The sequence below is a fragment of the Sus scrofa genome, chromosome 6 (assembly GCF_000003025.6).
Source record: "Sus scrofa isolate TJ Tabasco breed Duroc chromosome 6, Sscrofa11.1, whole genome shotgun sequence".
Classification (NCBI taxonomy): Eukaryota; Metazoa; Chordata; class Mammalia; order Artiodactyla; family Suidae; genus Sus; species Sus scrofa.
The window spans coordinates 77,779,579-78,004,363 of record NC_010448.4 but is presented as its reverse complement, the minus strand read 5'-3'; the positions used below and the strand labels follow the sequence as shown (position 1 = coordinate 78,004,363).

Sequence of the window (224,785 nt, the reverse complement as noted above, 5' to 3'; positions counted from 1 at the left end):
ATTTGACACTTCCAACTTTAGCCCAAAGGGTCTGATCAACAGCCGAGTATGATCATACCTATGACTCCACATCCTCACCAAGAGTAGAAATTCTTTTAAATCCTACCCTGAAATTATTGTCAATCTGGTAGGTGTATAGTGGCATCTCATTGGGATAATCCTTGGTCTTTCAAGAGACTAAGCTGCTAGGTTATGTGTTCTGAACATACAATAGCAGGAATGGGGGATTCAAGTTGAATGAAAGGGTCCCTAAAAGAGAAGAAGACAGATATTTTGCTCTGTAATATTTTACTATCTTGAAGTTGGTGTACTGGGTTGAATAGTGTCCCCCACCAAATTCGTGTCCTTTCCAGAACTTCAGAATGTGACGACATTTATAGGATCATTGCAGAGGGTATTAGTTAAGATCAGATCATAATGGGAGTTCCCGCCTTTGCATAGTGGTTAAGGATCTAGCATTGCTGTAGCTGTGGTGTAGGTCGCAGCTATGGCTTGGATTCCATCCCTAGCCTGGGAACTTCCATTTGCTGCAAGTGCGGCCATAAAAAAAATTAATTTTTTAAAAAGATAAGATCATAATGGATTAAGAGGAACCCCAAATCCAAAATGACTAGAGTCCTTGTAAGACGAGGAAGAGATAGAAAGAGACGGGCAGACACAGGAGGAAGATTGTGTGATGACGGAGGCAGAGATTAGAGCTCTGTGGCTGTGAGTCAAGGAATGTCAAGGTTGGCCAGAATCACCAGAAGCTAAGAGAGTGGCACGGAACAGTCTCCCTCTGAGCCACCAAGAAGAAACCAACCCTGCTGACACTATGATTTTGGACTTCAAGACTTGAGCACTGAGGGAGAATAAATTCCTCTCATCATGGACTTCCCTAGTGGCCTAGTGGGTTAAGGATTTGATATTGTCACTGTTGTGGCTCTGGTCACTGCTGTAAATGGAGTTGGATCCCTGGCAAGGGATTTTCCACATGCCACAGGCATGGCCAGAAAAAGATGTCCTGATGCCTTGAGCCACCCAATCTGCAGTACTTTGTCACAGCAGTCCTAGCAAACTAAGCTAGTGGGGTATACACTAGGTTGGAAACCCTGAGAGCCGGACCCCAGGCCACTCCTGCCACTCACTGGCCGTCTTGTACGTGCAGCAGCTCCCATCAGAGGGGCCTCCCTCTCTTCAGGTTCTTCTATTTGTTTCCCCTTGTACCATTGGGACCAATGCCGGTAACGGCTCCTGCTGTTACTGATTCCGAAGTATTACACCATTCCTCTTGTTTTGTAAATCGAAACTTTATAAACTCCCATCTCCCAGTTTGAGTGGCCCACGCACTTCCTGCCAGGACCCTGACCCTAAATCTATGAGAGGTCTTTGCCCCTCCTCCATTCCCTACACTGCCCCACTCCCCTTAGTTTCCTTCCAAGAGCCTATCAAAATTTGCAATTATCTATTTATTTACTCCTCTCCCCCTCTCTTACCCAACCCTATGTCTCCTACCAGACAGCAAGTTCCATAAAAGTAGGGACTTTTTTGTCTCATTATCGCTATAAACCTAGTGCCTCACAGTATCAAGTACATTGGTTGCATTTAATGAATATTTCTTTTTTTTTTCTTTTTTCTTTTTATGGCCAACCTTCAGCATATGGAAATTCCCAGGCTAGGAGTCAAATCAGAGCTACTGCTGAGGCCTACGTTACAGCCACAGCAATGCTGGATCTGAGCTGCATCTGCAGAGCACGCCACAGCTTACCTGCAATGCTGGATCCTTAACCCACTGAGCGAGGCCAGGGATCAAACTCACATTCTCACAGAGACAACATCGGATCCTTAACTGGATGAGCCACAACAGAAACTCATAAGAATACATCTTGAATGAAGGCAGGAAGGAGGAGCAGGAATGATGTCTTTTTCATTTTTTCCTCTCTGACACTATCCATGCCGGGTACTCAGTGGTGCTCAACTGATATTCCATGTTCTCACATGACCTACCTTTAAGGCCAGAGGCCAGGGTGAGGAACAACCTCAAGAGTAATGAGTGGGGGCAGTTCCCGTCATGGCTCAGTAGTTAACAAACCCAACTAGTATCCATGAGGACGCAGGTTCAATTCCTGGCCTCGATCAGTGGGTTGGCACTCTGGCTTGCCGTGAGCTGTGGTGTAGGTCACAGACGTGCTTGGATACCCTGTTCCTGTGGCTGTAGCTGTGGCTGTAGTGTAGGCCTACAGCTATAGATGCAGCTATAGTTCCAGCCTAGGAACCTCCACATGCCAAGGGGCGGCCCTAAAAAACAAGAACGAACAAAAAAATTTGAATTAAAAAATATGTACATCACACAAATATACTTATCTACAAAACAGAAACAGAGTCACAGACATAGACAACAGACTTAGGGTTACCAAAGGGGAAAGATTGGGATTAGCAAATACAAACTACTATATATAAAATAGATAAACAACAAAGTCCTATTGTGTAGCACAGGGAACTATATGCAATATCCTGTAGTAACCATATTGCAGAGGAATATTAAAAAAATATATGTACATTTATGTACACACACATATATATAAAGTATAAGTAATATGAATTACTTGAATCATGAATATGAAAAAATAAAGTATATTTATAAAACTGAATCACTTTGCTATTCACCAGACACTAACACAACATTGTAAATCAACTATACTTCAATTAAAAAAGAGTAACAGGAGTTCCCGTCGTGGCACAGTGGTTAACGCATCTGACTAGGAACCATGAGGTTGCGGGTTCGATCCCTGCCCTTGCTCAGCGGGTTAACGATCCGGCGTTGCCGTGAGCTGTGGTGTAGATTGCAGACACGGCTCGGATCCCACGTTGCTGTGGCTCTGGTGTAGGCCGGTGGCTACAGCTCCCATTGGACCCCTAGCCTGGGAATCTCCATATGCCGCGGGAGTGGCCCAAGAGCAAGAAATAGCAAAAAGACCAAAAAAAAAAAAAAAAAAAAAGAGTAACAAGTAGTTATAAGCGTAGTTTTAAGGTCACTTTTTTTTTTAACTATATGTTTATTTATTTATTTTTTATTTTTGTCTTTTTGCCACTTCTAGGGCCACTCTCTCGGCATATGGAGGTTCCCAGGCTAGGGGTCTAATTGGAGCTGTAGCTGCCGGCCTACACCAGAGCCACAGCAACGCGGGATCCGAGCCACGTCTGCAACCTACACCACAGCTCATGGCAACGCCGGATCCTTAACCCACTGAGCAAGGCCAGGATTGAACCCGAAACCTCATGGTTCCTAGTCGGATTTGTTAACCATTGAGCCACAACGGGAACTCCTAACTATATGTTTAAATTGACCCTTAGAGTCTGAGGAACTGTTGAAAAGTTATAATTGAAGGTGTATTTTTTGCCATCACCTGCATTTGACATGAATGTGTGGTTTGAGACAAATAGCATCACTGAATTAGTCTGGATTTACGCATGTGAACTGAGTGAGTGATGGTACAACTGTAATCATCATAGCTTAAGTAAGATCATACAGACATTTTTCCACAACAGAGCTCCCCTGACTTCTTTTCTTTCTTTTTCTTTTCATTTTTTTTAGCCCCATCTGCAGTATAGGGAAGTTTCTAGGCCAGAGACTGAATCTGAGCCACTTCTGCAACCTATGCCACAGCTGCGGCAACACTGGATCCTTAACCCACTACGCAGGGCCTGGGATCGAACTGGCAATGCCACAGAGACAAGCCAGATCAGTAACCTACTGCACCAGAGGGGGGATGCCACTCCTGACTAACTTAATGTCAAGTTGTCTTTGATTCTGACCTGAATTATATTAACTCAGCCATTATGGGGTAACTGGGTATCACTCATCTGCTCTGTGGGTTAATAAAACATTAGGAAATGCATAAATGATTTCTTAGTCCATGCGATCTCTCTGGTAGAGAAAATATTTCTAAATGTGGGACCAAGGAGAGAAAAGGGCATTTGGTGGGCCTATCTCACAGGCCTTCCCTTTGCTTGTCCAGCTTCAAGACCAAAGAAAGCACCCAGAGTCAATGATGGAGACATCACTGATTTGGGGAGCTTACACGTCTAAAGCTGGGGCTTGGGGCAAGGATGTAGGAAGGTTAGTCATGTGAGTTGCATGTAGGTGAAGCAGGTACTGGTCAAGCAAGGGATGTACACAGGGCAAGAGAATAGCCATATTGGAGTTTCCATTGTGGCTCAGTGGGTTAAGAACCTGACGAGTATCCATGAGGATGCAGGTTCAGTCCCTGGCCTCATTCAGTGGGTTAGGGAGCTGGCGTTGTTACAAGCTGTGGTGTAGGTTGCAGATGCGTCTTGGATCTGGTGTTGCTGTGGCTGTGGTGTAGGCCCGCAGTTGCAGCTCCAGTTCAGCCTCTCACCTGGGACTTCCATGTGCTGTGGTTGCGGCCCCAAAAAGAAAAAGAAAAAAAAGAAAGAATAGCCATCTTGAGTGGCCTGACCAAACAACATTCTTGGCAGGAAAATAGGCTGACTAGCCTCTTCTTAATTTCCCTTCTGTCTCACAGCCAGAGAAATGGGTATTTCAGGAGTTCCTGTTGTGGTGCAGCGGAAAGGAATCCGACTAGGAACCATGAGGATGCAGATTCGATCCCTGACCTAGCTCAATAGGTTAGGGATCTGGCGTTGCCGTGAGCTGTGGTGTAGGTTGCAGACACAGCTCAGATCTGGGGCTGTGGTGTGGGCTGGCAGCTGTACCTCCAATTAGACGCCTAAGCTGGGAACCTCCATATGCCTTAGGTGAGACCCTAAAAAGCCAAAAATAAGAAAAGAAAAGAAATGGGTATTTCAGCCCTGAATTGGCACGTAGGGCTGTCTGCTTCTACAGTCACAACTTTACCTGGAGGTTGATGGATGGGTCTCAGAGGATCCTTATATATGAGTGCATATCTTTTTCTTTGAGTCTTTAGCTTTCTTCTGATTCTCAAAGAAGGTGAAGAACTATTGACCCAGAGTCAAATACAGGGTTGGGGATGAGGCCCGTCCCTCCAGCAGAGGGCAGTGGCTCCCATATTCACTGACCTTCTTGACCTCCCAATATTGGTTGTCAAAAGACGGATGAGGTTGAGCCAGGCAGGGCTGACCCGAGGGCACAAGAGAGAACTGCAACCTCTCCTTGCTCTTCCTGTCCGGTTGGTTTTGAAATCCCATTTCCAACCCCCAGGTGCCATATCATGGGATACACAAGCTCTCAAGCAGTGACTCTAGGGGAGCCCACCTATTCCCATCAACTTCCTAAAAGGGTCTGGAAGATTCTTCTCAAGGATACATGATTTTCTAAGCTTTTTTGCTCCTTTGTCAATGCTGGTTTCTCTTGCTTCCTTCATGGACATGTTTTGACAACTTGAACAAATACTGATTCAGAGGTCCTGCTTGGAAGACACTTTTCAATGGAAACGTCAATGAGTTTTGATTATTTCCTAGACACCTTTGCCTATAGAATAAATGCCTAGCTCCTTAATTTAGCATTCAAATTCTTTAAAAAGAATTTTTTTATTAAAGTTGATTTACGTAAGTCTTTTAAGAATGGTTTCACTCCCCCTTCAACTCTCCACATGAGGTTGAAATTTGAGCAGGATCCTGTGGGGCCTTCCTAGGTACAAATCCTTTCAGTGTCCCCACACCCCATTATTTGTTTGTAGGAAATAGGCTTCATTCAGCCTCCTTGACCTTTCCTGAGTTCCAAAGGGCAGATTCAGTTGTTAATCAGGGTAGAGAGGGATGCAGAAACAAAGGAAGAGCCATCAAGGAACAATGGTGTAGCCAGGGGCAGGGTGCTGGTTCCTCCTCAAGGAATATACCTAAATGATACCTTTGAGTTCTTCTGTAAGAACTAAGTTCCCTACCCAGCTGGAAGATGGTACTTCAGGCTGAACTCAAGATCCCTGGAATATTGCCCTGTTATATCACCACTAACCAATTAGAAGAAAGTCTGCATAGAGTGGATGGTAAGGAAGACTCTGACTGTCCCCCCAAATGATTCTCCTTTAAAAACTTTCATGGTAGAGAAAAAAAAAATGAATTCCAGAGTTCCCTGATGGCTCAGTGAGTTAAGGGTCAGATATTGTCACTGCTGTGGCTCCAGTTGTTACTGTGGTCCAAGTTTGATCCCTGGCCGAGGAACTTCTACATGCTGTAGGTGCAGTGAAAGAAAGAAAAAGAAAGAAAGAAAGAGAGAAAGAAAGAGAGAAAGAGAGAAAGAGAGAAAGAAAGAAAGAAAGAAAGAAAGAAAGAAAGAAAGAAAGAAAGGAAGGAAGGAAGGAAGGAAGGAAGGAAGGAAGGAAGAAAGGAAGAAAGAAAGAAAGAAAGAAAGAAAGAAAGAAGAAAGAAAGAAAGAAAGAAAGAAAGGAAGGAAGGAAAGAAAAAACTCTCATGGTGAAGCAGAACCTTCAGTGTTGGTTTTTGGACATGAGTCCACCCTCTCCCCAGGTTGCCGGCCTCCTGAATAAAGCAAACTTTCCTTTCCAAACAACACTTGTCTCTTGAATATCAGCTTTTGAGCAGCAAGCAGCCAAATCTGAGTTCCATAACAAGGTCTCCACAAAAGTTCTCCTTTTTTTCTTTTTTTTCTTATGGCCTCACCTGCAGCATATGGAAGTTCCCAAGCCAGGGGTCGAATCAGAACTGCAGCTGAGGCCTATGCCACAGCCACAACAGCACCAGATCTGAGCTGCATCTGCTACCTACACCCCAGCTTGTGGCATCGCTGGATCCTTAACCCACTGAGCAAGGCCAGAAATCAAACCCACATCCTCACAGAGACAACATCAGGTCTTAACTGGCTGAGCCACGGGAACTCCAAAAGCTCTCCTTCTTGGCCAGATTATTCTTGCAGTTGCTTAGGCATTTCCAAAAACTCTTGAAGAAGTCACCCCTTCTTTCCCATGGTCCCAATTTCTCTGATTCTTTAGCCCCTTCTTCCTCCATGGAGCCTTCTCTGGCTGAGAAGCAGTGGAACACAGAGTCGCTAAGGGCTCTGGAAGACTGAGGAAACAAACCACGAAGGGCATTGGGAAGACAGGCTGGCACACAAAAAGAGGAGCAAGTACCAAGACCCTGGGGTTTGAGCCTTCTGACCCCTTCAAGCACAATATGGCTGGAATAGCGTAGGCAAACAGGCGTTGAGTTCAGAGGGGTGGTGGAAGCAGATGGTGCAGAACCTTGAGGGCCATGGCAAAAACTTTGGTCTTACTCCAAGTGAGCTGAGAAGACATTAAAGCGTTTGGAGAGGAGTGACACCATCTCGCTTGTGTTTGACAAAGACCACTCTGACCATCATGGTGAGAATAGAATGTTGGAGGTGAGGGCAAGAGCACAGAACCAGAGAGAAGACTTGGCAATCATCCAAAATTGGCGGAGAAGGAGGCAGTCAGAAGAGATGGGCATCTGGATATCTTTTTAATGGTAGAGCTATTGGGATGTGCTAGTAGCTGGGATGTGGGGTTTGAGGGAAAGAGAGGAGTTAAAATAGTTCTAAGATTTTTTGGTGTGAGCAAATGGAAAGATACCAGGATGGGAAAAACTAGGAGGAAAAAAACCTTGCATGGAGGAGCAGCATCAGGCCTTCAGTTTTGGCTCCGTGAAGCTTGCAGCTGCCTAGCAGACCCAGTTTATGTGCTACCCTGTGTTTTCTCAACTCCCTCTCCTCCCCAGGCCCCCTTGACTGTTTACTCAAAGAAGAGCCTTGGCCACCACAACTAAGGGTCTCCTGCTAAGACCACTGGCTGTCTCGGTGTCTCCCAGGGTCACCTCCACCACGGCTATTCCAACAGGAGCTGCAAAAGCTCCAGGCATCAGACCCAAATGACCAGACCACAGTGGCTATGGTTCCTCCCAACACTTCCAAGTCCAAGAGTAAGTTCTAAACCCGGGCTGGGGGAACAGGCATCTAAGGAGCCCCCAAAGAACAGGGACTATAACCAGGAGGTGCAGGGATAAACTATTATCATTGAGAGCCGAGATGAAGAGTCTACAGACGAATTCTAAATAGAATTCATTTGGCTAGAAATAAATCTTTGACAGAGTTCCCCTTGTGGCTCAGTGGTTAGCCAACCCAACTAGTATCCATGAGGACTCAGGTTCGATCCCTGGCCATGCTCAGTGGGTTAAGGATCCAGCGTTGTCATGAGCTGTGGTGTAGGTCACAGATGTGGCTTGATCCCGAGTTGCCATGGCTGTGGTGTAGGCCGGCAGCTGTAGCTCCAATTCAACTCCTAGCCTGGGAGCCTCCATATGCTGCAAGTGTGGCCCTAAAATGACCAAAAAAAAAAAAGAAAGAAAGAAAGAAAAAGAAAAGAAAGAAAACTTTGTCTTCTCAAGAGACAGCACCAAGTGCTGTATTGTCTTCCAGTCTCCACCCCAATTTCCCACCCTTGGCCTCTCTGGCGATGCTCCCATGTGATACGCCACTAGCTGTGTTTTCTTTTCTTTGTTCTTTTTTTGCGTTTTAGAGCTGCACCTTCGGCATATGGAGGCTCCCAGGCTAGGGGTCAAATCAGAGCTACAGCTGCCAGTCTACACCACAGCCCCAGCAACTCAGGATCCAAGCTGCCTCTGTGACCTACACCACAGCTCACAGCAACGCCGGATCCTTAACCTATCGAGGGAGGCCAGGGAATCGAACCCACGTCCTCATGGATTCGTTGGATTTGTTACCGCTGAGCCACAAGGGGAACTCCAATGTACTCCCTGGTGTGGGCTTACCCTCCTTCCCTGCCTCATTTTCACTTTCCCTCCCTCTCTGCCCTGGGATTGCACTTCTCCAATAGAGCATGCGCCTGGGTGAGCTTTGCCTCAGGCTGGAATTTTTTTTTTTTTTCCGGGCTTTTTGTCTTTTTTAGGGCTGCACTTGTGGCATATAGAGATTCCCAGGCTAGGGGTCTAATCGGAGTTGTAGCCACCAGCCTATGCCAGAGCCGCAGCAACTCAGGATCCGAGCTGCGTCTGCAACCTGCACCACAGCTCACGGCAACCTCCAGATCCTTAACCCACTGAGCAAGGCCAGGGATCGAACCCACAACCTCATGGTTCCTAGTCAGATTCGTTAACCACTGCGCCACGACAGGAATTCCATCAGGCTGGAATTTCTAAGACACCTTGGCTAAGTCAACATTCAAGTGGAAATGCAGAGTGGGCTGGGGACAGGTCAGCACCGGAGATGAAAATGGAGCATTCAGGAGTTCCCACTGTGGCATAACAAGTTAAGAACACGACATAGTGTCCATGAGGATGTAGGTTCGATCCCTGGCCTCGCTCAGTGGGTTAAGGACCAGCGTTGCCACAAGCTGCGGCATATGTTGCAGATGCGGCCCGATCTGGCATTGTGTGGCTGTGCTGTTGGTCTGCAGATGCAGCTCTAATTCAACCCCTGTCCTAGGAACTTCCATATGCCACAGGTGTGGCTATAAAAAGGAAAAAAAAAAAAATGGAGAGTTCAATGCATGTACAGGCTTCACTAAGTTCACCTAAAGAAGGAGTATTGGAGGAGTTCCAGTCAAGGCTCAGTGGTTAAGGAGCCTGACTAGTATCCATGAGGGTGCGGGTTCGATCCTTGGCCTTACTCAGTGGGTTAAGGATCTGGCGTTGCCATGAGCTGTGGGGTAGGCCAACAGCTGCAGCTCCAATTTGACCCCTAGCCTGGGAACTTCCATATGCCATGGGTTCGACCCTAGAAAAAACAAAAAACAAACAAACAAACAAACAAAAAGGAGTATTGCAGAAGACAGGAAACCAAGAATAGAGCTTTGTGGCACTCTTCCATTTAGAGGGTGGGGAGTTCAGGATGAATCAGCAAAGAATGAGAAAGAAGGACTATAGGTGGGAGGAAAACCACAAAGAATGGTTTTCTGGAAGCCAAATGAAGAGATGTTTCATGATTAACTGAATGAAATTAACTGAATGAAGTTGAAGAGTTGGCTGTTGGATTTAGCATCAAGGAGGTTGTTTTGGTTACAAGGACAAAGCCAGTTTCCTTGGAGGGGTCAGAGCCAAAGTTTGAAGCCAGGGGGCTTGAGAGAGACCCGAAGGAGAAAGATTGGAGACAGCAAGTATACACATTTTTTTTATTTTTTTGGGCTGGGCCCACAGCATGAAAAAGTTGCCTCGCCAGGACTCGAACCCGAGTCACAGCAGCAGCAATACAGGATCCTTAATTGCTAGGCCACCAGGGAACTCCTAGACAATCTTTTCAAGGAATATTTCTCCAAGGAGGGACAAAGGAGAGAGGCAATAGTTTGAGAAGGGTTGGAGTTGACAGGGGATTTTGGGGGGGGATGGGGGAAATTACTCATGTCTGTGTGTAGATGCAAAGGCTTTAGGAGAGTGGGTGACACTGATGGTCCAAGAGAGGCAAGCCTGGAGATGGCTGCAGCCTGGACGTTCTCAGCAGAAATGCTGAGAGTTTAGATTCCAGGGGGCTGGAAGGAGGAGGTTTGTTTCTGAGGAAAGAGGGAGATTGCTAGACATCTGGAATTTCCTTTCCATGGATGCCTGGGTCTCTAGGGCCCAACTTTTAAACTTGAACATTCACTTTTTGATGTGGTTAGAATCCCTGAGCCCACAATATGTTCCCAAGAGTATTTCATTAAATGGGAATCTGGTGTGCATCTGTGACTAATTAATGCTGATCAAAAACAATTAAATATTAAATGTCAGGGCTGTTACCTGGTTCCTAACTAATAATTGCAAAGGACTGGATGTAATTATCAAGTCCTGACCTCCATAGGAACCAAGTTCATGTTAAAATAATGAAAAGCTAAAACTGAGCTGATGAAAGAGCAGATTTTTGTGAATTTTTAAAAATATCTGAAGCAAGGAAAGGCCGAGCATCAGAGCAAGGGGATCACTTGGAGGTCTTGTCCTCCACGTGCGGGTTTCGAAAGGCCCTCCTGCGAATAGAATCAATGGCAGCTCCACTCTGCAAGGTAGTCGACGTTTCTAACAGTTCTTTTTAGAGCAAAATACGCTTTCATAACTGTTATATGATATATAGAAAATGATGTAATTCATTTGACAAGTGTTTCATGAGGACTTGCTTTGGCCAATCCAACGCTAAGCTCTGGGAGTAAATGAATGCAGAGGATGAACCCTCTGTGGTCAAGATCTAGCCTGGTGTTTCTCAGAGGAGGCCCTGATGGCTGCTGTTATCAGGACCACTGTGGGGGGGGGGTTGCCCTTCTCTCTACTTCACCTAGTGTGATGAGGGGCTGCTATTGTCTCCTGGGTTCATAAACAATACTTTTCCTTGAGCTGCTCCCACAGCATTTGGGAGTTCCGGGCCAGGGATCGAACCTGAGCCATAGCAGCGACCTGAGCCACTGCAGTGACAAAGCCGGACTGTTAATTCCCTGAGCTACACAAGAATTCCCATAAACAATATTTATGTTTCATTTCTTTTTTTTTTTCTTTTTTGGCCACCCGCGGCATATTGAATTCCCGGGCCAGGGATCAGATTTGAGCCGCAATTGCAACCTACACTGCAGCTGTGGCAGGGCCCGATCCTTAACCCACTGTGCCCACTATGCCAGGCCAGGGATCAAACTTGTACCCCAGCGCTCCAGAGATGCCACTGATCCTTTTGCGCCCCTTATTGGAGGATTTTTAAAGATGGTGGGAGTAGGGATGAATGGTGCAGAAATGCCTTTATTCTGCCATCTTTTTTCCTTTTTAGGACCGCAGCCACGGCGTATAGAGGTTTCCAAGCTAGGGATCAAATCAGAGCTACAGCTGCTGGCCACAACCACAGCCACAGCCACACCAGATCCAAACTGTGTCTGCGACATACACCACAGCTCATGGCAACACCAGATCCTTAACCCACTGAGCAAGGCCAGAAATCGAACCTGTAACCTCATGGTTCCTAATCAGATTCGTTTCCACTGTGCCACAACTGGAACTCCAATGTTTTGCCATCTTGAAACTGACTGGCAACCATGACTCTTACGGTCCTGATGAGGGGTGGAGTGCATCCAGAGGACCCCACAGACAGGCTGCTGCTTATTCACAGGAGCAGTGTGGGAGATGGAAGAACCAAGACCAAAAGCAATGCCTTGGATCCGTGAGGTTGCTGAGAGCCTGAAGAGTGAGTCAAGCCCAGAGTCCCTCTAGCAAAGAGATGAGTGGAGGATGGGAACCATAGCTTGGAGCCAAAACAGAGAGCGTTTATGAACAAGGAGGAGTACGGTGGAAAAAAAGGAGGTGGTCTGGATGGATACCAGAGACAAGCTGGGGATGCTTGTGGTGACTTTAAATCTTATCCCTGCAGCAGCTCGAATGTGCTGCCCAGGTCGTTTATGAGCTCCTAGTGGATGGACCATATGAAAGACGTTTTCTCTTTCACTGCCCATCTGAATACTGAACCATATGCTCCCCTCACGAGAGTCTGAGCTGTTGGTCAACTGTAAGGTGATCATTTGATGCTCTCAGGATGGCATTTGATATTTCAAATTCTTAACTTAAGAGGAGACAATTGACGTTTTCTCAACCTACTCTACAAATGCATGGGGGTGCTTGTAGACTCACAAGACTTTCAGTCTGACTTTTCCCTTTAGAAACAGGATGTTCTTAACAGGGACCATTTAACCTGAGAGCTCAGTTACTCCTGCTCAAAGCCAAATGCAGGAGAGGGCTGCGAGGAGGAAGGCAGAAAGGGAACTCACAGTTCTGTTTAGCACCTGTGAGCACAAGGCACTTGCCATGTGTCGTTTCTTTTATTTTCCTATTAGCCATCTGGGCTGAGCCTTTTTACCCATTTTTGCACTTAATTCTTTTTTTTTTTTTTTTTTTTTTGCTTTTAAGGGCCGCACCCGAGGCATATGGAAATTCCCAGGATAGGAGTTCAGCTGGAGCTACAGCTGCTGGCCTACGTCACAGCCACAGCAACGCGGGATCCAAGCCACATCTTTGACCTACACCACAGCTCATGGCAACGCCGGATCCTTAACCCATTGAGTGAGGCCAAGGATCAAACCTGCATCCTCATGATTACTAGTCGGATTCCCTTCTGTTGTGCCATAACAGGAACTCATATTCTATTTTTTTTTTTTTTTTGGCCATGCCCACAGCATGGATTGAACCCCAGCCATGGCGGTGACAACACCAGATCCTTAAACACTAGGCCACCAGGGAATTCCCATGGTGCAGTTTTCAATTTTTCACTGCTTGTGAACTGGAATGGAATTTAAAAGGAAGAGAATGAAATGAGAGGCTTTGCAATTGTATATATATGCCAGTTGGCATCAACATGGACGGACCTAGAGATTATCATACTAAGTGAAGTAAGCCAGAGAAAGACAAATATTATGTTATCACTTATATATGGAATCTAAAAACAAAATGATTCAAATGAACTTATTTACAAAACAGAAATAGACTCACAGACACAGAAAACAAACGTATGGTTACCAAAGAGGAAGGAGGGAGGAATACATTTGGAGCTCGGGATTAACAGATACATACTACTTTGTATAAAATAGATAACCTCGGAGTTCCCGTCGTGGCGCAGTGGTTAACGAATCCGACTAGGAACCATGAGGTTGCGGGTTCAATCCCTGCCCTTGCTCAGTGGGTTAACGATCCGGCGTTGCCGTGAGCTGTGGTGTAGGTTGCAGACGCGGCTGGATCCCGAGTTGCTATGGCTCTGGCGTAGGCCGGTGGCTATAGCTCCGATTGGACCCTTAGCCTGGGAACCTCCATATGCCGAGGGAGCAGCCCAAGAAATAGCAAAAAGACAAAAAAAAATAAAAAATAAAAATAAATAAATAAATAAAATAGATAACCAGCAAGGACTTACTGTCTAGCACAGGGAAATATACTCGATATTTTGTAGTAACTTAGAAGGGAAAGGAATCTGAAAAATATATGCGTGTGTGTGTGTATGACAAGTCACTGTGCTGCACACCTGAAACTGACACAACATTGTAAATCAACTATACTTCACTATATTAAAAAGGGGGATTTAGAATGACATAGCTATTTGGAGTTCCCGTCGTGGCGCAGTGGTTAACAAATCCGACGAGGAACCATGAGGTTGCGGGTTCAATCCCTGCCCTTGCTCAGTGGGTTAAGGATCTGGCGTTGCCAGGAGCTGTGGTGTAGGTCACAGACACAGCTTGGATCCTATGTTGCTGTGGCTGTGGTGTTGGCTGGTGGCTACAGCTCTGGTTAGACCCCTGGCCTGGGAACCTCATATGCCATGGGAGCGGCCCTAGAAAAGGCAAAACAAAACAAAAACAAAAACAAACAAAACAAAACAAAACGAATGGGATAGCTATTTCTGGAAATTACCAATGCACTGGAGAAAGTCACCAAAAAGGGGGAGAGTGATTAATGACCAATAAAGGGTGAAATCGCCAGTGTGTTCCCTATAAAACCCAGACAGATCCTGGAAGATGACTAAGGACTACTGTAAACTCCACCAATAGCACCACCCGTTGCGGCTGCTAATCCAGATGTGGTATTTTAGCCCTAGCAGAATAACACAGCCTCCAGCCCATGGGGTCACTGATCTGCGAATGCACTCCTTTCCATTCCTCTTGGAAGGGCCAGAGGCAGTTCACACTCACAGGGGACAGACAAGAGTATCTATTTACAGTCTTGTTCTGGGACAATGACATCTGTTTTTGTCTGAAGGGACCTGGACCCAGATCATCGCATGAATAAGAATCTATTTTGGGAGTTCCCGTTGTGGCACAGCAGAAATGAATCTGACTAGGAGCCAAGAGGTTGTGGGTTCAATCCCTCAGTGGGTCAAGGATCCACTGGCATTGCCATGAGCTATGGTATAGGTCACAGTCCAGGCTCAGATCCCGAGTTGCTGTGGTTGTGGTGTAGGCTTGCAGCTATATCTGATTAGGCCCCTAGCCTGGGAACCTCCATATGCCATGGGTTTGGCCCTATAAAGACAAAGAGGAAAGAAAGAAAGAAAGAAAGAAAGAGAGAGAGAGAGAGAGAGAGAGAGAGAGAGAGAGAAAGGAAGGAAGGAAGGAAGGAAGGAAGGAAGAAAGAAAGAAAGAAAGAAAGAAAGAAAGAAAGAAAGAAAGAAAGAAAGAAAGAAAGAAAGAAAGAAAGAAAGAAAAAGAAAAGAAGGAGTTCCCGTCGTGGCGCAGTGGTTAACGAATCCGACTAGGAACCATGAGGTTGCGGATTCGATCCCTGCCCTTGCTCAGTGGGTTAACGATCCGGCATTGCCGTGAGCTGTGGTGTAGGTTGCAGATGCGGCTCGGATCCCGCGTTGCTGTGGCTCTGGCGTAGGCTGGTGGCTACAGCTCCGATTCAATCCCTAGCCTGGGAACCTCCATATGCCGAGGGAGCGGCCCAAGAAATAGCAACAATAACAACAACAACAACAACAAAAAAGACAAAAGACAAAAAAAAAAAAAGGAGTTCCCGTCGTGGCACAGTGGTTAACGAATCCGACTAGGAACCATGACGTTGCGGGTTCGGTCCCTGCCCTTGCTCAGTGGGTTAAGGATCCGGCGTTGCCGTGAGCTGTGGTGTAGGTTGCAGACGCAGCTCGGATCCCGAGTTGCTGTGGCTCTGGCGTAGGCCGGTGGCTACAGCTCCGATTCGACCCCTAGCCTGGGAACCTCCATATGCCGCGGGAGCGGCCCAAGAAATAGCAACAACAACAACAACACAACAACAACAACAAAAAAAAAAAAAAAAAAAAAAAAAGAAAAGAAAAAAGAAACTATTTTACCCTGGATTATTTCATAGTCTAGGGAGAAAGAAGGTAACAGAGAAATCAGAAAACAATCCACATAGGGATTGTTAGGGATTGCTAGTCCTAGAGGGGACTCTTTTTTTTTTTTTTTTTTGTCTTTTTGCATTTTCTAGGGCTGCTCCTGAGGCAGATGGGGATTAGCTAGGGGTCTAATTGGAGCTGTAGTCGTCAGCCTAGGGCCTAGGCCAGAGCCACAGCAACACGGGATCCAAGCCGTGTCTGTGACCTACACCACAGCTCACGGCAACCTCCGGATCCCCAACCCACTGAGCAAGGCCAGAGATCGAACCCACAATCTCATGGTTCCTAGTCGGATTCGTTAACCACTGAGCCACGACAGGAACTCCGAGGGGACTCTTGATAGTAAGGGACGGAAAGCCAATTTAAACTAGTTGAAACAAAAAGTCCCAGGTTTGCATCTCATTGGTCAGGCTTGAGTCATGCCCATTCCTGAACCAATCATTAGGGCTAGGAAAATGAAATGCTCTGATTGGCTAGGATTAGTCATGAGATCAGTCCTGGAGTATGGGATGAAGTAGGGTTAAGATCAGCCCACTGGAGGAGTTCCCGTTGTGGTTCAGAAGTGATGAGTCCGACTAATACCCATGAGGATGCGGGTACCTGACCTCACCCAGAGGGTTAAGGATCCCACTCTGTGGGTGAGCTGTTGTGTAAGTCACAGACAAGGCTCAGATCTGGTGTTGTGTTGTTGGTGTGGCTGGCAGCTGTAGCTCTTTGACCCCTAGCCTGGGGACCTTCATATGCTGCAGCATGGCCCTAGAAAGGAAAAAAAAAAAAGAAAAGAAAAGAAAGGAAAGAAAGAAAGAAAGAAAGAAAGAAAGAAAGAAAGAAAGAAAGAAAGAAAGAAAGAAAGAAAGAAAGAAAAGAAAATTTTAGCCATTTATTTATATTCGCTCCTATCTTGTCCAGGATATTTAACTTAGATCAGGGGTCTTGACTCTTATGCCACAGACCCCTTTAGCAGTCTCGGGAAGCTGATGAAGCCTTTCTCAGAATGAATTTAGATACAAACAATAAAATGCATAGGATTATGACGGAAACTATATATAATTAAATACCATCATCCAAAAATAATTTTTTTTTTTTTTTTTTTACTAAGAAAGTTCCTGGGCCCGGGGTCTAATCGGAGCCACAGCTGCCGGCACAGCCACCACAACGCAGGATCTGAGCTGCATCTGCAACCTACACCACAGCTCACAGCAACGCCAGATCCTTACCCCACTGAGCGAGGCCAGGGATCGAACCTGCAACCTCATGGTTCCTAGTCAGATTCCTTTCTGCTGCACCACCAGGGGAACTCCTGCCATTGAATTCTTAACCCACTGCACCACAATGGGAACTCCTCAAAAATGTTTTACATTTGAATTTGTGGTAGAGTAGCATATGTGCTTGTTAATGCACTGAATCACGAAACCTAGTGGTAGGCTCTATAACTCTCATTAATTCAAAGAGATGAGTGTAAGACATTTGGGGATCACCTGTAAAACTTGTTATGTGAAATGAAAATGTATGATTCCTGGTGGTGTCCGTTGTTGGTCCTGCTAAGTCTACTGGGGTTTGTTGCCTACGCTCATAATTGAAGGAAGTGTTAAATTATAGTAGAGGTTAGTGGGGGGAAAATTGCCTTATTTTTTCCCCATCCAAGTTTGCGGACCCTTGGGTTCAAAACAGCTGGTCGAGAGGAAGGCGGTGGTGGGGAAACTCTGGAATTGGCTGGTTTGTTTGGAAGCGCCTCATACATGAGCCTCTTCAGTCATGCTTTTGGATGTTATTTATTTGGCCCTGTATGGAGAGAAAGCACACATCCTTTAAAAAAAATTTTTTTTATTAAAGTCTAGTTGATTTACAATGTTGTCAGTTCCTGCTATACAGCAAAGTGACTCAGTCATACATATACACATTTTTTCTTATATTATCTTCCATCATGTTCTATCCCAAGAGATTGGATATAGTTCCCTGTGCTACACTGCAGGACCTCATGGCTTATCCATTCTAAATGGAATAGTTTTCATCTACTAACCCCAAACTTGAAGTCCATCCCCGCCCCTTTGGCAATCACGAATCTGTTCTCCAGGTCTGAGTCTGTCTCTGTTCTGCAGATGGGTTCATTTGTGCCACATTCTGGATTCTACTTATAAGTGGTATGATATCTGTCAGAAAGCACACATCTTGGGAATTCCCTTCATGGCATAGCGGAAATGAATCAGACTAGAATCCATGAGGATGAAGGTTTGATATCTGGCCTCATTCAGTGGGTCGGGGATCCGGCATTGCCATGAGCTGTGGTGTAGGTTGCTGATGTGGCTCGGACCAACAGTTGCTGTGGCTCTGGTGTAAGTCAGCAGCTGTAGCTCCAATTCGTCCCCTAGCCTGGGAACCTCCCTATGCCGCAAGTGCAGCCCTCAAAACCAAAATAAAAATAAAAAATAAAAGCACACATCAGAAATTCACTACGTCCAAATCCAAATACCTGATTTTCCCAGCTCAGCTCTGCACCACTCAAAGTGCTGGCTCCTTCCTCCAGCAGAAATCTTAGAAATGCCACAACACCACTCCCTCTCACATCCCACGACAAATCTGTCAGGAAATCCCACTGACTCTGCAGTGAAAATAAAACCAGAATCTGACCTCATACCCTCCACTGCCCCCAACCTGGCGGGAACCACTGTGACCTCTCATCTGCTAACTGTCCTGCTTCTTCCTTGTCCCCCCGCCACCTGTTCCCAACACAACCGTGAGAATGGTCCTTGTCTGTGTAAGGACAGCGTGTTTCTTTTGCCACTGGCACCCTGGCCTCCTGGCTGCTTCTTAAATGTGCTAGACAAGCTCCAACCTTAGAGGGTCTTTGCACTGACCTGAATGTTCCCTCTGACAGTAATCACCTCCCCTCAAGCCTCAGTCTACTCTCTCTGACTCTCACACCTCTTTTAAATCTTTAAATGTCACCTTCTCAATGAGGCATCTCTCTCTCTCTCTCTTTTTTGCAGGGGTGGGGGAGCCTTTTAATGCCGCACATGCAGCATATGGAGGTTCCCAGGCGAGAGGTCCAATCGGAGCTGTAGCCGCTGGCCGCAGCCACAGCCACGCCATATCCGAGCTGTCTGCCACTTACACCACAGCTCATGGCAATGCCAGATCCTTAACACACTGAGCGAGGCCAGGGATTGAACCAGCAACCTCATGGTTCCTAGTCAGATTCGTTTCCACTGCGCTACAATGGGGAATGCCTTCTCTCTCTTTTTAGGGCTGCACCTGCAACATATGGAAGTTCCCAGGCTAGAAGTTAAATTGTGCTGCTGCAGCCAGCCTACACCACAGCCACAGCAACTTGGGATCTGAGCCACATCTGTGACCTACACCATAGCTCGCAGCAGCGCAGGATCCCTAACCCACTGAATGAGGCCAGGGATAGAACTTGCATCCTCATGGATATTAGGTTTGTAACCCACTGAGACACAACGGGAACTCCCATGAGGCCTATCTTGATGACCCTATTATTTTAAATATACAGCTGTGTCTCCAGCTCTCCCAATACCTTAGTCTGCTCTAATATTTCTTTTGCCCTTAGCATGGACAACCTGTCATGTTTCATAATTTACTTCTTTATTATGTTTATTTTGTTTTCCTCCACCACCCCCAACTAGAATATAAGCTCCATAAAGAAAGGGATCTTTTGTTTTGTCCATGACAAGAGCAAGGGATGGGAGTTCCCTGGTGGTTAAGGACTCTGTTGTCCCTGCTGTGTTGTCACTGCTACAGGCAAGGCCAAAAACAACAACAACAAAACAAAAACCAAAAAGCAAAAAAACAGGGGATAGTGTGTAAAAGGTACTCAAATGGAGGAAATCAATGAATAAAGCATGGTCATAGGTTGCACTTTGCAGTGAAAGAGCTCAGACCCAAGGGGGTCTGAATTCCTGGGGCAATTCCCCCATCTCTCTCAGCCTCAGTTTCATCAGCTGTAACAAGGCAGTTCAAGAAACTACTCCCACAGGTTATGAGGCTTAAGTGAGCTGGTCCATGAAAGGCCCAGCACTTGGCAGGTGTTTCATAAATGCCAGTTCCTGGTCCGCGTCGGGTCTGGAGGAAGCAGCTTCCTCCTGTTGGCACTGGGTCCCGGGAACTCCCGTAAAAGGGCCGGGCTCACGTCCCTCGCCTTCGTCTGGTCCCAAAAAGGCTCAGAATAGAACCAACGTCTCCTGGCTCCCCTTGGAGTTGTAGCCAACAGACCACACGACCACTTTTTTCCTGTCCACGACTTTCTTTTGAGGTGGAAAGTAGTCGTTGGAATAACTCACCCAGGGGCAGGGAAAGGAAAAAACAGCAAAAATTGTTTTAAAAGGGTGTTATACAAGCATATGCAGGAAAACCCCATTGAGGGACATAAATGCTGATTCAAATAAGGAGGAAATATGAAAGCTGACAGTTTTCCAGGCCTTCCCTGGTCCTGAGTTTCCTCTCTTCCATCACACATTTTTTTTTTCTCGCCCACAAAACGGGCATTAAGAAAGATGACAGGTCAAAAAATAGACCATGTAGAAAAGAGGGGGTTTGAGGTAACTGATGGCTGTGAGTATAAATGCTACTCCCTATCACCACCAGCCAGCTCCCCAAGTCATAATGGGGAAAGGCAGGCTGGAGCAGAAGCTGATGTCTCCCCGGGGAAGGAGAATGAATTCTGGATCACTAATGGAGACCGTTTTCCAGGGCTGCTTTGATCTCCTGCCCGAACCGGGGCCGGGGACCAGCAAGCTGAGGCTCCAAGGAAAACCGGACTTCACAGCAGCCTCAAGCAGCTGTCTTCCCACAAGGGTGTGTGCCTGCAACACATCCAGCCCAGCTGGTACCCCACTCCCAGGCCCTGGTCCCTCGGCCCCCAGGAGTCCTGCCTCCCCTTTTCCTCCCCATCCCAACGAGGGCTGAGTTGGTGGCTGCAAATGAGTAAGCGTGAAGCGAGGCTGCACATGGGTCTTTGTTGAGGATTTGTTTTTGCCAAGCGGTTTGGTGGAGAAGATTTCTTGGTTATTTTTAGACCTGGATTTCTGGAATTTTATTTGGAAAAATAAAAAATAAAAAAAAAACCCCCAAACTGGAAACTCAAGTCATGAGAGTCTAGCGGCTCTGGGCTTCCTCTGTAGGTGGCTTGCTACTCCCTAAAGCAGCCAGGAGCCCAAGGAGTGTTGGGCTAACAGAGAACAGAGATGCAGAGGGGTGCTGGGCAGTTCCAGAAAGCATCCTTGCACTCCGTCCCAGGTGGAGAAAATGCCACACCTACATGTCATCTCACTTCTGGCCCTTGCCACATGCCAGGCTCTATGCTGCATGAGGATGGAAAGGCTCTTGGTCCATGGTCCTATGGGGGCTCTTCCTTTAGATGAAGAAATTGATGGTTGTAACATAATTACAATATGAGCTTGAAGGAGATGATATAAGGTTGGAGGTGGAGCTGCTAAACTAACCCAGAAAGATCTAGCTCAAACTGGAGTTCCCAATGTGGCTCACCAGAAACAAATCTGACTAGTATTCATGAGGACGCAGGTTCAATCCCTGGCCTCGCTCATTGGGTTGAGGATCCGGCATTGCTGTGAGTTGTGGTGTAGGTCACAGATGTGGGTCAGATCTGGTGTTGCTGTGGCTGTGGTATGGGCTGGTGGCTGCGGCTCCGATTCAACCCTAGCCTGGGAACATCCATATCCTGCAGGGGCTGGCCTAAAAAGATAAAACAAACAAACAAACAAACAAACAAAAAAACACAACAAAACAGAAAACAAACAACTATGAAATCTGAAGGATGAGTGGGAGTTAGCAAAACACAACCAGAGAGCACTCTGGGTAAGAGAGGGGTGTGCTGGAGGTGAGAACAAGAAGGCAGAGGCTTTTTTTTTTTTTTTTTTTTTTTTTTTTGTATTTTTGCCTTTTCTAGGGCCACACCTGCAGCATATAGAGGCTCCCAGGCTAGGGGTCTAATCGGAGCTGTAGCCACCAGCCTACAGCACAGCCACAGCAACACCAGATCCAAACCACATCTGGGACCCACACCATAGCTCACGGCAACACCGGATCCTTAACCCACTGAGTGAGGCCAGGGAGCGAACCCGCAACCTCATGGTTCCCAGTCGGATTCATTAACCACTGAGCCACAACGGGAACTCCAGAAAGCAGGGGCCTTGAAGACAGTCTGGACTTCTGTTCCAACTCTGACATGCAGTGTTATTTAAGCAAATGTGCTTGCCTTCTCTGTACCTCATTCTCTTCATCTGTAAAATGGGGATTATCTGAATCCTTTACTTAACAAAAGCTAACATCAGTTAAGCCTGTACTGGGTGCCAGGAACTGTTCAAAGCATCTTACATATATTAACTCAAGGGTAACTTAAAAAAAAAAAAGATAAAAATTTGACTCTCATTCAGATATGAAATGAGCCCATATCAAAGATTTTTATGGAATCTGTTAAGGAATGAGGGAACCAGAAAAGTGTTATGTCTAGTTCAAAGGAGAAATCAAAGTACCCACAATTATAGTGAGATTAGGAGCAAATGAAATTAATTATAAATAGGTATAAAACTGGCAAAGTTGGTCAATAGCCACAAGACAACAAATAATAAATTGCATTCCACTGGACATAATTTGCGTCTCTATAGAAAAGAATCATCTGCGTTACCGTAAGTTTTCTCTACCTTACAGAGCTATAACGTATTTCAAAGATAATGAAAGGTACAGAGTTCCCGTCGTGGCGCAGTGGTTAACGAATCCGACTAGGAACCATGAGGTTGCGGGTTCAATCCCTGGCCTCGCTCAGTGGGTTAAGGATCCGGCATTGCCGTGAGCTGTGGTTGTAGGTTGCAGACGCGGCTTGGATCCCGAGTTGCTGTGGCTGTGGCGTAGGCTGGTGGCTACAGCTCTGATTAGACCCCTAGCCTGGGAACCCCCATATGCTGCGGGAAGCAGCCCAAGAAATGGCAAAAAGACAAAAAAATAAAAAAAAAAGAAAATTAATATAGCTGGCTTAGCCATGTTAAACTAATACATTAAAAAAAAGAAAAGAAAAAGAAAAAAGGTCACTTACAATTACAATACACATATTATTGATTTTAATATATTTAATCTCTTCTTAATAATGAGTATTGTATCTTCCTAAATTTGGAAATGTTTTGCCTCCATCAACAGATCAAAAGGAAGCTTAGGATCTGAGTAGTTCCCAGCTTGTAGATACCTGTTAACTTTATACTATTTCTCTCAAGAAGTTGAGTATGGCTGTTTCACTCTGATTCTCCAAGCTTCATTTCTAGCTGCTAGCCTTTCAGAAACATTATTCTTGATCAGAGTTTCCTCTGCTGTGGCACAGAGGGTTAAGAATCTGACTGCACAGGCTCAGGTCACTGCAGAGGCATGTGTTAAATCCCCCAGCCCGGTGGGTTAAGGATCCAGTGTTGCCAAAGCTGCGGTGTGGGTTGCAGCTGTGGCCTGGATTCATTTCCTAGCCCAGGAGCTTCCATATGCTGTGGGCATGGCCATTAAAAAAAAAAAATTATTCTTGATCACAAAATAGGGAGAGCCCTGGTGGCCTAGTTATTGTAACTCAGGGCTTTCACCACTTCAACCTAGATTCAATCCCTGGCCTGGGAGCTGGGATCCCATGTCAAACCACTATACACAGCAGCCAAAAATAAATAAAGCTGGTCTCCATAGATTTGTCCTAATTGTTTCCATAGGAATGGTGAGGGTATTAATTTGTCATACCATACCACCTAAACTGCTTTGCAAAATTTAAAGCCATACAGTTTTAAACAATTACAAATTAACTTTTGTCTGGAAATTTTCATAAGGAATCTCTGATTGGAATTTTTAAAGGCTCTGTTATTTGTTATTCCTAAGTTAAAAAACTCAACCCAAGAAATTTTTTTACCAGTCTTCTCTCATCTGTCATACCCCAAAATTTGGGTAAATTCCTCTTTTTGAGGTTCCTCCAACTATCCCAAATATCCTTTCTTAGAATCTGTAAACCAGGGACCAGGCCAGTTTTCTTGGAGAGCTTTGTAGGGATTAGCTCTGTAAGTACAGCCAAATTTGAAAGCAAGTCCCCCTCAATCCAAGTTACCCTGTGGAGCTTATGATTAACCTCTCCATCCACAACTTTATTGTCTTGTGGTCCTGCCCTTGTTCCCTTCGGGGTGGAAGAGTACCAAAAAAGGGGGGGAGGGGGAGAAGCGAAAAGGAACAGGACCCTGTGGGCGCTTCTTGTGTATAAAAGCCCCTCTGTGTCCCCTGTTTGTTTGTAGAAAAAAGGCTTTCATCTCCTAGGCCTTCCTTGAGTTCTGAAGAGCAGACCCAAGCAGTTACTGGAAAAGTGAGGGAAGGCAGAAATAAAGGGAAGTGGTCCAGCAGGAAAGTCATGATCCCTTAAACAACAGTTCAGTGATAAAACAGAGCCCCAGTTCCTCCTCGAGGGGTATACTTAACAATGGGGCACATCTCTGAATTGTTGTGCAGAAACTAAGATTCCACCCAGGTGGAGGACTGTGACTAAGTGCTGACCACAAGCACATAGACTCCAGACTGATTGGAACCAGAATGTTGATGATTAAGGTTCCAGAAACTTCACCCTGTGACCTCACCACCAACCACTCAGAAGAAAGTCACAAGCTGATCACGCACCCCGCAACCCTCACCCTGAATTTTGCCTTTAAAAATCCTCCCCCCCAGGAGTTCCCATCATGGTGCAGTGGTTAATGAATCCAACTAGGAACCATGAGGTTGTGGGTTCGATCCCTGGCCTTGCTCACTGGGTTAAGGATCCGGCGTTGCCATGAGCTGTGGTATAGGTTGCAGACAGGACTTGGAACCCAAGTTGCTGTGGCTCTGGCATAGGCCGGCGGCTACAGCTCCAATTGGACCCCTAGCCTGGGAACCTCCATATGCTGTGAGGGCAGCCCAAGAAATGGCAAAAAGACAAAGAAAAAAAAAAAAAGATCTAGCATTGCCATGAGCTGTGGTGTAGGTCACAAATGCGGCTTGGATTCCACTTTGCTGTGGCTCTGGCGTAGGCCGTGGCTACAGCTCCAATTAGACCCCTAGCCTGAGAACTCCATATGCCACGGGCAGCCCTAGAAAAGGCAAAAAAAAAAGAAAGAAAGAAAAAAAAATTCTTCTCCAAAAGTCACTGAGGTACTCAGGTCTTTTGAGCATGAGCTGCCCATTCTCCTTACCTGGCCTGTCAATAAACACTGTACTTTCCTTCACCACAACCCAGTGTCAGTAAATTGGCTTTGCTGCCCCTGGGCAAGCAGACCTAAGTTCAGTTTGTATCAAATTTTAATCCTTAAAATGTCTTGATGAGGTTCATGGTGTGACACAATGGGTAAATGATCTAGCTTGTCTCTTTGGAGGCACCTGTTTGATCCCAGCTCAGTGCAGTGGATTAAGTATACAGTCTTGGGAGTTCCTGTAGTGGCTCAGTGGAAACAAATCTGACTAGGATCCATGAGGATGGAGGTTTGATCCCTGGCCTTGCTCAGTGGGTTAAGGATCCATTGTTGCCCTGAGCTGTGGTGTAGGTCACAGATGTGGCTCAGACTGGGGCAAGGGCAGACACCTCCAATTCGACCCCTAGTTGGGAACCTCCATATGCCACAGTGCAGCCCTAAAAAAAAAAGACAAAAGAAGAAGAGGAAGAGGAAGAGGAAGAGGAAGAAGAAGAAGAAGAAGAAGAAGAAGAAGAAGAAGAAGAAGAAGAAGAAGAAGAAGAAGAAGAAGAAGAAGGAAGGCTATAGCAAGTAAACATTTAAACTACACTGATCTTAGCCAAAAGGCTGAGAAGCAATAAAACATTTAAACTAATTTTAAACTTTTTTTTTTCTTTTAAGTGCCTCTCTGCAGTACATGGAGGTTTCCAGGCTAGGGGTCTAATCAGAGCTGTAGCCACCAGCCTACTCTACAGCCACAGCAACGCCAGATCCGAGCCGCACTGGCAACTCACATCACAGCTCACAGCAACACCAATTCATTAACCCACTGGGTGAAGCCAGGGATTGAACCCCCAACCTCATGGTTCCTAGTTGGATTTGTTTCCAGTGTGACACAATGGGAATTCCCCTAATTTTAAACATTTTAAATAATATGCAAATAATGTTTAAAATATTAAATATTAATATTTAACTCATTGTGAGTTCCGTGTTGTGGCGCAGTAGAAACTATTTGGACTAGAAACCATGAGGTTCCAGGTTCAATCTCTGGCCTCATTCAATGGGTTAAGGATCCGACAATGTTGCCATGAGCTGTGGTATAGAACACAAACGCAGCTCAGATCCTGCATTGTTGTGACTGTGGCTGTGGCCAGCCGCTGTAGCTCCAATCCAAACCCTAGCCTGGGAACCTCCAAATGCCACAGGTACAGCCCGAAAAAGCCAAAAAAAAAAAAAAATTGTGTAAATAACATTTTGCCTAGATATATTAACCTAGAGAAACCCGAGCTTTTCTTCTGATTTGACAGCTCTTACCATACAACACTTCAAGCAAATCTAATTATTTCTAGCATCTTCTTTTTGGGGGGGAGTGGGGAGGGGAGTCCATGGCCCTGGTGTTCGGAAGTTCCCAGGCCAGGGATTGACTTGAGACACAGCAGTGACAATGCCAAATCCTCAACCACTAGGCTACCAGGGAACTCCTAGCATCTTTTTTATAAAGTGCAAAAGCAAATCTTTGTGATTTTCCAGAAATCCTTTGGGAAAGCTCAAAGATAGTTTTAGATGTAGTAAATATCTTTTTTTTTTTTTTTTGCCTTTTCCAGGGCCGTACCCATGGCATATGGAAATTCCCAGGCTAGGGGTCTAATCGGAACTATAACCGCTGGCCTACACCACAGCCACACAACGTGGGATCTGAGCTGCGTCTGTGACCTATTGCTCATCTTTAACCCACTGAGCAAGGCCAGGGATCAAACCCACAACCTCATGGTTCCTAGTCAGATTCGTTAACCACTGCGCCATGTCAGGAACTCCTCATATTCTTTTCCATTATGGTTTATCACAGAATATTGAATATAGTTACCTGTGCCATGCAGTAGGAACCTGTTGTTATTTATTCTACATGTAATAGTTTGCATCTATAGATGTAGTATATATCTTGAAATTTTATTCTACTTTTCTCCATATTTATCTATTTTTTATCTTTTGTCTTTTTGGGGCTGCACCCTTGGTACATGGAGGTTCCCAGGCCAGGGGTCGAATCAGAGCTGTAACTGCTGGCCTACCCCACAGCCACAGCAACGTGGGATCTGAGCCACATCAGCGACCTACACCACAGCTCACGGCAATGCCGGATCCTTAACCCACTGAGGGGGGCCAGGGATGGAACCTGCATCTTCATGGATACTAGTTGGGTTCGTTAACCACTGAGCCACGATGGGAACTCCAGCTTTTCTCCATATTTAGGATTGAGTCTGGGAAAGCAAAAATTTAGAAATGTTATCAGAGGAGATTTGCACACTTAACTAAGAGAAAATCATGAGTGCCTATAATTGTGATACCAAAGCATTTAAAAATAAACACATAATAAGATGGTAAATATGATTCGTTTTCTCATAAGTGAGGAATATTTATTTTTTTCCCTCCCCCTTCAATCAAGGATATAATAAAATCCAAATAAATCACAGAAAATTATTAAGACATGGAATGTTTACTAGGAAATTATACAGAAAGCAAAGAATAACCTTGCATAAGCAGGTGAAAGCATTAATCAGTAAACGAAAGAAGCAAACCTGTCAAGATTGAGTAAACTGCTGTAATTTTAACATATTTTGTAGCTTTTCAGATTCAGGTATTACAAGCCAAAGCAAGCAAAACTTACTTGCATGCAACTAATCTTTTATATTCTAGATCAAATCAACACTTTACCTTAGCAAAATGTTTCTGTTTCAATGGGCTCACAAGGCTGGAACAATTTTCATATTAATACTAAGATGAGGGAGTTCCCTTTATGGCTCAGTGGTTAACAAATCTGACTAGGATCCATGAGGATGCAGGTTCCATCCATGGCCCCCCTCTGTGGGCTAAGGATCTGGCATTGCCATGAGCTATGGTATAGGTTGCTGATGTGGCTCGGGATCCCCCGTTGCTGAGGCTGTGGGGTAGGCTAGTAGCTGCAGCTCCCATTTGACTCCTAGCCTGGGAACATCCATATGCTTCAGGTGTGGCCCTAAAAAGAAAAAAAGCAACACACACACACACACACACACACACACACACACACACACACACACACTAAGATGAGGAGTTCCCATGTGGCTCAGCAGTAATGAACCCAACTAGTATCCATGAGGATGAGTGTTTGCTCCCTAGCCCCACTCAGTGGGTTAAGGATCCAGTGTTGCCATGAGCTTCAGCACAGGTCGAAGACAAGGCTTGGCTCAGATCTGGCATTGCTATGGCTGTGGCATAGGCCGGCACATACAGCTCTGATCTGACTCCTAGCCTGGGAATTTCCATATGCCGCAGGTGTGACCCTAACAAAAGAAACACCTAAGATGAAGAGTTCCCTTGTGATGTATTCATTAGATTAAGGATCCTGGCATTGTCACTGCAAGGGCTTGTGTCACTGCTGTGGTGCATGTTCAATCCCTGGTCACAGAACTTCTACATCCAGCCAGCTCATGCCAAAAATAAAATAGGATATTTATGTTAACATGCAGTGAGCACATCATTTTTACCTTGAAATGAATCAACAGTTTAAAATTTGTTGATAATTTTTCCCAGTTTCAAATTCTGGTATGGTAATTTTTTTTTTTTTTTTTCTTTTTAAAAAGGCCCCACCTGTGGCGTATGGAAGTCCCCGAATCCTCCGGGACATAACCTGGGCGTTCTTAACCCACTGAGTCACAAGGGGAACTTCCAGTGTGGTAAATATTGACAGTTAAAATCTGCATAAACAAAAGCTGTTTGGGAGTTCCTGCTATGGCACAATGGAATCAGTGATGCCTCTGCAGCTCCAGGATGCAGGGTTGATTCCCAGCCTGGCACAGTGGGTTAAAGGATCTGGTGCTGCAGCAGCTGTGGTGTAGGTCCCGACTGCAACTTGAATCTGATCCTTGGGGCAGGAACTCCATATGCCGAGGGGCAGCCAAACAAGAAAAACAATTAAAAAGTCCTTTGGAGCCCTCAATAATTCTCAAGAGACTGGCTACACCCAAAAAACCTGAGAACCTCTGCTCACATACAAGTTATATTTCTCTGTTACTGCTGCTCCTAGGTTGTAGGAACTGCTCCTTTCTCTGTTACTCCTGCTCAACCACTTATAAGATTTTTATTTTTTTATTTTTATTTTTGCTTTTTAGGGCCTCACTCGTGGCATATGGAGGTTCCCAAGCTAGGGGTCCAATTGGAGCTATAGCTGCCAGCCTACGCCACAGCCACAGCAACATCAGATCCAAAGCTCATGGCAATGCCAGATCCTTAACCCACTGAGCAAGGCCAGGGATGGAACTAGCAACCTCATGGTTCCTAGTTGGATTCGTTTCTGCTGCGCCACAACGGGAACTCCTAAAATGTTTACTTTTAACCAAAGTTTTACTTTTTGGAGGTAACTTCTGTTTCACAGATAACAATAGGGTGTGGGAGGTAAGCTAATTAAGACCTGTCTGCCTTACCCAAGTATTACCATACAGCAGACAAGCAAAGCTTACAGTACAACTTTCTACAGTCACACATCTCTCCTATGCACCTTAAAAAAAACTGCTCTTTAGGAGTTTCTGCTATGGCTTAGTGGTAATAAACCTGACTAGTATCCATGAGGATGCAGGTTCCATCCCTGGCTTCGCTCAGTGTGTTAAGGATCTGGCATTGCCATGCGCTGCTTTGAAGGTTGCAGATGGGACTCGGATCTGGCGTTGCTGTGGCTTGGACCCCTGGCCTGGGAACTTCTATATGCTGCAGATGCAGCCAAGAAAGAAGGAAAGGGAGAAAAATAATAAAGTAAATAAAAATGCTCACTAACATAACGTTGATCATAGCCTTTATAGAGCATGTATGCTGAAATGTAAACTTAAAATTATGTTTAGTAAACAACATTTCAGTATTCCGTTTTTGAAATGACTTGAATATCAATGATTATTCATTAAATAATTTAATATCTGTTCAAGGTTTTCAGCCATCTGAAGATCTTGGAAATTTCCTATTGGCTAATATACTATAAGATATGATCACTGTTAAAATAAGGCTTGTCAGAATAATGATTTAATTCAGTTGAATGCAAATTTACATTTCTTCCCTATTGTAAATGTTACACAGGAATAATGTTAGTTTGTATGATCAATTAACCTGAGTAAGTTCAGGGTAAATAAATCCAAGTAGAATAAAATGTATACTAGTATTATATTCACCCTGATAAATCAGACATAGCTGTTTTTATTAAAGCAAAATTGTTAAGCTAGCCTCATTTGCCAAAGATTCATCTTAATTATGTACACTTGTTTTTAAAACACTTTTGAGTTTCTATGAGAATAATTTTTTTACTTATAGAAGTATTAGAAAATCAATTTCCTGATTATATTCAAATTTTAAGAACATTTGTAATCACTTTAAAAAAAATCTCTAGAGGAGTTCCCGTCGTGGCACAGTGGTTAACGAATCCGACTAGGAACCATGAGGTTGCGGGTTCGGTCCCTGCCCTTGCTCAGTGGGTTAACGATCCGGCGTTGCTGTGAGCTGTGGTGTAGGTTGCAGACTCGGCTCGGATCCTGCGTTGCTGTGGCTCTGGCGTAGGCCAGTGGCTACAGCTCCGATTAGACCCCTAGCCTGGGAACCTCCATATGCCACGGGAGTGGCCCAAAGAAATAGCAAAAAGACCAAAAAAAAAAAAAAAAAAAAAAAAAACTCTAGAAAAGATTCAGAAAAGAGCTTCTTGGGAGTCCCCTGGTGGCTTAGCAAGTTAAGGATCGAACATTGTCAATGCTGTAGCATGGGTTTGGTCCCTGGCCTGGGACCTTCCACATGCCATAGGTGTGGCAAGAAAGAAGGAAGGAAGGAAAGAAAGGAAGGAAGGAAGGAAGGAAAGAGAGGAAGGGAGGGAGGGAGGGAGGAAGGAACTTTTCTTTAAGTGTCTCCATAATTTAGTTTATTAAAATCCTCTACATAGGAAAACTTTATTGTTTTTGGTCCAGTCCTATTTTTAAAAATATTTTATTTTATTTTATTTTATTTTTGTTTTTTTAGGGCCACACCCGAGGCACATGAAAGTTGCCAGGCTAGGGGTCGAATTGGAGCTGCAGCTGCCAGCCTGCACCACAGCAACACAGGATCCAAGTCACGTCTGCAATCTACACCACAGCTCACAACCACACTGGGTCCCTAACCCCCTGAGCAAAGCCGGAAGCCAGGGATCGAACCCTCATCCTCAGGGATACTAGTTGGGTTTGTTACTGCTGAGCCAAAACGGGACTTCCAGGAAAACTGTATACACATACACATAAAGCGTGCAGCTTTAGATCCACAACTTTAGGCAAGGATCAAGAATAAACTAAAAAATACATAAAAATGCTGGTCCTGATAACAAAGAGTTGTTTTCCTTTAGAGTGGTCATAAAAGTCTAAATTGATTTGAGCTCAAATAGACAAAAAAAAAAAAAAAAAAAAAAAAAGCCTAACAAGTCAGACTCTCTGCCTCTCTCAACAGAGAGTAGATCTCTATAATTCATTAACCCTTTTACAGAGATCACTAAAAGAGCTAACCATAAAAATCAAATTCCCAATCGTTGCTGCCACTAAAGGAGAATAATTTATTGGCTGTGAGTGAACCCAAATAAAAAACAAAGCACAAACTTAGAAAGAAAATAGAGAAAAAGAGACTTAGCAAAGTTAAAGTTGTATTGCTATTAGGGTTCTACTTTTGAGAGCCAAGAAAAGATGTGTCTATACTCATTCCTCAGGAAGTGTACGTCAGCAAATGCAGTTTACCTGGCTCTGTCAGGTGGATCTGCAGGCTATCTCAGCGGACCATTAAAGATCATTTTCCGGAGTTCCCATAGTGGCTCAGTGGTTAACGCATCCAACTAGGAACCATGAGGTTGCGGGTTCGATCCCTGCCTCGCTCAGTGGGTTAAGGACCTGGCGTTGCTGTGAGCTGTGGTGTAGGTCGAAGACGCGGCTCGGATCCCGCTTTGCTGCGACTCTGGTGTAGGCCGGTGGCCACAGCTCCGATTGGACCCCTAGCCTGGGAACCTCCATATGCCGAGGGAGCAGCCCTAGAAAAGGCAAAAAAAAAGAAAGAAAAAAAAAGGATCACTTTCCAAAAAGGTGAAACTCTAACTCTTATTCAGACACAAGTGACCATTATCTGAGACTTTATTGAACTCATTGGGTAATGAGGGAACCACTAAGATGTGACAAGTGATTAAAACGAAAATTCAAAGTATTGCATGTGTGAATTGGAGTTGGGCACTTGCCCTCTGCCTCTCCATGGATTAGATCATGAGCCACTGCAGCTGCTGAGCCACAGCACCCCCTCAGCAGAGCTCAAGGTGGAGACCAGGAGGGGGGCACTCTTTGCTCCAGGAAAACTGGCAGAACAGGGCTTTAGATAGTCAGGTGTTTTTAGGAGAAGATTTTATGAGCCCACTTCTTGCATCTCCTCATATCTAGAAAAACACTAAAATCCTTTATGATGACTGATGTCGGTGACTAGTAGTAACCTTCACGAAACCAGCAGCAAACTGTAAAGTCCGTGCATGGCTGCAGGCACCTCCCCCTCATCCCTTTATAGTGCGATATTCCTCCTTTCCTCTTTGGAGCCGCATTTCAGAGCGATCTAAATACTGCCTCATGGGCTGTAGTTAGTGGGCAAAACAGGAGTTCCTGTCGTGGCACAGCAGGAATGAATATGACTAGGAGCCATGAGGTTGCGGGTTCAATCCCTGACCTTGCTCAGTGGGTTAAGGATCTGGCATTGCCGGGAGCTGTGGTGTAGGTTGCAGATGCGGCGGGGATCCTGAGTTGCAGTGGCTGTAGCTGCGATTGGATCCCTAGCCAGGGAATCTCCATATGCTGCCGATACGGGCCTAGAAAAAAAGAAAAAAAAAGAAAAAAAACTTTCAGGTTGTGCATTTTTTTAAAGTCACGTTTATAGTCAGGATCCAAAGGGATCCTGAATAAATGCACGAATAGATGCAAAACTGACAAAACTGATCAATACCCTCAAGACAAAATGAATTTCACCAGCCACATTTTGCATTTCTATTAGCAATAATTATGGCACGATTATCAGTTTTCTGCAACTTACAGACTTGAAAAATAACTCAAAGACAGTGAGAAATAGTGATAACCCTGAGGAGTAAGTTAATCAAATTCCCATTGATGTTTTCTCAATCTTCTTTCTCGATTTTTTTCTTTCCTTTCTCACCCCCCATTTCAAAGTCTCTCACAATTTTTCCCTTCATCTTTTTTGTTTGTTTGTTTTTTTAGGGCCGTGCCATACCCTTGGCATGTGGACGTTCCTAGGCCAGGGATCAAATCCAAGCTGCAGCTGGCAGCCTTTGCCACAGCCACAGCAATGCCAGATCTGAGCCATATCTGCAGCCTATACCACAGCTCACAGGAACACCAGCTCCTTAACCCACTGAGAGAAGGCAGGGGTAGAACCTGCATCCTCATGGTTACTAGTTGGGTTTGTTACCTCTGAGCCACAACAGGAGCGCCTCCCTTCATCTTTTAAGTAGGTATTATTCTTATCCCTATTTTTTAAATTTTTATTTTAGCCATGCCCACAGCATGTGAAAGTTCCTGGGCCAGGGATCAAACCTGTGCTCTAGCAGTGACCTGAGCAACTACACTGACAATGCCAGATCCTTAATCCACTACACCACAAGGAAACTCCAATTATCCTTATTTTGTTTTATTTATTTTTCTTTTTCAGCTGGACTCACAACATATGGAAGTTCCCAGGCCAGGGACTGAAACCAAGATGGAGCTGGAACCTACACCACAGCTACAGCAACACCAGATCCTTAACCCACTGTACCATAGTAGGAACTCTCAAATATCCCTATTTTATTTTATTTCATATTTTATTTTATTTATAATGATTTTTATTTTTTCCATTATAGCTGGTTTACAGTGTTCTGTCAATTTTCTACTGCACGGCAAGGTGACCCCGTCACACATATACATTCTTTTTTCTCACATTATCGTGCTCCATCATAAGGGACTAAATATAGTCCCCAGTGCTATACAGCAGGATCTCATTGCTTATCCATTCCAAAGGCAATAGTTTGCATCTATTAGCCCCAAATTCCCAATCCCTCCCACTCCCTCCCCCTCCCCCTTGGCAACCACAAGTCTGTTGTCCATGTCCATGATTCTTTTCTGTGGAAAGGTTCATTTGTGCTGTATATTATATTCCAGATATAAGTGATATCATATGGTACTTGTCTTTCTCTTTCTGACTTATTTCACTTAGTATGAGAGTCTCTAGTTCCAACCATGTTGTGGCAAATGGCATTATTTTGTTCTTTTTTATGGCTAAGTAGTATTCTATTGTGTGTAGATATCAAATCTTCTTAATCTGATCATCTGTTGATGGACATTTAGGTTGTTTCCATGTCTTGGCTATTGTGAATAGTGCTGCAATGAACATGCAGGTGCATGTGTCTTTTTCAAGGAAAGTTTTGTCCAGATATTTGCCCAAGAGTGGGATTGCTGGGTCATATGGTAGTTCTATGTATAGTTTTCTGAGGTACCCCCATACTGTTTTCCATAGTGGTTGTACCAATTTGCATTCCCACCAGCAGTACAGGAGAGATCCTGAAGCCACAGTGGGCCATGACATTTTCTCCACACCCTCTCCAGCATTTGCTATTTGTGGACTTACTAATGATGGCCATTCTGACTGGTGTGAGGTGGTACCTCCTAGTAGTTTTGATTTGCATTTCTCTAATGATCAGTGATGTTGAGCATTTTTTTATGTGCTTGTTGGCCATCTGTATATCTTCTTTGGAGAAATGTCTATTCAGGTCTTTTGCCCATTTTTCAATCGGGTTGTTGGCTTTTTTTGCTGTTGATTTGTATAAGTTCAAATATTCCCATTTTAGATAAAGAAAACTCAAGGCAGAGAGAGCTCGAGCCGGAGGTCACACAACTAATAAGAGACTGAGCTGTTGTGAAACGTACCTGAGATTTTATTTTAATCAGTATGGTAAGGTGACAGACATGCAGACGACTGCCTTTGAAAGAAGACTCTCACTGACAAATCCCCAGAGGAGGGGGGCCCATCAAGCCACACAGGGCCACCAGGGTCAGGTAGACAGAAAAAAGTCATGGGCGAAAGTTTTCATTGTGGTTTTCTTGGAAGGGAATGAGAGGTGAGTCTGAATCGGCTAGTCTGAATAATTTCAGCAGGCTCCAGGCTAGGGGGTGATCCCTAGTTATCTGGTACCCAGCCCTGGGCTGATTTACAGCTCTGATGGTTAGATAAAGGAGGTGGGTGGCTTTGGATGGATTGGTTTGCCTGCTCTCAGGCAAGCTGTTTACTATCTCTAGGAATTAGCTAGCCCTGGGAGGGGCCGCCTCTCCAGGATTAGCAAAGACCTAAAATGTCAAAGCATCATAAATACAGAAAATAAAAACATGATTAATATATGAGCTTGCCTGAAGTTGAACTTCAGCAGACTGACTCTGGAGTGTGTTTTTATCTTGCACACCCTTCTGCCTTTCATAGGGTTATGGTGAAAGTGGGGTACAAAGTACACATATAATGCTTAGCACATTGCCTGGCACTTACTAAGTTCTTTATAAATCACCAGGATTGTTATGCAAAGGCCAAGAAGTGGGAGAGAGAACAGGGTGTATTGGGACAACTAAGCAATTCAGCATAGCTTTACTAAGGAATGCTAGGGAGTGGGGCTGGAGGGAGAGGTTGGGGAGAAATCTAGCTGGAGTGGTAAGGAGAGGCCAGCCAGGTCCCCGAAGGCCTTGTTAAGGGGGATGGAATTTACCCTGAGGGCAAGGAAGGACCACAGAAGGGTTTGTTCCTTTTAGAGAACTTCTTTCTCGCTGCAGTACAGAGAATGTGTCTACCCCAGGATGACAATGGAGGCAAGAGTGACCAGCAGAACTGGAGGAAGGTTTTACCTCTCCAGCAGCTGTTCAGCATTTCCAGATATTTTTTTTTTTTGCCTTTTTGCCTTTTATGGCCACACCTGTGGCACATGGAGGTTCCCAGGCTGGGGGTTGAATCAGCACTGCAGCTGCCACAGCCACAGCCACAGCAATGCCAGATCCAAGCCGGATCTGCAACCCACACCACACCTCATGGCAACACCAGATCCTTATCCCACTGAGCAAGGCCAGGGGTTGAACCTGCATCCTCACTGATAGTAGTCAGGTTCATTACCGCCACGCCACAATTGAACCCCTCCCAGATCTTCTTTAGGGCCAATGCCTTTGCCCCATTCTCAGTTCCTGTGGGCTTGGTTCTTCCTCCCCAGGGGTGGAGCATCTGACCAAACCAGGCACCTGTGAGTTAATTCAGCCCATTCCTTGGGCCACTAGGATTGGGTCAATGATAGGTTTCCGAAGAGTGACTGTCAGGACCTTGACTCAGACTATAAGGAAACAAACTTGCTTTTATGTGCAGAACTTGAATCTGTGAGAGTATGAAGGCCGAAGCTGCTGAAACCACCTTGCCATTAAAGGAGAGAGCCTGAAGCTACAGCAGGCCATGACCTAAAACAGAAGGATAAAGCTATCCCAGTAGGACACAGAAAATGAGTTCCAATGCCATCATTTGAGCCCTGAATCCAGCCACGCCTGAAGCCATTTGCCTCACTGTTCAGTTCATTTTTTTGCCAAGCTAATGAGGTTTCTGGCTGATACAACGAAAGTAAATGAAAGCGAATTAACTCCTCGGCACAACATTGTAAATCAACTAAGCTTAAAAAAAAAAAAAGAGAGTTCCCATCGTGGTGCAGAGGAAGCAAATCCGACTAGAAACCATGAGGTTGCAGGTTTGATCCCTGGCCTCGCTCAGTGGGTTAAGGATCTGGTGTTGCCATGAGCTGTGGTGTGGGTTGCAGACACAGCTTGGATCCTATGTTGCTGTGGCTGTGGTGTAGGCTGGCAGCTGTAGCTCTGATTGGACCCCTAGCCTGGGAACCTCCATATACCTCAGGTGTGGCCCTAAAAGGCAAAAACAGCAAAACAAAAAAACACTTTTTGCAATTTATTTCCTAAATGACTAAATATTCAAGAAATTTTTAAAAAGCTCAACTCTATTTCCATACACTGAATGTTTGTGTCTCTGCCCCTAAATTTATATACTGAAATTGAGTCTCCAGTGTGATGGTATCTGTGAAACAGGAGTAAAGTGGCAAGTCAACAACCGTTAAAAGAATGACATAGTCCTTGATGCGAATGACAAAAAATGGTTAAAACCAACTGGGTCCAAGAAGGTGGACGATTCAACCTCTGGTGGACCTGGAGCCTCATTATACACTCATTATAATACATTAGCACATGCTAAATAACAGACCCAAGGGTACCTTGACAGTTTCAAGGTCAGCCATAAAAGACCAAAAAGTGGGGAGTGGCTCAATTCCTGAAAATCCCCTCCCCTTCTCAAGGAACTCATTGGACTATTCCTCCTTCTCATTAGCCCTTTTTTCCCCCAGGGCTGCACCCACGACATATGGAGGTTCCCAGGCTAGGGGTTCAATCAGAGCTGCAACTGTGGGCCTACACCACAGCCACAGCAACTCAGGCTCCAAGCAGTGTCTTTGACCTACACCACAGCTCATGGCAATGCCTGATCCAAAACCCACTGAGAGAGGCCCGGGATCGGACCTGGGTCCTCAATGGATACTAGTCAGGTTCATTACCACTGAGCCACAGCAGGAACTCCTAGCCTATTACTTTTTGTTTTGAACTCTCTAAAACTTTCTTGTTGTTGTTTCTGGGTTTTTTTGGATGCCCTGGTGCATATGGAGTTCCTAGGCTAGGGATCAGATTCAAACCACTGTTTCAACTTATACCTGGCAATGCCAGATCCTTTAAACCCACTGCCCCAGGCAGGAGATTGAACCTGAGTCCTGGCACTGCAGAAACACCATCAATTCTGTTGCACCACGGTGGGAACTCCAAAACTCTTAAAAGATGTAAAATTTAAATAGTAATATTTTGGCATGTTTAAGTATATGCTTATAGATAAATTTCTAGTAGGGTCTGGTGGGATCTGAAAAGCATTCTAGTTCATCCTTCCATTCTAATAAAGAAAGATCATTAACTTTTTAAAAATTGTGGTGAAAAACACATCAAATATACTATTCTTAGTCTTTTTTTTTTTTTTTTTTTTTTTTATGCTTTTTAGGGCCACACTGGTGGCATTTGGAAATTTCCAGGGTAAGGGTCAAATTGGAGCTGCAGTTAGCAGCCAATACCCCTGCCATAGCAACGCGGGATCCAAGCTGTGTCTTCGACCTACACCACAGCTCATGGCAACACGGGATCCTTAACCTACTGAGCAAGGCCAGGGATCGAACCTGCATGCTCATGGATCCTAGTCGGGTTCATTAACTGCTGAGCCACGAAGGGAACTCCTCACCTCAGTCATTTTTAAGTGTGCAGTTCAGCAGTGTTTATGCATTCACATTGTTGGGCAACAGATCTCCAGAATTTTTTTGTTTTGCTTTGGGCCTTGCCCACCGCATATGGAAGTTCCTGGGGCAGGATCCTTAACCTGATGCACGACAAGAGACCTCCTCATTGGCCTGTGAAGTTACTCAGCCCATAAAAACCAACCCCCTCATATTCCAGGACTCTCACCTCCTGAGATGACCTGCACTCTGTGCAGGGTGTTTCTCTCAGTGCCGCTCCCGAGCCTTTTGGAGTGGGCCCACACTTTCTCTCTCTCAATAAATCTATTTCTTTCCTGTCCCTTTGCCTCTTGCTGAATTCCTTCTGTGTTGAGCCATAAAGAACCTGAACTTCAGGAGTTCCTTTTGTGGTTCAGTAGGTTAAGAACCCAACTATTATCCACGAGGATGTAGGTTTCATCCCTGGCCTCGCTCAGTGGGTTAAGGATCCCAATTCAACCCCCAGTCTGGGAACATCCATATGCTTCTGGTGGGCTCCCCCCAAGAAAAAAAGAGAAAAAGAAAAAAGAACCTGAACTTCAGTAAGTCCTGGGACCGGGTGTGTGATTTGGATTAAAAATTGTGTGTTCCGAATTCCTGTTGTGGCACAGCGGAAACAAATCCAACTCGTATCTGTGAGGACGTGGGTTCGATCCCTAGCTTCACTCAGTGGGTTAAAGATCTGGCCTGGGCATGAGCTGTGGTGTAGGTCAAAGACATGGCTTGGATCCTGCATTGCTGTGGCTGTGGCAGAGGCCAGCAGCCATAGCTCCGATTCAACCTCTAGCCTGGGAACCTCCATATGCCATGGGTACAGCTCTAAAAAAGCAAAAAAAAAAAAGAGAGGAAAAAAAAAAAGACAGAAAGTCTACCTGCTTGCACAAGCATGCAAATATGGAAAGATGTAAATATAGCATTATTTATTAGAAATAACTCAAAGGTCCTTCAAAGAGAAAATAGAAAAACGCATTGTGGAGTTCGCAGCCCTAAAAAGACAAAAGACAAAAAAAAAAAAAAAACTCTTACATGCTGGCAACTCAAGTCACATGCACACAATGAAATGTGTACACATAATGCATTCAGTGAAATATGATACCACCTTTTTAAAAAAATGGTGATAGCACTACATAAAGACATAGTGACTTGGGGGTGCAGCCCTAAAAAGCAAAAAAAATAAAAAAATAAACCAAAAAACACTTGGTGACTTGTCTGCATTATAGAAAAGTCACAATATATAATGTATAATTCATTTGCCTTTTCGTATGTACTAGAATATCCACCAGAAGCTCCCTGGTGGCTCAGTATTAAGGATCCAGCATTGCCACAGCTGTGGCTCAGGTCACTGCTGTGGCATGGGTTTGATCCCTGGCCCAGGAACTTCTGTGCACTGTGGGTGTAACCAACAAATAAATAAAAATAGAATAGCCACCAAACTGGCAATTGTGGTCCTCTCTAGACAGTCAGCTCATGAGGAAATTTACATATCTCTATATATTTCTGTAATGTTTTATTTACTTATTTTTGTCTTTTTAGGGCTGCACCCGAGGCATATGGAAGTTCCCAGGCTAGGGGTCAAATCAGAGCTATAGTCTCTGGCCTACATCACAGCCATGGCAACGAAGGAACCAAGCCACATCTTTGACCTACGCCACGGCCCATAGCAACGTCAGATCCTTAACCCACTGAGAAAGACCAGGGATCGAACCTGTGTCCTCATGGATACTAGTCAGATTCGTTTCCAATGAGCCAGGACAGGAACTCCTATTTATTTATTAGGCCTCACCCACAACATATGGAAGTTCCCAGGCCAGGGAGTGAACCCTTGCCTTAGTAGCAACCTGAGCTGCTACAGCAATAACTCGCTGTACCCTAGTGGGAACTCCCGTAATTTTTTTTTTTTTTTCGCTTTTTAGGACCACAACTTCAGCACATGTAAGTTCCCAGGCTAGGGGTCGAATTGGAGCTACAGCTGCTGGCTTATGCTACAGCCACAGCAATACCAGATCTGAGCCGCATCTGTGACCTACACCCCAGCTCACAGCAACGCCGGATCTTCAACCCACTGAGCGAGCCCCGTGATCTAACTAGTATCCTCATGGATGCTACTTGGGTTCGTTAACTGCTGAGCCAAAAGGGAACTCCTGTTTTATTTTTTAAGACATTTATTATTTCTATTTTTTAAGACATTTATTATTTCAACTTTTAAAATGATTAAGTTTAAATATTTTTAAAAAGTAATGAAGATACAATCTGTATGTGTCTAGCACCATTCTTCTAACGTTGTAAAGGAAAAATGGCTCAAAATGCTCTAAAAGCAATGACATCATTTAAATGGATTAAAGGGGAGCTGTGCAGAGATCTAGGCAAATGTATTCAGGGTCCTTCTTTCCCAGTTCTGCCCATTTGTGAGACTTCAGTCAAATTCTAAGTCTTACTGTTTTAAGGGAAAGCATGAGCATTACGTCCTGCGGCATTAGCAGAGCTCCCAAATTACCAGATCAAAAGCTGGAAGTTCTGAAGTTCCTGTCATGGCTCAACAGAAATGAATTCGACTGGTATCCTTGAGGATGTGGGTTCAAACTTTGGCCTCAGTCAGTGGGTTAAGGATCCAGAGTTGCTGTGGCTGTGGTGTAGGCCAGCAGCTGTAGTTACGATTTGACCCCCAGCCTGGGAACTTCCATAGGCAGCTGGTGTGGTTCTAAAAAAGCAAAAAACTTGAGTTCCTGTCGTGGTGCAGTGGAAACTAATCTGACTAAGAACCATGAGGCTTCAGGTTCGATTCCTGGCCTCTCTCAGTGGGTTAAGGATCTGGCATTGCCGTGAGCTGTGGTGTAGACCAGCAGCTGTAACTCTGATTCAACCCCTAGCCTGGGAACCTCCATATGCTGTGGGTGCGGCCCTATAAGTACAAAAGACAGGAGTTCCCGTCGTGGCTCAGTGGTTGACGAATCCGACTAGAAAACATGAGGTTTCGGTTTCGATCCCTGGCCTCGATCAGTGGGTTGGGGATCTGGCGTTGCCATGAGCTGTGGTGTAGGTTGAAGATGTGGCTCAGATCCCGAGTTGCAGTGGCTCTGGCGTAGGCCGGCGGCTACAGCTTCAATTAGACCCCCAGCCTGGGAACCTCCATATGCTGGGGGAGTGGCTCTAGAAAAGGCAAAAAGACCAAAAAAAAAAAAAAAAAAAAAAAAAAAAAAAAAAAAAAGACAAAAGGCAAATAAATAAATAAATAAGCAAAAACAAAACAAAACCTGAAAACCCAAACAAATAAACTAGATGTTCTGTCTTCATGCTGACAACATCTAAATGTTTGGAAATATTGGGAAAATGGACTGACCCTTTCTCTTCTTGATCCAGTTGTTTTGGCTTTGAGCAGGAAATGCTTGTGCATCCTATTTTAGGGTTTAATGTCCCACCTAGAAATATAGCTTCTACTAACAGAAGAGGAACTGGAGGAAATGAATGAACAGTAAATTGGGAGGGAAGAGTGAATGAAAAAGTAAAAAGATCCATTGGTCACCAGTAACAGAAAATCCAAAACGAACTGGCTTTAGGCAACATGTATCTGAAAAGTATATTAGCTTCAGGTATGGCTGGATCCAGGGGCTCAAGAGAATCAGGATTAGTGTCTCTCTATCTCTTTATTATGGAACTTTATACAGGAAGGATCCTCCCAAGTTATGGCACTGGCACCAGCAGCTCCAGGATTACATCCTGTTCTCTTTTAAAACCTACAGGAAGAAGACACTTTTTTTCCTCAGCAGTCCCATTGGCTTAAATAGATTCTCCTTTGTCTGAAAGGGTCAAGTTCAAAATAGTCACTGTGGCCAAGGAGATAAAGAAGACTGACAAGCATAGGCCTGGTCAACATGCATGTTCCTGGAGCTGGAGTGAAAGTTATGCCAATTAAGTCATAGGGACTGAGAGCAGGGGAAGGGTGGTAGCCTCCAAGGAAAATCAGAAGGAAAAGGTTTCCGGAAGAACAGATATAGGAGTTCTTGGTGGCGCAGCAGGTTCGGGATCTGGTATTGTCACTGCAGCAGCTCAGGTTGCTGCTGTGGCGAGAGTTTGATCCCTGGCCTGGGAATTTCCACATGCTGCTGGGAATTTCCAGTTCAAATAGTGACAAATGCCAGGAAAAAAAATAAAGCAGTGTTATGGGGACTTGCTTCTCTGCTCTGTGACTCATACCCCTTTCCCTGCCCTTGAGTCATTTTGGGGTTTAACAGGTCAATGCCATCTGTTTTTAGTTTTATACTCTGGAGATTCATTGGGTGTGAAGCGAGAGAATTCAGGATCAACATTCCCGGGGGTCGAGGAGGTGGGGGAGAGGTTCATTTTCACACGATAGGGGGTTCAGGGTCCTGAGCTTCCCGGGGGCTTCAGGGAAGCAGTGCCCTTCCTGGGTCAGGATCATTTCATTCAACATTATCCAGCCAGTGCCAACTCAGCTGTAGGCAGAGCGCACAGAGACGCCACCCGGAGTTTACTCTCTACAATAAGAAACAAGTCAACAAATGTGTAGAACATGTCTAGCGGTGAGAAATGCTGTGACAGAAGATAAATCAAGGTGAGGCAGAAAGATATTTCAGGGTGGTCAAGGAAGTGCTCTCTGTGGAGCAGACATTTGAGCAGAGACCGAAGGACTCGAGGGGTGGAGCCATGCCCTCGCCACAGGATCAGAGTTCTGGGCAGAGGGAAGGGCCAGATCAAAGACCTGGATGCCTGAATTGTTGGAAAAGCAGTCCAAGGCTGGAACAAGGTGAGCGAAGGGAAGAATGCTAAGCAGTAAGATCAGAGAGACCACGGGAAGGCAGATCATGCCCTTGTAGGCCCTTGTAGGCCATGGTGACAACTTTGGCTTCCACCCCAAGTTAGATAGGAAGCCATTGGTCAGAATGAGCAGAGGTGTAGCATCATCTGACTTTGGTTTTTTTGTCATTGTTTTGTTTTTTTTGGTTTTTTGGGTTTTTTTTTTTTTCTTTTTTAGGGTCACACCCACGGCATATGGAAGTTCCCGGGCTAAGGGTCAGATCGGAGCTACAGCTGCCGCCCCCCCCCGACACCACAGCCTCAGCAACATGGGATCCGAGCCATGTCTGTGACCTACACCACAGCTCATGGCAAAACCAGATCCTTAACCCACTGAGCAAGGCCATGGATCGAACCCGAATCCTCATGGATACTGGTCAGATTCATTTCCCCTGTACCACAATGGGAACTCCTGACTTTGGATTTTAAGGAATCACCCCACCCACCAAGAAACCAACCAACAACAGAAGGAATATTCTGACAGCAGTGTGGAGAACAGGTGCAGTAAGGCAGAGAGGAAGCCCTGGCATCTGTCTGATTATCCGCAATAATGCAAGTGAGAGGTTATATTGGCCTGGGCCAAGGTGGCCACAGTGCTAGTAGTGAAAAGTTGCCCAAATCTGATGATGGAGCAATGCAATGAATGGGCCAACCAGGTGTGCCCTGAAATGAAAGTGATATTTGTAATTATTCATGAGGACATCTGTAGACTTTGGGCTAAACAGCATCCAGCTCCCACCTTCCTCCTATTAAAATACCAATCCCCCCCTCTGTTGGAAGTCACTTGGACAGGCTATTGGACAGGAAGTCTTACAGGACAGGCTATTCCTGACACCCTTACTCATAAATGAAGCCAGATCCTTCCACCCTTATTTATAAATGAAGCCAGATTCTTCCACCCTCTGTCCCTTACCATAGGGATGGGCCCGTGATCTAAACTCAGCCAATGGATTCTCCAAAGACAAAGAGAATAGAGAAGGGGTTGGGAACTCTAGATTCATCACAGAGGCAGCACATGAACACGACTTGTCTATAGCATAGCTTTAGCTGTTGCTTCTGCTACCTAGCCTCCCTCAGACAAAGCCACCAGTGCATTTCCCAGCTCCAGGGGGTAACATTCCATGCTATTCTATCTTAGTCTATGGCAAGGGTGGGCCAACTCTTTCTCTAAATATTTTAGGCTTTGTAAGCTCTATGATCTCCATCACAGCTACTCAGCTCTGCTGTTACTGTGTGAAGGGGCCATAGACAACATGCAAAGTGATAAGCATTCTGGGGGCAGTTATTCTTATCTCTGCGGTCCTGATGAAGACACCAACAGTTGTAAGAAGGAGGTAGTTCCAATAAAACTTTATTTGTAAAAACACGTGGTAAGTTAGAATTGGCTGGTGGGTCAGTTTCCCGATTCCTGGTCTGTGGAAATGGTGTCTTCTGCCCCAGGAATTGTACCACTGTGAGTGCTGGGCCGCTGGCGCTCACTTTGTTTCTGCTGGTTTTCCAAGCTGGTTCCACAGCTTTTTCTTGATCCTATGAATGCCCCCATCCTTTGTCTTAGTCAGCTCAGGCTGCCAAAACAAAATATCATAGACTGGGTGCCTTAAACTACTGAGGCTCTTCCTTCCTTCCTTCCTTTCCTTCCTTCCTTCCTTCCTTCCTTCCTTCCTTCCTTCCTTCCTTCCTTCCTTTCTTTCTTTCTTTCTTTCTTTCTTTCTTTCTTTCTTTCTTTCATTTTTTCTTTCTTTCTTTCTTTGTCTTTTTAGGGCCACACCCGCAGCATATGGAAGTTCTCAGGCTAGGGGTCGATTTGGAGCTGTAGCCACTGGCCTATGCCACAGCCACAGCAACACCAGATCCAAGCTGCATCTGCAACCTGCACCACAGCTCACAGCAACACTGGATCCTTACCTACCAATTGAGACCAGGGATTGAACCTGCATCCTCATAGATACTAGTCAGATTCGTTTCTGCTGAGCCACGACATGAAATCCCTGCGATTTATTTTCACGTACTTCTGGATGCTGGAAAGTCCAACACAAAGGTGCTAGAGGAGTTCTCCTGGTGGCTCAGTGGTTTAAGGATCTAGCATTGTCTCTGCTGTGGCTTGTGTGACTGCTGCGGCACTAGTTTGATCCCTAGCCTGGGAACTTCTGCATGCCTCTGGCATGGCCAAAAAAAAAAAAAAAAAGCACTGTCAAAGTGGATTTCATGCCAAGGCCTCTTCTCTTGGCTTGTAGGTAGCCTCTCTCTGGCTTTGTGCTCACATGACCTCTGTTTTGTGGGTGCTGAGGATGAGGGGAGAGAGACAGAGCTACCTCTCTGGTATCTCCTCTTCTAAGGGCACTAACCCCATCAGGAGGGCCCCACCCTCCCCACCCTCATGACTCATCCCATTCTAATTAGGAATTAATTCTAATTACTAAGTATTCTAATTACTTCCTAAAGGCCCCATCTCCAAAAACTCCACACTGAGGTAGAGCTTCAACATGTGCTTTTGAGAGGACCCTAAATATTCTGACCATAACACCCTTCTAATGAATTTTGGCTTTGCCTAAGGTAGAGTCAGCTTCTGTGGCCTGCAACCAGGAACCTTAATTATTATTATTATTATTATTACTGTTTTTTCTTTTTAGGGCCACGCCCACGGCATATGGAGGTTCCCAGGCTAGGGGGTCTAATCGGAGCAACAGCTGCTGACCTACGCCACAGCCACAGCCACACAGATCCAAGCTGCGTCTGTGACCTACACCACTGCTCACAGCAATACCGGATCCTTAACCCCCTAAGCGAGGCCAGGGATTGAACCCACAACCTCATGGTTCTTAGTTGGATTCGTTTCCTCTGCCCCATGATGGGAACTCCCAGGAACCTTAACTGATGCAGCACTTACTCCCTATTTCATTTAATTCTATGTGGCTCATAGGAACGACTACAAGAAGGGAGAGTGACGATACCTCCAAGTCCCTCATGCTGGAGGAACAGCCCAAAGCAGATTACAGCTAACAGAGGTCATTAGTGTCATCTTGATTTATGATACATCCGAGTGTTGAAGAGTTTCCTCTACATAGTTTTAACTTCCTACCTCTTTCTTAGAAAGTTCAATCAGGACTGCTGTGAACAATAAGTGTCCCCAGAGCTAGATCATACACGGTCCCAGCCTTCCTGCCCACATCCTCCCCTCATCAGCTGCTTGGCTGTTAGAGCTGTGTGTTTCCTGTTTACAAAGAGATATGAAATGTATTACTTGCAGAGTCCACCCCTAATGTTGCGCTGCTTCCTTCTGCCTGACAAGATGAATTTCACTTGGCTCTGGAGTTTTATTTGTCTTTGGCAGAATGGATTTGATGATGATTTAGGAATTTATAACTATATAAGACCATATCTGCAAGGTGCTCTGTCCATAGGATTCACTTGTATTCGATTTAACTACATGATCTACCATGTTCCAAAGAGGATTGACTCAATGTGTACTGTGCAAATTATTTTTAAAAAGGAAGTGATGAAGCTGGAGCGAAGCAAAAATTAGAGGAGGGACTAAATCAGGTTAATTAAGAAGAAGATTAGAACACAAAGTTTCCCTAACACTTTTTTTTTTTTTCTCAAGGCTGCACCCTCAGCATATGGAAGTTCCCAGGCGAGGGGTCGAATCAGAGCTGCAGCTGCCAGCCTACATCACAACCACAGCAACACCAGATCCGAGCCGCGTCTGCTACCTACCACAGCTCACAGCAACACCTTATCTTTAACCCACGAAGCGAGGCCAGGGATCAAACCCAAGTCCTCATAAATACCACTCAGGTTCGTTACCGCCGCGCCACTACAGGAATTCCCTCCCTAACACATTTTGCCTATAGTTCAGGGCAAATCTTAGCGATATACTACAAATCTTGTTCTGAGCTTCCTGGCTGGCAAAGCAAATAAGGGACCACTTTTGATGTATAGTGGATAATGTCTTTAAAATTGAAAACAAAGTAATTGTTCAAATAATACAAGTGGTTCTAATTTTTTATGTACATAATAAGTGGAAGTTGAATAGCTGTATTTTGTTTGGGATCAGAAAACTGAAACTTTTTTAATCCTAGGAAATGCTATATATTTTGATGCTCTTAAAATAAGTCGAGAAAAAAAAGCTTGATTAAATTAGAGTTGACCACTCTCACTGTAAAATAATTATTTCTTTTATAAAGTGTCTCTTTAACAGACCTGTGTTTGCCAAGGGGAAGGGGGAGGGAGTGGGATGGATTGGGATTTTGGGGTTAGTAGATGCAAATTGTTATATTTAGGATGGATAAACGAGGTCCTACTGTATATAGCACAGGGAACTCTATCCAATCTCCTGGGATAGACCATGATGGAAAATGATATAAAAAAGGAATGTGCATATATATATATATTACATACGTATATATATATGTATATATATATATATATACACACATATATATATATATGACTGGGTCACTTTGTTGTATAGCAAAAATTGATACAACATTGTAAAGCAATTATACAACATTGTAAATCAACTATTCTTTAATTTAAAATAAATAATAAGGAGTTCCCGTCGTGGCGCAGTGGTTAACGAATCCGACTGGGAACCATGAGGTTGCGGGTTCGATCCCTGCCCTTGCTCAGCGGGTTAACGATCCGGCGTTGCCGTGAGCTGTGGTGTAGGTTGCAGACGCGGCTCGGATCCCACGTTGCTGTGGCTCTGGCGTAGGCCCATGGCTACGGCTCCGATTCGACCCCTAGCCTGGGAACCTCCATATGCCGCGGAAGCGGCCCAAGAAATAGCAAAAATAAAATAAAATAAAATAAAATAAATAATAAAAAATAAAAATTCACAAAATGCCTCTTTAAAACACTTGAAAGATGTAAAAAAAAAAAAAAAAAAAAATTGGGAGGCAGTTCTTTTAGGCTGCATCTGCACCATGTGGAAGTTCCTAGACTAGGGGTCAAATCGGAGCTGTAGCCACCAGCCTGCACCACAGCCACAGCAAGGCAGGATCCGAGCCATGTCTGTGACCTCCACCACAGCTCACAGCAACGCCAGAACCTTTAACTCACTGAGCTAAGCCAGGGATCTAACCCACATCCTCATGAATACTAATCAGGTTCGTTATCACTGAGCCACAAAGAGAATTCCAAAAGATGTAAAATTTAAATAGTAATACTGTGGCACATTTAAGTACATGCTTACAGATAAATTTCTAGTAGCATCTGGGGGATCTGAAAAACTTTTTAGTTCATCCATCCATTCTAATAAGGAAAGATCATTAACTTTCAAAAAACTGCAGTGAGGAGTTTCTGTTGCGACTCAGGGTATTAAGAACCCTGAGTGTTGTTGAGGATGAGGGTTTGATCCCTGGCCTCACGTGGATTAAGGACCAGTGTTGCGGCAAGCTGCAGCACAGGTTGAAGAAGTGCCTCTGATTCCAGTGCTGCTGTGGCTGTGTTGAAGGCTGGCTCCTATTAGATCCCAACCCCAGGAACTTCCATATGCTGTGGGTGTGGCCCTAAAAAACAAAACAAAACAAAACAAAAAACCATAGTGAAAAGCACATAACATCATATGTACCTTCTTAGGAGTTCCCATTTTGTCTCAGTGGTTAACGAATCGAATCTGACTAGCATTCATGAGGACACAGGTTCGATCCCTGGCCTTGCTGTGGGTTAAGGATCCAGTGTTGCCATGAGCTGTGATGTAGGTTGAAGACATGGCTTGGATCCTCTGTTGCTATGGCTGTGGCATAGACCAGCAGCTACAGCTCCGATTTGACCCCTAGCCTGGGAACCTCCATATGCTGTGGGTATGGCCCTAAAAAGAAAAAAAAAGTGACATTTTTAAATGTGCAGTGTTTTAGTGTATTCTCATCATTGGGCAACAGATCTTCAGAACATTATTTTATATATATATATATATATATATATATTTTTTTTTTTTTCTTTTTAGGGCCACATCCACGGCGCATTGAGGTTCCCAGGCTGAGTCCAATCAGAGCTGTAGCTGCCAGCCTATGCCAGAGCCACAGCAACACGGGATCCAAGCCACATCCTCGACCTACACCACAGCTCACGGCAACACCAGATCCTTAACCCACTGAGCAAGGTCAGGGATAGAACCTGTGTCCTCATGGATGCTAGTCAGATTCGTTAACCGCTAAGCCACGACGGGAACTCCTAGAACTTTTTAATCTTGCAAAACCAAAACTCTACACTCATTAAACATCTCTCCATTTCCCCCTTCCCCCAGCCCTGGCTACTATCACTCTACTTTCCGTTTCTATGAATTTGGCTATCCTGGCTCCCTCACCCAAGTAGAATCACATAGTATTTGTCTTTCTCTGGCCTGTTTTTCTCAGTCTAAGGTCCTCAAGGTTTATCCTTGTTGTAATGTATGAGAGGATTTCTTTTCTTTTTATGGCTGAATAATTTTCCATTGTATGTATATGCCACTTTTTTTTTCTTTTTAGGGCCACACCCACAGCATATGGAGGTTCCCAGGCTGGGGGTCTAATTGGAGCTACAGCCATGGGCCTACGGCCACAGCCACAGCAATGTGGGATCCGAGCCACGTCTGCAACTGACACCACACCTCAAGGCAATGACAGATCCTTAACCCACTGAGCAAGGCCAGGGATTGAACCAGCAAATTCATGGTTGCTAGTCAGATTTGTTTCCGCTGCACCAAGACGGGAACTGATTAACACAAAGACTAAACTATGAACTTCAGTTAAATGTATCAATATTAGGTCATTAATTATAATAAATGTACCACACCAAAGCATGATATTAAAAATAGAGGAAACCATTGTGTGTGGCAGGGGGAGAGAGTATATGTGAAAACTCTCCATATTTTCTGCTCAATTTTTCTGCCAACTTAAAACTGCTCTAAATAATAGTCTATTAATTTTTTTTTGGTTGAACCCATGGCAAGTTCCTTGGTGGGATTGAACCTGTGCCAGAGGTGTGACCCGCACCACAGCTGCAGCAACGCCAGATCCTTAACCCACTGCTCCACCCGGGAACTTCCATGTGTATTAATTTTTTTTTTTTTTTGGTCTTTTTGCCTTTCCTAGGGCCGCTCCTGCGGCATATGTAGGTTCCTAGGCTAGGGGTCTAATTGGAGCTGTAGCCACTGGCCTATGCCAGGGCCACAGCAACAAGGGATCTGAGCCACGTCTGCAACCTACACCACAGCTCATGGCAACGCCGGATCCTTAACCTACCGAGCAAGGGCAGGGATCAAACCCACAACCTCATGGTTCCTAGTCAGATTCGTTAACCACTGCACCACGACGGGAACTCCCATGTCTATTAATTTTAAAAAATGTAAGTGGGGAGCTCCCTGGTGGCTCAGTAGTTTAAGGGTCTGGCATTGTCACTCCTGTGGCTCAGGTCACTACTGTGGCAAGTTTTGGTCCCTGGCCTGGGAACTTCTGCATGTTGTGGGCGGGGCCAAAAAATGTAAATGGGCCCAAGTGACTGAGGTTTAGGCAGTGGAATGTGGGTACAAGCCCTATAAGGCATCTTCAGGCCTGGCCCTTCAAAACATCCCATCTTACCCTCCAGGTTTTTCTTCCTTTCACAATGACCTTGATCCCAACAGGGAGAAAATAAGACCAAAAAAGACCTCCCAACACTGGATGTGTATGAGTAAGGTGGGGGGGGGACTGTTATTGTGTTAAGCCACTAAGATTTTTCAGGACTTCTTTGTTACTGCAGCAGAGCCTAACATAGCCTGAACAAAGCAAGTACAAAAAAAATCTTGCAATAAAAAGAAACAACAAAAAAATGCAGTTCCCATACCTCACCTCGCCTCACTTTCTAGTCTTATTTCGCCGAGGACCACTTTCCATGTTTTAGCAGCTTATTTGGGAATTGATGTCCATATTTCTACATATGGTTTTACTTTTAATTTTTTATGTGTCAGTTTTAGGCCTTTCTCATTAACTTCCCATTATGGCAGATGATTTTTTTTTAGCATTCTTTTGTTTGTTTGTTTTTGTTTTTAATATATAATGATTTTTATTTTTTTCCATTATAGCTGGTTTACAGTGTTCTGTCAATTTACTACTGTACAGCATGGTGACCCAGTTACACATGCATGTGTACATTCTTTTTTCTCACATTATCAGGCTCCATCAAAAGTGACCAGATATAGCTCCCAGGGCTACACAGCCGAACCTCATTGCTAATCCATTCCAAAGGCAATAGTCTACATCTATTAACCCCAATCTCCCATTTTTATTTTCGGCATTCTTTTTTTTTTTTTTTTTTTTTGTCTTTCTACCTTTTCTAGGGCCGCTCCTGCGGCATATGGAGGTTCCCAGGCTAGGGGTCGAATCAGAGTTCTAACTGCTGGCCCATACCACAGCCACAGCAATGCAGGATCTGAACCGCATCTGCAGCCTACACCACAGCTCACAACAACGCCAGATCCTTGACCCAGTGAGCAAGGCCAGGGATTGAACCTGCAACCTCCTGGTTCCTAGACAGATTCGTTTCCACTGAGCCACGACAGAAACTCCTTTTTTAGCGTTCTTAAATCATCCAGTATCCCGATTCTCCCCTTTCCATCTTCACCAGGTGCTAGATACGAAATTGGGGGATTAAATCCACATTCATTTTTTTTTTCTTTTTAAGGCCACACCAGTGGCATATGGAAGTTCCCAGGCTAGGGGTCAAATCAGGACTGCAGCTGCTGGCCTACACCACAGCTTATGGCAACGCTGGATCCTTAACCCACTGAGCAAGGCCAGGGATCTAACCCAAGTCCTCCTGGAGACTAGTTGGGTTCATTACCGCTGAATCACAGGGGGAACTCCCCACATTCAGTTTTTATGTTATTCTGAATATGCAAATATAGAACCCTGATGAGACACATAGTATACTATCATTATGTTTCCTTTCTGGAAATGCTTCATTTTCTTTTTGTTTGCGTTCACACTTGTCCCATTTTGGTTTCATTTTGCTTAATTTTGTGTTGATTTGTTTTGCCTTAATCTACATATTACCAATTCTTCCCATGCTTTGACAGCGGATATTTGTCATTCGTCCCGGCTGCCCAAATCTGAAATCCTTCCTGTATTTGGGGAATTCCCCCTATGAGACATGTGGGAAGCAGAACTTCCATCACAGAAAGGAGAGATTTTACATGTGCATTTTCTTTTCATTTTTCTATTTTTGGCCACCCCAATGCATATGGAGTTCCCAGGCCTGGGATCAGATCTGAGCCACAGTTTCGACCTACACTGCCTGCAGCAATGCTGGATCCTTAACCCACAGCGAGGCCAGAGAAGGAACCCACATCCTCGAGGACACTATGTTGGGTTCTTAACCTGCTGAGCCACAACGGGAACTCCAGAATTAGTTTCTCTTAGCTTGCCGATGGGGACAACTATCACTATAATTTTTCACATGGTCACGGTCACATGCAGAGGGGACTTTGTGGGAAGGTCCATGGGGTCCGATTCTCAGAAGAGCCCACCCATTGTCTTTTCTTTTTTTTTTTAATGTATTACACATTTATTTATTTACTTATTTTTGTCTTTTTTAGGGCCGCACTTGTGGCATATGGATGTTCCCAGGCTAGGGTCTAATCGGAGCTGTAGCCACCGGCCTATACCAGAGCCACAGCAACGCGAGATCCAAGCTGCATCTGCAACTTACACCACAGCTCACGGCAACTCCAGATCCTTCGTCCACTGAGCAAGGCCAGGGATCAAACCCACAACCTCATGATTCCTAGTCAGATTCATTAACCCCTGAGCCACAATGGGAACTCCCAAGGTTTTTTTCCTAATGCTCTGCTTTTACCATCTTGAAGTTCTTTTTTTTATTTTCCTTTTTGCTTTTTAGGGTTGCCCCTGTGGCATATGGAGGTTCCCAGTCTAGGGGTCTAATTAGAGTTGTAGCTGCCGGCCGAGGCCACAGCCACAGCAACGCAGGATCTGCGTCTGTGACCTACACCACAGTTCACGGTAAAGCCAGATCCTTAACCCACTGAGCAAGGCTGAGGATTGAACCTGCATCCTCATGGATGCTAGTTAGATTCATTAACCCCTGAGCCACGACAGGAACTCCTTTAAGTTCTTAATCATTTTCAAACAATAAGTTTCAAGCCTTGCCTCTTCCTTTTCATTTTGTAATGGGCCCTGCAAATTACACCGGCAGTCCTGGTAACACAAAGTAAATGATGTGTGCATTTCCCTATTTTTCAGGCCCTCCACCCTGGAAGCCCCTGGGTTTCCTATGCCCGCCTGGACCACTGTCAAGCTGAGTCTCCCTTTTGCCATCATCTTGGGAGTTCCCCTCGCCTTTCTCCTTTTGGGTCGAAGCCACTGTCTCCTGGATGCTTGTCTTTGTCTTGTGTTTTTCTCTCATTTGGGTGGAGTGCCTCATCAATCCTTTTCTGAGAAAAAAATGCATGAGAGGTAAAATTTTTGAGAGTTTGCAATATCTGCAATTATAGGTGTAGAATTCTATGTTAATATGTTTCACCCAGTGTTCTGAAGGCTTTGTTCCTCTGCCTTCTAGAGTCTTCTTTTTTTTTCTTTTTAGGGCCACACCTGTGGCATATGGATGTTCCCAGGCTAGGGTTCGAATCGGAGCTGCATCTGGGGCCTACACCACAGCCACAGCAACACAGGACCCCAGCCATGCCTGTGACCTACACCACACTCACAGCAACACCGGATCCCCGACTCACTGAGTGAGGCCAGGGATCGAACCTGCGTCCTCACAGACACTATGTTGGGTTCTTAACCTGCTGATCCAAAACGAGAAATCCTGCCTTCTACCTTCTAATGTTATTTATTTATTTATTTTGGGCTGCACTTGTGGCATGTGGAAGTTCCCAGGCCAGGAATCAAATCTGTGTCACAGGAGTGACCCGAGCTGCGCGCTGTGGCAATGCAGGATCCTTAACCCACTGAGGCACCAGGGAATGCATATTGTTATTATTTAGAAGTTCAAGGCCATTCTAATTCCCAGATCTATAAATGTAGTGTGGTTTTAGTTTTTCTTTTCTCAATCTCCCTCTCTCTGAAAGCTTTCTTTCTTTTCTTTTCTTTTTTGTTTTTTTGTCTGCACTGGCAGCATGCAGAAGTTTCTGTTCCAGGGACTGAACTCTTGCCAGAACAGTGACAACACTGGATCCTTAACCACTGTGCCACCAGGGAACTCCTCTGAAAGCTTTTTTTTTTTTTTTTTGGTCTTTTTAGGACCACACCTGTGGCATATGGAAGAGGTTCCCAGGATAGGGGTTGAATTGAAGCTGTAGCTGCTGGTCTAAAGCAAGACACAGCCACAGTAATGTCAGATCCAAGCCATGTCAGTGACTTCCACCACAGCTCACGGCAACACCAAATCCTTAACTCACTGAGCAAGGCCAAGAATTGAACCTGCGTCCTCATGGATATTATTCAGATTTGTTTCCACGAGCCATGACAGGAACTCCCAGATGCCAAAGTTTTTATGCAGCCTGTCAGACTCACCTGATTATGACCCCGGTTACTTCCTGAACCTCACCTTTTATTCTCTGGAACCAATCCCTCGGGCCTCCTTGCTCGTCCTTGAACATACTGTGCATGTCCCAGCCTCAGGGCCTTTGCACTGACTACTGCCTCTGCCTCCACATACCCGCCTGGCCTGTTCCCTCGCCTCCTTCAAGTCTCCAATGTCACTTTCTCATTGAGAATATTCCTGGCTACTCTGTTAAAACTTACAAACCTGGGAGTTCCCATTATGACTCATCAGTAATGAACCTGTCTAGTATCCATGAGGACGCAGGTTTGACCCCTGGCCTCACTCAGTGGGCTCAGGATCCTGTGTTGCCCTGAACTATGGTGTAGGTTGAAGATGAAGCTCAGATCCTACACGGCTATGGTGTAGGCTGGCAGCTACAGCTCTGATTCGACCCCTAGCCTGGGAACTTCCATATGCCACCATGCCATGGGTTCAGCCCTAAAAAGACAAAAAAAAAAAAAAAAAAAAAAAAAAAAAAAAATTGCGCATCTATTCCTTAGCACTTCTGATACCCTCTCAGCCTTATTTCTTTTCCCTTAGTCCCGAGTCCCATCCAACATACTGTATTGATTGACGTGTCTTGTTTACATTCTGCCTCTCCTAGCCGAAATGTAAGTTCTCCAAGGGCAAGGATTTGTGTACATTTTATACCCTCTGTCTCTTTAGTGCCAAGGACAAGCTCTGGCGCATGGAAATTGCTTAATAAATACATTTTAAATGAATGGGTTGGTCTGAGTATGAAAGAGCTTGATAGATTTGGGCAACAGAAGGCTAGTGCATGGATAATTGGGCAAAGCTCAGATGGGTGGTCCTTGCTCAGGGTGAGCAGGTGGGGCAGGGCAGGAGAGGAGGTTGGAGAGGTGAGCAGAAGGAAGACACACGGGCCTGGAGGGGCATAGAAAAAGGAGGGTGGATTTTATCGAGAGCATAATGGAAGGCCCCTCAAGGGTTTTAAACAAGGAAGTGACATTATCTAACCTGAAAAATTTCCAGGATCACTGTAGCTGCCATGTGGAGCCTGGATTTAGGATAGAAATTGGGGGTAGAGGAGTTCCCGTCGTGGCGCAATGGTTAAAGTATCTGACTAGGAACCATGAGGTTGAGGTTTGATCCCTGGCCTTGTTCAGTGGGTTAAGCATCCGGCGTTGCCGTGAGCTGTGGTGTAGGTCAAAGACGTGGCTCAGATCCCGCATTGCTGTGGCTGTGGTGTAGGCCTGTGGCTACAGCTCCAATTAGACCCCTAGCCTGGGAACCTCCATATGCCATGGATTCGGCCCTAGAAAAGGCAAAAAGACCAAAAAAAGAAAAAGAAAAAAGAAATTGGGAGTAGAAATGGGGAGATGAGTTAGGGGGCTACTGCACTAGTCCAAGCATAAGGGCGATACGGACAGACAAAATCAACAGATTCCAGATGTGATAAGGACCTGGAACTCAACCCTTGTCTTAAGATCCTTGCTAAAATCTAGGTATGTGTTGACTTCTACCTCTTTGTGAGACCATCCTCCCAATTTCGAGTTTGGTTTTGTGGTTAATGATCCAGATAAACTCTAAGGGAGGTTGGTAAGGAGCAAATGAGATCCTGGCAACCCTGAGACATTGTGACCAAGAGCTTCCTTGCCCTAGCCTTCAAAGTTTTTGTTTTGTTTTGTTTTGTTTGTCTTTTTAGGGCCTCACCTGAAGCACATGGAAGTTCCCAGGCTAGGGGTCGAATCAGAGCTGTAGCTGCGGGATCCAAGCCGTGTCTTCGACCTATACCACAGTTCACCGCAGCGCTGGATTGTTAACCCACTGATCGAGGTCAGGGATCGAACCTGCAACCTCATGGTTCCTAGTCGGATTTGTTTCCCCTGCGCCACAATGGGAACTCCCCAAAGTTCTTCATATAGGATTTTTTCCCCTCTACTCAGCTCATGTCTGGTTATACTTCCTTGGTACTCCCTGGATCCGTCCTGATCTGGACATCTCCATCCCACAGAAGGAAACTTCCTTGCCCTCCCATGCTCCCAGATCACCAGGTATGTAGATCAGCCTCTGCTTACTGCTCTGAATCGTGGTTAATCACTGTTCTGCCTGTCTTCCAACCAGACCACGAGTTCCTTGGGGACAGGGACCTTGTCCTCTCATCTTCGTGTCCTGGCCTTTGTCTACAGTGACAGGCACATAGCAGGTGCTCAGTAAATGACCGTTGAACTTGATGGCCACAGCTGCACTGGCCATGCCTCAGGACAGCCCCATGGCTGACATGTTCAAGGTCAAATAAGAAGAGCTGGCTTGTCTTTATCAGCCCTGAGCCCTCAATCTGATCAGGCACAGACGCTCTTCCCAGGTTCTTTTCCGCATCAGGCAGAGACTTCCCAGATGCTAAGGCCTGTGAGAGTTCTCTTCTGCAAGTGCTGAGACTTGGCGAGCCAGGGAAGAGATTCTGAACTTGTCTCCAAATAAGGCAAAAGAATTAGCTGCTGTTGTTAAAACAGCACGGGAGCTGTCAGTAAGGCAGTAGTCTTTCCGACGTGGATCCTCCTGAAACTGATAATATTATGCTTTCAAATAAAAGCCACTGACTGACTGGAGGGACACCTGCTTGTCACCGAGCCTTGTCTTCCCAGCCAGGGATTGAGTGGTGCCATTTCCACTGAGGGCCAATACAAAACAGATGTCAGGATGCAGCCCACTTGAGATCCCAGAGGTGGGGTGGGGTGGGTGGGGATGTATCCTTAATTTGTTAGCAGGTGTGGTTAGTAATTGTAAGATCATATGCAAAGTATGGATTCAGGCTCTCTAAGAGTGTTAAAACTCCACAAAGAATGAACAATTGGAAGTCTCCATGAGCCAGGTGTTATTACAAAAGCCTTTGTGTCAACCTTTTATCAAGAATATTCATATAGGAGTTCCCGTTGTGGCACAGCAGAAACGAATTCGACTAGGAATCACGAGATTGCACGTTCAATCTCTGGCCTTGCTTAGTGGGTTAAGGATCTGGTGTTGCTGTGAGGCTGTGGTGTAGGTTGCAGACGCAGCTCAGATCTGTGTTGCTGTGGTATAGGCAGACAGCTATAGCTCTGCTTGGACCCCTACCCTGGGTACTTCCATATGCCACAGGTGTGGCCCTAAAAAGCGAAAAAAAAAAAAAAAGAATATTCATATAAAGTGTATTATTATCTATTGCTATGTAACAAATTATCCCCATAGTCACTTAAAACAACACTCATTTTTTCTTTTTTAAAAATTTACTTTATTGAAATACAGTTGTGTTAGTTTCTACTGTATAGCAAAGTGATTCAGTTACACATATATATGCATTATGATTTATTTCAGGATATTGAATTTAGTTCCCTGTACTAAACAGTAGGATCTAGCTGTTTATCCATGCTATATATAATAGTTTGCAGCTGCTAATCCCAAACACCCAATCCATCCCTCCCCCATCTCTCTCCCCCTTGGCAACCACGAGTCTCTTCTCTATGTCTGTGAGGCTCTTTCTATTTAATCTGTGTCATATTTTAATTTCACATAGAAGCAATATCATATGGTACTTGTCTTTCTCTTCCTGAGTTACTTCATTTAGTATCATATTCTCTAGGTCCATCCAGGTTGCTGCAAATGGCATTATTTCATTCTTTTTTATGGCTGAGTACTATTCCACTGTAAGTATCATATCCCCTTTATTTATTCATCTATCAATGGACATTTAGGTTATTTCCATGTCTTGGCTATTGTGAATAGTGCTGCTATGAACATAGGGGTGCATGTACCTTTTTGAATTATAGTTTTGTCCAGATATATGCCCAGAAGTGGAGTTGCTGGGTCATATAGTAGTTCTATTTTTAGGTTTTTTTTGAGAAATCTCCATACTGTTTTCCATAGTGGATGCACCAATTTACATTCCAACCGACAATATAGGAGGAGTCCTTTTTCTCCACACTCTCTCCAGCATTTAAAATAGCGCTTATTATCTCATAGTCTCTGTGGATCTGATAATTGGGAGAGGCTTAGATGGGTGGTCCTTGCTCAGAGTCTCTGATGAGGTTGCAGTCAAATTATTGGCTGGGGCTGCATCATCTGAAAGTTCGACTGGGGCCAGAGGATCTGTTTCCATGACGACTCACTCACACGGCAGCTGGCAAGAGGCTTCAGTTCCTCAACACACATACGCCCCATAGAGCTGCTTGAATGTGCTTATAATGCGGCAGCTGTCTTCTCTCAGAGCAAGTGATCCAAGAGGGAGACCAAGATGAAGCTGCCATGATTTTTACGATCTAACCTTAGAAGTTGTGCACTGACACTTCTACTTTGTCAGAAGCACTAAGTTCAGCTCACAGTCGAGGGAAAGGGAATGAGGGTCCATCTTTTGAAGGGGGGGTCAGAGTTTCACACATATTTTAAACTGCCTCACCCAGTCAAGAAGAAACAAGAAAATTGAAAGCCTAAAGGCTGCTAAAATTTCTACTGCATTTTGGTCAAAAGGGATTTGGCATCAAGAAAAGAGTTCCATGAGGGTTCTATCCCTGGCCTTGCTCAGTGGGTTAAGGATCCAGTGTTGCCATGAGCTGTGGTGTAGGTCACAGATGCAGCTCAGATCTGGTGTTGCTGTGGCTGTGGTATAGGCCGGCAGCCATAGCTCTGATACGACTCCTAGCCTGTAACCTTCCATGTGCTACAAGTGCAGCCCAAAAAAGCACAAAGAAAGAAAGAAAGAAGGAAGGAAGGAAGGAAGGAAGAAAAGAGTCCTGGATTGAGAGTGATGGCTAGATTGGTCATTCATTCATCTATTCATTCCACAGCTATCCATTAAGCACCTACTGTGTGCAGTTGGGAACCTGGACTATATTCTATAGGGCTCATGAAGAGGCACAATTATAATTAAAGCAGCAATTGTTGAACTTTTTTTTTGTGCTTCTTAGGGGCACACTTTCAGCATATGGAATTTCCCAGGCTAGGGATCAAATCAGAGCTACAGCTGCCGGCCTACACCACAGCCACTGCAACATGGGCTGTGAGCTGCATCTGTCGCCTATACCACAGCTCACAGCAAGGCCAGATCCTTAACCCACTGAGCAAGGCCAGGGATCGAACTCACATCTTCATGGATATTAGTCAGGTTCCTAAAGTGCTGAGCCACAGCGGGAACTCCCAGAGAACTTTATAGAGCACTTACCGTGTGCCCGTGCTGCAAAGAGTTTTAGATATAATTACCTCATTTACTCCTCACCTTTGAAGGGAGTACTGTTATAATTCCTCACTTCACAAATGAGAAACTTAGACTTGAAGAGGGAAGGTCATGTGCCTTCAAAGGGTAGAAGCCATAATTTGAAATGAAGGGCTCTGACCTCAAAGCCCTTATGCTTCTACTACTAGTAATGGTCACGAGAATGATTCCTACTTTAATTATGTGTTCCTGTTATGCAGCTGAGGGCTCTGAGGCTCAGCAAGGCTGAGCGACTTGTCCAAACTTATTTTAGCAGAGCTGGGCTGCAAAGCCAGTTCCTGAGAGTTCAAGTTCATGCTCTCTCTCCTCCACTTGCATCAAACTGAGTCTTTTCTGTCCTGCTTTTTGCAGAAACAGAGCTGAGATGGGAAAGGGCCCTGGGGAGCGGGGAGGGGTGTGGGAAGGCGGGAAATTGCCGCTGAGGCCTGGAAGCTTTTATAAGCGTGAATCTCCCCTGGTCGGGGGAAGAACACATCAGCAGCTCTCCCAAGGCTGCTGTGAAGATGCTGTGGAATTCCTCGGGAGCCTGATGATGAGGTGTTGCTCCACCGAGGCTGTCCGCCAGCTGGCCTCTCAGAGAAGCCCCTGCAGGGTCTGGATGCTCCAGACCCTGTGCTGCGAGGAGAAATGATGTCAAATGTAGCTAATCATTGCAGAGCCCTGCTGTGCATCAGGCATGGAGCTACAATGTCCACGTACCCTCAGCGTATCCACACCAGCCGTGATTCCCACTTCGCAGAGGAGGAATCTGTAGCACACAAACAGCGACTTGTCGGAATCCACACAGACATCCAGTGTTTTTTTTTGTTTTCTATTTTCTTTTTATGGCCACATCTGCGGCATATGAAAGTTCCTGGGGCCAGAGGTGGACTCAGAGCTGCAGCTGAGGCCTAAGCCCGCCACGGCTAGTGGCAACACCGGATCCCAAACCCACTGACCCAGTCCAGAGATCGAACCTGCATCCTCATGGATACTAGTCGGGTTTTTAACCTGGTGAGCCACAACAGGTACTCTGGGGGGGGTTTATTTTATTTTATTTTTTTGCTTGCACCCACAGCATGTAGAAGTTCCAGGCTAGGAATTGAACCCTCACCATAGCAGCAACCTGAGTCACTGCAGTGACAAGGCCAGATCTTTAACCCGCTGCACACCACAAGAGAACTCCCAGACATGCAGTCTTAAAGTGGATTAACTGGGGTTCAAAGAGGGGGTGAGCCATAAATGGCTTAACCACAGGGGCCAGGAGTTAGTGGATCCGGAGTTACAGAGGGCCTGATTTCATGGGTCCCAGGCACTCCTGCTTTGTGGGCATTGCCTTCCATAAAAAAAAATTTAACATTTTATTTTAGGACTACATTGGATTAAAGATGAATCAAATCCAGACTGAATTCCTTATTATGTATTCATTCTCATTATATTCATTTTTTTCTCCTGAATTTAAAATAAATGAAAATGAAAACAGTGCGTGGGCCCCTAAGTGTATCAGGAACCCTGTGCCTTGTGCTTCTTGTGCTAATGGAGAAGTCGACCTGGTCTGGTGTCCTGATTCCCCTGCTTCCTGACCCTGTGGCCTTGGCAGAGTTACTTGACCTGTCCGTGCCTCACTTTCCTTCCCTGGAGTATGGGACTGAATGGTCAACTACATTAGAAATGGTGATGATAAGGGAAACATGAAGTAATACCTGTAACATTCTCAGCACAATGCCTGCCGTAAATGCAAATGCTCAATAAACTAATAAGTGTGAATGTTTTTTTTACATATATATGTATATATATGTAATCTCTAAAAAATAAAAAAATAAAATAGTCAACTTGAAGTGTCTGTTCTTTGTCATCAGCAGTAATCTTTTTTTTATTATTCAATGAATTTATTACATTTGTAGTTGTACAATGATCATCACAATCTAATTTTATGGGATTTCCATCCCACAAACCCAGCGCATCCCCCACCCCCCCCGAACTGGAAACCGTAAGTTTTTCAAAGTCTGTGAGTCAGTATCTGTTTTGCGAAGAAGTTCAGTCTGTCCTTTTTTCAAATTCCACATGTCAGTGAAAGCATTTGATGTTGGTGTCTCTTTGTATGGCTGACTTCACTTAGCGTGATAATTTCTAGGTCCAGCGTGATAATTTCTAGGTCCATCCATGCTGCTAATTAGGGCTGCACCCATGGCATATGGAGGTTCCCAGGTTAGGGGTCTAATCGGAGCTACAGCTGTCAGCCTACACCGGACCCTTAACCCACAGAGCAAGGCCAGGGATCGAACCTGAGTCCTCATGGTTGCTAGTCATTGTAAGCGTAAATTGAGGTACACTGTAAGTGTAAAAATGCACACCAGATAGGGATGAAAAAAAGAATATAAAATAGCTCATTAATGGTTTGGTCTTTTTTTTTTTTTTTTTTTTTTGCTTTTTAGGGCCACACCTGCGGCATCTGGATGTTCCCAGGCTAGGGGTTGAATCAGAGCTACAGCTGCCAGCCTACACCACAGCCACAGCAACACAGGATCCGAGTTGCATCTGTGACCTACACAACAGCTCACAGTAGTGCCGGATCCTTAACCCACTGAGTGAGGCCGGGGATCAAACCCGCAGTCTCATGGTTACTAGTCAGATATGTTTCCACTGTGCCACAATGGGAACTCCAGCTCATTAATGTTCATATTGTATGTTGAAAGTATAGTATTTTGGCTTTTCCTTTTTTATGATTTTTATTTTTTCCATTATAGTTGATTTACAGTGTTCTGTCAATTTTTACTGTACAGAAAAGTGACCCAGTCATTCATATATATCTGTATCTATATACATATTCTTTTTCTCATACTATCCTCCATCATGTTCCATCGCAAGTGACTGGATATCGTTCCCTGTGCTACACAGCAGGGAAAGGATAATATTTTGGGTATTGGGTTACATTAAATTTTTATTAATATGGATTTCACCTGTTTCATTTTTATCTTTTTTCCTTTTTCTTTTCTTTTCTTTTTTTCTTTTGGTGGCACCCACAGCATATAAAAGCTTCCGGGCCAGGGACTCAACATGTACCATAGCAGTGACCCGAGCCATAGAAGGGACAATGCTGGATCCTTAACCTACTAGGTCCCCTGGGAATTCCTCACCTGTTTCTTTTTATTTTCATTAATGTGGGCTAGAAAGCTGAAAATCACATGTGTGGTCTGCATTCTATTTTTGTTGGAGAGCACTGTTCTAGAAAATTTTGTGAGTTGGGAGAGTCTCACTGATATCTCATTTACAAGGGATTTGAGACTGAAAATACAGAATTTCTAGTCTTTAGAATAGGTGATTCTTGGAGTTCCCATGGTGGCGCCGAAGAAACAAATCTGACTAGGAACCATGAGGTTGCGGGTTTGATCTCTGGCCTCGCTCAGTGGGTTAAGGATCCAGCGATGCTGTGAGCTGTGGTATAGATTGCAAACGTGGCTCGGATCTGGCATTGCTGTGGCTGTGGTGTAGGCTGGTGGCTACAGCTCCAATTAGACCCCTAGCCTGGGTACCTCCATATGCCACAGGTGCAACCCTAAAAAAAAAAAAAAAAAAAAGACAAAAAAAATAGGTGATTCTTGATGCTTACAACAGCAAGTTCTCACTCTTTTAGCTAAAAGGAGAGATCAAAAATTAGACATTTTAATGGTGAATTTTAAACGTACACAAAAGTAGAGAGACTGATACAATGACCTCCCACCCCCAGCTCAATATTTATCAACAGGTAGAAGACCTTGTTTGACCCACACATTCCTGCTGTGTGCTGGACTATCCTAAAGCAAAATTCAACGTCAAACCCTTCCATTCGTAAATGCCTCATTACATATTTCTAAGAGCTAAGACCTCTTGTTTAGAAAATATAACTACGTCATTAACACATTAAAAAATGTGCATCAACTATCTTCTAGAAAATGCTCAGATTTCCCTCCTGATTCTCTCATAAATGAAAAGTATACAGGATGAACAGTCTCCTATAATCCTACCAGACATTAGTGTGTGTGTGTGTATGTGTGTGTGTGTGTGTGTGTGTGTGAATATATACTATTATTATTTTTTTTTTTTTAACAGCTGCACTGTGGCATGTGGAAGTTCCTGGCCAGGGAATGAATCTGAGCTGCAGCTGCCACCTACGCCACAGCTGCAGCAACACCAGATCCATTGTGCCAGGCCAGGGATCAAACCTGTGCCCTGACGCTGCAGAGATGCCGCTGATCCCCTTGTGCCATAGCGGGAACCTGCGAATGTTTTTCCTTCAGATCCAACATCCCAGGCTTGCTTGGCCTCACCTATTTTTGTGTATAGGATGTACGAATGAGCACAGTGGGGGGTAAGCTGAATGCTTGCTGGAGAGTTTCAGATCTTGGACTTTTATAAGCAACAACAATGAGCAAAGACTTGTGAATAACAGAGGGCCTTAAGCAGAACAGAGCTGTTTTCCAGAAAGATCAGTCTGGTAGGAGATGAACAGTAGGTGCAGAAAGGAAATGACAAAGGCAGGATGTCTAGGTAAGAAGGTTTTTTCCCCAGTAGTTCAATTGAGAGGTGACGAACAGAGCAGTGGAAATAGACATGAGAAGAAAGGTGAGGTGTCTATCTTGCAGACAAAGAAGGGATGAGGCTTGGTAATCAGAGAGGAGGTAGGAAAGCACTGTAGAGAGACCACTGGCTAATTTAAGTAAAACCCTGCCTTATGCCCAAGAGCCCCTGGAAGGGTGAACAGAAGGAATCCACTCCCAGGAAGTTCCCCATCTCATTATGGCCAGCCAATCACAAACATCCTCCATATCAAGAGGATGATGTAAAACATCTTTGCTCTTCCTGCGCTCTCTGTACTGGTACCTTCTCTCCCAGCTTGCTTCCTCCTTCGTCTTCTACCCCTGGCCTCTCCGAGGGCCTCTGGCTCCGTCTAGCCTCAATCTCTTGTGATTGAGCCTAAAGAGACATTTCTGTCTTACTATTATTAGTAGGTTCTTATAAATCTTTGTGGCATTATTATGATAAAAGATCCACCTTCCCATCGCCTTCAAGGGTTGAGAATAGAAATGAGCAGAGAGAATGCAGTGCCCAGGGGAACCCATCCTGCCATTCAACCAAGAGAGGAAACACCAAAAGGCCCAGGTTTGAAATTCACGATGCCAATTTCCTCTTGATGCCTGGCTTTTGTAGCAACCCAGGCCTTGTCTGCCACAGTCAAGAAAGGAGGTGTTGGAGCTCCCCTTATGGCTCAGTGGGTTATAAAACTGACTAGTATCCATAAGGATTTGGGTTTGATCCCTGGCCTTGCTCAGTGGGTTAAGGATCCGGGGTTGCTATGAGCTGCAGTATAGGTCACCCGTGTTGCTCTGGCTGTTGCGAAGGCCAGCAGCTGCAGCTCCGATGCGACCCCTAGTCTGGGAACTTCCATATGCTGTGGGTGTGGCCCTAAAAATCTAAAAAAGAAGGGAGGTGTTGTTGGGCAGAGGTGGTGTGTTCTTGGCCGATGATGTGGATTGAAGAAATAATGGGAACAATACTTTTGAGTCTCGGCTTTTCTACTTCTAATGTGGCCTGAATACTGCTGGTACTGTTGCAACTATGCCTGAAAGTAAACTTTCTCTTCACTTCCTGATTCAAACAGGGATCATCTTCTCTGCCAAGAGGCTGTGTCTGGGGATCTTTGACCAGGCCCTCATTGTGCCTTATTCTTCATCAAGGTATCTGTTGGGGATGAATCTCCTTTTCTCCGGCCTTCAATTTCCATGCAGCAAGAGGTCCATCACTGTAACATGTCAATGGCTCTTGGTTCCTTCTCTTACTTTGCCCGTAGCAGGAGCAGTGAACTGGTTGTAAAGTGTTTTGAATATCTCTCCTGAAAAAGAAACCAAAGGCATGGGCGTCCTATGGTGGATCAGTTATCTGCTGCTATGCAACAAGTTATTCCATCACTTAGCTGCTTAAACAACAAACCTTTGTTATCTCAGTCTCTATGGGGCAGGAATCCAGGAGCATCTTAGCTGCGTGGTTCTTGCTCAGACTGTCTCATGATGTTGTCTTCAAGCTGTTAGCTGGGGCTGCCGTCATCTGAAGACTTGACCGGGGCTGGAGGATCTGCTTCCAAGATGGTGCATGCACATAACTATTGGCAGGTGGCCTCAGTTCCTCCTCCTCCTCCTGTGGGCAACAGGATTGGTGAGATTGGGAGAAAAAAACTGGGCATGTTCATTCAGTTCAGGTGCCTTCTTCCTTTCTTCTCCCTGGCAACACACATCTTCCGCTCCTCCAAGTGTTAAGTCCAACAGGAGCAGGTTCTATCCCTGAGGCACAATTCTGCCCCAGTACAGCACCATCCCAGACCAGGTAGCTAAGTCTGTCTCATTCTGGAATGAGAAGTTAGAACCCTCCCCCCACTCTGCCCCCCATCAGACACCAAAAGCCAACTTTTCATTATCAGCTTTATTGGTAATAAAATGATGTTTTCATCTCTCCCTACTTGATTCCTATGTCGTCCCTTCATTGTTGTCCAAATTCAGGCAGGAAAAAAGGGGTGCGTTATTTATCGGGCTTTCCCCAAACCCTGACAGTCCCAGTAGAGACATATCTAAGACACTTACAATAAAATTAGAGAATGGGACCTCCCAACAAATAGAAATAACACATAATTCTTTTTAAGTCTAACAACAGAGACAACACATAATTCATTATAAATCTAGCAACAAAGTGATGGGATTTCAAAAATAGCTGTGTTCTTCCAATCTGTAGCTAAAATATTTACACGGGGCCCTGGTGATATACAGGCGGTGGTTTACAGAGCACAGTCTGTTCAAACCAAACAGTTACTCTGTTCCTGCTTTTGGAAACTCGTCAAGGAATCAGTGTTTACTTAGACAACTTGGGCCCCAAGCGGCTCTTGTGTAGGCTGGATTCAATCCAAGGAGAAGCCATGGCCCGGGAACATTCCTCCTTCTCCCCTGACCATTGAAATACAGACCTCTCAGCTCTCCAGGGCCCTCTGGAGGGCATCCAGTCCAGCCTCCGGTCAACTGTCCAGTCTCCAGGCTAGACTATGCAGACTAAGTTCTGTTTTAGAAGTGGCCCCTTGGCGCCCAACCTAATGAGTGTGTGAATGTCTTATTCATTTAACTCCCAAAGAGAAAGTGTAGGCTTGAGGGCAAAGGATTTGATGTTTAATACATGGATGACTTGAATTAGTCTGGAGCATAAAGCAGGGAGTGGGCCAGCTGTGGGAAACGACCATGGAGAACATAGAAAGGTCACATCTGAGCGGCCAGGAAACAAGATCTGCTATTTCTACCCAAAGTAAGAAAACAAGCCCAACATTATTCAAGGACAACATGTACAAGTGTGAGGAGAGAGAGAAATACACAGAAATACACTCTACTATACACATTTTGAGGTTTCACATATAAGTTATATTGTATGGTATTTGTCTTTCTCCTTATGACTGACTTAGTCTGAAAATCTCTAGTTTCATCCATGTTGTTGCAAATGGCATTTTTTCTTTTTTGTGGTTGAGTAGTATTCCATTGTGTATATGTACCACATGTTCTCTTCTTTTTCCCTTTTTTTTTTTTTTTTTTTTTTTTTGCTTTTTAGGTGAAATATGGAAGTTCCTAGGCTAGGGATCGAATCAGAGCTGCAGCTGCTGGCCTACACCACGGCTCACAGCAATGCTGGATTCTTAACCCACTGAGCAAGGCCATCAGTGGGAACTCCCTGTACCACATCTTAACCCATTCATCTGTCAATGGACATTTAGGTTGTTTCCATGTCTTGGCTATTGTGAATAGTGCTGCAGAGAACATATGGGTGCATGTATCTTTTTGAATGAAAGTTTTGTCCAGATATATGCCCAAGAATGGGATTGCTGGACCATATGGTAGTTCTGTATTTAGTTTTCTGAGGTACCTCCATACTGGTTTCCATGGTGGTTGTACCAAATTACATTCCCACCAACAGTGTAGGAGGGTTCCCTTTTCTCCACACACTCTCCAGCATTTGTTATTTGTAGACTTATTAGTGATAGCCATGGATTTATTTAAATCAATTTAATTTAAATATCCACATGTTGCAATGGCTACCATATTGGACAGAGAAGCTCTAGACTGAGCATGGCATTAGCAGACAGACAGACAGAGAAATGAGTGAGGCTAACACCCAGCGCTTGCTTGGTCAGGAATCTGTGCAGGAAGAGCTACAATTTGGAAGCAGGAGGGGGGCTCTGGAGGATGGGGAAAGTCCTCCAAGATTGGAGCAGTTGGTAAAGTCATCTATCTAGTTAGCAATTCAAATCAATATATGCTGATGGACCTAGAGATTATCATACTAAGTGAAGTAAGTCAGAGAAAAATAAATATCATATGCTATCAATTATAAATGGAATCTAAAAAAATGATACAAAAGAACTTACTTGCAAATTACAAATAGACTTACAGACATAGAAAAGAAGTTTGGAGTTCCCGTCATGGCGCAGTGGTTAACGAATCCGACTAGGAACCATGAGGTTATCGGTTCGATCCCTGGCCTTGCTCATTGGGCTAAGGATCCGGTGTTGCCCTGAGCTGTGGTGTAGGTTGCAGATGCGGCTTGGATCCCAAGTTGCTGTGGCTCTGGCGTAGGCTGGTGGCTACAGCTCCGATTCAACCCCTAGCCTGGGAACCTCCATATGCCACGGGAGTGGCCCTGGAAAAGGCAAAAAGACAGAATAAATAAATTTAAAAAAAAAAGAAAAGAAAAGAAGTTTATGGTTACCAAAAGGGAAAGGAGGGGAAGGGATAAATTAGGGATTAGGGATTAATAGATACACACTACCTATATAAAATAGATAAACAATAAAGACCTACTGTATAACACAGCCAACTATATTGGATACCTTGTAACAACCTATAATGGAAAAGAATCTGAAAATGTATATATATGTATATGTGTGTGTGTATATATATAACTGAATCGCTTTTTGTACTCCCCAAACATTGTAAATCAACAATACTTCAGTTAAACACACACACAATACATGCTGGTTTATGTGCTCTGTTGTAAAGCTACAAGACTTCAGAGAAGACTGTCAGAATTGTTTTGCTTTGTTTTGCTTTTTAGGGCCACACCTGCGGCATGTGGAAGTTCCCAGGCTAGGTAGGGGTCAAATCGGAGCTACAGCTGCTGGCCTACACCACAGCCACAGCAATGCTGGATCCTTTAACCCACTGAGTGAGGCCAGGGATTGAACCTGCATCTTTATGGATACTAGTTGGGTTTGGTTCCCCTGAGCCACAATGGGACCTCCCTAGAATTTTTTTTTTAATTTGTAAATTACAAAGTAATTTAACCATATTACAAAAAGATGAATAATAAGTGGGGGAGGGAATCCCTTCAAATTCCACCATACAGTTGTGATCACACCAACATATTTCCTTTCAGCGTTTTTTTTTTTGTCTTTCAAGGGCCGCACCCAAGGGATGTGGAAGTTCCCAGGCTAGGGGTCTAATCGGAGGTGTTGCTGTCGGCCTACACCAGAGCCACAACAACGCCAGATCTGAGCCATGTCTGTGACCTACTCCACAGTTCATGGCATCATCCTATCCTTAACCCACTGAGTGATGCCAGGGATCGAACGTGCAACCTCACGGTTCCTAGTCAGATTTGTTTCCGCTGCACCATGACAGGAACTCCTCCTTTCAGTGTTTTGCACATGCTTATTTATACTTTACATGCAATATGTGTTGGCTATACACTTTAAATGGTAATCTCCATGGATATACATTTTGTATCCTGCATATTCTATTTATCTCAAGTATTTTTCATTATCATCATAGTCTGTGAATAATTTTCAATAATTGCAAAATATTCTACCGGCTACACTCACTCTGTATAATTCATATAACCATTCACTGATTTTTGTATTTTTTAGGATGTTTCCAATTTTCTTCAGAGGATTGCTGGGATAGATGTCCTAAGGCACATTAGCTCACATATTTTTTTGTGAAGCAGGAGCACGGGGTTTGAAGGTAGATAGACTGGGTGTTTTCTTTTTGGTGGTGTTGGTGTTGGTTTGCTTTTTAGGGCCAAACCTATGGCATATGGAAGTTCCCAGGCTAGAGGTCAAATCAGAGCTATAGCTGCCAGCTTACACCATAGCCACAGCAAAGTCCGGTTCATTACCACGGAGCCACAGCGGGAACTCCCAGACCTGGGTTTAAATCCTGGGCCTTCATCACTCAGTAGCTACATGACCTCTGAGATTATTCATCTTCTTGAGCCTCAACTTTTTGAACTATGAAATGGGAATAATAGCATCTGCCTTTCTGGTTGTCATCAGGTATCTTTAATTTGCCTTCCACATTGCCTGGAAATAAGGAAATGCTCATGAATTATAACAATACTATAAATATTTTTTAAATTATAATTACTTTTGGGAAGTTCAACTACTGGTAGTGTTTATAATCTATCTTTGGTTTTTTTAGGGCCTCACCCATGGTATATGGAGGTTCCCAGGCTGGGGATTGAATCAGAGCTGTAGCTGCTGGCCAGTGCCCTACAGCTACAGCAATGTGGGATCTGAGCCACATCTTTTCTTTTTTTTTTTTTTTGCTCTTTTAGAGCTGCACCCGCAGCACATGAAGGTTCCCAGGCTAGGGGTCCAATCGTAGTTATAGCTGCCAGCCTACGCCACAGTCACAGCAATGCAGGATCTGAGCCGCATCTGTGACTTACACCACAGCACCTCTCATCACCAGATCCTTAACCCACTGAGCGAGGCCAGGGATCAAACGCATGTCCTCATGGATACTAATCGGGTTCGTTAACCACTGAGCCACAATCGGAACTCCTAGTGGTTATAATCTAGTCAGAATTCTGAGGACCTCTCAGGTGCAAGAAATTTCCTGATTTATTTAAGCCAGTGAGTCTCACGGCCCATCCCACCTGATTGGACCAGAATCCTCCTTAGCTTAGATGTGGGGAGGTGGAGGGTCCCTAAGGCTTAGAGAAATGGGGGCTATAGGGAAACTGGGGGGAAGCTGCAGAGTTGGGGACGGGGGAGGGGAGATTCAGCTTCCACCTACTCACCAAATGCACCATCCTCCCCTCAGACACGCTTCTCTCCAAGCTCTTCCCTCCCCATAGTGATGGGTAGAGTGATACACTGAAAACAGGGAACATCAAGGTGAGGGTGGAAGAAGAATCAGGAGGACTTACAAGATGTGCTGGCCATCCTGGGGTGACAGGTATGGCACTCTATTTAGAATTCTGTCCCTCTGGGGGGTTCTAGTCCTGCCTAAGCTACTCCAAGCAAATTCCCAAGCCTCTGTGAGCTGGGCTTTCCTTGCCAGTTAAACAGGGATAATAATAATAGTAATGGCTATGATAATAATAATAATGTCTACATGGAGTGGAGAAGCTCCAGGAAGCTTCTGGTTGCTCTGTGGCACAGATTCAACCCCTGACCCAGTAAGCTCCAGTAAGCTCCAGTAAGAAGGATCAGGTAGCGCTCCGAACCCAGGCATGGAGCCCCAAGTCCCAGGTGGGGTGTATTACCTTATCCAATGGTCACACCGCTCCTCCAAGGCAGGTGCTGTTATTTCCACTTTATGAGGAGGAAACCAGGGCTCTGAAAGCTGCTGGCTCATGCTCACCCCATGCCCCTCGGGGCTTTGTAAACTGCGAAGCCCTGGACTCTTGTAATCGGTTGTTACGACCCTGTGGGGTTCTTCTCAGCTCATTCCCCAAAGATTTTTGGTAGAGAGTCCTTCTAGAGGATTGCAAAGAACACTGAACAAACTGATTTGATATATATATGTTGAACACCTACTGTGTGCGAGGCGTAGTGGGGGGGACTCAGCAATGAACAATATGGACAAATGACCCTCAGAGACCATACATTTTTGTGTGGGAAGAGTGACATCAAAAAAACAAACAAATATAGGAGTACTCTCATGGCTCCATGGTTTAAGGAGCTGGCATTGTCACTGCTGTGGCTCTGGTTGCTCTGTGGCACAGATTCAACCCCTGACCCAGGAACTTCTGCATGCGAGCGCAGCCAAAAAAAAAAAAAAAGCGTGTAATGTGTCCTATGATGATAAATGCTGGGAAGAAAAATAAAACAGGGAAGGGGATTGAGTGTGATTTTATGTCCAACAGAGAAAGTTCTATGACAGCTGTGTTCACCACTCAGATCTCAGGGTTTACAGGAATGTCATCTGCAGAAGGACAGAGCCTTGGCATCTCATTCATTGCTGTAGTCCCAGTCCCCCCAGAAGTTCTGGTTCCCAGGAGTTCCCGTTGTTGCTCAGCAGTAACGAACCTAACTAGTGTCCCTGGGGACACAGGTTCGATCCCTGGCCTCGCTCAGTGGGTTAAGGATCTGGCATTGCTGTGACCTGTGGTGTAGGTTGCAGGCATGACTCAGATCCTGAGTTGCTGTGGTTGTGGTGTGGGGCACCCGCTACAGCTCTGATTCAACCCCTTGTCTGGGAACTTGCATGTGTCGTGGGTACAGCCCTAAAAAGACGACGAAAAAAAAAAAAAAAAAGACGAAGAAGTTCTGATTCCCAGTAGGTGCTGGGTAAATATTGGTTGAACAAGAATGAGTGAATAAGCAAACAGCCACCATCTCAGACCTGCTGGAGAAACATCCTTGTCAGGGTAGGCACGGGGTTTGGATTCGGTTCCTATCAGCTGACACTTACAGAGAAGCCTCTGTGTGTCAGGCACTATTCTGGCCTTGCGGCTGCAGAACAACCCTTTCCTTTAAAGATCTTCCCTAGAGATGACGATGGAGCTGGAAATTTAGCATTCTAGAAGAGAAAGGAGCAAAGAGAATCAGAAAGAGCAAGGGGTTACGTGCAAAGAGTGAGAGTTTCAGGGTCAGGAAGGAGTTCAGCACGTGTACTGCCAGCCTTTTTTTTTTTTTTTTTTTTTTTTTTTGGGATGCAAAAAACAGCTAGTTCTGCTTTTTGGACTGGGGCTCGCTGAGTCAGGGGTTCAAAGGCAAGAGCACGGGGTTAGGAGTGGCAGATGTCATCTCCAGCAGATGGTCATGCCCCAGAGACAGTCTGTGGCCTTGAAGATGCTCGCTCCCGCCCCACCTCCTCTGGCCCAGGAATCAAGGTCAGGGGCAGACAACCGAGCTCAATTCCCTGGGGTCCCCAGCCCGGCCTCTCAACCAGGCCAACCCTTCCCGCGCACATCACCCTTGTTCCACCCTTGGCCTCCACATCAGGTTCAGCAGAGTCTCAGCGGCCAAGGGTGTGAGAAGAATGATTCCAGCATCTGTTATTAACCATGATTTCTATTCTTTTGGCTGCGCTTTCTCCTGAGCCCCAAAGACACTGGGTCAGTGCTGCTTTCAGCACCAGCGACTGATTTGCCAGGCCTTTGTTCCGACTCACAAAAGAAGGGGATGATTATTAAAAGAACAGACTTTGCATTCCATATTTACCCCAGATGACATCGCCTCGATCCCTAAAATAACTCCAGATCGCCTGTGTGGAACTCGGTGGTTCTTTTTCATCTCGCTGTTTTGCAACCGTCTAGGGAGAGCATCACCATGGTGATATTATCAGAGCGGGTCAAATAAAACTGCAACCTCTTGGGTTTGTGCTTGGTTTTCCTTCGGACCTTGAAACATGACTTTTTCACCCCAGAGCAGCTCTTTCATTTCTTCTAAGCACTTAACGTTTTCAGCTCCAAGTCGGCAGCAGCAATTTCTGACGGATTCCCCAGCGGTTAAAACCACAGAGGTGGTCCATGCTGGGACGAGGGGATGGAAGTGCTTGGGCCTGAGTTTCCAAAGGGGAAACTGTATTTACCAGAATCTCCTTTCCTTTGGATAAAACTTGGGTCAACGTTTCAGAGTGTTGAAAGAGGCACTAAATAAACGAAAAATCTAAAGAACCTTCAGTGTTTGGTCCAAGGAACATGGTTATAGAGTTCAACAAATAAACACAGCTGGCGTGGGGAGAGCCTTTAGCAAATACTTATCTTCTTGATTATTTATTTTTTTCATAATCCTCATCTTGGCCAAGTGCCTTTATTATATTATGGAATTCTCATACACCGCTGGTGGCAGTGTGAATTTGCACGACTTTTCTAATTGAAAACTTGGCAGTGGGAAAGAAAAGCCTTGAAAATATGCTCTTCCTGTGATGCTAAATTTTGCTTGTGGGTTTGAAGAAACTAGTTAGGGATGTGAGCAGAGGATTAGGTACAAAGATGCTCATTGCTTGGACCATGCAATGCTGGAAAAATGGGAATAACCAAACTGTACAACATGAGGAGATGGCTTTCAAAAAAATCACAGTCAGGGAGTTCCCGTTGTGGCTCAGTGGAAATGCATCTGACTAGCATCCATGAGGCTGCAGGTTCAGTCCCTGGCCTCATTGGGTTGGTGAAGGATCTGGCATTGCTGCGGCTGGGGCGTAGAGTGGCAGCTGTAGCTCCAATTTGACCCCTAGCCTGGGAACCTCCACATGCCACAGGTGTGGCTCTAAAAAGACAAAAGACAAAAAAAAAAAAAAAAAAAAACCACAATCTAGCCATACATTGGACACTAAACCAGCATTACAAATTGTGCTTGAAGCAATTTGTAAAATATTCATGATGTATTCTAGGTAGGATAAAAGCAAGTTACAAAAATGTGTGTGCACAGGGAGCTATAGTCAATATTCTGTGATAAACCATAATGGAAAAGAATATGAAAAAGTGTGTGTGTGTGTGTTTGTGTGTGTGTGTGTATACGCACAACTGAATCACTTTGATATACAGCAGAAATTAACACAATACTGTAAATCAACTATACTTCAATAAAATTTTTAAAAATGTGTGTGCAGGAGTTCCCTTTTTAGAACCTATCTTTCGAATCATTTTTCTTTCCATATACCTACATGTTTTACAAAAATGGGATCATATAGCACACACATTTTTTGGCCACACCCATGACATGCAGAAGTTCCCAGGCCAGGGATCAAACCCACACCACAGCAGGGACAATGCTAGATTCTTAAGCACTAGGCCACCCAGGGAATTCCACCTTGGGTATTTTTCTGTTTTTGGTGTTGAATCTACGATTTTTCTGTAATGAGCATGTATTTCTGTAGTCAGATGTTTAAAAAGCTATTTCAAAGAGGAATACACACCATGACATTTTTTATTTTTTTATTTTAACTTTTTATTTCTTTACTTTTTAGGGCCGCAGGTGCAGCATGTAGAGGTACCCAGGCTAGGGATTGAATCAGAACTGCAGCTGCCAGCATACACCACAGCCACAGCAATGCAGGATCCGAGCCGCATCTGTAATCTACAGTGCAGCTCACAGCAAACCAGATCCTTAACCCACCAAGAAAGGCCAGGGTTCGAACGAGCATCGTCATGGATACTGGTCAGGTTAATAAACCTGTGAGCCACAACAGGAACTCCATGACTTTTTTATTTAATAAAGTTTTATTTTTCAAAATGTACCATGTACAGTTGGTGGGACCTGTTCATGCATCTTCAGCAGCTGGGCCATCTCCACCCTTGGTGTTTCTGGTGTAAATTACATGAGCTCTGTGCTTTGAAACCAGGTGAGTAAGTTCTTTGCTCAGGAGCTCCTGAAGGGCTGCCCTGCCCAGGGAGCCACAAATCTTCAGTCTCTCAGAGACAACAGCTGGGGTTATAACATTAAAGTTGGGAACTTCTTTTTTTTTTTTTTTTTTTGTCTTTTTAGGGCTGCACCTGCAGCATATGGGAGGTTTTCAGGCTAGGGATTAAACCAGAGCTGTAGCCACCGGCCTATGCCGCAGCCACAGCAACTCGGGATCTGAGCTGCATCTTCAACCTACACCATAGCTCACGGGAACGTGGGATCCTTAACCCACTGAGTGAGGCCAGGGATCGAACCCACATCCTCATGAATGCTAGTTGGGTTGGTTAACCACTGAGCCACGACAGGAACGCCAGTTGGGAACTTCTTTACAGAGTGTATATGTCACTTGGTCAAACGAGACTAGGTTATTGCGCTTGTCCTGAGCTTTGCCTTTAGATCGCTTTTTCTTTTTGGCCTCAGCCCCAGATTTGTTCACTGGGTCTTTGTTTTTCTTGGATGATGTTCCAGCATCGTTCTTCTTGTCGTCCTTGGGCAGCACAGCGAAGCTGGGAGAACAGCTACTAGTGTAGCCATCTCACTATGATGTTGGACAAAAAGTGCTGTGCCTTTTAAAATACCCTCTTTGAAGGATCTTGTGGACAGAAACAGAGTCTTATTTCATGAGCACCCTTGCATAAAGCTCCTCAGATAAGAAGTGCTCGATGGTCTCTTATTATGGTTGAAGATTATAAAAGAATTGTATGGTACATGGGACCAGTAAATTCTTAGCAACTATGGGTTTTTCCCCCTACTTAGAATTTAGGGTCAAAGATATACAAGGCTGGCATAACCAGGTATAAAACCCATAAACAAGGTTATAACACCAACAAACTTATGTACAAACTATGAAGACTCTTTTGATGTTCAGTAGCAAGAGTGAGACGTGTTGGGGACAGGGGAGGGGATCATCCATAAAATACCCTACGGTATGTCACCAGCTTATTGCCCATCTTATTTAAATCTCATGATGATTTTTTCATGTGAGGGCCGCACCTGTGGTATATGGAAGTTCCTCAGCCTTGGGGTTGAATCTGGCCTCCACCACAGCCGCAGCAACACAGGATCTGAGCCGTGTCTGCGACCTACACCACAGCCCCCAGTAACACCGATCCTTAACCCCCCTGAGTGAGACCGGGGCTCAAACCTGCATCCTCAGTGACACCACTTGGGTTCCTTACTGCTGAGCCACAACGGGAACTCCTCATGATAATTCTATGTGATCGTATGATATCCCCACTGACAGATATGGGAAGTGGGATACAGAGGTTCAATCACCTGCTCTCTCACCATTGCAGGGAGACAGAAGATTCAGTTATTTGCTAGGAGAGGCATTGAGCCCAGTTTACACAGGAATGGTTGGGATAGGGGGGAAGGAACAGATGGAGGAAAGCTATATACCCCTATGGCATGGTCCCAGAGTCTTTTGCCAGACTGGTAAGCATTTAGGTTGCAGACTGGAGAAAATAATCATTTTAGCTACCCTCCCCTGAGCACTTGGATGATGTGGATATAAAAATGAAGATTACAGAGTGTCATTATAGCCAACCTCACTGGCTTGTGGGATGTGGTGGACATTTTGCAGGAATATATAGCACGAATGTGCCAGAGAGTAAATTACACAGAATCCTAGCATCTGTCGTCATTATGATCATCACTCAAAACATCTAAACACCTCTTTGTTTGGGCTGAGGTGGAGGAGTGAAAAAAGCATAGGCTTCGGGATTAGCCTGAATGCCGTTCAAATCCTGGCTCGCTGTCATGTGGTGATGTGGCTTTCCTTCACTGGCTCCATCTTGAGGTGTCCGAGGAAACTTAACACGTTTATGGAAACCCTGCTTAAATGCGTCAACATGCCCCCTCTCCCCAAAAAAGAGGAGTTCCCGTCATGGCTCATTAGAAATGAAACTGACTAGCATCCATGAGAACTCAGGTTTGATCCCTGACCTCATCAGTGGGTTAAAGATCCAGCATTGCCGTGAGCTGTGGTATAGGTCGCAGACATGGCTCGGATCTAGCGTGGCTGTGGCTGTGGTGTAGGCCCACAGCTACAGCTCTGATTTGGCCCTAGCCTGGAAACTTCTATATGGCACAGCTGTGGCCCTAAAAAAAATTAGTGTCATCCCAGCCACTGCCTGCTATGTTGGAAGCTATCATGGGTAGCTCTTTAGATCTGTATTTGTCAGGGTAGTGCCAGCTGCTGGAACAACCCTCAATTCTTAGGGGCTTATATATAAAGCTTTATTTGTCCCCAAGACACTGTCAGGCTGAATGGTTTCAGTAGACTCTCTGGGAAGGGAATACAGGCTTCCTCCATCTCGGATCCTCTGCATTCACCTGGCAGATGAACAGAGAGTTTTGGGGGCAGGTCCCAGAGGGCATTTTATGGCCATGTCTGGAGGTGGCCCATATCATTTCCTCCCACATTCTACCGGTCAAAGCCCAGTCACATGACTGCAAGCTAACTCAAGGGAGGCTGGGAAATGTAGACAGAGCTTGTTCCCAGGAAGAGGAAGTTGAAAAGGTGACCCTGTCAGCTGTCAGGGCTCTATACCCGTAGCAATCATGGGTAGGGTGGGCAGAGAAGAGAGGTCATCAAGATTAGCCCCCTAGGGCTACCATGCCCATTGACCAAGCAACAGGGTTTGACAGAGAGAAATCTTTGGCATTTAAGAGTTTGACACGGAAATCCCACTGTGACACAGTGGAAAAAATCCCACTAGGAACCACGAGGTTGCGGATTCGATCCCTGGCCTCGTTCAGTGGGTTAAGGATCCGGCATTACCGTGAGCTGTGGTGTAGGTTGCAGACGCAGCTCAGATCCTGCATTGCTGTGGCCGTGGTATAGGCCGGCAGCTGTAGCTCTGATTGGACCCCTAGCCTGGGAACCTCCTTATGCCGCAAGTGTGGCCCTAAAACGCAAGAAAAAAAAAAAAAAAGAGTTTGACCCATACAGGTTTTAAACTGGGTCAGAACTTACAGGATCTTAGACCAAGTCTGCCTGACTCTGTCTGGCACTTTCAAGCTATCAAGGCGGCAGCAGAGATGGGTTCCATCCCCATCGGCATCCCTCTGGGCCTCTGGGCTGATTCAGCCTGTCCCTCCAGCCCTCCACTTTCCTTCTCTGGATTTCCCTCTGGAGACGCCTACCTTTAGACTTGAGGATTCGTTGTCTCCATGTACAGTCACTTTACCCTCCGGATGAGACATTTGTCATCGCTTCTCTGCCTTTGGCCTTTGCTTTCCTTTTTTGGCCAAAATATGGCGTCTTTCTGACTCCAGTGGTATTGGATGCCTTGGATAAATAGGTCACCATGTCTAGCCTGGTCCTAGGAGTTAACAGCCTCAACAAAGGTCCTTTTATGCTCTGCACTCCATTAGTTCACTTGACAAAAAATAAAGCTGGTATTGGTATTTATTTATTTAGGAAGATTGAAGCTTATGTGGTGGTGTGAATGCTATTTTCTCTAAAAAAAAAAAAAAAAAAATTTTTTTTTTAAAGTCCTAGGAGTTCCCATTGTGGTGCAATGGGATCTGTGGCATCTCTGCCGTGCCAGGTCTCAGGTTCGATCCCCAGCCCAGCAGAGTGGGTTAAGGATCCATTGCCACAGCTGCGGCATAGGTTGTAATTGCGGTTGGGATCTGATCCCTGGCCAGGGAACTCTATATGCCGCATCTGTGGCAACACCACATCCTTAACCCACTACAACCAGCTGAGGATTGAACCTGGGCCTCCACAGCCACCCAAGACTCTGCAGTAAGATTCTCAACCTACTGTGCCACAGCAGGAACTCCCTTGGCTCAGCATTTGACAACCTTCATTCATAGGGCACCACGTTCCAGCTCTATTCTGTTTGTGATGTGACGCATGGTCCCTGCTTCAAGGAGCCAGAGAGCAGTAAGAGCAAATTCCAAGTGAAAAGCTGATCCCATAAGGTGTATTTGTACAGGGTTTCCATGGGAACACAGAGAAGGAGCCCCTAACCTCAACCTTTGAGGGGGTTATCAGAGAATGCTACATGAGGGAGGAGATGACTATTCTTCTGAATCTGAAGGATTAGCCTTAGACACATTGCTGTAGAGGCTATCCCAAGCCTGGTGGGTGGCTGGCTGGCCAGCTTAACAAACTGCACATGAATTCTCTCAAATATGCATATAAAACTCCAACAGCTGGCCCGCATGTGAGAAGCCTTTCTCTTACTCTGAGCAAGACCCCACAGATGGTCAGGATACAAAGACTTCTGATCCAGCAGAAGGCAGCTGGGAGTCCTCCCAGGTACCTATTAGAAAAGTGAAAACAAACCCAACTAAGCTCAGACTGAAGCATCCTCTGGGCACTGAAGACTTTGGGGTGTGTTTAAAAGAAGCGGGGAGTTCCCGTTGTGGCTCAGCTGGTTACGAACCTGACTAGGATCCGTGAGGATACAGGTCCAAGCCCTGGCCTTGCTGAATGGGTTAAGGATCGGCATTGCCATAAGCTGTGGTGTAGGTCGAAGACACAGCTTGGATCTGGCATTGCTGTGGCTGTGGCGTAGGCTGGCAGCTATAGCTCTGATTGGACCTGTAGTCTGGGAACTTCCATATGCCGTGGGTGCAGGCCTAAAAAAACAAACAAACAAATAACGATCACGAGGGGTGGAAAAATGGATCTAAGCTGTCTAGCAGGGGCTACTTCCTCTACAAACCACACAGTATTTTGTCCTCAAAGGGAATCAGCATTTGAGGGACCTGTACTCAATCCTGCTTAGGGTTCCAATGATGAGATATTTCTGAGACCGCCCCCAAGAGGGCCTGTGGTAATTTGTAAGCTTACCCAGACACATGCTTATAACGACCACTTCTTGTTTTCTACTCTTCAGCATCCCTTTCTCCTTCTTTTGGTAATAGTACCCTGATTACCTGGCCCCCCACCCCCACTACAAGGGAAAGAGTTCCCCTCCCCCATTATGGGTCCCCATCCCTGCAGTCCCAGGGGTGAGCTCAGGACTGAGACTGGCTGGCAGCTGAGGCCCTGAGTGTGGATGAAAGTCAGAGGAGGAGAGAAGCCATGACGGAGCCTTGAGGAACCCCGTTACTTAGGGGTTATGTAGAAGAGGCTGAGCCTGCAAAGAACAGAGGAGGAGCAGTCCCAGAGGTAGGACGGGGACCAGGAGAGTCCTGTGATGTCACACACAGGAAACCCATGGAGCAGTGCTTCAAGGAGGAAGAAGGGACCAACAGTGTCAAGGGATCCTGGGGAGTCAAAGAAGCTGAGAATTCGAGTTTCTGCTGTGGTGCCATGGGATTGATGGCATCTTGGGAACGCTGGGACGCAGGTTCGATTCCTGGCCTGGCACAGTGGGTTAAGGATCCAGCGTTGCTGTAGCTGCAGCTTGGGTGGAAACTGCGGCTCCAGTCGCAACTGTAGCTCAGATCTGATGTCTGGCTTGGGAACTCTGTATGCCAAGGGGAGGCCAAAAAAGAAAAAGAAAAAAGAAGCAGAAGCTGAGGATTGAAACACGTCCGTGTGCTCTTGGACATGAATACAGTGACCTGAGGGTCATCTCTATGGTGCAGGGATAAAATGGAAGAGGAAATCAGGAAGCAGAGAGAGGAAATACTAACAATTCTGTGGCTGCCAAAGACAGGAGATAGGGCTAGAGGAATCCATGTAGGCTTTTTCTTTTTTTTTTTTTTATTTAATAAGACATGAGACATGTAGGATTTTTTTTTCTTTTTTGGGGCCACACCTGTGGCATAGGGAAGGAAGCTCCCAGGCTAGGGGTTGAATCAGAGCTGTAGCTGCCAGTCTACGCCACAGCCACAGCAACTCTGGATCTGAGTCGTGTCTGCAACGTACACCACAGCTCATGGCAGCACTGGATCTTTAATCCACTGAGCGGTGCCAGGGATTGAATCCGCGTCCTCATGGATCCCAGTCAGGATTTTTACCACTGAGCCACAACAGGTACCCCCCGTGTAGGCTGAGAGAGAGTAGTTGAACAAGCTGGGTAGAGATGGGATAACTGAAGTGTAAGATTCATGGGGAAAAAAAAACAAATCCCTAAGGAGGAATATTGTTTACAGCATTTCCCAAATTTACCTGACAACCTCCCCACTTCATGCAGATTTTTTTTTCCCCCCTAGGGCCGCTCCCGTGGCATATGGAGGTTCCCAGACTCGGGGTTGAATCGGAGCTGTAGCCACTGGCCTACACCAGAGCCACGGCAACTCGGGATCTGAGCCACGTCTGCAACCCACTCCACAGCTCACGGCAACACCGGATCCTCAACCCACTGAGCAAGACCAGGGATCGAACCCACAACCTCATGGTTCCTAGTCGGATTCGTTAACCACTGCGCCACAACAGGAACTCCCATGCAGATTTTAATTAGTGGTCTGCAGAGAGCACTGTGGCCCAAAGAAGGTCAAGGGCCCATCCCTCAAACAAAGCCATGCTTTGGCTTCAGCCAGTCAGGATCCTGTCCTCTGGAGCTGGGGGTGGGACTAAATGTCTGAAGAGGAGGAAGGGTTATGTTGCAGAAAAGACCACTAAACCAGCTGAATGAGGAGGAGGAGGATGGAAATACCAGGTGGTAATTCTTCCTCCTGGAACTCTGGGTAACAGAGATCCTTGAGTTGGATTCCACTGGGACTTTAGCATGTAGAGGTAGAGTGTTCAAGGAATACGCTTTCAACTCCTTGTCTGTAGAGTTTAGTGTAGAGAAGGGTTAAAAGCTAGCTAAGTTGAGGGTTCTCTTGTATCTCCAAAAACACCGTTAAACATCTAACTCAGTGTCAGGAGTTCCTGTTGTGGCCCAGTGGTTAACGAACCTGACTAGGATCCATGAGGATGTGGGTTTGATCTCTGGCCTTGCTCAAGGACCCGACGTTGCCATGAGCTGTGGTGGAGGTGGCATCAGGGCTTGGATCTGGCATTGCTGCAGCTCTGGTATAGGCCAGCAGCTGTAGCTCCAGTTCTACCCCTAGCCTGGGAATTTCCGTATGCCGCAAGTGTGGCTCTAAAAAAAGCAAAATAAAATAAAATAAAATAAAATAAAACCAGTGTTAGTAATCTGAGAAGATCCCCAACTCAGGAAGCAGGCTCTGGGCTGTTAAAAGCAGAAGTACTTTAGGAGCTAAGCAAGCCCCAGCCCCCTGGGATAATTGTGCATTTATTAACTCAGCAGTTCCAGCTGTGGATACTTAATTGAAGGAGGAAAGATAGAGACCATGTTGGGCAAACGACGGGGTACTGACTGCTTTATGGGTCCTACATTAGCTGAGGAGCTTCACAAAAGATCCAGGGTACAGTGGAAGGTAGATGTGAGTCTCTGAGGTGCTCAAGATTGATTCCTTCTCCTGGAGTTCCTGTTGTGGCTCAGTGGAAACAAATCTGAATCAAATCCATGAGGACATGAAGGTTTGATCCCTGGCCTCACTCAGTGGGTTGAGGATCCGGCATTGCTGTGACTTGTGGTGTAGGTCGCAGACTCGGCTCAGATCTGGTGTTGCTGTGGCTGTGGCGTAGGCCGGCAGCTGCAGCTCTGATTTGACCCCTAGCCTGGGAACTTCCATATGCCAAGGGTGCAGACCTAAAAAGTTGAAAAAAAAAAAAATAAGATTGCTTTTTCTTTCCCTGGCGATGGTACTATTTGGCTCAGGACTTCCCTCCACTTTGCCTTAATTTAGCAAATACTTATAGGCACCTAGTATGTGTAAGTTGCCGTGTATGTGCTGCCCTGGACTGTAGGAGTATTGTCTTTTGCTGTTTACGCAGCACTTTCCTACATAGGATCTCCACTGAATGGTTCTGAGGATAGATGTTGAGTCAGAAAGACCAAAGGGAGGATGGTGTTCAGCCATTTATTATCCGTGCGACCTTGGGTAAGTCATCTGTCTAAGCCTCAATTTCCTCTTCTACAAAATGGTAATAATAGAAGCGCCTAGCTCAAAGGATTATTGGGAGGAATCAGTGAGATAATACAAGAGCTTAACACATAGTAAGCACTCAATTAATTAATAACAATTATGCTTATTATACATCCTTTTTTCTTTTTTTGGTCTTTTTAGGGCCTCACCCACAGCATATGGAAGTTCCCAGGCTAGGGGTGGAATGAGAGCTTCAGCTGCTGGCCTATGCCACAGCCACAGCAACACCGGATCTGAGCTGCAGTCTGCAATCTGCACCACGGCTCACAGCAACGATGGATCCTTAACCCACCCAATGAGGTGAGGGATCGAATATACGTCCTCATGGATACTAGTTGGGTTGTTACCATGGAATCATGATGGGAACCCCATTTATTCTTTTGTTTTCTTTTAGGGCTGCACATGCAGCATATGGAAGTTTCTGGACCAGGGATTGAATCTAAGCAACGCCGGATCCTTTAGCCCAGTGCACCAGGCCAAGGGATCAAATTTGAGCCTCTGCAGTGACCCAAGCTGCTGTACTCGGGACTTTTAACCCACTGCACCATAGCAGAAACTCCCTTATTATTCATTCTTGGTCCACTTATTCATGCAAGAATCCTTTGATTTTGATGCTATTATCTTATTTCACAGATCTTCACTGAGCACCTGTTACATTCCAGGTGCTGAAAACCCACAGTGACCAAAAGAGCATTTAGATACAGAAAAGAAGGGGTCCCAGAACTGAGCCCTCAGAAAAGAAAGAGGAGCTATCAAAGGGAATTCAGTTTTGATGTGAAAGGGAGAAGATAAATGGAAGAGGTGGCTGGAGGGAGATGTAGAATCAAGAAGACTTTTGTTGTTAAAACCTTTTTTTCAGAGTTCCCATTGTGGCCCAGGGAAATGAATCTGACTAGGAACCATGAGGTTGCGGGTTCGATCCTTGGCATCGCTCAGTGGGTTAAGGATCCAGTGTTGCTGTGAGCTGTGGCGTAGGCTGCAGACATGGCTCAGATCTGGCATTGCTGTGGCTGTGGCGTAGGCTGGCAGCAACAGCTCCGATTGGACCCGGAGCTGGGAAACTCCACATGCTGCGGGTGCAGCCCTAAAAAAGACAAAAGACAAAAAATTTAAAAATAAATAAATAAATAAACCTTTTTTTTCCTAAGGATATTGGGACTTTTTTTTTCAGGCTGCAGCATGCAGAAGTTTCCAGGCCAGCAACTGAACCCCAGCCATAGCAGTGACAATGCTGAATCTTTAACCACTAGGCCACCAGGGAACTCCTGAGACTTTTTTTTTTTTTTTTTTTTTAGGAAGGTGGGAATGATCCAGGATAGAGGGAGAAATTGATGACTATGGAAAGAGGGATTCAAAGTGCAAGCAGTGGGGTTGGCTCTGATAACTGTGACATCTTCATCCAAAAGCACTTATTGCGGCTCAGAGGGTTAAGAATTTGACATAGTGTCCATGATGAGGTGGGCTTGATCCCTGGCCTTGCTCATTGGTTTAAGAATCCAGTGTTGCCGCAAGCTATGGTATATGTCACAGATGTGGCTTGGATCTGGATGTGTTTTGGATTCAGGTGTTGCTGTGGTTATGGTGTAGGCCTGCAGCTGCAGTTCTGATTAGATCCCTAGCCAGGGGAACTGCCATATGCTACAGGTGCAGCCATAAAAAGAAAAAAAACAAAAAGCAAAACAAACAAAGAACACAGGGAGCTAGAACTACATATAATATACTGTGATAAACCATAATGGAAAAGCATGTGAAAAAGAAGATATAACTGAATCACTTTGCTGTACAGCAGAAATGAACACGACGTTGTAAATCAACTATACTTCAATGAAATAAAAGTTTTATAAAAGCCCAGGGAACTATACTCAATATCTTGTAATAATCTATAATGGAAAAGTATTGGAAAAAAAGTATATATATGTATGGATGTGTAAATGAATCACTTTACTGTACACTTGAAACTAACACAAATTTTAAGTCAACTATATTTCAATTTAGAGAAAGCAGGGCCAAGTCCCCATTGTTGCTCAGTGGTAACAAACCCGACCAGTATCCAAGAGGAGTTGGGTTCAATCCCTGACCTCGCTCAGTGGGTTAAGGATCCAGCATTGCCATGAACTGTGGTGTAGGTCACAGTGGTGGCTCGGATCTGGCATTGTTGTGGCTGTGGTGCGTGTCAACAGCTACAGTTCCGATTCAACTCCTAGCCTAGGAACTTTCATATGCTGCAGGTGCGGCCTTAAAAAGACCAAAAAAAAAAGGAAAGAAAGAAAGAAAAAAAGAAAAGGAAAACCAGGGAAGGCAAAGAACATGGGCAAAATGCAGATTTGTTGATAGATGAGACGTTTCCTGTCTGACTATTATTTCTGTGAGGTATGAGGCAAGCTCATCTGCTTAGGGTGAAGGATGAAAAGAAGACAAATGAAGAATGCTGAGGAGTTCCCTGGTGGCTCAGTCAGTTAAGGACCCGGCATTGTCACTGCTGCGGCTCTGGTCACCTCTGTGGTGTGGGTTAAATCCCTGGCTGGGGAACTCCCGCATGCCTTGGGGGTGGCCAAAAAAAAAAAAAAAAAAAAAAAAAAGATTGAAAAATTATTTTTGTAGAGTGTTTGGAATTAAACATAGTAGGAAATACAGTAGGAAATCTAAAGAGGACTGGGGGCTCCTTTGAAATTTGAGAACATCAACTTAAAGTGACACACGTTCCTTTTTTTTCAGCCTCACCTGCAGCATATGGAAGTTCCTGAGCTAGGAGTCAAATCCGAGCTGCAGCTGCCGGCCTACACCATAGCAACACTGGCTCTGAGCCATATCTGTGACCTACACCACAGCTTGCAGCAATGCAGGATCCTTAACCCACTGAGCAAGGCCAGGGACCGAACCCTCATCCTCATGGATACTAGTCAGGTTCTGAAGCCGCTGAGCTATAACAGGAATGTCCCTGTCACTTTTAATTTTCCAGCGATGTCCAGATATTTAGATACAGGCAGAGAGGAGGGGAAGAGCTGGGTTTAAAGTGCGTTGGGCAATTAGAAAAAAAGAGAAGGGCAACGGGGTTATGGGATTTTGCAAAGAAATGACAATAACGACTCTTTCTAGGCTGGTGGGGAGGGAAGTGAGCACCAGAGGGAAGATAAATGCAAAAATCTGGCAGAGTCAGAGGTTTGCAGGTCTGGATGAGGCTGAAGAAATGCTTGTGTGTGATTCTGAAGTCAAGATGTTAAAGGCAGATTTGAGATCTTGAGATAGTGTTTTCTGAGACAGCGCAACTATTTGTGAGAGAAAGTTCAGTTTAGAACCATGTAAGTGGTTATGTGGGGGGTGGGGGAAGTGGTGGGAAGAAATCAGTAAGTGAGACGTCAGTAAGATTTCTCATGAAAGGGAATCCTTCTACACTGCTGGTGGGAATGTAAATGGGTGCCGCCACTATGGAAAACAGAGTACAGAGGCTTCTTACAAAAAAATGAAAAATAGGAGTTCTCTTGTGGTGCATTGGGTTGAGGATCCAGTGTTGTCACTGCAGTGTCTTGGTTGGGTTGCTGCTCTGGCTGGCTTGGGTTCTGTCCCTGGCCTGGGAACATCCACGTGCCTTGGGTATGGTAAAAAAAAAAAACCACACCAAAAAACAACCAACTAACCCCAAACTGAAACTGAAAATAGAGTTACCATATGATCCAGTAATCCCACTCCAAGACATATATCCAGAGAAAGCTGTAATTCAAAAAAATAATGTATACCCCAATGTTCATAGCAGCACTATTCACAATAGCCAAGACATGAAAGCAACTTAAATGTCCATGGACAGACAAATAGATAAAGACGTGGTACACACACACACACACACACACACACACACACACACACACACACGAATGGAATACTACTCAGCCTTAAAAAGAATAAAATAACGCCATTTGCAGCAACATGGATAGACCTAGGATTATCGTACTAAGTCAGAAAAGACAAATATCATATATCACTTACCTGTGGAATATAAAATATGATACAAACGAACTTATTTAAAAAACAGAAACAGGAATTCCTATTGTGGCACAGCGGAAACGAATCCCACAGAGATCCATGAGTCAGATCCTGTGTTGCTGTGGTTGTGGCAGAGGCTGGTAGCTCTGATTCGACCTCTAGCCTGGGAACTTCTGAATGCGGCCCTAAAAAGCAAAAACAAACAAACAAACAAAAACTGAAACAGACTCACAGATGTAGAAAACAAATTTATGGTTTACTAAAGGGGAAAGGTGGAAGGAGATAAATTAGGAGTTTGGGATCAGCAGATACAAACTACGACATATAAAATAGATATACAACAAGGTCCTACTGTATAATGCAGGGAATGATATTCAATATCTGATAATAACCTATAATGAAAAAGAAAATGAAAAAGAATATATGTATGTATAACTAAATCACTTTGCTATACAGCAGAAACAAATGCAATATTATAAATCTACTGTATTTCAATTTTTAAAAAAAGATTTCTCAGGGATTATGCTTATGGATGTGAAGTCACAGAGGTGCAGGAGGGGAAGCAGAGGTCAGTGCATGAGAAAAAAAAGGAGGCGTGCCAGGTGGGAAAATATGATAGTGGAACTTCAAGAAGATGGGGTGTTTGAAAGAGGAAAGAAGAAACAGTACTAGAAATATTAATAGTATTTGCTTCCTACCTACAGCCCCTCAAAGGCAGCTATGTTTTTTTGTTTTTGCTTTTGTCTTTTTAGGGCTGCACCTGCAGCACATGGAGGTTCCCAGGCTAGGGGTCTAATCGGAGCTGTAGCCGCCGGCCTACGCCAGAGCCACAGCAACTCAGGATCCGAGCCTCGTCTGCGACCTACACCACAGCTCACAGCAACACCAGCTCCTTAACCCACTGAGTGAGGCCAAGGATTGAACCTGCAACCTCATGGTTCCTAGTCGGATGGGTTTCTGATAGGCCAGGGCGGGAACTCCAAAGGCAGCTATGTTTAATGCCACCTGTCCGCACGCTCACAGCAACAGTGACTCATTAAAGGGTGGGATCTGACCTGTGGGCAGCCAGTGTGTGGGCTGGCCAGTGACATGTCTAGTGGACAGTAATCATTAAAAGATGAAACGAGCTAAGTGTTGTAGCTCTATCTTGGGATCTGAACTGTGGAACACAAAAAAGAAATCTTCCAGTTCATAGAATAAGCTGATGCAGAGAATAAAGGAGGGACAAAGCTCACCAGGATGAACCCCATGCAGGCTGAAATGTTGAGGGCATAGGGCTATAAACAAGCCAAGGATGCCAGACAGTCAAGAATGTAGTAGACGAGGAGTTCCCTGGTGGTGGAGTGGGTTAAGGATACGATGTTGTCACTGGTGTGGCACAGGTTCGATCCCTGGCCCGGGAACTTCTGCTTGCCAGGGGTATGTATGGAAAAAAAAGAACGCAGCAGATGAGTCAAAGCAGCAGAAATGGGGCCCCATGGGAAAGATTAAGTAGCCTGTTCCTGAGTTCTGGGTTGGATCCTGAGCGCTCTTCTTATGAGGTAACTTAACTGTCAAAGATTTTTGAGCAGGGGGCAACATGATCAGACCTGGGGTATGAGTGTAAGCTCTGGTTCCAGAATGTCTGGCTTTGCAATCATTAGCAATGTGATTTCTGGTAAGTGACTTAACCTCTCTGTGCCTCTGTTCCCTCACTTGTAAAATGGGATAGCACTGTCCTCATAACGCTTTAATGAGGATGAAATAATACCGGTAATGCATTTTGGATACTAATCTTTTTTTTTTTTTTCCTGCTTTTTAGGGCTTCACCTGTGGCATATGGAGGTTCCCAGGCTAGGGGTGGAATCAGAGCTGTAGCCGCTGGCGGTGCCATACCTGAGCTGCCTCTGTGACCTACACCACAGCTTGCGGCAACGCAGGATCCTTAACCCACTGAGCAGGGCCAAGGATCGAACCTGTGTCCTCATGGATATTGGTTGGATTCGTTTCCGCTGAGCCATGATGGGAACTCTGGTAATGCGTTTTGAATGGCATGGCTTCCTTTGATCTTATTTCCATCAAGTAAACACTGCAAATGTCGCTTCTTTCGCAAAACTTTCCTTCATGCCTTTATTCCTTAGCTTCCAGGAGGGACACCACCTTCTCGTAGTCTTCTTCCCGCCTCCCAGGTCCCTCTTTCTCAGGCTCCTTGCTGGTTCCTCTTTCTCTTCTTGACCACTTCTCTCTCCACTAGCCTCCTAAGTGAGCTCATCTAGGTGTCTGATGCTTTTAAGCACCTCAAACTATCATCAGCTAACAGTTCTCAAAAACGTATCACCAACTTCGAACTTTCCTATCTGATTATTTGACATCTCTATTTAAACCTCCAAAAGGCATCTCAAACATCACTAGCCCCAAACTGACTCTTAACAGCACCCCCCAACCCCCCCCAAACCCCTGTTCCTCCCACAGCCTTCCACAGATGAATAAATGGCAAATCCTTCTGGTGTTAATCAAGCTAAAAATCTTAGCATCATCCTGACTCCTTTCCTCTTCTCATGCCCACGAAGCATTTGCATCTCCCTTGCATTTACCTCCTCAGGCCTTTGTTATGAAGATTAAATGAGTTATTATTTGCAAAGTGCTTAACAGCATCACATAGGAAGTTCCACAGAAGTGTTTTTAAATAAATAAAAAATGCCTTCGATACAGAAATGGCTTTCTAATAGCCCTAGTCCCCCTACAGTCCATTCAGAACACAGCAGCCTCCGGATCCTTGCAAAGGCCAGGCCAGATCTGGTCCCTGCGCTGCACCTCTCTGACCTCAGCTGCCTTGGCTCTGGGCTAGCCACCTCAGCCTCCTTGGGCCATGAACACCCCAGGGCCTGTCCCCATGAGCTCTTTTCCCTTGCTGTTCCTTGTGCCTCCCTCTGATCAAGTGTTACTTTCTAAATCAGGCCTCCTCTGGCCCCACTTTGTTCATCTGCCTGCCTCCCTCTGATTTTCCTCCACATCTCTAATCACCACCTGACACTGTATCTATTTAGTAGCTGATTGTCTCCCCTTCCCCTGGTCCAAGCTCTGCAACAACATGGACTGTCCTGTTCATTGCTCTAAACTTAGAGCCCAGAGCAGTGCTCCTTACAGGGTAGATGCTCAATAAATACTTACACCAAGTGAAAATTCCAAAGTGCCACGCCCTTTCTCTGAATTCCTGTAATACAGGTCTGTATCACTCTTGTGGGACTTAGCTGAACTACTTTTATGCCAGTGGCAGCTGTTCCTCCACTATGAGTTACCTGAGGATGGGGGTCTGGGTCACAGCCTGGTTTGTGGTCCTCATTTCTGTCCTTCGTGCAACACTTTACACTTAGTCCTCTCATAGGGGCCTGATTTAAATCTCACAAAAGAGAGAGCAAGCTAGGGAAGGCAGTTATTATTAGCAGGGCTAGCGTCCCAGGTCTCCTGCCTTCTAGACCAGGCCTAATAAATATTTGTTGAATGAAGAAGGAGAGAGAGAGAAAAAAAAGAATTTCTGAGTCACCGTGGAATGAGGTAGCCCTACTGGGCAAATGGGTGGGTTCTCTGCAGCACATCTAAAAATACCCTCAACATGTAACATTTATTGGGCCGGGTTTTCTAATTTCTACTGTGTCGTCCTAATATCATTCCTGCAGCAGGTAGTTGTGAGAGCATCTTTACATGTCACCTGGTATACCGGCCTGTATACGTACGGCCGGTGCTCAGTGACTGGTGTGACCTGAGGCTGATTTTTTAGAGATCCGGCTCAAGTGCAGTGACTTGCTCCAGGTCCCACACGGAACAAGCGGCAGTGCTGGGATTCCATCTGAGGTTCGCTCACTACGCTCTCTCAGGGAAGGGCTGGCTCCGCGGGCCGCACCAGTTCCGGGTCCGCCGCAGGAGCAAGCGCGTGCACTGGGTGGGGCGGGGAGGGACTGACCCCTCCCAGCCCCAGTGCCTTCCGCATCCTCGCCCGGAGGCCTGCGGGCACCGTCCCTCTGCCACCACCCGCAGCTGCACCCACAGGACCCGGGTTGGATCTGGCTACACGCAGAAGGCCGCTCGGGGCCGGAGCTGCAGTGAGTACCCTCCCCAGGACCCCCGGACCCGCCCACCCGTCCCGCCGACCGCTGCGCCCCGCCCCGCTCGCAAGCCCCGCCCCTCACTTCCCCGTTCTCTGCTCCTCCCCCTCGCCGAGCTCCATACTTGGCGATCGCCGCGGCCCTGCGCGCTCATTGGCCGAGAGCCGGCTGCGTGGGGGGCGGGCCCAGGCTGGGCCGGGGCGGGGAAGGAAGGTGGCGGCGGCCCGGCGCGGGGGGAGGGGGGCGCTGACCCGGATGTTCACTCCTGGGCACCCGGGGAAGTGGAAGCGCCGGGCCCTGCTGCGGGGGGGAGAGCCACAGACGCCGGGACGGGACCGCCGCCGCCGCCGCCACCATGGTAAAGGCCCGACGCTCCCCTTCCCCCAGGCCTGGGAGCCCCACTGGAGCTCGCGTCCCCCTCCTCCCGCCCACCCCCGGCCCGGGAAGGGTGGGTTCACCGGGTGGGGGAGGGGCGAGGTCCCGGAGCCCAGGTAGACACCATCCTCATCCGCTCCAGAAGGGGCCACCGGCCTGGGCGGCTTAGGTGTGCAGCGACTCTGCCTCTTGCTCCTAGCCCCCGCTGTTGGCTCAAGCTAGCGTCTCATACTCCACCGCTGGGTGTAGGCTAATCTCCCCCATGGCCCAGGGTAGACCCTCCTGGACCCGTGGTCCAGGCCAGGCACCCCCTACAAGGACCCAGGCGTGGTCCTTCTTTCTCCTCTTGGCCCAGGCCAGGTCCCCATCCCCCGTCCCTACGGCCCAAGCTAGGCCGTCTTTATTTCCTCCCATAGCCCTGGCTAGGCCTCTGTCCCCTACCTCCCCTCTTCTCGGTGACCTCAGTCCAGACCCCCGTTAACCCGTCCTCCAGTGGCCTCAGCCCACATTGGTTCCTCTCTCCTGCATGACTTCAGCCTAAATCTTCTCTTCCCGCCGTGGTTTAAGTCTGGACCCCTCTTTTCCACCCCTGGCCCCGGCCTGGACGTCACACCGTCCCCCGTCCCCCGCCCCGATTCTCTTCTCCGGACTTCTCACCACTCTTGGCGTAGCTTGCGTCAGCCCCGCTCTCTCCTGGGCTTTACCCTCCCTCCTGGGCCCTGCTCCCTACCCAGGTGGTCCCCTCGCCTCTACCTGGGGCGAACCTTCTTTGCTACCACTGGGAAGCGAGAGCGGCTCTCCAGCTCGGGTGGGGATGGGGGTCCCGGGGCTGTGCCGTATCAGGTTGGAGGGGTGCCCCTTTTCTGGGAGGCCTCCTGGGAGCGAGCGAGGGCAGGGCGGGCATCCGTGTGCCCGGAAGGCAGCGGGGCGCTCTTCGGGCCCTTCCCCTGGCCGCCGCCTCGGTGCCGCGGGGTGCGGTACTGGCGGAGCGTCCGGCCGGACGACCAGGGTCCAGGGCGATGGGGCGTGAGCGGGTGCGAAGGGATGTGGGTGGGGGAGCCGGCGGCACAGGGATGAACGCACAATCGCCCTTGTGAGGCTGCCGCCCTTGGGGGCCCCCGGGCTCTGAGGCCACCAGACGGCCCGGACACGATGCACCCTAGCAGGCGCAGCCTCCCTTTCCCCCTCAACTGTCAGCTCGTGAGGGTTGGAACTGCTGATTATGGAGGTGCCACGGATCAGGTGAGCCAGACTCCGAGGGAGAGAGTTCGCTCGGCCTGTGCTGTTTGTTTTGGTAATGAGGGCAGGTGCTCTGGGGGCGCTCCGACTGGCCAGAGGTTTCACCTAGACCCTGACACGTGAGCCCTCTACCCTCCCTTCGCTTTGGAACCTTCTGCAGGGCAGGCCCAGCGCCCAGGTTGGAAGGGCCAGAGGGCTTCTCCCTCACGTGGCCAAGGAGCCTTTGGAGAGTGGACTGAGACTCAGGCCAGCCACCTGCTCCTGCCGGGTGCAGGCAGATGTTTACATGTGGACTTTGGGCCCCAAAGGGTTTTGAGGCTCTCAGTTCCTTGTTTAAGGAAGGGCTGTTGCTGCTGAACTAGGGTGACTAATTCAGAGTGCCTGAGTTTTTTCTTAATGCTTTCCTGTACGTTGATTTAAAACGTGCCCGCTGTAATTGGGCTTCTCTGATAGCATCAGCAGAGAATTGGCCACATGAGAAGTGGCCCAGCCCCAGGCCTGGATGGGGAAGGACTTCTCCAGGACAGTTTTGGGTGAGGACTTGAAAAGCAGAGTATAGATTTGCTGTCGGGGCAAAAGCAGGAGAGGATGGTTGGGTGGCCAGGTGGGGCTGCTGGAGGCGGCATTTCTGGCATCATAGGAGGGCTGGTGGTGGGGGAGGAGCCTCTTGCCACGTCTCTGAGTGCTTGAGTCTCCAAATGGGATGAGAAAATGCCTGTTTATGCCCAGGAGGGATATGATACATGAGGCTTCTCAAGAGTCCTGTATTTTGGTCTGATTTGGACAGTCTGAAAGTACTATGGAAAGGGTGGAGGAAAAAGGCAAACATTTCTTGATGTGTTGTTTTTTTTTTTTTTTTTTTTTTTTTTTTTTTCTGGCTTGAGTTTGTGTCTATGGAGTGTAGCTGCAGCTAGCCAGAGCCACAGCACTCGGTCGGCCGTCTGCCCTACCACAGCTCCGGCACGCCGATGTTAACTGACAGGCAGGATCGAACCGCACGCATGTTCTATCGGATCGTTAACACTGCGCCACGAGGCCTATGCCCACTAAAACTTGAGATAGTTGCTGTCCCCATTTTACAGGTGAAGAAGCTGAGGCTCCGGGTATGGGGTACCATACTCAAGATGTGCTCCATTGATGGAAGCACATCTGGCGGGCTCTAAGCTGTGTCCCTTCCATTGTCCCAGGCTGCTTTTGTGTTGAGGATGTGAAGGACACTGTAGAAAACATGATGATAGGTGCTCAGAGATGGCAAGAGAGCAGCACTTACTGACTTTTGGTTGTATACTGGGTCCTTTACATAGAGATGTCATTTCATAGGGAAACAGTAGGATGGTGATGCAGGCTTATTTAACGTGAGCTCTTTGAGGACAGGGATTTTTGCCTTGTCTTTTCCATGTCTGTGTCCCTCGGGCCCAGAACACTACCTGGCACTGAGGGAAACAGCTTGGAGTGCTCCCTTTTGGGGTGTGTCTTGAACTTAGCCTCTTGGATTTCACACTCATTCTCTCAATAACTTGTTCTTAGTATCCCCTAGGCTTTTAAGTAGTTTCTAACAGCTTATTATTCCGTTTATCCCTTACTTGAATATTCTGGCTAATAAACCAAGGAAGACAGTTGGGGTAGGATAGAAGAGGTGGTGTGGGGTTGCATAATAGATCAATGAATTAAGACCACTGTGAGATGGCAAGAGAGCAGCACTTACTGACTTTTGGTTGTATACTATTTTCAGTAGGTTCGTTACAGAGAAACCAGCTAGATCTCAGTTATCTGTGGAGGAAAATAACGGTTTGAGAGTCTAAAATGCATTGGACTTTGGAGTAAATTCCATGATTTTTGTTGGCGTCAGTTAAGAATGCATAGGCAGATGAAATTTATTTGCATTCTCCAAGCAGGTAATGATCTCACCACTGTAAGTGTTTTACAGTTTCAAGGCACTTTTTCTGACCCAGCTCTGGTGTCTTCTAACTTAGGAACTGTTGTTCTAATTTAGAGTTAGGATTCTGGTGCTCGACGGTGGGGCTGTAGCAGTGGAGGGATGGGCCAGAACCCCCTCATCACTTGTCCCTCCAGCTCCCAGGTGGTTTGGCCTGACAGGAAATGATAGGAGAAGCCTGTCGTATTGTTACAAGGTGAAACTGTGGTTGATGTCTTGGCTGGTGTCCTGGTGATGGTAAGATACATAGCTCAGACCCCACACGTTAACACAGCCTTGTTCATTTAAACCCACCTGGCTGCTCTTAGATGAAATGCTTGAAAAAAGTAGCCAACGATTGCTAGCATGAGATTAAGGAGTACTAAGTCATACATTTGGAAGCAGATATTCCTACTTATTTTAAATTGTTAGAATTATTATTATTTTTTATTTTATGGCCACATCTGCTGCATATTTAAGTTCTGGGCCAGGGATTGAATTGCAGCCACAGATCCTTTTAACCCACTGTGCCAGTCAAGGGACTGAACCCACGCCTCTGCAGAGACCTGAACTGCTGTAGTTAGGTTCTTAACGCACTGCACCACAGCAGGAACTCCTAATTTTTAAACATTTTTTTATTAAAGTATAGTTGATTTACAGTATTATGCCACAGGCATTCCTATTTATAACTTGGAAGTCCTATTCTTTTTTTTTTTTGCTTTTTAGGGCCACACCCTCAGCATATGGAAGTTCCCAGCCTAAGGGTCCAATCAGAGCTACAGCTGCCGGCCTCTGCCACAGCAACATGAGATCTGAGCTGTGTCTGCGACTTATACTACAGCTCATGGCAACACCACATCCTTAACCTACTGAGTGAGGCCAGGGATCGAGCCCACAACCTCACGGTTCCTAGTCGGATTCCTTTCTGCTGCATCTCTAGGGGAGCTCCCGGAAGTCCTGTTCTTCTTTTACCCTCCTTGCGGGAGGGGAGGGGACAGCTGACTGACAGCAAAAGGACATGGTGACTGGGCAGGTACTCTGAACATTGAGCGTCCTACTTCCCAGGCTGGGAGGCGCTTGCCATTATGCACACATGGTGGTGGGGTGGGGGGTACTGGTACTTGAAGCTACAGGATAAGATTAATTCTCTGTACACAGTGTATTTATTAAGGGCCTTCTCTCTCCTTCATGTGCTGGGACAAGTGGGGACAAGGATGCCTGATGAGCAAGACAACAAACAAGGGTCCACGCCTTCGCAGCTTAACATTGCTTGGTGGGGAGGCGTGTCACTCATTCCTTGAGTTGAAGGGAGCAGAGCCTTGTTTAATATAACTGCAAGCGCACTAGCACACGCTCACGCTCACGGAGGAGACTTAGGAGAAGGTGGGGCGAGTGCCGGACCGCGCTCTAGGCCTTTCGGAGTGCGCCTGCTCTGGCTCTGCTGCCACCGTGGAAGTGAACTGCACTGCACACACATTCTGTTCTCCTGCAGCCCAGAAGCTCTCCTGGCCGGGAATGTGACCTTGTGCTTGCGAAGTCCTGCCCTCCTCACCTGGGTAGCTGCCATTGACAGAGGATCCACTATAGTCCAGAAACACGACTTAGGTTCTACCTCGTGCCCCGATTGATGCTTATGAGGTTGAGTGGTAGTCCTGGGACTCAGGTCTGCCTCCCCCTGCCTCCTGTGCCAGACACTCTTACTCAGAAACAGTAAGCAGGAAGTAAGGCCTGCAGTCCAGGCTCTTGTCCCCTTTCTTGTTGTGAGGATCCCACCGGTGAGAAGTAGGCTGTGGAAGGCGGAAGGATGCACTTGTGAGATCACCTCTGTTAAGACCAGCAAGAGCAATGCCATTTCCAAACCTAACGCTTCGGTGTGAGGAGGTGGAGACTTAGCCGTGGGCCACGCACGCTGCTGGGAGCTTTAGGCCATTTGCAGCAGCCCCACTGGGAAGTCCGGCCTTAGGAGGGAGGCAGCTTCACATGCAAAGTTAGGAGTTAGGAGCCTGATGGCCCTGGGATGCTAGCAGTACCTCCTCAGGAGGCTGGTGTGATGATAGAAGGAGATACTATCAGGTGCTTCCCCTCATCCAGTATCTGATTGTATCACCATAACTGTCATGATCACCATTTTACAGAGGAGGTGCAGTGGGGTATGTGGTTAGTCCTTCGGTAGCTACTAAGTGGAAAAACTGGGTTTCCTGACTTTAGAGGCAGACAGACCTCTTCCCTCCACTCCTTCCTGCCCGCTGAAGGCTCATGTGAAGTTTGCTTCCTCCTGGAATGAAGGACGTTCCTGATGGAGCCTGAGGCGCCCTGTGCTCTGTATACCACGTGTTGCCACAGCCCAATGCTGATCCGAGGGCTCAGATGCCTCGTCTGTGCCCGGTGGAGTTCCTTACGAGCCGAACCCTTGCCCTCTTGCAGCTTTGGAAGAAGAGGGACAGGGCGTGTGAGCTCCACGAGTGCGGGGACCTTGTCTGTGTGGTTCTTAGAATCACCCCACCACTTGCACCGGCCGCCTGGTGCTTAGGAAGCACCTCGTAGACCCTGAAGGAATGGTGAGCACTGAGGGGGGCTGCCCGCAGAACATGGGCTTTGGGGCCAGGCAGATAGGTCCTGGGGTCCCGTCTCTGCAACTCAGGATGTGGCCTGAAGGGAGGCTTCTTTCCCTCAGCCTGTTTCTTTTCTTTCTTTCTTTTTTTATAATTTGTTTTATTGAAGTACAGTTGATTTACAGTGTTGTGTTAACTTCGCAGCATGGGGAGTCAGTTATATATTCTTTTCTGTATTCTTTTCCAGTATGGTTTATCACAGGATATTGAATATGGTTCCCTGTGCTTTACAGTAGGACTTTATTGTGTAACTATTCTATATATGATAGTTTGCATCTACTAATCCCAAACTCTGAATCCATCCCTCCCCCACTCCTCCTTCCCCTTGGCAACCACAAGTCGGTTCTCTGTGTCTGGACCCCTTGGTCTCCGTTTCTTGAAGTGTAGCGTGAGGATGGCATTTTCTAGGGATACTGGGAGAAAGCAGTGAGAATTGTCATGTACCTAACCCAGTGCGGGGCACACAGTAAGTGGTAGCTGAGATTATCATTTGTCTTGTTCTGCATCCTACAGAGCAAAGACACCAGTGGAAGCCACAACTCCTGTCCTCTAATCTGGAAGGGGAGGCAAGATGCATCCAGAAGGTTAAGCGCAGCGGGAAGGAAGTAGTAAAGGGAAAGACTTAACAAGGGCCCTGTGTCTGCCCGTCCCTGCAGGCCCGGCTCGCAGTCCACCTCCACACCGGCAGCCTTGGTGGGGGCTGAGTGCGAAGCCCAGGGAGACCTGCCCAGGCAGAGAGCATGGGGTGGGCGCAAGGGGCTGCACCAAGAGCCAAGGCCAGGAGTACCGTCAGCCTTGTCAGTTTGGGGACCAGCCGCAGAGTGGACGGCCAGTGGGGGAGCCTTGGTCTCGGGAGTGAGTGGTGGAGTGCCCGAGCTGCTAAGCTAAGGAGTTTGCATTTGATCTGGGACAGTGTGGAGCCAGTTAGATTTTTGACAGGGCAGGTAGAAATCTGAGGAGGCTGGCAGAGCAGTGGTATTTTAGGAAGAGTCATCTGGCAGCGAGTGGTGTGCAGGGCCTGGGAGGGCGGCATTCATGAGCATCGGCCTGGAGGTTCTCAGGGTTCTGGCCGCTGAGTGGCTGTGGGGATGGGAAGGAAGGGGTGGGTGAGGAAGATAAAGCTGGGAAGGCAGAGTGCGCTGTCGTGATTTACCAGCCCTGGGCTGAGGGGGAGGCCTCTGCCCCCAGAGCTGCCCTTCCCAGGCTCTCGGAGAGGATGCTTTATCACTGACCCGGTGACTATTTCTGGGCAGTTTAAATCCTAGATAGTGGCATCTGCAAAACCTTGATATCCTATTAATGACTGAACGCGGATTTCAGTCTGGTTAGCCAGTGATCCAGCCTGTATCTGCGGGTGGCACCTGCTCAGCCTGCATGCCTGAGGCTCTGAGCAGACCAGTCCCCAAGACACCCAGCCTGCCCAGGGAAGATGGGCTGCGTGGCAGCTGTAACAGTACCAGGAGCTTGTTTTGCAACTACAGAGAATACCTGGAGTGGCCCCACTAGGCCGGCCCTCATGGCATCCTCATCACACAGGCAGGGACCCCGAGGCCTGCCTCCCCTCAAAGCTGGTGCTCGGGACGCCGGCATCTCTGGTCATCCACTCCCTGGGTGCTCACCTGCAGTCAGACCTATCAGAACAGGAGTCTTAGCATTAAACGGAGGAGGCAGGTGGGCATCAGTGCCGGGGGCGGCAATGCCAGTGGGCCGCCCGCCTTCCCCTCCCCGCCGCCTCCTGTTCCCGCCCCTCGGATTTCTGACAGCTCTGGGAACCTGTGAGAGGAGCCTTTGCCTGTAGCTTTCCAGTGGGAGATTTCCAGTCCAGTAGTCTGGTTTCTTCCAAGGCAGCAACCCATCAGCCACCTGCTTGATGGGAGTTATTGTGAGGACGGAGTTTGTGTGTGGAAAGTGTAGACGGTGCCTGGTACTTTGCGGGTGCAGCCGGAGTGATTATTTTATTATTAACGTGCATGGTTGATAGGTAGGTGGTGTTTCATTTCATCTCCCAGGCAGCCTGGAAGGCAGGTGGTTGTGGCCTCTCTTGCCTGCAGCTGGTGATTCTGACCCAGTGTTTTCGGGCTGCGAAGCTCTTACCACCCGGGAGATTGTGAGCAGTCATTTCCACTGACCCGACCCTGAACTTCTCCATCCACTGCTTAAACCTCTGCACAGCTTCCTCTTCTAGCACTGAGCTCAGCAGGACCCTGCTGAGTTAGGATCTGCTCTGAAGTCATTGCTGTTTAGCATTATTTGGGTGTACTGTCCCCGAGGTTTCCATAGGATTCAGACAGAGGACTTATTATGGCTACCAAGTGAAATAGCTTTAGTTAAAAAGTTAGGGTTATGGAGTCCCTTTGTGGTGCAGCAGGTTAAGGATCTGGCATTGTCACTGCAGCGGCTTGGGTTGCCCCTGTGGCAAGGGTTTGGTCCGTGGTTCGGGGAATTTCCGCATGCCGTCGGCGAGGTCAAAAAAGGTTAAAAAAAATTAGGGTTATATAAGATGCTTTTGCACATATCCTTTCTGCTGGGGTTGGGGACTAGCAAGCAGCCTCCCATTGGAATCGAGCTTTTCCTGGTGGAACCAAGCACCGTCTTCCCTTCTCAGTCGCTACCGTGACAGGTAGACAGGTCAGGTCTGGCTTGCTCACCTGTGATGCTGCTGCTCAAGTCTTCTCCATTATGAGGCTTTGGCCCTGGAAGGTTGTACCTGATTTCACGTGGACAGGCTTCCCGCATGCACTTTGGGGCTGGTATCCACTGCACACTCCTGGTGAAAAGTCTGGTTTAAGGCACTGTGATCACTGAAGGAGCTACTCTTTTTTTTTTTTTGGCCACAGCATGCAGCAGCTTTGGGTTCTCAGTTCCCAGACCAGGGATTGAGCCCAGGCTGCAGTGGTGACAGTGCCAAATCCTAACCTGAATCCCAGTCACTAGACCACCAGGGAACTCCCGACTGAAGGAGCTATTCTTGAATTTCTCTCTCACCTGTGCCTTTGTTTCTTATCTGTCCCTGGCTTCTCAGCTGAGCACAGCTTGGTCAGTGTGCGGGCCTGGGGCTGTGCACCCAAGACAGCAGTGGCCACGCCCGGCCGCTTCAGGTGCTTTGCTCTCTGAGAGGTTCTGATGGTGCTGTCCTTGCTCTGTCCTTGCTCGTCCTCGTGTATCCTCCTCTAGACAGCTCCTGTCTCGAAAGCTCCTTCGCCGCAGGGCATGCGGAGCTCTGCTCATCCTGGGATCTGAGGCCTCTGCCTTGGTCTTGAGGAACAGGAAGTGGAGGTGCCCTGAGACAGCAGACTCTCCCCCTGGACTCCAGGACGCAGGGCCACTGCCCCCCTCCCCCATATCAGCTGGATTCGCGGTCACCACCTCGTATCCTCTCCACCCGAGCCCGAGGAGGTCTGTGTCCTCGAGAGCAGGTGAGGAAAGGGTTAGTGACTTGCCCAAGGGCGCCTGGCTGCTTGGCGGCAGAATCGGCATCCCCAGCCAGCTCCACCTCACTCCTGCCCCTCTAGGTATCAGGTCCCACCGTGGTGACTGAAGAGGTCTGGGTTTGGGTGAGAAGCTGGAAGGGTTTTTTGGTCCGGGTTATTGAAAATGAAAGACGCTGGAACTTTCTGAGCCGTGGTCTGTTTTTAGAAAGATGCTTGCTAAACCTGCGCATGTCAGCGGAGTCTTGGCGACCGCCACCGGAGGGCTGCTCCTTGGCATTCCGGTCAGCCTTGTTGTTCTTTGTCTACATCCTGGTGGTTGTGACAGCCCCTCATTGACGAAACTGCCCGGGTGCCCTGGCCTTCTTCCTGTGCAGCCGCCGTCCCAGCCTGCGCACCACGGTCAGTGTCAGGTTGCATGGGGACCTGGGGGCAGAGACCTTGAGCAGGGTGAGCTGGTTACCCTCATGATGCCTGCTAAATTCTGTTCCTTATCCTCGGAGGGAGGAAAGACGAAGGATCTGTCCCCTGCTCAGAGCTGTGGGTACTGTCCCCCTGTGACACTGTCCCTGACCTGCAGGCTGTGGCTCCACTATGTTGAATGAGTGCATGTCTAGTGGGTCCTTAATAAAGATAGGCAACCACCTCCCAGTAGATTGAATCAAATGAAATTGCAGTTCTCCTAGGTCAAAAATGGCTGAATACCAGCATTTTGTAATACAGACTAAACACTAGGGTGGGGAGGTTCCAGAATGAGCCTTTGGACTTGAGCCCTTGGCCAGATCTGGCTTCTTAGGACATGAGTGTTGGGCTTCTGGTCAGTTGGTGTCACTCTAGTCAGTTTAAGTCACTTTAAGGGGTGGGGGGTGACAAGAATGGAAGGAGTCTGCCCCTGGATTTCAGTTATCACTCTGCTGCTGGCCAGGCTACTCCTGGCACTGAAGGCAATCTGGAGGCGCTGGCAGTGGTGGGATCAGGGCCTGGTAGGAATAGGGGTCCTGATTGCACCGTTCGCTGTTTGCTGTTGGCTCAGCACGTCGTGGGCGCTGAGTACCTGGCCCAAGGTCACACAACTGGCCGTCCTTGGAGTTGAAGGCAGTCTTCTTTTTTGGGGGGCGGGGGGGGGGCGCTGTGCTCACAGTATGTGGAAGTTTCTGTGCCAAGGATTCAACTCACACCACAGCAGTGACAATGCCAGATCCTTAAACTGCTGGGCCACCAGGGAACTCCCTTGAAGGTAGTCTTGATTCCAAAGTCCAGGGCAGTGAAGGGCAGGTTCTGGAGCCTGACTGCCTTGGTTTGGGTCCAAACCTCCTGCCTTGGGTCCCCTCCTTCTCTCCCCGCCTCAGTTTCCTTGTCTCACAATGTAATGGTGGGAATAAGAGTATCTATTTCTGATGGATTTTATGAAGATTAAATGAGTTAATACATGCCAAGCCAGAGAATAACATTAACCACTGTTATTAATAATACTATGTTATTATCAGTGACATGAACTCCTGGCATATTATTACAGCCGAAAGAAACATGTAAATTCCGTCTGCTTTGTGTTGGAAGGAGTTTGGACTTTGTGTCGAAGTCGGGCTCACAGAGATGGCGTTGCTTCTCCCATAGCTCACGGGAAATGAACCCTCGTCAGTGTGGGCCTTGCGGAGTGTGCACCTGCCTCTCCGTGAACAAATTGCTTGAAATGGTGTTTTTGTTCCAGGTTATAATAAAAGTCACTCTTCTGGAAAATGGCTTAATTTTTTTTTCTTCTTTCTTGGCATGAGTGGCCACCCCTGGAGTGCCAGTTATATATGTATGGTGCCCAGAGCTTTTGAGGGGAGCAGGACGTGGTGCTAATCGTTGAATTCCCCCCCCCCCATTTTTCCTCTTCTGAAGGTGCAGGTTTTCGTAGGGGCTCTCAGCTGCTACTGGTAGCAGTGTTCGTTTGTGAACTGCTACAGACCTGCCAGACCTCACTGCCTTGGGAATTTCATGCTTTAGTGGAAGGACATGTGTTTGATTCTTAGGCTTGTATAGTGTTGGGGTTTAGGGGTGTAGGAAGAAGGCAAGATAAAAAAACATGGAAGGAGCAATGGTTGCTGGAAGGCAGCCTGGCGTGGTACAGTGGCAGGAGACTCCTGGATCTGTCTGCCTAGGGACTGTTTGAGCTTGAACTACCTGCTTCGTCTCTCTGAGCCTCAACTTCCTCATCAGTAAAATGGACATAATATCCTCCCCTCCACAGAGGATTAAATAAGAATGATATATATATGAAGTGCTTTAGCTCAGGCCTCACATGTCGGTTCCTCATTATGTACAGGAATTTCATCATTGGTCTTGCAATTTAGCGCCATTCCCCAGAAAAGAGAATTGAATTAAGGATACTGTAAATCTGAAGTGCAGGTGTCATGGTGACACTGAGGAGAGGCCCCCCTGAACTCCAGCTTCCCAGGTGCTTGCTCTTGACTTAGAGGATTTATCACGCAAGGGGACTTGTGTGGGGCAGGTCCCCCTGTGCTGAACGTCATAGGCACCATCTCGTAATCTTGCCCATAGCCTTGGTCATGCTCCCATTTTGCAGGTGTGAAAACGGAGGCCTAGGAGGTTAAGAGGTATCTCGCAGAGGGTCACACAGCTAGTAAGGGACAGAAGTGGCCTTTAAACTTGGCCCTGATTCCAAAATCCAGCTCTCAGTACACACTGGAGTCTGGTCTAAGGATGCATGTTCTTTTTTTCTCTTTTTCAAGTTTTATAGATGTGTAATTGATTGACAGTGCTGTGCGTTTTCGTGTACAGAAGAACGTACTCTATGCTGATGGTTCTAACAGAGGTTCTTTAGCACTTTTAAAACTCTTTGCAGCTCGAAGCTGCCTGCTAGGCGGCTGCCTCAGGTTTGGCTCCAATGCGTCGGAGCCCATCTTCAGATGGGACAGGAGTGAACGTGTGGTGGAAGCAGTTCTTCGCTCACAAGGGAGCCTTGTGTCCCACGTAGACTTCTGACCCACAGAGAGTGGAAGCACTTTTGAGGCCCGAGGACTGTAGAGTCTTTATTCCTCCCCGCACCATCTGCTCTGCTTTGTGCAGATCCAGGCAGACTCTAAAATGATGCAGCATAAGCTGTCAGTGACCAGGCTAGTGTTGAAACTGGGGACTGGTTCCTGACTATGTCATACTGTGGCTGGGGCCAGAAATGAGCGGAGAGGCCATAGTTACTGCCCTGCTCCATAACCAGTGATACTGGTCATTGCAGCCCCAAAGGGTAAAACCAAACAAAGGTACTGAGTGAGGTTCTTGTCCTCGGAGAGATGAGAGTGCGGGGCTCTAGGTGGCACCACCTATATCTGCAAGATGGGCAGGGGTCTCCTGCCCTCTGTTACTTGTCACTTCGTTTGGCACTGGGCCCTATTCCTGGGGAATAGGTCTAGTCTTCCCAGTTACTTAACCACTTGGCTTTCTTCCTTCCTTCCTTTAAATAACCTCCTTCCTCCAGGGGCATTTATCTAACTGCTAGCTGGAATTCCCTTGTCCTTTTGCCTCCTCTAAAACGGGCTTTGTAAGGCCTTTGTGTCGATGGACTATTGACTTCCCTCCTCTCCCCTCCCCTCCCTTCCCCGCCTGTGACATCCAGAGGTTCTCAGGCCAGGGATTGAATCTGTGCCACAGCATCAACAATACCAGATCCCTAATCTGCTGCGCCACAAGGGACTTCCTTTTTTTTTTTTTTTCCTCTGTAAAGAATGATATTGGAGAGTGGTGCAGTGGGTTAAGGATCCGGCGATGTCTCTGCTGCAGCTTGGGTTTGATCCTTGGCCTGGTGCAGTGGTTTAAGGATATCCAGCGTGGCTGCAGCTGCAGCTTGGATTCGATCCCTGGCCTGGGAACTTCCATGTGCCGCAGGTGTGGCCTTGGGGGAGGGGGGGAGAATGAGATTGAACTTCAAAGAAAAAAAAAATTGCGGTGTAATTGATAAACAACCCTATATTAGTTTCAAACGCACAGCATAGTGGTTAAGTATTTGCATGCGATGGACTGTGGTTTCTGAGCTTGCTGAATTCCAGATGGAGAGCACCCAAAAGCATTTTGGGAACTTTCTGCAGGATCCTGCTTTTATTTTGATTCCACAGTATCTATTTGGTACATATCGATTGTTGAGGAAAACGTTTCTTGAAATAACAGAGAAGAACCGGCTACTATGGTCCCCACGGAAGGGCCCACCCATCATGTGACTGATGGCAGAACATGGAAATGAAAATAGTGTTGGAGCTTTGTGTGATGAGCTCACAGTGCTTCGTGAAGCCTGAATCTTACTCTCACGTCCTCGTGAGGCATTGGCTTAACTGTAAAATTCTGTGGATTGAATTCCATTACACGTCAGAATCTCTAAGGAAAGGAAAACCATGATTTCTAATCCTCAGGTGGCCAGCTGGGTATTGGAACAAGTGCAGCGAGATTCCAGATCTGCTGACGGGTTGAGCAGGCCCTCGGAGTTAATGAGGAAAGGACGGCGGTAGCATCTGTTACGACATCCTTCACTTAGCACTTTACATGCGTTATCCTGTTCAGTTCTCAGAATTCCCCTAAGCTGAGGTCCTGTGAATGTGAAGGCAAATTACAAGTTAGGTGAATTTAAGAGATTTTACAAGGGTTGCTGGTATGCGGCAGAGCCAGGACTTGGGACCCAGCTGCTCTGACCTTAAAGCCTTTGTCCTTAACCTCTGCCGTGTCATGGAATTTCGTTGCTTGCATGGGGCTGGTGGCTTGTCCAGATCCCACAGTGATTCACCAGGCACTCAGGACTAGGATCCTCTGTCTGACACTCTAGGATCTGGACTCCACACTCCGGAGGAGGCCGTTGTCTTTTCTGCCACATAAACTCAGGCCCGTTTGAAACCTCTGAACATGCTTCTCCAGGGCTGCATGGAAAGACCACAGTTTGTTCCGACATGACGTTGTGAGAGAGCTCCATTGCAGCTGGATGGGCCAGTCCAGAAAGCCTGAGTTAAAGAAGAAATCTAGGGACAGGTCCAGATTCAAATCCAGGTCCTTTTGAGAGCTCCTCTTGTATTGCAGTGTACATGGAAGATGTAAATTGCAGTGAGAAACACTAGGGGAACGTGGACTTTCAAGAGGAGGTTAAAGAGGGAGTTCAGCGGTAAAGAACCTGACTAGTATTCATGAGGACACCCCTGGCCTTGCTCAGGGGGTTAAGGATGCGGCATTGCCATGGGCTGTGGTGTAGGTCACAGACGTGGCTCAGATCTGGTGTGGCTGTGGCTATGGCTGTGGTGTAGACTGGCAGCTATAGCTCCAATTTGACCCCTAGCCTGGGAACTTCCATATGCCACGGGTGTGGCCCTGAAAAGACAAGTAAAACAAAACAAAATAAAATAAAATAAAACAAAAAGAGTAGGTTGGCTCCCTGGCCCCACTCGGGGTTAAGGATCCGGTGTTGCCATGAGTTGCAGTGTAGGTCGAAGTTGCAAGTTGGATCCTGTGTTGCTGTGGCCTGTGGTGTAGGCCAGCAGCTACAGCTCCAATCTGACCCCTAGCCTGGAAACTTACATATGCTACGGGTGTGGCCCTAAAAACCAAAATGAATAATAATAATAATACGACTTTAATAGAATTCTTCCACAAGTGTTGAATTTTTTTGTAGGGGGGTGGTGTGGAGGAAAGTAATTCCTTTGAGAGTTTGATAACATGCTTTTGTAGTCAACGAGTGAGTGTTCTTGAAATCTTAAAGACTTGAGTGTTTGGGCATCGCTTTTTTCCTGTCTCTTGGAGGGATCTGACTGCAGCTTGATAATAAGGCCTTTTGTGTCCCTGGCGATTTTAGTTGAGCACCCCGTTCCTAGGACCTGTGTGGTGGGGCGGGCGCAGCTCTGGAGAGCCTGGCTTCCCTGCGGTATTTTCCAGCTACACCTCCCAGCATCTGATGCTGGTGTGGGAATGGGGTAAGCATAACGAGGTGTTGTGTCCTTGAAACCAAAGCAGCCCTGGTAATTAGGGCTCGTGTGAGCTGGGAGCCTGTGAGAGAGGCTTCTGGCCCCTCTGCCTTGGGGTTTTAAAGGAAGCATGCAGCCAAAGAGAGAGGGGAGTCACCCAGGCAAGGAAATGGGTTAACACTGACAGCTGGCCCAAGTGTAGGGAACAGCAGGAGGGATGCCTCCTTGACAATGGTCTTGGAGTGGGGGGCGCGTAGGACCCAGGACGTCTGCTCCCCTACCTTGGTGGGCGCGTGGCGGTTGGACCTTGCATCGTGTGCATGGGGAGACTGTGGTTTAGGCTGGGTCAGCTTGAGGGAGTGCGGGGCAGTGAGGCTCTTCCCTGTCCTGAGCTGCTGGGCGCTTGGTCCCTGGGCAAGAGCTGAGTCACCTGCAGGGACCAGGGCAGGACTCCGCACCTCTGTGGTTCCTCTGGCTCCCTCCAGTCTCCCTCCTTTCTGTTGCATCCTTTCCTTATAGTCTTTCTTGCTTTAGCTTGCTGCCCAGCTGAGCCCAGGACGGCGCAGGACATGTTCTCCTGAGTGGCCGTCCCCCAGCACAGTTTGTTACGATTTATGTAATGTTTTTCTTCAGATTATCTTGAGCCTAACGCCATGATCTTCTCCAAACAGAAATGTCTATAAAATCACACATTTGATGTGCTAGTTAGTTACATTTTTCTCAATGTTATGTTAAAAATAGGGAGCCACTAAATTGCATTCATCCACATCTCTCAAATCTCTCCCGAACCCCAGTGATCTGCATACCACACTCTGGAAATGCTGGCGGGCAGAAAGAGCCCTTACCCTGAATTCAGGCCTCATCTTGGGCCCCTGACCTGCCATGTGTATGGTGTTGGGCTCTTCCCCTCCTGTCTCATTTTCTTCTTCCTATTGAGCACAGGGTCTCCCCAGGCTCAAGAGTTGCAGGATGCTGTTCAGTGGTACCTCCATGGTTCCCCAGCCCCTCTGACAGCACCTCAGGACTCTGCTCAAAGAAATAGAGACTCTTCAAATACTGGAGCTCAGGAACATTTTGCTTCTTATTTTTATTTGGGTTTCAGCTCTTACTGCTTGTGAGCCAGAGAAGCAGCTTGATCAAGTGCACAGAGTGAGAGTTGTGGAGCCCAGCAGCTTCGTGAATCTCTCCATCCTTCTGGCTCCTCCTTTCTGATGGGGGAAAGTGGTCCTCCTGGCAGGACGCCTGCGGAGGCAGCCAGGAGCACAGATCCACGTGGTGTCTGATGTGGGTTCCCTCCCCACCCTTAGCCTACATGGGTGTAGAAGTTAGTTTTGTCTCTGTCCCAGTTACAGAGTTGTTTTTGGACAGAGATGTAAAGCTTAGCTTCTGAAGCCATACTGCCTGGGTTTAAATTCTCGCTCCCCCACTTTCAGCTTCATAGCTTGGAACTGGTTCCTCATCACAGGGTCTATCTGAGGAGGCTAATAAAGCAGGTATAATGTCCACCATTGTATCCAGCACATGGTGAGGGCACTGTCCATGTTGTTGGGTTTTATCATAATGAATGAGATGATACATGCCAAATGGGATATAGTACGTGCTCAATAAATGTATGGTCTGGAGTGCTGGCTTCTGGGCAGAGAGCAGGGGAATGGTTTTCTGCAGACCTTGGTTGGGTCAGAGACTTTTCATCCTCCCCCCTCCCCCCGCCCCCCTTTAAGCCCTCATGCCTGTAACCCACCAGCAGGAACCCTCCACTTGGGGACCACACCAGCCCAGCTGAGCTGGTGCACAAATCTCTCCTCTCTGTTTGTTTGTTTTTTTTTTTTTCCTTTTTTCTTTTTAGGGCTGCACCCGCAGCATATGGAGATTCCCAGGCTAGGGTCGAATTGGAGCTGCTTGCCACTGGCCTATGCACAGCCACAGCAATGCCAGATCCTAGCCGCGTCTATAACCTACACCACAGCTCCTGGCAATGCCAGATCCTTAACCCACTGAGTGAGGCCAGGGATTGAACCCACAACCTCATGGTTCCTAGTCGGATTCATTTCCGCTGAGCCATAATGGGAACTCCTGTTGGGCTTTGAAAGAATCGTAGCTCAGTTTTGGGAAAGGCAATCCAGTACAGCTTTCAGAAGTTAAAATATGTGCATAAAACATTGTATACTGAAAAATTCCCCTCCTGTCCTTGTCCTCATCTGCCCAGTCCCCTCCAGCTTGCCCTCCCTCCCTAAATCCTTGAGCCCTGAGTAACCACTGTTTATGTTTCCAGGGTCCTCTTTGTTTAGTTTATTAAGACATTATTTACATACAATGAAACTCACCAGTTTTAAGCACACAGTTTAATGAGTTTTGGTGGTCATCTCTCGGCCAGCAGTCCACCCTTACCCTGAAAAGTTTGCTTGTGCCCCTTTGCACTCCCTCCCCCCTTCCTTAGGCAGCCACTCATCTGCTTTGTCACTGTAGTTCTGCCTTTTCTATAATTTCCTAAAAATGAAATGACAGAACCTGGTCTTCTGTGCTTCTTTCACCCAGCATGATTTTTTTGGCGGTTCACCCACGTTGGTGCATGTACTGCTATTCCTTTTCTGGACTGTATAGGACTCCAGTATTCATGGCGTTTACCATAGTCTGTCCATTCACCCGTTGATGGACATTTGGAGTTGCTTCCGGGTTTGGGATGTTATGAATTATTCTGCTATCAATCTTCACTAGTGAGTTTTTGGTAAACTTGTTTTTTTTCTGTCCTCATTTCTATAGACCTAACAAAGAAATACAAATAAATTCTGTACCTCCCCCCCTTTTTTTACATAAAGGGTGAAATATTATAATAATGCTCCTGCATCCTGTGTTTTTTGAAATGGCCACAACACCATATGACAAGATTCATCTCCAGTCTCGTTTGGTCATATGTCCCCTAGCATCCCAGGTACTCAGGATACCAAGTGGAAGTGGGTGCCGGCCTGCTGGAACTTCTGGGAAGGTGATGGAGGTGGGTGTGGCTGCAGAGAGGTTTGCTCTCCGGGCCTTGTTCCGTCTAATAGGGCTTCTGGCTCCGTGGGTCATTGAAGAGGGTGCGGGTGAGGCTATGGTGGGCGTGGGTGGGGTCACAAGAGTATTTTGACATCAGGATTAGGAAGGAAATCAGTTTCTGCACCAATCATGTCCTGCTGCAGAACCACAAGTGCTTAGCAGAGGGACTGCTGCCCTTTACAGTCCTGGCAGCGAGGCCGGGCGAGTGGATTGCTGATCCGTCTTGAAGAATGTTCAGTTTACTAAGGTGGACAGTGGAGCGAATTGGGTGTTTGCTCAGAACACATCCTGTTGACTGAAGTCTTACTTTTACATGTCCCCAGTCCCCCTTGCCTTCTAGTCCCCAACATCCCTCTGCCCCCCAAGGATACAGTGTTTTGAACTTTTTGAGAGAGCTTAAGCTTGATAGCATGTGCAGGTTTGCATAAACAAGGAAGGCTGTTGAGGTCTGTACCTTCTTATCTTCTGGTAGTTCTATTAGCAGACAACAGGATATGGGAAACCAAATCCACTCTTTAAGTACATTACACATTGTCTAAGGATGTCTTCTCTTGCCGCCGTACTGTCCACTAGAACGTTCCATGATGATGGAACTGTCCTGTGTCTGTGTGCTATTCTTTAATTAGTCGCCACATGTGGCTCTTGGGCCCTTGAAATGTGTCCGGTGTGATTGAGGAACTGAATATTATTTAGTTTAGTTTTGATTAACTTTATCTTAAATGGGTATATGTGGCTGTTGGCTGTTCTGTGGGACAGTGCGGGTCCAGATGAATGTTGACTCCCCTTGAGAAACTTTCTTCAGTTTAAAAAGTTATTGTGGAGTTCCCATCGTGGCGCAGCAGAAACGAATCTGACTAGTAACCATGAGGATGCAGATTTGATCCCTGGCCTCGCTCAGTAGGTTAAGGATCCGGTGTTGCCGTGAGCTGTGGTGTAGGTCGCAGACTTGGCTCGGATCTGGTGTTGCTGTGGCTGTGGTGTAGGCCGGCAGCCACAGCTCCGATTGGACCCCTGGCCTGGGAACCCCCATATACTGTGGGTGCGGCCCTAAAAAGCAGAAGAAAAAAAAGAAAATGTATTCTGGATAGAAACTACAGGGAATAGCATTACTCTGGACCTGTTTTAAGTGCTTTTTAAGCAGAGTAGGTGAATATGCTGTTTCCTGTGGCATATTGTGAGTACAGTGCGTTTACTGGGGGCCCGCAGTTGAGTGCCGGATTATGTAGTCGGTAGTTATCTGCGTTGCTGACCCTCCTTGGCCCTCAGGTTCTCCATCTGTAATGACAGGATTGGACTAGGTGGGCTTTTTAAAGGCCTTTCTTGTTCAGTTACTTTTATGATTTTGTCTTGAATAGCACCAGCGTTTATTTATTGACACCCCTTTGTGCCAGGAAGCATATCCAAGACACTGAGTAAATGTGTTAGCTCGTTTATATGTAATGGTTTAATCTCTATTCGGTCCCAGTGAGAATAGGTGTTATCCTGGCTTCATAGATAGTGCTGAGGCTCAGTGAGCCTAAGTCATTTACCTGTAGTTATGTTGTCAGTTAACCGTAGAGTTCAGATTCCCACTCATTCTAAGCTCATGTTCAGTTCCATCTTTACTTATACAGCCGCTGTTTTTAAAATAGATCCGTTTCCTTAAACATTTACAGCTCTTGTCTTAAGTAAAAGTTGAATCAGGTGTTTTTTTTTTAAATAGACTTTTCAGCTGTGCTCAAGTCAGGGGTTTAGGAGTGAGGTGAGCAGGTGGCGTGGGTGGAGGCCAGCTCATCTGGCAAGCGCACGTCCACCTCCACGCATCTCCATGAAAGGCCTGGTTTGAACGTGCTCCCACCGGAATGCCTGCTGGATGCCCAGGCTGGGCGAAGCTCAGCTGTTGCCAGGAGCTCCAGGGAATGGTGGTGACCTGGGGGAGAGAGGAAGAGGCAGAGCTTGATCCTGAACTGTTCTCTTGCCCCTGTGTGCCACCAGGCATTTGAGGCCCATGGCAGCACTCGAGTGTTTGGAGCCTGAAAGTTGACAATGTCAACCACCTGCTTACTGGCTGGGCGACCTTGTGCAAATCACCCCACCTTTTTGAGCCCAGGCAGCTTCGTTCCCACATCCACCAGCAGTGCTCCTGGAGGCTCTCCCCTGAGCCACACACTGTTCTGGGTAAGAGAAGCTGTGTCTTGAAGCTTTGTTTGGATTGATGAAGAGCTTCCCTTTCCCATCCTTGAAATAGGGATGTGGATCACAGGGATCTGCCTCATGGGGTCTTTTGAAGAGTAATGAGATGCCTGATTAACCCACCTCCCGGGCCATTCCCCAGAGCTGCCTGGGTTGGTGTCAGTTGGTGCGTCTTTGGCTAGAGTCCTTGGCTGCCACAGATGGCCTCGTAGCTGTTCCACCCGGGCCGCACGCCCTCTAGCTCAGCGGAAGGGCACATGGTGCGGAGGAAGCACCCAGCACAGTGCCCAGCCCTGGCAGTCTCCAGTACGTGGGGTTTCTTTTTCCCAACCCCTTTTTTCCCCTTTTTGGATAAAGAAATTCTACCATGTGGCAACTATGAAATAGGGGCTGGGAGGCTGAGCAAGGAGTGGTGAAAGTTTAAAAAAAGAAGTAAAAGCATGGCAGTTCTCTTGTGGTGCAGTGGGTTAAGCATCCTGTGCTGTCACTGCAGCGACTGGGGTCACTGCCGTGGCGCAGGTTTGATCCCTTGCCTGGGAATTTCTTCCTGCCACTGGTGTGACAAAAAATTTAAAAAGAAGACGTAAAAGCAGATCTCCCATTCTCTTTTAAAAAATATTTTGATTTCCGTAGTGTTTTTCTGCCTCTAAAAGTAATACGTAATTCTGTTTGAACAACATAGAAATGTGTGACTTAGTTGCTCCCCCCCGAGGTGTTGTCAAGAGTTTGGTACCCATATTTGTTGAGCTGTTTTCCACACGTGCTTAAAAAAATGGTTCCACCTCTATAGATGGTTATTCAGTCTGCCTTTTTCACAGTGTGCCTTCCTGTCCTTTAGATCCTGTTTTCTGGGCACAAGGAATCAGGGTACTTCCCTGAATAAAATCAGCCTTGTCCTGAGGCCAGGAAAGGGAAGCAGACACCCTCTAAAAGGCTAGCCTGGAGAAGTGGCTCCGGGTCGAAGATGAAGGAGGCCTTTGGAAAGGCAGGCAGAAGCGAGAGGGGAAACGCAGTAGGGTAGAACCTTCCCCTACCGCACCCTCCTGCAAAGAATCGCGCCAGTGTTTGACTTTACTGCCTGGCTTTCCTGACCCAGGGAAGGCTCTCTCTGCAAACTCTTTGAATTTACAGCGTAGAGGTGCCATCTCCACGTGGTAGTGGGTGGAGAATCTGCCTGTGTCTTTCAGAATTGGGCTTAAATATGGCGAAGCTTTCACTGGCTGTTTTTTCCATCAGCTGTTTCACATCCTTTTAGAAGGCTTTCTTTACTACTTTTTTGGGTTATAAATTTCTGAAGGTTGGCTCTTAGACCAGTCAGCTCATTTGCACACGTGTGGAGAGATGTTTCTTTATGTTAAAGAGTGGATGGTGGTGGTATGGAATAAAAATAAATGCTGCGAATATCTAAATTTATTTTAATCGTAAAGCCCTTAGGTTGAACCATACGAAATCGCCATTTTTGCAGGCCCAAAATTGGTGACCATCAGTAATTTCATATGGTTCAATTCAGTAAGCTTCACTGTGGGCCATTTGGATCATGGAAGGAAAAAAATCGCTTGTAACAGGTTTTTTGTTTTCTTTTTAATAAGACCTTTTGTTTTTCATAGTTTTTTTAATAAGTCCTTTCATTTTCAGTTTTGATAACAGTTATAGGCTACATATAATTTTTTTATCTTCCTTCTTAAAAGTTGTTATGACCAAACAATGAAACGCCACTACACACTATTAGAATGACCAGTGACCAAAATGCAGAACACACTGCCTCCCCCAAATGCTGGCGGGGATGTGGAGCAGCAGGAAGTCGCATTCATTGCTAATGGGAATGCAAAACAGTAGAGTCACTTTAGAAGACACCATGCTATTAACTGAACGTATAATCCAGCAGTCTTGCTCCTTGGTATTTACCCAGAGGAGTCAAAAACTTATGCCCACACAAAAACCTGCATTGTTTATAAAGCAACTCTGCATGTCCAAAAACTCTGCGCTGTCAAAACTTGGAAGCAACCCAGATGTCCTTCAGTAGGTTGAAAGGTTAAACTCTAGTACATCTGAACAGTGGAATATTACTCAGCACTAAAAGGGAATCCGCTGTCGAGCCATGAAAAGACATGAAGGCACCTTAAGTGCATATTACTAGGTAAAAGAAGGCAATCTGTAAAGGCTGCATATTGTATGATTCCAACTATGTGACATTTTGGAAAAGACAGAACTACAGAGAAAGTAAACATCAGTGGTCGCCAGAGGTTAGAGGAGGAGAGAGAACCAGGCAGAGCACAGAGGATGTTTAGGGCCATGAAACTCATCTGTATGATGCTCATATCTGTATGGTGGATAATGTCACTGTACATTTGTTCATATCCATAGACCATAACCAAGAATGAACCCTAACGTAAACCGTAGACTTGGGGTGATAAAAGTATGTCAGTGTAGGTTCATCAGTTACAGCCAAGGTGCCACGCAGGGTGGTAGGGGATGTTAACTCATAGTTGGGGATGTTAACTCACTGTGCCACTCCCTGGTGGCACAGTGGGTTAAGGATCTGGCCTTGTCACTGCACTGCTGTGGCACAGGTTTGGGTTCAATCCCTGACCTGGGAAATTTGCACACCGCGGGCGCAGCCAGAAGAACATGGGGGAGGCTGTGTATGAGTGAGGGTAGAAGTCATACAGGAAGTATGCCTTTGCTAAATTTTGCTGCGAATGTAAGACATCTGTAAAAAGTCTGTTAAAAAATTAATATTATTTCAGCATTTTTCCACATTACTACTGCAAAGCCCTTATAGCCACGATTCTTTAATGGCTGTTCAGTACTCCTTAGAGAAGGGAAGATGGACGCAGCAGTAACTTCCCTGTTACTCTAGCACCAGGTTGCTTCCAGGTTTTGTTTTGTTTTGTTTTGTTTTTAGGGCCACACCTGCAGCATATGGAAGTTCCCAGGCTAGAGGTCAAATCAGAGCTACAGCTGTGGGTCACAGCCACAGCAGCTCGGGATCTAATCCTCGTCCTCGACCTACACCACGGCTCACGGTAATACCAGATCTTTTTTTTTTTTTTTTTTTTTTTGTCTTTTGTCTTTTGTTGTTGTTGTTGTTGCTATTTCTTGGGCCGCTCCCGCGGCATATGGAGGTTCCCAGGCTAGGGGTTGAATCGGAGCTGTAGCCACCGGCCTACGCTAGAGCCACAGCAACGCGGGATCCGAGCCGCGTCTGCAACCTACACCACAGCTCATGGCAACGCCGGATCGTTAACCCACTGAGCAAGGGCAGGGACCGAACCCGCAACCTCATGGTTCCTAGTCGGATTCGTTAACCACTGCGCCACAACAGGAACTCCGGTAATACCAGATCTTTAACCCACTGATCAAGGCCAGGGATCGAACCCTCGTCCTCATGGATACTAGTTGGGTTTGTTAACCACTGAGCTACAACAGGAACTCCAGTTGCTTCCATTTTTTTTGCATTACAGCGTTACGGTGGCTGTGGGCCTTAATGCAGTTTTCTTTGTATTTGGATTCTTTTGTAGGATGGACTCCCATGAGTAGTATTACTGGGTCAAAGTATGAACACTTTCACATCTCTTGACAAATACTGCCAAATTGTTTTCCAAAAGTGTCATGCCAAGTCATAAGGCCACAGCTGTCAATTTATTGCTTCCTTGTCAACCTTGGGTGTTTTTTTCCTTTGATTTTAATTTAGCAAGCAATAAAGGGTAGCTTATTTTTCATTTGTGGGTTAGCAAGTTTGAATATTCTTGTCCACATATGTGTTTGCTAGTTGCATTCACTGTCGTTTCTCCCCACCTTTGCACCGCATATGTATGTACGCTCATCCCTAGTTAGGGAATTATGAAGTCCGTAGTATCGCAAGAACAGAGCTCCCCAAGTGTACACGGATTACACAGTGCCCTCTGAGCCATTGTTTGGGGAATTAGAGGTGCCTAATTAGTGCGGATCAAGGCTGGAAGCCAGCACTGTGGGCCTTGCCTGTAGTCCCTGGGGCTCAGTGGTGATTTCTGAGCCATCTTCCACCTTCGGCTGTTTGGTGAACTCAGCTGAAATTTGATCACATTACAGTATGGCTAAGGGGCCTAATTAGCCGGAAACCTCAGGAAATTCGAAAATTAAAGAGTCCATTAATCCCAAGGCCCCTCCCTTTGTGAACGGCTCTAATTCCCCTTTGGTTTGCTTGATTTTCCTGCTGTGCTTTAGTTCCAACAAGACTTGGGTAGAATGGCAGCTTTTTTCCCCTGGAACTTCCTGCCTTTCTGGGGTTAAATGTAACCCTTTAAGCTCCCCCCCCACCCTGTTGAGCTAATCTCTGAGTAAGAGTCTAGAATGCTGGGCATTATTCCATTTCCTGGATGAAAATCCTCGAGTGCCTTAAGATACCTGTAATGACCCTTAATCGTGCCTCTTACCATCTTGTAGCCTAGAGGGACCCAGCTGACCTGTGCAGTAGCGCTTCTTACTGAAGTTGAGACTAAGCATCTCTGCTTCTTCTTCCTTTAAAACGTCAGCGGTCTAGTGTTGGGCTTTGGATTCCAGTGGTCTGAGCAGGAGTCACAGAGGGGTCATAGACCACCTCGCCCCCTCCCCAGGTAGCCCCCAGGGCGGCCCGCGTCAAGTGTAGTCTGTCTGAGGATGTCATTTGGTTGGATGGGCTGATGCTGAAACACTAGCTGGGCCTGGGAGCTGGAGCGAGTCTGTCTGTACAGAACAGTTGTGTCTGGTGGGGGCAGCTCTGCACCCCTTCTGAGGGTACCTAGTTCACTGATACTGTGTGAACTTGAGTCTTGTGTAGTTGGAAAGATGTCCCTGGATGCCAGCCTCTGTGAAGCCAGAGATCTAGTGTGTGTGTGTGTGTGTGTGTGTGTGTGTGTGTGTGTGTGTGTGTCTCGCCTCCTACAGAATACCCGATCCTGCCTTGGCTTTGCAACAGACCCTCTTCTGAGAGGTTTTATTAGCATTCAAAATTATTTTCCTATTTATTGCATCTGTTTCTCAAAGCTCTCATGGCTCTCTTTCCACTTACTATATTGGTTGCTCTTAAAATTATGAGCCTTGCCATATAAGAACCCTATAAAATGCAGGATATAAGTTTTAATTTTTCTTGCATGAATAACTGGCTCTGATATCATGACCTTTTCATTGCTTAGAAAGAGAGTAGATGGTAGTCTGTGTTGCTAGCTGTGACTGTGTCTGTGGGAAGAGTTTAAGATGAGCTGCACATTCGGGCCTTGGGGCTCTTCTTGTCTCTCTGTAGCTCCTTTCAAATTGGCCTCTTTTTTTTTTTTTTTCTTTTAGGGCTGCACCTGAGGCATATGGAAATTCCCAGGTTTAGGGGTCCAATCTGCTGGCTTGTGCCACAGCCGCAGCAACGCCAGATCCTAGCCGCATCTGTAACTTAGACCGCAGCTCGCGGCAATGCCAGATTCTTAACCCACTGGGTGAGGCCAGGGATTGAACCTGCATCCTCGTGGATACTAGTTGGGTTCGTTATTGCTGAGCCACAACGGGAACTCCTGGCCTCTTTTTTATTTTTAATTTTTTGTTTTCTAATTTTGTGTTTACCTTAAAATTGCCAGTTTGTACCTTTTGACCGCCTTCATTTAATCCCTGCCTCCCCCACCCCCTGCCTCTGGTAGCTGCAAATGTGATCTCTTTTTCTATGTGTGAGTTAATTTTTGAAGCACAGTTGACCTACAACAGCGTGTTGGTTCCTGGTGCACAGCGTGGTGATTCCATGTTCCTGTGCATTTCAGAACGGCCACCGTGGTCGGCCTCGTTGTCAGTCTGTCACCATCTCAGCTAAGAGAGGACATAGCTGCTGACTGTGCTGCCTGCCCTCTACATTTCAGATCTCTGATGCATTTATCTTCTATCTGATGGCGTGTACCTCTTCATCTCCCTCACTTACTTCTCTCCTCCCCCCATCCTAGATTGGCCTCTTCTAGAGAAGAACATTTATTTATCGAGTTAAAAAATAGAAATGGGAAGAGACTGGCAGCCGAGTCTCGGATGCTTGGAGCCCTGGCTGGCAGTGCTGGCGTTGGGCGACCTCCTTGCCACGATTAGCCCACGCTCGGCACACCTTTGGCTGTTGGTACTTCTTAGACGGCCACCTTTGGTTCCTCTTCTCCTGGGCGCCCTCACCTGCGCCCAGGCCGTGCAGCTAGAGTTGCCTCTGTCTGCTGCGAGCACTGCTCCTTCCGTTGGTAATTGGCCCGGAGGCTCAGAGCCACCCAGGCCTTCTGCTTCCTTGCTGCTTGGTCTGCACTTTGGCTTCCTCTTTGCAGGGTGGTTCCTTGAATTGAATTCACAGTTTGAACTCACACGCTCAGCCCCTCCCCCTCCCCTTTACGCAGAGTTTTATCTCTTCTTGAGGGTTCCTGCTGATGCCAGACGTTTCTTTGCCCCAAGAGCTTTAAGCTGCAGGGGGCCCCTTGCAGACAGTGCTTAGAAGAGCTGGACTTCATGCAAAAGCGGTTCTGCCTTTGCCTTAACAACCTCAACGCTCCACTTGAATGAGCAGTCCTAAGTCATTTGGAGAAAATTATGATGTTTCTGAGATGCATTATCATAGCCTTTGGCATTTACGGTAAAGGGTGCAAGTCTGCAGTCAGACAGCCTGGATTTCCCACCTGCTTGCGGTGTGGCCTGGGCCAAGTAAGCCTCCCTGGTTGGTTGGGATGGGCCTTTGAGCCTCACAGGGTTGTTGGGATTGAATAAAGACGAGGTGTAAATGTGTAAGGTGTAGGGAACAGTCGATAGTAATTTTGTATGACTTCCCCAAATCAAAGCAGCAGGGAGTTCCTTTGGTGGCCTAATGGGTTAAGGATTCAGCGTTGTCACTGCTGTGGCTTGGGTCACTGCTGTGGCTTAGGTTCTATCCCTGGCCTGGGAACTTCCACATGCTGTGGGCATACCAAAACATACCTGCCCCCAGGAAAACAAACAAAAGACAAAATAAAAGCAGCAGGAAAGCCCTTCCAAATGTCATTCGCTTGGGAAAACAAATGTCCTTTTTGTTTGAAAAAGAGTCTCTAAAAGTCAGAGTGTAGCTATTATAGAGTGACCTGGACTTGCTCTTTAGAGGGTCGGTCTTAGTGGCTGGTACTTTGTTTCTCATGGTCCTGGAGGGGCGGCCTACCCCTTGTGGGTGCGGGTGCGAGGGTGCTGCCCTCCTGGCCTTGCCTGTCCTTTGCTTGACTTTCTGAGCCAGCACATCCCTGATCCTCAGTTGTTTGTAGGCTTTTGGCTAGGACTTGCTGTGAGAGGGCCTGGCCCTTGGAGCAGGTGCCACGGAGGCATGGAGCCTGCCCTCCAGGGGCCCCTGTGTCTGCAGGAGATGAGCTGTGACCGGGAAAGTGGCAGGAGGCAGCACCTGGGGTGGGGTCAGCAGCGCGGATGCTGGGGCTGCTGCCTGGCTGTGTCCCTCGTGTCCCTTGCTCCTCACCCTCTCATCCGTCAGAGGGGAGTCAGGCTTTTTGGGGGATGAGCTTGCACACCTCTCGGGCTTCTCTCACTGCCTGGGTTGTTTCTAAACGTCCTGAGAGGTGGCGTTCACCGGCACGTGAAGCAGACCGAGGCCCTGCTTTCTTGGGATGGGACTTCATAAATGGCAGCCTGATGGTAAGGAGGGCGATGTGCTGCCAGAGCCTGAGAGGGCCGGAGAGCTGGGTGGGCAGGGAAGGGCCCTGCCCCCGGGATGGTGAGATGGGCCCCCCGAGAGGGCGCCAGGTACTGGGGCACCCAAGGAAGGAGCAGCTGGGGCCGAGGAGCAGGGCTGCCAGTTGTCAGAGTGAGCAGAGCACTGCGTCAGCAGGGCCTGGTGCAACAGGTTTTATTCTGATGATCACGGGAGCCACAGAGTTGAAAGCAGGGGCACTCGTGATCTTCTTCATGTTAAACTAGGCTATTCTGCCAGCAGGTAAAGGAGAGTGAGAGGCCAGGGTGGAAGCAGGGAAGAGCTGGCAGGCTGCCTGGTGAGAGGGTGGGTGGTGCAGAGGAGGGGGGCAGCACTGGGCTTTGCTCAGCGTCATGGGCCATGTAGGTGGACACTGACTCCAATTTGAAGGCCCCTGGGGTTTGTCTGCTGTTGAGCGACGGACACCCGCAGGGACCATCCCCACCAGGCCTCCTGGTTCGGTCACACAGGCTCCACAGGCAGTGTTCTCCCCACACCTCCTGCCACGCTCACGCCGTGGCAGGGGCCTGCCAGGGCCAGGAGCCCCTTGCGGCTTTCCCTCGGCTTGGTGCTCAGGCCGAGAGCCGAGTCATCGGTCTTGCCTCAAACGTATGTATTCACTGACTGTGAGTTAAGCACTGTGGCCAGCCCCAGTGATACAGAGGGGACCAGGAAGGCCCTTGCTCTCCTGGAGCCCTTAGCCTAGCGGGGGAAGCCGGCAGCAGCCCTTTAGTCACCGGGCCCAGAGGGGGCACGCTGCCACGGGGGGCTGCAATGGGGAGCTGGGCTCAGGGACAGTCAGGGAGGACTAGGCTTCAGTTGAGGGAAAAGCAGCCTAGGCAGAAGGAACAGCGTGTGCACAGCCCTGTGGCAGGAAGGAGCTGGTGAGGACCTGGAAGAAGCCAGTGCGGGCGAGGCGCAGAGTGGAGAGGCGGGAGGGTCGTCTTTCTCCCACAGGAGCCTCGGAGGGGTGTGAGCAGCGAGACGGGATTCAGCTTCAGTCTTGAAAAGCTCTCTCTGAACCGGGTATGGAGGAGGGAGGGGACTGGGCAGGTGTGGGTCAATCAGGCGGCGACAGACCAGGTGAGACCTGATGGTGACTTGAAGGGGGGGTATGGAGAGAAAGAATAGAAAAATAATTATGATAAAAGTGAGTTAAAATGCTTCCCAGCGTTCTTGCTGGCACAGTGAAATGCTCGGTGAGTGTCAGCTGGTAGGCACAATCCTTACAGGTTTGGAAGGGAAAACCCTGCAGTTCGCCGTATATAAATCGAGGCTGAGGCATTTGGGCGTCGCCCAGAGAAGTGGAGGCAGCAGTCATTAGATGCCTGGGGTGTGCGTGTTTGCTGATATTTCCAGACTGTCCCATGCAGAAGTGTGCTCTGCTTTAGTCCCAGCCTTGTCACTGAGCGGCTGCGTGACACGCCGCTTCCTCTTCTGTAGGGTGGGGCTGGTATCACCCACCTGCCAGCTTGGGTGAGGGTCCAGGAACTTGGGTGGGAGCCCTCTGCTGGTCTTGGTGCTGCACACATGTGGGCTGGGATGTTCGTTGAGCTGTTATTACATGGTCCTCCTTATCCCTCCACCACATATTAGTTGGGAGTAGGGGCAAAAAAAGCTTTCCTAGTTAACCATGTGTAGGATTGTTTATTTCTGCCCTTAGAGGCTTTTTGTATGCCTTCTGGGTCTGTAAGTTCTTTTTCTCTCATCTGTAGTCTTCCTTTCCCAGTGCCTCTCCTGTTTCTGTCCTCTGCTCCCACCACTCTCCTTCCTTGTGCCAGCACCCGTTGTGGGATCTCCTCGGAAACTCGTGCTGACTCTGGGCATTTCCAAGCACTTCACCTGCTGAGGTTGATGAGCTTTTGGGTGAAAATGTCACTAAGGCCTTCAAGTAAAATAGGAACAGTTGGTAATAATGAGAGAACAATAATAGTCTCTCCACAGAGCTCATGTGCTGCGTATCAGTTTGCCTTGCAGTGTGACACGTATTGGGCAATGATAACTTTTGCAAACTTTGTAACTCAGCAGTCTTTCCTTGGCACCAGATGAAAACCTTACTAGCGTGCAGGAATGAGTCATGTAATAGCAAAGATAATTCTTACAAATAATAAACATCCCTTTCTGTTTTTCTAAAGACAGACATTGGGTGGTGGTGGCCGTGGGGTTTTTCATAACCTCTTGTGCACTCCTGACTGGCCTTTTCCAAACCAAACATGGTGAGTGTCTGCATTTTAGGTTCTTTCTGTCCTTTGCCCCTTAGCCATCAGATGGACAAGATTTTCCAACACAAGCCTAAATAGCAGCTGACACCGCAAAAGCGTGAGGGAATAGTTAAGGGTTCTTGCTTGCTTCCAAAGGGTCTTGTGCCCGCTTCCTTTTTTCTGGATTCAGTGCTCTCATCTGTGAAATGAGCCGAACTCGATCATCTTCAGGGGCTGTCCTTCCTCCTGCTTCAAGCTGGAGGATCCAGTCAAGTGGCCTTTGCTCTTGGATTGTAGCAACACTCCAGGAGTATATAGTCAGTACAGGTGACTTTCTGTGTATCAGACACACCCTAAGGGTCAATATAATGAACTTCAAAAACAATTTTTTACGTGAAAAATTCTTTTGCCACCTGTGATTAACCCAGGTAGGAGATCTGTTCGAGAGGTTGGGGGTAGACTGGAATGGTCATATATTTGGTTTCTTAAAGCAGCACCCCCCCCTCCCCCCAGTGAGAAAGGAAGCAGCCTCAAGGCACGGTGGTGTTTGGGCGCAGCTTACTGTCCAGCTCTTTGTGGACACTTCTTGGGAAGCACTCGGTGGCCAGTTTTGCAAATGGGCACTTGTTCGCCACTGCTCTAGACTATCAGCCACTGTGATGTTACCCATCTGAGCTTCTGAGGTTGAGCTTTTGGTCCCGATTGGGAGACCTGGGACTCGTGACCGCTGGCTAAGTGCATATGGAACGCCTGCCATACCACTCTGACCTAGAGGTACGTAGACCAAAACCGCAGCCACAGCCTTGTCCTGAATTTGGTGTTGAAAAATAGACCGCCCCTGTGTATGGCTTCAGGAGGCGAGGGCTGAAGCTTGCTCCCAAGACTGTCAGTGTCATTCTGTCCATGAACTTGGACTGGGTTGAGCACTGCGGGGGGGTGATTGAACCAGGGGCATCAGGTTTCGAGTGTGACCAGAGGTGCTGAGAGCTGCATTGTAGTCATTTCAGTGTGAGGTGCACTCTCTCCTCCTGGGAAGCTGAGGAGTCTGACATCATTTAAAGAAAGGGAACAGGCTGGAAAGAGGGACGTGGTGATGAGGAGCTCCAAGATGCTGGGCCCTTCACCTGGAACTTGCTCGGGAAGGGAAGCAGGCCTGGTGGAAGGTGTGTGGGCCCTGGAGGTGGGCAAACAGGATCTGAGTCTTGGGTCAGCCTCTTCCAGGTGCTGTGGCTCCAAGCAAGCTCCTGAACCTCATTTTCTTCCTTTCACCCTCAGGGAGTTAGGGAGAGTTGACTCAGTCTGTGTCACGTGCCCGGCAGGGTGGCCATCAAGAAGTGATAGCTAGGAGTTCCTGTCATGGCTCAGCAGAAACGAATCTGACCAGTAACCATGAGGACGCAGGTTCGAACCCTGGCCTCGCTCAGTGGATTAAGGATCTGGCATTGCCGTGAGCTGTGGTGTAGGTCACAGACGCAGCGCAGATCCTGAGTGGCTGTGGCTCTGGTGTAGGCCGGTGGCTACAGCTCCAATTTGACCCCTAGCCTGGGAACCACCATATGCCATGGGCACAGCCCTAAAAAGACAACAACAACAACAACAAAGAAGTGGTAGCTAGCTTTCCTTATTATGTTATGATTTTGGGCCCCCCTGGAGAAGACGTAATGATTTTGTGCCAGGTTCTGTGCCAGGAGTTCCATCCATGCCCTCATTTGATCCTACCCAGTCTCTGAGGTTGGGTAGTGGAATTCCCATTTCAGAGGTTAAGAAACTCATGGTGGAGGGTGGCTGAGTAACTGTGTGAAAGTTTCATCAGACCGGCTGGGACTGAGGACTGGCAATCCCTTGGGCTGGCACTCTGGATACCTTTTTTTTTTTTTTTAGGGACATAAAAGTGATAAGAGTCACAGGTTTCTTCTGTCTGATTTCATGAATTGTAAAAAATTAGAAAAATAGCAATTTATAAAATAAAGTTACCTTAATCCTACTCCTTAGATCAGAACTTTTGTTATTTTGGAGTATTTCTCTCTGGTCTTTTATTCTGATTTGCTTTTTGGAAGATGTACAAATAGATACTTATAATGTTTTGTAGTATGGGTGGCAGTATTGCATGACAGTTAAGAGCATGGCTTCTGGAGCCAGGCTGCCTGGTTCCTGTTTCAGCCCTGCCACGAGAGCTTTGTGATCTCTGACAAGTCCCTTAACCTCTCTGTGCTTCCGTCCTCTCAGCTATGAAGTAGGAGTAATAGCAGAAGCTGTCCTAGAGGCATGTTGTGAGGATTGTAAATAAAGCACCTAGAACAGGTCAGGCCCACAGGAAGCACTTGTCAGGGCAACTTAAAATCACCAGTTTTGGACATCAGCACCTTCTCCTCTTAAGCCCGATTCTAGCCATTTCATGCATGTCACCTTGCGTGGACATGCCATCATTCGCATTGAAGACCTGCTTATTCTTTTATCCTCTTGGGCATGTTGGCACAGCAGCCTGGAGACGAGGTCCGATTTCCACTGTCCTTACTGTGAGATGCGGTGCGGCCCTTCAGAATCCTCTGCCAGTGGCTGAAGCTCCAGGCAGACTTCGCGTCACCTCTTGTCACACCAGTGCATTCTTTTCCTTGGCTGTCAGAATTTCGAGCACCAAGCGCCCACTTTGTTGCTTTACCCCTGGTTCCGGCCTTGGGAAGTGCAGCCTTTCAGTCCTGCTCCAGGTACAAGGGTGCTTCTTGCCTGTCAGCTTTGCCTCCACTTGGGTTTTGTGGCGAGGAGCTGCCTGGGTGTCATCTGCAAAGGAAAGCCACCTGGCCAGACTGAAGCCAGATGGCAGAAGTCAGGAGACCCACCGGTCCTGGGGCACATCTGGGGTCGTGTCACCGTCTGCTGCCCCGGCCTCCCCAGCTGTAGATGATGGCTTTAAGTGTCATCCCCTCCAGGGCCCAGATAATTGCCAGCTGGGCCATGACCGGCCCAGAAGATATGACCCAGAACCTAGAGAGGTGACACATACATCAGATCTGATGGAATAAGAGGAGCAACGGGTGGCTAAGTGGCTGCGAGGGCGGAAACTTTCACTGTCCTGGTGAAGGGAGGTGGCAGGGCAGGTAAAGAGCAGAGTCACTGGAATCCACATGGCGCCTGGCTAGGTAGGTGAGGGTTTTGGAAGTGAGCAAGGCCAAACTGGCAGACACTGAAAACAGTCGTCCCCTGCCCCCGAAATGTGCTGGCTCCTGACAGCTTGTTGCAGACTAGGGAGTGTTTGGTTGGTCAGGTCCCGGGGCAACTTCTAATGTAAATCATTTGCTGTTGAATTAAGAAACAAGAGCGTTTATCATAGGTAAGAGATGGCGAGACACTTTGCATCTTTCTTTGATCCAAATTGTCACACTTGCCACCAGCTTTGGATCCGTGGTTGAGAGGAAAAGTTTGGGGGTTTTCCTCTGGGTTCTGCGAAATGAGCAGGTTGCTGAAGTAGGAAATAATGGCTTCATCTCAGTCTCTAAACGCTCTTCTGAGTTGGGGCATCATGAGTAGAAAAATATTTATCACAAGCCCCCAGAGGGTGGAAGGGAGGAGGAGAGGAGGGAGCCCTTTCAAGTTGGTTCACCTCGAGGAGTCGGAGTTGTGCAGCTTTATGAAGGCGGACTCCCTCCCAGGTGGGAGGCGCCAGGGAAGGCAGGTCTGGGTACTTGCTCTGCCTTGGAGCCGTTCCCTTCCGGGCACATCCCCGCTGGCCGCCGTGGCCCCTCTTAGCTCGGATTACTTGGAGGTTGTTTGCTTGCCATCAGACTGCTCCCTGCTCCTCAGCTCTGTCTCTGCCCTTTCTTCCTTCATCCAAGAGAGCTTATTAGAATGCAAGTGGGAATGTCATAATTAGAGAGCAAACTTGAAATCTGATCCAGCTCCACCGTGGAATAAACTTTATACTTGAACTGCACTTTTTTTGCAGATAGCTTAGGTGGCACCAGCTCATCTGTGTGGTGCAGCATTTGGAGGAGCAGAAGGCCGGAAGGCTCCTGGGCCTGTGTTGAACTGGGCCGGCTAGCGGAGTCCTCCGCCAGTTCTCAGGGGAGCCAGCTCTGGCTGACTGACCCTGAACCCGGGGTGGCGTCCCTGGGGCATGCCTAGCTGAAGTGGATTGCTGTGTCCACAAAACACTCTGAGAAGGCACGAAGAACTTGTGGTTCCAGCTTCCTTCTAGGTGGTGCTGGGTTCCTTCAAGGATTCGGTCTCGTCCTGCCCCAAAATTGCCTGGGCCAGGTTTTAAATTCGTTAGTATTTTTCCTTCTCACAATAAAACAGCCACAAGCACCACAGCATCCCGATTTCCCGAAGGTCGGTAGAGGTTTCATCTGCTCCCAGTGGAGATTGTTGTCACTGCGGGCTGGGCTAGGTCGTACATACCCCTCTGGGATGCTCACTCTCATCTCGTCTGTGGCCATGGTCAGTTTTTGATCAGTGGGGTTGTAATTTGAGGAAGCACATTCAGAATAAGAATTTTATGTCGCGAAAATAAAGAAAAGCCTAGTTTCTACACAGTACAAACCCTAGAGGGTAGAGTTAACAAAATCCAGTTGGCCCATGGATCATAGTTTTTTAGAGATTGAGAAATACTTTTATAAAAAATTTGGAAAGTTCAGAAAAATAGATAAAAGGAGAAAAAGAATCACTTAATCTTCCCTACCCAGAGAAAAACACTGCCAACATTTGCATATATTGTTTCTTTCCAGGATTTGGATATTTTCTTAGTTGAGATGAAATTTTTATATCCAGCTTTGCTAATTTAGTATAAAATAGATTATTTCCCATGTTTCTAAGGATGCTCGACACAAACATTGTAGTTATTACAGGCTATTCGATCACTTCCCTGCTGTTGGGAAGGTTATTTCTATTTTTTGGCAACAAAATAGTGGGCATATTTTTGCGTGAATTTGAGTCATTTCTTAGGTTAGATTCCGGGAAGGGTATGAACGCTTTAAAAGCTTTGGGTATCTAATTGCCAGTTCCTTTCTGAGAGAATGGTACTCCCCTGCACCCTTTCAGGCATGCCAGTTGCTCTTCTCTTCTGTAGTCCTTGCGCCTTTTATGTGATGTATAATCTTCCACTCATCTCTTCCAGTCGGCTTATTGTCATATTATTCATTTTCATGTTGACTCATTTCTTTTCACCTTTGAGGACTTCCAGGGGGTGACATCTTGTCAGGGGCAGCTTTTTTCTGTCGAATGTGAGCAGGGTTCTCAGTTTTCCTGCCCAACGGCATCCCGAACTTCGTAGACATTTGGGCATTTGGGCCAGTGCTCGGCCTCCTCTGCCATTTATCTTAGAGGGGAGCCCGGCAGCTCAGCCCGTGCCTTATGAATGGCATTTCAGGGCCATCCTGTGTACACTGGAACCCACCCCGCCACCACCACCAGCTCCCCCCCCCACACACACCATTATCATTATCTGCTGAGCCTCTCTGTGTAGGCTGTTTTGTCCAGTGATTCTGGGAGGCTGCCAGCTTCCACTGTTCCTGCCACATGGCCTTGCCATGTTCTTGAGAGAAGCAGGGCACAAAGCCGAGGGGGAGGCAGGGCCAGCCCAGGGGCCCAGCAGCCCAGCACTGCCAACACCTCCAGACCTGCCATGGTGCTGTTTTGTTGTTTTTCCAATAGCTTTATAGAGAGGTTACTTACGTATCATGGTTTGAAGTGTATGATTCAGTGATGTGATTTTTTAAGTAAATTTATAGAATTGTAGAGCCATTACCACAATCCAGTTTGACTGCGTTTTTATCATCCCAGAAAGCTCCCTCATTCCCATGTGTAATCTCTTCCGTTTCCCATCCCCTGGAGCCACAGATCTTTCCTTCTGGACATTTCATTTCTATGGAATCACATGGATTATTTTCTTTTTTAAAGGAAATGATTTGATTATAAAAATAAAGCTTGTTGGAAAACATCTGGAAGAACAGAAGCCAAATTATCATTAGTAGCTGCCTTGGGGGAGTAATTACCTCTAGGTGTCAGGGTTATAGGAGGACGTTTCATTTTCTGTAATGCTCGAATTTTTATATCAAGCTGGTAGTATGTTTACAGTCAGAAGGAGAGGGTAAAGGGGAAAGGTGCGTGTTTCATTTGTGGATAATGCAAAAAAGTATAGAGGATGAAAAAAGAAATCACTCAAAATTCCCCCTCTACTGAATAAAACCACTTTCACTTTTTTGTGTTTTTCAGTTTTCCCTGAGCATGTTTTTAAGATGGAGCTTTCACATTTAAAATTTTGCACTCTGCTTTTTCTTATTGGCATCACATAGGTCTTTTTCCCCACCTAACTTAAAATAACTTTGCCAACTTCCTGATAATGATTTTAAGTGGTTCATCTTAATGGTTGTACCATAATTTACTTAACACTGAGAGTTAGGGTTGTTTTTACTTTTTGCTGCTCTAAACAGTGCTGAAATGAGTGTCTATAAAAGCTTTGTCTAAGACCTCTGCAGAATTTGGGGCCAAGGGGTTTGTACCTGAAAATAAATAGGTTTTTTTTTTTTCTTTTTTTTTTCCCTCCCAATTTGGAACTGGTTTTGCAAAATTGCTTCCTGGAATTCTTCCCTGAATTTCATCTGCTCCTTGAAATGACATATTTTGACCCCAGGATTTCCAGGAGGTGGCTCTTTTACGGTTGAGGTAGGAGGTGGCAGGGAAATGAGCGAAAAGCCAAACCAAGGCTGTGAGGTGGCAGTGCCCTTAGGAGCCAGGATGTCATTTATCTCAACAAATTCTTGTAATCTAGAATGTGTTTAGACTTGTGTTTTTTGTAAATAATCTTTTTTGTGTCATTGTTCGTCCTTGGTTTCTAGCAAAAGTCTGTGTATTTATATGGGTGAGAAAATGTTTTAGCTGTTTTAAGATGGTCCATCCAAAGAGTTGTGGTCAGATTCAAGCCAGAGTTGCCCAGGAGTGGGGAGGTGGCAGGATGGAAACAGGCCGAAGGGGCAGCCCCTGGGGGACCTGCAGACTTTAGGAGGGAGAGGTTGCAGAAGTTCTTCAAAATCCAAACAGAGGTTTTTTTTGTTTGTTTGTTTGGTTGGTTTTTTTTGTCTTTTCTAGGGCCGCTCCCTCGGCATGTGGAGGTTCCCAGGCTAGGGGTCTAATCGGAGCTGTTGCTGCCGGCCTATGCCACAGGCACGGCAATGCAGGATCCGAGCCACGTCTGTGGCCTACACCACAGGTCACGGTGACACCGGATCCATAACCCAACTGAGCAAGGCCAGGGGTCGAACCCGAAACCTCATGGTTCCTAGTTGGATTTGTTAACCACTGAGTCACGACAGGAACTCCGAAACAGAGGTTTTAAACCTGGGATATTTGGGGGATGAGCGGGGTCAGTGATAATAGCTCATTTAAACTTTTGTATGTATGTGCATTTCTCAGGGCAGAGGGGCCTCTCATCACTTACCTTCGGCCCCACAGAGGGTCAGAACCACCAACGGCCCTGGAGGGTTTTGTGTCTTCATAAGGAGGAAAGCCCCACAGTGCCGCCACAGCTCACCCTCGGTGTGGTCTTGTTCAGGTGATGGCGCTACACTTTCCTCATTGTGAAGTCTGGGCACATTGGAGGCACTCAGGCTGACATCCAAGTTATTATTTGAATTTTTTGCTCATGAAGTTTTTAAAGGCAGCCATGGACCAGGAATTGACCCAGGTCAGCTTATGTCTCTCACCGCTGGGCCCTGAGTCCGGAGGTGTTAGTGTGGTCCTATTATACTGTATCTTGTTTATTTTACAGAATGGATTTTTGGAGTTCTCTTGCGGTGCAGTGGGTTGGGGATCTGGCATGTCCCTGCAATAGCTCATGTTGCTGCTGTGGCGTGGGTTTGATCCTGGCCCAGGAACTTCCACATGCCATGGGTGTGGCCAAAAAAATAATATAAGCAATGGATTTTTAAAAGTCCTTCTCTAAGAATAAGACATGCTCACTGTGAAGAAGGGAAGGTTTTTTTGGGGGGGAAAGGTATGAAATCAGACCAGCACTAGGCATCTACTTGTTTATCCATCTGAACATTGATGGATGAATGCAAATAACGAAGGCTTCTTTGAGTGCATTTGATGTGGAGTTAGTTCCCACAGCATGGAGGATTTTTATGGCAGCCAGACTAGAGCCAGAAGCAGCAGAACCTTCCTAAAAACAAACCAGAGTTAGCGATTCTTGGAGTGTCTGGTGGCATCTTTACAAGAAACCAGTGAAAACAGCTTTCCAAGTTCAAGAGTTTTTTGGTGATTTGGGGGATGGGGACCCGATGTGTTTTCAGTTCTTTAGGCACCTGGGCTGATGTAAAGCTTCTTTGAGAATTTCCTTTTGCTCCTCTGTTAGGACGCCTCCCTGGAGTGCAAATGAGAGAAGGTTGCCTAATGTCTGGTATACATTAAACTCCCACAGGCCTCGACGCCCTCAAGAGCCTGGCTTAGAGGGCACCTGGGGCTTCGTGCAGGGAAGTGGCCTGATTTGATTTTTTTTTTTTTGGTCCATCCTGTGGCACATGGAGCTCCCGGACCAGGGATCAGATCTGAGCCACAGCCTCAAACTAAGCTGCAGCTGTGGCAACACCCGATCCTTAACCTGCTGTGCCAGACCGAGGATTGAACCCAAGTCCCAGCGATCCCAAGAGGCGGCCCATCCCATTGTGCCACAGCAGGAGCTCCTGATTTAAATTTTTTTAAAAAGTTCATCATGGAAAACTTCAAGCTTATAATATAATGAGTCCCGTTTACCTGTCGCCATGGCCAGTCCTGTTTCATCTATACCCACCCACTCCACCGTTTCCTAGTTTAAATGAGTTTGAATCAGACCGTCCGATTTCATTTTAATGAGCAATGTGGGCCTCTCCACTCTGAGAACAGGATTCTCCTACACACTGTACCAGGGTCTCAATGACAAGAGTGGTCACTGGCTTTTGTTTTTTTGTGGTTTTTTTTTTGTGTGTGAAAATTATCAGTTTAAAGAGACACCCAGTGTGATGACTGCAGGGCCCCTGTGGGTACCTCGTGTGCTTGGTGCCCCTCGGGCTGCTGCTGTCTGTACCTTCTGCTCTGCCCCTGCTCCCCTTCAAGCCACCCCTCACTTGGCATCACCATTGCCTCCACCTCTTTGGAGCCTGGGGAGGGTCTGATGTGGTCCTCTCTGTATCGGGGGACTTCTCAGTAGGTGATGCCATGCTGGGTGCCTGTTAAACCAGAGGGTTGGGCACGCCCATCATCACCCTCCAGTGGTGGCTCGTTCTGTATATACATGTCGGTGCTCGAGGGATGACGTTCAGTGGATGTGCTATACCCCAGTCCCACAGGGCCTTCTCTTTCCACGTTGAAACCCATCTCTCCCCGAGCTGGCTGGGCAACAAGGCTGAGTCCCACAGAAAATGTGGGGCTCCTAAATACACCTCCCACACCCACGGTGCTTCCACGGAGAGTCCTCAAGCAAATTAGTGCCTGGTATGCTCAGGCCACCAGTGTGCCGTGTGTGCTCTCCCTCTGAAGGCAGGGAAGGCCTAGACCCCAGGCTCCAGCTTGGACACACAAGTTGCACCGCCAAGAAATGCATGGCAAACTAACTGGGGTTCACTCTTTCAGAGTTTTCAGTCCCGAGTAGTAGTATATTATGTGTATTTTCTTTTTTTTGTTTGTTTGTCTTTTTGCCTTTTTTTGAGCCGCTCCCACGGCATGTGGAGGTTCCCAGGCTAGGGGTCCAATTGGAGCTGTAGCTGCCGGCCTAAGCCACAGCCACAGCAACTCGGGGTCTGAGCCGTGTCTGCAACCTACACCACAGCTCATGGCAACGCCGGATCTTTAACCCACTGAGCAAGGCCAGGGATTGAACCTGCAACCTCATGGTTCCTAGTCAGATTCGTTAACCATTGAGCCATGACGGGAACTCCTATGTGTATTTTCTAATTTCACTAACTGTCCTTTGAAAGCATGGTTTTGAAGGTGAATGGTGTGTCTTTAGGGTGAATGGAGTAAATTGGTGGCCCTTGGGTGCAGCAGTAGGTACCCAGACACTAGTTCTGAGTCATCCGCTTAGGCCCCCTCAGCTTAGATGTCTGCAGACTCTCCTCCTTTCCTTGTTCCCCGAGGTACTGCCGCATGTCCCAGCAATGTGGCAGCTCCTTGCTTTGGATCTGGTGGTTGCCATGCAGAGCAGCTGGCCTTAGGCTAGACCGAAATGTCCCCTTTCACTGCGGAAAAGTTGGACTGAGCTGCCAGGGTTGGATTTCGAGAGGAATGTTTTATCTACATAAGAGAGCAGATTGTTTTTACATCATCTCTCCCAATGTCTATTTCTAACACATACTCATTACAAACGCATCTTGTACTAAGGTATTTTTTGAATGATTATACTCGAAAGTGCTTTCTAAGCAGTTTTTTGGGTGGGGCAGCAATACATGTGTGTTTCACTCCAGCCGATGGAAAGTGTGGTAGCATCCTTCTGCCTGGTTATGCCCTGGCCCTGCCCTGCTTTCTTATGCCTGGGCAAACGATGTCCCAGCAGCTGGAGAAACTGCTGGAGTTCTATATGTCAGGACCTTGATTCCCTCAGAAAATCCACAGAAACCTCAAAAGTACACTCCAGGGCAGAATCGAACAGGAATGAGATCAGCACGTCAGTGGACCTGACCCTGGGGACACCCAATGGCGAGTGGTCTCAGAATCGTGACGTATGCAAGGTGCAGGCAGAGCCAGGCATGTGTAGCCAGAAGACTTCTTTCCCACAGGCCTCTCTTACCTAGGATGTGCCACCAGGATCCATACCTCCTTGGACTTGGGGGGAGCTCACAGCTTCGTCCATCCTACAGGAATGCCTCCTGGCTGAGGAGGAAACCTGGTTTCCATCACTGATTGGAAACGGATTCCTCCCCCTGCCCCCTTGCTCTGGATGTGATCTTCCTATGAGAATCAGCTAAGCCATTTCCCCCTGTCAGAGGACATCCCAGCCCCGGCCAGCTGTCTGCTGTTGGTTATAAGGGAAACCAAAAGAAGGCATGGGCAGCCCTTGCCAGTGACCTTGACGGCTGCTCAGGGCCTGTCAGTCTCCGGTGGGAAGTCGGGTACCTGTCTGTGTACTAGCGTGTTTTAACAACTCAGTGTGTTTTGAGAGCTGAAATCCTAACCTGGGCCCTCCCAGGGCCCTGGCTCCTGTCCCGAGGCTCACCAGTGAGGCCACATAGGAAAGCAGGCGAGTAGGATACCTTGGGTGTGGATTCCAGTTCTCTGTATGAGCTTGGAGGAGTCCTGGGCCTCTCTGAGCATCGGATTCCGCAGAGGGCGTGGGAAGCCTCCGGGCTCATTTTCCGGAGTTACCTCGGTGTGCCGCGCAGCGCTGAGACCTTGGGAAAACCACCTCTTTTCACTCAGCAGGCTCTGGGTTTCCTTCAGTTTCCTTCCTAATTGAATTTTCTCATTAAAACCTGCCTTCCCCAAGCTGTTGGGCAGCGGTACCCTTTCGAGGTGGTGGAAGAGCGGCTGGCTCTCTTGGGTTCGTTTCTCCCTCCACTTCACCGGTGTCTAATTGAAGTACACTCAGCAGCACATGGTTAAAGTGGCGCGTTGGCCATTTCTGTTAGTTTTATGATAACATGTAACATCTGCCTCCCCCCACTCCCTTCCTCCTGCGTCTGATCCTGCACTCCCCAGCCTTCCAGCCTCTTGCTAAGCAGCGATCCAGCTGGCAGAGCAGGAACAAGTGTTTCTGTAAGCATTCCCACGATCCTTTAAGTGAGGAGCGTGACCTCGGAACCATGTGCCCGGTCCCCGCCCCGACGTAGGAGGAGGTGGGAGGTAAGAACAATACTCGGATGGATGGATTCCCTGTCTGGGGCACTGCCGAACGCGGAGCGTCTGTAGGCCATCCAGACACAAGCATTCTCCTGGGATTCAAGGGTTAGAGGGGAAAGTGAATTGATTTCTACCTTCTTGTTAGAAGCAAGAGCCCAGCAAAACAGTCAGCTCTGCTTTTCTAAGCTCTCCTGTGGTGCCTCCCATTCGTTTTGGTCACGGGACTTAGGAGTGAAGTTTTAAAAAATGGGCCAAGTAGAGCAGCGCTGTTTTCTTTGTGTCATGAAGCTCTCCCATGGCTTGCTTTGCCAAGGTCCCTGGTAAACGGTTTATCTCGCCTCCCTGGGCTGGTGGGAGCACGTGGGGGAATGCGCTCCTAGCTTTGGAAAACGAGGAGGGCGTCTTGCTGCGACGGAGCCGGGAGCAGGTCTCACTGCCCCTCGTGCTCTCTTGCTAATGGCTTTTCCAGTTGCAGAGACTCCTCCGTTTCGTATCAAGTATTGCCGTCTGTGCCGAGGGTGCATGTGCTTCCCAGGCGGCTGCCTCGGCAGCCTGCAGTTACCGGTGTGACCAAGGGACAGGAGACGATTGATGCTACTTTATTTCCTTTATCGGGAGTGAGCGAGCATCCTGCTCACAGACTTATTGAAGAAGGCGTGGCTCTGTGACTTTCCTCTGAAGGTGAGGAGGTCCGAGCTGGAGGTGGTTAGGGTGGTAACGTCCCGGCCCTTGAGTTGACTGTTCAGCACCTTGTCCTGAAATTTCTCCCGATCCTGCTCGCAAAAGAGACATGTCTTATGTTCATGTGACTCCCTGAATCACATGACTGCTTTTAACGAAAGTGTCTGGATGGGATACAGTTTAATCTTCCATGGGGCAGAAAAACGCGCTTCTGAGAAACGGAGCATCCGGATTCAGAGAATTGTCTCTGCGCCCTCCTTGGGTTGCGGCCCCTAGAGGTGTGTTGAAATAGGCGCTGCGCACCCGAGCACTTTGCTCCCAGTCGCTGCCGTGCTGTTTTCTAGAGGTTGGCAGAAGGCCAGAGAAGCCTTCATTTGGAAGTTTTAGCTTCTGTCCTTCTACCTTTTTTCTCTGCCTCTTCTCTGTCCACTTAGCTTATAAACTTGAGGCTGCGGTGACTCCCTCCCAGGTGCGTGCCATGTGCTGTGTGAGGACACCCCCCACCTGATCCAGCAGATAACAGTGTGAAGGGTGTTACCCTTGTTTTCTAGATGCGGAGACAAGCCTCGAAAGAGCTGAGTGGCTTGTCCAGGGTCACGCAGCTGGGACCTGGTGGAGTCAGCACTTGAATGCAGACCACCTCTCTTGAACCCGTGCCGTGAGCCTCCCAGCCTTGCTCAGCTGGGCAGGAGCGTTAAGTTCCACTTCTCTTGGAGCCTTGAAGGCAAGAAGGTGGCTGCTGTGGTCCTTAGGATAAGAAGGGACCCTGGTAGCAGCAGATGGCCTGGCTGCTGGACAGTATAGAGAGACCTGCCTTTGAGTCCCAGCCCCGTGGCCATCGCCTGGAACCTCACAGTGTCACAGTGTTTCCTGTGAGAATAGCAGTTACCTCCCGGTACTGTTCATAAGATTGGAGGAAGCAGTGGCACGTAGAGACTTAGAGCAATGTTGTGATAAGTGTGAGCTATTGTTTTTATTAACCCATTTTAAGCCCTTAAGTCCGAGGCTACTGTGGAATAGCCACCCGGTGAAAGGCTTGTTAGCACTCGTGAAAGGCATATGAGCAGTCACTGCAGTGTTGCCAGCAGAGCCCGCCCTGGACGGTTGGGGACCAGGTGGTCCTGCTCCTGCTATGCAGGGCTTGAGCTTAGTCTCTGGTTTTCAGAAAGGTATCTTGGGACCAGAACTTGTTGCTTCTCTTTAATTATTTTGCTCATTGAACAATCTTGGCTCCCTCCTTATCTACCAACTTTCTTGAGACGTAGGAGTCATCATTCAGAGGAGGATGGAAGGAAAGTTTTGAGCTTGTGAAAGTGTCTTGTTGGCAAGATGTTCTTCAGCTCTGAGGAAACTTGTCTGTGGATAGAGGAGAGGTGTTTTCACTCGTAAAGACACGTGTCATCTGGCCCAGAGGAGCCAAAAAGGGGCGGCTGTGACTTGTTTGATTTTCAGACTCTTGTTCCATGGCCACCTGCGTGCGTGCTTTCCAGTAATGTTAACGACAGAAGTGGAGGGGTGTGTGTGTGTGAGAGAGAGAGACAGAGTGTGTGTGTGTGTGTGTGTGTGTGTGTGTGTGTGTGTGTGTGTGTGTGTGTGTGTGTGTGTTTTGATTCTCTGTAGGAATATTAGGGTCTGGTGCCCTCTGAAACTAAACTCTGTGGAGGAGGATGGTGACAGGACTTGTTTTTTAGTTGAACATTTAATATGTTTTAGAAACTGTCCTAGTGCAGTTCCCTGGTGGCTCAGCAAATTAGGGATCCAGCATTGTCACTGCTGTGGCTCAGGTTGCTGCTGTGGCATGGGTTCCATCACTGACCTGGGAACTTATGCATGCCTTGGGGATGGCCAAAAAAGAGAAAAACAAAAACACCGCATGTGGCAGGACCCGCATGTTCTGTGCTGCGCTGTGCCTGTGGTTGATAGTGTGGAGTAGCTGTAGGAAGGAGCTGCCCCTGAGTTGGATAGGGCAGGTGGAGATGGGGGCGGGCATTGCATGTTGACTCCCGCTGGCATTGGACATAGGAGCTCAGGAACCCAGGAGAGAAACTGCTTTGGTCCATGTGTGAGCACTATTTTTCTCTTCCTCAAACCTCCCTTCGGACATAAGTCAAAAGGCAGCACAGCCCTCTGCTAGATGAAATGCTTAGATTGATGAAGGCTTTATCTCCCCCCCCAATCCTTTAAATCTTGCTTCTTTCCCGTCATGACGGGTCCATTGTGCTGTTTGCATTTGGGGCCCAGGGCCTCCCCCACACCTTTGGAAGCCATGTCCAGTGTGTTACTGGCGGAAACCCATGGCCAAGTGTTAGAGATTTCATCCAGGCCATCTTATAAATCAGTTCGGGGGAAGGTTTATGTGAATTGGCTGCTTCTGCTATGAAAAGGGGAGTATGCTATTCTCAGCCTTCGTCAATGAACATGTGGATGTTTTTTCCCAAAATATTTTTATCTCTTCTTTGCAATACAGGGACATTCTGCTTTAATTATCTTTGACTTTGGTGAAAGGCTTCTTGAGTTTCTTATGCCATCGAGGTAGAAAAGGACAGCATGTATGACATCCATTGAAGACGTTTCAGAATCGCCGCTACTTAAGTGTCAGAATACCAGTTGACAAAGTGGAGGGATTAGTCGCTTGTTACATGAAACCAGCCAGGATCCTGCAGAGGCAGCAGCTGTGGACATCTGTGAAACATTAATGATTAGACAACAGGTAACGGAGCCTTGCAGATCATCTGGAGGGGTCCAGGAAGCCATCAAGCAGGGAAACTGTCTGAAAAGGCTTTAGCGTATTTTGAGAAGTCCTCCGGTCAGTGAGAGTGTTGGGGAGAATGGAGTCTGTAATGCAGAGTGGCAGGAGATTTCAGAATTTCTTAGATGATAGAACTGTCCCTAATTTAAAAAAAGAAAAGGAAAAAAGGTCAGACCAATCACTTAGTTCTCTGGTGGCCTAGCAGATGGGGAATCTGGTGTTTTCACTGCTGTGGTGCCGACTCGCTCCCTGGCCTGGGACTTTGAGTAGACTGCGGGTGTAGCCAAAAAGAAAACGGCAAAAGACCCCCTGTCTCGCTCTCTGATTTTCTGAGCTCGCAAGTTGTCCTCCAAGTCATTTGAAATTAATTTTATTTTAGCTGGGGTGGTTGAACGTTCCCTGGAGAATGTTTGGTCACGGGAGGCCAAACATGTACGTCGCTCTGTGTCCTTCTCAGTCACTCGGTGCCTTGGCTGCAAAACTGGGGTAACGATGCCCATCTCATGGAGCTGCTGTGATGCCTCCCCCAAACCCACACAGGCAGTGCCTGGTCCAGTCAGCCTATAAAGTAAGCTAGAAAAAGAAAATGTTATTAAGAAAAGCACAAGGCAAAGAAAATATACTCAGGAGTACAGATAGGTATCATTGAAAAGGATCTGTGTATAAGCGGACCCGCACGGTTCAAACCTGTGTCGTTAAAGGGTCAGCTGCATAAAGTATTCTTAATGAGGCCATTGTTAATTCGAATAATGTAGAGTTTTGTGTAAAAATTTTTTTAAAGTAAATCCTGGAGTTCCCGTTGTGGCGCAGTGGTTAACGAATCCGATTGGGAACCGTGAGGTTTCGGGTTCCGTCCCTGGCCGTGCTCAGTGGGTTAAGGATCCAGCGTTGCAGTGAGGCGTGGTGTAGGCTGCAGACTGGCTTGGATCCCGCGTTGCTGTGACTCTGGCTTAGGCCGGCGGCTACAGCTCCAATTAGACCCCTAGCCTAGGAACCTCCATATGCTGCTGGAGCGGCCCTAGAAAAGGCAAAAAGACAAACAAACAAACAAAAAAAGTAAATCCAGTCCCATTCTTGAATTTTAACTTATGGCTAAACTGTAAGCAGGGAAAGCACTGAACTCGGTAATAAAGAGATTTCTTTTCTGGTCCTGGCTCGTTTGCTGTTTGGTTATATGGTAGTTCTTAATTAGTTATAGATATGTCTGGACCTCAGTTTCCCTCATTTAAAAAAAAAAGTTGCTGATTAGGTGGTTTCTAAGATCATCTTTAGCTTGATAGTTCTGTGATTCTGTCTTAAAATCTGGAGCGGTAGAGGGAGGCACACCCAAAGTAAAATGCTCAGTTCCCCCGCTGGCCTATTAGCAGAGCTGAGAACAGTACAGAGGGCCATCCGATGCTGAGCAGTGGATTTGTCAGCTGTCATCTGACCCAGGGTGTTGCCCAAGTCATCGCCTCTGCTTTGTATGGCAGAGTCATGCAAAGCGGGTGGTTGTTGCCTTTAGTTTGGGCGCTGATGGGAACTGCAAGCTGAGGACTTGGCGTGGCTGGATAGTGGTGGCGGATGCAGGGGGAGAGGGCATCTGTCTGCTTCCAGGGCAGGTGGAAGACCCCAAATACACCTGTGCTCCCTCGCCTTGCTGTGGGTGCCGGCTCTGCTTATTAGCAGGGAAGCATGTGCTCCTGGGGGACCCCGATTCTAACTCCTCATTGAGAGTCTTCGCCGTCCTGCCAAACTTACCAGCTAAACATTGACCCCTACAGAGGTGCCATGCCCTGTTCTGCACTCTGAGATTTGGGGAACGTATTCATTGACTCGCTTAGCGAAAGCTTTTCCTTGCCCACCCCAGCAAAGATAGAGCTCCACCTCCTAGCGTGACTCATGGTGGATCCTTCTCGCCCTGCAGGGATGTGTGTGTAAGGGAAAAATCGGCTGGTGGCTGTCGTAGTGTTTGACACGGAGCCTGTGTGTAGGTTGCTAAGTTTTGTTCCAGAGTAAATATGTCAGGGAGAGGGGAACTTGGAAATTCTCATTGCTGGATGGGGAGTCGAGGTAATTTGGGGGTCTCTGCTACGGCCGTCCCATTTGTATGCTTCTCATGGCCTCGATGGGCTTGGGGACACCAGTAAATGGGGGAAAGTGAAATAGTGGAACTGCTTCTTTGGGCCACCCTGGCCTAGAGAAATGGGTCTGAGGACTTAGGAAAGAAAGCTGAGCAAGGAGAGAGCAGTACAGAACAGAAAAACAAAAGGAAGGTCTTTGAGGGGTGAAACTCTTCAGGGACTTTGGTCAGCTCTTATTAGTGTTTTCTGCCCAGAGGGTGTGCTCCCTTCTCCCATTCTGGTTTTGCACTGCAGTAAACCCGGGCAGGGGGCATTGTGTGGGCTGAGAGTTGTGGAAGCCTGCCCTCTTTTGTTGGTGCTTAATGACTTGGAAACTGAAATAACACTCCGCCTACCTTTCTAGAGACTCCTGGCAGCCTAAATGGAAAAATTGCGTCAAGTGAGCAAAAAATAGGGAGGAAAGGGCCCTTGAGCACCCAAAAGCTATTATGTAAAAGTCCTAGCAGATAAGCGCCGTGCTTTGCACTCTGGGAGACTTGCTGATGTTTACGGGACTGACTGAGGGGACGCCCTCATGGGTTAGATGCTGTGCCAGACACGGCACCTCATTCCAGTGGCCCTGCAAGGTGGAGATTGCTATTGGGCCCCTATTTTAAAGTTTTAAAAACTGAAGCTCCAAGGGATTAAGTGATGACTTGATTAGTTCCACCCTGCAGGTTAAGTGGAAGAATAGGAATTTTTATTATTAGAACTATCTTGTGCCTTTAGAGCCTTGGACTTCCTTGAGAAAAGGATGAAAACTGTGGACCTTGAAAACACATGTGCACCCACCCGCATGCACATACCTACCTTCGTTCACTGTCAAGGTGCTTGCAAACTCTGGGGCTGCCTCTGGATCCAATTTATCAACCTGTGAATCTCCAATTTATTCCTTCTCCCAAAGTTGGGGTCCCCCCCCCTTTTTTTTTTGTTTTTTAGGACTGCACCCATGGCATATGGAGGCTCCCAGGCTAGGGGTAGAATCAGAGCTATAGCTGCCGGCCTACACCGCACAGCAACGCAGGATCTGAGCCAGGTCTGCGACCTACACCACAGCTCATGGCAATGCTGGATCCTTAACTCACTGAGTGAGGCCAGGGATCGAACCTCATGGTTCCTAGTCAGACTTGTTTCTGCTGCGCCACAATGAGAACTCCTCCCAGTTTTTTTTTTTTTTAAGACAGGTTTCTGATTTCCTAATCCATAGCAGATTAGATGGGGAAGTGTAGCTGATGGCCTGACAAAAGAGGTAGAAAAATTTAAAAAGCGACAACGGAGCCATGTTCCAGGAATGGGCACTTCTAACAGCGTCCCTTGGCCAGTGAGAAGTGGTTTGACTGTGTTTTCCTCTGTGTAAAAACAGGGACCTCGTAAAACATTTTAGAGGACGTCATAGCTTTTAGGATTAATAGAAAGTTGGTACATGTATACTTTGTTACCCAAAGGGGGCTGGTTCCAGGCGCCTCTGCAGAGACCAGAATCTGAAGATGCTCAAGTCCCATATATAAAATGTTGTAGAGCAGTGATTATAGCCGGCCTTCCATAGTCAAGGGTTTTGTATCCCTGGGGACAGAGGGCCATCTGTGCTGTGGTTATGTGGAAAGGCCACCAGGAGCAGCGCCCGGCGTAGCTGTGGTGATAGGTCAGTTTTCCGTGTGCAGTAGGAGGCTGTGGTCCTTCTTTCCTGTGTCTTTTTCTGGCTGGCTTCTTCCTTAGGTCAAGAGCTCCTGGAGGACAGGGACACCGCATCTGAGTAGCTCAGCTCGGGGTGCTCAGTGCCTCCCCATCACTCACATGCTTGCTCTGACACCTCAGTGTGTGGGGGGTCAAGTGCTGGTTCTGCCACTGACTGTGTGACCAGGCAAAACTTTCTCTGAACCTCATTTTTTTTTTTTTTTTTTTTTTTTTTTTTGGCTTTTTGGCTTTTTGCCTTTTCTAGGGCCGCTCCCACGGCATATGGAGGTACCCAGGCTAGGGGTCCAATCGGAGCTGTAGTCGCCGGGTACACCACAGCTACAGCAACTTGGGATCTGAGCTGCATCTGCGACCTGCACCACAGCTCACGGCAATGCTGGATCCTTAGCTCACTGAGCAAGGCCAGGGATTGAACCCGCAACCTCATGGTTCCTAGTCAGAAACCACTGAGCCACGACGGGAACTCCTCTCTGATCCTTCTTATCTGTCTGTAAAATGAGGGGGCAGGACTTAGATGAGCTTAAAAAGTCCATCCAGATCTACATTTCTGTGATCCTGGCAGAATTTTTTTTTTTTTTTTTTTTAAGTAGACACTTATAAAGTGATTAATGTTTTCATGGTGATCAAAATGACATTGACCCCAGGCACTGACCTATTCACCTTGAAATGGTTAATTTTATGTTAAAGATGACCTTGACCCAGCTATGCTGATATACAGTGGACCCTGAAAGTTGAAGGTGGCTTGTTCTGCCAAATAGGGGCTTTCACTAGGCTTTAGTTAACATGGTCCAGGGTTTGGGATTTTTCCCATGGGAAGGAAAGTCATCCAGAGGGAATGCTTGTGTTTGTTTGGTGAGCCAGCACTCACCATCCCCTGCTGTCAGCACTGTGTCCCTCCCAGAAGATTCAACCAGAGGGCAGTCCGTGGAAGAAACGCTTTTCTTTTTATTAATCCAAACTCTGCAGTTTTCCAGAGCGACCTGCAGCTGAGTGGTTGCCTGGATGGGCCTGTGAATCTTTCCCAAATAGCCCTGGGCACAAATTGTTCCTGAGCCACATGGCAGAAAACAGATTCAACTTTTAAACAACGTTGCTTTCTGGGTCACAGATTATAAGAGACAAACCATGGTTAAGTTAGACTCCAAAAATTTGTGATAAATCTGCCTGGGCCCCAGTCAAGTTTACCTTTGTGTTGTCTGTGAAATATTTGCTCTGCCTCTTGGAAATGTAAACGACCGAAGGTCTTGATGAATTTTGAGAACAAACTGTGACGGCCTTGAAGCTTTGGTTGGTTGTTTATATATAGACAGATGCTATTAAGTACAGACCTGTCTCAACCAGTCGCTAGAGCAGGCCAGGCGGGCCTTCTGCTCAGAAAGTCGAGCAGTTTGTGTTCCTGCTTGTCCTTGAAATGACAAACACTGTTTTCAAAGGGCACACACAACCATGCACACATCAGTGAGGCCATGTATGGCAGCATCTTCTAGAAGGTGGTCCCAGCTGAAGCACTTAGTCCACTCCAACTTCTCCTTCCTCGTAGGTGCCCTCCTGTCTGTCCTGACAGTTAAAGTCTGGCCCTCCCATCCTCTCCATCCGGAAGCCAGAGTCCCTCTGCTGACACTCCTGCCCCCAGTCCCGTCTCTGGTCAGACTGTCTCCCCACGGGCATCTGAGGCCTCCGCTCTGTCAGTTGCTGTTGCCGTCTAACAAAGTCACTGCAAAACCTAGTGACTTAAAATGACAGTAATCATGCCGTTAGCTGCAGCGTTTTGGGCTGGATATCCAGGAGAGCCTTGGCTGGGTGCTCTGGCCTGGGATCTTGGGCCATGGCAGTGATAGAGCTGAGGCTGCAGCGGGGAGGGCCTGGGGCACCTTGGGGTGGCTGGGTATCTCACTCCAGAGTCTCGGGGCCTCTGCACGCGCTTTCCGAGTGGGCTTGGAGGTTCTCCCTCACAGCGTGGCCGCCTTAGGACAGGTGCGCTGTTTTGTAGCCGCTGGGGGCTGCTGGCAGTGTCCACCAAGCAGAGTAGAAGATGAGTGATCTTCTGTGGCCTGGCCTCAGAAGTGACTGGTCATTTCTGCTGTTTTCTGTTGCCAAAAGCAGTCACAACACTCTCCCCATCCCAATCGGAGGGGGACATGGCCTCCACCTCTCAGCAGAAAGAGTGACAGGGTCACATTGTAAGAGGGGCAAGTAAGAGGGGTGGGAGAGCTTGTAAAAGCCGGTTTGGGAAACTGTTACAGTCGGCTCACTCTCTGAGACACAACAGTATTCCTCTAAGTCCTCTGTGGAGAAAGCTTTGGGGGCTCCTGATCCCCTCCGGAGAAGTGGATTTAAACATTTCAAAGGCCAGACAACATGACACAGAAGCTCTACCTGTACAGTAGACAAGAGCAGAACTGCTGGGAGCAGCGAGGTCCAGCCCCCGGGGCCTGAGCTCTGTGGAGCCCTGGGGCCTGCAGGGAAAACCGTGGCCCTCTGAGCAGTTCGGGTGTAACCCGGCCTTGCTGGGGGTCCCCCTCTCGGCCAGAGCCACACCCGCAGTTGCCCTTTGTCCTCAGCACACCTCTTCCCCGCCTCTCCACCGGCTCACTGCACCTGCTGCCGACGTGTGGGCCAGTGATGACCGGCTCTTAACCCTCTTCTTTTTTTTTTTTTTTGTCTTTTCTTTTAGGGCTGCACCCACGGCATATGGAGGTTCCCAGGCTAGGAGTCTAATCGGAGCTGTAGCCGCCGGCCTACACCAGAGCCATAGCAACACCAGATCCAAACCGTGTCTGTGACCTACACCACAGCTCATGGCAACGCCAGATCCTTAACCCACTGAGTAAGGCCAGGGATCCAACCTGTAACCTCATGGTTCCTAATCAGATTCGTTTCTGCTGCGCCATGACGGGAACTCCTCAACCCTCTTCTGAGAAGGCTTTTGCCGTTTCCTGCACCATCATTCATGTACCTTTACTCTAACGTTTTTGTTTGGGGGATAGGTGTGTTTATTGTATTAAACTTTTGAGTCTCTCACATGTTGGGACATGTCCTGTTCGCATCCCCACCCAGGGAATAGCTGCTGTTTGCTGCTGATTTCCAGTCAGTCTTTGCCCTTTTAGTTCATTCCGTGGGCCATGTTTTACTTTCTGCAAACGATTGACAGCACTGCCTGGTGTCTAAAAAGTCCTTAGTAGATATTTTTCAGCTGAAGTGTTTCACTGAACTTCTTACTCTGAAAAATTGTTCTGGTCTGTATTAACAGTTGTTTGACTTGTTGTAAGGTGATTTTAATCAGTTTCTGTTTCTTCAAGTCTTGAGAAAAACGAGCAGAAAGTGAAATACTCCCTAAATCAGTTTGTATTCTAAAAAAAAAAAAAAAAACAACACAACCAAAAATCTAAACTAGCCCTGCGGAGCCTCACCAGCTTAAAGCAGAGAGGCCGTCCCCTCTGTATCCTAACAGCTAACAAAGACTCGTCTTGCATCGTTTTCTGTATAGATTTCGACTACACCGTCAGTTCCTAGAGACAGGGACTTTACTGTGTTCACCCTTCAGTGTCAAAAACAGTGCCTTTCACCTAGGACACGCCCAAATAATTTTTTTTCTTTTTTTCTTTTTTAGGGCCGTACCTGCAGCATATGGAGATTCCCAGGCTAGGGGTTGAATTGGAGCTACAGCTCCCAGCCTACACCACAGCTCACGGCAGTGCCGGATCCTGAACCTACTGGGCGAGGCCAGAAATCAAACCTGCGTCCTTATGGACACTAGTCAGGTTTGTTTCTGCTGAGCCATGATGGGAACTCCAGCGGTGGCTTTGGAATTGAAGCCTAGTTGTAGGCCTTCGGGGGGCTACTGAAAGACAGGGTGCAGTGCACAGTCCACGTGGAAGGAGCCTCGGGGGCCAGCTAGCCCAGATCCCAGGCCGTGAGGTTAGGCACGCAGACCAAGTCACACAAACGTCCAGTGATGGGGCCCACTTTGGACTTTGAGCTCCTGAATCCCAGTTCCTTGCTTGCTCTTGTTTGTTTTTTGGTTTTTTTTAATGACCTTGAAAGAATATTTAGTGAAGTGAAACAGTGACAATGAAAGAGAAGAGAGAACTCAGAAATGAAGCCCTGCACACATGGTCAGTTAACTTATGGCAGAGGAGTCAAGAGCATGCAGTGGGGAAGGGAGAGTCTCTTCAGCAGATGCTGTTGGGAAAACTGGACCCCAGTCTTACCTTACATGAGGCACATAAAATCAGTACACAAAACTCAAATCTGTTGAGATCCCCCGAGAACTACAGGGAGCATGTTAACACATATGTAAGTTTAAGCATCATGATGGAGTTCCCGTCGTGACGCAGTGGAAACGAATCCGACTAGGAACCATGAGGTTTCGGGTTCGATCCGTGGCCTTGCTCAGTGGGTTAAGGATCCAGAGTTGCTGTGAGCTGTGGTGTGGGTCACAGATGCAGCTGTGGCCAGCAGCTTCAGCTCCAGTTAGACCCCCTAGCCTGGGAACCTCCATGTGCCACGGGTACAGCCCTAAAAAGACAAAAGACAAAAAAAAAAAAAAAAAAGGGGGGGGGGGCATCATGATGTTACGAATATCCTGGAATCTACTGTTCTCTGCAAGACCTAGATAAACAGCAACCTTCCTCTTCCCCTAGTGGTTTCTTCCTGTGTAACTACACTTCTCTGCCGTGAGTTTCGTATTTATCGTTCCCTTGTCTTGGCTAATAAGAAAGAAAGCCTTGCTGTGTTAGTTTAAAATACAGAATGCACGCACATCTGTGTGTGTGTCTACGTAAGAGTTCGCTGTTGCTGGGCTTGGAGGTTATAACAGTGGCAGCATCCTGAGCAGTCGCCTGGGACTCGCTTCCCCGCCCCCATCTTCGTTCTCTTTCTAGGACCCCTCACGTTGCGTGTAGCTGTAGATCATCCATAGCCTTCGTTCTCTTGTGCTATTTCCTGTTTGGGCCCCTCAGGATTTGGGATGACTCCCAGGCAAAGGACTCCAGCTAACTCTAATTTTAACTTTTTACAAGCTGTCATTAAGCTTTCCCATGTTGCTTGGCTTATGGGAAGCTTTTAGTCACTTTTTAAGTTAATGATAGGCATCCTTAGCCTTAGAAATTTCTAGTGAATATTTCCTATTAAGATTATTGGGATTAATGCAAAATATGAGACCATTTTGCAGTAGTGTTTTAGGTCTTTCAACTCGATACAGTCAGAGGACTATCCAGAAGGAAGCCTCCTTGCTACTGGCATCCTTGGGGGGTGAGGCCGTGGTCAGTGCATTGGGGTTGGGGCATGTGAACAGGCTCCTTGGATGGGTTAAAACAATGTCTTTCCATGTTGACCTTCTCTGGTCAAGTTATGACTTTGCTTTTTCTAGACAGTAGACTACTCAATTTCTAGTTAATCCCGGTGTTCTAGATGAAAGATTCAGTGTTGCTAGGCTTATATCTAAGCATTTTTTTCAGTTCTCAGGAATATTGTTAATATCCAGTTCAGACTATTTCCAAAGACGAGATGTTCTTAGGGTTACGGGTCGTCTGTGAGTTAGACCTGTGCATGAAATGTTTCTGTGTGTGTGCAGGTTTCTGGGGCCTCAGCTTTGACCAGAGTCTGGGAGTCTGTTGTTCCCCCTGCAAACAGTTCTTTTAACCAGGGTTTCTCAAACTCAGTTCTCCTGACACTTTGGGCCAGGGTGGGTGTTGGGGTCTGTCCTGTGCATAGGAGGATGTTTAGAAGCATCCCTGCCGCTACGACCCATTAGATGCTGGTAATTCCCCTACCACCCAGCGATGACAACCCACATGTCTCCTGGGGGAGGTGGGGAGGGCAAAATCCATCCCAGTTGAGAAGCACTATTCACACCTTTTTTTAAAAAAAGATGATTTTTAAAAGTAGTTTTAGGTTCACAGCAAAACTGAGCAAAAAGTACAGAGATTTCCCATATACTCCCTGCCCCCACACAAGCACAGCCTCGCCCACTGTCAGCATCCCCCACAGAGTTACAGTTGATGAACCTCCATTGACACAGCACCGTCACTCAATCCGTAGGTTCCATTAGATAGAGTTCACTCATGGTGGTGTGCAGTCTGTGGGTTTAGACAGATTTTAAATGATGCATGGCCAGCACTGCAGTATTTTACAGAGTAGCCTCATGGCCCTAAAAATCCTCTGTGCTCTGTGCCTGTTCTCATCCCTCTCGCCCTTCTCAACCCCTGGCAACTGCAGATTTTTTTTTTTTTTTACTGTCTCAATTGTTTTGTCTTTTCCAGAATGTCGTACTGCTAGATTCATACAGTGTGTAGCTTTTTCAAATTGGCTGCTTTCACTCAGTGATGGACATGTCAGCTTCCCCCACATCTTTTCATTGCATCATCTGGACACAGCACCGTTTCTTTATCCACTCACCTACTGAAGGACACCTTGACTGCCTGCAGGTTTTGGCAGTTATGAATAAAACTGCCATCAACATGCGTGGGCAGGTTTTGTGTGGACATTAGTTTTCAACTCCTTTGGGTAAATACCAAGGAGTGTGATTGCTGGATTATGTGGTATAAAGAGTATGTTTAGTTTTGTAAGAAACTGCCAAACTATCTTTGGAAGTGGCTGCACCATTTTGCCTCTCCACCAGCAATGAATCATAGTCACTATTGCTCCATATTCTTTTGTCCTTTTTTTTTTTTTTTTTTGCTTTTTAGGGCCACACCCATAGCATATGGAGGTTCCCAGGCTAGGGTTGGAATTAGAGCTACAGCTGTCGGCCAACGCCACAGCAATGTGGGATCCAAGCTGCGTCTGAGACCTACACCACAGCTCATGACAACACTAGATCCTTAACCCACTGAGCGAGGCCAGGGATCAAGCCTGCATCCTCATGGATACTAGTCAGATTTGTTTCTGCTGAGCCACGATGAGAACTCCCCTGCTCCATATTCTTCTTCAGCTTTTATATTAATGGAATTCTGGATTTTAGCCATTCTAGTAGATGCGTTGTGGTATCTCATTTTAATTTGTATTTCTCTGGTTACATGTGGTGTTGAGCATCTTTTCATGTGCTCACTTGCCATTGGTATATCTTCTTTGGTAAGATGTCTCTTAAGATTTTGGGCCCATTAGTTTATACCTTTTAATTAGTTTGACTTGAATCTTTTATGGTTTTCTGTTCTTGCATGACCAAGGAAGTGCATAGCTATTTATGGAGTTTGAATACCTAGTTCCATTTGAGAACGACAGGAAAGACTTCTGGGTTGGGTTGAGGAGGGCAAATGTGAAATGTTTATATTTTAAAATATTTTAAAACTTAAAACATGTATTTGCACACATACACAGGAAATACTCCCAGTCAAACACATACTACTTATGTGTTAAACATTTTGCAGGTATTAACTAAATCATTCCACCAACCCTATGAAGTAGAGACCATCCTTTTATGGATTATTGACCTTAAAAATGAAACAGTTATTTTACCAGCAAAATGGATTTATTCAGGAATAGCAGAGAATTGCAGTTCAGGAAAAGAAGAGCAAAAAGTAGGCAAGTCCAGCAAACAAAGGAGAGGAACATTATAGGAAAGAGAGTAAATTGAGAGAGGGTACCTTGAAGGAGTGCCCATTGGAGGGAAGTGAGAGTTCAGGGTGGTGATGGCTTCTCATTGGCTGAGCTGTTGTTGGGCAGGGAGCAGTCTTTTCTCCTCCTGCTGGGGTGATAGAGACGCCTTCCTGCTGGGAGTAAATACAAAGCACCTCTCTACCTGTCCGGGTGTGTAATTGACATTGAGTGCTGGCTCACACGAGCTCCCCCTTCTGGCCTCCTGACTCTATTTTAAATGTTGTTTCCTTTGTTCCATTTCACAGCATAAATAGAGGTTCCTAGAGGTTAAGAAATTTGCCCAAGGTCATAAGTTAATGAATGGCAGAAGAGAGCATTGACTATAAGTCTCTTTAGTGTCAAATCAGTTTGTCTGTGTTCTTGACCCTAGAAGTGGTGTTAAAATGTCTTCCCATGTCAGCCGGCCAGACCCACTGTGGCCTTGGCTGGCATAGAAGGCATGACAGTCAGGGAATGCTTGCTTGCGAGACTGTTTCACTAAACAAAGCAAATGCTAAGGTTTCTGTGGTCTGTGTTTCTTTGCAAGGTATAGCCTGTTTGTTGTGTGTCCTAGAATAAATTGTCACTGAGAGCCATCTTGGGCAGGGGACAAGGTTTTGGGGTTTTGTTGGGTTTGTTTGTTTTTTTCTTTTGTGAAAACTGCCTGCTGTATGCCGTATCAGTGACCTGGGAGTGGAACTGCCTCCGATTAACTTCTGTGTATGTGAAGTGGGATTAACCTTTGGTGTATGTGAAGTGGGTCCCTGTCCACAGCCTGCTTGTGGTTGATAGACCTGGACATGCAGGTGGTCATATTCAAAGGTTATATTTCATTACCACCAAATGTGGCATTTCCAAGATTACCTTGTATAGTTTATGAAGATTCTTTAGCTTGTCCATTTAAGGCTTTCAAAAATCCCAGAGTTCCTGCCCTGGCCCAGTGGGTTAAGATAATCCATCTGCCAAGGCTTGAGCCACTGTGGAGGCAGGCACAGGTTCGATTCCCAGCCTGGCCCAGTGGGTTAAAGAGACATTGTTGCTGCAGCTGCAGCTTGGGTTCAGTTCGGCCCAAGAATTTACGTATGCTACGGGCGTGGCCATTAAAAAAATAATAAGTGATTTTTAAAAAAAAATCCTGAGATGACTCTGAGCAGAGCACATTCAGGATACAAGTCAGATAGTGCTTCTGGTTCGTTGTGTCGGGGACTCCATCTGGGTTACCCACACTTCTTGGCCAGTTTCGCCAGGCCCTCCTCCCTCACCTTGTTCCTGGGTGCTCCTCCTGAGGCCTAGGCTTCCTAATGTGTTACAGCCGATGGTGCACTGAGTTAAATACTTTGCATCCTACCTGTTTTGCCCCCAGCCAACTCCTTCCTCCCTCCCTCCGTTGTGTGTTGCACATTTATGGGGACTGGCGCAGGGTAGCTCTTAGTGTCTGTAGCGTGAATGTTAAGTGAAGGGGTTGTTGTGAAGCACACGCGGGGGGTTCCAGGAAGGTGTGCTCCGTGAGCGAGGGCAGTCTTTATCGTGCCAGGCGCCTGCGGAGCACTGACCTCAGTTTAGACACTTGCAGTCCACTTCGCCAGCGAGAGCATGCTCTGGACTTTAGGTGTTACGGGTCTTAGTCTGTTTTGCGAGGACCTGGCGCCCAGCAGGATGCGCCCAGCTCCAGCCGAATGACTGAAGCCCTTGGAGCCTTGGCGTGCATCTTGCCACTTGTCCTTTGCCCAGCTTTGTCCCTGACTTGGAGCTCTTCAAGGACCCTGGCCTGGTGACACTTCCTGATGTTCCTGTCAGTTACAGCAGAGGACAGCACCTAACCAGCTCATCGAACCTGCTCACTGACTGCTGGTCTGTCAGGTTGCAGAAGGAAAGTTGCCGAGGCTTTGAGATGCGGGCAGAGCCAGGCAGCTTTCTGAGCTCTCCAGCCCGCTTGCGCTTGCTTGCTATCTTTTGGATGCCTCCCCTTGAGAGGAGCACAGCTATCTGGGAGGGAGATGGGGCAGAGGACCCACTGCAGGCCTCTTTGGTCTCAGGATACCTGGGCAAGCTGAAACTGCCAGAATGCCTTTGAAAAGGGGTTTTTTTGGTGTTTCTCTTGGCAAAGTGACTCAGCCACCTCTGTTTCTCCTTTGACAGAGTGATCAGCAGCTGGACTGTGCCTTGGACTTGATGAGGCGCCTGCCTCCACAGCAAATCGAGAAAAACCTCAGCGACCTGATCGACCTGGTATGTGCCTTATTTATCTGGTTTCATTTGGGGCTGGGTATCTGTGGTTGCCTTTGTGTCCCCTATCCTGTGCAGAATTCAGATCACACAAGACGCCTCCTCTCTCTCCAGCCAGACACCACCCCTGGGCTGCGAGATTCCTCCAGACAGGAGATGAGTTCCCTGTGGTTCTCATTCAGTCATTCTTTCAGTGCCACCTGTGTTAAGAAAGCCCAAGATAGGAGTTCCCGAGTTGGTGCAGCCTGTCCCCTTCCTCCAGCGGCCTTGTTTTCACTTTCGAGAGGCTTTCCTTCAGGCACGGGCATGAAGAGGCCACACACATCCAGCAGGCAGGCGGCAGGGCCTGGTTCCAGGTGTTACTAGTCTCTGCCATTGTGGACGTTTCTCCATCAAAGCGATGCACAGATCTGCCTTCTCAAATGCTTCAGCGACTTTGCTTCTAACTTGAATGGCATAAAACTCAGAAATCGACTTTTCAAGAGCTCATCACATCTATTATTTATTTATTTATTTATTTATTTATTTATTTATTTATTTTTGTCTTTTTTTGCTATTTCTTGGGCCGCTCCCACGGCATATGGAAGTTCCCAGGCTAGGGGTCTAATCGGAGCTGTAGCCACCGTCCTACGCCAGAGCCATAGCAACTCGGGATCCGAGCCAAGTCTGCAACCTACACCACAGCTCACGGCAACGCCAGATCGTTAACCCACTGAGCAAGGACAGGGACCGAACCCGCAACCTCATGGTTCCTAGTCGGATTCGTTAACCACTGCGCCATGATGGAAACTCCCACATCTATTTTTTAAATATTTATCTGTTTATTCAGATAAAATGATTGGTTTCAAAATGATGCCACAGATGAACTGACACTATAATGTTATTTGAAAACAGTCCTGGTATCAAAAGACACCTGTATAAAGCTGTGAGAAATAACGAAAAGAAGTAAAATCAAATCAGGCACCAAGAGCCAGCTGAGTTACTCGGTCATTTGGCCGTTGAGTTCTGGCTCTGGGTCGGAACCTGAGCCCTCCTTGGTTATCCTCTGTTGCTTTCACTGTGTCCCTTGTGTTCTCGGATGTAAATATCATTTGCCATCCGACGCTTATCGTTTACTTATTTTTTAAAGTAATAGAACAAGAAAACGTGTAGTAATGTACTTAGTTCCACTGTATGAATTCAGAACAGTTTTACTAGGGAAAAAACACTTACTGCAGGAGGCTCCTGTCATTCACAGAGAAACTCTTCGCGGTAGCCTGGAAGGTCCATTGTGCAACTATCTGTGTATTTATAGGGACACAGCTCCCAGTAAGAAGCAGCTGTGTGAACAGAGTCAAGCCTGTTGATGGAGTTATGAGCTTCCTATCTTCTCCGTATAGTAGTTGAGGGAGTTTCTCGGGGTAGAGAACCCTGATGAGAAAGCCAGCTGCGGTGCTTGTGATGGAAGTGAGGAGGTGGCTGGAAACTGGCAGGTCCTGGCTAGACAGGTAACCGTTTTAGAGGAGGGTTAAAGGACAGAAGGTGAAATTGTGATGCGAGCAAACACACTATATGCTCAGAATCGAGGATCACACACCCGGAGCCGGGGAGGGGGGCACATGACTGAGGCATCCTTGGTGTAAAGAAGGGGGCTGGTGGACAGGCCCTTGGCTCCAGATGCTTCTTGCCCTGTGGGGTGTGATTCCCTGTGGCCTGTTTTCAGATTTTTCTGGGGGTGCTGGACATTTGGAGTTTTATATGAAGCTCCTAGTTTTTAAACACTGGCTGAAACATTGGATGAGCGTGTGAAATGTGAGTCAAGAGAAACGGTCTTTGTCGGGAAATGATGAAATACAGAGTTGGCCAGGTAGGAGGTGTTCCTGAGAGTCAGCAGGAGGGCTTGGATTTGAAGTGCAGTCGTCAGCACCAACCCACATCCCGGGCTTTGTATGCAGCAGGTCGGTGCCAAGCAATCTGCTCGCATGGCCTCATTCCCCTCCCAGCAGTCAGGATGCGGCCTTGGAAGTGCTGTGTGCCTTGTTTGTCTTGGTCACAGAGTTTTTTTTTTTTGCTATTTCTTTGGGCCGCTCCCACGGCATATGGAGGTTCCCAGGCTAGGGGTCGAATTGGAGCTGTAGCCACTGGCCTACGCCAGAGCCGCAGCAACTTGGGATCCGAGCCGCGTCTGCAACCTACACCACAGCTCACGGCAACGCCAGATCCTTAACCCACTGAGCAAGGACAGGGACCAAACCTGCAACCTCATGGTTCCTAGTCGGATTCGTTAACCACTGCGCCATGACGGGAACTCCGGTCACAGAGTTTTGATTGATCATATGTGGGAGGGGTGGGGCAGAGCCAAGGGTAGGGTCAGGTCCCTAATCTAGGCAGCTGCAGAGGCTGCTGTTTCTTGTCCACTGCATCTGACAGTGTGCCTGGCTGTGTTTAAATTTAGTTTGCCCACTTAGTTTTTAGTGCATTTTAGGAAAAGATTGTGGAGTTCCCTGGTGGCCTAGCAGTTAAGGATCTGGTGGTGTCGCCACTGGTGCAGGTTCAATCCCTGGCTCAGGAACTCTGCATGCCACGCCGCAGGCCCAGCCAGAGAAAAAAAAAAGAGAAATAGACCAAACATAGAAGTAAGAAATGATGCGCAAATTTTTCTCAGTAGAGTCTTCTTGGTGTTTAACAGGCTATTTTGTTCGTGTGGCAGCTGGAGTTTGACTAGAGCGGTGTGATTTCGCTGTGATTCCCTTGCCACTCCTTAGTGCGGAGTTGTGTGCGTCACTCTCGTGGAGACCTGGTCAGCTGGTTCCCTGGCTCTGTGTGCCCGTTTTACTTGGGCTCAACAGGGGAACTGCAGCACTGATGGTGAATGAAAGAGATGTCAAGAGCCGTCTTTCACTCTGGCTGATAATATCGGGTAGAAAGATCAGCCCGAGGGTTTAGTTTGCAAGGGGCACTCCGACCCGGGTTGACGTACCACACTGTCTGTGCCTGATAGGTGACGTGCAGTGTGTGGCATCCCAATGACGACTGTCACAGTGCGCTGTTTGCCCACTTTAACTTTCATCATCTGTAGCCTGTGGCTGGAGAGGGGCTGGAGGCAGATGTGGGTTGTGGGGTCACCAGCTGACGTTTGTTGAATACCTGCTCTGTTCCGGGACTGAGCTGGACTCTGCTGCTCGTGTTGATTATCCTCTCGTCGTTTCCACCCCACACTACCAGCCTCCAGCAAAGACCCTGGGGAAAACGCCGCAGGGCAGGGCTGTGCTCACCGAGCAGCACCGGCAGCCCCACTCCTCCTCCTGGGATAACTGCTGGGTACCTTTGGGTCCCGGTCCCTTCTACTCAGAACCATAGATTAAACGGTACATTTTGCTGCTGTGTCTGTCTGACCTGCTTAGGGGAAAAGTGTTAAGTAATTTAACTCATTCCTGATATAAAATATTAAAGCACAGATATATTATGGGAAATAATTTAACATTCACATAATTAAAGAAAAAGAAAACCAAAGACTTGAGAAAGACATCGCCTTCCTAGAGCCTGGCCACTTGGGATGTGCAGTTTGCTTTGTCTGCTGCCGCCTGGGGAGGCTGCAGAAGCACCGACTTCCCCTCGCCTGGTTGGTTGGGGGCGGGGGCAGCCTGGGGCCCCATCTACCTCCAAAGGCTGAACAAGGGGCTATGGTAGATTCCCATCATCCAGAATGGCCTGGGGAATTGGTATTCTCATTAATTTTCTAATTTGAAGTATGGTGAGTGTCAGGATGGAAATGGAGCATGACTTTTCAACGAATTAGGGTCTGGTAAGGCATGCCTCATTAGAACTGTATTGCCAGGCCTCAGAAGCCCCTCCCTGATGACCGGTCTCGCTTGCTTCCAGGCCCTAGCTGTGCGCTGTGATCTACCCGGAGCATTTGTGCTGGTTTTGTAGTTCTGAAAATTACTTCTTTGAATGTTTTTCTTTCATGTCCTGCTGTTTTTCTTCGTTTTCCCCGGGGACGACAGGTTTTTGTTTGGTTCTGTTTTTGTTTTTTGTTTGTTTTTTATTTAAACGGGATTTGCAGAAATCTTTTATTCTCCTAAGATTCGGTCCAGGCCGAGTGTACTGCTGTGGCTCTGAAGTTCATTTGTAGTTTTTAGTTTTTCCCCAAAGCTGTTATTTTAGAAGACACCCCACGTTATGGGTTCGTGGAGAAGCAGGGCATCCGGGCCTTTGCTTTTTGTAATCAGGGGTCCCTTAGCCGTTTTCAAAGCAGCTAGTGCGCTGGCCCCGAGCACATGCAGTCATATCCCCCCTGCACTCACCTGCCTTAGGTCATGCTGGGCGGGAGGTGGTGATTTTCAAGAAAAGCCTCCAGTTCTAAGACTGACGAGAATGTTAGGATTTGCCGTCCTTCCCTGTGAAGGGAGTGGCCTCGCATAGATGTGGGAGCCAGAGGCTTGGGGGAGTTTATCCATCCACCAGCGGTCCGATGACAGCGTAGAACTAAAGTGTGGTGTATGCTTGGCAGGTAGAGGCCGAGGCAGCCCAGTTTATCAAGCCACATTGGTTTTCTTTTTTCTTCCCACCATCAGAGCTCTTGCTGCCTTGCGACTATGACGCATGCTCTGATTGGCGGGGAATGATCTGCCTTTGCGGATGGCCAGGACATCATTTTATTACATATTAATCCCATTGTACTGGAGTGAAGCCAGCTGAAATCCGTTGTTAAGCTGTTTCAGAAATACCTGCAGGTCCATGTGGGCCAAGAATCATGTGATGTTAAGATGCTCCCTTGGCTTCTAAACATTGACCTTCTATGGCTTTACTCTACACACTGGCAGCAAGAGCTGAAACGTCTCAGCTGAGGTGTATTTTGAGCCCTGAGCTGAGGAAGGAGTTTGTTTCTGCAGATTGGCACCCAGCAGGCCATCCGTCCTTTGCCTTTTTAAGAACAAACCAAAAATAGCCCTAAATCCGTTTAACCAGGCCGAAAAAACTTCACTTGCAAACATCGATCACTTCATCTTTAAATTTCTTCTCCTTCCTTTGCTTAGAGTCACCCTGAGGTCAGACTCGGTGGGTGTCCCCAACTTTACTCAAGCGAGGGGGAGGCTTCAGAGCTGGGAGCACACCAGGCTGTGGCACCCGGCCTGTGAGTTAGCGGTGGAAGACCCATCCCGAGGCCCTCTGACCAGGGAGTTGAGAACCTGATCGGTTTTCATTTCAGCATATTTCTTTTTAGCAGCCAGCGTTGCCCTCCAGAAATAGAAAGGGCCAGCCTCAGCAGTACCTATACTTTGAACAGCTGGCAGAAATTGTCCACCTGTAGGTAGTGCGAGGTCTGCAGGGAGGTTGCCGCGGACCGATGAGAAGGCTGGAGAGCACAGGCTCCTTGGCTGGGGCCCTGAACCAGCGCGTGGAGACCTCCGGCTTGCGAGGCCAAGGCCTTGCTCTCCGTGACGTGGCTGGTGGAGCCAAGCTCACACGCCTTCGTGGTTGAGATAAAGGCTAATGTTTTGACAGTCATTTCTGCTAAGCATCGGGAGTTTTCAGTCTCCGATAGTTGCACCCCTGAAATCTGGCAGTGCTTTCCCTGGGGATAGCTGTGTGGAGTAAAGCATCACACTCACGCCTGTCCCCAGGGGATGAGGTGTGCTGGCCCTGGAACCCAGACGTCGCCACTGTCCTTGGGGACCTTATCGCCAGAAACGATCTGCTTCGTCTGTGTTCAGGAGGGACCATGCCTTGTTTTCCCTTTATCATCACCATTTAAAACCGTCTCGGACCAGCATGTTTTCCTCCTTTATTTCAGAGACAATTTTACAGTGTCTTCTTTCTAAAGAGACGTTAGCCTGAGGAGGTGAAAAGCTGGTGGATTCCGTCAGCATTTACTGAGCACCTCCAGCGCTCAGCCCGGGAGGAGGCAGCCTTGGCTCCTGCGGGAAGCAAATGCAGGGACCCTGCAGCTTGGTCCGTGTCCAGAGTGACCGGGCTGGATTCTCTCAGCCCTTTGGTCTAGACCATCATCAGCTCTGAGGACAACTGTCGAGACTGGCAAACCTGAGTTACTCTTCCTCTGAGTGTTTACCCTTGCTGTGTGCCAGACACCGTCCTGGGGGCCATGCCGGGGTGCACAGCGGAGGCCTCACTCCACAGAGCTGGGGCTCAGTGGGGAGCTCAGGCAAGGAAGACGAAGGCTCGGCCGTGCCAGCTCTGCACACTGTTGTTCTCTTCCAGATCACAGCAGGCCTGGTTATTTGTCTTTACTTTTGAGTCGAAGTGGCGGTTTAGCTGTCTCCTGCCTCCTTGCTGGCCGCCCTTCACCCGGCCTCTTAGTGTTTCTCAGATTCTTTTCCCAAAGTATTCCTGAGGAGAGCAAATACGTATCTTTGGAGTTTTGAGAGCAAAGCGAAAAGTGCCTGCCTCTAGTGGAAATTTTATGTTTTGTCTTTGCAGAATGTTGCCTTGCACTTCACAGCGTGCCCACATGCAAGATGTTTTAACATAAAAACCATGCTTTCTGCACCTTCAGCCTTAAGTCAAGCTGCTGCCCCGGGAAGGAGCCCCCCCCCCCCGCCCCGCTGGTGCTCTGGGTCCTTGTCTGGAGATGCTCAGCTGGGTTTGGGATGGGGCCTCCTCACAGCATCTAGTTTCCCTGCTGACAGCCCTCTGGAGCTGAGGGCAGGGGGCTCTGTTGCCCCGCCTGGCGCGGGGGTGCCTGTGCTGGACCCCATTGGTTCGCTGGGACCTGGGCCAGTTCCCTGTGGGTTTCTGTTAGAGGTGGGGACCCTCGGCCTCCACTCTTGGGTTGGTTTTGGGGCCCTAGGCCGAAGGGTGTCTTGAGCCGGCCTAGAGGAATGGATGGAATAATCGGTAATTATGCAGGGATCCCTGCACGGTCTGTCGTACTGATGTTTCTGAGCTTATCCCGAGCTTTCCTATAGGAGACGGTGCTGCAGTTCCCGTTTTACAAGGGGAAAAAGCATTTCAGCCAAGGGCCTCCGGCAGGATTTTAATGAACTCCATTCCTTGGAAAGTTGTGGTGAGCCTTTTCATGCAGGCGTTTTGCTCTTTGAATGGACTGCAGCTGCAGTGGCTAGAGCCAGGCGGAGTGAGACAGTGGACCCGGGACTCGAGGTGCTGGCGGCCCTCTGTTCCCCACCCAGGGCTCCTCTCCAGAGGGAGGTGGCCTTTTGCGACCCCAGCGTGTTGTTGAAGCGAGGACTCCGCCACCTAATGGTGATTTATGTCAAGGTGGCAGCTGGGCAGCTCTTCTAAATTAGAAATGACATGATTGCTTAGAAAGAGGAAATGGGGCTTCCAGGGGAGCCCCCACCCATGGCTGTGGCCAGAAATTATTTGAAATTCTGCTGCATTCTGTTACATGCGGAGCAGTAGCCCCTCATTGATCCAAATGAAGTGCCTCCTGAACGTGCCATCCGGACGATAAAAACTTGAAACCAAATGAATGGAGGAGAAAAGTACCCAGTCATTTGCTTTCTTTGGTGTGTGCGTGCTCCTTGGAGAGCAAGGGAGACTTTGCTCCAGGAAACTGTAATGATATGTCCGCTGCTCCTGACCATTCTCGAGCAGTCGCCATGGATTACCCACTTTGTCTGTGGGCTTGACATTCTCCAGAGCTAAGTAATTTGAAGTTAGTTGTCTCCCATCCCCTTTAGTGGCAGCGATTCAGTAGTAAGCTTCTGTTATTTTTCATAAAGTTCCAATAGAAATTATTTTTTGTTTGGTCTCAGATTTAGAATTTGACTCTCTTTTCATTCTTCATCAAACTTTTCTCAGTGAGTGACACAGGAAAATAAACAGCTTTAGTGGAGATCCATCAAACGTCAGGAGCAAATAGTATTATATATGAGCCTCATTATTCATACATTTCATCCATTACTTCTTTAATCTTCCCAGCCACTGTAAAAAGAGAGTGGGAGGATCCCCCTTCACAGAGGAAACTGAATAGCCCAGAGCCTGCAAGTCCCCTACCTGATACGTGACTGGGGGGAGAGTTGGACCCAGCTGTTGACTCCAGCACATTGTCCATCAAGTCACTGGTTTTACAAATGAAAACAGGACAGTGTGCCATTTTCTCCTGTGGTCTGCCAAGGCCATACCATCTTCCGAGTCGCAGCTATAAAGGAAATTTGTGATGAGGGCAGGGTAGTTACAATGGAACTTGTAAGTAATTTAGAAAAAAGACCTTTAAATTTTTTCTTTTCCTCTTCTGGTACGACACGCCTTCCAAGTTTTACGAGCAAAGAAACTGCTGCCTGATTCTGCCCGCCCTGGCTGTTGGGACCAGTGGGCTCAATCAGAGCAGCTGTACAGAGGTGGTGACTTCTTCAGCTGACTTCCCCCCACCCCCAGCACACACACACACACACACACACTCACACTCTCTCTTTCCTTAACAAAGCATCCCGCCCAGGCACAAGCAGTATGTCACTATGTCTTCTTTCATTTAATAAAGCAAATCTAAAACTTTTAGGAAAAGCAAGTTCTTGCCCTGCAGGAATAAAGGGATGGTCAGTACACTGACTGCTTTTGAATCGAATGTACCAAAATCCGCACACATGCACGCCAGCACAAACTGGTTAGAATGCAGACAGCACCAGGGGCTGGGAGGGTGCAATCCCAACTGTATTGGCAGAACGACTGCCCCCTGGGAATAGGCTTCCCACGAGGCGGGAGGGCCGTGCATGAAGACCCTGCGGAGCTCTGAAGCCAGGGCAGAGTGGACCCAGTCCGACAGCTCGGAACGAGGCCCCGTGCTGTGAGAGCTTAGCATGTGTTACCGGCGAGAGTCATAGTTCACTGTGAGAAGAGAATGGATTCTCAGTAAAATTGCTGAAGCAGCTAATAATTTTGAAGGAAAACAGACTAAATGTCTGTTGCACAGCACGTACTCGTCATACTCCTCGTGGACGAAGGAACTTATATTAAACCAACAGGAAAGACCCAGAGGGAAAACATCAAAAACCCAGAGGCGGGGGAGGCAAAGAAGCTAATGCCACTGTGATGGCTTTGATATATGCAAATTTAATTTAAAAAAAAAAAATTAAACAGCAGAGAACCAACCAAAAAATATGTTGCAGCTTCTGGCAAAGAACCTATCTTAAATCTTCAGCCAACACCTGAGATTGTGGCTGTCATCGTCCCCACTAGGCAGAGGAACAGGGCTTTCGGCAGCTCATCCAAGATCACCAGGAGGTAGTGGAGGAGCCGAGCCTTGAACCCAGGCAGTCTGACGCCAGGGGCTCCTCCAGTAAGAAAAGTAGGAAGACCGTGTGGAAACGGAGTGAGGTGCACAGAGGACGCGGTGCCCTCGGGCCCTGGCCCAGTACACAAACCTTTTGTCCTTGTTGGTCAGAGAAGTGCGGATGAAACAAGAGAGGATGGCTGGGGAGGTCTCCTTCACTCATGACCCGTGTTTCGGCTCATTCAGTGGGATTGGGTTTCCTCCTCAATGCAGCCTACACTTTCCTGACTTTCGTGAAATCGGTCAGCTCACCTTTTGCGTCTCTAGGGAAATAAAGATGGCAAGCAGTTGGGGGCACATAGAGCACCGTAATTATATCTTCTGGGAGCTTCCCCATCCTTTAAGACTGTCGTATTAAAGGCTCTGAGAAGTCCTGCAGTTAAAAAAAGAAAAAAGAACCCGTTTTCCTCTAGCCCAGCATTTCTCCAAGTCACTTTTTTGCAATCCACTTTGGAAAATCTTGGTTTCCTGGAAAGGTTCATAGCCTACACATCAGATTCTTTTGGGCAATGGCTCTAAGTGTGATGTTTAAATTTTTATAACTGTTTGGTAAAATAGCATAGAAAGAAACATAGCTTTTCTTGGTTTTGTTTTTGGATTTTTGAATAGAGAACTAACTCCTTCAGTAGGAGGGAAAACACATTCAGTCCATTAAGCAAGTCTTACTGCAAGTCGGGAAGCCTGGGTTGTGGCTTTTGGTGCCCCTTCTTGCTCTGTGACCAGCAAGTCTCTCCAGGCCCCCCCAGCCTCCTCTGTGAAGTGAAGGCCAGATGGTCTCAGTCTTAGGATCTGAGTTCTGTTGCCTAGAACTAAAGGAACATCACCGTGGATACCCCAATGTTGATGTCACTACTTTTGGGGTCCCTTTTTGCTGGCAGAAGAGGCATTGCTTTCTCTTCCGGTCTGTGACCACCTAACCTGCCCCGGTGGTAACTCTCGGGGGCCGGGCAATCCCCAGTCGGTCTCCCTCGCCCTCCAGCTTTGAGACGTCAGGCAGGCTGCCTCACCTCCCAGAGCTGCCTCTGCTGTACAGATCAGGATTAAGAAAGCTGCATCTCCGCCCGAGGCGTTGTGGGATTTGGAATGTATTTAAAGTGCTAGCAAGTGCTTGTGGGACAGGTGCTTTAAAAATGCAACCTGTGCTTTTATTACCTTAGCTGGTTTCCTGGGACCTGTTTGCTAACTCCTGGGTTCTGTCTGCCTAGGGGCTGTGCCCGGCCATTCCAGGCAGCCTTCTTCCTGTGTTTTCATAGGTGAACACAGTCCCATTCCTGACATTCGCGGATGTGTGTGTGTGTGTCTGTGTATCTGTGTGATAACCCGGCACACAGTTGTAAGGACTTGGTTTATCTAACCTGAAAGGGAGGACACAACACCCCCCGCCACTGAGGTTTTAGATGGACATGGAAACCATCCACCTTCCCTGAACTCCCAGGTTGGGATCCCGCAGCAAAAGCTGGGAAACACCACTGCCCTCAACGCCATAGCAAGTGGAGGAGGCCAGAGTCATACCGGCTGACTGGTTTCATGACGAGTAACGATGTTTGTCATTTGCAGAGATGGTGGTAACCTAGTAACATGCTTCTGGTCTGCCCTGGCGGAGGGGTGGGCTCCCTGGATGGCGGGGGTCTCTTCCCCTCTTGCTGGCTCTCTCAGCGACTGTCCCGTCTCCCTGCTTCGTTCCCTGGCTACGTAGCTGCACCAGTCATCATTCAGAGCTCTTTAGAAGCCCGGGGGCAGGAACGCTAAACAAAGGTGGATGGTCTGACAAGGTAGAGAGGGGTTTGAAGATTGATGTCAGTGTTCAGAGACAAGCTGGCCAACGTTGCCTCCCAGGTCCTTTGACCTCATGGCCCTCCCTCCAGCCGGCCAGGGTGCCACCCAGGTACCCACCTGTCCCGGAGCCCCAGGATCCCTCTCTGTTAGCCAGTGCCTGCTTTCTCAGCCTGCACGCGCACCTCATCCAGACCACTCAGCTCTTGTCCTCGCCTTGTACCCACATCTCTGAATCTTTCCCCTCCTCCACGCTGCCAGCATAACCCCCGGCACGCTGTCCCCAGCTTGAAAACCTCCAAGTCCAGCTCTGAGGGTCTTGTCACCAGCCAGCAGTAGTCCTCTATTCGATGGCTTTTGTCCCATCATGGGCCTCTCCTGAGTCTGCTGCTCGTGATGGGGAGGCTGTTTTAGCACCTCACCTGCTACCACCGGTTCATACTCTGGATGCGGGTGCCACCAGCCAAGGAGTGGAAGCTCGGGGTGGGCTGGAAGCAGAGTGCTTGGTTGCTTTGGACATTCTTTGGAAGCAGATTGGTTATTTTATGGTTCCTTTGGTCTGCCCTCAGTGTAATTCCCCTGCCCCCCTTTTTTCCATATTAAAGCAGCCTATTTTCATATACTTAGAGATCATGGTTCTGTAAAATTCTTAGGTGTTTTTTATGTATGTATGTATGTATTTATTTATTTAGCAATTGTAGGGCCACATCGACTAGGCTAGGGGTTGAATTGGAGCCATAGCCGCCGGCCAATGCCACAGCCACAGCAATGCCAGATCTAAGCTGCATCCAGATCTATGTTGCACCTTGCAGCAATGCCAGATCCTTTAACCCATTGAGCAAGGCCAGGGGTCAAACCCACATCCTCATGGATACTAGTCAGGTTCTTAACCCACTGAGCCTCAGTGGGAACTCTGCTTAGGTGTTTTTAGAGCAGCTTTTAGTCTGAGATTGGATGGCCGCAATGTCTGCCTGGGAGCAATGGGATGTGATTCACTTGAGTGCCTTGCAGTCTGAAAGCCCAGCCAAACTCTGCTCCCACCTTCATCACATCTTAGCCATGTGCCCTCTGAGCCTCAGCTTCCTCGTCTAGGAGATGGACATGGTGACCTTGACCTTGAGAACCAGAGATTGTGTATGTAAAGCTTCAGCATAGTAAGCGGCTTAGAGGGCCTGCACGAGGTTCTGAGGTCACATAAGACTTACACAAATGCGATGTGGTCGTTGCGCAAACGCATAAAAACCCTGCTGGTCCCTTGGCTTTAATTGGTAACTGTCAGATGCCAGAGACTGTTCTAAGACCACAAGTTTCCTTTTGTATAGTCCCGTTTTCCAGCGTCAGGGTCAGGTCCCCACCAGGCCCATCTGACTCAGATGCCTGCTCTTCTGCCTGCTGTCTGTGCACACAGCTTCTCCAGGAACAGCATTTTCCTCGTTACTGCAGGTCAGCAGTGGGCGGCCAGCTCTGAAGGCAGATATCATCACGATAATTGCACCAGCAAGGAGCCGTTCAGTCTTCATAGGGTCTCTCTTCCCCCTTCCCACGTTGAAAGGGCACCCTGTTGGGCCAAAATGCTGATGAAGACGGAAGTGTCTGGTAACGCTCACGTCATCCCCAGGTCCAGGCTGCGGCTGGACCACCACCCAGTGGCGTGGCCGTCCCTGTTCTTTTTGGGGGGCGGGGGGGCTTGGAGCTGGGGGCCTCCCGTGGCTCGTGTAAAGGAGTCGGGGCTTAGAAAGGGTGCAGAGGTGAGGGGTGACTCCGCCCTCCTCCTCTTTTGGGTCAGTGGCCCTCATCAGGCCAGACACTTTGGATTCATTAGTTGGACGGTTTGCAGTTGCCCCTTTGCCACATCTGTTGCTGCCTTCCCGGGCCTGTCACACTCACAATTAAGGTTCATTAGAGACCCTGTCAGTCATATGGTGCACGGAACCTGCCTGCGAGAGGCCTCAGGAAGGGGCCGCCCAGCCCCGTGGCCCCCCTTTGCACATGATTGCCGACCTAACTTGAGATGTTTGGGGTGCAGGAGAAGAGGCGTGAATGGCACTTGTGAAACCCCAGACTTCAGGTCCTAGTGGGCCTGTTACCTTCTGTGTGATTGAAACCTTCACGCTTCAGCCAGAATTGACGCGGCAGAAGGAGGTGGTCGGTGGGAGCCGTGTCAGACGGAGGCTTTGGAGCAAGTACCTGACAGCGGGCTACTCAGAGGAGCGATTCGACGCCAGATACAGAGGAGATTTAATTACGGTTAATCTCCCTCTCCCCTCTTTCTGGAATGCACAGGCACACTTAATTACTGTTGACTGGAAGCTAAAATAACACTCTTGGTTCAGAACAAAACCCTTTAGGAGATTTGCCCCAGGCTGGAAACGATTATCCTTCACGCGACTGGATTTCTCCCTCTGCCTGTGTGTTGAATCAAGTTGGGAGCAGGGCTGTGCATCCGGCACGTTAGGGCTGCTCGCTTACTACTTCTCCCCCAGCCCTTTCCTGCCTGTGTCATTGAGTTTCCTACTTCTCAGCACCATGTGTTAGGGAAACCACATCTCCAGGTTGGGTCGCTCAGCAGGATTGGCTTACAGTCCTTCCTGTTAATTTTATGCCGTCGTTTTGTGCTATTTTCACCAAAGGCCCTCGGGCTCGGAAGCACCTGTGATGTGATCATGCTCATCTGTAACCCCAACCCCGCAGCGCCCGGCCCCATGGTCGATGCTGAATAAATGCTGGCTCATGATCCAGTAAACCTGCCCACCCCCTGACTCTGAGAAGGGCAGGGGTGGGCCTGTCACACTTGCTGAGCTGTGTCGTCTGAGGCAGAGAGACGCAGGGAGACAAGATGCCTTCGTGAAGATGTAACTCAGGAGACCGAAGCCCCTCGTCCTCGGGGCTGGTGGCCCTGGCAGGTGGCAGTACACGGCAAGGCAGTGGTTCACCTGGAGTCTGGGAGATCACTGGAGTCGAGGTAGCAGCGTCTGGGTGTACCCTGAATATCATAGTGACCTCAAGTAGGCTGCTTCAGGTCTCTGTGCCTCGGTTTCCTTGTTGGCACAAGGAAGAGAATGACGAATGGCCTCGTTCTCAGAGAGGGCAGTTGTGAGGACTAGTGGTGTGGGTCGGGGCCTGGGGCAGCGCTGGGCGTGGGCGAGCATCAGTGTCAGAGGAGAAGGCGCTGGCCAGAGCTCCTTAGGGGCCTTGATGACAGCAGGCGGTGAGTGGGGGAGAAATTCAGCCATGGGGCCAGCTTGGGTCTCGGCCTTTCCCATCACCGTTCAGCTGTCCTTCTAGGGAGGGTGTGCCCTTGTCGGAGGTGGCCTGGTTTTCCTATTGGGCCAGGTCAGTGGGTGGATGCTTCTTGGTCAGGTTCTGAAAGGCGGTGCTGTTGCCCAGCTCGGCCAGGAGGGGCCCGGGAGGTGCGCTCACATCTCAGTCTCACCACCGTGACTCCTCGTGTCTTGACCGCAAAGGCGTTAATGAGCAGGGCACGTGACAGCAAGAGAGTCCAGGAGGGAGGCGGGCCCTCGCGGCACTGGGTGCAGCCAGGCTGTTGGATGCCAGTGGAGACTTAGTTCCCTGTGCCCAGAACGGTCACTTTTAAAGAGAGCTGCCCACCCCAGCAAGGTCAAGGTGTGTTTGGCCTCATTATAGAGCAGGGCAGTGAACGCTTTTGCTGTTGCCCCACCCTTGATCCCTGGATGGCGCTCCCTACCTGTCATCCTCCACCTGCCCCAGCTCGATCTCTGTGGCCAGAGCACCATCCCACAGGCAGTGCTGATCATGACCCTCCTTGGCCCTCGGGACTCCAGACTGTCAGCGGGGTCAAGGCCAGACAACACTCTGGGTTTGAGAACTCTCGATCTGGCCCCGTCCACCCCTCCTGCCTCCCTCAAGGCCCTTGTGCTCCAGCCAAACTGACCTGCCATAGGGCTTCCCGCAGGCCCCGTGCCCTGTCCGGTTGGGGCTTCGATGTGCCCCTTTGGGTGGCGGACATCACCAAGCCCACCCTGCTCATCTTCCAGACCGGCTTGGGCCTCACTCCCCCACCCCTCCCTCCTCGGCACTTTTACTCTCAGTTATGGTTGCTTAATTATGTGACTTCTCACTGCCCCCTCAGCTCTCTGAGGGCGGGGACCTTGTCTGCTGTGTTCACCTTTGTGTCCCCTGTGGGTGGCACATAAGGGACACTCAGGGAAGGCTTGCTCAAACCCCTACTGCGTGCTGAAGCCTGAGCTGAAGCCCCGGGTCAGAGTGGTAAGTGCGATAAGGTTTGTGTCTATAGTGAGATGGCTAATATGTGGAATCTAACAAAACAATACACGGAGTTCCCGTTGTGGCTCAGCGGAAATGAACCTGACTACCATCCATGAGGATGCAGATTCGAACCCTGGCCTTGCTCAGCGGGTTAAGGATCTGGCATTGCCATGAGCTGTGGTGTAGGTCACAGATGGTGGCTTGGGTCCCGTGTGGCTGTGGTGTAGACCGGCAGCTGCAGTTCCGATTCGACCCCTAGCCTGGGAACCTCCATATCCCTAGGTGTGGCCCTAAAAACACAAAAAAAAAAAAAAGTGATACAAAAGAACTTACAAAACAGAAACAGACTCAAAGATTTTAAAACCAAATTTATGGTTACCAAAGGGAAAACATGGAATGGGAGGGATCCATTAGGGGGTTGAGATTGACATACGCATATTACTGTATATAAACTAGAGAGGTAATAGGGACCTCCTGTAAAGCACAGGGAAATTACTCAATACGGTGTAATAATCTATATGGGAAAAGAATCCGAAAAGGAACGGAGGTATGTATATGTATAACTGATTTACTTTGCTGTACACCTGAAACTAACACAACTAAGTCAACTATATGCCAATAAAATGTACTTAATTAAAAAAGAAAATTGTGTCCTTAAAGAGCAGGTAGTCACGGGGGAAGACAGACACCCAGGTGGATGCACTACAAGGATTCTCATGGAGAGGAGCACAGAATTCTGCCGAAGCACCACCAAGGGGCACCAAGCCCACCTGGGGTGGGTGGATTTCAGAGAAAGCTTCTTGGAGTCGGTGAAGCCCGAGACACAGCCTAATGGGTGGCAGGAAGAGAGCCAGCCGGGCCGAGACTGAACAGGGACAGTGTGTTTCCGTCCCAGTTCCAGCCTGTTGCACTGGTGCCTGGTGAGCTGTGGGCACTGGCTCGGGCCTCCTGGGTCCCTGCCAAAAAGCAGGTGATGGGCACACACTCCAGGTTTGTGGGGCTCAGCTGTGGGTTGCTACTCAGACTTTCTAGGTGGATAAGAGCAGGGACAGAGATCAGTTGACTATCTGTAATTTCAAGATTAGAGCTGGGGGAGTTCCCGTCGTAGCGCAGTGGTTAGCAAATCCTACTAGGAACTATGAGGTTGCAGGTTCAATCCCTGGCCTTGCTCAGTGGGTTATGGATCCGGTGTTGCCATGAGCTGTGGTGTAGGTCACACATGTGGCTTGGATCCCGTGTTGCTGTGGCTCTGGTGTAGGCCGGCGGCTATAGCTCCAATTCGACCCCTAGCCTGGGAACCTCCACATGCCGTGGGAGCGGCCCTAGAAAAGGCAAAAAGACAAAAAAAAAAAAAAAAAGATTAGAGCTGGGAAATGTGCCTTTTTCCTGGATTGCTCCTTTCCTGGGAAGCAGTGGCCTTGCTGGCTCTGTGGAGCTGCCAGCGTCAGCTGCCTTTACCTTGTCTGATCCCACGAGCCCCAGGACTTCCTGCGTCCCATCAGTCACGTGCCCACAGATGCTGCCCCGAGGGAACCCAGTAGACTCTTGACTTCCCAGTGGTGGAGGAGGGGGGCAGAGTCTGTGCCTTTGTTCCCCATGCTTGTTACTTACCCTTAGAACTTGGGATTTGGTGACTCTTCTCGTAACTGTGGGGACACAGGGTACCCTGCAATGTGGAGTGCCCCAGGGCTGCATTGAACGTCACCATGTCCCAAAAAGAAGAGTATCAGCATGGGTGTCAGCTGTTTGGGGAAAAACCACTGCTTCTGCTTCTGTCCCTTGGGAGTCCAAGCCTTCCCTCTGGATGGAGCGGGGGATGTCATTTTTCTGTTTGTTGACAGATCATCTGCCCACATGCCGGGTGTTGAAGTCTATTGGAAATACCTGTGAGAGTGCTGTGTGATGCATGCACATGGAAAGGTGTAGTCCCGAGGTCTGAGTGTTTAGTTTTCCCTTGAATTGTGTTTTTGCCTTAAAACACCTTGACAGAGGAGCTCTCCTGAGTGCTGCACTGTCTGTGAGAAGCACCATGGAGAAAATCCAGCCTGTCTGCTCCCAGGCCTGGTGGTCCTCTTCTTTTGCTTTAAGGGACCCCGAGAGCACTGAGAGGTGGCAGGGGGCAAGACCACGTGCTTCCTTCTTGGTGAGAGTGTCAAGCAAATTGGAACTTGTTGATCGCCCCGTTGCTTTCCACATTCTTTCCATTCCGGAGACCACGGGGAGATTGGCCGATGCTCCGCAGGCTTTGCAAATCTTTCCCTAATTAAAGGGCCTCCCAGCTGCGTGCGTGGCTCTTCTGCCTCAAAGCTCTGCCCTTTGGTGTTTGTGTTTAAAATTCCATCTTTCCAAAATGTTTGCCACTCAGCAAGTCTCCTTGAAAGCCCCCCGCTTTTGTTTGGGGGAAGCTTTTTCCTTCTGGCTTTTATTCTGCCTATGTACAGGAAATTTAAGTCTGTTTGGAATTATGCTCACGGTCCTCTCTGGTTATTTTTCCGTTGTTGTTAACCTCGTGGTGTGTCTCACCGGCCCTGGGGTCCGTGCTGCTGTGGCTTCTAGGTGGACGAGGGACCAGAGAGGGTCATGTCAGTTTCACTCTGAGCGAAGCAAACAGACGAGCTTGGTCCTCCGGCGATAGGGCCGTCTGCAGGGTCAGGGAGGTGCCCAAGAAGGACTCAGACCCAGGTGTGGGCGGGGTGTGTCAACGGCAGGCGAAGCTCTCCCCAGGGGAGAAGGGACCTGCTTCTTGTCAACTGAACCAGACACATAATTCATCACAAATGCACAGAGACCCCTTCCTTGATCTTGCCCTGATGGAACTTTCTAGTAGGAGGTCTGTCTGGCTCCTGCATGTCGGGAACTGTGTGGCATCCTGTTGCTGGGGAGCCTCAGAGAGCGGTGTTTTATAAAACGCTCAGAGAGCTTCCACGAAGAGGTCCGAGGAGTATCTAAGTTAGATCCTGCCCTCTGGTCGATGAGAGACCTGAGACCTACAAGTGAGCTGGAGAGACAGTCCACTTCCCAGGACCAGAAGCGGCAGGGGGCTCCTATCCAGGACCATCAGGAAGCCCTGGGCAGGTTGGCAGGCAGCAGTCCTGGTTGAGGAGAGCCTGGCTCACCCCCTTAGAACGTGTCTGGTTTGGGCAGCAGATTTGAAACCCGTAAGGAGAGCACAGCTCGCTCAGTCAGCTTCCCTCGACCTTTGAAGCTGGCCAGGAGCTGGGTCTGTGAGGAGTGGCTGTGTGTCCCTCAGGGCCTGGGTTGAGGCCACACTGGGGTTTCTGATGCATGCCCATCACACCCGCTTTAGCAGGTGCTATGCTAACTGCCAGTGCTGGGGTCTCGGGTCAGTGAAGAGGACACTGAAGTGGCTGAAGATCTGTGCCATGGGAAACAGGAAAAACTGGGCTTCCCTGTAGGGAGTATATTCGAGGCGGGAGGCTCTGGGAGGCAGGAGGTCACTCCTGGAAGAGAGAAGAGGGAGTCATTTGCACTCTACAAATAGAGAACTTTTCTCAGAATTTCACGTTTGAGCTGGAATTGAGGGAGAAGCGCATACAGCCCAAGCCTCCTCCCTCTTCTCCGTGTTGTGCCTTGTGTGTCCATGTCCTGAGGCCCAGGAGGCAGGCCCAGGGCCTAGTCAGTTTGGGTCTCACACAGCGCCTTGCTCAGTAAGTGTTTTGTTTTAGGAAGAACGTCCGGTGAGCTCGTAAAGCCATGTCCTGGATGGCCATAGAGATAATAAGTAAATAGACCAAGTCCTGCACTCTGAAGCGCTGTGCCCACTGGTTCTCAGACATTTTAAAAATCAGTGGAGGAGTTCCTGTGTGGTTAAGGATCCAGCACTGTCATGGTAGTGGCTCAGGTCGCTCCTGTGGCACAGGTTCGATCCCCGGCCTGGGAGCTTCTACATGTCACAGGTGCAGCCGGAAAAAAAGAAAAAAAATTAGTGGAGCCCTCTCTTCAGATTAAATCGTACACAAAACTTGAATGAAACAGGCAGTGGTGGGCCCAGACCTCCTCTTACTCTACCACCCTGAGGCCCCGCTTCTTCACCAGTATCTCTCCAAGCAGTCTTCTCTGCCTTGGGGAACCCTAAAACCCATCTTGTTCAGTTGGTCCATTTTAGAGATGGGGAAACTGAGGACCCGTGATCTGGCCCCACTTCATCGTAGACCCGCCGCTGGGTTCCAGGCTGGCGATGCTTCCCCTACCGTGTGCTGCACTAATTTGTTCTGATGTAGCAAAGCTTTGGGTGGTTAGGGTCAGTAGCTGGATAAATATAACTGAGAGGGAAGAGATGGGGGACCCTGCCCCTGGTTCGTGATGCCAGGGGTTACTTTTTATTAACCTAAACTCAGGTCGGGTAACATATTCTTATGTACTTTTTACCCCAGTTAATTGTTTTGCATTTGCATTGAACTTATCATTCCCTGGATAGGCCTGTGCTCTCTGGCTGGAACATTCTCTTTTTTTTTTTTGTCTTTTTTGTTGTTGTTGTTATTGTTGCTATTTCTTGGGCCACTCCCGAGGCATATGGAGGTTCCCAGGCTAGGGGTCGAATCGGAGCTGTAGCCACCGGCCTACGCCAGAGCCACAGCAACGCGGGATCCGAGCCGCGTCTGCAACCTACACCACAGCTCGCGGCAACGCCGGATCGTTAACCCACTGAGCAAGGGCAGGGACCGAATCCGCAACCCATGGTTCCTAGTCGGATTCGTTAACCACTGCGCCACGACGGGAACTCCTGGAACATTCTCTTGATGCACTTTTTTAAAAACAATAGTGGTATAATTGTGGTTATGTAGATGCAATTCATGTACTATAGAATTCACCCTTTTACAGTATACAGGGCTGGAGTTCCTGTTGCGGCTCAGTGGGTCACGAACCCAACTAGTATCCATGAGGATGTGGGTTCGATCCCTGGCCCCATTCAGTGGGTTAAGGATCTGGTGTTGCTGTGAGCTGTAGTGTAGGCTGGCGGCTGCAGCTCTGATTCGACCCCTAACCTGGGAACTTCCATATGCTGCAGGTGAGGCCTTAAAAAGAAAAAAAAAAAAGTATACAGTGGTTTTTCAGCATCTTTACAGAGTTGTGTGGCCGTCGGTGTTCAGCCTTCCAGACTGTGCTCCTTAGACCAGAAGGCACTCTTCCTGCATCTCAGACCAGCTGCTTTGTGACCTACTCTGCCACACCCATGCTTCAGTTTTTATATTTTTATGGTTGCACCCACAGCATATGGAAGTTCCTGGGCCAGAGATTGAATCCGAGCCACAGCCGTGACCTGTACCACAGCTGGAGCGACTCTAGATCCTCTCACCCACTGCACCAGGCCAGGGATTGAACCCGGGCCTCCACAGCAACCTGAGCTGCTGCAGTCGATGCCTAACCCCCTGCGCCCCAGCAGGACCTCCTCAGTTTTTATAGCTGAGCTGGGATGTTAGCATGTTGTGACTTCTGGCCTCCCTGCCCCTTACCCTCAGAGATGCCCTGGGCCACCCCCCTTGCCTCCGAAGCTCCAGTACGTCCCTGGTCCAAGCTAAGTGCACACTGGAGCTGCGTTGTGTCTCTCTCCTCTCAGACTTCAGCTCCTGGAGGGTGGGGACACTGTATTTAATCCTGCATATATTTAGGTGGATTTTATCTGGAGAACTTGTTTTACTTCCTAATGAGCCAGGGTGGAGGGGTGGAAGGGATGGAGGAACTTGATTCTGGAAGACACACTGGTCAAGGGGGCGTGTCCATTGCTCCTGGGTGGAGCCGACTGCTTCCCCAGTAGAAAGAATTACAGATTTTCTTTGTCCCTGCCTGGTCATTTTCTCTTGGTGACTCAGTGAAATTAAAACAAAACCTTGATGAGACATCCATCCAGTGGAAGGAATCCAGTGTGAAATGTTGTGGTCAACCAGCCAGAATGATTTCAGTGCTGAGCGAGGAAAAAAAGCCACGGGCTGTTCTGGGTATACCTCATATAACGCAGTGCATCACCGCTGGCCCCCGCGCCCCCCAGACACACACACACCCACACACACACATGCACACACAGTCCCACTTGAAAGGGGACAGCAGTGTCACTGGAATGCTGGTAAACTGTTGGACTTGTCGGGGTCGTTTAGAAGTTTGTGATCCTGAGAGTTTGGGGAGCATGTCTGCTGCAAGTGCCAGGGCTGTGGCGTGTGACTGAGTGGTCGCGTGGCTCTGAGCCTCTGCTGCTTCCTGAGGCCCATGGCTCCCCCGGGTGGCTCTAAGGGGCCCTGGGTGAGGGGGACCCCGTGTGGATCCGCAGGCAGACCCTGTGCCTGCTGACCCCAGGCATCTTGCGCATCTTGGAATCAGGATGCCCTCTGTACTGCAGGGTGTCCCGTGGGGTTTCGGGTCAGAGGCGCTTCCTGAGCTGCCGTCACCCACATTTGCTTGGCTTTGTGATTCTTTGTCATGTCTTTCCCTGCCGTCCCCTTACCGCGCAGCTGAACACACGTGATTTCCGCCTTGACACGTGGGTGAATGTAGCCGAAAGGACCCTCCCAGTGTGGTGAAGGGGGATGGTCTCTGCATTTCACAGGCTTTGCCCTGGCCGGCAGCCAGCGCCCTTCCCATCAGGTAGCTTTTGGCCCCTTGTCATCAGAGGTCCCCTACCAGAACCTGGGCGTGGCCTGTCCATAGCCTTAGGGAAGGTTTTACACACCTTCAGTGAATGCCGAGGCCAGGCCTGAGCCGAGTCCCCAGCCAGAAGGACCCTGTGGTTAGGTCTTCCCACTTCGCCCTTGGGCGCTGACCTAATCCTGCAAAAATCTGCTTTTGCTAAATACTTCTGCCTCCAGTCAGTTGATGATCCTTACAACTATTTTTGTCTGCGGTTTACCTGCCAGGCAGCATGCTGGAGGTGGCGCTGGCTCGGTGTGTGAGGGCTCTGGCTCTGGGGTGGGATTGTGTGGGTTTCCTTGAAATCTGCCACCTCTCAACTGTGTGCCTTCACCAAGTTACTTGCCTGCCTGTGCTGCAGTGTCCTCACTTGTAAATAATGATAATTTAGCATAAATTGGGATAACGTTAGTACCTCTGCTTTGCACAGGGTTGCCGCAATTATAAAATGAGGATGCGTGTTCCAGGCTTAGGAGAGGGTCTCGTCATAGCAGGCACTTAAAACACCTGCTGTCATTAACATCATCACTTTAATAATGCTCGAGTAGAGGGACCCTCTGTCCTGCCCATGAACTTACATTGTCTTTGCCGGAAGATCATCTTATGGTCCTTATATAAACGAGTTGTTTTTATGTATTTTTTTTACCTGATCTTTTTCCCCAAAGGACTTGAGGTGCTTTATAAGAATGCAGCCAATGCAGTAATGCTTTGCTTAACCCCACAGCCAGAAAGCAGGCCTGCAGGCCCTCTGGAAGAAGGTGTCAGCTCTGTCTATGTTTGCCTTCCTCACACAGCGAAGGCTGGAGGCCTGCACGGAGCCTGAGGGGCAGGGCCAGCCCCATGGGTCCCAGCAGGGTGGGGAGCAGAGACTTGGGTCTCCATCCTTGGCTGGCGAGCCCTCTGTCACAGTGCTGCAACGCTGTCCCAGGTCATGGCTCTCTTGCCCTGCTCCCACCACCTAGCCAGTCCATTGCTAGGGGAAGCACTGAGGAACATTTGGGGAGCTTCCCACTGACAGAAACATGGGTTACAAAAGATAAGAAACCAGCCTCAAGCAGCCCTCCTTTTCCACAGTTCAGAACCATCCCAACATTTAGGAAGCCCGGCCAGTGTTAGGCTGGCCCAGACATGTCATCCCTGCCCTGAGAAAAGATACCACATCCCAAGCTGTAGGCCTAGGACTGAGCCTGGTACAGGGCGGCAGGGCGGCTGCCTTTGCCATGCAGAGGAGGGGACCTAGAAGGACAGCTGGGGTCACTAGGTGGCATTGATCCTGGTGGAGAGACTGTCCAGGATGTTGGGTGGAGGGGCGGAAGGGGAACTCGTGGGGAAGCCATGGCACTGCAGCAGGTGTCTGCGTGCGGCTCTCAGGAGCCAGTCCAGATAACCTAGACCCGGTGAGTTTTCTGCCTGTGGCTTCCTGAAGGTGGTTGTGTATTGTGCCCTGTTCCTCAGGGACCAGTCCTTAATTAAGAGGAGCCCACCACAGGTGACGCATTGGCTCCTGGCCAGGGAATGGTTAATTTCAAGTGTTGGGGGTGCGGGGGCGTAGGGTTACCTGTAGACAATGGGAGCCTGTGTGTGCCCCTCGGTGACTCACAAGTAGTGATTTTAATTTCTCCTTCAATTTGTCTTCTCTTTGTTCTGCCCCTTCCTGACCCTTCCTTTAGAAAGCCCTTCTGGCCTCTTACTCCAGGCTGCAAGCTGCCAGAAGATACAGCTTTGGAGTATGAATGGCTGAAACCCAGCCCAGGAAGTTTGCCTTTGTTTATTATTTATCTCTGGGGTGGTTTGGGGGCACCTGCCTAAGAAAAGAAAGGGAGAAGGGGGGCGCTTATTGTTTCTTGAGACAGCTTTGTTGTTATAGGCTCGTGAAGAATTGATTTCTAAGCAGAATAAAACACGTGTTGATCAGAAACAATCTCCTAACGTTAGCCCTAACACCTCATGGCTGTTAGGGCCTCAGAGCCGGAACCCGCTGACAGCGTGTGCCTTCTGCAGGCAAGGACCCATCTGCTGGGTGTGGTGCCTGTACCAGCGTCCCGGATCGAAGGGGCACAGTTCACTCCATTATAATATTGTTTCCAAAATTGTGGAATTGCTTCTTCCGCTTGACATGTGCCTTTAACTATGTTCTCCTTAAAAGCACATCTTACCGTTTGTTGGCTTCAGATGAAGAATATGGTCTGACTTGTCCTTAAAGAATATTGTTCTGAGTCAAACGATGGCTTGATTAAGAGAGGCCAGATCTGAAACAGGAGGAGAGCCAGCTGCCCTGGGTAGAGGCTGTGCTGGGGGTGGGGGAGGTCAGGGGCCATGCAGACCCCAAGTCTGTGTCATGCCCACCCCACCCCCGATTCTCTTCCCTTCTCGCCCTCTCGCCTTGTCAACCCGGTGGAGACTGTGCCTTAGAATTGCCAGCTCAGATCTGGAACTTAAGAGTCCAGTTCCGTGCACCCCTGCTCGCTGTGTGAGCAGCCTCCCTGCACTTGGGGTTCCTCGTCCACACGGGGCAAGGGGCATGGAGGGCACCAGCCAGAGGATGGACTCCAGAACATGCTGATCCCGTGGTATGTTTTGAGGCCTCTGGGGGTGAAAGGTCCCTGGAGGTGAGTGGGGGCCGCTGGGCTCCCCTCCGTTGTCAGGTAAGCCATCCAAGTGGTCTACAGGACGGGGTGAGGAGTCCCCACTGCAGGGCCTCCACGGGGGGGGGGATGGTGGCATTAGATCAGGGTCCAGAGTGTTTCGGGTGACAGGCTAAGATCCTGGTAACAAAGCTGCTGCTGGGCAGTTGCAGGAGGAATTGTGTTTGCTCTACCCTAAGCGGGGGGCGGGGGGGGGGTTTCAGAGAGGAGGGGCTCCTCTCATCTCCCATAGGTTCTGGAGCTGGGTCCCAGTTTCACAGATGGGTCTTTGAGTGCATCCTTCTTTATACCTGGGAGGCTGGGGAGGAGGTGGAAGGGAGGCTTTTAAAATTTTTTTACCAAAAAACTGTGTGCCAGGACTTGCCATCACATTTAAAGTGACCTACAGTCACTGTTCCACCTGGCCACGACCCACACCAGCCTCACCTGGGCCCTTCCAGCCCACAGATGCTTCTTTCTTCCTCTTACTCACCCAGGGGCCTCCTGCCACAGGGCCTTTGTGCCAGCTCCTCCCTCCCATCACTCACCGGTCCTCTGTCTGCCCCTAGACCACTGCATCCCTGCATCCCCCCCACTCATCTCCATCAGGTCCACGGCCCAGCCCTTTCTGCTCAGGATGGCTCCTTGTGCCTTGTCTGTTTTCAGGGGCTTGAGTTTGCTCTGTGAGAGTAGGGCACCCTGGGGTGGGCGCTCAGATCTGTTGTTGTAGCAGATCTACTGGCAGGTGTGGGAGCCCCATTTTGAGGTTTAGGAAGGTTACACTCAACCAGGAGATGGCAGACCAAGGATTTGTACTTGTGTTGGTGTTTTCTAGAATGTCACTCTGTAGTAGATTGTTTTCTTTTTATTAGAGAAAAAGGGGAAGGTTTGGGGCCTTGGGAAAAGTAAAAGGAACAGATTGTAAGCAGAGACCTCTACTGGCCGGCAGGAGGAAGCGCCCCATCATGGTAGTTTGCTGCCGCTGGGGCTGGGCCTGCCCGGCCTCTGCCCAGCCGTGATTTCGGCAGCATTACTCATCCGAGTATGTGACCCAGAGAACAGGGGCTGTTTTCGATTCTTATCTCTCTGGTGGTGGGCTCTCCGCCAGCGGGCAGATCAAAAGATGGAATGTGTTCATTTGGCCATTTAAAAAAAAAAAAACAAAAAACCCGAGGTACTAGGGCGCGGTTCTTAAAGATGAGGGCGCCGTGGATAAGATTATCCACGGAGTTGAACTGGTCTGGCTTTTGTGCTTTTTTTAAGGGTTCATCTCAAGTTTCTTTTTCTGGTTGAACAATTTTTTTCAACATTAATAACTAATGGCAAAGGGGAAGAGGCAAAGTAGAACCATATGGCAGCCCCAACGCAAACCTCACTTGTGGCCGGAAACTTCTGATTTGTATCTCTTTTCATGTGATCAGCTGTTGGGTTAGATCGTAGAAAGGCATTCAGTTTGGGGGCGACAGCAAGCGTTTTTTTGTTTCGTTTTGTTTTTAATTTTTAACCAAAATGTCCTTTATCTCACATGTCTTGTCTTAGACATTGGCTGGTAGCTGTGTGACTTGGGGCCAGTTTCTTCTTGAAAAGAGGACAGTAACCGTATCTATAGGCAGGGCCATTTGGAGACTTCAGTAAAAGAGGCAATACAGGGAGAGTTTCTGGGGAACAGGCCTGCACGCCCCACCGGGTGTTGGCTGGGACATCCTCCTCATCTTTATCCTCCTGATTGTTAAGGTGTCACCTTAGGCACTCGATCGTCGTGCAGTCGCCTCTCTCCTACCTTCTTCCTCCTGGGCTTTTTCCTCTCTCTGCCCTAGTTCACATTATTCCCCTTTGGCCCCCTCTTTCTTGTGGGCCCATGGGCACCTGTGAGCCAGATGGCAGTCCTGTTGGTGAGGGGCCTGATGGTTCCTGCCCTCTGGGGTGTGGCCACAGAGGAGTTCATGGCAGCAGGGAAAAGGAGTCCCGAACTTCACCACCAGCAGGATGGCAGGAAGGCTGTCTTGGCTGGCGTGGCGTTGTTTATTATTCCAAGTCACTTGGAATTAGGTTCAAATCCCCCCAACAGCTTGGATTGGTCTGACACCTTTGGTGTTATCGGAACCTTCCTTACAAAGGCCGTGAAGCAGGTCAGATGGGCAGTTTGGACAGAAACCATCCGGCCCTCGGGTGGTCGACACCAACCACGTGTTCTTGCCGGAGATCCTGCTTGGGTCTGGAGGTGGCAGAACTGAAGACACTCGCTCCCGAAAGTGCATTCCTGGCTTAGTTTGGACCTGCCCTTTCATTTAAATTGCTGTGCACTCCTAATCCATGAGACTTAATGTGATTTCTTCCACTCTTCTAAGCATTTGACAGGACTCGGAGGTGTGGTAGTGTTGAGATGTGTGTAGGAAGAGAGTCTTTAACTAATTGACTAGATTACAGAGATAAACTGCCTTTGTTTGGAGTCTGTACTATGACCTCAGATCACAGGATTAATACCCACTTCCACAAAAGTCAACAAACGCACAAGTGCCCCCATGAGTGTGTGGTGTGTGTGTGTGTGTATGTGTGTCACTGGGGTGGGTTTCGAGGACCCCTTGGGCCTCAGCCTCTGCAGGCACAGAGTCAAAAGTGCAGCGAAGTACTGGGGAAGGAATAAAATGATAGCTGATGGTAGTGTTAGCACTTGGGATTCAGCTGACATCAGTGTTACTGCAGGAATTCCTCAGAATTTGGCAACTTGATAAAGAAGTTGGAGTTTGGACTGGGCCCTGAAGGATGGTAGGATTTAAGACAGTGTGGGAATAGGTTGCCAAGTTTAGCAAAAAATCTATGTCGTGTATAAATTGGAGAAATACCAAAATGTTATTATGTATCTGAAATAAAAAATTGAACTGGCCCGTGCATTATTTTATCCAGCAACCCTAAGTGGGGAGGATTCTTCAGAGGAAGATGTGTGCAAACTTGCACGTCCCAGTAGCCATGAGGAGGACAGTGTGGTGGTTTGAGAGGGTTCCGGCAGAAGTGGAGGGGTGGGGTGGGATCACTTGGGGGGTGCCAGATTGTGACTAATGCCACCTTGAGCAGCTGCTTTGGTACAGGTCTGCGGGCACACCGAGTGGCCCACACTTTTCATTCCCCATGACGACAGTAAAATTATTCTTACAGAGCATTTGTCTTTGATCGGAGAAATGGGACTGGTGGAGGGAAATACAATACTAAGATGTGGCCCAACTTGGGAGTTTATCCAGAAGGCGAAAATGGTAGTGCTTGGGTGAAGAATCATCCAGCCGAATCACGCCCCAGGTGCTTTTCACAGTCGGGCAAATGGTCTGTCATTCACAGGCTTTCTTGTTCTGTACACTGCTGGAGTTTTGTGAGATTCGGTTTAGATGTATATTCCCCAAGGCTGGTTAGTACCTGGCCATAGGTTTTGAGAAGTCCAGGCACAGATCTTCCAGGGTGGATGGATCTGGAGCTCAGGTTATCACCATGGCACCTCCATGCCCCCAAACTCAGTGGGTGCTCTCCTGATGCCTGCCACAGCCCGGGCCCGCACCCCCAGCCCGGCCTCCCTGGCTGAGGGAAGGTGAGCCGTGTGTTCCTCCATCGCCCTGAAGACAGCTCTTCCCTGCATGGGCCGGGGCCTGAGGCCCTCTCATTGCCCACGGACAGTGGCGGGGTGAAGCTCAGCCTTGCCTGAACCCAGTGGAAGGAGGAGCCTTGTGGCCAGAAGAGGAAGGGAGGTTGGGCAGGTGACAAGAATGGCTCTTGGAGTTCCCGTCGTGGCGCAGTGGTTAACGAATCCGACTAGGAACCAAGAGGTTGCGGGTTCGGTCCCTGCCCTTGCTCAGTGGGTTAACGATCCGGCGTTGCCGCGAGCTGTGGTGTAGGTTGCAGACGCGGCTCGGATCTGGCGTTGCTGTGGCTCTGGTGTAGGCCGGTGGCTACAGCTCCGATTCAACCCCTAGCCTGGGAACCTCCATATGCTGCGAGAGCGGCCCAAGAAATAGCAGCAACAACAACAACAAAAGACAAAAAGACAAAAGACAAAAAAAAAAAAAAAAGAATGGCTCTTGATGACAGCTGGCACCACAGATCAAGCCCTGCGTTGCCTTAATCTGCTTTGTCTGTGCTTTGAAGGACATGTGTTACAAAGTGGGAGGAGCGGTGTTTCCCCCGGTCCTTTGTGTTGACCTTGAAAGTACCCTGATCTGCTTGGACAGGTAGGGAGGACTGGATCCCATTTTCTAGAAGAGTGGCTGCCACATCTCTTTCTTTGACAGGCCAGAAGAAGAGAGAGGGGTGGGTCATTGGGTTGTGACTCTTAAAACAGAAACAGAATCCATCGTTTCGTAAAATGCTGGACATCTTAACACCACCACCACCAACAAAAAAGGCATCCCAGACAGAGGGTGCCTACGTTTAACATACGAAGAACTTAATGTCCTTTTGAGTATAGTCTTTCTTTACCTGAATTATTTGCACTAAAGCAGTGAGGCTCTCTCTGGCCCAGCAGAGTCCTTGTCTGATGCTCACCTGCTGTGTTTGAAGACCAGCAACTGTGGGCCAAGCCCATGCCCGCGTGGCTGGTTGACAGCTGGGCAGAGGCGCAGTTGAACCCGGGCCTCTTAGGTCTCAGTCTTATCCTGTGGCTGCTCCTTGGGGTCATAGAGTAACACACATGCCAGGACTTTGATTAAAGCCCCAGCTCTCTCTGGTGCTCATGTTTGAAGATGCCTGGTTGGAGTGATGGTGAAATTGCCATTGGTATCCCTTGAAGTTTTAGTCTTTTTTTTTTTTTTTTTGGCCGCACCCACAGCATGTGGAAGTTCCCAGGCCTGGGGTCAAACCTGTGCCACAGCAGCAACCCAAGCCGCTGCAGTGACAACACTGGATCCTTAACTGGCTGCATCACAAGAGAACTCCCCAAAGTTTAGTGCCTGACTGCAAGCTCTTTGGGTGAAACTTCTTGCTACACACCAATATTAATTTAAAACTTAGGTTGAATTGGCATTTAGTAGGCTCCGTATTATGTAACTCCTTCCCTCCCAAGTGGATCAAGCATTGCTGTGTGTCTGGCACTTCCCTGGGCACTGAGGAGACAGTGTGGAACAGGATGAAGTCCCTGCCCTGCTAAAACCTAACATTCTAGTGAGAGACGTGACCACAGATCGATAAAAAATGATTTCAGTTAGTATAACTGCTAGGAAGAAATTACTGAAATACTTTTGATCCATGGATTAACCTCTTGGATAGGAGTGAAGTCAAGCCTCTTTTATACCAGATCCCACTATCCTGTAAGCTTTCCTACATTGGGACTTAGGACTGGCGGGAGGGGGCAGTGGCTGGCTCTGGGCAGAACTGGGATGAGGAGGAACTGGATTCTCAGCGGTCCATTTTCATCCAGGGCCTGAGGCAGCACCTCAAGTTCAGGTTCGATCTAGGGCAGGAGCTGCTGGCTCGGAACGCCAGGCAGCCGATGCCGTGAGTGCAGAAAGGAAGCAGGTGCGTTAGCACGTTGGTACCTAAGGTGCTGCCCCAAGCCAGGCGCTGTGCTGGGTGCTGAGGGCATGTTCATCTCATGCCACCCACAGCGGAGGTGGTTTTTATCGGCCCCACTTTACAGGTGAGGAAAGGAGTCTTGATAGAGAAGTAAAGTGACTTCCCCCAGACCCAGAAGCCAGTACGTAGTAGAGTCAAGAAGTCTAATTTCTGAGTCTGTCGGCTTGGTCTTTAATCCAGGATAAATTGTGCCACTAGTGACAAGGCCCAACCTGTTAAGAGTGGGGTTCTAGGCAGCCTCGGGGCCCAATAGGTAGCCAGCGTAGCAGCCCAGCAGAATGGTGACACTGGGGAAGGCTGTGACATAACAGGTGGGCATATAGGTGCCCAGGGCTGTTCACTTAGGCAGTGACGGGAGAGCAAGACCCCTTCAAATCCCAGCTGCCTTGGGTGGAAGCTGGTAAAATCTTCCTCTCTTGAATCTAGACTGAGCAGAGCTGGGGCTGGGAGGGGTTACTCGCCACAGGGTGTGTGCCTTTGGCATGCATGCTCCTTCCTCTTCGCTGTCTGTTAAACCAGAGTTGTGGTCACAGAGGGAGATTTCTGTCTCTACTTCTTGCTTCTTGTGTGGGCCTTGGGCAGCTTAAGGACACCATGCCTCAGTTCCCTAGTCTGTAAAATGGGGACAGTACACAAGCACTTCCCAAGATGAGTGTGAGCATCAGGTAGGCAATAGGCCGTGTATATGTCAAGGGCCCGGCACAGCGCATGGTACGTCGCAGGCACTCAACTCAGAAATGGTAGAGGGGGGTGCTCTCAGCAGCAAAACGAACGGAGAACAGCTCCATTTTGGTTTGTATGTCTTTCTGTTCAGGAGGTGGGTACACAGTTCCTTTTTGTTGCATCAACAAGGAATTCTGGAATTTCCCATCGTGGTGCAGTGGAAACGAATCCAACTAGGAACCATGAGGTTTTGGGTTCAATCCCTGGTCTCGCTCAGTGGGTTAAGGATCCGGCGTTGCTGTGAGCTGTGGTGTGGGTCGCAGACACGGCTTGGATCTGGCGTTGCTGTGGCTGTGGTGTAGGCCAGCAGCTGCAGCTCCAATTAGACCCCAGCTTGGGAACCTCCATATGCTGCAGGTATGGCCCTAAAAAAGAAAAAAAAAAAAAAAAGGAAGAAGAAGAAGGAATTCTGAAATAAGCACACTGTGTACAGGGGCTGGTGGGGGCTGGGATGCCTTGTGCTGCTCCGTGTATGAGAAACCAATGGTTTCCCTGAGGCCAAAATTTATGCGAGCCATTTGGAGGGTAAGCGTCTTCGAGTTGTGCAGACAGCACCTCACAGGCCAAGGTCGGAAGCACCCCACAGTCAGCAGAGATGCCTCGAGACGCCCCCAGCTGCGGGGTGGTCTCTGAGGTGGTGATGTTGCCTGTCGGCGTCTTTCTGGGGGCGGCGAGGGTCCTCTGGAGGAACACAGGAGCTGCTGTAGCCATCGGCCCCTCTGCTGAGTTGCTCTTCTGGTGTCTTTGCCACATGATTTAACTTTTCCATTTGGAAGGGTTATTGGTGCAGTTGGCAGCCGCTTGTCTGGTAAATGGTATGGCGGGGCCTCCGTAAACCCAGGCCCATGAAACGAATAAGTCAGCACATTGAAAATACAGCATGGAAGTGACTCAGGCCTGAAGGAATCCATTTCTGAGAGCACTGCCGTCCCTTCCTGGAATATTTCAGTGGAAACTCATGTTTGAATTGGGAGGAGGGGGCCAGAAGCCTGGTTATTAGCCGGGCTCTGGGTCGGACTCAGCAGCATTTGCCCTGGGACTCAGCCCTACCTGCCCGGCGCCCCGGGCCCTCCTCCCCAGTGAGCAGCCCAAGAGGGGCAGCCTGGGCAGGGAAGCTGGTGGGACGCTCCCTTTGCGGCAGGTAGGGTTGACTCCACAAGCCAACCTGGTAACGCTCGGCCAGGGGCCCGGAAAGTACTGGAAACTCCACCGGGCCTGGGAGCCGGTGGGAGCTCTCTGGCGTGGATGGGTTATTCTCTGAGGTCTCTGTGTTCCTGTGTATTTAATGTTTACCTTCTTCTCGGGACTTGAGCTTGTACTTTGCCCAAGAGAGACCAATACCGAGCGCTTACACCCTTAACGGTACCAGACCACCCTGGCGAGCAGGTCGTTAGAGCCGCACGCAGTTTGCAAGGACGGCTGTGTTGGAAATCACGCTCCACTGTAATTCAAGAACGGGTTTCTTTATAGAGGGACACAGTTGGTGTCAGGCACATGTGGAAAGGAAAAGAACAGGCCCTTAATTCTGGCAGGGTACCAAGAGCCAGATGCTGACAACGCTGGCCACGATATGGCCACAGTGGCTGTTAGCCAACCTGGGTTGGATGTGTTATTTTAACCCCTGCTCTGCCTTTTTCCTCATTCTGCCAGGTCCCCAGTCTATGTGAAGATCTCCTGTCTTCTGTCGACCAGCCACTGAAAATCGCTAGAGACAAGGTGGTGGGGAAGGATTACCTTTTGTGCGACTACAACAGAGATGGGGACTCCTACAGGTGAGCTCCTGCCCCCAGAGCGCAGCAGGCGCCCGCCCCCCCCCCCCGCCCCCCAGCCTGGGCCACTCATCACCACTGCCAGCGGCCCCCAGGCCACTGCGCTTTGACAGCTGACAGCCCATCGGCCTTCTCTCCACTTGTCCTTCTGCTCAGCTTGCCTCCCTCACGTCTGTGCACGCTTCCATCCCGGCCACCAGTAGGCGTCTGTGGAGGGCCTCCACTGGGCATTGGAGGTGCAGCATTGAACAGGAGGCCCCTGCCCCAGGGGAGCTTACAGTCTAATGAGACAGGGGTGTTGTTAAAAACAATGAGCTAGAGTCCCTTGGTGGCACAGGGGAAAGGATCCGGCCTTGTCTCTGCAGTGGCTTGGGTCTCTGCTGAAGCCTGGGAATTTCCATGTGCCACAGGCACAGGCAAAAAACAAAACAAGACAAAGCAGTGATTGGCTTCATTAAAACGCATCAAGTCCTGCAAAGGGCAAGGTACAGGATGCTGTGCCTGTGCCGGGGATCCCAGGCACAGGGAGGGCCTGTGTGCTTAAGGGCGTGCGAATGAAGCTCATCAGGCAGACATGCAGCTCTCCTTTCACTCTCCACCGAGGTGCCCTGAAGAGCTAAGTCCACATTAGTCCCTGCCCTGGGTGATCACTGGTCTAGAACAGGAGAGGCACTGGGAGCTGATGACTGTGTGATGTGATTCCTGCAGCCAGGGCCAGGCTCGTCGAGGTAGCATAGAAAAGGCTGAGGTCGACTCCAGGAAGACTTCCCAAAGGAGGGGGTGTCTGTGCTAGGTTTTGAAGGGTGTCTAGGAGCCCTTGCTATTAAAAAAGACGGGCACTCCCAGCCTCGTGTGCCTGAGATGGACAGCTCTAGTCAGTACCTTGGAGAATGACAGAGTAACACAGTCTGCTTTAGGTTTAATTTAGAGGCCACAGAACCTGGGCTGAGGCTCAGCGCTTCAGCCTCATGCTCTTTTGGGGAAGAGGGTGGAGCCTGAGAGAAGAAGGCAGGAAAAAATAGCTGGAGTCAGGCGGCCTGGGCTCCAAGCCGCTTGTCCCCTGTAGTCGATGGGAATGTCCACGAACTGCTTCTTATCTCTGGCCTTTGGTTTTCTTGTGTTTTAAGCGGAGGGAAAGTGGAGGGAATCACATTGATTCTTCCAACAGAAGGGCCAGGGCATGTCTGAGTGAGCAGGTGCTCCGTGTGCCGGCCCTCAGTGCCTCTTGTGTGGCACTTGTGTCCCAGTGAGGAAGCCGGAGCATCAGCAAGTGTGTGGGCAGAACAGATCGTGGGGGGGGGGGGTGGAGAACGAAGCCAAGGATGGGGGGGTGGCAGGCTCTGACGGTGGTGGTCAAGTCCCACAGGAGATTTAAGGCTGAGAAAGTCGAGTCCTGCATGGGTCTGGGGGGAGAGCATCCCCATGCAAAGGCTCTGGGTGGGGACAGGCCTCCAGGGAGGCCCCGGGCTGGGAGGCGGGGTCAGAGGTCTTGAGGGCCAGGGTGGGGGTGATGGGGCTTTTTAGTAGGGCTCTTGGCGATTAAAAGAAGTACTGCATGTGAAGTGCTGGACAGCACAGAATGTGGGGCAGATCACAAAGAATCAGTGCTACTTAAAAGAGACTAGATGCTCTTCTATGATCATGTCTGATTCCTAGCTTCAGACGGAAGTTAGGTGGAGAATGTATTTTGGCCTGATCCCGGCTGGAGACTGGAGTGGAGAAGGAGGGAAATAGGGGGGGTTTGAGGTACATTTTAAAAGTAGAGCCAGGAGTTCCCTTCATGGCTCAGTGGAAACGAATCTGACTAGTATCCATGAGGACGCAGGTTCCATCTCTGGCCTTGCTCACTGGGTTAAAGGATCCAGTGTTGCTGTGAGCTGTGGTGTAGGTCACAGACATGGTTCGGATTCTGCGTTGTGGTGTAGGCCGGTGGCTATAGCTCTTGATTCTACCCCTAGCCTGGGAACCTCCATGTGCCACGGGCGTAGCCCTAAAAAAAAAAAGTAAATAAATAAAAACATTGGAGTTACCATTGTGGCTCTGTGGTTAACGCACCCGACTGGTATCCGAGAGGACGTGGGTGTGATCCCTGGCCTTGTTCAGTGGGTTAAGGATCTGGCTTTGCAGTGAGCTGTGGTGTAGGTCGCAGACGCGGCTCGGATCTGGCGTTGCTGTGGCTGTGGTGTAGGCCAGCAGCTGTAGCTCTGAATTGACCCCTAGCCTGGGAACCTCCATATGCCGCAGGTGTGGCCATAAAAAGACAAAAGACAAAAAATAAATAAATAAAAGTAAGCCAGCAGTGCTTGCAGGTGGAGGGGGTGCAGGAGGCTGAGTATTTGAGATGGGTCTCTGTGTATTGGAGTGAGGGTTACTGTGGAAGGGGCTGTTGTGGGGGCACTTGAAGGTTCAGTTGCCCCTTGGATGGGAGGTGGGGGGTGTCAGGTAGGCTGGGAAGAGTCTGGAGTCCCAGGAGGTCTGAGTGGAGGTGGACGTGCAGGTGCGGCCGCCAGGTCAGAGGTGCTAAGACAGCCCTGAGGCAGATCAGGCTTAGCCGTGGAGGGCCAGCCGCTGTCTGGGTTGTGGGCATAGGGCCAGGTCTAGGCCTCCCTGGGGAGAGGTTGCGAGAGGGTGCTCAGTGGGTGGACAGGCTGGGGGCCTGTGGACAAGGGGCCGCGGGCTCAGGGGAGACTTCCTGGAAGAGGGGGTCCTGGAGCCGAATCTCGCTTCATCAACGTTGTCATTATATTTCTTTTTTCCACCTGAAAACCTGGGCTTGCTGGGCGAGGCAGCTGTTTCCCAGCAGCCTGTGGAAGGCTGGGATCTTTTCCAATTCATGCCAAGGCCAGGCCTTCCTGGGGTTTTGGTACCTGCAGCCCCGCCGGGTCACCCTGCTGGTTCCACCCGCGTTCCTGCAGCTCCGGAAAGGGGTCTGGGGGGGGCTTCAGCCAAAGAGGAGCCGTGGGTTTCAGGGCACAGGGCGTTCTGTTTTCCTCCTCTTGGTCTACAGCTTCAAGGTCTTCTGATTCTCTCCACACATTTCTAGCCTGACTCTGTTTGATCGTTTGCTTAAATAAGATCCTTATGGCGTGACGCTTTGCCAGCAGCCCTGTTTGAGACCTGTTAGCTGAAACAAAAAGCATTCTCCGAGGGAAATGAAAAGCCTGACTTTGGAAATCTAAGCGTTCCTGTCCATCTGTCTTTTTTCAAATGGCCTCCATTTAAGCTCTTGACTGTGTTGTGAGTGCCCCTTCCACTCAGAACATTCTGGGTAATGTTATGGTTTTCCCCCAGCTACAATTACCCCGGCTCCAGGACTAACGCTGGAAATGCTGTCTGTGAGCCAGGAGAGATGTGAGTTACAGGCTTCTTGAAAATTCCAAACCCCCAGTCTTCAAGAGAGATAGGCTCTTAGGTCTAATCAGGTTGCCTTTCAATGAAAGCCATTTGGGGTGCGTCTTCCGGACCCCCAGGACAGCGGAGGCCGTGTGACTGTGGAAACGAGCTCAGACCTCTGAGTGCGCTGAGTGTCTGGGGAGCCGCAGGGCGGGTGGGGAGAGCAGATGCTCAGATTCCTCTCCACCCCCCTGGGCCGGCTCGCGAATAAACAGGGCTGGGGACAGCACTCGCAGCTTCATCTCTGTCCCTGGCTCTGGGAAGAGGTCTTTGTTGATTTTTGTTCCCTCCAAGTGCTCTACCGAAAAAGCAGAGAGCTGCTTGGTCTGCGTTGGTTTGGAGGAGGAGCACTAGCAGTGTTGCCCTGTGTCCTTTCCCTCCCACCCCTCGCCCTGCGGCCCCAGCACTGACGGCCCTCGAAGGCCCTCCAGCGAGCGCGGTGCTGAGGGCGGAGTGCACAGGCTCCTCCCCATGTGCTCTTGCCGCGGAGGGTGGGGTGTGTGAGAGGGAGGTGGGGGGGTGTGCGAGAATTCACTCATTCTTTTACCTCCTTTTTTTTTTTTTTTTTTTTGGACTTTTTAAGGCCCAGGCTGGGGGTTGAATCAGAGCTGCAGTTGCCAGCCTACACCACAGCCACGCAACTTGGGATCCGAGCCATGTCTTCGACCTACACCACAGCTCACGGCAATGCCGGATCCTTAACCCACTGAGCGAGGCCAGGGATCGAACCCGCCACCTCATGGTTCCTAGTGGGATTTGTTTCCGCCGTGCCATGGTGGGAGCTCCCATCTTTTTTAAAAATGAGCATGTGGTTGAGTGCCAGGCAATGTTCCAGGTGCTGAGCAATGGAGAGCCAGACTAGCTCTCTTGGAGCTTAAGTCCTAAAGTTGACTGCCTAAATCAATTAAAATTCAATAACATAAAAAATTCAATTCCTCAGTCACATAAGTACTCAGGAGCCACATGAAGTTAGTGGCTAGCGTTGTGGACAGTGCAGGTACAGAACATTTCCGTTGTGGAAAGTTCTCTCGGGCAGAACTGACTTGACTTGAGCACAAGAACAGTGGCGGCCTCCCTGTGCAGAGAGGTGGAGGTTGCCCGGCGTCAGCTTCCCAGGTGGGGCCCTGGCTCATCCAGCGACCTTTTCCTGGGGCCTGTGCACACAGCCCAGTGGGACCACAAGAGCTGGCTGCTGGTCACAGGGCAGCGGGGAGCGTTTCACCCCATTGTGGCAGCATCGCTGCCAATACCATGGGGAGTGAAGTCAGGGGACAGCTGGCTTGGAAAGAAGGGCTTCCAAGCACCTCTGCTCGCAGGCGGCCGGGGCAGCCACCACCCAGAGACCCTTTTGGGACACCAAGTTCAACTGCTCTTCCCCTACTTACCTATGTGGACCAGCAGCCGAGGGAGCTGGGACCCCTGCCTGCGGGCGGCTCTGAGACGAGGTCGCTCAGCTGACTCGACCCGATTCGTTGCCATCTGTGCCAAGCATCAGTTGCCAAGCAGAAAGATGTTCGTGCACAGAGTTAGTTAAAGCTGGGATTCAGGGGACAGTGATACCTTTTTTCTTTTGCCGTCAACCTCATCCTGGGTGATATGAGGTGGGCCGTCAGGAGGGGAGAGGGGAACGGCAAGGCAGTGGGTTTCTTAGGGTCGACACGTCGAGGTACTTGTGCCCAAGAGTGTGAAGGACTCTGTCCACCCCTCCTGTCGGGTCCCCTCTCACCTTTTTCTCATTCTCTTTCTCCGAACCCCCCAACTCTCTGAACTCCACCTGCAGAAATTAATGAGTGGCTATTTCCCTTATAACCTCCTTTCCATCACTCTCTGGGATTAAATGCTTTCCTCATGTGGCAAAATACATTTTAAAAAACACAGCAAGTCTTTGGGGTGGGAAAAGCTAAGCTGGTTTTCATTACCTGTCAGTTTTCTGTGTGTGCACCGCCCGTGGAGTCTGGAAAGCCGCCCTCCGTGCACGAGGAGAGCGCCGCCGCCGCCGCTCAGGGTTTCTTAGTGTGATCAGCGTTTCCCTGTGGGGCTGGCTCTCTCGCCTGCTTCCGTAACTCACAGCTCCCTTCTTAATCCTTGATTGTGTAAGGAGGTCTTTGAGGAGTGGAAGTTTCTCCAGAGCTGTCAGGGAGGAGAGGGGTCCTCTTGTGATCAATACAATGGGGAACAAATGAAAATTAGAAGGAGAAAGAAGTTAGGTTCGTTGAACACTTACTGTGTGCCAGGCTTCAGTCCGGGCCCTTGATGTTCTTTCCTCCTTTGCTCCTCAAAGCAGCCATGTGGGTGGCAGGGAGTAGCCTCAGTTTGTACATGAACCTTCCAAGGGAGGCTCAGAGAAGTCAAGATACCTGTTGGAAATACACAGCTGGTGAGAGCTGGAGCCCAGGTTCACACCCAGTTCTGCTGGAATCTGAGCCCTTGCTCTGCAGACCTTGAGCATGCCGTGTTTGTGGCCAAGGCCTGGAAAAACCTTTGCTGTGGGTAGTGGCTTTTCCTCTGAAAAATCGGGAGCTGGGGGCTGGGCCGGCGGCTGCCCGGCCATGAGCTCCTGAAATGACTCATTTGACTCCTTCTTCTCCCCTCCAGGTCACCGTGGAGTAACAAGTATGACCCTCCCTTGGAAGATGGGGCCATGCCTTCTGCTCGGCTGAGAAAGCTGGAGGTGGAAGCCAACAATGCCTTTGACCAGTACCGAGACCTGTGAGTGACACTTCTGTTTGCCCTTAGATGAGACACGACCAGGCCCCGCCATCCCCCTGGGACCTGCCACCTGGCTGCCCTAACTCGTCAAAGTTCTGAGCACCCACAGCAGGATGCTGGGCGCTAGGGTGGTCAGCGGGTCAGTTGTGAGAAGACTCAGTGATGGGATGCGGCTGTGCCCGGGCGGCACTCCACCACATGGTCCATGGTAACAGCAGGTACCATTGGGCCAGCAAGACCCATTACCGGATATTTCATGCATGTCACCTCACTTAAATCCTCACATGTGTGGTCACTCTTAGTTCCCATTTTTCAGATGAAGAAATTAAAAGCTCAGAAAGATTAAGGTGGAGTTCCTGTTGTGGCTCAGTGGGTTAGGAACCTGCCATAGTGTCCATGAGGATGCTGATCCCTGGCCTCACTCAGTGGGTTAAGGATCCGGCATTGCCACAAGCTGCCCTGTAGGTCGCAGCTGTGGCTCGGATCTGGTGTTGCTGTGGCCTAGGCTGGCAGCTGCAGCTCTGATTCAGTCTCTGGCTGGGGAACTTTGATATGCCATGGGTATAGCTGTAAAAAAAGAAAGAAAGAAAGACTTTAGGTAGATTGAGGTGTTTGTCCAAGGCAAAGGCAGAGCAAAGGAGTCAAACCCAGGGCCGTCTGTCTCGAGGCCCCTGTGTCTTATACTGTACTGCTGCTCTGATTTGTTCCTACCTGGAGCTCAGGGCCCCTGCTTCCAGACCAGTCACCAGGGCAGGAGCAGCCAAGGCCCTTAAACAGTGAGCTACAGTTTTGCTGACTCTGAGTTGCCGGGGGCCTCAGCCTGCATCTTGGCAAGTGTTTTTGCTGCATCTGCTCGGATTCTCGCCACCCCTCTGCTTCCATCCTGTGCACCACCAGAAAGGGTGGCCACTTATTAATCAGCCTTGCAAGGAAAGGCTCCAGAGAAGGTTATCCTCTGATACATTCTTTTTTTAATCAGTAGACTCTCATTTTTAATTAAGTTCCATGTTGAAAATAGAGCAGAGCAAAAGAAGGGGGGGGGGAGGTTGAGAACTAACCTGTGCAATGCTGCCTCAGTGCAAGTCAGTCTTAGGGGAGGGCTCAGCAAACGTCTCTGTAAAGGGCCAGATGGTAAACATGTTAGGCTTTGCAGGCCACACAGGTCTGTTGCTTTTTCTTTGTCCTGTCTTTTTTAATGTATATATTACCCTTCAAAATTGTAAAACCACCTCTTGAGCCTTGAGGTGGGTGGGATTTGGCCTTCAGTCTGCCCACCCTGACCTAGGATATCGGCCAGAAAATGGAAATGAGAGAACCAGAGCATCTGAACTGCTGAGACTATTCTCCCGAAGTTGGTGTCGTCACGCTTTGTGTGAGACTCTCAGGTCTCCGTCTTGCAGACAGTTGGTGTGGTATCTAGTTCTTGGCAGGTTTAATATAACATTTAATAAAGAATTTCCCTTTGCAAGCTGGTTTGGGAGGAAAAGTGACACTTTCGGCCTGACAGACAGACAAAAAACCCCACAACACACAAGCAAAAGCACAGCTCCAAGGAAGCCACGAACAAATGGACCTAAATATCTCAGTTGCTCCTCAGTGCATCACTGTGTAATCCAGCTTTGTCTTCAGTATCTCTCATGTGCCAATATTTATACATAAAATCTTTAATACTTGCAGGAACCTCTAGGGTAGAGGATATTCTCGTTTTTGTTTTTAACAGATGAGGGGGAGTTCCCGTCGTGGCGCAGCGGAAATGAATCCAGCTAGGAACCATGAGGTTGTGGGTTCAATCCCTAGCCTTGCTCAATGGATTAAGGATCCAGCATGGCCATGAGCTGTGGTGTAGGTCGCAGACGCAGCTCAGGTCTGGTGTTCCTGTGGCTGTGGTGTAGGCTGGCAGCCGTAGCTCCAGTTAGACCCCTAGCCTGGGAGCCTCCATATGCCATGGGTGCGGCCCTAAAAGACAAAACAAACAAACAAAAACAGATGAGGAAACTGAGCTTCCCAGAGTTTGAAGGACATAGAGGCACAAAGCTAGGATTTGAGTCCATATTTGCCTTAGGTTTTCACAAATCATTGGTTTTCACAGAATAACTTTCAGTGTTGCAAGAGTTCTTATAGGAGTTCCTGTTGTGGCTCAGTGGTAATGAACCATGTATCCATGAGGATGGAGGTTCAATCCCTGGCCTCGCTCAGTGGGTTATGGATCCAGCGTTGCAATGAACTGTGGTGTAGACTTGGCTCAGATCGGGCGTTGCTGTGGCTCTGGGTAGGCTGGCAGCTGCAGCTCCAATTTGACCCCTAGCCTGGGAACCTCCACATTGCCACTGGTGTGGCCCTAAGATAAATAAATAAATACAGAGTTCTTAAATCTAGAACTTTGCACTGTGGTAGAATAGCTCCTTTTCAGGTCATGCTGAGAGCTGGTCTTCTTGCTATCATCTCTGGTTTATTTGTAGTTCTTTTACCCGGCCACTTGGCAAGAAGTCTATCCAGCTACCGAACAAGAATTCCCAAGTGGGATCAGTCTTATGTGATAGTGATAATATTGATAATAAAAAGCCATGATATAACAGCTGTTACCAGCCAGTGGCTGTGCAGGCATTGTGTCAACTCCCTCCCAGTCTTATTTAATCTTCCAATTAGCCTGTGCAAGAGGACGAGCCCCACTTGACAAGTGAGTTGACAGATGCGGGGAGGGGAACCAAGTTCACACAGCCAGTAGTCTTATTTCGCTTACTATATGCCAGTATAAAACCATACTCATCCAACTCCCGAGTCCAAAACTTCGTCATTTACTTGAGTGTTTGCCATGAGCCAGGTGCTTACCAAGTATGGGGGCTCCAGCCTTGAATACGGCAGACCAAGTCCCGCCCTGGCTGCGCGTCTGCTGTGGGGAGACAGTGCGAACACGTTGGAGCCGTGACAGGTGATGGGCTGGGTGACTCGGGGCCGTAAGCGGAGGGGTCGGGGGCCAACGCTGGTGCTGAGGCCTGATGCCTGGGTGGGGAGGGGCAGGGGGTGTCTCCAAGGATCATAGGCCAATTCTGATTTCTTACAGGCTTAAACATTTGGGGTGTGATTTCCTGGATAAAGCACTTCTGACATTTGTTGCCTCGTGCTGCCATCTGGGGCCAGACCGGGGACGAGCTCTGTGTCGTCTCTGGTCTCTTGACCACCCCCCCCCCCGCCACTCACATGGGTCCTGGGTCCTTCACGTGCTTCTGGGGTCTTGACCGGCCTAATATGAGCATTTCCCCATCACCATTAAAAAGTCTTCACTGTCATCCCCTGATCCTTACAGTGACGCCGTGGGGTGAGTGGCAATTATCTCATTTAATAGGTGATGAAACTGATGCTCAGAGAAGTCCTCGAGGTGGTCAGTCTGCTAGAAAACAGCAGGTGCTGGGGTTTGTACCCTAGTCTCAGTCTCTGTACCACCTCTTGAGGGGCGCACGTCGACTTGGCAGGTGACATTTGCGCCTTAGTGACCTGTATTTCTGTGAGCCTATGCAGGTACCTGCGCTCTCTTCTGAAAGTGAGCTGAACTGCAGGGGCTGGGGGAGGGGGTGACAGGACATCTTCTAGCACCCAGTGGGGGATCTAACTGGACAGGCCAGACCCTGGGGTTCTGGGACAGTCTGTGAGGTAGCCCCAGCCCAGGGGATGCTGTGCTCTTCCAGAGGGGGGCAGAGAGTCCAAGGCCTCTGGGTGGTACCCTCGGAGGGAGGGCAGGAGGCCCAGCAACCACAGGCCGCCTGAGGGCTGTGGTTAGAGCCCCCAGAGTTATCTTCGTGCTGCGGATGCTCTCCTGGGTCGCGCGTGAGGAAGATTTTCCCAGCTGGACCGCACATGAGGTGCCAGCTCATTTCTGATCTAATAATTACGAGTACAAGTCTCCTTCCTTTCTTCAATATTTTGGTACCTCGCTCACCTCCAGAGAGTTATTGGTGTCCGGTCAGTGACCTTGTAGGGCCCAGAGCCTGAGCTCTTCTCCTCCTGGTTCTGGAGCAGGTAGAGGTCAGCCAGGGGCTCGGAGGCCTTGTCTCTGCCTTGAGCAGCACCAGCCAGGTTTTCTAGGGACCAGATTGTCCCATGGGATGCAGGGGCAGCAGGTCACACCTTTCTCTCCATCCTCATCCCTGCCCCTCCCCAGTGAAGGAAGCACGGCGCCCCTCTCTGGATTCTTCCACCTGCTTGCCTTTCACGTCAACAGATGGGCTCAGGCTGAGGTTGCTGTGAGGGGAGCCTTCTTCCTGACGCTGCCTTGTATCTGCTGCCTCCGGTCGCTGAGCTGCTGCCCGACGGGCCTGGAAGATGGCCATCCTGGGCCTGCAGAGAGGCGCCCAGAGCCTCAGGCAGATCCACCCCTGCCGGAAGGAGGGGAGAAGATGGGGGAACCGCGGAAGGCTGGAGGAGGGTGGCCGCCACTCAAGGGCACCCTGCTGCAGACTGTGGCTTGGCCTGCACCCCCTGGGAGTTGAGGCCTGTGACAAGCAGGCCTGTGCCATCCCCAGCTTGACAACCCGGCTTTTCTGAATTCTGGGATCCTTAGAGATTGCAGAGTTAGAACTAGGTTTGGCTTGTGTTCTGGCCTCTTGAGCAGACTGGACCCCTTCAAATGACTGGAAGCTGCCAGACCCTGGCCCTTGGGCTTAGAATTCAATTGCTTGTGTTGTGGGGAGCACTGTGCTGTATGAAGCCTTTGGGGGCTTCTCGCTCCACTAGTGGGGAGGACCCTTGCTTACCAGGCAGTCCACACTGAATTCAGCTCACAGGTTTGGCTTGTCATCTGAAGGGCTGGAGATCTGACAAAAGAGACACAAGAGAAAGAGGCCAGAGGTGCCCTTTTCCTGCCACTCTCCCTCCCAGCCGTGGCTCGCGCCTTAGGCCTGAACCTGTGCGCCCAGTGGTGACCGCAGCCTCCTGGTTACCCTCCCCTGTGCGCTGGTCCTCACTCCCCACCATCTCCTGAACAAGGTGAGTTCAGGGAGACCTTGGTAAGTGCAGAGACAGAGCTAAGACACAATCCTGGCCAGGCAGGCATCCCAGAGCCACACCAGGCCTTCCCAGAGCCAGAATGCTCACCATCCCCCAGAGGCTTCTCTCTGCCCTGAGAGATTTTAGTTTCTCCATTACATCCTGAGGGAGAGCCTTGGCTTCTGTCCCCGGGCGCTGGGCTTTGATCCCCGGGTCTGTAAAGGTTTTGACTTTGGAGGGAATTAGAATGAATCATGAGCACATGGAAGTGGTATAGTCCTGGGAAGGCTTGACTAGCAGGCCCTCCGGCTTGTAACTCCAGTGGGGATGTGGCCCCCTCTCCTGCCCCTACACGGCACTTCTTCAGGGCTTGAAAGTGCCAGCAGCTGGGTGCAGGGCTCCTTCCCCAAGGTGGGCAAGAGGCGAGAGGGGCCCCGGGAGGAGCTGTGTGTCCCTCGTGGCCCCTTGTGAGCGCATCAGTTCCTCGCTCCTCCCATCTTCTTGCTGTTCTCACCCTCCCACCTCCAGTCTCCGCCTACTTATTCATTGATTCTCTTCTTTGCCGACATTAGGGGCGGAAAGGGATCACAGTGGGAACCTTTCCTCGGGAGAAGAACTACTAGGCAGCCGTTGATAGCACAACCCAGACAACCCCAATTTTAGATTAAAGTAGTCAGTTTGCTGAAAGTGCTTGGGCGGAGCGTCGCAGGCATGTTTTGCGGGAGTGCCCACTGGGCAGGGTGTCATGATCTACTCTAGAGCCCTGGACGGCGCCACTTTACTCTCCCAAGCCCTCCCACCCTGGTCACCAGCATCGAGGCTGTGCTCATTCTTATCTGACCAAGCCCCAAGGGTTTCCAGCTCTGACTTGTGGGCCTGGCTCACGGGTCACTTCTTTCTTGGCAGAGATGTCCTTCTCTTTCAGGCCCAGGCCTGGGGTGGCTCGTCGGTCACGGAAGCTCATCACTTGACCTAAGGGCTCCGTCGTTCCTGGGCGAGACTTGGCGGCGGGGCCTTTGATGTAGGGTGGGCACTTGGAACTGCCAGAGAAACATCTTCCTTGCAGCAGGAGCCGCCAGTTGGCTCCCATGGGTCCCAAGATGGGGAGCCTTCCCCACGTTGGCTTTCACTCTGGGTCTCGCCGTTGCCTCTGTCAGCTCCGGTTCTGCTGAGACCAGATGTTCGGACCAAGGGGCTGGCACTGCTTTCTTTCTGAGATGATTACTCCCATCTGTGCCAGACTTCGTGCCCCCTGCTCTGCAATCCTTGGCTCTTGGCTTGTAGCAGATAATACCTTCAAACATGCGGTTGCAATTTATTGGCCTTATAAGTTAATTTTAGTGGGTGTGCAATTGATTGAAATCAAAGCTTAATGAAGGCCAGAGTCTGGGGGGTGGAGGAGCAAGGCGGGAAGGCATTTTGTGTTCTTCCTTGCTTCGGGTCTGAGATAATCTTCAAAAGCTTTAATTAGGTTTTCTAATCAGCCCTCTTGTCTGGAAGAAGTTTACAGAGTGAAACGAGGCTGGCGTCCCCATGGCAGGCCCGGAGCCCACGAGCCCCTCCGGCAGCGGCCGGGCTGCTTGGCACACAGGCCTTCCCCTGGCTCCTGGCTCCTCTCCCGCTCTGGGGCCGTGTTACAGTGGGGGCTGTCTCTGTGCCTCTGTCAGGTGACATGGAGCAGCCCTGACCAGGAAGGGCAGGGCATCCATAGCTCTGAAGGGACACGGGTTGTAGCTTTGGTTTCTTGGATCCTTGAAACTCCACGTTCCCAGCTGCCTTCTCAGATCGTGGACCCTGGGCTCCTGGGGCTGTGCCTTCCTTGGATATGAGCCTTGGGCCTGGAGGATTTTCCTGTTTCCAGTCCTGGTGGGACTCGTAGGTGTCAGCGGAGAGTTTTCTGATGAAACGGAAGTAGTAGAAGTATGGGGAGCAGGTAACTGATGGTGAGTGGAGCCCCCAAGGGCACAGTCGCCTCCCAGCAGAGGTCTCTGACCCCAGCACTCTATCCGGGTCAGGCCGCAGAGTGGGAGAAGCTGGGCTTTGAAAGACACCTGGCCTCGATTCTCTCTTCTGTCCTTGCTGACTTTGGGCAGGTGGTCAAGTTTCTGAAGCTGTTTCTTTCTTTCCTTTTTTTTTTTTTTTTTTGTCTTTTCTAGGGCCAGACCCATGGAGGTTCCCAGGCTAGGGGTGAAATCGGAGCTGTAGCTGCCAGCCTACGCCACAGCCACAGCAACGCCAGATCCGAGCTGCGTCTGCGACCTACACTACAGCTCACGGCAACGCCGGATCGTTTAACCCACTATTCGAGGCCAGGGATTGAATCCACAACCTCATGGTTCCTAGTCATATTCGCTAACCACTGAGCCTCGACGGGAACTCCCCTGAAGCTGTTTCCTAGTCTGTCAGCAGAGACCACTGCCCGGCTTGCCCGTGGTGGAATTATTCTAGTTCTGCAGCAGCTGCCTGTGTGCATGTCTTACATCCTGCATGTTTGTGATGGTGGCTGTGGGTGGTTCTGGTGCAGAGATGGTGGGATAGCAGGCCATGTGACGTCATCAGCTGCACCAGGGGGCTTTTGGTTCTGGTGGGGCCTCTGCCCCCAGCCCGCAATGAGACCTTGAGTAAATCAGTTTCAGAAAGCGAAGTAGTACCCATCTGTGGTGACGGGAGAGAGTGCTTATGATTGATCCGTAAGTATTCACCGAGAACCTGCCATGCTCTGAGCACTGGGGGCACCGTGGGGGGTGTTAGGGGGGCCTCATGGGGCTTCACAGGGGTGAGGAGCCCCACACAGGAAGCCGTGAACAAACCAGCAAAGGACTTGCTGGATGTGCTAAGGGCTCAGGAGGACCTGAAGCCGGGCGTTGGGGGGGGCATCCATAGTTGTGGCCGGGGAGGCCGGCTGCGCGGGGGCAGAGGTGCCCAGGTCCTTGTCAGGCGAGGACCTGGGCTGTCATCCTCAGCGCCTTGGGGAGGGGTACGTGGGACAGCCCTGACGGACATCCTGAGCAGTTCCTTGTAAGCGGTTTGGGGGCCGGGGTGAAGGACCCTGACCCCACCTCCTCTTAGCCTGGCTGCTCCATCCTGAGGCTCCCTGACTAGTCTAGCTGAGTGACCCCGCTTTCCACCGCCGGAAATAGCCCGGCCCAGTTACCTTTGGACTCTGGCGTCAGAACCCCACTGGGAAGCGGGTGGAAGCATGGAGCAGCATGGGAGGAAGTGGAGTTGTTTCAGAGCAGGTGAAACCTGGAGCATCTGGTTTCCTGGGACCCTCCGCCCCTCTACCCACCCCTTCATAGAGGTCTGGGGGTTCCCGGTACATGGACACTTTCCCCTTGTTTAGAGGTGGGGGCCTCTCCTGTGTGCCCCGTCTCCCAAAGGACCCTGCCACAGGCGTCTGCTTGCTGTGCATCCTGTGCTCCAGGGACAGTGGGTAAAGGCAGGGAAGTCTGTCTGGCTTTCAGCTTGTTGGCACCATGACTAGCGTTTGGGTTCCCACGTATATTACTGTATCTTTAGCCATGTGTACAGAGGGCCCCTGGGAACCCGCTGTGCTTGCTGTGGGCTTCCGGCATCCACAGTCCTGAGCTGGTACGAAAGTGCTGGAAGCATCCAGTGGGGAAACCCAAGGTCGCTTGAGCTGCGCAGTTCCAATTGAGAGGGGGACGCCCCAAGAGAAGCCCCGTCCGCTTTGGGGGGGAGGTGGGCCGAGTCCACTTCCTGCTCGCACAGTGTGGGTTTCGGCTCCACTCTGAGCCCTGATCCAAAGCAGGGTGTCCATCAGCGTTTCCAGGCCCCGTGAGGGTGGGTCCAGACAAGCTCAATGTTGCCTCCAGCCTGGAGGCCAGGAGGGTCCACACCTGCCCCCTGGGGCTGGCTCGTAAGGCTGCGCCCTGGGGCTGGTTACCTTGGAAGGCACTGTCTGCTTTCCATCTGCTGAAGATGAGTTCATTTACAAACATGAGCCCCCAAGTCCGCATCAGGGACTCTGGTTCCTCCAGAATTCTTGGGATTTTTTCACCACCTGGCACTCAGTCACTCTTTGGGTCACGTGGCTCCACATGCTGGGGTGAGGATGCTGGCTGGAAACCAGGACTGGCCCCCTCCGGTGGTGGAGCTCCCTGTCCTGCCAGGCACCCTGTGCTCCCCAGCCGAGCTGCCTCCTGCGCTCCTGGCAGGTCGCTCTCTCCTGGGAAGCTGCGTTGTGGAAGTACTGAGGACAGGTGATCTTACACAAGTTCAGCCTGCTGCCTCCTTGAAGTGGAGGAGCCTCCTTTCCAGAATTCCCAGGGTGGGCGGGGTGCTTGGTGTGGGCCCCAGACTCTTGGCCACTTGGTGTGCCCCTCCCCGCTTCCTTCCCGGACTTTCTCATTGTGTACGATTATGTGTGTGTCTGTGTGCGAACTTACCTAATCCAGCCCCACAGGTTGAAGCAGGGCCCTCGGAGGCCTGGCCTGCCCACCTGCACTCCTTGTGGTCCCCTGACCATGGCTGGGGTGGCTCAAGACGGCAGGGGACCTGGCGTGGGAAGGGGCCATGGCTCCGGAGCAGCCAGCTTCTCAGCTGTGTGACTTGGGCACGTTCCTTTCCCTCTCTGAGCTTCCATGGTCTTAACTGTAAGATAACGTGCAAAGCTCCTGACACAGAATGGGTTCTCGAAAACGGCAGCTCTTGGATGATGGTGATGGCTTTGAAACTCGAGAAGGCCTTGAGTGTCCACAGTCTCCTGAGGTGGACTAAGCGGGGTGGGCAGAATTTCATGGTCTGTCCAGAAATGCAGATGGAGGTGCCGCGTGCAGATAGTTTGGTCAGATCGCAGGGCCAGCTCGGCAGCCCCTGCAGCGGCACCATTGTTTCCAGAAGAGCGTTCATTATTCCTCCTCAAGTAAGAAAATAAAAACCTTGTAAAGAGAGGCTGTAAAGTGCTGCAGCCGTGGTCCAGATGTGCACTTGGAAGTGCCACTGGCATTAAAGTCGCACATGCCTAAGCCGATTGGTATGTTTGCTCTGGGGGTTGTTGCACCTGTGTGTGCTGGAAGGCATTTCCGCAAAATACCTGCCCCATGTCCACGGGCAGACTGGACACGTCCTGAAACCCGTGATGGACACAGCTGGTCCCCACCCAGACAACAGTGATGGGGCAGCAGCATCAGATCTGGGCGTGGCCAGCCCAAAGCCAAGCCTTGCTCTTTCCACGTTTTGTCCAGAGCCAACTCTAGCCCCCAGGGCTGAGGGGCGGGTCCATGCTCTCAGAGCAGGCAGGCCCTGGCTTTGTGGGCAGTTGAGAACACGGCCAAGTTAGGAGATGGAAGCAGATCGCCCCCTCCCGGCCCCAGGAGAACAAGTGCTGTGAAACATGGCGGTAGTGGTGGCCATGAGCCTGCTCTGGCCATTTCTTTTTTTTTTTTTTTTTTTTTCTTTTCTTTTTTTTTTTGTCTTTTGTCTTTTTTTTTTGTTGTTGTTGTTGTTGCTATTTCTTGGGCCGCTCCCGCGGCATATGGAGGTTCCCAGGCTAGGGGTTGAATCGGAGCTGTAGCCACCAGCCTATGCCAGAGCCACAGCAATGCGGGATCCAAGCCGCGTCTGCAGCCTACACCACAGCTCACGGCAACGCCGGATCGTTAACCCACTGAGCAAGGCCGGGGATCGAACCCGCAACCTCATGGTTCCTAGTCAGATTTGTTAACCACTGCGCCACGACGGGAACTCCGTGCTCTGGCCATTTCTGCTCCACTAGTTCCTGGGCTCCTCCTAGTGCTCCCCGGGGAGTGTTCTAGGTGCACCTCAGAAAGGGGGAGAGCCCACAGTTCCCAGCCCCTCAGAGTTTTGGCTGTCAGCCTGCCTTCTCTGGCTCCCCTGGGCCTTCCAGAAGCTGTGCCCACCAAGCAGCACCCACATGCTTCTATTGGACGAGAGGAGACGCTTAGCTTCCTGACGGCCAACTGGAGCCTCCAGGACAAGAATGTGGGTCTGCCCCGCAAGGGAGGAGGCCAGGTTTTAGATGCCTCTCCAAGCAAATTGGAAATTTTTCTTTTTTCCAGAGGTGGAATTGTTCCCACCTGTGGGTACCAGCTTTTATGTTGTAAGGATGTTAAGAATGATCAGAAAAACTACTGCTTGTAGCTAGGGGATTTTATTTTCTTTCGGGGGCCAGAAGGAAGTAAAGAGATACTGTTTGGGGGCAGAACCTTAGCGCTGGGTTTTAGTCTCCCCATCTTTGCCATAAAGTCAGTTGTCAACACAGGGACTTTGGTTTGAACAAGCACTTACATGCCCGCCGCCTCCTTGTTGTGACTGAGTGGCAGGTGTAGTACAGTGTGTGACCATGCATCACAGGTCCTGCTGCTGCTCCTTCACGAGACCTCAGAAGCAGGACAGACCACACAGGCGGCAGGAGGGCAGAGAGGAGAGGAAGAGCTCACGGATTCTTGCGACCTCTTAAGGGCCAGTGTTCCTAGCCTGGCAGTGGACAGCACAGGGATTCCGTTTGTTTTCATTTAAAGTCTGAACCCTGCACTTGGCATTTCAGCCAAGCCCACCTCACGTGCCCCTTCTATCTGCCCCCGCGTGCCCTCGTAGGTCCTCTTGTCTCCAGTGGGACATCTCCAGCCCTGGGCATCCCCAATTTTGCACTGTCGCCCAGTTTGAAAGAAGTGTCTAGACCATAGCCATCCTTCCAAGTTGACCATCGTTTCTCCCCAGAGGCTTCACTGCAGCCTGTAGTACTCTTTCTAGAAAGTCTTGGAATTGGTTCAGAGAACTGGTACAGACAGTTTGGAGCTCGGCTGTTTGCTCATTTATGTCACACCAACTTTGACCTGTATTCCCACACGCAGAGACCTCCGAGGGAGGGTGGCTTGGATAGGATACAGATGGCAGGAAATTTGGGATCCCAAAAGATAGGTTGAAATGGCAAAGCTGTGGCCGTGAGACTCAAATATAACAGATTTGAGTGGAAAGTCGTATTCTTGGGTCTCCTATACCAGTTTCTCAAAGTATAGGATGTGGGCAACAATTAGATGATAACACACAACAAGGAGTATTTTGCTTGACATGACTGCAAGCTTGGCAGGTGTCAATGTGATCGAGGTGTGATGCTGAAAGCGTATCTCAAGCTAACGTTCCTGGATAGAGCAATAGCCTCGTCCCCTTGGCACAGGGGTTAACACCCGGCTGGGGCATTGATGTCTGCTCTCGCTCCCTTGAGGAGGATAACAAAGGTATAGGGACTTAAAGTCGTGTCTTGGGAGAATTATTGGAACAAGGGGGAGACGAGAAAAGAGAGTTCTTGCCATTCCTGTAAGCCGTCTTTAAATACTTTAAAGGACTATGTAAGATAGATGGGCAACCAGGATTTACTGTGTAACATGGGGAACTATATTCAGTATCTTGTAATAACTTAGAATGGAAAAGAATCTGAAAGAAAAAATCACTTCATGATTCAGTGTCTGAATCACTTTGCTGGACACCTGAAACTGACACAGTGTTGTAAATCAACTGTAGTTCTTCTTTTTTATTTTTAATTGGCCACACTTACGGCATATGGAAGTTCACAGGCGAGGGACTGAATCCGAGCCACAGCTGCAACCTCTGTCTCAGCTACAGCAGTGTCTGATCCTGTAACCCACTGCGCCTGGCTGGGGATTGAACCTCCGCAGCAACCGGACCCACTGTACCACGGCAGAAATACCTGTACTTCAAATTTGTTTAATTGTAGAAAAGGGGAACCATATGAAGAAAGGGCCTTAAGTTTTATGTGGTTCCAGATGGAAGTCGGTAGAAGTTTTTACTCAGGTCCGGAGAGAACTGTTTGAATTGTTCAAAACAGAAATGTTCACCTGGAGAATGTAGTGAGCTCCCTGTTGCTGGAGGTGTGCAAGCAGAGTTTCGATCAATTTGATTAAGGAATCTGCACTATGATACTCTGAGTCTACCTCATACCAGCCCTCATGCAGCCACCACATCCTGGAGTGTTGCAGCAGGGAGCTACGCTAGTGAGCCTCAGAGCCAGCTCTTTTGATTCACAGAGGAGAAACCACATCAGTGCCAAATAAACATCCCTTGCCTTTTTCTGGGCTTTATCTAATGGAGCCAACTGCAGAATCTTCTACCCCAGTGTCTAGGGGTGTGGCCTTGTGGGCTGGGTCCCCGACTTGTCTGGGTTTGGGGCGCCGCCTTTGCCTCCTCATCGCAGGATCAGTGCGCACTGTCAAAGACCCCTGTCCGCTCCAGCTCCTGCCCTGACCTGGGAAGGCGGCCCAGCCCCCTTTTGGCCAAAGGAAAAGATCTGGGGGAGCCGCAGTTCTTCTTTGGGTCAGGGCGTGTGAACCACAAGTCCAGCTATTCTCCCAAGAGGCAACTCGATCGGAAGGGCTGAGGGCCAGCCTCAGAGCCGTTCCGGTCCCGTCTTCCCTGTTGCACGTGAGGCCCAGCGTGGGCCAAGCCTGGTTATAGCTCTGATTCCCGAAACAGGTTTCTGTCCTGGGCTGTCTGCACACCTCAGCCTCAAGCACTCTGTCAAGCTTTGGGAGCTGAAGTCGCTTTCTTCTTTCTTTTGTGAAGTATGTCGTTTTGAGTGTGAAGTGTTCTGTTTTCCCTTTTTGCTCCTTCTCTGAAGTCCCGTGGTTGGGTAGTTATGGACACAGCGTCTGTATGTGTGAGGCTGCCGTTAGTGACCCTGGGGGCGTCCTTTTCAAGGGGGGAAACGTCGCAGATCTCTGGGCAGAAGGGGGTTACTGACACCCCGGGCACTGACAAGAGTCGGCTCATCCAGATGCTTCACTGTGCTTGGCTGTGCAAATGGCCAGCTGCACCTGTGGGGCTCACCTGGGGCACCTGGCTTATCCAGTTGAGAGCTGTCCCTTGTGACCTGGCCTTTTGAGGTTTATGAGGCCTGGTTGTTATCAACATGTGTTTGCAAATGGCAGGGCTTTTGGAGAACCAGCCCAAGGGGTGCCGGCTCCGTTCTCTGCAGTTCCATTTGCCTTAAAAAGTGTAAATCTCTGCTAGGAAGGCCTTGAAGGCTACCAAGAATGTGGAGCCAGGGCACTCGTTTGAGAGTTCGCTCTCTCGGGTGGACCCCAGAGCAAGCTCGTCCTCCGGATTGTCTGGGTTGGCCCAGTGCCTTCCCTGTTCGGACGCTCCTGGAATGCTGCAAGGCCCTGCTGCGTCCCACTTCACCTTTCCAAGGAGGCTTCTCTGTCGTGTCCCCACGGATTGTCCCTGTGCCCGTGCGGCTCACCAGGCCTTCGCCCTCCTTACCTGCGTGCGCCTTTCACCCCCCCTCCTTGAGGGCACAAGGCCTCAGAAGAGCCCAGGGCATTCTCTGTTTTGAGATGTTCTCCTTCCTGTGGGAGCCCCGCTGGGCCGCAGCCGCCGAGGTCCCGGGCCGGCCCTCCTTCCTGCTCGCAGCGCAGCTGCCCCTGCTCCCTCGGGCACGTGGACGAGCGCGGCCCGAGAGAGAGTGCGTCGCAGCCACGGCAGAGCCACCTTATTGAAAGAGCGTGTTCGCATTTAAACAATATTAATACTATTTGACTCATTAAATATACAAAGGCCGGTTAAAGTGCTTCCATGTGTGCGCTGTTAGTTCTGGCGGGCGACTCCTCAGATGGCTTTATGTGGTTTCAGACAACATTTTAGCACATTCTTAAAATACCCACAAAAGCCTTTATGTAAAAACTCATAAATGTGAACCACATAAAAATTATTTTTTTTTTCCTGTTTCATGTCATTATGATCAAAGTACAGTAGGTAAGAATACATTTTCAAAAACTTGCTGAGGTCCCTCTTTAATTGATGCTTCGCGCGCAGAGCAGAACTGTAAACCATGGGCCGGGAGCTGTCTTGCCCCGCAGCCACCTCGCCACCTCCTTCCACTCAGTCGCTGTCACAGAGGCTGGGTTTCTGGGTGATGCTGAGACAGCCCTTCGTTGATCACTCAGTCCTCTGCTCCCTTTGTCTTCGAACCTCAGGCTGAGACTTGTAACCACGCAGGTCCCCGGAGATCCCTGTCGGTAGTTGGAATGCCAGTCCGCTCTTGAGTCATGGGGTCAGGGTGCTGGACCCAAAGGCCCCTCTGGAAAGGGGGCGTGGATGAATGGCGTCCCTTCTGGTGTTGCTACCGTCATTCCTTTGTTAAAAGTCAGATAGCCTGTAAATTGGGATACCACCCCGTGGAATACTCTCCCAGCTATTAAGAACAATTATGGAGTCACCAGGGTCTGTGGAAAGGTGCTCGTGATTCCACACCAGCTGCGAAAAGCTGTGCTTAAAGTTATGTAAAAAGTAAGCATCTGGACAAAGACTGGAAGGGAATTTGAAAAAATCAGATTTACTGGATAAGGTGATTTATGGTGTTTGGGCTACATTTCACATTTCCTTTTTTTAGAATAATATTCTTGTAATAAAATTGTTTTTTGGCCACACCCATGGCATGTGAAAGTTCCTGGGCCAGGGATCAAATCGGAGCTGTAGCTTCGACCTATGCTAAAGCTGTGGCAGTGCTGGATCCTTAACCCGCTGCACCAGGCCAGGGATCAAACCCACACCACCGAAGAGACAACACCAGATCATTAGCCCGCTGTGCCACGGTGGGCACTCCATCAGTTTTTCACTTTGGGCGAAGAGACCAGCAACCCATGTGGAGACCAGTATGGAACTTGTGTTTTCACCTCCCTTGTCGCCAACATCTTGTAACATTGGACCTGTCAGTTTGGCCCACAAGGGAAGGGAAACTGCGGGTGCCAGGGAGAAGGTAGCTGCCAGGTGGGACCCAAGCCACAGGCTGGGACCTTGGAGTAGCAACGGCCAGTTCTGCCTTACAAAATGGTTACGCTGTTGTTTTACTTTTCTGGAAGAAAATAGAGCTAAGGGGTGGGTGGTGGGGGCTGAAGGGGCTCAACCACAGGCCACCTGGTGCTTTTGAACTGGTCACGGGTGGTGATGACAAGGGCTGTCAAGTCACCAGGCTCCTGCTGTTTCCCTTCCAGGGCAGCCTGACCTGCTCGTCCCCCGGGGCCCAGCACAGAGGGTGGGAGCCTCGGGCAAGAGCAACACTGGCTTGGGAGTGAGGACTGGAGCCTCAGGCTCTGAGGGGTGGAAGGGTGAACACGCCCTCTGGACTTTTCAGGCCTCCGTTCGGGATGGGCAACAGAAATTAGCAGCCCACCCTCTTGTCAGCACAAGAAAAGCCACATTTTTTTTTTTTAAAGTTGTTGTTTTTTCCCTTTTGATGTGTGGTGGTTTTCCCACCAAGCAGACTAAAAGGCAAAGCCAGGCCTTGGAACCCAGCCATCTGTCACCAGGTCTGCCGTGGGCTGTGCTTCCCGTAGTCAAGCAGGTGTGCCCCCCAGTGAGCTGTGAGCCAAGGGGGTGGGGGTGTGGTGTGTCACCCTAGTCCGGGAGAGCAAGTGGGAAGGGCTCCTGGAGGCCCTGCTGCCCGCTAACCTGAGCGAGAGCTCAGGTCCCCAGGTGACCGATGTGCCTCCACATGTCCCAGGACAGGCCGTGGTGTGTCCAGCTCCCTGCAGGGCTGGGCCAGACCAGGGCGGCCTGATGGACGGAGATGCGGCCTCAGGTGCTAAACCAAAACACTTACCTGTGTAGGGTTTGGAGAAAGATTCAGAACAAGAGAAAGAGCCTTCCTGAGTGGGGTCCCTGAGTGTCCTGTCCCTGAGTGTCCTGTTCCCTGGAGGTCACCTGTCATGGCACCGAGCTCTTGATTCTCGAGCTTTCCCCTTCGCAGTTCTGCACTCTGTGGCACTGGTTTGGAGGCAGAGTCCTCGCCACCCTCAGTCTGTCCGATGCCTTTCAGCCCCAGGGCCGGCGCCTCATACATCCTCCTGCCCTCACCTGCCTTCCGTGGCCGCCTGGCCGGGGAGACAGATGGCGTAATCGGGGTGGAGGGTGCAGGGTAACACATGGGGACAGTCTGCCTGAGGAACCTTGGTGGGGAGGGTGCGAGGGGAGCAGACCTTGGTGTGGACCCTGGGGCGCCCAGCAGGCCTGCAGTGGGTTAGAGCGGTGGTGCCCTGCAGCTCAGCAGCGGGAGGAGGGGTAGCTTCTTCTGTCCGATGGTCTCTTGGTGACATCCTGGTGTATGTCACGTTCTAGACTTTGTACAGAGACTTTTTTTTTCAATCTCTTATACAAAGACTTTTTAGTTTGAGAGAGTTTCAGATTTACAGTGAAATTACTCAAAAAAGAGTACAAGGAATTCCTTTATACCCTTTACACACATTCTCTAAACATAGCATTTATCATGTGTATTTTTTCACTATAGAACAGCTTTATGAGCAGAGCGTTGTTGCTCTGTTTTTTTCCTCCTTATCTCCTGTAAAATATCCATCCCAAAGGATAGGAATATCCAACAACAGTGATCACTCACTAGTATACTCCCATTGAGTATCTGTTACATGTCACACACTTCATCTGGAAGGAATGTGAAGCCTGGCGAAGGTTCGTGTTTAGTAAGCTTGCCAAAGGCCACAGAACTAGCGTAAGTGGCTGCTCAAACTCCAGTTCATCTTTAGGACTCCTAATTCCGTGTTCTTTCTGTGACACCCCCCCCCCACCAAAGGGTGCTTTGTCCCCCCCGCAGCCAGCGCTGATCAGGACACATGCGCGTGTCAACCCTGGAACCACTGTAGGGAGGGTCCTTAATCCGAGACGGGCATTTAGATGAATCTTTGCCACATGGCAACCCGTGGGACCTGGGCTGATGCTTTGTAATTTGATGGGCTTAACATCTAATGGGCAGTTGGGCCTGTTTCCTTCAGGTATTTTGAAGGCGGTGTCTCATCTGTCTACCTCTGGGATCTGGATCACGGTTTCGCTGGCGTGATCCTCATAAAGAAGGCTGGAGACGGATCAAAGAAGATCAAAGGCTGCTGGGATTCCATCCACGTGGTGGAAGTGCAGGTACAGCTCCCCGCAGCTGGTGGCCCCAGCGGCGCAGCCTCTTTTCTAGCAGGTGCCTCTCGATGGGGAGTTTCTGTGACGGGTAAACCCCTGCTGGGCCCTTAAAGTGCCCACAGCCATTTGGATAAAGATAGGTCAGGAACACAGTAGTCACTGATGAAAAAGATCAGCAAAGAACTTGAATACACATGACTGCAGATTCGGTCCCTTTAAAAACCAGCTGGGGTGTTAGAAGGTCAGGCCGTGGTGACCTCTGAGGAGGGGGCATGTTAGGAGGACCTGAATTCATGGGCCCCTTCAGGCTCTACTCAGCTCAGGGTTGTGTCTCGTCCTGCAGGAAAAGTCCAGCGGTCGCACCGCGCATTACAAGCTGACCTCCACGGTGATGCTGTGGCTGCAAACCAACAAATCTGGCTCTGGCACCATGAACCTCGGAGGAAGCCTTACCAGACAGGTAGAGTGATCAGGGCCCAGGGAGGCGGCCTCAGAGCTGGCCATGTGTGGAGTTGAGCGGGTGGGTGTCCCCGCAGAGATGTCCTGGGGCCTGACCTCCTCACAGGCTTGTTGGTGAGTCATTCCTGAGATTCAGTAACGGAAGGCTTTATCTCGGGTCAAGACATGTAGGACAGGAGTTCCTGTCGTGGCGCAGCGGAAACGAATCTGACTAGGAACCATGAGGTTGTGCGTTCAATCCTGGTCTTGCTCAGTGGGTCAAGGATCCGGCATTACCGTGAGCTGTGGTGTAGGTCACAGACTTGGCTCAGATCCCATGTGGCTATGGCTGTGATGTAGGCCGGAAGCTGTAGTTCCGATTCGACCCCCAGCCTGGGAACCTCCCTGTGCCGCAGGTGTGGTCCTGAAAAGCAAAAGAAAAAAAAGTAGGACATTCTACTGGTAACGTTTTAGAATGGATTAATTAATTGTAATTAAGTCAAGTTGGGACTTAGATTATGTATTATGGCTCTTGGTTGCAAGTGACAGAAGTAAAACTCTGACTTAAGCAAAAACGGAAACAGGTCTGCTCACGAAGTTGTCGGTTTCAGAGTTCATTCAGCCCGGCTGGGTGTTAGACACAAACGATGGGGGCAGGTCCCTGAATCCCCACATGGGAGCTCCTGGAGGCAGCATCTCACTGCCGGATCGGGTTACCGTCCATCTCAGAGTCCTTTCCTGAGGCCGGAGTCAGGTGACTACCCACCGTGGAGTAGATGGAACAGGGGTGTTGATTCCCTGGAGTAGAATCACCATCAAGGGAGGGGCGGGTACCCCCACCTCTTTTCCCACGCATCACTGCGAGGCCAGGGATTTCCCATTCTGTTCTTGTGCCACTGACCTTTCTTAAAAGGAGGTTTTTACCTGGGCCCTCCCGTTTTGGTCTTTGTCCATTCTGCCAGGGACGGATAGTCACATCTCGCTTTCGGTCGTCCAGGTGTTAGGTCTTCCTTCCGGCTTTGTTCCCTGCATGTTAACTCAGATGACTTGGTGTCTCCATAGTAGTTCAAGGCCAAATTCAGAGCCCTCCAGCATGGCTACCAAAGACTTCCACGGGCGGAGGGATGGGTCTGATAACCATCCTTCTAGGGCACTTGTCTTTAGCTGAGCTTGTTCAGCTCGAGCCACCATGAAATAGAGTTCACATTTCTAGATAGATGCATTTGAGCTCCCTGTGGTTGAACACCGCCTGCTGGCTCCCTGCCGTAGTAGGACCAGGTGACTGCAGGGTCGGCCCTGGCTCTTTCTCACCCTCAGGGCTCAGTGCGTCTCTGCACCTTGGGCTCCTTTGAAGCAGTGAGAAGCACTGCTTTGCCCTGGTTCCCATCTCTAGTCATGAACGTCCTGACCAGGAAGGTGGGCACTCTGAGGGCCTCTCCTCTGCAGCCTGTCCTCTGCTGGAGGGCACCTTCCAGCATCAGCACCACCCAGGAGCTTGTCAGAAATGCAGGGAGCTTGGCCCTACCCAGACCCGCCAAATCAGGGTCTGCCTTTCACTAAGCTCTCCAGATAATTTGTGTGCACAGTAAAATTTGACGAGTGCTACTCTTTGGGGTTCTGCACCCAATTCCTTCTTGTGGGGTGGTTCCCCATGCCACCACGAAGCAGACATCAGCAGGGTGTCCTACAGTTCACCTGCTAGTCTGACGCCCTACCCAGAAGTGGCCTCAGGTCCCACAGGTTAAGGACTTAGTCCCACGAGACCTACTGCCCCCGTTCCCTGAATGCATCTTCAGGCGCTAATGGCAAATTCAGGTGGTCACCTGTGCTTTTGACTTACTGGCTACAAACACCAGGTTCCCACAAGCCCATCCTTGGGTTCAATTTATTTGCTAGAGCAGCTCACAGAACTCGGGAAACCCATTTATTCATTAGATTGCAAGTTTATGACAAAGGATATTAAAGGACACCTTTATAAACCCATCCTTGGTGGGGGTTTGTGGGACTTCATTACAGGGGCATGACAGATTAACTCATTGGCCATCGGTGATTGATTCACTCTCCAGCCCCTGCCTTCCCCTAGTGGACTACAGGTTCCACCACCCCTCTATTCATGGTTGGTTCCCCTGGCAACCAGCCCCCATCTTTAGGTGCCTTCCAGAAGTCGCCTCAGTAACATAAACCCAGTTGTGGTGAAAAGGGGTTTGTTATGCGTGACAAGGCACCTGTTTTTCTTTCTGGCCCCGAAGCAATTGATTTTAGGAACTGAGAACAGGAGACCAAAGAGAACAAAAGATGCTCCCATTGCTCTCCCCGCTCAGGAAATTCCAAAGGTTTGAGAGCTGTGAGCCAGGAACCATGGATGAAGACCAGATGTCCATGAGGAATACAGTCCGGTCATCTGAATGACTAAATACATATTTCGTAGAAGTCACAGTGTCACAGCTGCTGTGTGCCCGTCTCTTGCTCTTAGGCATAGGTGTCTTGAGCAGCTCATCTCCGGGGTGTCTCTTCCAGGGGTGTCTGAGGTGAACTGGGTGCTTGGACTGGAAGGTGCTGCCTCCTCTGAAGCGGACTTGTCTTAACCTCTGCCTCACACCTGCCTACTTTGAGCTTCTAGGCAGGTCTAAGGCCCTTATTTTAGGGTCCATGTTTAGGACTCTTAACAGCCGCGTCCTAAGGAAAGGCCTTCACTCTGCGCAGTGCAGGGTGTGGTGCCCTTTGTGTGACAGGAAGAGGAAGCACAGACCAGAAACCCTCGGCCTCAGAGAAGGTGATCCCGGCAGCAGTCAGCATCCTTGAGAACAGCCTCAGGAGGGCCTTGCTCCTCAGAGACCACCACTCCCATCCTCCTGCGGGGAGGGCCTGCCTTTATGAGAATCCCTTTTAACATCAAAGTGGGTTTTTTTTAGTCAGATGATGATTACGTTTTTAATAACCATTGACTTTTTAATGTGTGGCATAAAATATTTTAAAATATTTTTTAAAAGAAAACAAAAAAGTAGCAGAAGGGATAAACTGAGGCACTCTTAGGCACATTCCAGTCACAAAAGCATCCCCGTGCACCTGAGCAGTCATGCAAGGCAGATGCCTGGGCTGCATGTGGAGCCTCAGCCTCTCTATGCAGGACCTGTACTACCTCTGTCACAGGGCCCTGGGGCCACAAGTCACCTTGGGAGTTCCCTTCTCTGGCCCCTGGGCAGGGCTGTCCCCTCACCATCCTGGCACCAAGGCCAGCGGTCCCTGGGCAGAGCCCATCCTTGTGCATGGAAATGGGCCTTGTCTTCCAGGAAGCCTTGGCCAGGGAGGGGCAGTGGAGCCCCAGGCAGCTGGCTCTCCCACAGCCTGCCTCCCCCACCCTGCCACCTGGGGAGTGGTGGAAAATCCTAAATCCGTATCCGGAGACTGTTTCCTGCATCACTTACCGCTCTGAACTGTTTATAATTCCACCCGGTTTACAGTGACCTGGACAAATATTTAATCCTCAGCCTTCCTAATAGTTTAAATCAGAGCTGTCAGCCCATGGCCAGGGTCTGGTTCCGGCTTGCCGTGAGCAGTGCCTGCTGCCAAGCCAAACGCAGCCCTGATGAGCGGCTGTCCTCGGCGCGCTGGGCCGGGCTGCAGGCCTGTTTGGATTGCCTTGTGCTCTGGGGCTTTAATGAGGAAATTCATGCTTCTGTCATCATCCTAACGGCCAGTCACATAACTCATCTGAGGCGCATTAAAGCCGGGGCTGGTTTCCAATGTAAGTAACTGTGAGAGGAGGGGCAGGGAAGCAGCGCGGGTGACAAATCTAAGTTAATGATGCGTGGCTTCTGCGCACACAGGGGAAATGAGGGTTACGGATTTAGCCATTTGTCCCAGATGAGCCTTGGGAAGATAACCCTGGTTAACCATCTTGGGTGGGAGGCGAAGACGTTCCAGGAAAGTCGAGCCCATCAGTGATGGAGAGTGAATGTGCTGTCTCCTGGGAGGGGCTCGTGAACAGCGCAGAGCTAGCGCCCCCATTTAGCAAGTGAGGAAACAGAGGTTCAAGCTGTCGAGTAATTTGCCCGCAGTGACTTATCTCAGTAGCAGGCAGAGCCAGGATTTGAACCCAGATTTGTCTGCTTAGAAAAAAAAGCCACATTCTATCACACTGCATTTTGGAGTCTTTTTCTGTCCCCTGTCCCTGGCGTTCAGTAGATGCTCAGTAAACCTTTGTACAGAAGTGCATTGAGCACAGCACGACACGACCCGGTGGGCGCCCAGAGACCGGCCATGGGCAGCTCCTCCAGCAGCCGGCGGGGGCAGCTCCCATGGTCCCAGAGACAGGCACCGAGAGTGGGGCCAGGCCTCCCTGGAGCGTGCTCAGCAGCGCCACCCTTTGGGTGCCTCTCACAGGAACCAAGTTGACCATGGAGATGCACACCCCTCCCCCACTCCCTGCCCTGGCCCCAGGTAGTGAGAAGGGTCTTGAGGTTTTAGGTTGTCGACTGACCTGGTCTGATCAGATCTGCGTCTTCAAAATATGGCTCTGCCAGCTGGCAGGGAGGACAGGTTGGCAGGTGGAGGCTGTTAGTATCATCCAGGAGAGGGGGGACCAGGGCCTGGGAGGGCTGTGGCCAGGTGGGCAGTGAAGGAGCTGGTGCCAGCCTGAGGCGGGAAATAAGGCAGGAGGAGCAGGGGGGACGGGTTGGAGATGTCTTGGGGTGACCTCCAGGGTGTGAGCGCTGGGCTCAGAGGATTCCTCCTCACTCAAGTTCCTCCATTAGAGACTGGGCCTGGGCTCTTCCTCTGGAGAGTTCCACGCTCGCTCTCACTCGACACCCGCCCACGTGTGTCAGGGAAGGAGCCATCTCACCAGGCCCACAGTGCCGGGCATCCTGGCCAGCTGTCATGAGCATCTGTCCAGCTCCTGGAGGCTGCTGTGCAGCCGCTCTGCCTCCCCGACCTCGGCAGGGCTAGCCTGGGTCTCCATTCGCTGGCACAGCCCCCAGGGTCCCCCACTTTCCTGTTTCCCGTGAGAAGGGCCATGGCTTGGGCTTGGTGGCACTTCCCCCAGGGGTCCCGTTCCCAGGTTTCCCAGTCTCAGCCCCTTCTTTCCAGGTGTAAATAGTTGGCTGTCTACACCCAACTCGAGTGCAAGGGCGGCCAAGAGCCGCCCTCACCCTCAGTGACTTTCTTTCTGCTTTTGGTAAATTTACTGTGGCCATGACACCAGCTGTGGAGACCCAGTGGGCTCAGACCCAGGCGCTCTAACCCCGTCTCCACTCAGCCTTTGGTTCCCCGCCCCCCCGAAGACGTGTGTTAGGAACGTCCCTGGAAGAGGAGGCAGATGAGGTGTTGTGGCAGATCCCTGCAGCTGCGGGGCTGTGGAAGGTGAGGTGGGGGCTGGTCTTCTTGGACGCTCCATCGTGCCCTCCCTGGGGGTGGTGAGGAGCCGCCACCTGGGCCCCGGCGAGAAGGCCAAGTACCAACATGCTGAACAGGAAGCTGCCGTGAGAGGTCACTTCTGGGGGACAGCTGACAATGTGGGAAAGAGGCAAGATCGCCAGTCTCAGAAAAGAGATCCAAGGTTTCCGATCTGGGGCCGGGCCCTGCAGATGTTCATTTGATATTTTTTTTCAGATTCCAAATATTTGGAAACAAGGTGGAATGTGTTGTGGGGGGAGTCAGACCGGTCATTCGCAAGCCGAGCTCTCTCCCTGCTCAGCACCGGGTGTCCGCGATGCGTCTCCAAGCAGCGCAACTCCCACAGAGGCACCTGCTCGCCTGTCAAGGCAGGGAAATCCTCTGACTTGCGCTGGTAGTGAGGCAGGGCTGTATTTAATGGGGGAAGAGACCTGTGGCCTTCCCTCCGCATGAGGGGAACAGGGGGTCTGGGCCAAACTTGGGGTGGTTCCGGAAGGGCTTTTTGCAGCTGCTCCTTTGTTCCCCGAGGCCACCTGGCTTCAGGGTGTAGAGGCTTCAGTGCCTGGCTTCTAGGGGTGTTTGGTTTACGTCGGGCGACCTGGGGTGAAGTGACCCCGCCTGGTCGAGAGGAAAGCTGGCATGAGGCTGCCTGCCTGTGACTGTCCCCTGCTGGGAAGGTTGGGCAGGAGAGGAACCGGGCAGAGATCCGAGGGAGGATTGAGGGGAGGAGGGCGGGCCAGACGGGGATGAAACTGCTCGGAATTTCTGAGCCCTGGAGTGTGGTTTGCCCTTGATTTTCTGGAAAGAACGTGGATGAAGTTGAGCAAATGAAGTCTCACGGAAGAAAACAGGTTTTGGAACCATCCAGGCCTTGGTTCAGCTCCTAACCCAGTCACTTTCCAGCCATGTGACCTGGACAAACCGCTTCCCTTCTCTGAAATTGAGCATCTTCACCGTAGAGCTAATAATGCCCATTTGGAGGAGATTGTGGTAGAGCAGAAATAAAAACCCATTTTGACGCATGCTTTATGCTCAGTAAATAATAGCCGTTGCTGCTGCTAGCACGTATTGTGCAGGCAGAGGCTTTTCCATCTCGTAGAATATGTACAATGTCCGGCTTCATTAGAATTTCCCTAAACTGGGCAACCCAAGCCTTCTTTGAGAGGCTCTCTGACCACTGTCTTCCGGCTTGACAGCGTGTTGTGTCCTGGCCTCCAGCCCAGCTCTTGCCGGGACACAGCTCGTGACTGGGAGGGTGTTGCTGGCTTCTGCCCGGGAGCGGGGCTGGGAGAGTCCTGGCAGTGGAGCTGCCGCTGAGCGGGGCGCCGTCCTGGGCGTGGCACGCATCTTGCTAGTTCAGTGCGGGGCAGAGGCAAGGAAGTGGAGGCCCAGGCAGGCCAAGGCCCTTGCCCCTCGGGCTCCAGAGCTGGAGCTGTGAGCGGGGGCTGGCTTCCCGCAGGCTGCGCCCCCCCTCCGGGCTGTGCTCACTGGAAAATGCCACACAGCCCTGGGAGATACCGTGCTTCCCGTTTGAGGAAAATTTCCTGCTTTCTAAACATTCACCCATGTTCTCTGAAACTCCAGGCCACAGAGGGGAGCAGAGGTGCTCGATGGGGACGAGCCGACTGGCTCTGTTGGAATCACCTTGTGGTAAATCTGTGCGACCACAGCACATAAAAATGTGTTCCTGTGGCAGCCACTTCTGTTTGGGTGGAATCATATCTGCGTTGCAGAAATAGTTCTGTTTATGGCGCGTCAGCATTACCAGCGAGCTGACCCTGACCAGGTGTGCGGGGAGTTGGCCAGGGTGCGGGCAAGGGGGCTGTGGAGATGTGTCTGCGGGCCAGGCTTCTGCCCCCGACGCAGCCCATCTCCTTCGTCCCCCCCTAGAGGAGGCCGAGCCTTCTCACCCACCCCCGGCCCCGCTGCCCGGAGCTCTTTTGCTCGGCTCACCCAGCAGTTCCAGCCTCTCCCTTTGTTGGACAAGGGCTCTGGATTCTGAAGCAGAGATGATACCCCAGGGGTTGGGTATCTGTCGTGAGTTTACTTATTACCCCTGATGGCCCTGAGCCCTTTGTCACCCATCCTGGACTCACTTGGGGTGGTTGGTGCTCATTTAAAATGGGGCCCTCATTGAGCTCAAAGCCTCGCTGTTTCCCGAGAGTCACCAGGAATCTGCTGCCTGCGTGGAGCTGGGGCGCCGGGAGGCGGGGGGAGGTGGGGGGAGACTGATGTGTGGAAAGACCTGGGTCCTTCGGACCAGACCCCCCGGCCCCTCCACACCCAGAAGAGCAGCTCTGAGCTGCGTGGAAACCGCTTCCACACGAGAAGGGAGAACACTCAGTGCCAGCACGTTGGTGCCAGAAGTGCCTTCAAGGACAGGTGGGCCAAACATCCTTCCCCTCGGGCACTCTCCCAGCCCTTTAACAGGCACCTGCTCCACTCATTGAAGCAGCAGGATTAGCTCAGGGCGCACAGCTCTGCCCAGGATGGGTGCTTATCACCCCAAAATGGTGGGGAGTGGCTTTTACTTTAAAGTTTGTGGGCACTCTCCCCTCTCCTATTCTGTGGGGACCCCTGGAATTTGAGGTTTGAGGAACCCCTACCCCACCCCCGGATTATGCCCAGAGAACCCAGTGCTGCGGGCAGAGCCGCTGATGGTTCTGGCGTCTCTCCCGCTCTCCCCTTGTACCCATCAGGCCAGACCTAACAAAACAGTCTTGCTGGAACCAGGCACCTTCGTTCTCAGACCGAGTCTCTTGACTTTGGAAAGGCCTTGCGAGGCCATAGGTTCCAGACTGTCACTCTACTCTGGACCCCTCTTGTAGCATCTTGACAACCCCACTTCTCAGACACCTCCAGGGGCTCATCACCCTATGAGCAGGCGCCTATTGCAGACAGCTCTGCCCGCCCCCCGCAGGGACATGGATTGTTTCTGGGTCTGATAAGTGACCCTGCCAATCATCTCGACCCTTGGGATGCTGTCAACAGGATCCCATGAACCCTTTCAGCTGGGTCTTCCTTTTAAGTCCTGGGCCAGCAGGTGGACCCAGGGCCAGGCAGAGAATCCCTGTAGGAGGCCCCCCTGGGAACTGACCATTGTCCAGCCCTGCTCCTCTGCCACGGCCACAGGACCTTGGGTGGGAAGCTGCCACAGTGGTGTGATCTCATTAGAGGGACCCTCTGTTCCTCAGCCCAGCATCCCCTTCCCAAGAGGAAATTGATTGTCATCGTGGAACGAGTTCGTGGGGAGCCTGTGCTAGCCCTTAGAGATAACGGATTTCAAAATGTGCTAACAGATGACTTTTAACTGTCCCATCCAAAAACTGTCACCTGGATCAGTGTCAAACTGGTGTTTAACTTCCAACTCTAATCTTCCTTCCGTTAGGAAGGCAGGGCCAGCCTCTGCCCTGCTCCAGTGTCCTGGCATCTCTAAGTGTGCTGTGATTTTGCAAGAATGTCTGTCACAGAATCGGGTTTGTCTGACCCTGGACGTTTAATCATTTAAAGTGACTCGGTTCTCTCCTGCCGTCTGCTGGCGGCTTTTCTCCCTCTTAATTGGGTCTCTTCTACCCTTCCTGGCCTGAAAATCATTCTCCCTGATGGATGAGAGAAGTTAAAAATGGGCGAGGAGCAGCAGGCCTTTAGCCTCTGATCACACCCCATGCACCCCAAGCATCTGTTCTGCTCTTCAGGTTCTGGAGCGAGTTCTCCTCTCACCTTGGCTCTGCCGTCTTCACTGGTCGGAATTCACTTGAGCTCTAGCCTTCCTGACCCAGTTCTTTTCATACTGTTCCTTTTTCTTTTTTCTTGGTTGTGACATGCTGAAGTTTCGGGGCACGGGGGGAGCTCCCATTGTGGCGCAGCAGAAACAAAAGGACTAAGATTCATGAGGATGCAGCGTCAATCCCTGGCCTCACTCAGTGGGTTACGGATAGGACGTTGTTGTGAACTGTAGTGTAGGTTGAAGATGTGGCTTGGATCCTGCTTTTCAGTGGCTGTTGTTTAGACCGGTAGCTGTAGCACCGATTCAACCCCCTAGCCTGGGAACTTGCATATGCCCCAATAAGTTGTTTCTGGGCCATGGATCGAACCTGTGCCACAGAAGTGACAGTGCCAGATCCTTAACTCACTGAGCCACCAGGGAGCTCCATTCATCCTGCTCCTTTTTTTTTTTTTTGTCTTTTTGCCTTTTCTAGGGCCACTCCTGTGGCATATGGAGATTCCCAGGCTAGGGGTTGAATCGGAGCTGTAGCCACCGGCCTACGCCAGAGCCACAGCAACGTGGGATCCGAGCCGCGTCTGCAACTTACACTACAGCTCATGGCAACACTGGACCTTTAACCCACTGAGCGAGGCCAGGGATTGAACCTGCAACCTCATGGTTCCTAGTTGGATTCATTTCCACTGCGCCACGACGGGAACTCCCATCCTGCTTCTTGATTACCTAATTTCAGCTTCTTTATTTTATTTCGGTTACAGTGGTGACAGCAGCCATGGTTCCACTCAATTCGGTAGCAGCATTCGTGCGCTCAGCACTCTGCTGGGCACCTGTGGGGTGTAGCTCAGGTTCATGTGCTCTTAAGGAATGGATCCTCTTGCGAGGGAACAGGCCTTGGACACGGGAGAAGTGGCGAGCTCTGCGACGTGCCTCCACGCTCCTGTCGGGCTTTGCTTCTCTCCCTGCCCCCTTTCCTCTCGGTATTCAGAGGATGGATCACTGGGCCAGAACTGACTGCCTGACTCGCTGGGTCCTACCTCCTCTAAGGCTCCGCCTGCCCCCGTCATAACTAGGGACCTGGATTAAGATTTTCTGATTCAAGGTCCCCTCGGCTCCCCTCGTCTCCACCGGAGACCCCTGAGGAGTCTCTGCTCAGAAGTGGGGACTCGGGGCTTCTGCTAGCTGGACTGTTTATGACCTGAAACTTGAAAGTCATTTCGTGTTTGGGTCCCCCACTGGCAAAGCAGCCTTGCCCCCGACAGCCAGCGGGAAGTGAGGGCTCCGTGCTGTCGGCAGAGGCTGCCCCCCTCACCGGCTCTCTGACTCGGAGGGGTGTTTCTGTGTCTTGCAGATGGAGAAGGATGAGACTGTGAGCGACTGCTCCCCGCACATAGCCAACATCGGGCGCCTGGTAGAGGTGAGTGGGCCCCCTGCAGCCGCGGTTCGCCTCCCCGGCGTGTGGCGTTTCGCTCCTGGAGCCTGTTTGTGGGGCTCAGCTCCGAAGGCACACCCTCCAGTGCCCCCCAAACGCATGCTCCAGAAGCCTTAGATCCTGTCTCCCTGGGTCCACTGGGCGCACAGGGAGACCTGAGCTTGGAAAGAAGGCAGGTGGTCCTGGGGGCACCAGGGCTCTGGAGGCGCCTCGGCTTCCCCTTCCCCTCAGCGCCTGGAGGAAGAGGCTCCCTCCAGCTTCACTGACTTGTTCGTGGTGTCGGCAGGGCTCGGGGTGGTGATGTGGGTTAGACCAGCTCCCAGGAATGCCAGGACCTGGGTCCGAGGAAAGGAAGGCGCCCAGAGTTAGAAGCGAGGTCTCGGCCGCCAGCCTCCCTCGCTGGCTTTGGCGCAGGCATGCGTCCCCACCCTGTGGTCACAGCAGGGACTGCAGGGATGCAGGTGGGGGGAAGGAGGGCACGGGTCCCACCCGTCTGACTGAGCTCCCTTTCCAGGACATGGAAAATAAAATCAGAAGTACGCTGAATGAGATCTACTTTGGAAAGACGAAGGACATCGTCAACGGGCTGAGGTAATGTACCAGAAGCACAGGCTTTGGAACAAAAAAGATGCGCTTACCAGCTCTCTGGCCTTGGGCCTCAGTTTCCTCATTTGTAGAACAGGGCTGTCAATGCAGATTTAGACGATCGAGCAGCGCCTCTTGAGGAGGTGTCGGTGCCGCAACGGGGCACATCACCCTTACCGGCACTGGGGTCCTCACCCCGGGAGTCACCTCCTCGGTCCCCAGGCCTGTGGGTCCCACCTGCAGAAGCTGCCCAGCCCCTTGGGCTCTGCGGCCTGAGGACCCCTTCACTCAGACCCTAAGGGGCGCAGGGAGTGGTGCTATGGCTGCCGGTTGGCTGGAGCTCAGGGCTCTGTTGGCCGCCCCTCCCCACACATCTTGTGCCCTCGGGGGGCTGGCTGGGTCCTCAGAGTCATCGTGGGCAGGGCAGGAGGCCAGAGCCCCCTTGGAGGCAGCCCCAACGCGGCCTGCTGTGCGGAGTGAGCACCAGCTTTGGAGTCAGGGGGCTGGGATCTCCTGCAGGCTCTGTCACCCTGAGCTCTGTGACCTTCAACCGGTCACTCCTGTCCATGGCCCTCTGCCCGCCCAGGAGCAGGGCTGCTGAAGGGAGGCGGTGAGAGGAGCCTGGCTGCAGCTCTGCTCCACTCCAGAGTCCCGCAGCTTTGCCTTCCCCTGGCCATGGAGCCCTGAGCTTCCTGGCCTGGGGTCCCTGCACCAGCCACGGCAGACACACCCGGCCAGCCTGCAGGTCCTCTGGTGATGGCCAGAGAGTCAGAGAGGGCCGCAGGGAGCTTGGCGGGTAGAGGTCTGAGTCCCTGAAAACCCTGACCAATGCCGGCGAGAGCTCCACGGCCATGGCCTCCACCCATGGCCTCCACACCGTGCAGCGGATGCCCCCTCTATCCCCCATACTTCCCCTGAGCTGCCGCCCCGCCCTGTGCCCCTGGGTCCGAGCGCCCTTCTTGCCGCGCTCATCTCTGCACGCTCTCTGTAGATCTGTTGACGTTATCCCCGACAACCCCAAGTTTCAGCAGCTGCAGAGGGAGCTTTCCCAAGTGCTGACACAGCGCCAGATCCACATCCAGCCTGATAACTAAGCCGCCAGGTACCCTGCCTGAGAGGCCTGAGCGCCCGCCCCACTAAACAGGACTCACCAACCCGCCGAGACCCCGCCGGAACCTTTAAACACCACTAACCCCGTTAATGTGTAGACTCGACCCCCGTAACACAGACCCGAATCACGTGTGTGGTGTGTGTGCTTTGCACTCTGGGGGCATGGACGGGGCCGCCTGGGCTTTAGCTCCTCAAGATGCCAGCCTGGGGGTTGCCTTGGCCTCAAGCACAAGCCACCTGCCTGTGCTGCCGTGATTGGCGCAGAGCGGGGGTCTGCACCCTGCCTTCGCTCAGCCGGCGGCTTCGGGCGACCTCTGAATCTGCTGTGTGTGCACCCAGTGCCTTGCCAGCTTTTCAGTCCGGGATCCCAGAAGCCCATTAGGCCCCTTGTCACTGGGAGATTGACCGGGGCTAGCCGACTTAAAGGGGGCCTATTGCCCCAAGTCTGAGGACAGAGCACAGTGGGGCTGTCATCCCCCAGTTGGGCCTGGTCACCCCCAGACTGGGTGCTCCCAGAGCCGCCAGGACCAGTATAACCCTCCGCACCTAGAGAGCTGCAGCTGTCCTCCGAGATGCCTTACGCTGATGGAAAGGAAAGTCCTCTTGCTTGTTGACTATGGCCAAGAACCGTGGCTTGAGCCTGTGACAGATACAGACGCAGGAAGGCAGTCGGCCTCCCTGGAGAGGAGGGAACTGGTCTTAATAGAAGGCGTTTGGGAACCCAGCCAGGCGGGGCTGCAGAGCCTGGGGTTAGGGGCTGCCTCTCAGGCCCAGGGCTGGACAAGGAGGCCCCGACCCAGAAGAGGCTCAGTGGGGTTTCTGGGGTGGGTGGGGCTGGGGGCCCTTGTGTGGCCAAGGAGAGCTGCTGCTCTGCGTGCGTAGGTCTGTGTGTGTGCCAGCTTCAGCCTGGGGTGCTCATGCTGGGACGTCCCCTTCCCATCACAGCAGGAAGAAACCCCCTTTTAAGGCATTCGCTATAGCATAGTTTTCTCTCCAGCTCCTCAGCTTTTAGGGTGGGTCTGGAATCTTCTGGATCCCTTGCCTTGGCCAGTTCAGTGACTGCCCACTGGAGACTTTTCAGCATAGACACCCCCCCACCCCCCAGCAGTGGGCAGCCTGGCACCCACTGTCTAGGACAGGTGCTCCCTTCCCACACAGGTCAGCGCGTCCTCTGGGCATTGGTTCCGGGTTGCTTTTGCCGTGGCCTTCCTGAGCTCGGTCCCCCATGCGAGTGCTCTGCTCCTTATACCTCCAGCTGTTCCAAGCCTAACCTCTTGTCTCTCACCTGATTCTAACTCTGGAAATGTCTCCTTGGGGGGAGGGGCGGGGGTGGGGGCAAGGAACAGCCCAGACCTGACGTGCTCCTTCCCAGAAGAGCCAACCTCCCCCCCTGTGGCCCTGGAGCCAGATGAGCCTCCGGCTCGCCCACTGTATCCTCCCATAGGGCGTGTTAACCTCCCACGGGGAACTTCCCAGAAGCCTGTGGCAGGCGAGCTGAGGTTTGGAGCCTGAGGGCCGCTAGGGCTGGTGTCTGAGCCCTTCTTTGACCACCAGAGCAGTGCAAATACTCAGAAATGTGTATTTCAGCAGCATCAACCAATTTTTTAGTTGCACAAAATCTTGTGTTTGCCACCCTCTACCATTCTGAGGGCACTACCCGGGATGCTTCTAGGATTCAGGAGCCAGAATCCCACGTGGGACGCTCTTGTTCCCACCGGGCCCTTCGTCATTGTACTTCCTGCGTGTTCAGCGCTGGGGGATTTGTTTTTGGTCCCACCTTCCCGTGCTCTCTCACGGCCAGTGCTGTCAACTTGAGTCCGCTGGCTCCACAGCATCCCTGCAAGGCAGCCTCCCACTCTCTCCTTCCACTGACTTGGAACTGGTAGAAAGTTTGTAAATAGTTAGTATTCCTGGTTCACCCACACATTGGGTACATTTGATAAAGTGATCATTCTGGTCCTTGCTGGGGCATGTCTCTGAGCCTCAGTTTCTTCATCTGTACATTGGGAATAACGCCCAGACCTTTCCAGGACACTTGTGAGAATGTGCGTGTCAAGCACTCTGTGAATTGTACAACCTCTGTAGAGCTTAGTTGTGTTCGCTTTGCCGAACCCACGTGTAAGGGCTCGCACGTGAACACTTACCCACAAATCCAGGATTTGGCAGCAGCGAGCCAGGGCCACTTACCTCAGTCCTGTCCTGCTTCTTAAAATTCAGGCTGAGGGATTTTCCTGGCCAGGTGAACAGCTGATGGTGCCCCAGCAGAAGCCGGGAAGTGCCTGCCCTGCAGGTCCTGCCCTGGCCTTGAGCGTGGTGGGCTCAGGTGCCCGAGCTGCTGGTTCTCGGACACCCGCGGGGTGAGCAGCGAGCCGCCCTGCTCCGTGGTAGGGTCCTTGCGGCCACAGCGCTCTGAAGCACAGAGGGTCTTGGCTGCGTCATGCTTGGAAGCCAGAAGCCATCTCTGGTTCAGGCTGCTCCTGGGGCCTGTGCTGAGTCCGGGTCACCCCAGCCTGGTGCAGAGGCGAGGCTGTGGCCTCCCCACAGGGCCCCGGCGAGGTGCCGAGGGGCAGGCCTGGGCTCTGGGCTCTGGGCTCCGGCCCCTCTGCAGGCCTGCGCTCCTGCTCCTGGAGAAGATCCCAGGCCCACACTGGTCGTGTTCCGCCTGCTCATGCCAGTTCTTTTCCTCCCGGGCAGGTCTGTGCAGACTTTTGCAGACAAATCAAAACAAGAAGCTCTTAAGAACGACCTGGTGGAGGCTTTGAAGAGAAAGCAGCAGTGTTAAGCCTCTGCTTCCCACTAACCGGACACGCCCGCCGTGCGCTCCTTAGATTCCTTTCTTAGAAACTTGTTTTCTGCTCCCTCCCTCGAACCTCCCCTCCCCGACAGGTCAGTGACAACTCGCATCACCACCGCACAGCGCCATCTCTCCCTGAGAATAAACCCAGTGAATCCCGTCTTGTCTCCGAGGCCTACTCCCCGCCCCCCCACTTTTTGCTATCAGAACTCTCCGTATTTCCATAGAGACCTTGTTTTCGTTTGCCCCGCCCCCCCCCCACCACCACCCATTTATAGGCATAAAATACACTGTCTGCCTCCCTTCCCTCCCACCTTTTTGTTACATTGGTGTAAAAAATGTAAAACAAAAAAATTTTATGAAATAACTGTGGTGTGTGAAAGATAGAAGCAAAACTGGAAATCTGATTCCACGTGTGTTTGGGAGTTGCTTGGGGTTGGGGGGGGACAGGGCACGGCTCTGGGAGAAAGGAGAGGTGGCCCTCAGCATCGTCCCGCAAGCCTGGCCCCTGTCCCGCGGAGACCACGAGGTGGGGGGGCGGGGGCGGGACCTGCGGACCGTCCTGCTCTTCTGGCCAGGTGCTTTTCTGTCCATTTTTATGGAATGCAAAAGGAGTTTTTGTTTTATTTTGTTTTTTTGTAAAGCTTAAAAAAAATCTACATCTTATACTTGAGCTTCCATACTTAAAAAAAAAAAAAGAAAAAAAAAAACCAAAAAAATAAAAAGAAACTGGGACGCAGTTTGCACTGGCCTCGTGTTCTTTCTTGCCGGCCTCACTTTCCAAGCACGTGTGGCCTTGGCTGGGAGGGTCTGGCGGAAGAAGCGTGGGGGCCTCGTGCTGCTCGGAGCCCCCCACTGCACGCAGACCCCAGCCCCACCCGTCCTGAAGAGCTGAGGCCACTTGCGTTACCATCAGGTGCGATGAGGTTCCACACACACGCGTCCACACAGCCCTCCATGAGGAGACAGGCTGAGGTCACAGTCCTCCCTCCCGGCTGACATCACGGTGACTGAGCCTCTCTGCTTTGAGGTACCTGGGTCCCTGACGCGCCTGTCCCAGCTCTTTGGCCCCAGTTTCTCTGCTTGGTCTGATGAGAGTGCCCAGATGGGGCACAACTGTTGAGCACTCAGTTCCTTTCAGACCAGGTGGAAAAGATAAGGAAGGGGACAGTGAGGCTGGAGGGGGACCCCAGAGGGGTGGCTGGGTGTCTGATGGCCCCCGTAACTGGGGGGCCCGACATGGAGAGGACAGCTGCCATCCCTAGCTGGATGACCTTGGGCACGGCACGTCACTCAACTCCTCAGGGCCTGTTTGCCTGTAAAGCGGCCATGATGACTGCACCTGCCTCAGGGTCGTGCGGCCGAAATGAGGGCGCAGGCCGGGTTACACGCAGGGCTCTGCGGGCATACCCAGGACAGGGCTGGGCAACTGTCCCCCCTCGCCCTCCCTGCCCTCCTGAACCTCACAGATGCCCCCAGACCCCAATTCCCTCTTCCTCTTCCCCAGTCAAACGCAGTCACCTGCTGTGAGCGCTGGCAGCTGGCCCTGACCTCCCACGAGCCCCACTATGGGAGCGGTCCTGACTCCACCTCCAGGCCTTCGCACACACCCCTCCCTCTCCCCATGCACTTCCCTGTCCCTCAAGATTCCACTCAAGGGCCACTCCTCCACGAAGCCTTCCCTGGTTGCATCTCCTCATTCCTTGGGGCCTTTGTACCTTCTTCCCTTTAGGGCCTGGCAGCTGTCTCCCCCGCCCTGAGGGAGCAGAGCTGGTTCACCCCCATCCCAGATGTGCGGCACAGCGTGTGCCAGATATTTGCAAGTATCAGTGGCAGCAAAC

At 49.3% G+C, this 224,785-nt stretch overlaps 1 protein-coding gene and 1 pseudogene across 4 annotated transcripts; one reads left to right on the top strand and one right to left on the bottom strand.

The window, feature by feature from the left end:
• On the bottom strand, nt 75,383-78,739 carry LOC100737485 (annotated as a pseudogene).
• Nucleotides 91,711-223,682, top strand: CAPZB (capping actin protein of muscle Z-line beta subunit). Of its 4 annotated transcripts, none has more exons than XM_005656029.3 (10): nt 91,711-91,851; nt 150,829-150,918; nt 183,355-183,476; nt 189,462-189,575; nt 207,335-207,476; nt 207,814-207,930; nt 218,375-218,440; nt 218,970-219,046; nt 220,032-220,142; nt 222,845-223,599. In XM_005656029.3, the coding sequence occupies exons 1-9, from the start codon at nt 91,849-91,851 to the stop codon at nt 220,132-220,134; spliced, it is 834 nt and encodes a 277-aa protein (XP_005656086.1). In that variant the 5' UTR covers nt 91,711-91,848; the 3' UTR covers nt 220,135-220,142; nt 222,845-223,599.

Excerpts from the sequence above, each read along its gene's own strand:
- CAPZB (XM_021093206.1), top strand. Across the intron at positions 189,576-207,334 it reads TTTGACCAGTACCGAGACCT|GTATTTTGAAGGCGGTGTCT; the intron begins GTGAGTGACACT and ends TGTTTCCTTCAG. Across the intron at positions 218,441-218,969 it reads ACATCGGGCGCCTGGTAGAG|GACATGGAAAATAAAATCAG; the intron begins GTGAGTGGGCCC and ends CTCCCTTTCCAG.